Below are 251768 nucleotides of genomic sequence, written 5' to 3' on the forward strand. Positions count from 1 at the left end.
CCTTTTTTTATTTATTTATTTTTTATTATTATTATTTTAGGTCTAGATTAATAATGGGGAAAATAATTTGATGGCTTATGTCTGAAAATCATTACTAATGGAAAACCAGATTACACTTTGCTTTTTGTCGTCAAACATTTAAAAAACTGTATTTCAAAACTCGAGATTATCTTAAATGCGTGCCCCTGATTAGCTAATCCACCTGTCAATCATCTCCATCTGAACTCAGGGAGATTCATCACTGATCAGACTCACATATTCATAAAATATTGAAGAAGTGAGTGCTGTGGATCCCAGGGAAAAATCCATTAGACATGAAAGAAGAGTTATATTACAAGATGTTCATTTATTCTGTAGCACCAATTGGTTTCAGGTTTCATTCAAAAAGAGCCTTTTATTGTAGAGTTTGCATGTTCTCTCTGTGTCTGTGTCTGTGTCTGCAGCTAGGAATTTATGACCATGATCCTGGCTCAGATCTGGAGATGGTCCCTGGGTGTTTAACAAAAAAGGACGGGTCAAATGCAGAACACATAATACAAATCTACAGATACAAAAATCAAACAAAACAAAAAACAAAACAAAACATATAGACCATAGACTGTACATATAAGTGAACATACAGTAGCTAACCTGCTAGCTGCCGCATTCCAAATAGAAAGTGAGCATAGGTGCACTTCCGGGTCCTTCGACTCTGGCTCCAATTCACTTTACATTGAAAATCTGTCACCCCTCTCTCCATAACTGCTGCTGTCAGGCTCATCCTTTTGGTCTTAAAATGTTCATATTAACCCGCTCTACATGATCCTCGTGTGTTTATTTCACTATTACCTCCAGAACTCAAGATATGAACATTAATAATAAACAAATAAGGTGTTGTCTGTTTCCACGGTTGCTCCTACTAGTGTAAGCAACAGGTTTGATTGACAGCCTTGCTCCCTGCTAAACCAGTGGTGCAGGCAAGAAGAGGCATTACCTTCAACAGCCTCGCTCCGGATTGGCTCTGTGGTTGCTATGATACTCACGGTCGGTTCCAAATATGAAACTCGGCTCCAAATTCGTCCCCTAGCCTCGATGAGCTTCATTTGACTGGAGCTGAACACTGTAGGTGACGTCACACTCACTTAGTCCACTTCTTTATATAGTCTGTGATGTGGACACAAAGAGCGTGCAAACTCTATTCAAGAAGGTTTGGGACTCTAACCTGAAACCTTCTCCTTATGATAAAAGTGTTTGAATAGTTCCCCAAATGTTTTCACGTTTTTGCTTTTCCCCCAGGAGCGCATAGATTTATTATATTTAGTTTGAGCGCATTCATTTAGCAGAGCAAATGATTTTCTGTTCATTGGGAATTGAAAGGAACTGATAACAGACAGAGGCATATCTGAAGGAGGTAGAGCTCAAATGTAATTAAAAATGGCTTTGTGTAAAGAGGGGGAAAGTTGATCACTAAAGACATCAGGGCAAAACTTTTCGAGGCAAAGTATTCAATAAAGTTATAAAGCTGTACTATGCAAATTTTGTGTTGCTCGTCCGCCACCTACTTGTTGTCATGGAGATGTTATTGCTTTCCCTGAAATGTTACACAGTATGACATCAAACTTATGTCTTACATTTATTCCATTAAGTGTTTTGATAGTTAAGCACTAAGTGGGCGATCATCTGCTTATCTTGCTTATGTAGATACAAAGTTAATGCCATACTGCGGAACATTCTAGGCAGAGGAATAACATCAAAAGTAACATATTTTAACTTTAAACAAAATAAAGTTAGTTTGATTTTGTTTTTCTTATACTATGATGTTAAAAGTTCTGCTCAGTAAATCACCTGTTGACTAAAACTTGATATATGCTGCCATCTGGTGGACATCTGCAGCTACAGGTCAGCATGAGATATGAGGTTCATATCTGTGTTTTTGGTCAACAGCAGTCAAAATATATTAAATAAATAAATTAATTTAAAAATCTAATGGTGACGCAAGACATGTCTGAATAAGTCTACGGTTAAATGTGTCTGTCATTCACTGTTTTGTATTAAATTGAAGGTTACACCGATACAAACAGGTACAAATTTAAGCTTAAATATGCTGTTATAATTCTAATATTTGATTTCTTTCACATAATATCCCTTTATAAACAATGCGCATTTGTTGATTACATTATGATTTGGGTGTTTGCTTTTTAAAAAGGCACTATGTGACTTTTTTAACGCAAAATTGAAGTCCTATGACCTTAAAGCCATGTTCTAATGCTGTTATCTCATCAAAAACGCACCTGGAGTTGTGTTTTGTTTAACTCACATATGCTTGAGTAATCCTGCATTATTAGTCTGTCGCCATCTCCCAAGCTCAAAATGCTCTGTCCCACCATGTGATGTCATGAAGCGGTAGTTTTCCAAGTTACCTTTTAGCCAACTTGAAAATTCCAAGGCTTAAATTATCCAAATGATTTTAGTGTAGGTATATGGAGCTTTAAAACACAATGGAGCACTACCTGTATCACCACATGACATCACAAGGTGTTTTCTAATGGCAGAAGTGTAAATATGGAAGAGTTTGTGTGTTAAACATGTGTGAATGAAACTAAACTCCAGGTCTGTTTGTGATGAGGAAACATTATAACATAAATCACAACATGAGCCCTTTTGCCAACCAAGTTACATAGTGTACATTTAAATGTTCATGAAAAAGAATACCACAGTCATTTTTGTTCAGTATGCAAAATTACTTTTATTTTGGACAAGGCACTGAAGTTTTTACATTCAGACTGTCACAAATCTCTTACTGCAACTTTAAAGAACAACGGTGTCCAGCTGTTGTGGACATTACACATAAATACATTATAATTATCATTTTAAAACTTAAAATTAAAAACTATAAGAATGGATCTAACCAAAAAGTATCCCTGATAACATGTTTTTCCCTCACAATTTAAAGATGCACAGTGTATGCACTACAGTGGAGGTCAGTCACCTGCTCGTCTCCATAATGAAAAGTATTGGCCTGGTATGTTCCACAGTATGGCATTAAACTTACTACTCTTATCTCCATGGACACAAACAGGTGCTGCAAAGTTACAAATCTTTGACCTGTAACAAAGCAACTTTTCCATGGAGACGAGTTGGTAGCAAACCCCCGACCAGAAAAGTTCTACAGTGCATCTTTAATGTATAAAACATGTTGCTATTTTAATTGAACGAGTAGTAACGAGAATTTAAGGCATAATTTGATAAAAATGACTTAAAAATAAAATGAAATAAAAATATTAATTTAAATATAACATCCAAAAGAAAAATGTATTTTGAGTTCCCTGATCAAAATGAATATTTTCACATTTGATGTGTCAGAAAAGAAAAAAACATTGCACAAAAAAAGTTTTTCATGTATCAAATAAAAAATAGATAAGGGGAGGGGCCAGGTGAGGAGAGGAGGCGGGGCTAGGGGAGGGGCCAGGGGAGGGAGAACAAGTTTCACATCTGCCATTTACTGGTAAAAAAAAAAAAAAAAAAAAAAAAATATATATATATATATATATATATATATATATATATATATATATCAAATTAACATACAATGGCATCTTTAACTGTAAACTAAATCTTTAACTAAATGTAGTGTTTCTCAAACTGTGGTACACGAACTCCTTCGGGTGGCACTCTTTCATTTGTGAGGTTGCCTAATTTAGAGTTCACTTTGTTCACTTTTTTGTCCTTCTTTGGATAATTTATTTTTTTACAACTACAGTGGAAATGTTGTAGTCCACTTTTAGACCTGGTTTAGCCCGGATTAGACCTGGAATAGTCCTGTTATAGACCAGGTTTAGATCTGGCGGTACTTGTAAGGTCAAACAGTATTTTAGATTTTCTGGGGCCACGCCTAAACATCAAACTTCCTCTGTGCCCCTAGTATGTGACTAAGGTGGAGCTAACGTATTTAAAATAGTTGGGGCAAGTCTGAACAGTTCTGTCTCAGATGGTTATAAACATGTCAACCAATAATCTAATGCTGCGGTTCTCAGGCTTATAAGAATATTTAGGCTGAGTTCTCAAACGGTAAACACTCTGTTCCACTTTGTGATGTCATGGTAATACATGGAGTGCCCCACTGTTTTTAAACTCCACACACCTTCACTAGAATCATTTGGATAATTTCAGCCCTGGACTTGCCAATGTCTAATGAACAAAAGGTTAAAAAAAAAATAGAGGTTTTCTTGAAAACTACCACTCCATGACATCATAAGGTGGAACAGAGCATTTTGAGCTTTTGAGATGTTCACAAACTAATAATAAAGGATGACTCTAAGGTGTGTGCAAATGAAACAAAGCACAACTCATGATTTTGATGAGGTAAGAACATTATAAGATAGCTAGCAGACAAGTCATTTTTGCGTAATATAGGACCTTTAAACAAAAAACAGTATTTTCTAAAAGGTTATATTAGCCAGCATATTGAAAACTATGACGTGTAATTATGTCATGTAATTTCGCAAAGCATAAATAATTAGTGATCAGTGATTGTTCAAACTTTGCCCTGGTTGGTGATAAAACCGTCTCCTTTGGTAAACATACACTGTGGACACAAATATGAGAAGTAAGGCTTTGGAGGAAATACAGAACAATACATGTCAGCAGAAAGCATATGAATGAGGGCCAATGTACACTACCAGTCAAAAGTCTGGACACACCCACTCATTCAGTGTTTCTGCTTTACGACTTTCTACATTTTACATACGTACGGAACACATTGAATATACAATGCATGATGTCAGGAAGTATGCAAAGAAAATGTTGTTTTTTGTTTACTATATTCCATATGTATCTACCATTTTCTTATTGTTTGTAATATGTCTTTGAGTGTCCAAAAAACCCACAAGTCTGATATATTATTATTATTACTGATGCTTTCAGTGAGAATGTACAATGTAAAAAGTCATGAAATTAAAAAAACAACAAAAATGAAAAAGATTTGTCCAAACATATGGCTGGTAGTGTAATTTTCATTACAGAAGCATCACAAGTTGCTTTTGGTCTGAAAATATTTAAAAGTCAAGTTTTCAGATTGAAAAATGTGTATACGTCTCCCTATCTGAATAAGCAGGAGACAGTGCAACAATTAAATGGTATTTTCATGGGAATTTTTCAAAAAGTAAAGCCACAAATGTTATTATATTATTTACAAGGTCCATTATCCAGCAATATTGATCCAACTACTTCACAAAATCTAAAGGAGTCCTGTGTAATTTTTCTGACAACAGGTCTGCATGTATGTTATTGCTTTGCCACAGTATGGCATTAACCTTATCTATCCAGCCATTATTTAACTATGTTTGTTCTGCTACTTAAAAATACAATGAAAAACATGTACTCTTACAATGAGTAGGCTCGCCCCTTCACAGATCTGACCTGTGACTTGGCCTGGTGGCACCACCTGCTTGTCTCCATGGAAATGAAGTTTACTGACATACTCTGGTATTGCTTTGGCTTGTATGTCCCATACATGAAGACAAGGGGGTGTCAAACCCTCCACTGCAAAAGTTACACAGGGCAACTTTAACCGTTAAACGCAGCATGAATAACTGCACAATTTAATCTGCATATTCATCATTTTGAGGGCTGAATGTCAAAATGTTGCGACATGTTTTCAGTTTTAATAAGTGAAATAATATTTTTTTCATAATCCATGCTTTTGGCTTGACCAAAATGTCAGAATCGTACATGTGAAATGGACCTAAATACACTACAACATTACCTCTACATAGTCATTTAATTACTACAATCTTTTCTACAGTTTATAATTATACTACTTTAAGTATTGCCCACATAACAGTTTAACAGCCATTCATTCATAAAATAACTAGAGATAAATGGATTACAGGCAGGACTTGTTGATAAGAAACCTGTTGCATAATCTTAATACAGCATTTGGTGTCTTGTACTGCATAGACAACCTCAAGTCAAACATGAACAATATGACCCATGAAATAAATACAAAAACTGGTAAAATACTGTGCAAGTGCTATTAAACATATACCAATTTTCAAAAATAAAATAAAATGGTGAGTAGGTAGTTTTGGTTACAAGATATGCTTATGCATATAGATGTTGACAAATTTAAAGGAACTGTATGTAAGATTTTAGTTCCATAAACATGACCTTTCTGTCTGTGGCCCCAGATACAAAGAGAATATTACTGATCACATGCGTTAGTTAATGTGCGCAGGTTACATTCAGTTCCTTTAAGTAACAGCTTAATGATTGTATTGTTAAAGCTGAAGTACTCAATTTTTCAAAGCATCACTTGTGATGTAAAGATGCTTGGTAATATAAACACATTAGAATTTGAATATGTCACTTAGCACAGTCAGGCACCAGAAAACCACAGGGTTAAGTGGTTCTATCGCCATACTGGACACATTTTTATTACATCAAGAAACTGTGCTATACACAGTTCAGTTAGGCCTGGTATAATTACTATAACGACTTATTGTTAAATATATGAATTTTTCTGGGGGTCAATATGCATCGGGTGTAAATTTTCAATTTCAATAATAATATTGAAATATTTTCAATGTTTCAATACTATTGTTAATTGTGTACATTGTTTATTGTGTATATCAAATTTCAAAATTTGTTATCATGACAGACCTAATTTCAATACAGTTTTAAGAATAATTAATAAAATACTAGTCAAATGTGATGAAATGTTGCTCTTTTGTCATTGTGGTGTTTAGAAAAGTTGGTTGTAGCAGCACTTGTGGATCAAATTGGTCAGTTCAGCTTTAAACATGTAACTTTATGGCTAGACTTAAGCCAAAATAACATTGTAAACATATTGTATAGCATTTGGATGGGTTCTTAGATTTCATTACTCCCACTGGACACTGGAAGCTTTTGGACGAAGTGGACGGCGTCATCGATGGTGAAGAAAACGTTTTTATTTGGTTGATTTTCGGGAAAGAAATCTCCTCTTTCCAAAGCATCTAGAACGGAAGTATTGCACTGCGCTAACACGATGCTAACCCCAACATCTGCATAGTCTTTACGCACTTCTTTTAACACGTTTACCCCAGCTGTGTCCAGAAACAGCACACCGCTACAATCCAGCACCAAAGATGAGATTTTTGGTTTAGCTTTATCTTCCAGCATCAAATTCACAGTTGCTGCTTTTCCATTTTCGCTGTTTTGTACATTTTTTGCTTCAACGGCTAGCTTTTTCTTGCTTTCTTTCAAATCCTTTGCTTTTTCCCGCACCGGATCAAGCCCAACAGACTTATAAAGTGATTTTTTGAACAAACTTTGATTTGCGTAGTAAATAGGCGAGTTGTATCTAAAAACAGCGACGCCATTTTGCTTTTGGAGGTTGAGATACTCTTTCAAATCTTCATAAAGTTCTCTGTCAGAAGCACGTCCCAATTCTTTGACGTGGGCTTGTTGAGTTCGGGCCAAAACGCAGAAGGCAGAGACCAGAACACCAACCAGGAGCCCGAGTTCGGTGTTGACCAATGCGGAAGTTGCCATGGTGATGAGCCAGATGGAGGCATCGACACGGTTGACGCGCCACATCCGGGGAATATCCATAAACTTACGCAGAGCTCCACGGAGGTTCACGACAATGATGACGGCCAAAACGCACCTGAGGAGAGAGAGAATAGAAGAGTATAGAGAAACGGGGCGGTATGGGAAAAATGTCTAATATATTTTTGTGACAATCATTGGAATCAGAATTTAATAATTTTGTTCAAAGTTTATTATTTAAATTTATTCAAAATAATTGACAAAAGGACTGAAATATGAACTGACAAACTACATTGCCCATCCCTATTCTCAAATGTGATTGTATCTGATTCATCTATTTTAATTTGGTGCTGCCTCTGTGTGCCATGTGTTATTCCCACTTTGTCCATTAGATTAGTCATTTTGAATAGACATGAGCAAAAATGGAAATAGAAGAGCATTATATATTTGTATGTTTACACAGACATGTAACAAATTCATTTATATTCCAGATAAATACACTTTATTATCACGTGCCAAGTTCATTTATAATTTTAACTGCATCTTAAGATGCATTGGTGTCACTACCAAATATCAGATATCGGATTAATATTGACCCATAATAATTTCAGTATATGTTTGTACAGATCTTAACTACAAAATAAAACCGTATATGTTGTAGTTTGTGTAGAAAATGTGTGTATTTAGAACCACAGAACTGGCAGAACCTTTCAATTAAGCCGATTTATGCCATCTGCAAACAATTCCTGTTGTGAAATTTGTCTTATCCTAAAATACAGACTGTTGGGAGCAGGAAACACCATCTCCAGACCTAGGTCCTTGCTCAGGACCAATTTAGCTGTAAGATTAGTCTATTAGGAAAGCTCTGGGTTTATGGTCTATGGCAGGGGTCACCAACACGTTGCCCACGGGCACCAAGTACCCCCCAAGGCAAAAATGAGGCACCCGCAGGCCGGTTCCAAAAATAGCACAGTTCACTAATGAGCTGAATCAATTTTTATTTTGTTGCTATATTTTTATAATCACCCTTCATTTATATAAAAAAAATATAAAAGTGATGTAAGTAATTATCTGAAAATTTAACAATTACTAAGATTAATATAGTTAAAGTGCTGAATATTGATCTGTTTCCCACTTTGCTGTCATTATTGATAATTGTGAGAAATCATTAATCATTAATGATCAGTGTCTTCACATAGATGATTGTCATTTATCATTATTAATAATGTACAACTAAAGGCAAACTGAGCAAATTTGTTATTTCAGAAGAGCGTATCAAACTGGTCACCCTTCGTATGACTCAGTGCCATGAAGTAGCTCTCAGTTTCAAAAAGGTTGGTGACCATTGGTCGAAGTTGAAATTTTTACAGAGGTTAATGTGTGAAATGAGGTTTTACAATCTGTGTAATGAAGTTTTACAATCTGCTTGTGTTTCTTATCTCTTTACCACAGAAAGGCCCATGTGTGCACTGTCTGCATTTTGCCTGTTTAGTTGCATCATGGAACAAAACTCTGGACAGTTTTTAAGCCCACAAACCATCACTAAACACATTCTGTAATCAAACTGTGTTCACAAGTTGTTGTTTACTTTATAAATGTTAATTGTTGAGGATGTAGATGGAGCTCCAAAACCCTATTATAAAGAACACCTCCGTTTCCAAAGTGAATTTTCCAAGCATAGACATTAGTTTAAGTTAGAAACTGTAAAATACTTATCCCACTTATTAATTATTCTTTAAAGTAATAAACCAGGCCTTAAATGCTACTTACTTTTGCAGTGAATAAAACAGAGGGGAGATGACCAGAAGCACTAGCAGCAGAACCAGAGCAGAGACCAGACCAGAGACCTGAGTTTGACACCCTGTCGACTCCTTCACCAAAGTCTTGGTTAGTGCCGCACTAGTGATGAAACAGCGGAAAAACGCCGGCAGGATATTGCAGAATCCAATAGCATACATCTCCTGATTGGCATCAACAGAATACCCATGTTTTTTGGCAAACATCTCCGATAAAGAAATGGTGATGGCGAATCCAACTATAGCGATGGAGAAGGCGTCCACTGCAATGTTAGGGATGAGTGACCAGAGGGGGAGCTGTGGAGGCATGAAGCCTGTGGGGATGTCTCCAGCCACCCCCGAGCCATACTCGGAGTTAAAATGTCCAAAGTGAGACGCGATGGTGGCAATAATGACCACAAACAGCTCAAACGGGATTGGAGCCTGGAAAGAAGAACAGTTACAAGTGGATATAGACCAGTTTTAGGCTTGAATTAGTCCTGGTTCAGCAAGCGTTTCTTGAAGGGCCTGTATCTGATTTCAAACCATGAGTGAAGAACATGTTTTAGTTTGAACTTTTAGCCATAAAGGACACCTCACACATGGGTCAGTCCAACATGCTACTGTTGAAGGTGTTTGACAAAACAAAGACGAAATTACCCTAAAATGTCTAAAATTGATGCTTAGCCCTAAAATTTCAGTGTTAATCAGTATTGGTATTTCAGATCAGAATCAGAATCAGAAGACTTTTATTGCCATAGTCTGTGAACACAGTTCACAAACTAGGAACTTGATTCGGTGAAAAAGTGCAACATAAACACACTGAATAAATACAAATAAAAATAAGGGCATGCACAAAGTTAAAAAGATATGCTTAAAAAAAATCAAATGAAATACTTAAAGGGAGAAAATATGTACAACAGCAGCATCAGAACAACAGTGCAAAGTGGCTTATTAAAGTGGCTTATTAGCATAACAATATTCATATTCACATTTTAGTCAATAGCTATCAATACTTCGATACCAATACTCCCATCCCTAGTGATTGTTTAAATCCACCAGAGACTCAAGAGCATGACAGTGACTAACCAATTTAGTTTCTGCTTACAGGCAACATTTTAAAGATGAGAGCTCTGCTGTGTTGTTGACGTCACAGGTTTTGCATTCATGAGAATACAAGTTTACACGATAACCATTTATTAAAGAAAAAAAGCACCACAGTAGCTCCATGTAAGTCTAAGTGAGGCGAAAGTCCAACAAATTATTATGAATACAGTCAGAGATGTAAAATAATAAAAGAACTGAGATAATTAGAAGGTTGCACCGCCATAGTTGCCAAGTCAGCTTCTTTAAAGCGACTTTGGTATTCTTTTCTTGGAAAGTTGCTTGCAAATGTTGAGTCGTGTTTTTTTTTTTTTTTTTGGTCTTGCTCAAAGAGGCACTTCCACGTCATAAAATAAATTATTTTAATCCTTTTTTCAGTTCTGTTTCACGTTGACAGATTCAGTAATGACCATCAACATTCTATGGTAATAACTCAAATACAAGCTGTTCATATTAGAGATCCAGCTTTTTCAATTCCGGTACAGAAATCAATAGTTAAGCACAAATGAACAACTAAACAGTTGTGTATGAATTAAAGTTGAAACATTATGCGTCATCACGGGCCTACATCAGCCAGTACATAATCTAATTACATCCAATTAAAAGCCTAACTGTGATATCTGCTGAGACAATATCGTGGAAGCGATACCTCATCCAGTAAAATTTCCTCGGTTAGTGCTGATATTTGAACTATTGGTATCAGTGCATCCCTAGTTAATATTTTACAGCCATTATTAATGTTAAATATGTAAAAGATTTTTTTCAAAGGCTTACTACAAAGGTTACTTTTTGCTCCCCCCAAAAAATGGCAACACACTGCGAGGCCTTATCTTTTTCATTTGCAGGATTACATTTCTCTCTGACCTTGAGTTTGCTCTTGAAGCGGTCGTTGATCTCTTTGGTGGGGATGAGCACCGCGAGGCAAACCAAACTTGTGATCAGGTCGCACAGGTTGGTCTGGCCCAGGTGAGACAAAATGGCCACCCAGGTTTTGAAGAGCGTGAACCAGCCCTGAGAGCGAGGGATCTTGAGCCCGAGCAGGTATTTGACCTGGGACGTGAGGATGGTGAGAGAGGCACCTGTGGCAAACCCACTCAGTAGAGAGGAAGACAGGTAAACTGAGACGAAGCCCACCTGGAGGATTCCCATCAGCACCTGCATGGGACAGGAGACAGGGAGTAACTTAGGGAGGTAACAATACTCAGAACATTGTTTCCTATAGATTTCATTCAGTATATGGTGGCACACATACTTTCTAGATTAATCATTTTCTTTAATACAATTAATGGAATTTAATGTCACTTATTGCCTATATTTCAATTCAAGCTTTTTTTTTTAACAGTGTAATTACTTTTTGTGTGAGCGACGATACAAGGAGATTTTATTATGCCAAGGTTTGGTCCATGTTTGTTTTAGACTATGAGGGGACAATATAGTCTCTTCTATTAATGGGGAACATTGCAGAAGGAATACTATCGAAACAATTCTATTAGAACTAATACTGTAAGCCAATCCCCAATACATAATTCACAAAGAAAAAAAAAACAAAAACAACAAACACTTAACTACTGTTAAGTTAGGGTGACTTGTTTAGCAAAATACTATGGATAACAGGTCATGATTACTGCTTGGGGAAAGACGTTTACAGAGATGTTATATTAGAGTCTATTTTTAGGTTATTTTTAAGTCTATTTTTTAAATTATTATAAGCTATTTATCTATTATCTTGTTTTATTGCATGTACCATTTTCCTTCTGTTCTTTAACTGTGCGGTGCAATACTGGAATTTCCCCACTGTGGGACTAATAAAGGCATATCTTAACTTATCTTATCTTGAGTAAAATTAATAATGTTAACTAGACTGAAGACATGTAGTACTACTTATATTGTAGCATTTGTGGCATTAAATTATTAGCTATTGGCTATTAAAGGTCCCATATTGCACAAAAAGTTGTTACCTCCTCAAAAACATACCCAGAGTTGTGTTTTGTTTTATTCACACGTTTGAGTAAAAAAAATTGTAGCACTGGGCGATCCGCTCCAAAAACTCTCCTTCCCCCATCAAAACGTGACTGAAGCGGCGTTAGATATCATCCACTTCTGTTTCAGTAATATAGCGATCTCTCCTGGTCTCTATTTGAACCCTCCTTACAGTGACAAGTACATTTCTGTGCAAAGCTCATCCCTGAAGCCTATGCCATCAATGCCTCCGCATAGCCATTTTTCAAAAATATACAAAAAAGCAGGACACAAAAGAATACACCACAACTTCACAAATCTGATTCAATGTGCAGTAGTTTAATTGGCGAAATGCATGCTGATCAGTCTCTAAAGGGGAAGTTACTTAGCATGGAGCAAAGGGAGGGGGAGCAAAGGGAGGGGGAGCAAAGGGGGACGTCAAAAAATTAAAGCAAAACTTTACAACTTAATACATTGTTTTTGGTGAATATAACATTTTAAAAACAATAAAAAGTGACACGGTGATCTAAATATATTATGTGTTAGCGTTTAATAAACCACAAAAGTAAAAAATACCCCCTTGTGGAAGTTTGTTTTGTCTATCTGTAAACTTCCAGTAAGAATTCAACATTAAATTCATAAATGAGACCCAAGAGATTTTGTAGCTGTTACACTTGGAAATGTTTAACAATACTGAACCTTTCAGTGTGTATTACTGAGATAACAGATTCCCTATCAGTAAAAGTGATTTATTACTGTCACTTCATTTCATTTACCTACCTGATAAACTCCAGCCGTGAAGGTAACAGTAGCTCCCACAGTGATGGCATAACAGCTCCGATCACATGCTCCTGTTGCACTTATGTTAGTACTTAGATCTGAGGCCAATTCACTACTTATATTTACAATACTACTACTGCTGCTTTCTGGAGGGTATCCAGCCAATGCTAACTCCCTCTCTACCACCTGTCCCACCAGCAAACACAGGACCCCAAAAATCCCAACAGAAATGTGCCTCGACGTGCCGAGAATTGCATAGATTATGGAGGCAAAGAATGAAGTGTACAGGCCATATATAGGGTCCTGACTGGCCAATAGAGAATAGGCAATAGACTGTGGGACAAGCAGTATTCCAACTATCAACCCAGACATGAAATCACCCAATATCCAGTTTTTGAGTTGGTAACGCGGCAGCCATGATAGGATCGGAACGAAGCCGAGGGCTTTGGATTTAACTTTCTGAGGAGTGCAGGAGCAGTGCTTTTTGATGCATTGGGACAGAATGCTTTTTAAATTTTTGGACTTGTCTTTCTCTGCTCGCTCCAGGACAAGAGGGCAGTGAGGGTCGGACTCAGCGCAGCAGTCATCTTCCTGCATTTTCCAGTTTCTCTGTGGAGAAATAAAGGAGAAAAAATTATTACATGTTATATTTGTGAGTTCAGAAACTCATGAGAATCCATTTTGGCCCCCGCTGGTGTAATAAGGCCTGGCCTATGGTTGGCAGATGAACCAAAACAAACATGGTGTCACCAACAGACGTACTTCTGACTATTTTGTTAGTGAAAAATGTGCAGATGATAAGCACTTGTCCTTTGTCTGTACTTTTCTCTCTACTAAATATAAGAAAAGTTTAACTTTTTGGCTTGTTTCGCTGTTGTGATGCTTCGACCAATAAGATTCAAATATTCTTCATGAAGTTCCACCGATCACTTTCAGCGAGAGCCTTCCTGATTGATAAATGTGTACAACTGAAATCAGTGCTACATGAATCTGCCGTGAGGTTGGACAATCACACCTTTGGAGCTGAATAATGGAACTACTTTCTGAAGCTTTTGTGAAAAGAAAAATCACTTTTGTGTAAAATGCTCACACAGAGGACATTGAACGTTGTACTTATTTTCGTCTCAATTAGGGCTAGGCCACATTACAAAAAATTAAATAAATTATTGTCACATTTTTTCCACATGCTTTTACTCAGGAGGATTTGCTGTGGACCTCACCCACACTGATTAATGACCATTACAAATGTCTCAATCTCAATAATTTCTGGAATATACAGACTTTTAATCATTGCAGCCTATTTTGAGTGTATCAGGATGTATTTTTTATTTTATTATGTAAGTAAATAAAATAAAAAATACATCCTGATACACTGTTTTTATACATCTCCCAGCCATATTGTGCAGCCCCAGAAACACAGTGTAGTAAAAGTGTCGGTTTTTAGGTGTGGTCGACTACAGCTCTGGCTGTATCATGTTTCATGATACATGTGTGCCACATACATACACTAACAGCCCAAAGCAGACGGACTTTGTCTGGACTTTTAGCAGAGGCTGCTTTGAGCTTCTGTCACTCAGAGTCTATCTCGTGTTAAAGGAGCAGCCCCAGTGCTGCGGGCCCGCTCCTTTCCCTATGTGCTACACAAAGCATGAAAACAACAGAAAGTAATAAGGAAAGTAACAGAATAAAACAGCATTTACCATGTGGCAGCGAAAGTAGCAATTAGCAAACCACCAAAAAACTAGTTAGCAATTATTCAAGTAACATGATTTCTTGTCTCATTATGTAAAACTGCTCACATCATGAAATTTTTTAATTTGCGTAGCAGTGTATATTTCAGCATTCAAAATCACACAATTAAAATGCACAATCACAATGTTTTGTTTTTTTTAATTCACAGAAAATTCAGCTCTTTCTCCAAAATTGTTCAGCAGTATCAGAACTGAAAAATACATTTCCACCACTGAGATAAACACAATTTTTGACCTTGTTTCAAATGGGCCCTTAACAATATTGTAGTTAGTAAATCATTTTTTCTAAAGCTTCACATAATGTTTGTCCATCTTAATTAAACCAATATGTAAGTTAGTATGTTTTGAGTTAAGTAGTACTTGACCATCTTAAAACAAGATTTGTCAAAATATATATACTTTTTTCTTATTTGAAGTGCAGAGAGATCGTTTTCTTATTTGAAGCAAAACAACATTTTAAGCTCATTCCATTGTCAAATCTTATTTTAAGAGTCAAAATATACTCAAATCAATATAACTACCATAGTACTTGATTCAAGCACTATTTAAGATTAACATACCTGAACTTTTCTTTTGTTTCATTCACATATGTTTAACACACAGATCCTGTGTATTTAGGCTGAAGACAGAAAACACTGTTTGAATGTGAAGGAAACAAAACACAACTCCAGGTTTTTGAGGAGCCAACAGCATTATAACAAGACTTAAAACTCACAAGAATCCATTTTGTATAATATGGGACCTTTAATGTATTTTTGACACCCAAAAAGACATTGTATCCAAATAATGAATGGAATTTCTGAGTGCAGACGCAAACCTTGCTCGCTCCTGCTGTTTTCTTCTTTACTTGGCTTTTTACTCATTTTACCTCTTCCAGTGCTGGCCTGGGAGATTTGATTAGTTATGATTTCCTTTTAAGTAAACCAAGACTTTGAAATCATTTTTACATTTTTTTAACAACATTTTTGATAAGCCAGCGATATGTCTGGGGGAAGAAACAAAAGGAGTTCTTTCTGCGAACGATGTTGGAACTATCAATAACAAATTAATGAGCTACAAGCACAAATATTTATTTATTTTATTTTTTTAAATATGGACAAAACACATTAATGAACATATACAAGATATGTAAATATGTTGTCAGATTGTAGCCCAAAGCTAATTTCCATCTGCTGTCCCTAGACAGGTTGATGTAATCATAAAACAAATGCACACAGTAAAAACAATACACCAGAGAGACAATACAATAAAACAAACAGACATAAATTTGTTTTAGAATCTGAAAAAGGACTTCACCGGACGCTCCCTGTGACTTCCAGTGGTAAGCAATCCACAGTTACTTTCAGAGAAGAGGGCGAAAAAACTACTGCTTTCAACTTACACCTGAGTGACACGATGTCTTTTCCAAAACTTTGTAAAGACAAGAACGCCAAGCCAACACAACGCAAGTGATAAAAGACAATGCTAATATAGTTACATCACCCAAAATACAACTTGTAAACAGATTTTTACCACTGTCACAGACTGATGTTGATGTTAATATAGAAACACAAAATGGATTTTTGGCACAAAAGAGCAATGAAGAGCGGCGGCAGACAGGCGATCTGTGCCAAACGTCAAGGTCAGAGATATGCTGCTGCTAGGAGACGGTGCTATCAGAGATGTGAGCCACAGAGGAATCCAAACTTGCTCGTATCCCAGCCACACTGTTTCTGAGAATACAAAACTCTTCCCAAAAGTTTTGTCAACATACCAAGGAGCTAAACAGATGATTGTGCACGTGGGTGCAGTTGACATGATTGGAACAGACTGAAATCTTGAAAAAGGATTTTCACTGAATTATTATTATGTCATTTTTAATTAATGATTGTATTTCTTCTTTTAATATTGACTTCATGTTTTTAACCGAAACATGGCTCGACAAAAACACAGGTAATGCAATTCTAGTGGAATCAACTCCACCCAACTTCAAATTTGAATCTGAAACAGGAGTAAACAAAAAGGGTGGAGGTGTGTGTGCTTTTTTTCAGAGATAATTTAGTTACTCACAGGTTGTCATTCGGGGTGTTTTCATCTTTTGAGTATGTTTCCTTTAAAATGGAGCTAAAACAATCACCCTCCTTAGTCTACTTAGTCATATACAAACCTCCCCAGCACTGTCTGAGTTTTATTGATAATTTTACTGAGATGCTTTCAGTCGTATGCAAAGACTTTGATGGTTTAGTCATTACAGGTGATTTGAATGTGTATGTGAATAATGTGTTTGACAGAAACGCTAAAGAGCTCAGTTCTGTCCTTGAAACCTTTAGTCTGACTCAGCATGTCAGCGAACCCACCCAAAACAGAGGACACACTCTGGACCTGCTCATTACAAAAGGGGTGAATATTTCAAATGTCAGTGTGGTGGATGTTGCTCTGTCTGATCATTTCTCTTTTTTGACCTGTCTGTTATTCCCAAACCAGCGACTGGTCCTGCAGTTGTTCGAAGGAGACACATAAATGATATCACACGGTAACTGTTCATGGAAATGATACACTTTGAAAATGCCTCATGTTCTAATGTTGATGATTTGTTGAACTCTGTAACTTCGAGTGTTTTAAATGTTCTGGACACCATTGCCCCGATGAAGGTTAAAATGGTTAAAGATAAGCAGAAAGCACCATGGAGGAATGATGACGGAGGGCCAAGAGGGAATGCTGTAAGTCAAAGCTCCAGGTTCATTATGAGATTTACAGAGAAAAGATGCACATGTACAACCACAGTTTATGTAGAACAAGGCAAAGGTATTTTTCTGACATTATTGGAAGTTGTAGTAACAACTCTTGTGTCCTGTTTGCAACAGTAAACAGATTAACAAACCCTCCAGCTTCTCTGCCGTTAGAACTAATTTCCACATCTAAGTGCAGTGAGTTTGCAGTGTTCTTTAATGACAAGGTTCACAGCATTAAAAATGCCATAAATTCCACGACACAAATAACACCCCTGCAGCCACATAGACACTTAGAGCTGACTCACTTTGCACCTGTAACTGACAAAACTGTCCAAGAGATTGTCACCAGTCTGAGTTCATCTACATGCTGCCTCGATGTGTTACCCACTAAACTTCTAAAGTCTGTGCTCAACTGTTTGGTGTCACCACTCACTCACATAGTTAATAGTTACACTTCAATCTGGAACATTCCCAAGAGCTTTCAAAACTGCGGTTATCAAGCCTCTCCTAAAGAAAAGCAGTCTTGATGCCACAATATTGAACAATTACCGACCAATCTCAACAGCTTATTAACTTTCTTCAAATGAAAATCTCCTTTGATGTTTTCCAGTCAGGTTTTAGACCCCATCACAGCACTGAGACTGCTCTTATCAAGGTGACAAATGACATCCGCCTGAACACTGATGCAGGCAAAGTCTCAGTCTTGATCCTGTCAGATCTGAGTGCTGCCTTTGACTGTGGATCATTGGGTGGGCATCTCTGGTACAGCACTAAACTGGCTCAAGTCCTATATAGAAAACAGGGAGTACTTTGTTGAAATTGGAAAATGTGTCTCAGATAAAATGTCCCTGAGTTGTGGTGCACAGCTCAGAGACACAGAAAAACTGTATGCAGAGACACAGCACCTATTGGATCATCAGAGGATGTCAGGCCATCAAGAAACATCAATACCAGTGTGTGCACTGCAGAATATGCTACTTCTCTTACTCCCAAGATGGCTGACCTTCCCTTGTTGCAGCTGCAACTTTCCAAACCTACATTCAAGTCTACAGGCGGAGGCTGCTTTGGCACATACTTTAAGATTGGCCGCAGAAGAGAGAAGCGCTGGGGGATCTACTGGGGGGGTCTACAAGTGCCTCACCATTCGATGTGTGCACTTGAATCTCCTGTCTAGCCTTGACGCTGACTCTTTTCTTATGTCTTTACGCAGGTTTATTGCATGCAGGGGGAAGCCGTACGAGCTGTGGTCAGACCAGGGCACGACTTTCAGAGGTGGTAACAACAAGCTCCAGACCGCCTTTGAGAACGTAGCTCCAGAACTACAGTAACAGCTGGCCAACCAGATCATTAACTTTGATTTCAAACCCACTGCATGCTCCTCACTTTGGGGGAGCCTGGGAAAGGGAAATCAGTCAGGTCAGTCAAGTCAGCTCTGCAGGTCATCCTGAAAGATCAAGTTCTGGTAGAGGAAGTCCTGCTTACAACACTGATAGAGGTCGAGGGCATCCTGAACTCTAAACCCCTTGGGTATGCCTCCTCTGATGTGGCCGACACTGACCCGATCACACCAAACCTCTTGTAAATGGGGCAGTGTGACGCAGTGTTACCACAGTGTATGGCCCTCATGACGCTCTGTCTAACAGGAGATGGAGACACAGTCAGGTGATAAGTGACCATTTCTGGAAGCACTTTGTCGAGAACTACCTCCCATGAATTTAGTTGAGACAGAAATGGAAATCAACTGACAATGTTGCTGTAGGACAAATTGTTATGATTGTAGATGCACACACAGTACCTTACATCATCTGTTTTATAAGTTTATGATAATACAATGTGCAATAAAGTCTAATTTTGTTATGCCACTATATTTTAGACTATGGGGGTGTGAACAATATACAAATATATTACAGTGCTTACACAATGTTCTGTTTCCCACAAAACAATGTCATTTCTTGTCATCACAGAAAACTCAGACATAACGTTACATTTTGGCCAAGGTCACATTTCGCACTTCTTCACAAAAGCTTCTTTCATGCAGGGTGTGTAACACCCACTCTGGGATGATTTAAAACACTGGTGTAATCTCAAATTGTTGGACTCTGCATTTGATTCTGCTTTGAATTTTGTTGTACGCTGCCTTTAACTGTAAAATAAAAATCTACAGAACGATTCCCGAGCCTCTGCGCCTGTTCTTCTACAACAGAACAGAAACCGACAGGGGCTACCGTAGTCCCCTGTATTAATGGGAAACACTGCTTATAGCTTTACTTTGGGTTAGTTTTTGTCTATTGTAAATGTGTATAGTATCATTTTGATTGCATGTTCTTATTGTCCTACTGTTCTTGAACAGTACTTTGCAACATTGCAATTCCTCCATTGCAGGACAAATAAAGGTTTATTTTGTCTTAACTGCACAGCCTTGAGTACAGAGTATTTTGAGTTTTAGTTTGAAATATTTTCATTTAATCTTTGCCATGTCCTTGTTGTAGACCTGTTGGGTATAAATATCTAAAATAATCTAATCTCATATTTCACTGTCATAAAGATAAAAGGACTCTGCAAGCATCCATGAGCAAAGGGCTGTAACTAACAATTATTCTAGCAGTCGACTAGTCAGCCATTAACTATAATTTTCTCAATTAGTCAAACGATTATTGAGACTTTTTAACTACATTATCAACAAAAAAAAATGTTGAAATATGCTGACTTTACATCAAAAATATTCATAACAAAGTGTATCATTGATGAAATTCAGAAAGAGTTAATTCTTTTTGGACTGATACTTAAATCATGTCTTGATAACTCTATTCTTCTGTTGGTCAGCTGCACATCTGTAATGAAAATAATTTCCCCTTGGCAATAAATAAAATTAATTCTGATTTTGGTTTTCAACCAACTTTCTGTGAGTAAGCAACAACTTTGATGATTTTTGGTCTAGTACTATTTTATTTCTACCACTATTAGTCTATTGTGTAACGGTGACTCAGCATTCTATCATATGAAATGTGTTAGCCAGAACAGGACTGAAATGTCACACAACTATTTATATCACATGCAAACTTATCATCAAAAGAATAAATGTACCAGTAAGCACAATCATCTCTACAACAACTGTGATAGAAAGAATATTCTAGTTTTATTTATTGTTAAATACCAAACCTTTACGTGATCCTACCCGAATGGGGACTGCAGACTAGAGGAAGTTCACTAAATGGCATGACATTTAAGTGTTACTTCTGTAACGTATTCGCTAAACTTTAAATTGGTCCACTTAATTTTCAACACAATGTGATAATAATGCTGAATAGGTAGGTACCAGGAAAAGTACACAATTTATGAGCAACATGTCCTAGTTTGGCTTAGTCCTGTTTAAGGCTGCTTTCACACTTGCAAACTTTGGTCTGGTGTTTTAGACAAAATCCAGAAAATGTATCTGCTTTGACACAGCGGGGAGATGCACAGTGGGGAGATGCACAGACCTCTTGGTTTGTCAAATTATCAGAGTTATGGGCTCGACACACGGGGAGCGACGTCACTCGCTCTCCATTTATTTTCAATGGTACCTGTGCGACACTGCGAAAATCACTCGTCTCTCTCACCTCCGTGACAAGCGAAAGTCATGCACGTGAAAACCTTGCGCTCGTGCATGTCGACGTGCACACGCGGGCCTGCAACGCGACTAATGAAAGTTGAAAAATGTTCTACTTTTATCGCTGTCGCCTGCACAACAGCCAATCAGAGTTTGATTGACGAGCCAATGCACTGTCCACTTCAGAAACATCATGGAGGAGAAAATTATACTCACGGTGTCGGATTTCCCAATTCTTTTTGACATATCTCAAAGAGACTACCGAGATATATCAAAAAAGCAGCTGCCTGGGAACTCGTTGGTGCCAGGGTGAATATGAATGGTAAGTTAACATGCGCAAATTTGTTAATTCAGATAAATTTATGGAGGCTAATAACCAAATGTATTAAAGACTGATTCAACATAAAAAAAATTTAAAAAAATTATTTAAGGTTTTTACATTAAACGGAATTAGCTGCAAAATAGGGTGGACCCAAGATCGCTTTTTTTTTAGTTTTGTAGAGTGCAACCAATTGTAATATTTTAGTCAAATGAAGCAAAACTTTACGAGATTTCATTTTAGCATCTTTTTCCCATCTACCGCTATTAACCTCAAAATTCCCTCCAAATAAACAGCCAATCAGACGTGTAGGAGGCTCGCGGTCTGTGCTGGAACAGAGCGTGATGTCACAAGCTGCCGCTAGTCACTGCAGTTTGTCGCTGCCCATGTGTTCGATTTTAAAGCCTATGCGATGAGTGTCGCTGCACGCTGTCGTTAGTCGCTCCGTGTGTCGAGCCCATTAGGCTGTCAAACTAAATAACTGCAAACCACCCAGCCAAAATACAGCCTAATGCTAGTTTGAGGTAATGATACACTTTATTTGACCTAAAATCCTCAAATGCACCTGCAATCGTTGTCAGTTAAGTTGTACTCTTTCCCAGAGGCACTAAAAGTGGAAAAAATGCTCTCTGTACACAACTACAACAACAATGTATGGATAAACTGTCACATTAGAAAAAACAAAATGAGCCATTTACCAAATGCACGCTTATATGAAAAAATATTAAACACATGCACTTAGTCACTTATACCAGAGGATGCACCTCTGTAAATACAATGTAGTGAATAGCTGTGTAGTATTGTCTGGAGGATGTCTTTTTTCCAGCGATCTATAAACTCCACACACACACGACACTTCCACTGCTGTTGTCTGCTTTACATCTAATCACAGAGAGTAGCCCGGAAATGATATATACACATGAATTCACTTGTATCAGCACACTTGTTCATACAAAACCACATCAGTGCTAAACCAATGAAATGTTAGGTAACTCTTTACACCCGCCTGACAATGCTTAGGATTGATCTTTTCTCCTGTTGATCTGTATTTTATTTCTGTTTACTTCTCAGAGCAGCCAGAAAATTTTGCATCTCCTCTATGCTCCACTCATGATGACAGTAGAGACAGCACCAGGGAAAATGTGATAGTTCGGATTTGAGGGAGATAGTGAAAAAGCAAAAGTCTGAGGAACAAAGTTGTAAGTTCTATGTTCTTTCAGGTGTGAATCAGCCCTTAGTCCAAATTTACCTGGTTTAGTCCTAATTTACATTACTTTACATCCAGTTTTAAGTCCTAGTCAGTTTTAAGTCCTGCTCAAGACCTCCTTTTGTCATAGATATGGTTTAGAGACCTGGTTTTGACCCACTCTATGTTCCAAAATGAACAGAGGCGAACTGTAAGCGCCAAATAAGACCCGCAGCAGTTACAGTGGTATCAGCTCTTGGTATTGGCAACCCACTGATGAATATGATTACTGGTACCCGATACTGATACTGGTACTGGTGCATCCCTACTTTTTATCTAGTTTAATCCTGCTTTAGTCCTAGTTTAGTAGTCCATGTCTTGGATTTAGTCCCAGATTAGTCCATTCAGACCTGGTTTAATCCTGCTTTGGTCCTATTTAAGGCCAGGTTTTTGACTTTGACCTGGTTTAGTCTTGCTTTAGTACATGTTGATTTAGATCTGGTTCAACCTGCTTTTTGGTTCAGACCTAGTTTTTGGTTCAGACAGTTCAGTCCTGCTTTGGTCGAAGTTTTTGGTTCAGATGTGGTTTAAAGTCCTAGGTTTGTGGTTCGTGCTTGACATACTTTAGTCTTTGGTTTTAGTTTGAACCTGGTTTAGTACTGCTTTGGTCTTAGTTTTCTGTTCAGAGCTGGTTCAGAGCTGCTCTAGTCCTGCTTTAGACCTAGTTTACAGCTTGTTTAGTCTGTTTTGTTGGTCAGACTTGGTTTACTCTTGCTTTGGTCATAGTTTTCTGTTCAGACCTGGTTCAGAGCTGTTTTATCCTGCTTTAGACCTGGTTTAGTTCTAGTTTTCGGTTCAGATCTGGTTTAGTCCTGTACTAAAGTGCCACATAAGCAATAGCAGATCGTTATGAATGGACACCTTTGTAAACAAGCTGTTAACGTGAACTGACTCCATTAAATCGCGGTAACATTATGTGACAAAGATAATGCGATCATAATAAAAATTTATGAAGGGACACCAAACATTTAACCGTACCTGACCCCGGAGCAGCCCGTGGGAAGTCTTTAATCCAAACTTTAGAGCGCTGAGACAAACTGCATGCTACCCACTCCGCTGCTGTTCAATATTACGTACGTGATGACGTCAGCGGAACACGTGACATGACGTTCCGGCTTCGTTTTTTGTATCGATATATTAAAAAATATAAATGACGAAAAGTAAATACATGAAACCAAAATAGATTAAATGAATATCTCGAAACAAATGCATCTTTACATATTGTATTTTTTTAAGGTACACTGTGTAACTTTTCTGATGGATAGTCTACCACCTGCTTGTCTACTTGGAGATGTGATTGCTTTATTGGAATGTTCCAGTTTGGCATTAAATGTATTAATCTGTATGAAGAAAAAGCAACACCGCCAGACCAAGTTACATATCAGATCCATGGAGAGTAGACTCACAGTAAGTTAGTTTTTTTGTTTTTTGTTTATTTCTTTTCTCTTACAATGAACCTGTACCTTACCTGTAGGCTTAATTGTATGGGTTTATTCATTTGTAGACTCACCCTCCACCAGAATTGTTATATGCTACAAATAAAATCAATACTTCACACTTTTAGACACTTTTGTTTTTTGAAAAAGGGATGATTGTTTCTCCATGCTAACGCTAATGCTAATTTTGAGGCATAATAAACATTAAAACAACGCCACCAACTGAAGTATTCTACGTATAAAAATAATTGGGTAGTCTTTATTTAAATTAATTAGAATTGTAATAGTTTTTCTATTTTATGTTTTCCGATTTGAATAACAATGACTGTTAGCTTTGAGACACAGTGAGCTAGCTAGTGCGCTGCTGTGCACAGAACATATTTATTATTATAGCCTATTATTGTTAGGCCTATCTCTGTCTCTGAATCTATCTTCTCATGTTGTCTGTAAAAATAACCCTTCTCATGAGTGATATATGGAACATGCAGCCCTCGTGTAATTCTATGAAGTACCACATGGGGAGGCCTCTCTCATGTCTCAACACTTCAACCATCTCTGTTTCTGCACTCCTGATCCAATCTTATTTTTATCTTCAGATTTCATGGCCAGTGTTTTTATCCATAAGATGAAAACAACTTTTTTTTTTTTTTTTTTGGTTTGTTTCTCAGCAATTTTTCATGGACTGAACCAGGACTAAAAGAGGACTTGTTATACTGGGAATTTTTTTGGAATCGTTGTAGGAATTATGTTTTTTTTAGGGACATTCAGAACACACAGCACTGGCATTAGTGTTAGCATGTTAGTGACATCCGAACCACATGTAAGAAAAGAAACGTTTACTCTCCTCCACCTCATGTCTGTGATGGCTCAGACACTCAGATTTCCCCTGGACTGTCTGCTACTGGAGTGAAGGCAACAGCATAGGCTACACACAACTCCTATCCATGGGTTACAGAATGATACAAATTTTGGATCACTGCTGTAACGATTTACAATTTAAATTCAAGTATGTTATCTTTCATCAATAATTTCTTAAGTGGACTACAGCCCTATTAAATTGAACTTCATCGACCATGATCCTTTGCTTTGATTAAGTGCACCCAACACAAACATTATTTCTATGGAACTCTTAATAATCTTAATTTAGGCTTCTTCTTATTTTCTTTTAATTACTGTAATAATAAAGGCCGCTTATGGCATTTTTCCATTAAAAATGCAAATATTTCTATCATTGCTTTAAAAAAACAACTAGATTTCCACAATAACATGATGGTCACATTTTTATTTAACGCTTTTCCACCTTCAAGGCTCTAAAAGTGTTTTACATCAAGGAACCACTCACCCATTCACACACATTCATACACCAGTGAATGCAAACACTTGTCCAAGGACACGACGTCAGCATTTAGATCAGTGGACAAACACTCTACCAACTGAGCTACTGTTGCCCCACATTAGCCTCCTCAATATCAGAATTCATGTAGCCTGTTTTGGAGATTTCACCTTAGCTATAATGTAATAATGCCTATGAAGTTGTAAAGTGTTACTATAATGGTTATATTTAACTTTTTAACTGTGTCAGGAGTTCTGCAGACTTGTTGACACCTGAACATTTGTTGAAAAGTGTTTTGTTTGCCTGCAGTCCCGTTCACACCACAGCGAGTTTAACTGGTTTTCTTCACTATTCAGAACAGTGCATTACAAACCTTATTGATCTTGTGTTGTTTTAGAGAAGGCCTGAGTTTGGAGAACGCTGGACAGATTAAAGAGCTTATTGATATTATGTTAATTTCTTTTCCCCTATTTACCCGGGGAGTCACATTTTTGAGCCATGTGTCCCATCTCCCAATAGATTTATCGAAAACCAGTGATTTGTCCCAGTTTTATACAATGTCCCAGTTGTACCTATTTCTGACCACTTTGATATCCGCCAACAGTTAAGGAGGAAATATATTCTCAATTCTTTAGCTAAAACACAGAAAACCATGCTTGAAAATGACCATAATAAGTTACCAAAAATGCAGTACAGTATTATTAATGGTGGTACCAATAATACTGATACCACTATTACTTCCAATTACAGTACTATTAAGTAGTACTATTACTGTACTATATTGTACCAGTACCAGTATTATTGGAGGTATACTACCTTTAATAATACTGGTGATAATCACATAAAAAGAAGATTAAGGTAACATTAGGAGTAAGCAAAAAATAACATTGTACATTGTAACTCCCAAAAGTAACCTCCAGGGAATGCTCTGCTAACCTAAAAGTAACCTTACCAAAATGTTCTGGGAATCAAAAACTGTTAGCTGGGTAGTCGTAGTATTAGTACCTTTGGAATTAGTGGTAATTGTTAGTACTGGTATTGATTTTGGAAGTAGTAGCAGTCTTGGTATTGGTAATATTGGTGGCAATAGTAATAGTAGTGTTATTGGAATTAATAGTAGCAAAATTAGAAGCAGTAGTACAGGAGTACTGTGTGTTTTTCATTGAGCTGTCAAACCTGCAAGTCCTGCAAAAGTGTTGCATGTAAGTAGAGCTCCATGTGTAGGACTTATGTTAGACATTATGTACTCTGTATGTGCTCTTTTAACATGATCATTTTAGGAATCAAACTACTCATGGACAAATCAACACACAGCACTGATCTGGGCTGCAGTATTAATGTAGCAATATCCAGCTCGATGACCCCTATCCTATCCTGGATACCCCCCTCCTCTGCCCTTAGTCTTGAGTGGGTTCTAGTCCCAGACACGTCTGCAGCCTGTCCGTCCATGGGAGTGGATCTCTCCTTCACTGTGGTTCTCTTCAAGGTTTCTCTTTTTCCCACTGGGTTTTTTGAGTTTTTCCTTGCCGAGAAGGAGGGTCTAATGACAGGGAATGTTTATATAGTTCAGAACTGAAGAAGCAGCTTGGATGAGCAGCATGAGCAGATTTGAATTTTCTTTTACTATGGAACACACCTGAGCAACTGAGGGATAACACAGACAGGTGTGTAAGTTTCAGTGTAGTTAGCAGCTTGTCCCTTCAGATAGATATAAGGCAGTGTTCATCAGCAATCTGACCAGGTGCCTCATTTATAAAGGATTGCATGGGAATTTTCCTAAACAAGAGCGCATTCCTAGTGGGCACGAAAGGCATGCACCACACAAAGACGAAGTTGGTCATATTGGCTTGAACCCGGGAATGACAAAAGCGCATGTATTTAGGACTGCTCCTCGCACAAATTTCCAAAAGACATTAAATCAGATTATCAGTTACATTTTGAAAATGACTGGGCATTTTTTAGGGACATTCAGAACTAGAGCTACACACAACTCCTATCCATGGGTTACAAAATTATACAAATTTTGGACCATTGCCAATAGCGATTTACAATTTAAATTCAAATATGTTATCTTTTAAATGAGAAAAAGTCCTCAGATTGTTAAAGGAAGCAGAAACCCATAAACACATGTAGAAGGATAGACCAAAGAGAACTGTGGTGAAAGAGGACATCGATTTATTTGGCTGGACACTATGATAGACTATAATACACTTCAGTCATTCCACATGGAGCGACATTTGTTATAATCCCGGCTGTAATTGGATGCAGGCTTAAATTAAATCCACACATGACCATTTAAAACCATCCCAGATAATCCTTTTCTTTTCTCAGACACCTGCACTCACAGCAACACACAGGGATTATCATTACAGGGTACACAAAGATATTCAACAGGTAAGACCAATTCTGTATATTACATTTATGTAGGCTAACTTTGAAGGAAACGTTGTATACAGTTGCCTTTAGTTACACAATACTCATTAGTGTACTCAATTGAATACCATAACATGGGTTGATTTGAACGATATGTGAAATGATTATAATATTGTATTGGATTGTAGCTGTATTCAAATGCATCGTTTGGTTCTAATGAAGGACCACATTCTATTGCTGTAGTCATTTAGTTCATTACTCGGTCGATGGTGTCTTAGTCAGTGGTGGAAGAAGTGCTAAATTTGGTACTTAAGTAAAAGTACAGTTACAGGAAAAGAAATACTCAAGTAAAAGTATCACATGAAAAAAATCAACTAAGTAAAAATATAATATAAAATGTAATAAGTACCCGTATAAAAATGTACATAAAGAGTAAAAAGTTAAAGTATTTTGCGCATATTTTGAGATTTGTGCTGAATTTTGTTCAACAGAAACAATGGAATTTCTTTTAGCTGTTTAATATTTGTTTACTTTTGTTTACTCAAACTATGAACACAACCCTCAGCCTTTTCTGCATGTCTCAGACAATAATAAACAATACTGTTACTTTTCGGTCCTGTTCGAAAAAGTATTAGAGTAGAAAGTACAGAAACCTGCTCTCAAATGTAGTGAAGTAAAATTAAAAAGTAACCACACAGTACTTTACTGCTTTTACTTCTTACATTCCACCACTGGACTTAGTTTTTTCATAACGGTTAGGAGTGAATCATGAGTTTAATCTGTCTTTTTATGTATAAATACACTGTTCCCAAGTTATGTTCTGTATAAATAGTTGTTTTTGCAGTAGTAGTCTTTTTAGTACAATTCATATAAATGGATGATATACATGGTCTGATCATAGAGATGCTACTAGTTTTGACCATAATGGGTCTATTGGCTAGCTCTATTGTTCTCTCTGTTTCCTTTGTTTGCTTTGGGTCTGAAGATGAAGTTATATATGGGGGAGTGATGGTGTTTAAGGCCCCCACAAACACAGGGAAAAGTGAAGGAGGAACACCACGTGGAGAAAGCCCTCTCGACTTGTGGATATCCAAAATGGGCCTTCAATAGATGTAAAAGAGCTAAAAAACAGGACAATAGGGAATCTGAACCTAGAAGGAAAGGCGTAACTATTCCTTACACAGCGGGTGTGTCTGAAAAACATCAGAGAATTTTCAGACAGTTTGAGATTCCGGTCTATTTCAAACCTACAAACACTTTAAGAGAGAAACTGGTTCACGCAAAGGACAAAACCCCGAGCCATAAACAAAGTAATGTGGTCTACTCCATTCAGTGTAGTGAGTGGTACATTGGAGAAACTAAACAGCCACTCCATAAGAGAATGTACCGACACCGTTGCGAGAGCCTGCATGGAGCCTGTTATGATTTGGAGATTCCACCCACCAGATAGACGGCCATTTGTTAACTATAATGCTATGAAGTTGTTAAGTGCCACTATAATGGTTTATGTAACAGTTTGTAACTGTGTCAGGAGTTCATCAGACTTGTTGACACCTGAACAACTGTTGAAAAGTACCTTGGTTGCCTGCACACCACGGCGAGTTTAACTGGTTTTCTTCACTATTCAAAACAGTGCATTACAAACCTGACTGATCTTGTGTTGTTTTAGAGAAGACCTGAGTTTGGAGGACTCTGGACAAATTAAAGAGCCTATTGATACTTTACAGTGACATCATGATGGTGGTGTTCCACATGTGTCTTTCTGTGGAATGTTCAGCAGTTACCGTGGTGACACACTGCATACATGAGCAAAAATTGAAAACTTAAGAAAAATGGAATTTGAAAAATGGATTTAAACTATGCATTTTAAGGAGCCTGTGATCAATACGAGCATTCATGGTTCTGTTTAGATGTTTGATTTTCAACAAAAAGGTGAGAGTGACTAACTGAAAAACAGTTGGCTAACACTAGCTAGCTTATTACTGTAACTGTATGTGTGAAAGACTCGTTTAACAGCACAAATCAGCTCACCTGTTGTAGTTGCCACTAACTCAGTTCTTTATGGTCAGATTGTGTTAAAACACAGATCTGATTAAAGTCTTTACTTGAGTGACAGGGCTTCAGACAGAGCAGTGTCTACAGTTAGCGGGAATGTTGATCACATCAACGGCAAAGTATCAGTATAAAGCATAATTCAGCATATTCTCTTTTCCCTCAGAGCTCGAAGTCTCAAAAGTGCTCTCTCTATTTTTAATCTATTCTTCTGCACCAGACTCATTTTAACATAATAATTACAGTGCTCAATTGCCCTGAACCTTTTTCATTTTGAATATTTTTAATTGCACTAAAAACAGAGAAAGATATACATCCTTATTATGAGGGCTTGCATGTCCACAAACCTGACTCTTTCTCCACCTGTTGTCTCCATGGAACTGTTGTTTCTATGGCTACAATATTCCACATGCTTGACATTTACTTCATGGACATTGCTCTGCAGTAGGCCTACAGTTTTAAAGTGTATGGGGAGCGTGCGCCCTCTTGAGGCAGAGCTTTGAAGTGGCAGCAATACAGTGCAGTACAGTAGTAGTACAGTAGCAGTGCTTTGTAACTGTCACAGTTAAAGAGCAGGTATCTGTCTGATACCTCAAAAGGCTCTAAGTTGATGATGAAATCTGATAATTGTTTTTTGTTTACTGTAAGTAGATATCCAGTTTATATACAAATGTCTGTGGAAAACTGGATAAAAAGGAGGCAAAAAATTAACTAAGCAGAAATTAGTACAGTAAGCTAGATAGCTCACTGTTTATGCTAATTATGTTGATTTCTTTTCCCCTATTTACCCGGGACAGTCACAATTTTGAACCCTGTGTCCAAGTCCCAGCAGACTTATCCAAAGCCAGTGATTTGTCCCAGTATTATGCAAGAAATGTCCCAGTTGTACCTATTTCTGACCACTTTGATCCCCGCCAACAGTAATGGGGGAAATATATTATCATTTCTTCAGCTAAAATACAGAAAACCATGCTTGAAAATGACCACAATAAGGTACAAAAAATGTACTCTGTTGCATTGACTTATGTCCCACAGACTACGACTGACACTATGACTCAAGAATGAACAATGTCACATGCTCTTGTCCCTTTTTTAAATTCTGAAAATCTGGTCTCCCTATTGTACACACTAGTCCACTAAATTTCATTCTCATATTTAGATACTGTTTGGGCCGTATTGGTTTATTTAATAATCCTGCATGTCTCTATAGGGATATGCTATTGATATGTTTTTGAAAAAGCTGCAAATTTACCTATGTTACTACTTAAAACATCATATTCACAATGTAGTAGCAAAAAAGGTGTTTTTGTGTATTTAGCTCCACTTTAATCCTTTTTATATCCTTAATTGTCCTCTCCTCTTTGCAGCCATGGTGGACGCAGCGACCGCCACTCAGTTCCTGGACTCGAACCCTCAGTTTGCAAAGCAGTACTATGACATCAACTTCCGACCCAAAGTGATCTCGGAGCTCCTGGACACCAACCGGAAGAGTGCGGTGGACATCCGGAAGTTCCATGCCCTGTCCCGCGTGGAGGAGAGCGAGATCATGATGGACCTGGTGAGGGACATCCATGACAACCTGCAGATGGAGAAATCCGTGTTTAACCTGATGAAGCACCTGAGCTTTATGCTGAGGGCCGACCGCATGAGCCTGTTCATGTACCGCCAGAGGAATGGGGTCGCAGAGCTCGCCACCAGGTGAACGTCACTAACAGGAAAATTAATCAATAAATGTACTCATTAAAGATACCCTATATACTTTTATTTTATTTTTTTTCACCAGTCTCATTACAAATGGTAGCAGTAAGGTGCAAAAGAAAATAAGAGATGTAAACAAACAAATGCATTAAAGTGTATTAGCTCATACCATGTATTGCTTATTAAGAAAACTCCATCTTGATTATGGACAAAATTACTGCGACACAAAGTAGGTTTGGCCAATATGACAAAAAATAAATCACCCTATTTTTCCTTACATTGCTTGATCCTAATGTGTATTCAGTGGTTTAATTTCCTGGACACAAACAATTGGGACTTTTAATCATTGCCATTTAATATAAAACATTACCAAATTTCTGCTCCAAACCGCATGTTTTGACTGGCAGAGGATCGGCTGTGGAATTCTCCATTAAAAAGACCCAAGACACAATGACCTTTAGAAATGACTAAAACTCAATCTTCACTAAAATGTGATTAATTCCACAGCACCAACACAGTATAGCTAAGCAAAGTATACCACGTATATCATCTTATATCCAGCAGGTTGAATCATGTTTTTGTGTTCATGAGCAAGACACTTGACCTGGTCTGATGTAACAGTGGATGGAGAGTTTAAAAGCAGCCACATCACCGTCAGTCTGCCTCAGGACAACTGTGGCAATAGAAACAGAACCACAACTGCATTATTTGTTTTAAAATGAATGACAAAAACCAAGGGAAAGACAAGGTGTGAGAGAGTGACAGTTTAAGACAGGAAGGAAACAGCGGAAGCCAATATTTGACAAGTTTCAAATATGAAACATACAGAGGCCCATAAATCATTTTTCATTGACTAAGCTTGTGAGTTGTAACACTGTAATTGTAAAATAGACTATACAGACTCTAAAACTCACGGTATAAGGCTAAACATTTATTTGGTTAAAAACTTATTTTGAAAAATCGAACTGTACAATATAAATAATCAGTCATAAACATAACCATAACACATTTCTAACCATCCAAAACACATTTAAGTGTAAGAAAATGACATCCTTTTGAGATAATACATAGGTTAAAAGGCCCATATTGCGCTATTTTCTGATCTATGTTATAATGTTGTTTCTTCATCACAAACATAACTGGAGTTGTGTTTTGTTTCTTTCACACATGTTTAACACACAAACCCTGCATATTTATGCTGAGTTCTCCTCTCAAACAGAAAACACTCTGTTCCACCTTGTGATGTCATGTAGTTATATATGTAGGAAGTCCTCCACTGTGTTTTTAAACTCTATACACCTTCACTAGAATCATTTGGATAATTTCAGCTCTAGAATTGCCAATCTCTACTAAGAAAAAGTTAAAACGTAGCTTTCAACTTGAAAACTACCACTTCATGACATCACAAGGTGGAAGAGAGCATTTTGAGCTTTGGAGATGTGGACAGACTAATAATAAAGGGTTACTCAAACACAACTCTGGGCATGTTTTTGAGGAGGTAACAACATTATAACATGACTAAGATTTCAGTTTTGCATAATATAAGACATTTAAATATCTTTTATATCTTGACAACTTCTTAAATGTTTACTGATAAAATATTGAAATGTGAGTTGTGTTGTTCCACTGCAGGCTGTTTAACGTCCATAAGGATGCGTTGTATGATGACTGCCTGGTTGCTCCTGACAGTGAGATTGTTTACCCTCTGGACATGGGCATCGTGGGACATGTGGCCACCACCAAGAAAATGGTCAACATTACGGATGTGTCTCAGGTAAAAACGTCAGTAGTGTCCAACTACACATATGATGCACCTAGAACTAAAGTCAATCACTACTGGTTGTCAAGAATGCTGATGAGAGCTAGATCTCTGTTATGTTCTCAGGGCTAAGGTATCCTAGGCTATCCTGGTTAAATAATAGATAAATGAATAAATCACACCACATAGCAGGAAGATTCCAAGTTTTACTCAGAGGCTGGACTGGGCCCTTCTGTGTTTAGTTCTTATGTTCTCCCTGTGTCTGGGTGAGATTCCTCTGGGCACTCCAGTTTTCCCCATCATTCCAAAACATGCACATCAGGTCAAATCCTCCAGCTAAGGTAGTTCTGACCAAGGCTACTTTACATGAGACCCTGGGCTTCCCCTGACAGGAGACATTGAAGAATGGATCAAATGCAAATTTCTCTACAAGGACAATAAAGCACCTTAATCTACTACTAGCTATCAATTTACAAGAGATTTCACATAAACAGGCAGTCAGTGATAACTATGAACCATTATCTTAGAAAAGTGCAACTTTAAACTTGGAAATATGAACAATTATCACTCATAAAACAACAGCAACAACAACAGATAAATACTAAATTAAATAGTGATTAACACATTTTTTCTAATGCATTCATATTTTAAGTAGGGATGCACCGATCTGATACTTGTATCGGTTATCAGCGGCAATATTGAAATATTTGCTGGATCGCATATCGACTTCCAAAAAGGCTGGTCACACTTGACCCAGAAAGTGTCATATTGTTTATACAAAGCCGTTGTGTAATTACTTGAGAGATAAGTAACAACTCGATAACACATCTGGATCAGTTTTGTCTTATTTTATTTCAGTTTAAAACAAAAAAAATGCTGTTTTCAGTCCCTGCACTGGTATCGGTTCATTTCAGGTGTTGAAAGATAGTTAAATCAATAGTATCAAAATCGGTATTGGAACTGAAAATGCTGGATTGGTGCATCCCTAGTTTGAAGTAGATCTCAATCAAATTTTTTAGATTGTCCATTGTTGTCTTGTGCCACTTCAGCCACCAGATGGAGCCATGACACCAGTGTTCTCTGTGTCTGTGTGCGTGGGTTTAGTTCTGTCCAAAAGCTGCTCTCAGTCTCATTACAGCCATAGTCCTGACATTTAGAAGTATCTGGCTGTGCTTCTCTGTCACGGTTCTCTGAGTGTTTTCTGACATTTTCTCTTAATGAGGCCCAGTGCACAAAACTGAAGGCCTACAAGTGGTGCCCATCACTGCTCTGCTTTTAATAGACAATACAAAAACAATTGGGCTAAAGGGACACTGGGTAATTTTACAGTGACGTGTGCAACTTAAAGCCCTGCATCCCATATATTTGAGCAAAGTTTGTCTTGTCCCAATACAGATATTTTGTATAAACAGCTCTTGAGGTCAAAATAAATCTGCTGTGTACTGTCTGTGTCTAATTAGAAAGCTTTTTACTGTTTAAGAATCAGGAAGTGTGCGCTTAGCATGCTAGTTGTTGCTTGTTTTCCCGTCATAGTAAAACAGTGAAATGTTCTTAACACTTGAGAAATTAACATAAAATACATTATAAATATAGAGGCTATAGCATACAGTTAAATCAGTGAAATGCTCTTAGATTGGACTCCACCATGGAGATGCTATTGCTTTGCCTGGAATGTTCCACAGAATGGCATTAAACACTCATTTTTACTCATAGGTATTTTAATTGCTCAAAATTACATTGACAAAAAATGCATTCTTACTGTGAGTGCAGTTGCATCTTCACAGATCTGACGTAGACAAGTTCCATGAAGTAAAATATGTTTGTCTAATGCCATTCAGTGGAACATTCTAGGCAACAGTAATGGCATCTCCATGGTGACAAGCCATTAGCGGACCCCTCACCAGAAATGTTATTGTGCATCTAACCCTAACAAAATGTCTTCAGAATGTTTTAATGCTTTTGACTTGGTTTAGTCCAGCACTGATAAACTAATAGAAAAATCCCATACGTTTGTAGATTGCCCCCACCCTCTGGAGCTCCCTGCTCAAACACATCAGAGACTCATCCACACTCACCATCTTCAAAAAAGCCCTGAAAAACTGCCTTCAGATGACTGCATCTCCTTTTTATCCGTCTCTTTCATGTGTGTCTTAAACTGTGTGAAGTATCTTTGAGTGTCATGAAAAGCACTATACAAGTGTTATGTATTACAGTATTATAATTTATAGTATTATAGGTATAAACTATAGGGTTAATATTTTTCCAATTAAAATCCAGGTTAATTGTTTTTTGCAGAGGACATTAAATTACCTGAATTCACCCCAGACACGTTCTCAAGCTCCTCTTCAGTGAGGCGTCCAGGAGGCATCTGTAACAGATGCCTGAGCCACCTCTGCTGGTTCCTCCCGAGGTGGAGGAGCACTGGCTCTACTCCAAGCTCGTACGGAGGAAACTACATTTTGACCACTTGTATCTGAGATCTTGTTGTTTCAGTCATTGCTAATATATTTATTTGATTTATATAGTGCTTTTTTGGACACTCAAAGATGCTTTACAGTGCATAATTCATTCACGCCACACTCAGTGGTGGTAAGTTACTATTGTAGTCACAGCTGCCCTGGGGCAGACTGATGGAAACAAGGCTGCCAAGCTGTGCCATCGGCCTGTCCAACCACCACCAACACTCACGCACACACCACTTTCATACTATTCAATGTGTGTGAAGTGTCTTGCCTAAAGACACTGGGGCTTCACTGTGGAACTTGATATTCCCAGCGGCGGTCTTCCATTCAAGTATTAACCAGACCTGGCTTTCTGAGATCTGAGGAGATTAGGCTTGGACAAAGAGGTATGAATAGATAGATCGACCTTATGGGTGTGCAGGAGGTTAGAGTAGATAGATCTTATATGTGAAGGAGGTTAGAGCAGATAGATCTTATACGTAAAGGAGGTTAGAGTAGATAGATCTTATACGTAAAGGAGGTTAGAGTAGATAGATCTTATACGTAAAGGAGGTTAGAGTAGATAGATCTTATATGTGAAGGAGGTTAGAGTAGATAGATCTTATGTGTGCACAGGAGGTGGAGCGTTTAATCCTCCTGAATTAGATCTATCCCAGATTACTCCAAAGGTCATGCAACTCCGACTCTTTTCACAAACTCAGCACAAACACGCAGGACTAATCTGACCTATCCAATCACTTACTACACAGACACCAGTATAGTTCATTATTAAATACACAAAAGCACAGAGAGAACATTAGGGCCTTTCTTCAGGTACCAGTACTTCAATGTTACCTGAACTTAACTTTTTGGTACCTTTTCATGTATTAGTCTTTATCAAGGAAAACAAAACTGAGTAATGGTCTGATCTCATAGTTTGAGGTGGACTTGATTTAGTCACGTTGAGTCCTAGTTTAGTCCTGGTTTAGTTCAGGTTTAGTCTTGGGTTTAGTCCTGGATTCGTCCCAATTGTGATATTGTGAATGTGTGAATGCAACCTTACTCGACCAAATTTGATATTAGCCTACACATTATTTTATTAGGATTATAGAGATTTTTTGGAGTAACTAGACAGTTCAAACTGCCTTTTCAAGTTAAACACGGTGTATTTTACAAAACTGACTTTTTGGAGCTTTCTACCATGTTATAACGTTGTTCTCTCATTAAAAACATGCCTGAAGAGGTTTTAGATGTCACCTATGCAAGTTTTAGTAATTTCCATGAAAATCCAAAAGCATGACACAAAACAACACACCACAACTTCACAAACCTGATCCGATATGCAGTAGTTTCATTAGCGGCATGCACGCCATTTGTGTTGTTATAGCGCTCTAAAGGGAGAGAGACTAAGCACAGAGAGCAATTGTCATGGCGCTCCCCGGTTTAGTTGATTAATCAATACACAGAGCTTGTATTTAGTCCTATACTTCCTCCTTCAATCTCAGTTACAGAGGAGCCTGTGGTGCAGTGTAGGACTGTTCCTCCTCCCTCCTCTTTTCTCCCTCCTCATCTTCTCTCCTCTTCTCTCCTCTTCTCCTCTCTGTCTCCAAACTCAGTAACAGAGGAGCCTATAGTGCAGTGCAGTGTTCCTCTTCCCTCTCCTCTCCCTCCTCCTCCTCCTCTTCTCGCCTCTCCTCCTCTTCTCTCCTCTCTTCCTCTTCTCCCCTCTCCTTGTCTCCTCCTCTAAACTTTGTGACAGAGGAGCCTATAGTGCCGATTAGGGCTTTATGTCACCTTTGTCTAAAATAAAACCAGCCCGACTCTGTCTGCTCCACATGGTGGATGAGAGCTCAGGTCTAAACTCCCCACAGGGCGGCTCTGTCCCTGGCTTTAATAAACTGCTCCTCTTCCTCCTCCTCCTCCTCCTCCTCCTTCTCCTTCTTTTACTTCTCCCGGTCGTCCTCCTCTTTTTCTCTTCTCTCCTTTCCTTCCTCCTTCCCCTCCTCTTCCCCTCCCCTTCTCCCTGCTCTCCTTCCATCTCTTCTTCCTGTCTCACCTCTTCCTTCTCCTCTTCTTCCTCTCTCACCTCTGCAGAAAGCACAAATCCCTGCTGATCAGACCAAGGCGGGGGAGGGAGAAACTGATGGATCTATTAAATAGTAAAATGTATGCCTTATAGTGTTGTCGTGTTGTCTCCATACTCATTTTCAGTACTATGGAAAATTCCTGTTTCATTTCATTTTTATTTAATGATATTGATTTGTAAATACTTGGGAAATAAATTAAATCCTTTACTGCTCATGTCTTATTGTAGTAGAAAAAAACACAAATGTTCTCCACTCATAGAAAGAAAAAGTACCCATGAGAAATATCGACACCCAAAAATATTTGTTCCATCTAACATGTACCTATTGAACGATGTAGTATTTATTGTGGCCATAGACTGTATAAAGAAGTGGACTAAGTGAGTATAACATCACCCATAGTGTTAAGCTTCAGTCAAATGAAGTTTATTGAGGCTAGCAGTTATAGTGGCGAATTGAAGGTAAGGTGATTGAGTGTCAGAGTTGTTGCAGTCGGAAGTCATGAGCACTTCCTAATTGGAACGTGGCGGCTAGCATGTTAACTATGTCCATTTATATATACAGTCTATGATCGTGACAGGCCTAGTGCATCCATGTGTTGGATGTGTATACGGACGATACATGCTGAATTTGTTTATTTTTGTCTATTTTTTAAAACTTTAATCTTCTGTATAATGTAAATAATGTATACCTAATTATCCTGGATAAATAAAGGTAAAGAAATGATTAATCATGTTTCCTTTTCCAGGATTCCCACTTCAGCAGCTTTGTGGACGAGCTGACGGATTATTCGACCAAGAACATCCTCTCAGTGCCCATCATGAACGGGAAGGATGTGATGGCTGTGATGATGGCTGTCAACAAACAGGACGAGCCCCACTTCAATAAGAAAGATGAAGAGGTACAATACTCTACATTTAATACCACATAAAGTTGGTATGTGTAAGATAGATCTAGTTCAGTCCTGGCCTTGGGTTAGTCCTGGTTTAGTCTCAGTGTAGACCTGATTTAGTTCTGATGTGTACTAATAGAGCTGGGAGATATGGCAAAAAAAAACAACAAAAACAAAACATGAATTATCCTTGTTTTGGTCAACCATGTTTTTAATTAAATTTTATTTTCAACTGGCACTGGATCCTGCAAAATGAAATCAACAGATGAATCATTTCAAGGAGCAGAACTTTCCAAGTCAGATTGAATAGTTTATTGAATTATTAGACAATATACTGAGAGTGGCAAATGGTTGCATTTTAACATAGTCGTTTTCCACCTTTAAGGCACTTAAAGAACTTTACATCAAGGAACCACTCACCCATTCACACACACATTGATACAACTACAACAACAACATTCGTGAGGGAGCACACACCGCCACCCTGTGGGTCTGACCGCTCAACCAATGTCGAGAACAGGATTCAAACCTCCAACCCTCTGATCAGTGGACAAATGCTCTACCAACTGAGCTACTATTACGTATTTTGGTTGCTTGTAATGTTTTGCATGGATTGGTCAGTCCTGTCTCCACGTCCTCTATTGCATCTCAAACCAGGTCAAATGTGAAATGAAGGAGCTCATTGGCCACCTATGACTTACAAATAGAATCAACTTGATCTCAGCTCAGATTAACAGAGTTTAGTGCTGTGCTTATTGTTTGCATCATGTTTATCAATCTTTGTGTTATTTTTTGTTTTCATTATTTTTTCCGATACGGACTCACAATTTCATTTTCAGTATTGAAGAAGTGTGTATTCTGGATCAAGTCAACTGTTTTGGATAAAATAAATTAAAACAGTGTCATAATTATTTTATTTAGGGATGGGCAATATATCGGTTCCAGTATCAGTATCGACCGACATCGATACAGATTTGTTGATATTGGTATTGGCTGATATTAGTAGTGTGCCCTTTTTGAACAGACTGAAAAAAAAAAAAAACATTATATGGCTGTAGCAACCCAGATAAATACATTTTGTTTACAGATATGAAAAGTTAAGATACATTGGTGGGCCTCTCTATAGATTTTGAAATCTAAATATCGGCATAAGTAAATATCGTCTATTGGCCAGAGCAGCAAATATATATATATGTATCAGTATTGGCTCAAAACATCCATCTCAGCACATACTTAGTTTTATTATATTTGGAAATCATCTTGCATCCTCCAATCCAGGCCTTACATCACTTTATACAAAAAGTCCCAAGTTATCTAGTCTTGGTTCAGTTTAATTTTCGTCCACTAAAGATACATGAAAGTACTTTCTGAGGAAACGTTTGAGAGTTGACTGATTTTAAACCATATTTGACTTGCTCTATAGAAAAAGCCATTTGATAGACTTGTTGTATTTGCCATTTGAACCCTGTGTGAGCTGAGTGGTGCTGAGAGGGAGTATTTCTGCTGTAAATCCCTGAAACGGCAGCTTCATCACCACATCAGCTAAACTCCACATTGTGTTTATGTGTTTCTGTATTTTCAGACTCTGAACAAATACCTGAACTTTGCCAACCTGGTCCTGAGGGTCTTTCACCTCAGCTACCTGCATAGCTGTGAGACCAGGAGGGGGCAGGTACTACACAACAAATACAATCATTACTACTACTCCTACTACTACTAGTACATCTGCTATTGCTACTACTACTACTGCTACTGCTGAAGTGAAATACTAATGTAAACTTCCAAATAAGCATATAAAGTGATATTTCTGCACATTTCTGAGTAATTTTGCAGTCATTTCACATTTGTCTGATACATAAATATGAACAAATACTTTAAAAGACATGTTAGCATATTTCTGTAGAGGTTATATAAAACTGATTGCATATTGTTATAGGGATACTCAAAGAAATATTGAGATATTCATTTTTTATCAACTTTGCCCACCCAAGTTCAAACTGCATAGTGTTTGATAAAGATGAGCTTCTATATTCACTCAGAATTCAAAAGACGTTTCCAGTTAATAAAAGTGGTGCAAACTTTTGGTGTGAGGTGGGTTTTAATTGTGTTTGTTTTTGTCGCAGGTTTTGCTGTGGTCGGCCAGTAAAGTGTTTGAGGAGCTGACGGACATCGAGAGGCAGTTTCACAAAGCTCTGTACACAGTCCGGGCCTTTTTAAACTGCGACCGCTACTCTGTGGGACTGCTGGACATGACCAAGACCAAGGTAACACCACAGGCTGTATATATCAATGGACATAGCTACCCTGCTAGCCACCACATTCCAATCAAGAAGTGTGCATGGACTGTGGCTCCATTTCACAATCTACAGAAAAAGTGTTCAGAATCAGAATCATTTTATTGCCATCGTTTATGAACACAGTTCACAAACTAGGAACTTATTTTGGTGATAAAGTGCAACATAAAACATAAAACACACTGAATAAATACAAATACAAATAAGGGCATGCACAACGTTAAAAAAAGATATACTTAAAAATCAAATAAAATACTTAAAGGTAGAAAATATATACAACAGCAGCATCAGAACAACAGTGCAAACATGACTTATTAGTGTTCAGTGTCCAGTTTTGTGCAAATATTATAAAGTGTTCATGAGACAAACGGCAGAGGGGAAGAAACTGTTCTTATGGCGAGAGGTTCTGGTCCCAATGGACCGTAGCCTCCTGCCAGAGGGAAGTGGCTCGAAAAGTCCATGTCCAGGGTGAGAGGTGTCAGCTGCTATACGGCCTGCTCGCCCCCGACTCCTGGAGACGTACAGGTCCTGTAGCGATGGAACCACACAGTGATTGTTGCCTCTCTCTCTGTAACTGCTGCTTTCAGGCTCGCCATTTTGGTCTTAAAATGTTTGTATTAACCCGCTCTACTTGATCCTGGTGATTTTATTTTGCTATTGTGTCTGTAAATCAAGATATGAATGTTAATAATCGACAAATCAGGCGCCTTCTTTCCCTGAAGTCACTCTTGCTAGCGTTAGCAACAGATTTGATTGACAGCGTTGTTAAGCACCCACCAAAATACACCACAGCTTCATAATGTGAAATGCAGCAAAAACGCATATGATTGGTTTCTATATTGTTTTAACCAATGCTTGTCGTAAGAAATTATTATAGTTTTATCCTCCTGAGACCTGGCGTCCTCATATGTGGATAACATGTTTTTGGTTTGTCGAGGCCACAGTGCAAATTAGTAGATGAAGAATAACAGCATACAATAACAGCAACAATGTAAATATATTATATATATTCATTTTTAATAGTTAAGAATTTTTAGAATATTTTATTTACATTTTTTTTTTTTCTTCCTGCTCCTGTCAGCAGCTCTTCACATGAGACACATTGTTCCAAGAGGCAAAATTGTTGTTTCTCATTTTGTTTTTAGATTCAGGACAAATGTTGCTGTTTTCAGGGTCTTAATACATAGTTTTTGCAAATCATTATTTAAATGTTTTATCAAAATGAGTAAAATGTCCACATATGAGGACATTTGATTTGTATAATTTTTTCTCAGAAACTACATAATGTAAAAAGATAATTCTTTTAGACTCATCAGGTCCCAGTCAGCCCAAATAACAAAGAGAAATTAATAAAGCATGTCATGCAAGAGCTCGGGTCTCAGGAGGTTAAATCAGTTCAATATTTGTGTTAAAAGAGTCCAAAAATACAGGAAGTAATGGTGAGTTCTAAAACAGAATACTTCTGCTTATGTCATTAACACAATCATAACTATTGTGTGATTTAGACAAGCTTAGCCCTTTATGGTATGGCAACATTATGGTTGCTAGGTGACAGTTTATGGAATTACCCTTAGATATGTCACAGCTGCTGCCTGCGTCCAACCAGGAAGTAAAATTGCATATTCTCCCTTTACTTTAGTCGCACCAGATTTGACACTTTAACTCTATTTTGTCTTGTCACAGGCTATAATTACCTCCTCTATTTTGAGGCTGTTGTTTTGCCAAATTTGCATAGTTCAGTGCTTAAGTTATAAACCAAAACATGTTCTTATATAGAGTAATGTGGCCCCTGATCCTGGTCTTGTTTGGATGTTGTGATTGGCTCAGAGAGTGGCACTAATTGCCTATAGCATCTGCAGGGCTAGCACACCTGCCGCAGTAGACAAACACATGGAGAGGCAGCACAGATGGCTGTCTGGGTTTATGAATAGAACAGCAAGAGGAGGACCATGAGATCAGCTTTGACACAGGGCTCCAACTAATGTTTTTTTTTTTTTTTTTTTTGTATCCAACTAGTCAGCACTTATTTTTGATTAATGGACTAGTAAATTTATAATTTCTATTGTGCAGTGGAAGTTCATTTTTTTCAAATGGCATATAAAAAATAGACTAATCAGAGCACGTTTTTTCATTATGGATGTTTCTATATGATGAAAAACATATAAAAACACGTGCTGTTACTCTGAGCAGACTTGCATTTCCACAAACCTGACTCTTACTTAGCCTAGAGCACATGTGTCTAAATGTGCTAAATGTGGCCCTCGACAAGGTAAATTTAAAGGTAAAATGTCATTTTTATCAAGAGATACGCAGTTACACAGACATATTTTTACGTCTTTGCAAATACATATGTAATATTTGTAACTTGAAGAAGTAATGAATACAGAAACAGTTAATTAACAATTTTAAAAAGTAGTTACATTTATTTTACAACTGGCCCTTTGACGGCAGCAATTTTGTTGATGTGGCCCTCGGTGAAAATGTGTTTGATGCCCCTGGCCTAGAGGGTGGCCTTCTCCTGCTTGTTTCCATGGAAATGTTGTTGTTTGGCTATAATATTCCATAGTATGGCATGAAACTAATCTATCTCCATGGAAAATGTTCCTAAGTATAGTTTTAACTTTCTATTTCAGTGGACTCATGCAGTTGACCTTCCAACCCCAGAAAGTTACAAACTGTCACTTTATGTGCCATTTTGATTAAATATACATTCTGCCTGTCTCATTTTTTTTTTTTTTTTTTTGTAATGGTGCTGTCCTTGTGTTAAAACCTGTTCACCGTGCAAACTGTGTATTTTATTTTGTTTTTGTATGATCCATATATCAATGAATTATTATTTAAAGGGCCAGCAGTTTCTTCAGTTACTGCAGTCCTATTAGTGTGAAGATTCACCAATAGCCTAGTAACAGTTTTAAGTTTCTGAAGTTATGACCTTGTATTATATATTGTGGTCCTTTAGCTAAATGCTCTGTTTTGGTAGTAGCACACTGTGAAAGCAGAACTAAAAAAAATATATGTATGGCGGTAATAGTACCACTTTGCTTGTTGGGGGCATTTTGGACTCCTCACAATAGTGCAATAGTTCAACTCTTTTCTAACGGCACCTACAGTTTAAGAGGATGTGTGGGTATTTGGCCTTAAATGTAAAATGAACATAAAATAAATGCTGTGGGCTGAATTATCCTGGTGAACCTTCTTCTCTGAGAACATGTTGTGTTTTGTAGGAGTTCTTTGACCTGTGGCCGATCCTGATGGGTGAGGTCCCTCCGTACGATGGTCCCAAGACGCCAGACGGCAGGGTAAGGCTTCTGAAAATACTATTTATAGGCCAAAGGCATTGTGTAACGGGTAAACATTCCACCATAGACAAGCATGCAATACTTCCCCAAAGTGATATCACCGCAAAGTATCAATATGTAGAGCTAAAGTTTGCTTATAAAATCCAGTAGGCAGTCTTAATTCATTTGAGAGGTGTTGCTGGTATGTCTCTTGAGTAACAAAAATCTTGTGCAGCAGATTTGTAGCCGTTTTTCTCTCTGCTCCTCTCACTTTCTCTCAGATTCTATCGCATTCTCTCAGATTCCCTCAGACCTCGGCACACTGTCAAACTCCACATGTTTTTGAAGCTTCTCAGCTTTATAGCAACCAGCCTCAGTCTTTACTCATTCCTCAAAACACAGCCATGCAACAAGGGATGGAGCTTAACTTTTACTTTTCAGGAAAAAACCTTTTAGTCCATATATAGGCCTTAGTATTTATCGTGAGTACTTTAAATGTGGGGAGATTTGGGGTATTTTGGTTGTAATATGATGAGATTTGAGCTGTAGAGGGATGAATTAGTCCCTTTATGGCTAAATACTGGTGCATTCTGCTATTTATTTGTTGCAGCTCATGTCTTCTAATGAAAAAGTCTATTTAAAAAGGGCTTTACTGGGATTATCTTGCATTATTTAAACCTTAATTAATGACATAAAGTAGTTTCAATATTATCGTTTATCACAATATTTCTGTGTAGCGATATATCGAGCTTCAAAATGTGTTATTGTGACAGGTCTATCGATATGTTTTATTGAAAAATGTAAAACTGCTCCTTGTGAGAAATAAAGACTGAATGATATTGGCTGTATGTTGTAAATTACATTATGTTGGATCATCAATTATAAGGAAGCATATGCCAGGGACAACTGTATCCAGTCAATCCCATGTTATAATAATAATCACTGTATTTGTATAGAACACACACACAAACATGGTCACAAGGTTCTTCACATAATTCCGTAAATAAACATGAGGATCTACTGTCAATTAAGTGCAGCAAAAACAAAATAAAGCCATATGTTGTTGGATGAGAACCATATGGAAACAAACAACTGCCTCTGGCTATGAGCAGTTAAATTGCAACATCTTTTTTATTCCTTTGGTAAAACAAATGCATAAAAAAACATAAAACATAACACTTTTAAAACATAAAAGTTGATTATTTTATATGACTGCTTCATTTAACACCTTTTGGAAATATAATAAAATATGAAAAATTAGATCAACAAAAAAAACTCCTTAAAATCTATCGGCCGACATTTCCAGCACAGGCCAGTATTTTGTTTTGGTCGACCTGCTGCCTAAAAAATACACATACGGCTTTATTTGAACACTTTAGTGCAAAAAGTTAGGCCTGTCATGAAAACACATTTGGAAGCACGATATATATTGCTACCGAAAAATATTGCGATAAATGATAATATAAAAACAGCTTTACGCCACTGATAAAGCAAGATAATTCCAGAAAACCAATTTTAAATAAATAGTATCATTAAAAGGCTTGACCGTCAACAAATGAATAGCAGAAGGAACCAATAATAAGTCATAGAGGTTATTTATTCTACCCTCCACAGCTCAAATCTAGCCTTATTATATAAAATTGGTCAAAACCTACCCATTATTTAAAAGAAATTGTACCCACAGTAAATACTGAGCCCCAAAATATACCTTCTAGCTTTTAGTTATTGAACGATAAGTCGATATGGGAATTATTGTTACAGTCTTACAAAGAGATAACTGCACAAAACGTGACTACAGTACACAGCTCTCTTAGATTTATGGTAAAAAAAAAAAAGGGCAGTTGAGTTTGTAGTGAATCAAATAACAGAATTTGGGGAAAATACTCAAAATCAGCCCAAAAATATCAGCAGAGCGTATCAGCCATCGGTTTCTCTGGATTCTAAACAGTTAGTATCGGCATCGGCCATGAAAAAAACAAAAAAACATATCTCTAATGCATATCACGTCATCAGATTTTCGGCTAATATTTTAACTTTCTTTTGTTTTTAAAGGAGGTGATCTTCTACAAAATCATCGACTACATCCTTCACGGGAAAGAGGACATTAAAGTCATACCGTGAGTCTGTGCTTTGGGCTGTTTTTAGAGATATTAGAGGAACAATAGACACTGACGCAGCCAAGATAACACAATAATAATAGGAAAGCTCAAACAAAAGTCTCAATGCAGCTCAACAGGTAGGGTTATCATCCAATGCCAGGGTAGTTTGAGGAGAGTAGCAGCCCTCAGGACAAAAGTTACACAGTGCACCTTTTCTTATAGCTCCAATGATATTAGTATGTAGTTTTGTTGTATTTTGTCTACACAGATCTCCCCCTGCAGATCACTGGGCTCTGGTTAGTGGTTTACCGACATATGTGGCTGAGAACGGACTGGTAAGAATGTGTGTATTAACTTTCTTAATTTGTTTAAATGGCAAGATTTGAACTGACAACCGTGCCATTTGTGGGTGATAATGAACCCTCTACTCCACCACTGTTGCCACAAATTACAATCCTCCATTTGAATGATTTATTTCCACATTTAAAAGTCTTATGATATTAGCACAGGGATATTTTGCGAGCTCCAATTCAAAATGACAGAGGATATTGGAGATGTAATATTTTTCTATCTGCGGGGCTGAGATAGACGATGAATAATGAACAAAAGGCCTCAAATCATGGTGGAGACTCTTTTCAGTTCAAGGGTTGGAACGGGAATATTACTGTTTAATGTCGCTGTTTAAATGTTTTAGCACAAAAAAGCAACACAATATGGCATTAAACATGTCTATCTCCATGGAGTTACAAATTACATGCCATGCCAAGTTACTGCCATTTACTTATCTCTGGAGATTGTTCTTGCTTTGCTTGAAATGTTCCACAGTATGCCATTTTAATGTATCTTTCTGACTGCATTTATTTCATTAAGATTGTTTCTTGCGATGCCTCTCCACCGACTTGCTCTACCTGTGTTTAATACTATACTGCGGAACATTTCAGGCAAAAAAAAAATTAAATCACCATGGAGACAAGTAGTTCATGGGCCCCTCCACCAGAAAAGTGACATAGTGCCCCATTAAGTTGTAGTAAACTTCAACTGTCGAGAGGAACTAAACCAGAACTATAAACGACATTGCCAAACAGATATATTAAGGACACTCTCCCACTCCATCACTCCCTCTTGTCCTGTGGAGTTTGTCCTGGTCCAACACCTGAGCCCCTTTAAAAAAAACCTCTCATTTTACGGCTCTTTCTCTGTGTGATTCTGCCGTGCAGTGTCTGAGCACAACATTAACCAAATTATACCATTTTCAGAGATCTAACCATCATGGAAATGAAAACTCACTCCCCTGTGACCAGCAATACTCGCATCTACGAACAATAGAATTCATCTTAAAAATTGTAATCCAACTTTGTGCTCCACTGAGTAAAGAGTCTGTCCTTAAAATGCCTTTGGAAGTTTGTCATTTTAGAACTCATCTGAACTCTTGAATGGTGAAATCAATGGGTAATTTTGAGTTTTAATATATTTTTATATTTTATTATATTCATGAGGCATAAAATAATGAAAAAAATGTATCATAAAAAAAAACCCAGCAACTCCCTGTTTTTTTATTGAAATGTTATTGTGACTATCAATAGGGGAAAACATTGCATCTTGACTTTAAAAACTTTCCAATGTTTCCACAGATCTGTAACATCATGAACGCAGCGCAGGATGAGACCTTTACTTTTCAGGTGAGATGGTTAACAGTGTTGACAGTCCCTGGTTTGATTTTCGGTCCAGAACCACATGGAGTCGTTTTGTGTGCAGTTTCCACAAGTTTCCACCTGTATCTCTTGGCGATCTCTGTCTCTTCTGGTTTCCCCATCAACCTAAGATATGCACAATTAGAAAACCTTCTGGATAGATACTGCAGATCACTATGGCAAATACAGAACACATTTTCCATCCAAACTTTACTTTTACTGCACATTATGGTGTTATAATCCATTTGTTTTAAGTTTTTTTGTGTATGAGTTATGTAGTAATCATAGACTGTATACATAAATGGACATAACTAACCCGGTAGCCTCTGCGTTCCAAATAGGAAGTGAGCATGGGTACGCTCCAAATCACTTTCTATTGCAAAAAAAAAAAAAAAATACCCTTCTCTCTGTAACTGCTGCTGTCAGGCTCATCATTCGGACCTTAAAATGTAGGTTTTATCCTGCTCTACATAAAAATGGTGGTTTTATTTGACTATTTTGTCCATAAATCAATATCTGAACATTAATAACAGACAAATCAGTGTTCCTAAGCACCCACGCCCCCCTAAATTAGGGGTGCGGGTGGAAAGGGGCGTTACCTTCAACAACCTGGCTCTGGATTGGCTCTTAGGTTGCTTTGATACTCACGGTCAGAATTCCAAATTTGGAACTTGGCTCCAAATTTGGGTGACAGTCCTCTTCTTCATACGGTCTATTGTAGTAATGGATGATGTGCCAAAAAATTCACAAATACAAAGGTTTTGACAACTAGTATGCTAACAGTGCATCAGCCTTACTTCCTGGTTTGCGGAGGATAAAAACGCTTTAAAACTAGATGCAAACAACACAAAACAGCATAATTTTTACCCCAAGAGCTGCTTTTACAATATATTTTAATGAGTCAAGACTAATTTGACTTTATTATAAAGTCAAAAATCGGGTACAGCCACTTTAATCTGGAAAAATATAGAAACAGAAACCAAGCAAGTAGCAAAATAATTATTACAGTCTTATATCTTACCATTAAAAACCGTTTTATGTGTGATTCAAAATTCAAATGTATAAAAAGTGAATGTTTATAACTTTGTATCACTCTAGAGTACACCACCGCAACATATAATTTTACAAAGATCATGGGAGTTGTTAAAACTGTCTAATGTTGTTTTTCTGTTTTTGTAATCACAGAAAGAACCTCTGGACGAGTCTGGGTGGACCATTAAAAACGTATTGTCGATGCCGATTGTCAACAAGAAGGAGGAGATAGTGGGCGTGGCTACGTTTTACAACAGGAAGGATGGAAAACCCTTCGACGACATGGACGAAACCCTGATGGAGGTAGAGCCTGAATCATGGTTTAAAAATATACTCAGCATTCACAAACACTGTAATATTAATGATCAGGCTTTTACTGGAGACTGAGAGCACAACATGGAGAAGCAATGGGAACTTTACAGTGGAGCACATACAGGAGGTGCAGCTGCAATGTGCTGTGTGATGAAGTTACTTTATGGGCAGTGACTTTCAAACTTTTCACACCAAGTACTACCTACATATATTTTATTTTACAAGTACCACCAGATCCTGAACCTGGTTTTCTGATCCCTTTTTTAATTTGTGAATGTAACCTATTATTAACCTTACCAGAAAGATTAATTCTAGCAATAAAGCAAAACAAACATCGCTTCAGAACCACTTCCAATTGATAAACGTATAGAACTCAATAATTGTTTGATTAAGGCAGACCACTCCACTCCACCCATTTCTATTGTTTATATAATTCCTTTAATGCCCCCAAGACTAATCTAAAGGCAGCAGCTTCAAACCTTCCAGAATATTAGAAAAAAACTGCTTTTGTTAAATTATATTATCTTTATCTTTCCAGCTGAATTTAAAAGAATGATCTTCAAATTTGTGTTGACGATGACCTTTCCCCCATTTCTATGAGGGCAAAGACAGCAGGGGAGGAGCATCCATTTCATGAGAATCTATGACGAGGTGCATGATGGTAAATCCTGTGGCGGGGGTAATCACAGGTGTGTGGAGTGATGGATGGACTGAGTGGAGGAGAAGGTGGAAACGCAGACATGAAACCAATCACTAAACCACAGAACATAACACAGGCCATCATTTAAACTGGAGCTAACTGCACTGTCCGGTCTGATCCCAGCTCGACATGGAGTATTGATGTTTGAAAATACTGCCCCTGTTTTGGTTGTTTTTGTGATTTATGAGGTTTTATGGTGAGATTAGAGTTTGGGGGGATGGGGAGGTTCATTTCGCCAACACATCTTTGACTTTGAAGACTAGAAATCTTGTTTTGAAGGACATGAGGACAGCAGTAGATCAGCTCTGATGTTCACTCACAGTCATATGTAGGGCTTTCACCAAGGCTGAAATATGATGACTGAAAGCTTAGAAAATATGTATGAATAAGAATTTTGCAAAATATTATAATTTTGTTTTGTTTTTTTTGTTTTTTTTAAATGCCACTGACTTTGTTATAGAAAGGTCTTGTCATACTTATTTTACAGCTTGTATTGTCCAGTTAATGTTAATGATTGTGATTATCAAACTATAATCACTATAATCAAGATGGACAGAAATGGACTAAGTGGTTGTGACATCACCCATAGTGTTCAGCTCCAGTCAAATGAAGCTCATTAAGGCAAGCAGTTATAGTGGCAAATTTGGAGCTGAGTTCCATATTTGCAATTCCAACTGCGAGTATCATAGCAACCAAAGAGCCAATCTGGAGCGAAGCTGTTCAAGGTAACGCCCCTTCCCACCTGTACCGCTGGTTTAGCAGGCAGCGGGTGCGTAGCAATGCTGTCTATTCAACCTATTCCTAATGCTAGCAGATGCGACCTCAAGGAAAGACAGCACCTGATTTGTCTGTTATTAATGTTCATATCGCAAAACATAGATAAAATAGCTCAATAGAAACACCAGGATCATGTAGAGCGGGTTAATACGAACATTTTAAGACCAAATGATGAGGCTCACTGCTGCAATAACAGAGGGAGGGGTGACAATTTTTCAAGTGAACTGTAGCCAAAATCGATGGAGCCAGAAGCACGCCCATGCTCACTTCCTATTTGGAACACGGCGGCTAGCACGTTAGCTAAGACCAGAAAGAAATGTAATGTAAATGATAGTAGTTAAAATGGTCTTTGCAGAAAACTCTACATCCTTGCAATGTTTTTATGGGATTATTATTATTTTTTTTTAAAGCTTATAGGAGTACTCAAAGCAAAAAAAAAAAAAAGAAACACTGACACAATGCAATGGGAATCACTAGCGCACTGTCATAATATTATAACCATATCATATCCAGGTAACACTTGTCTCCCTCTCTGTCTCACTGTGTAGTCTCTGACCCAGTTCTTGGGCTGGTCGGTGCTGAACACAGACACCTACGACCGGATGAACAAATTGGAGAACAGGAAGGACATTTTCCAGGATATGGTCATGTACCACGTCAAGTGTCGCAAAGATGAGATCCAGAACATCCTCGTGAGTTTGAGAGGTTTTAATCATTTAAGCACATTGAAATGTGAGCTCACCAACAAGACAATACCTCATAAGATATCTCAGAAATGTACTTTTTGCAGTTGTTCTTCTACCTGAAATATTTAGGAACTTTGATACAATAACGTGTGTTTTGAAAACGCTTTCCACAGAACACCAGAGAGCGCTTTGGCAAAGAACCCTGTGACTGTGAAGAGGAGGAGCTACAAGAGATTCTGGTATGAATGAGTTTAAAAGAGGTGTATCAGGCAAAAATAACTTGTTAACTAAATGTTACATGGAATGGTATTATGCTGTATTCACTTTAACCAGATTTTCTCCACATGTTACGTTATAGATTAGCAACCTAGAAGTGCATACACTACAAACACATGGATATAGCTGCTGAAAGGCTTTCTTAATGTTAGAATTCTTTCTCAAAATGTGTTTTTCAAAGTTTGTCTTGATTGGAGTTGTAAGTAGGTTAAAGGGCCCATATTATACTACTTTCTGATCTATGTTATAATGCTGTTTCCTCGTCACAAACAGACCTGGAGTTGTGTTTTGTTTCATTCTCACATGTTTAACACACAAGCCCTGAAACAGAAAACACTCTGTTCCACCTTGTGATGTCATGTGGTGATACAGGAAGTGCTCCACTGTGTTTTGAAACTCCATACAACTTTACTAGCCATGGAACTGCCAATCTCTACTGAGCAAAAGGTGAAAGGTAGCTGTTAACTTGAAAACTACCGCTTTATTATATCACAAGGTGGAACAGACCATTTTGAGCTTTGGAGACATAGACAGACTAATGATAAAGCGTTGCTCAGTCATGTGTGAATGAACCAAAACACAACTCCAGGTCTGTTTCTGATTAGGTACCAGCATTATAACAGGGCTTAAAGTTTACAAGAATCAATTTTGTGTAATATAGGACCTTTAATAACCAAAATAATGTGTGATTATTTCCACTTAAATTGTGTCACATATTATAGATTAAGATTAAGATTAGGATATGGATTTAATAGGTGTATAAAATGTATTGTATCATGTCACATGTCTATCCTTTTACAGTCTGAGGTGCTGCCAAACTCAAAGAAAGCCGAGATCTTTGAGTTTCACTTCTGTGACTTCGATCACAGTGAAATGGACCTGGTCAAATGTGGAATCAAAATGTACTACGAGCTCAAAGTGGTTGATAAGTTCCACATCCCCAGAGAGGTACGGCTCACGCAATGCACCATGGGATATGAAATGTCTTTAAGTTTCATTTCATTACTTTTATTGAGGCTACGTTATTTAGCCATTTTTCAGATCTTTCATTTTAAATTAAAAAAGAAAAGCAATTCACTTACTAAACTGACTGATCATTTAAATTTAAAGGTGCACTATGTAACTTTTCTGGTTGGTCTCCCCTAACTGCTCGTCTCAATGTTGTTGTTTTACCAGGAATGTTCCAGGGTATGGCATTAAACACTATCTAGCATCATTAATTTTCTGTGTTTATACTGCATTGCAAATACATTGAAAAACATGAATTCTTTCTGTGAGTGAAGTCACCTTTCAACGGATCTGACCCGGAACTTGGCCTGAGGTGTCTCCGTTGAGCTACATAGGTTTAATGCCATACTGTGTAACATCTTCATAGAGACAAGTAGGTGGTGTATATCCTCTACAAGAAATGTTCTTTAGTGCACCTTTTTAAATTGATTGATACCAGAAATATAAATGATAATCTCATACTAGGGCTGAACCATTTGGGGAAAATGTCTAATTATGATTGAGATTACATTTGAGATTCACGTTTTGATAATAGGATTCTGTTCAAAGTTCACATTTTAAACACATCCAATACTGAAATATGAACTGACAAACTAATACTAGAATCACATTTCAGAACATGTTTGTACAGATCTTAACTCCAGAGTTAGCAGTTTTTATGCAGAATAAGAATAAAAGGATATGGAGGAACAGAGATTTAGCTTAGCACATACCAATGTAATAACTGTAAAAAAGAAAAAAAAAAAAAAAGTGGTAGTGGAGCTGAAACAAGTCTTTTATGGAGACATGGACCAGAAATAGGATATTATGGTACTTTAAAAATTGCAGGGTTGTGCAGGTATCGAAACTGAAAAAAAATCACATAAACTGGGTAAAATGTGACCTTTCCTGAACAGTTTCATATTGAGTTTTATCAGAGTAGTGTAAGACCACATGGTATAATAAACAAACATTATTATTTAGTATTGAAAGTGACAATATTGTCTAAAATGAACTTTTAAAATGATCCTTTGGGTATCAAAAATCAGTATTGAGTTTCAAGTTCCTTAGTGTTGAAATCTAGTTTGAAACTTTAGTATCCTGAAAGCACTAGTTTCTTCAGCTCGACTGTTAATTTTCAAGCTGTCCTAAAATGACCACCTTGTTGGGAGTCCAGGAAGCACTCAGATAAAACGCAGAGCTGAAATTGGATTATATTGTGTCTTGAGTATTTGAAGCGGCAGTGTGACCTTCCATTGGGCTGTATTGGCTTTATGTCATTAGTATGAGTCTCTTCATCTTTTAGTGCCCCCTGGATCATGATTCATAATATTGTATTTTGAGCTTTAAGTCCTTTCTCTTCCATCATTTTAAAGTCAGTTTTATGAATGTGGCTAACCCAAGAAAGGTCTTAAAAAGCATGGAAACAAATTACTATTCAAATGAAATCCTAGGCAGAAAATGATTAACTTGATTAAATTGTTGTTTCTATTGTGCGTCTGATAAAAAAAATAAATAAAAATAAATAAATCTGATTTACCTGATTTTTTCCTAGTTAATTATAAGTGGTTTGCAGTAGTCCAAAGTTATTCCTCACTTACCTCATGCATGCTGAGCAACCCAATTCTTCATATTTATATTTTATAAGCACTTTTCAAAACCCAGAGACCAGAGCAGAGTTTTGATCTCACGTTAATGCTAACAACAACCAACATGCTAACCACACATGATGATTCATGACACATCCTGATTCCTGGACAAGAAAAAACTTTATAACTAGATGCAAACAGTACACAGTGAACTTATTTTGACCAGGAGAGCTGCTTATACAATATCTGTACTGTTGTGGCTGCTCGAGTTCTAAATGAAACATGTCAGTGCATGATAATATGACATACAAATCAGATGAGTTGTTTTTAATTGTTTGAATGTCTTTGTCTACTGCAGGTTCTGGTTCGGTTCATGTATTCCGTGAGCAAAGGCTACAGGCGCATCACTTACCATAACTGGAGACACGGGTTCAACGTGGGACAGACCATGTTCACTCTGCTCATGGTAAAAAGGACTGGTTTAAAATTTACATTAAATTTTTAAAACAACACAGAACAACAGATAATCTTCCTGAACAAGGCAAGCTTAAGATCTGGAGATGGGTCCCTGGGTGCTGCACTGCTGTCGCCCACTGCTCCTGACAGGTTTAACCTCAGTGACACTAAAGGATGAGGCAAGTGCAGAGGTCAAATTTCATTATGGGGACAATAAAAGATTTTTTTTTTCTTTTTCTAAATTGAAGTCTACAATCACCCAAAAAGCACAATGTTCCTAACCAACCTTGAGTAAACAAGTCAAGTCTTAACCATTGATCTAAGCCAAAAATAAGCACTTCCTTACATAGATAATAACCTCAGAACTTTTTGGGTGTAGGGTAGCCTTGAGACTGAGAACCATGAATTCTTACTGTGACTGGGGTCGCCTCTCCATCGGACCTAATTTAGCCTTGTCTGCATAGAGGTAGATAAGTTTCATGCATTCCAACATTCCAACATTCCAAGCAAAACAACAACATCTTCATGGAGACAAGCAGGTGGCAGACCCTCTATTAGAAAAGTGACATAGTGTATCTTTAGGCTGCCTTCATTCAAAATCATTTTCCAGTTAATTCATATTTTACACATAAGCTGTACATCAGTGGTTTTCAAACTATGGGCCTCGATTGGCTTCATTTTACTGAAGCTGAATGCTATGAGTGACACACATTCCCTTCGTCCTCTTCTGTAAACTGTCCACAGTACCATCAAAGAAAAGATTTGGCTTTCCATGTGCCACCAGACTAGTCCAGGTCCAGCTCCACTGTAGTTATAAACAAGAAATTATCCTGAAGTAAGAAGAAAGTGGATAAAATGAACTCAAAATTACGCAAACCCACAAACTAGAGAAACTAAAGTAACACCTGAAGGAGCTCGCGTACCACCAGTGCTAAGCGTATCACAGTTTGGGAAACAGTCCTGTAGATACATGCTACCCAAGATGAACTTTTTTATTTGTTACTTAAAAACCCCATTATAGCCGTTGAATTTCGCCTGCAGACCGTGAACCTTATTTACTGAATCCTTTACTTGTGGAATTGCCTGTATCTCGCTGCACAGGTTTAGCAGTATATTCACACTATATCCTCCTTGCGTTTGTTTGAAGTACAGTATCTACAGAGGCTGGTGTTTGTACAAAGCGAACCAGTGGGGCCTGAACGCAACACTTTTCAACCCAGGGACTTTACACTGCTGCAGTAATCCAATATCTGCATTTAATAAAGGCAGAGTATTATAAAAGATTAAAAATCAAACTGGGAAGGCAAATATATTTATAAAGCACAAATTCATGCACAGGCTAAAGTGCTTCACAAAGATACTGATATACAAGAGACATTAAAGGAACCATATGTTAGATTTAGATGTTAAATTTCAAGGCACTCAAGCCACTTTACATCAAGCAACCACTCAACCATCCACACACACATTCCAGTGTACGCAGACGCTGTTTTGCCCAAGGACACAACAACATCTATGAAGTAACTAAGTATATATATATTTAAAAACAGCTTACTACATGTAGAAAGAACAGAAGATCAATGTGTAATCTTTCATACTGGTAATATGTCTGCACTATTTTGCTTAATTTTACGTTACTTACTTTATAGTATTGTCTTTTTATATTAAATGAGTTGTATGTAGCCTGCACTTTTATACAAGATAAATGTGTTCAAGTCACATAGAGCTTTTACTGATAACTATTCTGAAGCTGATTCGTTTTTAATTGCAAGAAGATTGGACATGATGGCCCGTTTATTTATGTTGTAATTTGGTGTTTTGGGTCTCAAGACGATTATCCAATCAGAAAGCAGAATGAGCTTCACTTGAGTCTCTGATTTTATGCTTTGATGTAAATTGAGGGTAAAAGTGCTGGCTACATACAATTCATTTAATATAAAAAGACAATACTATAAATTATAATTTTGCAGACAAGATTACGCATCAAGCTTCTGTTCTTTCCACATGTAGTGAGCTATTTTTAAATCCGTATTCTTTTTATTATAGTTATTTATATAGTTATACATTTTTTTATTCAAATTTTTCATATCTCCCCAAAAAACTATTTCAGTAATCACCTTTCCATTTGGAGATTTGATTCTCTAAGCTAATTTGATGAAGATATGACAAGATAAATGAAATCATGCAGTGATGGCGTGTGACCTAAATGTTTCAGATCAGATCACGTTTGAATGACTGATTGAATTTGTCTGTTTATTTCCAGACTGGAGATTTGAAGCGTTACTACACAGACTTGGAGAGTATGGCCATGATCACTGCTGGTTTTCTTCATGATATCGACCACAGAGGAACCAACAACCTCTACCAGATGAAGTAAGACTTGATAATGATAAAAATATATTCAATACATTTCAGAAGTTTGTAGTTGTAGTGAAAGAAACAACTAGCTTGCTAGGAGTACACTTCCTGATTATCAGAAAAGGCATATTTTGCTGAAATACATGAAAAAAAAACTTGGGTACAGAGCCTGTAACATAATTGTGGACAAATTAACTTACCTAATGACTTGCTAATGGTGTCTCATTGCGATGTAGAGACAAATTGCTGTGTTGAGTCTTGCAGGTTCTTAATTGACTCAACGCGACAGCGGTCACTCCTCTTGCCCTCTCTAACTCTCTCCAACCGACATGAACCCGACACGCCCCCTTGTGGTACATCCCCTATGCTACGCCCCTGTGATGGATGGGACAAAGTGAGGAGCTATTAGCATTTAGCTCAGACAGGAGCAGGCCCACCCGGAGAGCTCCAAACCTGATTTATAACACACTCACCTCCCTCCAATATGGCTGCCCTTTCTGCCTCTGTCACTATAACATGAACACTGTCTTTAGTGGAGAATAGAGTGGTCACAAAAAGAGTGTTACAGAAGTGAAAGGCAAGTAGGTGAGTATTTAGGAAAATAACAACCTCTCAGATAATTTTAACACTTTTTATTTATTTAAATTACATAGTACTGTAATTTGGACTGTTGGTTATATGACACAACCATGGCTCAAAACTACCCAATTGATATTATTTTTATTTAAATGAAAGATCATGCCTCATGTGAAAGCTCAGAACCTCCAAAATTTACGCACTGGGCTGCAGAGACTGTACTAACACTTATTAATGATTGGCTGCAGGTGCTGGGGTTTAGTTAGTGGCTGTTCAGCATTGAAAGTGGCAACTCTAATGAGAGACGCATGTGAGGCTCATTCTACTTTCTGATTGGATCTTCTTGAGAACCAAAACATGCCAAATATGTTTATAATTCAGAATAAATAAAGAATACAGGAAGTATTATCAGTAAAAATTATACTGTACTGTATTTGAACATTTCTACCTTATATCTGGGCACACATATAAGTCATGGTTGTGAAATACATTCTAATCTATTACTCCTCATGTCCTCTTGTCTGTCTGTGTCATGTTCAGGTCTGGAAACCCTCTGGCAAAGCTGCACGGATCCTCCATCTTGGAAAGGCACCATCTGGAGTTTGGGAAGACACTGCTGAGAGATGAGGTACCTGGTATAAATAATGTGGCGACTGCACAAATCCAACACTGTCTTATTAATATTTTTTTCAATAAATAAAAAAGTATATTCAAACTCAGCTCTCAACAGTAAAAACAATAGTAACACATGTCATTTTGTTATTTTCAAGCCCAAGTCATTTTTATGCAACTCATCAAAATGCTAAGTCTTGGATTTATTGTTCAGTTTGGATCTTTTGTTTTAATATCCCAGGTGGAAAATGGGTCCATAAGCATAAAATCCTCTGAAACATTTTAACAGCCAAAAATAAATCGTTTTTAAAAATGTAACAAATAAAAACTTCACTGCATCGTACTTCACAAAACTTGCCCCTGTGTCATCTTGTGTCTGGCTGGTTGTCGTTTTGGGAGGCATTTGGCACAAGATGGGAGCCAATCAGAGTGTGAGTGCAAGAGTAATACTGCACCAAGTGAAGTGCTTGAGTGTCTGGAAATACACTTTAAAATCCTATTAATTATTTTTTATTAAGAAGCCGGAGGGGCAGAGTAAAAATACAAGACAAGAATCCTCCTGGTATGTACGGCTGCAATAATTTTCTTCCAAATTAAAGAGGGATATTATTCAAAATACGCCCTTTCTACCATGTTATAATGTTGTTCCCTCATCAAACACACGCCTGAAGTGGTTTTATATGTAATCCATGCATGTCTGAGTAATCTAGCGATCTCTTCCAGGTAAAACTAACTAATCAAACATGTTAATACGTTGTTTTCGGCGGATATAGAATTTTCAAAACGATAAAAAGTAACATCTGATCTTACCTTATGCATTCTAAACATCCTAATTATTCACCTTGTTGAGATTACGAGTGTTTTACACAGCTCTCAGATGCCAAAGATTGCTCGTGGCAGTAAAACTAACAACAACTAGCATGCTAACTGCAGACTTCCTGATTATCGGACAAGAAAATGCTTAAAAATGTATGTACTGGGGCAAGACAGATTTCGCTCAAATACATTGGAAAAAAAATCTGGTACAGCGCCTTTAACCTTTTTTTGTCTTCTTCTGTGTTCCAGTCTTTAAACATTTATCAAAACCTGAACAGACGCCAACACGACACCGTCCTTCACCTGACCGACATTGCCATCATCGCCACAGACCTGGCTCTATACTTTAAGTGAGTTTCACACAGTATGTAAAACACAGGCTCCTATCTGCTACATGTGTCTCAATGAATAATGACCCACGAACAGGAACATTAAAGAAGAATACAGAGTGTGAGAGGGATGCATTTGTCCGCAACACGTGTTATTAAATTCAATCAATCTCATTTTCAACACAGTAGTGAGGAGTCATTAATAATAGTATAGTATGTAGTGGTACTCTTAGCTGTTAGAGGCAACAAGGCCAGTCAAAACTGTTTTTATCCATGGGTTTAAAAATGAAAATATAGCACCGTTGGCCTAGCTATTTACAATTCAAAATGGTAAAAAGTCCTTAAAATGTCACCTACAAATTGGAGACTAAAATCCATGAATATTTTACACAAAAACTCTGGACTCTTGTCTCAATCCCCAGATTTTCTCAGTGGGTGAGACTGACAGATGGATTAATCAATCACAGCGTTCGCACATGCACACACACCACATCAAAACTGGGACTAAACTGGAACTAAACACAAAACTAAACGTGACCTAAACCAGGACTAAACCAGGAACAAAAGACCACATCAGAACATAACTGTGCTCAAACCAGGACCGAAGTGTGACAGCGCAAACACAGAAAGTTATATTACTGTTCTTGTTAAGCTGAAAGTGTTTCTTGCTCTTCTCAGAAAGAGGACCATGTTTCAGAAAATTGTGGACCAATCCAAAACCTACGAGAACTGGAACGAGTGGACCAAGTACATGCAGCTGGAGACCACACGCAAAGAGATCGTCATGTAAAACACTTTTTTATTTTACTACACATGTATTTAGAGTCATTACATATGATGGCAAGTGTGGTTAAACTGTTTGTAGATATTTTAATGTACAAAAAAACTAACAAATGCACAAAGCTGATTGGACTAATCATCATAGCAATGAAACGAGCAAAGACATCAATCTTTCCTGTCTACTAGGGATGTCACATTATCAATTTTTTTGTTAAGATTATTTTGAAAATAAACAATCACAATTTAATGATTGTTCACAATTATTAACACCATGACCAAACAACAGTGAAGTTCTTTGTTTAGTTTCTTGCACGTTGTCTCAATAGGCAAGGCAAGGCAAGTTTATTTGTATAGCACAATTCGTACACAAGGTAATTCAAAGTGCTTTACAGAATAAGAAAGACATTAAAATCACACAAATCAAAACATAAATAGGTCACTGTTCCTGTAGTATGTGAGCAGGTTTAATAAATCCAAACTTTCAGAATGAGAAAGTTAAAGGTGTAATGGAAGTACACAATGTAACTGAGGTACAGGGGGTGGGAGTTCATATGTTTTTTTCTTCTTCTCACTCCCTTTTGAGCTAGGTATGTCTCTGTGTATGTATGAACAGCACTGTAAGAAATCAATACAAACCTATTATGTCATCTTTTACCCTGTAGATGTAAATATTGTATATCTGTAACTATCGTCATGAGCTCAAAATCAATCAAATCAGTCAATGTGACATAAACAGATAATAAAAAGACACTTTACATTTATTTAGGTTTAACAGAAATGACTTATTTTTGCATCGCATCATTCTCATGATTATTATTTTCAGTCCTTAAGATTATATTGTGTCCTAAATAATCACGATTATCAATTAACCAAATAATCTTAACATCCCTACTGTCCACAAACAAAAAACAAAACAACAACAAACTTATCTGTATTTAATCTAAAATGTGTTTATTCACATCCATCTGCACCGCCATGTTTGGGTTGATTTGTTTGCTTCAGATTTGGCTTCCACCCAAACTTCATTGTTGTCCTGGTATTGGACTGATCATCCACTAACTGAGCCCAAACACAGATGCAGAAGCTGTACAAGATGGATCCTTTTTTAAACTCACAAATGTTGCAGGAATTCATCTTTCTGTGCAATGTAACCAATTTACTATCACTTTTAACAGTTCATGTTAAAGGTTAAAGGGGGTCAGCTCTATGTTCATACATTTTTTGGGTTGTAGTGTTATGGTTAAGGAATAGTGCCTTGTTTTGAGATTATAGTTAAGGTTAAGACCAGGGTGAGGGTAGGAGTTATGGATTACTTTCAGGGTTATCTTTTAATTGTGAGAAAACAGGCCTGTGGAAGTTTAGAACTGTTAAAGATGTGTACTGTTACTTTTTCCACAAAATGTAATAAAAAAATAACTTAAACAGGCCTGTGGAAGTTTAGAACTGTTAAAGATGTGTACTGTTACTTTTTCCACAAAATGTAATAAAAAAATAACTTTTTCACAGGGCCATGATGATGACGGCATGTGACTTGTCTGCCATCGCGAAACCCTGGGAGATCCAGAGCAAGGTTTGTCCCATCACCCCCCCCCCCCCCCCCCCCCCCCCACACACACACACACAAGTAGCATTAGCCGCTCTTAGCTCTCTGCATTCCCCCCATTCACTTTCAATAGCAACTACATCCACAGCCTCGTTCCAGGTTGAGTCAGAGGCCCACACAGAATAGAGTAGACTTTGAATGGCGCTTTGTCAGCGCTGACATTTTTCTCGACTCAGTTTCGACATTGAATCCTGACAGTTCAATACATCAAAACCGTACCCCATCTCTCCGATACCTCATCAGCATTTTATACAGCTCAAGTATGTAATATACACGCCACGGTGGAGCCAAACCACTCACATCTATTTAAAGGAAAATGCATTGTCAAACAGAACATATGTGGCCTCCTAAATACAAGGTTTTAGTAGCTGCTTTGTCACTGTTATGCAGGGTAATGATAATTCCTTTGGATATAGGATTTTATGACATGAAAAAGCAAAAGTCTATGGGGATAGTAATATGGTACAGGAAGGAGAGGAAATATATGGTACAGAGGAGGGACAGTGAATATATGGTGCAGAGGAGGGAGAGTGAGAGTGAATATATGGTACAGAGGAAGGAGAGTGAATATATGGGGCAGAAGAGGGACAGGAAATATATGGTGCAGAGGAGAGACAGTGAATATATGTTGTACAGGAGGCACAGAGAGAGTGACATGAAGAGAGTGACATCAAATGTGTAATGTGTAAATTGTTGTATGCTTCCTCAATTTGCAATGACATATTAAGACATATTTTTGATTGCTGAAATAAGCGAGCAAGCATGACATTTAAGGCTGGGTTTAGTCAATTTAGTCCTGATGTATACACTTGGTTTGGTCCTGTTCTAGTCTTGGTTCCAGCCCAGGTTTAGTTGGTCCAATTTAGTGCCATTTTATTCTCGATGTAAATGTGATGTGTACATGCTAGTTGCAAACCTAAAGATCACACAGTTTTATTCATTAACTCTTCCTGCAATTATGAGTATTTTGCAGGGACGTCATGCTGGGGGGGCTGCGTTTATGTCTATGGCAGAATGTTCCACAGTTACCACGGTGACACAATGCACATATATAGCAAGCTCAAGGAAAAAAAAAAATGAAAATGGATTTAAACAACACATTTTCAGGAGCCTGTGATCAATGTGTGAGTTCATGGTCCTGTTTAGGGGTTTTATTTTCAACAAAAAGGTGTGAGTGACTAACTGAAAAACTGTTGGCTAATTCTAGGTAGTTTCTGACTGCAGTGTATGTTTTTTGACTCGCTTAACTGTAGAAAATCTACTCACCTGTTGTAGTTCCAGCTAAGACACTTCTTTATGGTCAGATTGTGTTCAGACAGAGCAGTGCCTCCAGTTAGCAACACATGACTTCAGCTGCAAAGTATCAAAACGTCAATACATTAAATAGCTTATTTTCCATTTAAAAGTATATATTACAGGTACATTTATATAATCGCACAATGAGGATTTAGCCGTTGTTTTATTTATTGCTTAAATTTCACCCTTTGTTTGCTCCAGTGAGTCAGACACCTCCCACACAGCCCCAAAAGATCACGGCTAATATGACTTATACAACTGAAATCCTGCCACAGTATGCACAAAACCTAATACAATATGCATTTTATTGTAGGTAAAAAAATAATGTGGGATTCGTGACATTTTGATAAAACAATCAGAACTGTCGGCATCTTATTCATGTGTTTTATATAAGCCTGACACATTTGTATTTACATGGTATTCTCTTTAATCTGTTATGTCCAGATCTACAAATGTATTCTCTTTGGATGATATGACATTTAAATTATTATCAAGTAAAATAACGGCATGGGTTTGAAACAACTTGGGATTTAAGAGTAAGGGAAACTTTCCAAATTGGTTTAATTGTATATGTAAACTACATAGCCCCATTTTCAAATGGGCGTGATTGACAGGTGGATTAGCCAATCAGGGACACACATCCATCCATTTTGGAAAAAATAAAGGAAACAAATATATATATATCACATTGTGATGAAAAACATGGCAGATTTCTGCACAATCAATGAGCAAAGCACTAAACTGAGAGAAATTTAATTTTATTTGTAAATCATAGGTGACCAATGAGCTCCTAAGTTTCACATGTGTCACAAAAAATAAAAATTTGATGATGATCACGTTTGACTGAGTTTGAGACACAACAGAGGATGTGGAGACCAGACGGACATCAATCTGTATAAAAAAATATAGGACTGGAAAAAACAACAGAAATCCTTAATTCACTTTCATTCACATTGTCTAATAGATCATAATTCCTCTAGTGCAGGGTTCTGCAACCTTTAACTGCAAAAGAGCCCCACTGGGCCGTTTCTAAATAAAAATAGAGCTGCAAGTTTTTTTTTATACAAACAATAATACAAGCATTCTTTTTTCAGACTAAGGTTTAGTTTGTTTTCATACCTGACAGTTTTGACTGTCACTGCGGTCACGTGATGTCGCTGTGACCTGTTCGCTCAGCTGATTTAAACAGGTTTTACAGCTGTCGTCCTACTGGAGGAAGCAGAATGACAACGACATCTGCAGTTTGACTGTATCCCAGTTGTGTGAGAGTAAAAAGGCCCTCCTGTCCTGGTTTAAAGTCACCTGAGCACGTATCCATATTTCAATATTCGAAAAGAATCCATTAAGATAAATTATCAGAAGACTAAATGACCTTTATAGGACTCATACAACCTGACAGATAAAATGAATTTACAAGAGTTAGATCAACTGTTTGCCACTATTAATCAGTGAAAAGTCCATGCAACGTTTGTGTAAACTATATGTCTTTTCATTTTGGTGCTTTTGATATGCAATATTTATAACTCACATGACACATAGCTTCATCCCCTCATTCGACATGTAAAGAGCTGCACTGGGGGCTTTAAAGAGCCACATGTGGCAGAATGAACTTAACCTGGAGCAAAGCCACACATTTGAATCCACAGTAGCCTATAGTAATAAATGATCATTCTAACCTTCCTTGACATGTTAACTTCTGAAAGTAATATTTCAAATCACTTGTACAAGGATTTTGATGCTTTAATACAGTATCATTTCAATACTGTTGCATCTCTTACTGTCTCTCCTGTTTTGTGTGTCTCTCAGACCTGCCATTCGACAATCCCACTAAATCCACAGATCCCAGACTATTTTCTACAATAGACAAAAAGACATTATTACGGCTTGCCAGTGTATTCCAATTGTCCCTGCCAATTTCCAGTTTTATGGTAATGCTGTTCGAGGAAGATCTGCAGAAATCCAATAGCAGATTTCATTTAGCTCAGTATAAAACATCTTTGAGGTTGAATAGCCCTTTGTTATTGCTCCACTCTGTAATTTTAACTTGATAAAAAGTGTCAGAATCCTCCATTACTCCCTCTGAAATAATAGCGGATTTGTATCGGTGATAGACAGGCATTTTCCCTGATGTTATGGGCCCACAATATAAGTCTAAATATAAGCCTATTCTTAGAACAACTCATGACATTTTTATGGTCGATATTTCATGTTTGGCTCACTTTTCCGTCCCATATGAGAACAATATTGCAGTGCACGCTTCTATACGCCCTATGGCAATTGTTCCTCTAAATCGACGGGATGACTAAGGCTTTCTGAAATAAAGTACCGAATACAAAATCACATATTGTTCATCAGAAGCTGCAGTGGCCTTTGTTTTGGGGAAAAATGTGAGACTCTATGGTTTTTATTTGATCCTGACCCAGTTTAGTGCTGATTTAGAAATTGGGTTGGCCCTAGTCTTGATTTAGTCCTGATCTAGTCTTTGTTTAGTCCTAGTCTATTCCAGATTTAGATTAGTTGTTTAGCTCCAGTTTAGTCCCAGTTTGTGGTCTATATGTGCACCCCAAATCTTATGTATCTCTTATAAAAAAGGATCTTGCAACTTGACTTTGCTGTAAATGCTGTTATAATATCATTTGCAGATTAAATTAAATCTGGTCTAAATGTGAGAAGCAATTTAAAATAAATCTAATCTAGTTAACGACTCCAATTCTAACCAAATCTAAACTAAACCAAAGATCATAACACAGAACTAAACCAGAAGAAAGAAAAAATGGTCTAAATTAGGACTTCTATATACCTGTAATGGTCTAAAATCAAAATAATAATAATAATATAACAACGACGATGATAATAACAATAATAACGACAACGATAATGACGATAATAACAACGACAACGATAATGACGATAATAACGCCGCCGCCGATGATAACGATAACGGCGACGATGATAACGATAGCAATGATAACAACGATAATAACGATAATGACGACAACGATAATAATAATAACAATAACGACAACAATAACGACGACAATAATGACGATGATAATGATGACAATGACAACGACGATAATGATAATAACAGTAACAACGACGATAACGACAACGATAACGATACTAACAATGATAATAACGATCATAAAATAAATAAATACACAAAATAAAAATAAATCCATAAATAAAAAACAAATTAAACCAGGATTAGAACAGGATCAAACCAAGTCTACAGGACCAAAGCAAGTCCCTATTTTGTGAATTTTGTTCACTGACAATGTCAACAACACTTATTCTGAATTTGGGGTCAAGCCAGGAACAAACCAGTAAAAGTATGTACACTCCCGAGTTACCGTCAAAACCTACTTACTTCACTCTTCAATACATAGGTGTTTTTGATGTGTTTTAATTTTTACCCCTAAGCAGTCCACTTAAATATCAATGTCTTTATTTCTGTGTTGTCTTTTCTCCACTGTAGGTGGCGCTCTCTGTGGCGGCTGAGTTCTGGGAGCAGGGAGATCTGGAGAGGACAGTCCTTGAGCAGCAGCCAATCGTAAGCCCCCATCACTCCTTTAGTTCTACTTTCTAAATCTGTAACTTTAACAAAAGTGAGCTGAAGTTTGGTGAAGGAGAAAAAACAGGGCTGAGACAGAAATCATGGGAATTATGTTGGCTCAGACATTTCTTCCGGGCTCCAGTCTGGAATGGCTTTTAGGAAGGACACTGAGAGAATAAAAGACATATACAAAAAGACAGAATGTAGACAGTAAAACACAAGGATAAATTCAGTTCAGAGCAGCAGGGTGCACAAAGTTATATGAAATTTAAATGCAATATTATCTGTATATAGGGATTGGACGTGATTTGATTTTTATTTTCAATATTTAGTTTCAATTATTGGAAAGGATGTCTCTTAACTGCACCTTAAGACCATTTAGCGTTAGACCACATTTAATGTGAGGCTGAATGGGTTGTTTTGTTGTAACTCTAGTTCGACTTTAACTGGTGCTGATAGAAACACTTAAACTCCACCTAAACCATAACGGACAGTCTAACAGGTATCCATACTTCAAACTCCGCCCCTGCAGCTAGGTGTTTGTAATCAGAAACAGGGCGGTCCTGGGTGATGTCACCAACTACTTGAAATTGCAGAAGCCACTGGAAGCAGGACACACCAATTTTTATACCTGTTTGACTGCAAAGCTGCATCTTTACAGAGTTTGCACTTGTAACAGTAGACAATGCTATTCAAACACCAAATACACTGTTTAAGTACAACGCTGCCTCTTATCTAAAATGCAGCAAAGACTAGAGAGACACTTAGGAGAAAAACAACCAAACGCTAACTGCTTCACTTGCTCCTATTTGGGGGCAAACTGAGCCTACACAGCACATAACTACCTGCACTTTTTCCCTTCTATCTCTCTTATGCTCTCTCTCTTCATCTCTCTCCCTTTCTGTCTGTCTTTCTCTCTTCATCTCTCTCTCCATCTCACTCTCTCTCTTTCCTTCTTTCTTTTTCTCTTAATCTTTCTGTATTCATCTCTCTCTCATCACTCCCTCTGTCTTTCTTTCTCTCATCATCTTTCTTTCTTTATCTCTTTCTCCATCTCTCACTCTCTCTGGCTTTCTCTCTTCATCTCTCTTCCCTCTCCCTCGCTCTGTCTTGCCTTCTCTCTTCATCTCTCTCTCTCGCTCTCTCTATCTCTCCCTCTGTCTGTCTTGCTTTCTCTCTTCATCACTCTCTCCATCTCACCCTCTCTCTTTCCTTTTTTTTCTTTTAATATTTCTGTCTTCATCTCTCTCTCGTCACTCCCTCTCTCTGTCTTTCTTTCTCTCTTCATCTTTCTTTATCTCTTTCTCCATCTCTTTCTCTCTTCAGCTCTTTCTCCTCTCCGTCGGTCTGTCTTGCCTTCTCTCTTCATCTCTCTCTATCTCTCCTTCTCTTTGTCTTGCTCTCTCTTCATCACTCTCTCCATCTCACCCTCTCTCTTTTGCTCTTTTTTTTCTCTTAATCTTTCTGTCTTCATCTCTCTCTCATCACTCCCGCTCCTTTCTTTCTCTCCATCTTTCTTTGTCTCCTTCTCCATCTCTCTATCTTTCTCTCTTCATCTCTCTTTCCTCTCCCTCGCTCTGTCTTGCCTTCTCTCTTCATCTCTCTCCCTCTCTCTGTCTTGCTTTCTGTCTTCATCACTCTTTGCATCTCACCCTCTCTCTTTCCTTATTCTTTTTGTCTTAATCTTTCTGTCTTCATCTCTCTCTCATCACCCCCTTTGTCTTCCTCTCTTCATCTCTCTCTCCATCTCTCCCTCTCTATGTCTTTCTTTCTCTCTTCATCTTTCTTCTCATCTGTCTTCCTCTCTTCTTCTCTCCCTCTCTCTGTCTTTCTCTCTTCATCTCTCTCCCCTCTCCTCACTTTGTCTTGCTTTCTCTCTTCATCTCTCTCTCATCCCCCTCTCTCTCTCGCTTTGTCTTCCTCTCTTCATCTCTCTCCATCCCTTCCTCCCTCTCTCTTTCTCTGTCTTCCTCTCTTTATCTCTCTCCATCCCTCCTCCCCCCCTCTCTCTCTCTGTCTTTCTCTCCTCATCTCTCTCCATCTCTCTCCCTCCATCCCTCCCTCTCTCCCTCTCTCTCTCTCTGTCCTCTTCTCATTCTGATCCTCTTGTACTTGTGGTATTTTAGCTGCACTCAGCTGCTGGTTGTGACTCAAGGCGATTTTGACATGAAATAAAATAATAAAGTGTCTGTGCAGTGGAGAGACTGTAGGTGGGCAGTTTGAACCCACTATTACAGCAGAGTGAATGTTCCACACCAGGACCAGACAATCACAGAATAACTTTATATATGCAAGTTTGGATAAGGGAACAACTTCTACTTTGCAGTGACATTACGCTGGGGGGTTTCTTCATGTATGTCTATGGAGGAATGTTCGGTAGTTACCATGGTGACACAATGGTTTTTAGATGGTCTAAAAAAATACAAAATGGACATAAACGACACATTTACAGGAGCTTGTGATCAATTCGGTGTTCAATTTTCGAAAAAAAAAGGTGAGAGTGGCTAACTGTTTGCTAACGTTTGCTAGTTTGTGATTGTAAATTGTTCGAGAAAAGTCAGTTCTTTAAATGGTGTGAAAACAAAGCTCAGATTAAAGGCTACTGTTGGTGACATTAGTTGCGAAGTATCATCTGGGTTAGAATGTATTAATATTACCTTTACCTGCATTTACCTGTATTAAAATGACGTTTTAATAAAAATCAAATTTAGCTTATTACTTTCTTCTTAGGTTGAAGGATTGTGGAAAAAATCTAAGTATCCCAAGTATGGTTAGATTTGCAATATGTGTTTAAAAAGTAGGATTCTGTGACCATTCTAAACAACTCAAGAATCTGGAGTTGTGTTTTGTTTCATTCACATATGTTTGAGCAGTCCTTTATTGTTAATCTGTCTAAATCTCCAAAGCTCAAAATGCTCTATTCCACATTGTGATGTCATGAAGTGGTAGTTTTCAAATTAACAGCGACTTTTTACCTGTAGTTCGGTAGAGATTAGCAATTCCAGGGCTGAAATCATCCAAATGATTCTAGCGAGGGTGTACGGGGTTTAAAAACACAATGGAGCACTTCCTGTATTATCACATGACTTCACAAAGTGGGACAAAGGGTTTTCTGTTTGAGAGATGAACTCCTAAATATGCAGGGTTTGTTTGTTAAACATGTGTGAATGAAACAAAACACAACTCCAGGTCTGATTGTGATGAGGAAACAACATTATAACAGAGATCAGAGAATGGTATAATATGGGCCATTTAAAAGATAATTCCACCTGTATATTTATAATCTGTATTTTGTTGTACTTTTCCAGCCCATGATGGACAGAAACAAAGCCGATGACTTGCCCAAACTTCAGTGTGGTTTCATTGATTTTGTCTGCACTTTTGTTTACAAGGTGAGAATCACAAAATGACTAAATATTCCAGCTTCCGTAGTGTTACTGTAGCAGTAAGACTCAGCACTGACCTCGAGTGCACCTGTTATATGGCCCTCATTTGTAATATGTAGATGGTTCATGGTTCTGTAAGAGGATTCACACCATCTGCTACCACAGTTTTTAGCTTAAAGCAGTTTATTAGCAGTGTCCGTGTCTTTCTCTTAAAAATAGATGTTGGTAAATGGTCACAATATAGCACTTTTCTACCTTCAAAACATTCAAAGCTCTTTACATTAAGGAACTACTTACCCATTCACACACACTCATATACCGGTGTATGTACACATTGGAGGGCGAGGTGGATGTTTTTCCCATGGACACAATGACAGCATTCATCTGTGGGAGCTGGTATCACGCCGCCAACCTGTGGGCCTGACTGCTGTACCAATGACGTTTATGTCAAGAGTGAGATCAGTGAATAAACGCTCCACCAACAGAGCTACTGTCACCCCGATGTTGAAATAATTAAAATAGGCTACATTTGACAGATGAATATATTTATGGAATTACTTCTACCTATGCCAAACTTAGCTTCATATGATCATGTTAAATACATTTAATGAAAAGAGTTACATTTCATTTCTATTCTGTTTATCTTTGTATTGCTCAAAATCCCAGCAGCCCTCAGGGCTTAACAAAGTTGTTGACTTAGCCAACAGAAAGTTAGAATATCAAACAGTGAAACAGACATTGGTCAATAACAGACTGGCAGATTAACCAACATTCACAGAAAACAAGCAAATGGAGAACTGTCACAGAACATCCCCTGTCCTTAGAGCCTCCGTCTCGCCAAGGAAAAACTAAAAACTAAAGAAAAATAACTGGGGGAAAAAAGACACCTTGAGGAAAACCACAGTGAAGCAGAGATCCAATTCTATGGACTAAACGAGGACTAAACCACAGCTAAACCAGGAATAAACCAGGACTGAACTAGGACTAAACCAGGACTAAATCAGGACAGGCTGTTGATCAGGACAGTAGTAGTAATTAAACTAATTTCCATTGTGTCTTTGCAGGAGTTCAGTCGTTTCCATGTGGAGATCACTCCAATGTTCGACCGGATCATGAACAACAGAAAAGAGTGGAATGCCCTGAAGGAGGTGCACGAAGCTAAGATGGCTGCCATCGAAGAGGCAAAGAAGGCCAAAGAGGAGGCGGCTCAGAAGGCAGCTGCAGCGAGACAAGGTGAGAAACAATGTCACAGGTGAGGGTGGGCCATATTCATCTTAAGAATAATACATTTGATTTATTAGGCTCTTTCTAGACACTCAAGGTCGCCTTACAACAATAAACAAATACAAAAGCCTTTATGTTCACTACTTTCTACAGTTTATACGTACAGAAGACATGAAATATATGATACAAGATTTATGAATCTATGTGGCAAGGAAAAAGTGAAATAATTCAAAATTTTTTATAGTTTTACACTATAGTCACACTTTTTTTTCATAGTTTGGCTGGGGGTGTGACTTATACTCAGATGCGATTTATATGTGAAATATGTTTTTTTCTTCATTAATATGCATTTTTTGGCTGGTGCGACTTATACTCCAATCCAATTTATACTCCGGAAATACGGTAATTAAAATCCTCAACAATGCTGCAAACCCTTGTCCTTGTCTCAATGAACTTCATGATGAAGTCTCTTGAAATGGTTTTCACTTCACAGCTGTGTCGCATCAGGGTCAAGTAAACAAAAGTGGTTTTAAAAAATCTAAAATGTTAGCACAAGTTTTGAGTTATTTTGAGTCAGTGAGAATCTACCACGTAAATAGTTATGAAAAAAATGTCTTCAAACATTTGACTGGTAGCACATATATATATATTTGGGTTTCTCACAACAACAAATTAAAATTGGCAGAACAGTGATTTTCATACTATATTATACAAGTTTTCAAATGATCCTATTTTCACAAACACGACCAGGCCACTTGTTAACATTTAGCTGTAAATCTACATCTTTAGCAACAAATCATTTCCTTAGATTTTGATGACAGTTTTCATACATCGTGTTTGGCATTTGCATTCATTATGTGTCCCTATTGCTCTGACAAGTTATGCTAACCCAGACATACTGACACGGGCTTCTAATGAGATTGGTTTTATGCACTAACATGTTTTTCTCTCTCTCCTCAACCCCTTCTCTCTTCTCTCCATCCCTCCTTCCATCCATGCTTCTTCCTTTCCTCCTTCCTTGACTCCTTGTCTTCTCTGTCCTTCAGCGGAAGCGGCGCAGTCTAAGACCTGTGTTCTCAGCTGAAGAAGACGTATCTCACCTATCACTTCTCTTTTGGCTTTTCCCTTCTCGGTTGTATAGAAACAGTGCAATATACAGGGTAAAATATCGTTTTGTCAAAGTCGATTTTGGAGCTTTTTACTGTGTTGTAGCATTGTTCTATCGATCTCTCACGGGCCCTATTCAAACTCTCCTTACAGTTAGCAGTACAATCCTCAGCTCACAAACTTGCGTCACCCATGTTCCTTTTCATAAACACACAAAGGCAGGATACAAAACAATATACTGTACTACAACTTGATGCGATGTGCAGTAGTATTATTAGCGGAAAGCGTGCTGATTGTGTTATGATGCTGCTGTGAAGGAGGAGTGACTTGGAGTACAAATGGGGCGGGGCTCAAGAACGAAAAGTGAAAAAAAAAAAAATGCAAATACCTGTGTAGCATTTTCAAAACAATAAAAGGTAACATGGCGATCTAAATATGTTACGTGTTTGCAATTAATACCCCATAGAAGTGTATTACCCCCCCTTTAACTAAAGATACAAATACCTTGGTTCTTCTACCTATAATATTACAAGCTGCTATTTTAATCTGTTAATTATATGAAAACTATGGTGTTAGATAAGCAGGTAACAGACAAACGTCACTCACCCGTGTGTTTTGCAGCTCTGTCAAATGTAATAAATGTAAATTCTGATGTAGACTACTTTTCCATGTTCATTCTGTTATATACTGTTCAGGGATGCAACAATACAATGCTCAAAATATTAATACAATTGTGATACACTGTAGGTCTCAGAAAAACAATAAAATGTTTGCTCTATTATTTTAAGATTATCAGTAAACAAAACATTCTGCTTTAATGACACTTTGTCTTATACAGCAGAGTTAGGCTTTGATGCTGTTTACTTCTTGGATCAGAGAAAGTACAGAACGAGTAACAAGTTTAACACCATGAGTATTGTTGCATCCTTAATATTGTCTGTAGACTCTGCTCTTTACAATAAACGATTAGATAATATATGCTAAAAAGTTTTGCATTTTTAACTAGTTTTTGGCTACTACTACAACTACTAATACTACTAAATGGCCAAATGGTAAATAGTTACATTTTTATATTGCACTTTTCCACCTTTAAGTCACTCAAAGTACTTTACCTCAAGGAACCACTGACCCATTCACACACACATTCATACACCAGTGTACGCAGACACTGGGGGCGAGGGGGGTTAAGTGTGTTGCCCAAGGACACAACAACAGGATTCATGTGTAGGAGCTAGAATCGCACTGCCAACCTGTGGGTCAGTGGATCTGACTGCTCTACAAATGATGTTTATTATGTCCAGAGTGGGATTCAAACCACCAACCTTCAGATCAGTGGACAAACTATAATGCTACTATTACTACTACTACTACTACTACTACTACTACTACTACTACTACTACTACTACTACAACAACAACTACAACTGCTGCTACTACTACTAAAACTACTATTGCAACATCTACTATTACTATTGCTACTACTGCTACTACTACTGTTTACCTGGTCTAAAATAGGTCTACGACTACTTCAACTGCTACTGGTACTACTATTACTACTACTACAGCTACAACTGCTGCTACTACTACGACAGCAACAACAACTACTATTACTATTCCTACTACTGATACTACTACTACTGTTTACGTGAAGTCTAAAATAGGTCTAAAACTACTACTACTACTACTACTATTACTATTACTACTACCGCTACTACTACTTCTACTGCTACAACTACTACTGCTACTACTACTACTATTACAACTACTACTACAACTACTGCTGCTGCTGCTGCTGCTGCTACTACTACTGTTTACCTGAAGTCTAAAATAGGTCTAAGACTACTGCTACTACCACTACTACTACTCCTCCTCCTCCTCCTACTACTACTACAACTACTGCTGCTACCACTACTACTATTACAAGTACTACTACAACTGCTGCTGCTGCTGCTACTACTACTACTGTTTACCTGAAGTCTAAAATAGGTCTAAGACTACTGCTACTACTACTACTACTACTCCTCCTCCTACTGCTACAACTACTGCTGCTACAACTACTACTATTACTACTACTGCAACTACTGCTGCTACTACTCCTACTGTTTATTTCTAAGTCTAAGTCTAAAATAGTTCTAAAGTCTAGATTGAAGATGAACATATCCACGCTTTTCACCCTGATATTTATAGCTCTTGAAATTCATTTTTTGTTTATTTTCTCCTCTCGGTTTATTTAACCAGGAAAGTCCCACTGAGATTTGGCTTTTTATGTTCACAAATCTGGAAGACTGTTGAATATTTACAGTCCATAGACACGGTGTTGTCCGAGTGCCAGGTTTGGTCCAGATTTAGATCCCTCTTGCTTCATAAAACTCTTAAAATGAACTTCTGAACGCCTTGTGCCAAAACACCAAGTCTTTATCGATCTCACAAAATATTATTAGGCCATACATTGTGTTCTGCCAAGTCCAATCACTCCCATAAAGGACTTAAACATTGATTGATAAACTAATTATCCCTAATTGTGATATGGGTGCAAACACTACACACTTCAATACTACAAGCTCTTTTTCAGTTATAGATTTACAGTGTGAAGTGGGGCGCTTTTCTATTCTGGGCCTATGAGAGTTCAGAAGTACTTGAGGTTGACACTTTATTTTCCCTGGAGAACAATGTGTCCTCATTTGACCCATCCTCAATGCCGCTGGGCCAACCTGTCAGGAGCTATGGGCGCTGGGGACCCATCTCCTTCATAATGGAAATCAGATCGCCTGGAGGGAACCCACACAGACACAGGGAGAACATGCAAATTCTGCTTTTTGAAGGGAGGGTCTGGGGCACTCAGGGAGTTGAACCCAGCGTCTTGGCGTAATGTTTCTATAAGTACTTTCTACAGACAGTGCCCCTCTCTCCCCTTATAAAATAACAAACACTACACAAGCTTAAAAGTGTACGACATCTCCATGGAGACGAGCAGGTAGCATATCCTCCTCCAGAAAAAGTTACATAGTGCACAGTTATTATTTACAGTGTTAAATGTCGCACAGCTGAGAATACTTCATGAGAGTCTGAAAATATCTTACTGCTCTGTGTTAGTGCATTAGTTCATCTCTCTGTCTCCACCCAACAGACCTCAACAGGAAAGTTACATAGTGCACTTTTACATAGCAGCAGTAGTTTGTGTCATGCATAGTATTTACTGTGTCAAATAAGTTATACAGCTCCACATGCTGCAGTCCAGAATATCTTACTGCATTGTGTTTGTGCGGTCGTTACTCCTATCTCATCTCTCTGTCTCCACACACCAGCTCTCACACCAGAAAAGTTGCATAGTGTGACTTTAAATATCATCAGCATTTTCTATTCTGCATAATTATTACAGTGTCAGATATCTAATGCAGCTCTGGATGCTGCAGTCTAAAAATATCTTAACTGCACTGTGTTTGTGCATTAGTTTATTCTCTGTCATCTCTGTTTCTACGCACCAGCTCTCATCCTTACCAACTTACATCTTTAAAGCCACAGTATGTAACTTTTTATCCAAAAAAATGACTAAAATAAAAGCGTGCATCCTTACTGAGAATGAGCTTGCATTTCCATAAACCTGACTCTTTGGTCAGGAGGAAGGCCTCTTCCTGCTTGTTGCCATGGAAATGTTATTCACTTGGCAATAATCTTCCACAGTATGGCATACAACTTATCTGTCTCCATGGAGAATGTTGTGTACTGGCTTGAACTTTGAATTTCCATGGAATCATGCAAGGGACATATGACCTCCAAAAAGTTCCATACTATATCTTTAAATCGCACTAGTAATTTCTATCACTCAGCACCAAATGCAGCTGTGTGCATTTAATCTGTGCATTAGTTCTCTCTCTCTCTCTCTCTCTCCTCTCTGTCTCTCTCTCTCCTCTCTGTCTCTCTCTCTCCTCTCTGTCTCTCTCTCTTCTCTCCGTCTCTCTCTCTTCTCTCCCTCTCTCTCTCTTCTTTCCATCTCTATGTCAATTAAATTAAAGTGCTTCACATAAAAAGTCATTAAAAACACATATATCCATATATACTCTCTCTCATCCCTCTGTCTCAACACATCGGCTCTCACTTGAAAAGTCCCATAGTGCACCTTTAAATAGCATCACTTTGCATTATACATATTTATTTATAGTTATTTATATAATACAGCTCAATGTCATCAAAGTCTAAAAATATCTTTACTACATTTTATTTGTGCAGTAGTTCATTCTCTCTCATCTGTCTCTACACACCAGCTCTCACCAGAAAAGTTACACAGTGCGCCTTTAAATAACATCATTTTCAGTTATACACGGTGTTAAATATAATACAGCTCAAAGTCATCAGCATCTAAAAATACCTTTACTGCATTTTGTTTGTGCAGTACTTCATTCTCTCTCTCTCATCTCACTGTCTCCACACAATAGCTCTCACTATAGGAATGCAGCCTCACAGAGCAGAGACCCCCCTCCTCTCTCTGTCCTTCTCCCTCTCTCCCTCTCTCCATCCCTCCCTCCTCTTCCCCCTCTTTCCGCTGTGCTGTCGTAACACTACACTAGCACGCATACATAACCGTGGCGTCACCCCCTCTGTGACGTACACGCTGCTATGACGTCGGAGGAAACAAGATTGCCGTATACGGTTGTGGAAAGCGTCGGAGCTCCTAAAGACGAGCGGTGACGTAAGGAGTGAGGAAGAGCGATGGACGACCCGTGACTGCGGATAGAGGGAGGAGAGGAGGGAGGAGAGGGAGGGAGGGAAAGAGAAGCTAGAGAGAGAGAGAGAGAGAGGAGGATTAAGAGGAGCGGGAGAGAGAGGAGATGGCAGAAATGGGGAGAGAAGAGGAGGAGGAGGGAGGAGATAGAGATGAAGGTGGGAGGGAAAGCGAGGGATACTTCATAGTGGTTGGAGAGAGAGATGGAGAGAGGAAGAGAAGGTACAGGGGAGAGAGATTAGAGAGAGCAAGGCGGAAGGAGAGAAGGGAGAAAAGATAAGAGAGAGGAGGAAGAGAGAGATAGTGAGGGAGTAAGAACAGACAGAGAAAGAGAGAGAGGGAGGGAGGGAGGAGAGGATAAAGTATATGGGACAAGAGAGAGCGAGTGAGAGAGGATGAAGAGCGGGAGAGGAGGGAGGTAGAGGAGCAGGAGAGAGGGGGCGAGACGGTAGAAAGGGGGAGAGAAGATGGGAAGAAGATGAGAGAAAGGAGGGAAGGAGAGAGATGGAGAGAGAAAGAGGAGGTACGGGGAGAGAGATTAGAGAAAGCAAGAGAGAGATAGTGGAGGAATGAGAACAGAGAGAGAGAGAGGGAGGGAGGGAATAGAGGAGAGGAAAAGGTATATGGGACGAGAAAGGGGAGGAGCGGAGTGGAGGGAGGGAGAGAGGATGGGACATAGATAGAGGACGGAGAGAGAGAGAAAGATTTAGAGGTGTATTTGAGCGTTGGTTTGTAGCAGGAGACCAGGGGATGCTCGTGACTGCAGATATACAGCACTGCATGGAGAGACTGATGCAGGACTATTAATAGGAGCAGCGCTTACGGATCAGCGGCAGTTTCCAAGCAGAGCAAGTCACATGCTCCAAATCCCTGCAATGCTTTTCCATTAGCAGGGATATGATGCTAGGCTGCTCCATAGGCTATACAACAATTAGCAAACGGTTATATTTAACTGATCATTATGTTGCAATTATGGCGACTTAAAATAGATTAGCAAACAACCCCTGCCGCACGTTATCGTCATTAGCGCTTCAAATGAACAGATGTGCTGGTCTTTAGTGATATACAAACCGTATTATTATGGAATGTATTCAATTATAACAATAATATACATAGTTTTGTATTGCTAAATCTGCAAACTTTTAGCACTATCCAGGAGTAGGTTGTGTTCACATGACAACACAATGTTCTAGTTTGCCTGCGTTTTAAAATTGAGCTGGAGGACAGGTCAGGATTCAACGCTGGAATTTGCTATTTAACTGTCAGATTGGACTGTTTCATGGTTAATATCTCTGTAATTACTGGGCCTATCCACATGAAACAAAAACTGGCACATAGTTCAACATCTTCTCTTTCACCAACATGAACAAAAGTGATTTTTTTCACAATAGCTTCAGAAAATTATGCCATTATTTAACTCCGAACGTGTCTTTGTTGTCAGCTGAAAGGACTTTAAGACAAAAGATTAATATGACAAGTGTCTGGACCCGATCTCAAACAAATAATAATAAGGTTCAACATTTGCGGACTTGTATTTGGATATTTCTTACAAAAAAATCTCCCATCTGAGATTATGACATCATCAACTTGCGTGAATGTGAACACAACCCATTGAAGCTACAAAAACACTACTACTAACTTTATTTACCATTAAAACAGGGCTGTGCGTCTCTCTCTCAGTCAATAGCTTCTAAGTTAGAAGTAGAATGTCCCAATTAAAATACTTACTTCTTTGAAAAAAATGGTATACAGTAAGACAGATGTCCTTCCAAATGCAGCCCACTCACTCTGGATTTGGTGCTAGTACATGGTCATAATCATGCATCCTTTTTTATATAGGTTTCAGAATGATGAAAATCTTACACCGTTGCCATAGCAATTAACCATTTACACCAAAATATGAATGTTAAATGGGCAAAATTCCCCAAAACATGACTGATAAACAGTAAAATGAAACCCACAAATACATAGTAGTGATGATAATACATGATTGATTCACTCCTTGGTAGCCACAGCTGCCTTGAGGCACACTGATGAAGACATGGCTGTCATTCCGTGCCAACAGCTTCTCCAACCAACACTGATATGGTCGTGCAATGGCTAGATAGGTGCAGGTGTCTTGCTTCATTTAGCTGACTACTGAGGCATTCAAACTAGCCACCCATCCAGTAAAAGACTGTCCACTCCTGACCTGTCCTTAGAAACTATCACATCATATGATAATAATACATTTGCATGTCCTCTAGTTTTAGAGTCATTCAAAATATAAATACTTTTGTGGCTTTCATGGTTTGTGGCTCAAGTAACTTCCTTTTTTCCTTTCATGTATACATATTTTAATACAATACAACAGTGATTTTCAATCAGTGTGCCGGGGAATACTATTTCACAAAGTTATTCAATAATAATTGGCCATTTTGGAGTCTTTTGACTAAACGTCTGAACCAGAAAAGGCATAAAAATGACCATGAATGCAGAATTTGATCATGTTTTATTGAATGGTGTGCTGCGGGATCTTTTCAACAGTGAAAGTCTGCCACGGCTCCAAAAAGGTTGAAAAACGCTGCAATACAAAACCAGTATCAAAGTCAGCCCAGTACAAGGAATGAAAATGATCCTTGAAAACATGTGACTTGGCTGACTCTGGAGGAGGATTCTGCCACGAAATGCATTTGACCTTTTCCAGCACGTTCTCCCACCTCTTTGGAAAAACGTGCTCCCTTCTCCGCAGGTGGTCCGAGCGTCTCGTGAGGATCGATAATAGGCTTATACACATGCTCACATATACACACATTAAACACAGTGTGCCACAATGAAAAGACGCTTACATGATACAAGGCCCTGTCATACTCCGCAGTGCATTGAGTCAGACTGCAGGAGGCTGATAGAACACTGAGTGCTTTGAAGCCACTGCAGTATAAATCTAAGCATCCAATTTCACTGAGGACTGAGGTAATCGGAGGAACAAGATCAGGGCACTGGCATTTTCATGCAAACTACTGGATCTTATCTCTTTATTTTTATTACTCAAACAAAAAACGTTAAAATGTCTTGAGATGGTTTGAAATAGTCATTAAAGAGGGAGTATTATGCAAAACTGACTTTTTGAAGCTTTCTACCATATTATAACCTTGTTCCTTCATCAAAAATATGAAAAAAATAGAGGTTTTAGATTCATCCATTCATGTTTGAATAATTTAGCGATCTCTCCTGGGCTCGTTCCAACTGTCCTTACTGTTAACAGTTAACTGTACAGCACTCAGCCCTTAAGTCTACGTCACCCAAGTTCCCACAGGGTAATTTATTTACTTACATAGAAGTGTTATACCCCACTTTATGGAAAATTTGCTTTTATTGCACACTGTGGGCTGAACATACGAGGCAGATGACAGAGACCAGAGATGCTCATGCTTCAATAGTTACATGTCTTATTTACATGCACTGCCCTTATATTAATCTATCCCAAGGGCATGACAGCAGTGTTCACAGTATTGCTTCAGTACTAAACCTATTGCATGCTCCTACCTGCTGTGAACCTCACAAACAATACCTTTAGGGTTGCATATAATAGATGTTTTACACATTTTGCATGTATGGTGGGGGTTGGTGCTTTGCTCAGGGGCACCTTGGCAGTATTATGGAGTTAAGGCTCAATACTTTAGGCTTGGCTTAATTGCAAACCTTCTGGTTACTTGCTCAATTTCCTACTGTTAAGCCACTGACACCCACTGAGACACAAGACATTGCATCTATAGATGTCAGAATGATGAGAAATTAGGAACGCTGCGATAACGATTAACAGAATATCATATCTTTTTAGTGGGTTAGGGTTAGACTATTCAAAATGTTGCAACAGGAAAATGAAACCCATGAATACCTAATTTGCCAAGTTGGGAATCACATGAGAATCTTGGTTGGTAAGATACACTATAGAGAAATGTGTCCTCTGCATTTGACCCATCCTTCAGTGTCACTGGGGTTAAGCCTCAGGAGCTGTGGGCGACAGCAGTGCACTGCCCAGGGACCTCTCTCCAGAACAGAATATCTGACAAATGAGCATATTATTTAAAGGTCACTAGGTCACTTTGTAGTGGAGGGTCCAAAACCATGGAATTTTTTTTTTTTTTTTTGCTTTAACTGGAATGGTCCACAGTGCGGCATAACACATATAATGTTTTGCTTCAAACTTAATAAAAAAAACAAAAACATTCTTATTCTTACTGAGTGAGTTGCCTCTCTGCAGCTATCTTGCATTTATCCATTTAAATATGTTTCATAATGTTTTTGTTTTTGTTTGTCATTTCTACGGTGAGTGGGTCGCCTATCCACAGATCTGACATGTAAGATAGATAGATAACAAACCAAAAGAAGAAAATCAAGTTACATAATGATCCTTTAATTACCCTACAGAGTCCCATGTCACGCTGACGTCATAAGCCCAGGTCCTGGTCTATATCAGGCCTCTGTCTCTGGGGCTGCAGTGAGTTGGTGCAGTCACGACCGGCCCATAGACACAAACAGGAAACGGCTGACAGAGGATTTCTAATGACACCGGTCTCCTCTGGCTTCAGGCTTCACGCTTATTCACCAGATTAAACCCACTCCGAGGAGAGAGAGTGCCTCCAAATGGGGAGATCACTCTAAAGTTTCTGTGCAGGTGAAGTTTTCTCTATGCTCAAAGATGCGTGGAGAGAAATGTAGTGTTCATTTGTTGTATGTAATTGATATTTTTTTGTCCTCGTAGATAAATTTGACCTCTGGATTTGACCTGTCCTTCAATGCTACGGTCTGGAGCAGGGGGTGATCACAGTGCAGCCTTCTCTAGATCTTGGTCAGGAGTACCTAGCTGGGGATTTGAAGTTGCTGGTTGCCTGTGTATTTTTCTACAGAGGGAAATCAGCCTGGTCCCTCTCCTCAGCCTCAAAAATAGCCGTCCAATCAGAATCAGATTTCAGTGACATATATGAAACAGAGCTCATTGGTCACCCATCATTTTGAACAAAATCAAACTTCCCTCACCCCCGAATTAGATTAAAAGAGTTTTACGTTTCGTTTATTTATTCTGCAGAAATCCACAATGTTTTTCAGTCCCCTGTGATATTTTATTCTCTCCTTTTTTTCTTTGTAAGCACATTTTTACCACATTCAGCAGGTAGGATCTGCAAACTTTTCAGAAATACATAACAAGTGTACTAGCCATATTTCAGGTCAAGTGACAGATCAGTGGAGAGGCAAGCCCACTCACAGTAAGAATGTGTGTTTTTTTTAAGGGATTTTAGATGGAGTGCAGCTTTAATTGAAATACACAAACACTATTTAAGTTAGTGTGAAGTTGAGTAAAGTTCCTCTGTCAAACCATCACTCAGTTGATAACAAAACAGCAGCTGAACCATGCAGTCATTTTGATTGAACATTATTTTAATCCATAATCCTCTGCATTATTTCCTCTCAGCATCTTCACAGATGACTGGCAGAAAGCAACGGTGCACTAAAGGAGGTGCACTAGGCCTAATCATTTATTCATTCTTTTGCATATTGTTATCGGGAAGAAGAAGTCTGCCCCTATAACTGAGCATTGACAGTGTGGACAAAGTTAGTATATTTCATAGAGATAAAATTGCATGCGTGGAAATGTATCTTGTGACATTTTCTTTCTTCGGACAAAACTGTAAGGTTAACGTACACTTTATTGACCCTGTAGGGAAATTTGTCGTCTGCTTTTGACCTATCCTTCAATGCAGCAGGGGCATCCTGTCAGCAGCGATGAGCGCCACAATGCCACGCCCGTGTCCCATCTCCAGATCTTGAGCTAGGCTTTGTCAGGACCACCTTAGCTAACTAACTTTGCTGAGATGTTTGTGTAATCCCTCAGTCGTCCAGGTCTGATCCACAGCAAAAGATGAAATTAAAACTGGCAACTGGACGTTTTGCTGCTCATCCAAGCCGCTTATGGTTCACCCAAAAGAAAAAAGCCCGAGCCATAAACAAAGTAATGTAGTCTACTCCATTCAGTGTAGTGAAGAGTGCAGTGAGTGTTGCATTGGAGAAACTAAACAGCCACTTCATAAGAGAATGTACCAACACTGGTGTGAGAGCACCTCTGGACCCCAGTCCGCCATACATCTCCATCTCAAACACACTAAGCACTCCTTTAAAGATAGTGACGTTCAGATCTTAGACAAAGAAAAGAAGTGATTTTATAGGGGAGTTAAAAAAGCTATTTTTGTTAGGAAAGACAATACTTCCTTAAATGGGGGAATGGGGGCCTTAGACATTATCTCTCACAAATGTACAACTCTATCCTCAGACCCAAAACAAAGAGAACAATAGCAGGGTCATTAAAGGTTGAATAGGGTTGTTTATGATGAAACTGGAGACAATAGCTGTTTACAGTTTCAGTGTAGTTAGCTCTTTCCTTCAGATAGATATAAGGCAGTGTCCACCAGCAATCTAACCAGAACTGAAGAAGCGGCTTGGATGAGCAGCGAAACATCTTCACTCCTGCAGTGATTTGTCCAGTTGACAGATTTAATTTCGTCTTTTGCTGTAACTTTGCTGAGTTACATCTCTTGAGAGTTGTGTGTTAAATAACTATTCAGTATTATAATATTTAGCACATACAGAGTTTTCCGACTAGAGATGGCTTATGCTTGGACTTGAATTTGAAGATAATTTGCAATTTACATGAACTACAATTGTTTGTCAAAGGTTGGGCCATTACTATTCTCCAGATTAGAGCCAGGATCCTCACATGTGCGCTAAGGTGTCTCTAGCTCTACAACAAGATCTGTGACAAATTCTAACTTTAGGTTGTCAACTAATAAGCAGTTATGATCTATTGCTTGACTAGTCATTCATTATTATTTCTAATGAGCCATGACGATTTGAACCAGATAATTATTTACAAATATGTTGAAAGTCCCTGCTTCTTAGAGTAGGTCACTCCCCTGTTGACTAACTTTCATTGGGGGGGGGGCATGGTTAACATAATTAAGTGTGCACTACTAATTGGCTCTAAGTAAGTAAATAAGCTAACCAAGAGCAGCGGTTAAAACTATGGGGACATGAATTAATGCATTAACATCCCATGGCATACATACTGTTTGCAAAATATCCTCTACATAGACCCCTAACATTAGTAATTCATTCACTAGTGGTCTAAAATAAATCCATAGGTTAAATAAATTAGACTACTGGGGGTTTTATATAGCCTTGTTTTAATAATTTACCAGGCAACAGACCTTCACTGCATGTTCTATGCCTCATACTGTATCCAATTGGTCGATAGTGCTCCTAGTACGATGTGTTCTCTTCTACCTTGAGCCCTTTTGAATTGACGAAACAAGCGCTCCCATGGGTGCTGTAGCGGGTGCACAGCTGACAGGAGTCCAGGGACCTACATGAGTAAAGGCAGTGACTGTGAATGGAGGGAGGGCATCCGGGCGGAAAATTGCCAGCAGCTTTTAATGTGATGCTGTTTAACCAGGAGGACTAGACTGGGACTGAACAGGGCAATCACTGCTTATCTGTTTAGACTGTGGAGAAATACAGTAATCATAAATGTGTACATTAAGTATGGGAATCATAATGTGTAAGAATGGGAAAAGCCATTTTGAATGCAGAATAGTAGATTAATATAGATATACAATAGATATATTTGCATACTGGTTTACATGTTAATATTTAAAGGTGCACTATGTAACTTTTGTAGATAGGCGAGGTCTTATGTTATGGTTTGCCAAGAATGTTCCAGTATGTTAACATATCCACCTTGTTTTTTTTTGTTTTTTTTAATTCTAAGTGATGCTATTGCTTGAAAAACATTCATTCTTACTTTGAATGAGCTCTCCTCTCCGCAGGTCTAACCTGTAAATTGGCCTGGTGGTACCGCATGGTTTTCCCTGTAGATAGATAAGTTTAATACCACACTGTGGAACATTCTAGGCAAAACAATAATATCTCCATGATGACAAGCAGATGTCAATTTATAATCCGAAGGTTGGTGGTTTGATTCCAACTCATACCCTAAATGTGTTCTTTGGCAAGACGCTCTAAAAGGTTGTGTTATTGCGAAAAAGTACAGCATGGCTAGATCTAAATTATAACTTTAAAATCTATGAATTGGTGATATGGTACTAAGTATGGAACCTTAACTGTAGCTTAAATGTTTCCCCCATCAGTGAAAAGTACCATCTTTATTTAATATTATAAAACACTATTAAGAGCTTTCTTCACTACATCTTTAACATCTTTAACTACATTTACTCTGCGCAGAGTACCATAGGTGTATAAGGTATAGAAAATTCTGTGTAAGGCACTATAACAACCCAGTGTGTTTCTTGAATGAGAGTGACCTTGAACTCAAACGTCAGTCCAGTGAACAGTTTTTAACCTGTTGAAATGATCAGCACAAATCACATAAGGCAGAACATGCTGTTCATTAGGATTTTATTTCTTGGAGGCAAATCAATGAATATATGTACTTTTATACAGTATATGAGAGGAGCACATCTCTACAGTTTCAGAATGTAAACGATCTCTGAAGAGAAATGTATCAGTTTAAAAGGAAGCCATAGTCTTCTGTTTTAAACTATTTACATGAATTAAAATATAATTTATAACATCAGGTACTTCCATACTTCTATGAAACTAGATTTTAACAATTCAAAAATACTGAAATGCCTTTGTCTCCACATTCTCAAGACATATATGAAATCACACAAACGGAAAATAAAACACCATTTAAAAGACATCCAAACTAAGTGTCGCATAAATAAAAAAGGAAACACAATAAAACCAACATATGTAAAAATATAAAATCTCACTAGTAGTATTTACCTTTGTTTTTACCAAAATCTAAGTTAAAAAAATCATTTGTGAAATCTGATAGTCATTAGTTGTAAATAGACAAATCAATAGTAATATTATAATAATGACAGACAATAATAAAAACAATGTATGCCCTTTTGCGAAATATTGTCATCACCGAGAACAGACTCACATTTAGCAGAATATGCAGTCCCTACTTGTGTAAGTGCCTATTGACATCACCGTACCCACCCAGGTTAGCCACATAAGTCATTACTATAGATGTTAAAGTGAGTAGATTACTTTGTGTCAGCTAACCCAGATAGAGCCGGCAGATACATTGTTTTCTGAAAAATTAATAAAATCGTTGGTGGGAAACGGAAACACACAAAACTCAAACTGTGACTGTCAAAAACATTGCTCAAAAGCCGACATGAGCCAGACGTTTATATATTACTGAACTTTTTTTTTTTTCTTTTTGGTCAACTTGACTCTTAGGGTTCTATCACCATCAGTCTGAAAGAAGTGGAAATAAAAGTATTGCATTCTGACATGGGTTTTCCCTTTGGAAGGATTTTTTGTACATTTTTTGGATTTGTCATCCACTGACCTAGGACCTAGACCAAGTGACAACGGTATATAGTATAATGTTGAAATGTGTTCTCAAACACTGAGGAGAATGGTCAACACCAACGTTTTCTATAAGAAAGTATATAATCATCTAGATATCTACACAAACACACAAATATATATTCATATATATGTATATAGCTTTTATAATATGGCTATTGAAAAAGTAATTACGTCTGTAATTATTCAAGAATAAACCACATTGGATTGGAAAGAGTTGAGACAGTAATAGTGAAAGCTAGTGGTAGCTTCGTTGTCCCCAAAGTGTTTAAGGCTTGCCATGTTGTCGTTTAACTCGGCAGAAAGAGCAGACGCCATAGAAAGCCCAGTGACGCACACACTCACACTATATTGCCCTAAAAAAAGTCTGAATAATACAATTTGCACAGGGTTACACAGTGACAGACCACACAGGAACTAGCTTAGCCGCGACATCAGCATGCGTTAGCTTAGCAAAACTGTACACACTGCTAACAATAAAAACAGTACATTAAGGACATCAGTACAAAAAGGATATGGCTATCTACGCAGGTCAGTACATCTACCACTCTGTACCTCGGCCCAAACCCTGACAGTCTACTGAGTACAAGAAAATTGCATTTTACTGCTCGACAAATGCTAATTTTCTTTGGCGGAAAAGTAGCTTGAAACATGAATATGTGAACATGTACATGATTGAGTGTCTTGACGCCTAAATGGATGGTAATCACTTATCTTTTGTAAATGTACTAAAGAACAAGTATTTTTATGGCTTTAGTTTACACAAAATTTATGACAAACTTAAATGGTTTCTAGCTTATTGCTATCTCTTTGGGAATGGAAACATTTAGCAACACGATTAGCCTGGTACTGGCTAACGGTGCTAAATGATCTATTTTACTATGGTAATCCTCCATAGCTTTAAAAAATAATGTCAGATATGCCATGAACATTGAAATGCCGCCTACCCGTAACTTGCTTGGTAAAAAATAATCTGTAAATTTGTATATCGTAGCTCTGTTTAGTGATAAAATCATGTTTAGCAGCCATTTTGAAAATGGTGGGAAACATAAAATGGCTTGTTTAACTATGGCTTTGTTTTGTATTTGACGAGAAGATGGAAGAAGAGTACTCCACAGAATTACCTATTGCCAAGTAGCACATTACGGGCCGTTGCTCTCTTGCATCTAGAATAATCTCAGTGTTAACCTGTTAGCGCTGTGTGGCTTAGTCCTATGCAGTGACCTCTGTATTCTGAAGCAGCAGTGAAACCAGGGCTTTCTATGGCGTGTGCATCATTTTAACATGAAATTATCTGAAAACCATTTACCGGGTCGAACCTCTCGCTTCCCTCCCCACATTCGGTTGCCGCATATGCAATCTTGTATCTGCAAAATAGTCCCAACAAAGCTGTGCACCATTTAAAACTGTGGAAAGTTACAATAGCTTTCATTTGAGACAGAAAGCTTTGTGATATCGTTTTCCTCTACGTAGGATCTATGTGCAAGATTATATTAGTATAATTTATTATCTGAACGTGTAAAGTGTTAGGCTTGACCACATTCCTGTAATTTTTTTGTATTTTTGTGTTTAAAAGCAGTCTACAACATACAGTACTGAAAAAGTGCCCCACCCTGACGCCGCCTTACGATTTATTACCTCGGAAAATAAAGGCTTGTTTTAAAGATAAGATTCTTGTTATTATTATTACGTATTGCATCTTAAATTGCTTTTCAAGAAGACAGAAAAAATATTCAAAAATAATTTTCTTACAACAGCAAACAAACACCTTTCTAGTGATAGTCTAAAGGGATAGCTCTTTTTTTTTGTCTTTTGATTACGACAGTGTTGGACTCAGAAGTGAAGTCATTTCCCTTCGATTTCCTCCCTGAATTTATGGAAGTTGGTTCATGCCACAATGGAAAAATAGATCCAGTTTATTGACAATTGAATACTTTTTTAACGCATCTTGGGCAGTTCAGGATTAGCAGTAAGCTTGCAGTACTTTACAACTTTATATTGTCTGGCTGTTGTCCAATAACTGTACTTAAAAAGTGTTGTTATGGTGCTAAATTTGCAAACTTGATTTTGATACTAAGGAATTGACTTTATACTTGATATTGATTATGATACCAAGAGATAAAACATGATCTTTTTAGTAATAGAATGCAATTTTTATACATAAACAGTGCAAATTTTGAGCTTTCCTGAAGTTTATGTGATGTTTGCAGTATCAATACCTGCTCAAATTTGCATCAAATGTCGATATTAGTCTCAGTATCGATTCGTATCTGATTTTTGATACTTCTGACAATCCTACTCATAATTCTAAGTCATAATTTTTTGGTATTGTGTAACTTTGCCAATAACATTTTTTTTTACACGCTGACAACACAGGAAAATGTTGAAAAAGTTCACAATTCAAACAGTTGGACTTCTGACTAACCCAAATGTTTGACAAAGTTACCGCAGAGATTTCACTTTTCAATGTTGTGACAAATAAAATCTTTCCACCCAATATGGCCTGAACCAGCTTCCACACAGAACTGAACATTTGAACTAAAGCCAGACCATCTGCTGTCTGATTAGCAATCCACTGTGACCCGCCACCATTTAAAACACACACAATACATTTTATGTTTACAACGAGGCATAGTGCTATATACACATTATAATATATCTATATATTATATTTTCTCTTTTAATATGTAAACCAGCACATTCTCTCACGTTTTAGTAGTATACATACCAAGCACAAATACTCATTCAGCTGTTCACAAATCCATGATGTCTCAATCAGTATGTATAGCACTAAATTGGTAGTTTTGGACATCAGCGAAAAATACATGGAGAATTTGCCATCCCCCACGCCACTCAGCTTGCTGTTAAATATATATATTTTGTTCAAAACACTGAATAAGGCGCCTTTGTACTTAGTGTGCGTTCCTAATAAAAGTCAAAGGAGAATCAAGTGATGTAAACATTCAATTGTTTGTGTGTTGATTGGACAGAGAGAGAGATAGACAGAAACAGAGAGAGGAAAGGGTAGAAAGTCAGAAGGGTGTTTGGGTTTTTTGGACCAAGCAAAGTAGTCCCAAAACCTTAAGCTATGGAGATACTATTGCAATTTCATTTACAAGTGTTTTTTTTTAGGTTCGTATGGTTGCGAAAGATAACCAATTTGATCAACAGTTAGTGTACTATCTGAATCAAGTAGTACTAGCTGCATTTTCCAAACATATTTCAGCTTAATATGTCAAAGTATTGCTGTCATGTCGTTTAAAATGACACTGCAATAGTATGGACATAGCATTCGAAAGCGAAACGCCAGACTGGTTTCTTGAAACAGGAGCAGATGAACAGTTCGATTTGGTCAACTGGTCCAAAGTCCTTAACAAAAGCAAGAAAAATGAGGGTGTCCCGGCAAGAGATTTTTAGACCAATCATTGCCTCCCAGTGCATTTAAGGACCAGGCAGTCACCAATATTTTTGTTCACCTGCTCCCAACCAACCCGCAAAACTTCAGTAGTGTCAACAACAAGACAAAGACGAAACACTTTTTTTTTTACACATTTTTGAAATCTTGGTGTGAAAATTCCCGTTCCTATGATGTTTATATGTAGAAAAATGACCCTTAGTTGCGTTGTGTAGAGAGTAGAGAGCAGGGGTGATGGTTTACTATGAGGTAGAGATGCTCAGTTGATACAGTACCTCCCGGACACAATGAAATCATGCCGGATTTTTTGTTCTAAGCACCGTTCCCTGGCTGCGGTTCACTAAGGTGGCTTATATGAAATCCACCTTAAATTGGCAGGCTGAAAAGCTCTCTATCACTCTGCTCTTTGAGACATATGCTACTGGCTGCATTGACTTTTACTGATATCAACTAGAGGCAAGTCTCCTGTGGTAAGCACCTGATCGCTTCAACAATCTTTGGGCAAGCAGAAATGGGGGATGCAAGATGATTACATTCAAATACGGTACATTCTTTTAAGAGTAAACTCAATTGGCCTGTCATGGTACTTTTGAACCATTGTAATAGCTTATAATTGGCTGTTCACGCATTGTACAGTTGTGTTGCTATGTTAACACTAGAGCATTGAACAAGTTGAAGTCATTTGCGTGAGTCCAAAAGGGAAGTCAACCCATTTTTTTTTTTTAGCCAATGTTTATTTAGGCTTATGGAAGTTGAGACAACCATATGGCAATCTTAAAATGTTCTTAAATCAACCATCTTCAAGATATTTCTTTAACCTTATAATTGGCTGTTAATATACTGTATAGTTGTATTACTAGCTACATTAAAAGACAAAACAATAGTTAGGTTTATGAAAGCCGAGACAACTTTATGGGAATCTTGGTATTTTGAAACAGTCATGTGAAAATGGTTAAACAAATCAGGGAAGGGAACATGACTGGATTAAATTTTTTATGAAATTTGTGCTAGTTTTCAAGTTTCAAATCAACCATCTTAATGCAATGTCTTCTTAAAATGCAATAGTGTTAACATAGCCTCAAATAATTCAGATTTATTTCTATGGTAAGATTAAATTCAAAATGGTGTGAGGGCGATTAAAGCCAGCATTGCATTTCCTCATTTTAGTCCTGCTTGCTTCCATCCGAATGTAAACAGTAAGGGTTGCATTGCATTCGCTGTGGCATCATTGTGGACAAGTGGGACCGAAAATACTTAAAACCCAAGTAAATGTGGAAAAAATGTCCATTAACGTTGACATTTCTCTTGCAAAACCCAATACACTGAACTGAATAGTTTCTTATGATCAAAATAGCTGCAATTGAAGTGGCTCAGTTTGCTAACCATTGGCGTAGTCATTCACCAACACCAAGTCCAACTTCACAGAATGCATTATCCATTATCATTAAATTGAATAGCTGAGGGAATAGCTTGTTCAGTGATTGGCTGGTTAAAATTTGGTGCAAAAAAGACACATAATTGGTTCTATAAACTAAGTGCTTAAAAGAAAGGTGCAAACTCATAAAGAAATTTGGTCTAACAGTTGGTAAGGAAGTTTTAAATTACCAAATAGTTCCACAATTTCCAATATTATAAGTGCTTACAACTTTAAGCAGTAGTTCAATCCAAAATGAGGCAGCATTAGTTTTTAGGCTAAAAATTACCAAATATATTCAGTTGCTCTAGAATCACAAATAATCATCTAAATTCTAAACTTCCATGTGAAGCAATACAATAATTACCAAGCAATTACCAAGCTTGGTAAGAGAGAAATTATATGTGTAATAATAATAGAAAAAAGCAATATTTTGAATAGCTTAGGTACATATTTTCCACATAAACAATGGGTTTTTGACAAACTACATAATCAAACAAGCAGCAGCCAGTAGCACACACCTCTGTACTGAAATCAACATGGCGGATTAACGTGAAGAAGGGGGAGAGTGGAGGACAGCGGAGGCGTTTTGCTCCGTACAGTGCATAGATTAAATTAAGGAAGCACTACAATTACAAACAAAATAATAACATGATTTTTTTTTCAACTTCATTTTCAATTTGTAAACTTTTATCAGTCAGATGATTAAATGTTATGTTGTTATATTATTTGTCCATAACACACACACGACAGATTTTAAAATTGATCACATACACAATTTTTTGCTAAAACAAAGCTTGAGTTTTTACATGTTTTTTTTTCCGATTACACAACCGCACGACTGACCGAACTTCATGGCAGAGACGAGTTTCCACCACGTTTTTGACCAGAATAACTCCTTAATTATTAATTTTTTTATACAAAACGAAGAAAACATAGGACACGCACACGCTTTAACACACATCACGACGACCAACGCGACGCAGGGCTAGCAAAGGGTCTGCTACGCAAGTCTCTCGCGCCCCAAATTTACCCAAGACGCGGCTAAAACGACACCAGAACAGACAGGAAGCAGCTTTCTGTTATTGAATGTTCAGCAGTTTGTACCATTGCTCTGTTTAAAAAGTCACTCTCCTCCTTTTCGTCTTCCTTTTGGGCTCCGAGTGGCTTCCTCAATTATAAGCAGTATCCTCCGGTGAAAGAAAGAACTAAAAGCAACAAAAAACTAAAACAAAACAAAAAAAACAAGGTCCGTTTTTACTTCCAATGGTAAAAATGTAAACATTAGCGAGGTCGCCTTGCATGGAGGAGTCAGGAGTCCCCGTGTTTGAGCAAAGACGCGTTCTCTTTTGGAGGAGGCTGCTGCAGTTTTACTAAGGCTGGCCAGGCGGGGGCGCTGTACTGTCAGCGGTGCAGGGACTTCTGGGCTTCTTTGAGCAGAGTGTCGAAATCCAATGCGTCATATTTGCTCTTCACTGGACCAGGACCGGCCTCGTCTGGAAGAGAGAGGACAACAATAGCACCATACAATTTAATATTTGCTGTTAAGATCTAAGTCTGATCAAGGTAATTATTGTAAATGTTATTGATTTTTGTAACATTTAGTGACCCTTAAATTGACACTTCAATCAACCACTTTCAATTGGTCTAACAGATATCCACACTTCAATCTCCGCCCCTGCAGCCTGGTGTTTGTAATCAGAAACACCCTGCTGTAATCGGGGCAGAGGGGTGATGTCACCAACTACTTGAATTTGCTGAGGCCACTGAAGCCACCACACACTTTTAGGTGTTTTTGACCAGAAAGCTGCAAATTTTCAATGTTCAATGCTATATACACAGTTTAGTGCGTGTACAGTTGTATCTTTACCGAGGTCGATGTAGCGTTTTCGGGTCAGCCTCCTCAGTCCTGTGGGGGCGCTGTTGAACACGGTTTCTCTCCGATGCCTCTGGCCTCCATTCTGACGGATCTTAATGACGCCACACCTCTCCCTACAACAAGATTAAAACACAACATACATTTATTGTAACTCTTACAGCTGTAGCTATTACAACTGTTACAACTAGTGCTACTGTTATTATTACCACTACTATGCACAGATTTCTACGTGGTGCAAGGAAAAGCAAATAAACCATCTTGCCGCCAATGTCAAATGCTTTACATTAGCTGTATGCTAATATCTATAAATCTATGTTATCTATAAACTCTACACCATAACACCCCAAGTTTATATGCAGTTTATAAATCCTATTATCAAAGTAGGGCAGTAATTCTCTTTAAAACCCAGTGAATGACACTCAGTACACTTTGTCCCATTTCCGTTCCCTCTTTACAGTGAAACTAGGCTGCATTCACACTCTCATGGTCCCAGTTTAGTCTAGTCCCGGTTTAGTTCTGGGTTAAGTCAGTTTGTTTTGTTTATTTATTTGAAATTTGAATTTATAAAAATAGGATAAAATTGGAGCTTTAAAGAAACTATACATATTTATTGTTGAAAATTGCATTCTACTGAATAAAAATATTTCATTATGATTGTTGCATCAAAAATTTGTCAAGGCTTTTCTGTACCATCCATCAACATTGAGTTTACAATAATACTATTGTGGCAAGACTTATAGCCAATAAAACTTTTTCTTGGCTTTCTGAGACTTAAAACTAAATAAAAAGTACTGGTATAGTGCATTGAGATGCTAATCAAATCGTAACAATAAACAAAATGCATTTATCTGGTAAAAAAAAAGGGCCTCAGATGTCACCAATATCGCGATAACCGATAGCCCATCCCTTATATTGAGTATCATTGCACTTAGTAATTATTGTGACAGGCAGCTCAGTGGACATTCAAGGTGTAAATCTAAGTCTCTGGTGATTCGATTTGATTTCAATTATTGGTCCCAGTTTGATATAAAATGATTTATGATTCTAAAATGATTCTCGATTCTAAAACAAAAACATTTATTTTACACATTTCAAGTTCCCTGTTGTAACGTTCTTTTAGTTAACTGTACATCCATACAAAATAGAATTGTTCTTAGATCAGGCAAGAATCAGAAAGAAGGTATTGGAAATTGTATTTATTTGTATTTCTTATTTTAATAGTTCATAAGTCAATAAAAATACAGGTGTACTCAATCATTATCTAGGCCTAGTTAATTCCATACGACTGTGATAAAACTTAAATATACAGGCCTATTTCTCAAATATAAAAATTATAAATAGTTTCTAATACATTATAAATCTTATTTATGATGAATGGGGCTCTGGCCCTTTAACTCCGATAGGTTGTGTGCATATGTGTCTGTGTGTGTGTGTGTGTGTGTGTCCGTATGTGTGTATGTATGTGTATGCATATGTGTGTGTATGTGTGTGCATATGTGTGTGTACTCAGACACACACCCCTCCTCCTCACTCTCGGTGCACAGAGCAGAGGAGAGAGCCCAGAGGCAAACGATGACTTAAACACACTATAACAACAGTTTGTAATGGCACAACATGTCTTAATTTTATTTTATTTAATACAACGCAAAGGTTTATTCCCAAGAGAATCACGAGTAAACTCCGCAGAGGGAGTGTCAGTTGAATTTTAAGGGGGCATTTCACCGTGAAAACACTGTTGTTGAAGTAATTTAAAATCGATTTTTGAGAATTTGGAATTAATCCAGAATCGCTAAAACGTAAAATCATGATCGTTTTAAGAACACATTTTTTTCCAACACAACAGTGAACATGGTTTAGTTTTCCCTTCGCTGCACACTTTGTCCCTCAGCTGTTCCCTCCTTTTTTCACAGCGAACCTAAAACTCCTGACCCATGAAAGTTCCCGTTGTCCTGGCGACATAAATAGAATTCCATGTTCTAGCTGTGGTTCACGCGGGGATACTCACTCGTTGCAGATGATGACTTTGCAGTCTTCGGCCTTCCCGAAAACCTGGAATCGTTTGCGCAGCATGTTTTGGGTCACGCTGCTTGGGAGGTTGTGGATGTAGAACACCTGGCAGTTGTCCTGGCAACAGAGAAACCATGGCAACAGTCAGACAGAGGACAGAGATGGCGAATCACAGCATTTGGAAATAAAAAAGGATGATTGGTGCATTGAAGTTTGTTTTGTATGAAATATGAACATCAAAGCAGACCTATTATTAGTCGACTTTCTTGAGCTTTTAACCATGTTATAGTTGTTTCCGCTCACCATTTACTCACCCGACGGTGTATTTGGAGTGATTTGTGCACGTTTTAGCAATCTTTAGTTGTTTATTTTCAAGATGCCATTTTGACAATAAACAGTTTCTTATTGCCACGGGCATACGTGCACTGCTCAGCACATACTTTGTTTGTCAAGTCATTTTCTAAATCGGTGATATGCTTAAGATTCGGTAGAATTGTTTTATTTGAGTCATTTGGGGAAATTAAAAACAAATCTCACTGCTGAGTGATGTGCAGCTGTACATCGGTGGTGCTGACAACTTCACGGGTCGTTGTTGTGATGACATTTGTGACACCGCAGTTTGTTCTTATTTCTCTAATTAAGTCATTTTAGGTGAATATAGTGATTTAAAATGTGTAAATGATAACATAATGACCACGGGTGTCATATATTATAACTATACGGTCGACAGAACCTCAATAACTTTAACATTTTTTAAATACTTAGATACTTACATAGGGTATAATATAATTTCTATTCCATGGTTACAGTTACAGGTTCAGAGGGAGGGCAGGGGTCTGTATAATTCTAATAGAGATATACTGTTTATGGATCATAAGTTTGGACATTTCTTTCATAAATGCTGAACGATATCATTATATATTTAAGATTAAACCATAAGATTGCATGCTTGTGGAGCCAAAGTCTTTTCAACTGACAACAATCATGTCTTTGAGGTTGAATAATGGCACCACTTTCTGAAGCTGTTGAGCTCCATAACCTTGAATATTATGTTATGTTTGCATGATGTATCTATAAACAACTACATTTTATACTTTGGTTATGTCATCATAAGTATAAGATAAGTATAAAATGAAAGTATAAAATTTCTAGCAAACAAAGTCATGCTAACCCACCCTTCACAAATAAACAAAATCTATAGAAAAAAAAAAAACTTCAGTAAGCAGCTATAGTTCAAACTGGAGGCTTAGCAGAAGTTTGCAGAGTTTGGGCGATGCAGTGAAGTGTACAAATGACAGCGCAGAAATAAACCTAATCTGAACCCACTCAGTGCATTTGGGATTGAAGGCACAGTTTACCTCATCAGACGCGGCTTCCTTCCTCTCGGCTTCATCCACACAGATCTCAGAGTTCTCACTAAAACAAACGAGAGACACTGTGAGATAGGACTGAACAAAGTTAACAAAATATATATAATTGAGATTTCTGACAGGCATTGTGATTTATGATGTATGTTTAAATAGCTGGGCTGAACCATTTGGGAAAAATATCTAATTCAGATTTTTTTTTGACAAGCATTGTGACTGTGATTAGATTTGCAATTAATGTCTTAATGATAGGATTCTATTGAAAGTTCACATTTTAAACGCATCCAGACAAAAATAAATCAGGGTAAAATTGTAGCCTTTGCGATTTGCGAATTTGAGGAAAAAAACTGAAATATGAACAGCTAAACTAATGCAAGAAAGGTTTGTTAAAGGTGCATTGTGTAGCTTTTCTGATGGGGGCTTCTGCCACATGCTTGTCTCCATAAATATGTTATTGTTTTGACTGAAATGTTCCACAGTATGTCATTAAACTTACATTGTCCATTCCATCAATGCCCTGAAATAAATGGGTTTTTAATGTAAGCAGGCTTGCCTCTTCACAGATCCGACCTGTAACCTGGCCTGGATTTGTCACCTGTTTATCTCCACAGAGCTATAGAACCACAATGCCATATGGTGGAATATCTCCATGGAGACAAGCAAGTTACGCAGTGAACCTTTTCAACTCTAAACTACAGGTTCAGAGAGATTTATATAAAAGATGGAATACCGTGTTTACAGAGGAAAATATAAGTATAATGCCATACTGTAGAACATTCAAGACAAAGCATTAAAATCTTCATGGAGACAAGCAGGTGATGGAAACCACCACCCAAAAAGTTACATAGTGCACCTTTAAAAAAAAAAATCACTGTGTTTGTGATTTGCCAATTGTGACCATTCAAACTGTGATTTTGATTTGATTTGGCTTAAACCTTGAGCGTTACTGAGAGGCAATGGTGTAATAAAGAATGACTCTTGCAGGGAGCACTTGAAATGTCAAAGAAACAGGAGCTAAAGTGGAGACTGTGGAGGCTGTTGTCTTTTTATAGATAGGAATAATGGCTGCAGTGAGATGCTATGGCACATGGCGGAGTAATGAGCCGCGCAGCCTCTGGAGCTACAGCGCAATTTATAGAAACATGTGTTTTCAATGTCACAAATATCTCCAGGAACAGACAGACCAGGGTCAGCTATGGGTATAAAGGAGTGTGAGGTATGCAGTTAGGAGCAGAAGCTAACTTTTATTGAGAAATTTGAAAATATATACTCGGTGTCCCTCCCCTTACCATATATTCACTGTCCCTCCTCTCTACCATATAGTACCACATATACTCCAGCTGTCCTATGCACTATATATTCAGGGTTAGTATGTTTTATATACAAGACCCCAAAGTATTATCTTACTTAAATAATTGCAGACTTTGCCATTTGTGAATTACAACCATTAAAATTACAAATCTCTTTACCTTGGCTCAGTAGTACTGTACTATAGAATCGTACCTTGAGTCTGTTTTGCTGGATGGAGAGTCGGGGCAGAGATGCAGAGGTGGAGATGGGGATCTGGACTGTGATTGCTCGGTCTCCTCCTCAGACGCTGGGGGAGTGGAGGACTGACATTCTGGAGCAGGAGAGTGGGAGATGTCCACACACTCATCCCGAATCGGAGGCACCGATCTGGGCTCAGAGTCCATGCTGATGCTCTCCTCCTGGGGCTTGGTCTCCACTGACGCCTCCTCTTCTGCAGCTGTTAGAAATAGAGATACGTTTAGGTTTAGGAATACACTTTTGTAACCCGACACAAAAATAACTATGGCGTTATTTAGTCATAGTTGATAGTGATGGACCACCATACCAGGGCTTTTCTGTTTTGATACCAATACCAATGGTTTTGTATTAAAATGCATTGAAACTTCTTTACTATAAAGAATTTGCCATTGACACCATAGTCTCCACTCCAGGTTCAACTGATACAAATTCACCACTCACTAATAACTGTTGCTAAATCCATCTATCAGTCTACTAATTTAGTTTTGTGGGTTAAAGAAAAGTTAAACAAATACAGAATAAAAGTGGAAATAATTTGGGAAATTATAATAATGAACTAAATTGATACAACACTATTTCAGTGCTTAAGTGCACAATTGATGGTGAAGTTATTGTTGTAGCCACACCTGCCCTGGGACAGTCTGATTTCCAGTTAGTCAATTAAATACTATAGGTTGTCATAGTATTTTTCTCAGGATTTCATTGTAAAAAAACATGTATTTGTATAAGGGAAAACTACATAAAAGAGTCAACTGAACATGTATAATTCCAATAAAAAAGCATATAGGAAAATAGTGGGAAGAAGACAAAAATAACCCCCAAACAGCAAATCAACAAATACTTCAGATTGTCACTCACACTCATTCGTGCTCATAGCCTCCTCTTTCCCCGTCTGCGCCTGTAGCATGGCTCCCAAAATGGCGGCGCTGCGTTTCCGGCTCTCTCCCAGACTCAGAGCGCAGTAATCGTGGTCCCCAAAGCTCCTCTGTGTGTCCTCTCCAGCCTGGCCCATTCGCCTCAGCTGTGCGTAGAGCTCCGTCTGTTCGGGCAGCTTCCTGTTGGGGGCGCCACGCAGCCAGGATGAAGGTTTTGGGACAGCTGTGGAGGGGGAGTTGTTGCTGGAGTTGGAGGCGAGGTTTATAGAGTCCCCGCCCCCTCCGCCGCCCTCACTTCCTGTTCCTGCGGTCGTGGTTTTGTTGCTGTCCGTCGGTTTGAAGAGCTCGTCCTCCACTGGTTTGTGAGGAGGTGTGGTGGGAGGGGTCAAGCCTAGAAGACCGATTAGACACAGTAGTAAGCATATTGTGACTGCAAAACTCTGGTTTCTGAAAGTGCTTCTAAACTCATTGTGGTGAATAATTAGGATGATCTAAATGCATACGGTAAGTGAGGAATAACTTTGGACCAATGCAAACAGTGTAAAATGAACTAGCTCCTTAGATTGTTGCAGTGGTTCTTAAACATTTAACACCAAGTACCACCTATGATAACATTTGGCTTTCCATTTACCATCAGATCTAAACCAGGACTTAATTAGGCCTATATTATGACTAACCAGGTCTAAAATGAGACTAAACTATAGATAAGGTAGTCCTAAATAATAATTAACCCAAAAAAGGAAAACATAAAACTGCTTCTAAATAAAATAAATAGTCTAACTGCAGCCTACAGTAAACTATCCATGGGTTTCAGAGTAATGAAAACAATTTAATATATCTTTTGAATGGTCAAAACCCTTAAAAAAACAAAACAAAAAACTCTTTAATTCAGTTTAATCTGAGTTTAAAAAGTGTTGGATTTGTGTAATTGTACTGAACAATGTCATTTCTTTGTAGTATAATTATACCTGCTGTTCCACACAGGTCCACACTGAGGGTCGGCTCAAAAGGCTTGGTGCTGTACTGCGACTCTCTGAAGAAAGAGACAAAGAAAAACTTAAATTAGGCTCAAAACAATAGCACCGGTTACAAAAGAATAGTTAGGGATGTCCAATTAATCACATTTTAATTGTGGTTCAGTGATTTCTAATGGTCAGTGTTTGTGGTTTGGAGCAGAGTTCAAGAAATATGACTATTTTTTTGTTAAAAGAAAAAAATGGTTTAGGACTAAACTGGGACTAAACCAGGACTAAACCAGGACTAAACCAGGGCTAAACCAGGACTAAACCAGGACTACATAAGGACTACACCAGAACTATCACAGGGCTAAACCAGGGCTAAACCAAGGCTAAACCAGGGCTAAACCAGGGCTAAACCAGGACTAAACCAGGATTAAACCAAGACTAAACCAGGGCTAAACCAGGACTACATAAGGACTACACCAGAACTACACCAGGGCTAAACCAGGGCTAAACCAGGGCTAAACCAGGACTAAACCAGGATTAAACCAAGACTAAACCAGGGCTAAACCAGGACTACATAAGGACTACACCAGAACTACACCAGGGCTAAACCAGGGCTAAACCAGGACTAAACCAGGATTAAACCAGGCCTAAACCAGGGCTAAACCAGGATTAAACCAGGACTAAACCAGGACTACATAAGGACTACACCAGAACTACACCAGGGCTAAACCAGAATTAAACCAGGGCTAAACCAGGACTAAACCAGGACTAAACCAGGACTAATATTTCCAGATGCCCAACCTTGTTTTAGTTTCTTCATGCTAGCATCACATCACCTTAACCTCATGATATACTTTTGCCCCATCTTTTCCCATGCTTAGCTACATTTAGGCCTAGAATACATATCTATTTTTAACCCATTACCAGCGATTTAACATCGTCCATAAAAGGCAGTCAGTGCACAGCTTATTTCCAAATCATAAAGCACATTTTTCAGCTGATGTCGACTGAATTTGAATTATGCCCCTCTATGTAAATGTAACTGGCATTTCTCCATTACTCTCCATGTCTTATCACAACGACCACATGTGCGGTCCTCTCCTCCATTCTCACGACTATACCAGGACTAAAACCAGAGCTATACCAGGACTAAACCAGGACTAAACCTGGACCAAACCAGAGCTACACCAAGACTAAACCAGGACTAACTCATGGCTCAACCGAGGCTAAATCAGGACTAATGCAGGACAAAACCAAGACAAAACCAGGGCTGAACCAGGTCTAAAGAGGGACTAAACCAAGGCTAAACCAGGACTAAACCAGGGCTACACCGGGACTAAACTAGGACAAAACGTGAGATAAAATCTTAACTTTGTTTATAGTAACATACATTTATAAATATATTGCAAATCAGGACCAAAATAAAAACAGTAGACCAGCTACCAGAAACCAGGACTGAACAAGTATTTTGGCTTCAGATTTGAAAGAAAAATAAATATAAAATGTTTCATAGGAAGATTGAATTTGGAGATGGACAAAAGCCAGTGAGGTTTTTATACAAGAAAAACATTGACGCGCGACTTGGAGGAGAGCCATTTTGGGAAGCAAAATTAAATGAGAGGTTAATTTAGAAAAGCAACAATACGTCTGGAGCAAACACAGCTAAATATGAAAGAAGCAGGTTCCAATTCATTACAGGGAAAACACGTTCTGGGCAGACTGGGACACTGGAAATTCAATATACTATGTGCACCATTGTGAAAAGTTTATGAGCAACAGCAGTGTTGTCATAACACTAAAATTTCAAAGTCAATTTTGAGATTAAGGAATTGGCTCGATACCCATTTTTATACCAGGATGCTGATTAAAAACACAATTTTCAGCACAAAATAATAGTTTCTTTAATATTACCCCATACTATTTCTAAAAGAACTAGAAGAACACCAAAAAAATACATACTACACATTCTTGTGGCTTACCTTTTAAACATGCTTTATGTCACAAAGTATTTCACGTTTAAAATAATGTGGAATTTGGAAAGTAGACTATTCACCTCTGTTTTGAATGAGGCATTTAGCTGTTTGAGCTTGCTCTGCTGTCAGAAACATGAATGAAATTTGGCAAAGTAAACTAACAAGCAACTTATCCTCTGTAAATGCTATGCTAATAGAGCAATGTGTTACACAACTGGACCATAGAACAAGTCCGGTGATGGTTTATAGGCTTAAAAATGTGCATTACAAGTCCAGAGTTTTATCTATGATGCAATGATGCAACAAACCAGGAATATAGTTGATCCAGAGTGCACTGACAAGACAAAAAAGTGCTAGTAAATTCCGTATTTGTGTGTTAAAAAGAATAATAAAGTCTTGAAATATCCAGGTAATATAATACGAGGGTCATTCAATAAATGAGGTGAATTTTTCGGTATAAGGACTTTTAATACAGTTAGAAGCTTACTTTTTTTTTTTTTTTTTGTTTTACTTGTTTTTCACATGGATTTAATTTCTTTTGCAGATAAAAAAAAAAAAAAATTGAGAGTTTTGGCGATTGACAAAGATGGCCAACCAAGAAGCATGCTCCAGGATTGAACAGCGGTCAGTTATCAAGTTTTTGGTTGGTGAAGGGTGCAAACCCATATTCATAGGAGAATGTCAACTGTGTATGGTGCCACATGTTTCAGCCAAAAAAATGTCTACAAGTGGCCTAAATTGTTTAAAGAAGGACGGAGCAGTGTTGAGGATGAAGGCAGGCCTAGGAGGCCTACAGAAGTGAGGTCTCCTGAGGTGATCGAACCATACACAGTTGACATTCTCCTATGAATTTCAACGGGTTTGCACCCTTCACCAACCAAAAACTTGATAACTGACTGCTGTTCATCCTGGATCATGCTTCTTGATTGGCCATCTTTGTTAATCGCCAAAACAAAGTTATTTTTTTAATCTGCCAAAGAAATTAAATCCCTCTGAAAAACAAGTAAAACAAACAAACAAACAAAAAAGTAAGCTTCTAACTGTATTAAAAGTCCTTATACCAAAAAATTCACCTTATTTATTGAATGACCCTCGTATAAATATCCTTTATAATCCCAATATCATTTGTTGACAAATAAAAATATTGGTTGACTAAAAGTTAATTGATCAACCATAATTATAATCACAGTAAAGTATATAGAGCTCACCCTGTGGACTTGGGGTTCAGAGGCAGACAAAGGCAAGCTCGCTTCTCTGGAATCACAAAATCAGGATACGTTTAGGCCATTCACATCATATAAGAAATACTCAGGGGTATATATAAAACTAACATCTACATTATATTACAATATTACATTACATCAAAATATTATTCATAGGGTATAGGTGTATAGATATAATTCAGTAAACTTAGAAATGTTTAAAGACTAGCATTGGAGAGGGCTACCAGTAATGTTTTTTTTTTTTTTTGTTAAGGTATACTTTTGGCATTGGGGGTACAGACAGAATTGAAAGGACATATTGTCATTATCATTACCATAGGATCATAATGTGACCTGTATTATCAAAATGATCTATTACCAATTAATCTTGACATCCCTAATGTAGTGTGTGTGTGTGTGTTTTAAATGCAGAATAGGCAAACCAAAGTGTAGTTGTGTTAGCAGTAATTTTGACCCTTGGAACTTGTTTGAAAAGTCAGTAGTTTTCGTACCATGGTGGCAGCACGGCTGGGTCTGCTCCGTTGCCATGGTGCTGCTGTCCGTTGCCGTTAGAACCGTCTCTGCTGTTGAACTCTCTGGAGCTTGCGTTAGCTTAGCCGCCAACTTGCCCTCGTTTTTGTCCTCCCTCTTTTCCACCGCGACTGGCCGGGTCAGACGATGTCTTTTAGCGAAACGACTGGGAAAAGAAGCTAAACGTCTAGACCTCCGCACTGAAAAGGATCCACTCTCCTCTGCAATGGTGTCCTGCGAAATATCCATGGAAGAGCTACTCCTGTCTGGGGAGGAACTGTCAACTTTGGGGGTGGTAGTTGAACTGGAGCTTGGGGTTGACTTAGCCTGGGCAGGAGTAGCGCTTGCCCCCCTGTTCGGGCTGGAAGATTGGACATACGGCGGGCTGTGCAGTCTGTAAGGCTTGCTCACGTCGTAGGAGCTAGTTTGCTGCAAGAGCTCCCGCAAAAGTGAATTGGCTTTGACCTCCCTTCGCCGCGCAAACGGAATCCTCTTGGGGTTAGCATTAGCATTAGCAGTTCCACTAGCATGCCCCGTTGACAGGTTAGTCCCGGGTGTAGCCACAAGCACAACCCGCGTGTGAGAGTTCGTTTGGTTGGAGGATTGGGTGCGAGATCGGTTCTTTTGAGCGTCTCTATCTCGGCGCTCCCATCCTCCATGTTGCTTGCGCGAGGGCAGGCAGTACGTGTGCATGTAAGTGATGAGATCCACAACTGACTGGAGCTCTTTTTCCGAGCTGAACTGCGGTTTCGCTGGTTCAACTTGCACCTGTATGCTAGCTCCTTCGATTTCACTGCTGGAAGAATCATCTTCCTCTTCCTCCTCGGACTCGCTCTCCTCCTCCTCCTCTTCCTCCTCTTCGTCGTCCTCGGATACGGCCGCGATAGTGTCCTGGTTGTCGCGGTGACCGGACGTGGTGAGGTGGCGGTGGAGCTCGGTGCAGAGGCGGCTGGAGGGGCGGACCGCTCGGGGTTTGCGCTCCAGAGGGAGGTCGATCTGGACGGGGGAAGAGGAGGCAAAAACATTAGCATATTTTAATAACTCATAAGTGACATTTTCATACGACATAAACATGAAATCTGGTTGTGATCATGTGACATCTCAACATTGTAGAATAGTTTAAATTGCGCTGGAGAACAAGTCAGAATTCTATGGTTGAATTTGCTGTTTATTTGTCAGATTACAGATTTGTTGACCTGGTTTATGGTTAATATATCTGTAATTACGGGGCCTATCGACGTGATTGTTGTCAGTTGAAAGGATTTAAAGACATGAGATTCGTGGAGCCAAGTTCGTGGAGCCAATCCTTAACAAATAATGATAAAGTTCAACATTTGTGTATTTATATTTTGGATATTTCTTTCAAAAACAGTGAATCTCCCACAGCGTTACATAGGCCCTTGCCCACCATCTAAAAATATGACATCAAATTCTAATTACATCCTGGTCAAAGACAAAACATTTGACCATTTACCATTGACCATTTTATATTCCTCTATATAGCATTAAACGTATCTATCTCTATGGAGAAAAGCAGCTGACTCTACTAGGTCAAATTAGAGGTCAAATTTGTGGTGAGGCGCCCCTGCTCACAGTAAGCACGCATGTTTTTCAAAGTAATTTTAGAGCAAAAACACCCGTGAGAAAATAAAGTTTACTGAGAAAAGTTACACAGTGCAGCTTTATCTTTGGGTTTTTATTTTGCACCAAATCTTATGGGATCACTTTGAAATCACCTCCTTTCTGGCACACTGAATAATACATAACTGCAAATCCAGCAATTCTGAACCTGCTGATGGTGTCAAGACAATGATTAAACCAAATGTGCCAAACCAACCCATACAAAAGAGCCAACATAGGCAAAGGCGTCAATATAGTCACAATATTGCTCCATGCATTCAACACTATCCGTTTGTTTAGTTTAGCACATTTCTTTTTGATTTATTGGTGTAAAGCCATGTCAGGTGATATATGTGCATTCTAAGCTACTGCATTTCGCAAGAACAACATTCACGTCAAAGGTGCACTATGTTTTCTGGTATGCTTGTCTCCATGGAGATGTTATTGCTTGCTTGGAAAGTTATCTATCTAGCTTTTTTTTTTCAACTGCAGGTATTTTCATGGATTAAAGTGGACTTATTTCACAAAAATTGACTTTTCAGAGCTTGTTTCCCTTCTTATTTACCCTCTCGAAGTTGTAATTATTTGAATAATCGTTATTTTCCTGTATTCAAGACATAACTGCTCCGATCATCTCCAGTTCATGCCCACTGCTTGGTACTTACTTCGTTCTCCAATTTTATTTTCTTAATCGATGATCCATGTAGGATTCAGTGGCATCACATAGTCATTTTGATATAAATGGGGAAAAAATCTATTACTCGCTAGCATGATCTGCAGTTATCCATAGGAGGTGCCGGTTCTGCACAGCTCTTTATTGTAATGACATTTACGGTGACGTCAGCTCCCACTGGGCACCACAGTTTTCTAAGGTTGAAGTCAGTGGACTTGTTTCTTTTATTACGTCGTTTTAGATCAATATTGTCATTTAACAAGTACAATATGTCTTCTTTAAAAATGCATTCTTATTATGACTGTGTAGAAAAGTTACACCTTTTGGGGGAAAAGAAAACTTGAAAACAGTGCTCATGAGGAAGTCTCTCACTCATGACTGTAACCCATTACATTTGATTGTTTTTGTCTAATTGATTTTCCCCAACAGCATCGCTCAACATTTCTCATTACTTTGCAATAAGATGCTCACAAACCAAAAATAGACAGACCAAAATAGGACTGTACCATTTTGGGAAAGAATATTTGATTGTGAATAACAATATATGTTTAAAAGTAGGATTCTGTTCAGAGTCCATAATGTAAACAACTCCACGAGCATTAACAGAGAAAGAGGACTGAAGTATGAACTGATAAACTAATACAAGAATCTAGGATTGTCAAAAGTATCAAAAATCCGATACTAATCGATACTGAAACTGGTACAGTCATTTGAGTAGATATCAATACTCAAAAAGTCACATTCATAGTTTTAGAATCATCTTGAGCTGTATCAGAACAAGACAAATAAACTTATATATGCCTATGGACCACTGGAACCTACCATTACACAGATATAAGGCCACATGGGAATATAAAAGAAAGTACTATGATTTAATGTTGAAAACCACATTCTATTGTCTAAAAAGTGTTCATTTTTATTATGATTGTAGTATCAAGCCTATTCCTTGGAATCAAAATAAAGTTTGAAATGTTAGTATTGTGACAACACTAGATGAATCCCAAGCATTTTAAAACGATTTTTCTATAAAGGCAGAATAGTTCTTTGCAGAGGGCGTTCTAATATCTAATAAAGCCTTTGATAACGGCACCAACTCAAATTGCGATTTCTATTTAATTGCGATATATTGTGCGGCACTAGGCCAAACCTCCATTGGATTACAGATAGTGACATGGAGGCGAACAGCAGGTTTGGAGCTGGTGATTCACTCTACAGCTGTGACCCAAAAGATTTATTTATTTTATATTACTCACATGGATAAAGTACAGCACAGCCCTGTCAGCCTATAACCCTCACCATCTGCTGCTGCTGAAGTGAAGCCGAGCCACATTCAAAGAGGTTAGAGGCACGAGATGGAGACTGGTTTAAACCTAAAGCGAACTTTTGTGTTTTATTGTGCAAAACATTAAGAACTAACTGTACACCATTACAGTTGGCACTATTACGATTAGCACTATTACAATTAGCACGTGTTAATGACTGCAAATATGTCATGGAGTAGAATGTCCTTTTGTAGTGTGCGTTCACATTTGGAGCTTCTCTTAAATGATTCTCAAACATGTTCAAAATGTAATCGATGAAGTGAATCCTGATTTTAAAGACTAGATTTTCCTTTCATTTTTTATTTATTTATTTTTTTACAAAATTGTGCAGTACTACTGGGTAACACTGCCACTTTCATTATAGTCTTTTCCAATATTTGGGCTATGGATAACATACTAATATGGATAATATATGCACACACAAAGACTCCCTCCTCTGTACCATATATTCACTGTTCCTCCTCTGTACCATACATTCAATCTCTCTGCTCTGTACCATGTATTCTGATGGAACAATAATTTTTGGGGTCAATATTTATCTTGAGGACTTTTCTTTGTACTAACTGTAAATTTTGGGTTATTTTTCTGTACTACGATACAGTTTGAACTGTAGAAGGTTGGATTATTGACTTCTAGATACACTGCCTGGCCAAAAAAAAGTCACCACCTGGATTTAACAAAGCAAATAAATTGGGTTTGCTGCAGTTGGTCAGGTTTAGGTTCAGCAACAGTCTGTGCTCAAAGAATGAGACCAGCTGACACCTAAATATACTGAATGACCAGGTTATTCCATCAATGGATTTTTTCTTCCCTGATGGCACGGGCATATTCCAAGATGACATCATTTTCACACATGGATTGTCCACCTCAGAGTCCAGACCTTAACCCCATTGAGAATCTTTGGGATGTGCTGGAGAAGGCTTTGTGCAGTGGTCAGACTCTAACATCATGCAAGATCTTGGTGAAAAATGAATGCAACACCGGATGGAAATAAATCTTGTGACTTTTCAGAATCTTATCGAAACAATGCCAGGCAGTGTATAAATTCATTATAGATACAAACTAATTACTTAAGTTTTTTTAACATGTGTACATTTAGAAAAGTTATTGAGGGATAATTGTACTGTATGGTTTGGTTTAAATATTATCATTTATAGTCTATATTTCCTTCAGCAATATATCACAGTTCAAAATGCATTATTGTGACAGGGCTACACATGTTGTCCCTCCTCTTCTTTCTATCACGTAGTTATTCAAATCTACTGCCTCTGTTCTTATTGGGGGAGTCCTTTTAAATTAAGTTATCAGCGTAGCATTGTCTTATTACACACCTGGGTGCTGTTAGACTCTCCGCACCTGCTCAGATATCATCAGAGCCAACAGGGAATACAGCGACTGTCTGCTGCACCCGAGCGCAGGGCCCAGGTGGAAAAACAAACTCACATGCAAAATGGAAGCTAATTTAGCCAAGAAAAATGACTATACAAGCCATTTCTAGGAGCAGATTTTGGAGGTTCTATTAACCTTATGCGGAATATACTTGGCTATTATGCAAGTCTGTGCCATCACTTTTATGTAGTACTGGATAGGATTTTTTTTTTCATTATTCCATGGAAATAGAAAGTTAAAGGGCTCATATTGCACTACTTTCTGACCTGCTCCACTGTATTTTTAAACTTGTACTACTTTTACTAGTAGGTGCACTGCATGACTTTTCTGGTCAGGGTCTGGCACATTCTTGTCTCCAAGGATATGTTATATTTTTGCCTAGAATTCTGTTTTAGAGGTAATACTGTGAAGAACACTGAGTGGTGTCACGTCTCCATAGATCTGACATATAACTTGGCCTGGTGGCATTACCTACTTGAAAAGATTCGTTTTGTAATGGGGAAACTTTGGAATATTCTTGGTCGAGCAATGACATCTCCATGGAGACCAGCAAAAGATGGACTCTTCACCAAAAAAGTTGCATAGTGCACCTTTAAAACATACAGTAACTTTGAGGATTTGTATTCATTTTCTTTGATAGAATTACACTTGTTAATACCTCAGTTTCCTCATTTGACATAACATATTAACTTAGTGAAACTTGGATAAGAAAAAACTATTTTTCTTTTGTGTTGATAAAAGTCAGACTCTGATCAAACCTGCAGCAGTGAATTACTCCCTCCACTCCCCAACTGTGGAAGGAAGTAAGAAATCCAATTCAGTTTGATCGAGTCAGACAAAGACACAGGAGCCCAAGAATCAAGAAACACGTCTGAGGTTAGCTACAAACCTTTTCATTCTCTAGCATCTGCTCAGGGAAGTATTCACGGAATTTTAACTAGAAATACAGTTTTCCTAGTGCTTTGTAACATCTTAAGTCAATGTTATGTGCTTTTCATTCAAGTGTATTCTAAAATGCCTTACTACATCTGTAAAAATTTCCAGAAAGTTGAACCCAAAAAGCTTTTTTTCAACCATTCCCATTTGATAGGCAAACACTTCCATCTGACATCTGCTTCTCTACAAGATTGCTCCCAAGTCTATGTAAACTCTAATGAAATGTCTATGGTTAGCTATAAACCGTTTTACTCTCTATTCAGGGAAGTATTCACTGAACTTTAACTAGAAATACTCAGTCTGTAATATCAAATGGGCGGAGTCAATATTGTCTGGTCTTATTTTAATTGACTGACTGACTTATCTGTTAAAGGTTCTATATTAAGCAAAATTGGCTCTTGCGAGCTTTAAGACATGTTATAATGTTGGTACCTCATCAAAAACATAGCTGGAGTTGCGTGTTGTTTCATTCACACATATTTGAGTAACACTTTATTATTAATCAGTCTACATCTCCAAAGCTCAAAATGCTCTGTTTCGCCTTGTGATGTCATGAAGTAGTACTTTTTAAGCTAACTTGTAATTTTGGTCCGGTAGAGGTTGGCAATTCCAGAGCAAAAATTATCCAAATGATTGTAGTGAAGGTGTATGGAGTTTAAAAACACAGTGGAGCACTTCCTGTATCACCACATGACATCACAAGATGGAACCAAGTGTTTTCTGTTTGAGAGAAGAATATGCAGAGTTTACGTGTTAAACGTGTGAATAAAACAAACACAACTCTAGGTACGTTTGTGATGAGGAAACATTATAACATGGATCAGAAAATAGTGTAATATGGGCCCTTTAAAGCATTTTTAGTGTCTTAAGTGAATGTTATTTGTTTTTTATTAAAGTTTAAGGTGAATTTCTAAAATTTATAAATTGAATCGATAATAAATTACAAAATCTGTGTAAAATAGAAGTCAAATTTTCCTAAACTGTCGACAAAAATCTTTTTTTTTAATTCTGATTTTGACAATTTCAACATGAGTGTTTATCCTGTCTCAAAGATTCCCAGAACACTTGGTTAATTCATTAGTACGATCACTACTTTACTTAATCGGGGCTCAAAAAGTAAAAGAAAAATAAAACAAAATAAAGTAAAAGTTTCCAACCATGATCTCAATACCAGACCATCTACAACTATGTGAAATCTGCCTGGTAACCCCATATAGATCAATGGTATGTGAAAATCCAAAATGGTGTCCCATCAAGTTCAGTTTAAGTACCTGTCATTTAAACATATTTATTTTTATTTAATTGTGATGTACTTGCCTTGACCAGAGGCTTGACCAGTCGCTGGCTCCTGTTGCTATAGCGATGACTGTGGATGCCATCTTTGTTTGTTTCGATCCCTGTGGGCACGTTGGGAGGAGTCAGCAGGAGTTTCTTCAGCTGCAAAAGAGAAAGAGACTTTATGAGAAACACTGTGACCTATATTATAGCCTGGGATCCATATATAATGCAATAATCAGGCCTTTTGAATGCATTTGCCATTTGTTGTGCCATTTACAGTCTAATAACTTTGAAAAACTGTACATAACAAGATGCGTGTGTAATCCCTCAGTAAAGTGGAGAGGCCAGTCTGCGCACAGTAAGAATGCAGGTCTTTTAATGTATTTTATAGCTGGAAGAAAAATCTGTAATTGGATCCATGCAAGATATACAAGTTCAATGCCATACTGTGGAATAACCCAGGCAGAGTAATAATATCCCAGTGGAGGTGAGCAGGTGGTGGACCCCTCTCCCCTCACCAGAAAAGTTATGTACAATTTTATTCTTTGTTATAATGTGCGAGCTATTGTGCCTAAGTAACTCCCCTTGTGGATTAAAGTTTGTTCAAGTGCTTGCACCACAGTTTGGGAACCCCAGAGCGCTTCACATAGACATGTCAGTGTTTAACATTATGGGCATCACGTTGTTGTTGTTGTTAAAATGCAGTCTACGCCGTGTTAAGTCTCAGATGGATGTTTGGACAAGAGAATAACTCAGTGTGCACGCCCAGGGGTTGAGCTAATGTACATTTATCATACGGCTAAAGCTGACAGCTACAAGACACGTTCACAGCTCCTATTTAAAACAGGCATTCTGCTGTTTCTATTTAATGCTAAAACACCCTCACTGCTGCAGGTAACTATCATTTTACAACCAGTACAAAGCTGCAACTGAATTTCTACTGTATTTTTTCACTTGCACTTTGTTGTCCACCTCTTCTAAGAGAGTTTCTGAAAAGAAATTCAAAGCGGACAACAAGAGCAGGTTGTAGAGGTGACCGCTCTGTGCCGTTGAGGAAAAGTGCTTTTGTACGACTCTCGTTTTCTTCTGGAGCAGGTCAGATGTGGAACACACTGCTGCTCATACAGGACGCCTCTCAACACAGCATTTTCAAAAGATTTAAAACAGAGGCTGTTTGAGGGTCAAATATGTCTCTGTGTGGAACTAAAGGACATTTTATATTGAGGGTTGTTGGTTCAACTTTTAACTTCTAACTTCAAATGAACTGTTCTGTAATTGTGTGTGTAGTAAGTGTGATGTGTGTATAGTGAGTGTGCTGTGTGTATAGTGAGTGTGCTGTGTGTATAGTGAGCGTGTTGTGTGTGTATAGCAAGTGTGATGTGTGTACAGCGAGTGTGATGTGTGTACAGCGAGCATTCTGTGTGTATGTGTTGTATGTGTAGTGAGTATGTTGTGTGTATATTGAGTGTATTGTGTGTATAGTGAGTGTGCTGGTGTGTTACATTTGCTGTTGCATGATTGCTGTTCTTTTCCCCGTCCTGTAGACTGTTCCGTTTGTAATAATGTTTGAAAAGCAATTTGTATTTGATAAACGCAAAACTGACCCACAGGTTGGCGTTGCAATTCCAGATCCCACAGATGAATGCTGTTATGTCTTTGGGCAAGACACTTAACCCACCTCACCCCCACTGTCTGTGTACACTGGCGTATGGAATGGATGTGTGTGTAAATGAGAAAATATAAACCATATATGACCATTTACTATGTGAGTATAATCTGTTATGGAAAAGCTGAACTACTACACTGATATGCAAAAAGTAAATAGCAGGACATAAACTTGAGGATGCTATAGATGGATTGCAATTATACATTTCAACCCAGACTTGGTACTCCATGGCTTATTCTTACTAATGCAACCCATGACTTCTTTACCATAGCATTCAAATTCACCCACACACATTTTTTCTGCAATTTTCACATACAATCTTTGGCAAAACACATTGATTTTCCTTGTTCTTACATATACCCAATGCTTCTACACTCCACTGCTTCAAATACAGTGAGATTAAGACACAAAAGCCTGAATCCTTCGCCTGTCTCTGCTCTGAGTATTACCTTTCAAATGCATATTAACACTAGCGCTCCCCTTCTCTGCAAAACCCCTCATATTTTATACTCATCTATTCACCATTGAGTAGAGCACTGGCATCATGACTGGCCCTATCTGATCGCACAAATCAGCTTAGAAAGAAAATCCCTTTGCTAAGCTGCACAGGAGAAGATGGGAGGAAGTACAGATGTGATCGGAATGGGATAGGGTCCTCTGGGGCATCTGGCGTAGTTTACAGTCAGGGAAACGAAACGCATCCTGGAGCATTTTGGGTTGCCCTGTAAAATCAAGCAAATGGGAAGAGATTGTGGAGAATGACGCGCAATGAAAAATGCCACAATAACAGCATTTACAAGAGAAGAAAAGACAAATTGCCAAACGACTGAATGCCACACGCAAGTCACGCTAAAGATGAACTATGTAACTTTCCTGGTTGGGGTGCGCCCCTGCTGGTCTCCATGGGGATGTTATTGCTTTGGAATGTTTCACAGTATGGCATTTAACATATATATCTTCCATATATTCAATTACAGGTTTGTGTACGGGTCCAAAATATCTTGAAAAATATGCATTTTTACTCTGAGCAGGATCACCTCTCCACAGATCTGACCACATCTGTTTAACCATTGCAAGCAAATAACTGCAAAAACATCTCCATGGAAACAAGCTGGGAATGGACAGTCCACCACAAATATTGCATGGTACATCTTTAAATTTACAGTATGTAGCTTTCTACAGGTCACAAATCAACTACGATTCCATGGAAACAGAAAGTTAAAACCATAGTTCAGAACATTCTTCATGTAGAAATATGAGTTTTATGCCATACTGTGGAACATTATAGCCAAAGGAACAACATTTCCATGGAAACAAGCAGGAGGCCCTACTCCAGGCCAAATAAAGGTCAGGTTTGTGGAGATGCAAGGCCCCTCACTGTAAGGACACATGTTTTTCTATGTTTCTCAGTGCAATAAAAACATACTGAAAAAAGGCAAAAAAGTGTCACACCGGGACTTTGACTTTGCCCTGCTTGTATCCATGGAGATTGAGAACTTTAATTCCAAACTGTGAAACATTCCAGGCAGACAAAGCTATTGAATTGCCAAAGACAGACAAGTGGTGAACCATCCTTCAGAAAAGTTACACAGTGCACCTTTAAGAATTGCCTTAGGACTGAGTGTTTAAACAAAAAAATCATATCACCATTTTCCAAAAGACAAGTTCATAATTTCCATTTCTGTTACGATCCATGTACACTTCACTGTAACTGGTTAAATCCACCTGTCAATCACCCCGAGGCCAACCAATAGGAGAGTGGGTGGGGAAAAGTATTTGAACATAAAGCCACAGTCCTAATCCAGATCATAAACACCAAATAATATACTACAATATTCATATTTTACAAACAGCATTCGCAGTATTATACATTTTTCATATTCTACTCTATTTTTCCTCTACACAACAGTGCCATTTTTCCATGCACATTTCTGCTTTTACAATATATTCTATGGTGCCAAAAGGAATAAAAAATGATGTACAAGGGCAACTCCACTGGCAAATAAATAAAATAGATGGACTGCATGTTTGGACAGGGAGGAGAGGAGCAGTAGTAGTAGCAGTGGTTCGTTTTCTAAAGCTGCTCCTGTGTGATTCACTGGGGTCTCTACAGGCAGTTTCATGTCTCCATCATGCGGCTCTATTGATTTTAAACAGAAACGTGAACGAGGACCAGAGCAAACTCCTGCAGAACAGTCATACATCTTTAAACCTCTGACAGTGCGGTGTGTAAAGGAGAATGGGTTTGGATACAGCAGTTATAGAGGTCGCAGCAGAGTGAACAAATAAAACATTGAAAAACGCAATTCATGAAAGGGTCAGTATTATGTGAGATTGACTTTTTGAAGCTTTCTACCATGTTATAAATGTTATTCCCTCATTACAAACATGCATGAAGAGGTTTTAGATGTCATCCACACACGTTTGAGTAATCTAGCGATCTCCCCCGGACCCTATTTAAACACTTCTTACAGTTATCAATATGATCCTGTCCAATGCTCAGTCCACCCATGCTCCCACACTGCAATTTTCCATAAAAATACAAAATTACCAAACACAAGCTGATTTGTGTTGTGATAGTGCTCTGAAGGGGGAGTGACTTAGTGTGGAAAGCAAAGGGAGAGGGGGCTCAGAGCGTCAAAAATGAAACTTATAAAAGTTGTTAATACGTTGTTTTCAGTGAAGATAGAATTTTCAAAACAATAAAAGGTAACATGGTGATCTAAATATGATATATGTTAGCAGTTCATACCACATACAAGTGTAATTAATACCCGCTCTTAAAATATTAGGGGCATTTGCAAAATAAAAATAAAAAACAACAAATTGATTTTTTTTTTTTTTTTTTAACCAAAAGGATTATAGATTTATATATTTCAGTTAATGTAGCAACACCAATTAGAAAAAAATTGTTTGATCCAGTGACAACCCTTCTTAACACCGCTTACTTCTAATGTATTTTAGGGTCATGGATTGCATTGTAAGTTACTGGTCAGATCTGTGATGAGACAATCCTTTTCACAGCAAGAATGGATGTTTATCAGTCTATTTTTCAGCAAAATAAAATATTAAAAAAAGTTACACAGTGCACTTTTAAAAGAAGTTTCAAAATGGTGGTAGAATTTAGTTATTCATATTTTCACAGGCTTGGTGGTTGTTCTCACTGATAAGACCATGTCAAAATTCACAGAAAAAAAACTATAGACATTTTTTTTTTTTTTTTTTTTTTTTATGAATTTGCCATTCTTTGACAAAACACATTGAGGACTTACCCAATGATTCTACACTCCACTGCTTCAAATACAGTGATATTAAGACACAAAAGCCTAAATCCTTCAATTATATATGTTTTTATTTTAATTGGGGGTTGCTACATTAACTGGAATCTATAAATGTATAAGAGTTTGAACCAATGTCACAACCCACATTAACACCATTTACTTCTAATGTAAACTTCATTTATAGGTTAATGGGTTGCATTGAAAGACTTGGGCCCTGCCAGGTTCTACCACTGTATCGTATCCAGACCAATGGTTGTATTTGTGCTTTGTGAAAGGGCCAAGTTGGCAGAGAGGGTTTAAAGATGCTCCCACTGAAGAGGAGACACTCTGGAGTCTATCTGTTTAAACATACGCGCCTTTTAAAAGACTGAAAACTGGACCGGGCTGAAGGCTGGACTAAAGCCACCAGTCATGGACCGGGCATGAATGAAGCCTCTGTGTTACACTGGGCACCATTCATAAAAGAGAGAGAGAGCGGGGGAAGAGAGGAGGAGGGACCGAAGGGAGGGAGAGAGAGAGAGGTGAGGGGCAGAGAGAGTATGGGAGATACAGGAGTGATGGGGGGAAATAGAGGGAGAGAGGAGGTAGGCAGAAAGAATGAGAGAAGGATGAGAGGGAAAGAGAAAGAGGGGAAGAGAGAGAGGGGGTGATAGAGAGTGGAGGGACAGTGGGTGAGGAAGAGAGAGAGAGGGCATAAGAGGAAGAGAGGTGAGGGGGTAGAATGAGTATGAGAGATAAAGGAGTGATGGGTTAAATAGAAGGAGAGAGGAGGTGGGAAGAAAGAATGAGGGAAGAGTGAGAGGGGAAGAGTAAGGGAGTAAGAGGAAGAGAGGTGAGGGGGCAGAAACAGTATGAGAGATAGAGGGGAGAAATAGAGGGAGAGAGGGGGTGGGCATAAAGAGTGAGGGAAGGGTGAGAGGGGAAGAGAAAGAGGAGAGAGAGTGGGGGTGATAGGGAGTGGAGAGAAAGAGAAGGAGGGAGAGAGATGGGGGGGTAAGAGGAAGAGAGGTAAGGGGGCACAAAGAGTAAGAGATAGAGGGAGAGAGGGGGTGGGCAGAAAGAGTGAGAGAAGGGTGAGCGGGAAAGAGAAAGGGGGGAGAGAGTGGAGGGAAAGAGGGACAAAGGGAGGGAAGAGAGTGAGAGTGGGAGGGGAGGGAGAGAGAAGAGAAAGAAGGAGAGAGAGAGGGGATAAGGAGCGGGAGTACATGGCGATTTGAAAGAGAGGAGGAAAGAGAGGAGTGGATAGGAAGAATGACAGAGAGAGAGAGAGAGGTAGCAAGGGAGTGAGTGAGTAAGAGGAAAGGCGAGAAAGAGGAGAGAGAAAGAAGTGGCCAGAAAGAGAAAGAGGGGTAGAGAGAGCAGGCAAAAAGTGTATGGGAGTGAAAGGGGGTTGACGGGAGAGCGAAAGAGAGAGGGAGATAGAAAAGAGATGAGAGAGGAGGTGAGAGGTAGGGCAGTTACGAAAGAGAGAGAGGGGGGGGAGTGACAGAGAGAGGGAGAGGAAAGAGTGTGAGTTCATGTGAATGAGCAGGAATGTACACAGTAGTAGTGACGTGAAAGCTTTTTAGAGCAGAGATAATTGGCGGGGAAAAATAATTAACAGATACGATCAAAAGAATGTGGAACTCATGCTTTGGACTCATTCAATTTACCGAGACAATTTATGACAAGTTGAGTAGAAAATGCTGAATGAATGTGAAGATACACACAACATGCACAATACAGTATATATCATAATGAAGATTAGGCTTTCCAGAAAACTACAAACATGGCCGACAATAGGTCTGCATGCAAATAAATTGAGCCACTATTAGAAAAAAGCTTATTGTGAAAAAAAAAAAAACCTATATTACCTTTAAAATTGCTAATAGCTATGGTAACTGCGCTATGTTTTACCATCATGCTGAAACCCGTGGATAGTTTGAAAGCCCATTGCATTACCAGGAAAACTAGTTCGTAAACAAAATGTGTTTATGAGTGTCAAAGTCCAGCATTTTTGCATTCTAATTTGTCACCCATTCCACTATCAAAAACCCAACTTACATCTCACATTTGTTTTCTGTCCAACTATGATGTCAATAAACTGTGTCAAAGTTCACCGTCACCTGACCTGTCGTCCCTCTCTTCACCAGCAGATGGCCCTCCTATCTCCTATCCATAAAGCCCCTGAGTGACAGCTGAGAAGTCACATGATCCACAGCTGGCCTCTGCAGATACACTGGGCTAATGTCATTACCTTCACTGTTTCAGAGAATGCCAATGTCAAACCGCTATTTTAAACCAGGCTACACTCAACCCAATGAGACGCAGGCCTCTCCAGGGGCTAAAAATAACTCACATCTCTGCTTTGAATCACATAATCTACAGAGGAGGAAGGACAAATTAAACAGGCTAAAAAAGGGAGGCGTGCGTGGTTCATTTTAGCAAAAGAAAACAGATCTGATTTGCAAAACACTGTAGTAAGCTAAAAGAACAGACAGGCTAAATGAGGGTGTTGTGGGTGTAAATATATTTCTGTTGATGTCATGTGATGTGGAGCAAGTAGTAGTTATAACAAAACTAGGTTGGGTTCGTAGGAGCCAGCTCTTATTACGAATACATTTTTACAGTTTGTAATATTACAAAAAAGTTGGAAAGTGTGCAATGGTTTTGTGATAAAGGTTCAGTTGAAGTAAGGGCTGAACGATTTCAACCATTGCAATTCTAGTTACATCTGTAGTTTAGTTTAAAGAGTCACATTTTGTTCACATTTTAAACACAGCCAGGAGCATTACTATTGATTCGGATATAAACAGAGATATGCTATAGTAATACAAGAAAACGATGCATTTCAGACCATCATCGTAAAGCGTAGTAGTGAGCATGTTAGTTTGATGAAATGACTGCAGTTTTGAGTTGATTTTGATGTATCTTGCAGCTGTAGAAAGAAAAATGTGACTATTTATGATTATAGCGCTTTTCCACCTTCAAAGCACTCAAAGCACTTTACATCAAGGAACCACTCACCCACTCACGCACACACTCATACACCAGACACTAGTGTACGCAGACACTGGGGACAAGGTGGGTTAAGTGTCTTGCTCAAGGACACAACAATGCATTTATCTGTGGGAGCTGGAATCACACCATCAACTTACAATCTTCAGCTCAGTGAAAAAAACAACAGCACTCAAACTGAGCTACTGTCGCCACTGTGGAACATTTGTGCATTCCAGGCAAAGCAATAACATCGCCATGGAGACAAGCAGGTGGCTGACTAGAAAAACTCCACCAGAAAAGTTACTGAAATACTATTACTACAATACCAAAGTTAACTGTACTGGTTTTAAGAGGAGCTTGTATCTAGCCTACACTTCGTACCTTCATGCGTGTCTGCTTTCTGCTATATGCAACACTTATAAGATATATTTTTCATTGTTAATCACCATGGCAACAGTCAAACGTTCTGTCAAACCCATGGTACACCTATATATTTCTTGATTGATTTTATGACATTGTATTAGTTGGCTCAATTGGTCTCAACTCCTGACTTGGTTCCCACTAGATGGAGACACAAACTTAAAACACTTGTCACTGATTAAACGCCCTCTGCTGAATGTTATTTTGACAGAGAGATAAGTTACCAGGCTCCAAGGGCATTCAAGGTGAAGCAGTCATGTGAGAGCCAGTGTGTTTTGGCACTAAACAGTGATGTGGCCCCCTGACTGTATGGAGGTCTGCTGACGGTACTGTTATGAACTAAACAAATGACTTGACACACAACCTGTATGACAATTATCTTAACACTACTAAAAATACTGGGTTTGACCTGCATCGACCTGCGGGCAGTGATAGTATGCAAAATAATACAGACTGTGTTAGAAATGGTGGTTAGATCTACAGAGTTGTTAAGTGTGATGTAACGTCCGGGTAAATAGGCAACTTCACTTTTTTTTTTACAATTCTTAGACCCAGAAGTGACATCACACGTAACATCTCTATAGCCTCACAATAAGGGGGTTCTGGGATTCCTGGGTGCGGCTTTTCAGTGTGGAGTTTGCATGTGCTCCTATTTGTAGCAGCTCAGTTTAACCTTCCATCTGATCGCTGTAATTTTGTTTGTGAGTATAATGCCAAATAAAACTCTAAACACGGTACGATTGTATTTATGCTTGACGGTGCAATCTGCGAGTTAAAATGCATGGTGCAAAATCTTATAAAATCTTATTTTCTCTGAGATTTTGCTTTGTCTAGAATGTAAAAAAAAATAAATAAATAAAGTATATCTATTTCTATCTGTTTCCATTGAGACAAGTAGGTGACTCCACTAAACCAAGTATATTTTGACAGTAAACATGACTACAATTTTTTAATAAACTTGCCCTGCCTACTATTTGAATTAATAAAAGATATATACATTTATCCAGTATTGTAGAACATGCAATGCAATCAAATTTTCAAGCATGAGACAAACATGTGACAAACACCAGAAAACGTGCATGTTGGAATTTGAATGGATTGAAATTAAAGTTGAGATTTAGTCCTGGTTTAGACCTGGTAATATGGTTCAGTCATGATTTTGAGTGAGTTTAGGATCATTTTAGTCCTGTTTTACATGTGGATTTTGTCAGTATTTTTAAACTATAACTTCTTGGCAAGAACAGCATCAGTTCCATAGCACCCAATCCCATTTAAAGGCACAATACCAGAGTTTTACCTTGTTAAAAACATAAAAAAACAGAACTTGTTCATTTTAATAAGTTTGCAGTGGTCCAAAGTTATTCCTTGTTTACCTTATGTATTCTGAACGTCTGAATTACTCCCCACAATGAAGTTATAAGTGGAGTTTGCCATTATCAATGATTACCATGCAAGCAGTGCACTTCCTGATTATTGGACCATAAAACACCTTATAATTAGATGGAGACAGAACACAGTGGTCTTCTCTTTATCTCGAGAGCTGCTTACACAATATATCTGTACTGGGGCAAGACAAATTTCTCTGAAATACATAGTGAAAAAAATAAGTGGTAAACCCCCTTTAATTTTGATTATACTAAATGCTGCTTTGCTAAATTCAAAACAAACGTACGTGAATGTTTGATCCAAAATAGTTGAACCTTGATTTCCAAAATGCTGATTTACTGTATCACTGAGTTTGTACCAGTTTCCCCTCTCCTCTGCCTCTCAAACGCTCTGAGTCGAAGTGAAGCAGGAAGCCCTCTTTGTGTGCAGTAAACGACTTCTGATTACGGCCGTATTGCACTTGTCAAGATGAATCCAACGTGCTTCGCTAATTTGACTTAAATTCAGCTGAAAAAGGAGGCTGTCGACTGGCTCTGCTCTGCTCCCGGGTCTAATTTACAATGCATTGTACTGAGACATGTGCCAAAGCTGGGCTAGTCGCTGCCTACTTCAGCATTTGGTAATTGGAGAGAGAGCTGGCCTAGAAACAGGTTTGTCAATATGAAAATTTCAAGCATCACAATCTAAAATGATATTTCACAACAACTAATTTAGGTCAATTGTGTGATCCCCTATTTTAAAGCTGTAATATGCAAGCTTTGTGGAGGATTACATTTATCGAGATGTTACTGCTTTGCATGGAATGTTCTTCAATATGGAATTAAACTTCTGCATCCATCTTGCATTTATTCAACTAGGTGTTTTTCAAAGTATTCTGGACCTTGGACAACACGCATTCTTACTGTGCGTGAGCTTGCCTCTCCACAGATCCGATCTCTATCTTGGGCCGGTAGCATCATCTACTTAATGCCATATTGTGAAGCATTCCAGACAAAGCTGTGAAATCTCCATGGAGACAAGCTGGTTGCATGTCATCCACCAGAGAAGTTGTATAGTGCAACTTTAATATTTTTTTTAGATGAATATGTGGTACAATTTAAATCAATCAAAACTTATAACATATTTAGGAATGGGTTATTTAATTGTTGGCTTTTTCTTAATTAATGTCAGAAATGCCAACTTCCTGTCAATATATGCTACATTGCTTTAAACTGACAGCTTGTTTAGTCTTGTATAGCTAATTCAATCACCCAAAACTGCTAACTACTAACATTTTTTAACTAACAGAACACTCTACTGTAGTAAAATAAAGTAGTATCGCTCCTATTTCCAAGACTAAATCAAAATCCCAATTTCTCATGCTACATTCCCTGGTTTTTACACCCATTTCTCTCATACTATCCTTTCATTTCCGGGGGCTTTTAAATCAGGTGCAACGGAGGAGGGGAGAGAAAGAGGGCAAAACAAAGTCCGTTCTGAGAAAAGCAATTCGGGGTAAAAGATGGAGGGAGTAGAGAGAGAGAAAGAGAGGTATCCAGCAGATGAGTGTGAAAGAGGGGCCCCCTGTTCAAAACAAGCCAAGCTCTCTCCCTTCTGCACGTGGTTTAAGGACACACAGGGCTGAGTGCAAATAGACTTACAAACATCATTTAAACTAATACAATGACAAACCTGTATGGCATTATCAGTAGAGCTGAAGGATTAATCCACAATTTGAATGAACGCAATTAGTAAATCATAAAGGCTGCCTTTTTGTTTTTTTTTTATTATCATCATTTTCTCCACAAATAACAACTCCTCCTCTTACACTGCATAAAAACAGCTAACACTGCAGTTTAGATCTGTACAAACATGTCCTGAAACGTGACTCTTGTGTTAGTTTGTGTTTAAAACGTGAACTTTGAACATGAATCTTCTTATTAAAACATAAATCACAAATCTGATCCCAATGCTTGTCAGAAAAATCACAATTCGATATTTTTCCCAAATCGTACAGCTCGGATTGTCAGTAAACTGGACATAGCAAATACTTGAGCGTTCCACATAATATTTTCGAACTAATTTATACCTTCCATGTGTTTAAAATGCTGAAAATGCATAGAAAATGAGTTAAAGAGGCACTATGCAACCTTTTTATTAAGGGTCCACCACCTGCTTGTCTCCATTGCTGTAATTGTTCCACATTATGACATTAAATTTATCTATGTTATATATGTATTCAACTACATGTTTTTATTATTAAAACATACTTTAAAACATGCATTTTTACTGAGAGCGGACCTGCCTCTCCATAGATCTGACCGGTGGCTGGTCACAATGGAGCTAGAAAAGTTTAATGCTATACTGTGGAACATTCTTTGCAATAGGTGATAACATCTTCATGAAGGCAAGCTGTGGCACACCCTCCACTTGTTTTTAAAATTTTTATTTTATTTACGCATTGCAGGTTTAACGCGCTCAATATTTTCCCCAACTATGATAAACTTTATTTTCTTTTTAATTAAACACAAGCAGCTGCTGTTTTAATTTGACCTTTTATTTAAAATTGGGGAAATTGTCAGTTTTTGCCCTGGGACATAATAAAGCCAATAACATTTGATCCGGTAAACTTGATCCTCTTCTTTTCTCTGATCCTAAAATGTTCCTCTGCTCAAAAACCAAGCGCTGCACTTTAATACAACCATCAAACAGCGGCCCTCGCTCAGATTCCCCGCGACACACGAACGCATCGCGCCATCTATGTGGCTAACCTTGATGTCCTGCACTTTTACATCGCGCTTGGTTCAAAGTCTACCTTCAAGTCTAGGAAAACAGGGCACTCTAGTTCACAGTCCCCTCTTATCCTGGAGCATTCGGTATCAGGGATAACACTTCAATGTAGTGGCTTTCTAAAAAAATGTTTAGGTGAGATGTTTGTGGCTTTCAAATACTAATTGTTCCCTAGTCTTGGGAACCAGATTTTTGTTCCAACGTATGCACAGATTTTAGTTCCCCACCATGTGCTAAATACCCAACCACCAACATAAACTTTTCTCTTACCAGGGAGGGATCTTCTGAGTCCAGAGTCTGGTTGAAGTCCTGGTTCAGCGGCAGACTGTCCTGGTCCGAGTCTGGCTCCTCCTCCAGAGCGGGAAACACGGAGAGACCCCCTACCTCTGCATCCACCATCCCATCTGCGTCCACCATCCCATCCAGGGAATCTGTGAGGGCGGCAAGGAGCGCGGCATTCTCCTCCTCGATCTGCACGGGGAAACAGCGGGGAGGAGGTTAAGAAAGAGACCAACGGTGATGGTAAACTGATAAAAAAAAAATCTGGATTTTTCTAGACACTCAAAGTTGTATTTGCTTTGTATTTTCTTCCATATTTGTGTTGACGGAAACTTTTTATTGCTGTTTTAAACCATGTTTCAGCACTTTTTATTTGTTTGTAAATTGCACAATAAAGACTGTCCTGGGGCAGACTGACAAAGATAAGTCTGTCGAACTGTGCCAACACCCCCCAAAGACACAGAGCTATGAAAACTATGCAGTAAGATTTCTCACTATTAGTTTTCGCAATTTAGGTCGACGATTTTAAACGAAACCAAGAATATGAAAAAGTATGCTTGTCTCCATGACGATGTTATGGCTTTGTCTGGAATACTCCACATTAAACTCATCTATCAAGCCTTTAATCATGTATAAGTGTTTTAATTGCAAAATAACAAAACAAAAAAACCCCAAAAAAACTAGAAAGACGTGCATTCTTAAAGTGAGTAGTCTCTTCTCTCCACAGATCTGATATGTAAACACATCTAGCAGCGAAACCTGCTTATTCCTGTGGAGATATAAAAGCGTTCCAGGCGAGACGATAACGATAAGCGATCTCCACGAGACAAAAACGCAGACCCTTCACCAGAAAAGTTACTTAGTGCACATTTAACTAAAACAAAACAGATTTACCTAAGCAGCACACGTGTATAATCGTTCAAGTTGCTGTTTAAGTCAATGGAGTTTGAAGTCTTTAAATAATAGTTTGTCAGCTGTGATGGACTCCAGAGATAAACCTTATAGACAGATGAATGTGTTTGGTGACTCTCCTTAGGCTCTTTTCCCTATCTCCTCCCCACAGACTCTGCCCTGAGCAAGATGGCTGCCACCGGAGTAAACACAGCGCTCGGGATGGATGGCGCTCCGCTACTTTCGACAAACAACCATTCACTTCTGCTGACTACTTTTAAACGCGCGAAATCGTAAGAGGTGAGAGGAGACACTAAAAGCACAGATTTATCATACAGGCCAGACAATGCTGACAGCCCATTAAGTCAAAACTGCTTTGAGTCAGATCAAAGTTCAAAGTGGCATCATCTAGATACAAAAATTGAAGGTGTTTTTGAAATATGGGAAGTTTTGGGAGAGGGGGGAAATGGGGTAGACAAATGCGTTTTGGGGTTTGAGAAATTATTAAAGGCGTCGTACCGGATTTTTACAGTCTTGAAAACAGAACTAGTTCATTCTAAATGGTTTGCAGCGGTCCAAAGTTATTCCTCACTTTCCCAACGCATTCCGGGCGCGTTTTAAAACTTTCAGAGACCAGAGTTTTGCCATCACTGTAAAGCTAACAACAACTAGCATGCTAACAGCGCACCTCCTCATTATCGGGCCATTAAAAAGCTTTATAATTAGATCCAGAGAGCATTCAGCAGACTTATGACAATATATGTGTACTGGAGTAAGACACATTTGGCTCAGATATGCCAACTTTAACTTTGCAGAGGAGAGGATTTTCCATGGCACTAATATAGATCCAAAAATACTGTAAAAATACTAGGATTTTATGTTGCCGCTTTGAGATTAGAATGAGTCGAGAAATCACTTCATGTGGTTTACAGTTTAAGAGCCATTCGCTGAAAAAAAAAAAATATGAATCACATTTATAGATACGACCTGCATATGTGGCGGGTGTAGCTCAGGGTTGAAATGTTAAATTCCCAGACTGGTGTTGTGTAACTGGGTAAAACACTTCACTCAACTTGTAGTAGGATAAAACTTTTTTTTTATTTTTTATTTTTTTACTTTTATTCATAGTTTTACCTTTTTTTTAGTCCAGTACCCGATAATTAAGCATCTTATGTGACATTTGGTTGGCAATTTGTTCAAAATATATTCAAATAACACAACAAACTCATACAGTATTTATAGGATTCAATGGAAGACAGTAATTTGACTTATTAAATAAGTCATATCTTTTAAATGAGCAAAAGTCCTCAAAAGTCCTTCAAATTAAAAAGAATTGATCTCACTGAAACCCATGAGGGGTACCCCCCTATACCTCCCATTGTACTGGGTAGTAGTACTAACAGTAGTAAGTAGTAGTAATAGTAGCAGTAATAGCAGTAAGTAGTAGTAATCGTAGCAGTAATAGCAGTAAGTAGTAGTAATAGTAGCAGTAATAGTAGTAAGTAGTAGTAATAGTAGCAGTAATAGCAGTAAGTAGTAGTAGTAGTAGTAGTAGTAGTAGTAGTGACAGTAGTATCAGTACCACTAACTATTACTAACTATAATAGCTAATGCAATACATTACTTTATTTATTTATTTATTTTATTTTATTTTTTGGAACTATCTTTGGACCAATAAACTAATAATCAGAAAACTCATTTTACAAATTCTTCACATCTGCCTGTCATCCATCAAGACCTGTCTATTACAAGTAGAACTAATCCTGGTTTTAAAGGTCAGAGGTTAACACTGTAACCCTATTCCTAACCAAATTTAAAGGTTAAATTACAGGTAATTTAAGTCTATAAAATGTAGATGAAGGATAAGATTTACTTAAGATTATTTAAGATTTTACTGTTTAAATGCCATTAAATGTCACATATTAATAATTAGGCCTATCAACAAAACTAAACCTGGCACAAAGGCACATGTAAGTCTCCGTTCTTAGGTCTTTTCCAAATCAATCAATGGAAGTACATGTATCTGGACGGTGCATACAGCTGTAAACAGGAGTAATATTGACAAACGGCGAAACAGAGCGTCTCTGTTTAAGTCTGTGGAGCGGAGCCGACGTGCTGTCTGCTCCCCTCTCCATAAGATCAATGTGAAATCAGACGGGCTATAGTATATCAGAGGGACGGTTCGGTGAATGGGGCCTGGTGATGTATAATGTTTATATATGAATGCGATTAAATAGGTTTTAAAAGTTAACTACTCAACAGAAATGTCATATCGAATTAGTAGAGACATTTACAATAAACCAGATATTATACTTCAGGTCTAGTCCAAAGCAGATGAGCTGGGGTAGGGATGCTAACCACTCTGCCACAGCGTAATCCTATTAAAACGTGTGTATTTCAAGGACCACTTTGGAACTTTTTGGCGCTAACTGATATGTTTACAATCTCCCTTTTTTTTTTCTTTTTTTTTTTTTTTTAGTGACAATACACCTCACATAAAAAAGTGATCAAGGTTAATACTGACAGAAAGTGTACAAGGGAGGTAAGAAGGCTAAGACCGGCGGTTAGATATAGCCTGTACACTGGTAATCCCATGTTATGATAGATTATTACTACATTATTTGTGTCATGAGTCCAGTCTGTTCTTATGTTTCTGTGCTGTCTTCCCCCTCCCTAATGTGTCTGTGCCTGGAGCTGGGCGGAGACTCTGGCACCACCTCCGCACACCTGCATCTGATCAAGCAATCAAGCCTTCACCTGGGGCGTACTAAGAGGCTGAGGATTCCTACACTCTCTGCCAGATCGTCAGTGTATCCTCGTGGTACAGTCCGCTTGGCTTAGTATAGTTTTTTGTGCTATGCTCTCCGTACTCAGTTGGTCTTTCTTGTTTTTGCCAGATTTTGCTCCTTGGACTATCTGTGCCCCTCCGCCTCCGACCCACCTCACCTCGATTGGTACGAACACCTATGTCTCAGACCCAGCTCACCTCGACCGGTACGAACACCTCCGCCTCTGATTCAGTTCGCCTTGACCGGTACAAACACCCCAGTGCCGACCCCGCTATCAATGACCTGTGCCCGAACGCCCACCGCTGACCCAGCCTTCCACCACTTGCTCCAACATCTATCTTTCACATTTTTGCATTGTTGATAAACCAAAGTTACAGACTGTTTTCCCAAGTCTGTATCTTTGGTCCCTCCGAACGTGACGACAATTTGACACAATTGGTGGTTAAACATGCTTTTGAAAGGTAATTGTCTCTTGTTTGATTAATAACAAAAACAAAGCTAGAAATCAGTTGTGAATTTCTGCTTGGACCCGGAAGTGACATCATCACTTAACAACCCCATAACTTTAAAAGGTATCTATGGCCATGGCGACAACCAGGTGACACCCCCAGTTCAGATCTGTGGAGAGGCGACCCCACTCACAGTAAGAATGCCTGATTTTCAAGGCATTTCTGATCAATAAAAACACCTGTATTTGAATAAATGCAGGAAAGATACATTTAAAGTTATACTGTGGAAAATTTCAGTTAATGTTATGACATCTCCATAGAGACAAGCAGGTGACAGATCAACCAGAACTGTGACCAAATGTTCCATAATGCATCTTTAAGTTGTTTTTCCAATATCATGAAGCCCTAATCAGGAACATTTTACAATCTGAAAACAACTACTATTGATCAGCCTCCGCAGACAGGAGTAGCATTACATGGGCTAGCACTGGCGCTAACTGCTACTTTATCTTGTTGTTTGGTTTCTTCTGCACTCAGGTTTAGCTCCATAAAAACACCAGGCTGCAGGACCTAAAGGTAATCGATGAGAGTGCAACAGTTATACGGGTATTTCCTGAGCTAAAGATGGCATAGTTGGTAGAGTAACTCAGGTTCATCTTACATACACGAAGATTGCAATTCCGAAAAATATTATATTATTAATCTTTTATAGTAGTGATTTCCAAATTTTACACTAAAAGGTGCAATCTGTATTTTGTACGTTTCTGAACTTGTGAAATTTAGACACTAGGGGGATTAGATGATGCCATTTCTGGGTTTGTCTGGATAAAAGCATTGAGTTGCCTGCGCAGAGAACTATTCAACTGCAACAAATATAGTTTATAAATAATGATTCAGGCTTAGTGACCACTTATTTAAGGGGTCAGGGATAGGAATTAAGGTATTTATTAAGTAGTTACTAAGTTAATTCATATTTCATTCACAAATAGTTTTAAGTTCAATTAAAGTGTAGTTATTATAAAGTGGTACAGATTGCATTTTGTCCCACACGGGGGTCCTTTCATCCCCCTGTGAGTATGACAGATGGATCTTTCAGCACATGAATCAGCTGAAGAGTGGAGACGTCAACACTGAAAGCTGAGACTACAACTGAATTTGTGAACACCAAAGATTAATCCATCACTAATGGGAGCACATTTTTTGGAAGAACACAGTGAGGGTATTAGGTTTATTTAAGGTTTAAGGTTTATTTGGGGATAGAAAGTAAACTGTAATGTATCTTCTATATCACTGGTTGTCAAACCTTTTTTCTGGCAGCCCACTTTTTCTAAATTGGTCACCTCTCATGACCTAACAACAATTCCACTGTATCTGTGCAGTGACACATGACAAAATGAGGGCTATGGACTAGTGAAGTGCAGGTTGTTTTTAGACCCATGAGTTATCCAGGGTTTGGGTTTGGCCCAGAAATGATCAATATTCTACATCGTGTGTTGGGAGGGTGGCCACCATCTCGTATATCAGCGGTACACGTGTATCTTTGCATTTAGGCTTCTTAAAATTGAATTCCTCATTGGACTTGTTTCTCCGTGAATATGAGTCAGATTGTAGTAAAACACTGCACAGCTTAACAAGTAGAGAGCGTGTCTACAGTCATCACTGTCCCCTCTGTCCATGATCTCTCATGGGAGCTGAGTTACCTGTTTCTGCCTTTCTCCTTGTCTGCTCTGCTCCTCTATTATGCAGGTAAGAGCGAGGGAGAGAGGATACAAAGGAAAAGACGGAAACTCCCAGTTGATTTAGGCTAATTAATTTATTGAAAAGCATTGTTGCGCAGGTGCTGATCCTATATTGTCATCAGTTTAGTAGGTCTACTTTCAGAAACTTTTCAGACTGAATCAAAAGCGTAGTTGATAATGACGTTGTGTTTCAATGTGCAGCCTTTTTAATGGATATAGTAATACATAGTGGCCACATGCCATGCAAAGCATACACGAGTGATTAATAACCGAGAATACCTCCTTGTGAGTGACAAGACTGATGGACTGAGTTTCAGCGCCGAGGAGTGAAGTCATCATCACCTTCACAAATCTATAATGAAGAGGTGTTTTTGGAGCAACATGACGGACATATTAGATTCACTTTTGAACTAATGATGTTTTCTGTAATGAAGATCTGAATATGTGAACTTGAGACTAATGAAGACACATCGGGACCTGTGTTTTGACAAACCAGTGTAACGTGAATCTAAGCCAAACTATCCAATGAGTGCTCCCCCTCCAGGCAATGACATCTAGGTACCACCTGAGGACAACTACTGATGTTAAAGCACCGTATTCTTTATATTCCAGTGTTTGGTGTTTTGGTGTTTTGTGTTGTACCTGGAAGAGCTGGTCTGCTGAGCTGCAGTGTATGGAGGCGGGGGAGGCGTGGGCTTCCTGGTCACTGCACCACTGGAGCTCACTCAGACAGTTCACACTGTCGAAGTCACTGGGGTCCAGCTGAGACAGGTCTATGTCAGGGAAGTCCGAGTCCAGGCGGTCCGAACACACCTCCTCCTCCCCATACTGCGAGAGACAAAAGACAAGAGGACAGGTCAGTACAGGCAATTAAAGGCTGCTTGCCTTCGTGGAGATAGGATTGTCTAAACTATAGCATTAAACACATCTATTTACATCGATACAAGCAGGTGACGCCACAAAGTTCTTACAAGTTGCATCTGTGGAGAGGCTCACAATAGAAATCAATGCTAATTCAATATCGCAATATGACAATACATGTGATAATCAATATGTTGCGCAAAATATTTGTTTTAAAAAGATAACCGTATAATCCCACATGCATGTTTTTCAGCAACACAGATACCACTATTACTGCAAATATACTGTCCATACATAATTAAAGGGGCTGTACCCAATTTGTGTCATGTAATAAAGTAAAAACAAAAAAATGCTAGCCATTTAAAATGTATAAAACAGTATAAATCAGGAAGAGCGCTTTTATGGACAAACACTACTGATTCCATAAGCAATAAGAGTTCATGAAAAAATGCCCTTATGAACTCAATCCAACATCTGAAATTACAGTGTATTTTTCCATTCATGTCTTTTAACTCTAGAGAGTGCTACAGGGTTTAGCATGTGCCTCATCTCCACGTGGTTAACCCATAGCACCACATGTGTCTGGTTCTCATAGAGTTTACGCAGGGCCACGTCTCTCTGCAGACCACAACATGAGGGCAGGAAGTCTGCGTACGTGACAGGAAGTACCGCAAAACAGCACGTGAAAGAGAAGAAGAGCAGGAGGAGACGTTTTTGAGAATGAAAGAGAGGCGGAGATACAGGAAATACCGGCACGCTTTGGGACTGTGCCCTAGTATTGTGTGAATAAAGACAGCACGTGGTTATGTACGATAAATGCACTGTGCAAGCTGGAAATTCAAGTAGTAGAAGTAATAGTAGTATAGTAGAAGTAGTAATAGTAGTATAGTAGAAGTAGTAATAGTAGTAGTAGCTGTAGCAGTAGTAGCAGCAGTTGTAATAATAGCAGAATCAGTAGTAGTTAACACCTACACTGTTGTTTTAGCTCTGTCAATGTAGAAGTGATAGCTGTGGTGAAGGATTTGAATGTGATGTTTAGGAAATAGGATAAAGTACAAGTTTAATTTAAACAATAGCATAGCGTAATAAGTTTAATTCATAAAGTGCTGCTTTTAATAACAATAAAGTCAATGGGGGAAACACAATTTACTCATTTCCAAAAAAAATGTCAGGTACCTCAGCTTTAAATGTGTTAAGTAACAGTATTATTTTGGTTTCAGTTTATATTATATTTATAGTATTATATTAGCGTTATAAACATATTTTCCTTGAGTATATATTGAGCACAGTTGGCACAGTTTCCCTCATAGACAAGGCAGACCAGTTCTCCTAACCGTTTCTGTAGTTACTACAGTTATAGAGTTACAGGTATTTTGATTCTTCTGCATGACAAGGCACTTTTCCCCAACCCTGTGGTTTTAGGGCGTCAAGCAATAAAAAAGATTAACATCAGGTGTCACCTGTCTAAGCTAAAGTAACACAAAAATGCAGATTATTTTAAAATATGTTGTAGAATAGAGCTGCACAATATAGTAGGCTTGGCAAATTGAACGAAAATCAGATACTAATCGATACTAAAAGAGAGAAACTAGATAGTCATTTGAGCAGGTATCGATACTAATAGAAATGAACCTTTCCTCAATAGCTTTAGAGTGATCTTGAGCTGCACCGGAAAAAGTATGAGACCACACAGACTAATATACGCCCATGGACCACTATGGAACTTACCTGGACGACTGAGGGATTACACAGATATAAGGACAAATGAGAATAGAAAAGAAAGTAGAAAATATTACATTATACCACAAAATCAGTCCACTTCCATATCTCTCTCTATAGCAGTGGCTCTCAAAGTACCACCAAAGAAAAGACTTTACCACCAGATCTAAACTAGGTCTACAATAGGACTATTCCAGGTCTAATCTAAGGCTAAACCAGGTCTAAAAGTGGACTACATAATTTCCACTGTATCCAAAGGAGGACAAAAGTGGATAAAATCAACTAAATTAGGCAACTCCACAAACTGAAGAGCTGTCCAAGTACCACCTGAAGAAGCTCATGTACCACAGATTGAGAAACACTGCCCTATAGTATCCATCTTAATATTACTTAGTGTGGAGTGGATTTGGGTCATAGCATTAATATCATGTGGGAATATCATTCATGGTTAATGTAAATGCACAGGTCACGTGATCAAAATCGACCAATCGGGAGCGAGGACGGGGCATCGGGTTAGGGATTATAGATGGATGCTCATGAGTGAGTATAGGAACGAAGGGATCAGAGCAGAAATGATGGAGAGAGGGAAGCAGAGAAAGAGACACATGGAAGAAGGATGGAGGAGAGAAGGAGGAGGAGCTTAGTAGTAGTAGTAGTAGCCAATAAATACTCTCTTTGACCCAAATGTCCCAAATTGTTCCAAATGCGAATACTGTCTGACCTACATGCTCCTAATAGTGTAACTGAAATGGCATTTAGCAGAATTATGCAGTAGTAGTAGTACATGTTGTAGTAGCAGTAGTGGTAGTAGCCAATAAGTACATTATTTTTAAGTTAACCTTTCCTTTTTTTTTTTTTTTACTTCAGTAGTAGTATCATTGTAATAACTTCAGTTGCATTTAGCACAATTGTATTTTAGTTGTTTTATAGCTTAAGTAGTAGTGGTGGTAGTAGTAGTAGTAGTCATATTAGATGCAGTAGTAGTAGCAACTGCAGTCTCTTGTTTTCATGACATAAAAAGACATAAGCCCATTTACAAATGATAGTGTAGTAGCAGCAGCAATAGTAGCAATATTATCAGCATCAGTATTAGTATTCATAGTAGTAATTAGTAAGTAGTATGAGGAGTAGAACATTATCCATTGCATCTGAAGTCATTTTAAACCTAAACCATATCCTTTAACTTAACTTCCCACCACCTCCTCTTATATGAGTTAGTATTAGCATGCAGCGAACGTCGAATCGCACTTATCCACCACTCATTTCTTAAAAGCATCCTTGTCTCCTTCACCTTAGGACCTCGCTTTGCGTCCTAGCTCCTTCCCTCCATCCTCTCGTCGTCTCCTTGTCACCCAGCCATTTTGAGCGCTCACATTTCACCTTGTTTCAAACCACCTTGTGTCCTACATAGGACTCAATATTTTGGAAAAAATATCCAATTGCGATTTTTCTGACAAGCCTTGTGATTAGATTTGAGTTTTATGTTTTAATAATAGGATTGTGTTCAAAGCTCACTTTTTTTTTTTTTTTTTTTTTTTATCAGTTCATATTTCAGTGTTTTTGTCAGTTCTTCAGGACACACAAACTAACACAAGAATCACATTTTAGTACATAAAAAAACCCCACTAACCCTGTAGTTTAGATTTGTACAGATTAAGACAGGGAGTGGAGGAAATTATGCTGCTTAGAAAAATGCTAACTGCATCCATTCAAATTACGATTTAGACTAATCTTGCAGCCCTAGTCCTACATCTTGTTTCCTTGTCTCCTCACTTCCTTATCTCAACGCTTCCTCGTCTCCTTGTCTCCTTAGCCACTTGTCATTACGTATAAAATCTGAGGGCATCTGATTGATTTCTTGCCCTCTGTTCTGTCCTCCTTCATCCCTCGTTTGTATATCCTTCATTTTCTCAAAGCTGTCAATCAATAGAAGTATCCCCAGGCTGAACATGGACAATGGCACATGCTACACACATGTACACAAGGACAATTCAAAGGTCAAAGTAATTAAAGCTGCATTATGTTACTTTTCTACGAGAGGGATTGCCACTTGCTTTCTAGGAAGATGGTATTGCTTTGCCTGGAATGTTGCACAATATGACATTAAACATATCTATCTTGCATTTGTTTCAGTCGGGTGTTTTTATTGCTCAAAAATACCTTGAAAAACATGCATTCATACTGTGAACAGGGTCGCTTCTTCACAGATCTCACTTGTAACTTTGTTAATTTACATATTTTACAATTATAGGCGTACGCTGTTCAAGCAAATCAAAGCTAAAATGATTTGAAATGGCTTGCTAAAGTACATTTAAAGACTTTTTGAATAACTAGTTTACTGTGTACTGAACACATATAAGCAGTATAATTATGTTGTGTTTACCTGGTTGAAACTAATTTATTAAAAAGTGCAAAATCACCATGACCAAAGTTTCCCCGGTCTCATGTTTTGATTGAGGGACACAACAGATTTGAACAGAACAGCTGCAGACAGACCAACAATGACGCCACAAATTCAATTCAAAAACCCAAGACTCTGCATCACCATGTGTTGCTCTCCAGCCATACCATAATATCTACCTTATACTTTAAAAAGCCTTCCTAGAGCTGCTATTGCTTTGTCCCAAAATGTTCCACAGAAAGGCTTTTAACTCATCTCCCTGGAAACAAGTGGCTCACAGTAAGAATGCATGCTTTTCTATTGATTTTGTTCAGCCACACAAACACCTGTAATCGAATACATTTAACACAGACAAGTTTAATGAGAAATTCCAGGCAAAAGCAATGACATCGCCACGGAGACGAGCAGGAAAGTTGCGCAGTGCAGCTTTCAATGATTACTTCTAGTTCCTCTTAACACCGAGAAGACCCACTGAGAAAATATAATACAAGATAATATTCAGAGGTATGGCCATTTCTAAACTAATTTGCATAGTGAAGTCATGAGTTATAAATATTTAATATAGTTTGAATATCAGCATTTCCCCTCAGGGCTACCGTAGGAGAACACTGCTGACAACTTTGTTTTGACTTCTTCTTTTGTAACTGTCATAAACAAGCTTCGTAAATGATAAAACCAACCATATAAATGAAATATAAACAAACATTCCCAGCTACTTTTCTAAGTATCAGCCAGTGCATAACCCTGAGCCTTACTCCATCCTACTTTTTATACCATTGCTCCAGCTTTAATATCATCCAAGTAGCATCTAGCCAAAATTGATAATATCCAAACAGCAATTTATCAAACCAGATGCTAAAATGCTAACCAACCACTTCATAACATTACACTTTTAGCCAGATTAGCACATGGTTTTCCGTGCATATTACATTGTGCTGATGTGGCTGACTTCCTCCATTCTCTGTATTTCATCCTTATTCCCAAAGGAACTCCGGGTCAGCCACAGTTCAAACCTCGATTAGCCCAAAGAGCAGAGCCAGAGGTGCGAGAGGAGAGAAAGTGTCAGTCCATGCCCAGCGCTCCGTAAGAAGAGGCAGGGAGGGGGAGTGAGGGATGATTGGAAGGGTTGGAGTACGCAATCACTACGCTATAGTTAATGCAACAGTGAATAGGTTAGGTGCAATGTACTCATACCGTTTTATTGGAAATGAACTAATATTTTTGGGTTCAAGTGTCTCTCTTCATGTTAGCCATTTCCCCATAGCCCCTGACCTTTGAGCTTTTCTCTCCACTGGATTTAACAAAAGTTTGATTCCACTTCGACCAATCAGATCAGAGTATTTGTTTGAGCGTCCTCATAGGTGCCAGCTGCTCTGAGTGAGAGCCATCCCAGACTGATTGATAGATGAACTCAGTAACCCGGCTCACGCCACATATCATTGTGCTCCTGTTACTGCGATATCTATCCTCCCATGTGCACGATGATATAAATGACCAGGTTTAATGTGTGATCGTCCCAAAAGGCTTTTTATGACTAAATGACCCTCTGACATCACTGCTGTAACTCAGGCAGAAAATACAGCCTCCCATTACTAGAACAATAATATCGCTTATGTATCATGTAATGTTTTCAAAAGCTCTACACGGGGGGTTTACGGGCTGCAGAGGTCAAAGTTCACAGGTAAATATTCTAATGTCATCGGCTTAAACTGCATAGACACATCTGCTGTACCCACTTTAATACAGACACTTCCTGTTTCGTGTCTGACTAAAAACATACACATTTCTGGTAACTACAAACTTGCACAATTATATAAATCCTGCATATTTAATTTTCTTATTTTATATTCTCATTTTGACTTTCAAGGAAACAGAACAGATGCATGAATGCACAATTAAGAATCAGGTTTGGGTTACAGTAGGGAATACCAGTTGTATTGCAATCAAAGGAGTCGACAGGGGGGAACAAAAGGATCTGTTGTCCCGGGCCCCAGGGTCTTATGGGCCCAGAATTTGACCCTCTTCCTCCCTATTAATTTATATCACAGTGGGGCCCATATGAGGTTTCTCGCCCCGGGCCCCCAAATTTCTGTCAACAGGCCTGACTGCAATAACACTATAGAACAACACAAATGCATGTATTTTTGCCATTGTATGTATTTATTTTTTATTGTAATGCTTTTTAGTGTATCTCTTTAACATATATTTACACTTGAAACTGAATAACAAATGTGTATGTGCATCACCTCTTGTTTTACGTTTTTTCTATGGGTCAACATAACAAAAAAAGGAATACGCACTGGAAAATATTCAAATATGTCAATAAGCGTGATCCAAGTCAAAATGTTTTCAAATGAAGATAAGAACTAGGGATGTAACCAAAATATCATGATATTATATCGTCAAAGATGTCACAATAATATCGTGGCCCATCACAAAATATCAAATTATAAACTCCTTTGCTTAAATGCGAGGAAGAATCTACATAGACCATGATCCTTTGCTCCATTTCAATGCAGACAGTAGGAAGAAATTGTTATTAGAACTTTTCTGTCTTAATTCTTTGGACTATGACAGTAATAGCCCCTTGTCAAGGCTTTTAAAAACAAAATATTGCATTTCTTCAGTTCTGTTAGCATCTCCAAAATATCACAATAAATATCCTATCGTGAAATTAATATTGTGACAGTATCGTACCGTGAGATTTGTTACATCCCTCATAGACACTACTACAACTACTACTACTATTATCAACTTATTGTCTTATTTTAGATTTAACATTTTGCAGTCTGAATATTATTTGGGGTAAAAAAAAGTATTGACAATGCCTTTTCATGTTTTCATCCCAAATTCAGAATCCAAAACTAAACGCTATCAGTGTGAACCCCAGCAGACAGAGCCGATTCACGTTTGTGGTGTTCTGCTCTGGGACACATGCCACCCACACTCCATGAGCTCTGTGTTAATAGAGTTATTGATTCAAGGCTGGCACAACTCCACTTTTAGACTGGAGTAACATTATGTAAGTATGTCACCAGGTTGTTCATGTGAAAAGAGAGAGGAGAGGGGGATGGAGGGAGAGGGGCAGAGAGTGAAAGAAAGAAAGGAGGTGGAGGAAATGAATGAGGAAAAAGGAGAGACAGCGGGCATAAGAGAGTAAAAGAGAGACAGGGTGAGGCAAAGGGGAGGAAGGAGAAAAGAGAGGAGAGGGTGAGAGGGAGAGAAAGAGAGGGAGAATGGAAAGAGGACAAAAAGGAGAGAGGGGGAGGGAAGTGGTGGGAGAAAGGAGAGGACAGGGGAAGAGAGGAAAGAGCAAAACAGAGGGAGATAAAAGGGGGGAAATGAGATTGAGGAAGAGAGTAAAAGAGAAACAGGGTGAGTCAAAAGGGAGGAAGGAGAAAAGAGAGGAGAGGGAGAGAAAGAGAGAGGAGAGGAGAGGGAGAAAGGAAAGAGGACAAAAAGGAGAGAGGGGGAGGGAATGGGTCGGAGAAAAGAGAGAGGGCAGGGGAGAGAGGAAAGAGTAAAACAAAGGGAGATAAAGGGGGAAAATGAGAGTGAGGGGGAGAATGGGAAAGAGTTAAAGAGGGAGAACACAGCAAAGAAAAAACAAAATGAGAGGCAAACAGGAGAGATAGGAAAAAGAGGAAGGGCGGGTGAGAGAGATTGGGGCGGGTGGAAATGGAAAGAGAGGGGGAGAGGGGAGAGAACATAGAATGTGAGGAATGAGAGAGGGGAGAGAAAACAAGGGAGGAGGTGAGGAAGAAGAGAGAGCAGTGGAGGAGGAGGAGGGAAAGAGAGAGAGAGAAAGGGCTAGAAGACACAGCCATACAAGGAGACAAGCACAGAACAGCCCTCTATATGTGCATTAACTCAGGACGGCCTGGGTAAGACCACGACTACAAGTACAATATACTACAATATATACAGACTGTAAGACATAAAGAGCTCAAAACACTCTGTTCCACCTGCTGATGTCACAAAGTGGTGCCCTTGTCCACTCAACTCTAACCAGACAGAAATAAAAACTGAACGACTGCAAGATCCATGAGTTTAATGCCATACGGTGTAAGATTTTTTGGCAAAGCAATAATATTTAATGAAAACCACCAGACCCTCTACTAGAAATAGCAGCTGCAGCTTCAAAATGCATGGTATAAGCTTCAGGACCTTAAAACTAAACACTTAAACGATAGTGAAAGCAGGGAAGGCATTTTTTGTATTTTCAGGGTAGTATAATGTCTATTCTTTGATGCTCTTTTAAACTTGAAACGATCCAAACCAGCGTTTTATGGGAGCTTTAGAAATGAGTCTGAGGGACATATGGAGGTTAAGTAACAGCTTGACTCCCTGTAGTGTTAGACAATTTAGATAGGACGTTTTGGCCCTTGTTAACATTCTGGTTACTAGGTAACAGTTATTGAATTACCTCTACATATGCCATATCTGCTGCCCATGTCCAAAAAATATCAAAAAATAAATAAAAATAAAAAATAGGCAAGATTTTTTTTGCATAATGTATGTTTAGGTAACTGTTTTAGTAAAAAGAGTCATGCGTACTTAAAGAGTTTAAGAGTTTAATTGATTTTAGGAAACATTTTTGTCATTATCATTATGTGTTTCCTGATACAGCACTTTACATACATTAGGTATATGGCCATGTAATACACACCAATGCAAAAGAGTTGTTTGCCTTTATAAAGAGCTGGATTTCCTGGTACAGCACTTAGGCCAAACTTGTGCTGGTGCAGATGTTTGGCTCCCCGGTTCAGACAGTGAAACGGGAATTGGATTTGCAACCTCTGACTCTGGTTTGGCCCTGTTTTGGTCCTGTTTGGTCCTGGTTTGGTCCTAGTTTAAGCCTGGTTTAGCCATAGGAGCAACCAAAACCAATCACAGCATGTTCACAAAAGCAAGGCAGGAGTGTCTTGCCAAAGTATGAACCAGCAACTTTACAATCTACCAATGAATCCACTAAGTTCACGGACATTTAAGTATCTGATTATATTATAGCCACACAGAACTGCAGGTTGAGGTGAATGAGTTTGCCGGATGTCTTCGTACAGCACTTAGACCAAACTTTGTGCTGGTGTTTGGCTCCATGGTTCAGACAGTGGACTGGGAATCACACTCACAACCTCTGACCCAAGAGCAGAGACACAGACAGGAGGCTGAGTCGGAAACAACCTCTCCTAATGCGATCAGACAAGTATGAACGCCCATTTAAAATTTTATGACCAAAGAGCTTCAGAAATGTGAGCTAAAACCAACAAGATACACTGAGGACCGGTGAAAATGAGTCTATGGGACAACATTTTTTATTCTTTCACATTTTTAAAAACATCTACATTTATTTTTAACTGGTTAAAAACCTTTTTGTTCATGCATTCAAGTTACATGTCAGATTTGTGGAGACGTGTCCCTCCATTCACAGTAAGAATACATGTTCTTCAAAGCATTTTTAAACAGTTAAAAAAACAACCATAACTGGAAAAGATAGGCGCACGGGATAAGTTTAATGCCATATTGTGGAGCATCTCAATGGAGAAAAGCAGGTAGCGTGCACTCTACCCGAAAAGTTATGCAGTGTAGTTTTAAAATGGAAACTATCAAATGTATTAAAATTGTATATTCCCCAAAGAATGATCTTTTTCAATCTGAATGCATTATGTTTTCGAAAGGTCTTCTTAAGAAACGCAGTACGATTCAACTTAGCGTCGTTCCACCTATGAGATGCTAGCTAATTTGTCTCACACTAAGCTAAACCAATCCAATTCTAACTTCAGACCCATTCTCTCTCAACCGGAGGAGGGATGCGCTTAATTACTGTGAACAAAAGTCTCTGCTCCCTTCCCCAGCCCACCTCCATGTTTAAATAAAGATCCACAACAAGCAATTATGCCCCTGTTCATTCACTATTTAAGACATGTAAGACACACTAGGAGACGCGGAGGGCTAAATTAGAACGCAGATCAATTATGGGGTCAATAGCCTGCTGGTAAATCGTCAATGATCCTGAAAAGCCAGGCAGCGGAGGTATTTTAGTCGTTTTAGATTTAGACATACAGAATTGGACCAGATGCAGACTTGGAAGATTGGAAATTGATTGATCAAATAAGCCAAAATTGGGGTCTGTGGAACTAGGTGTTGCATGTTCTGAATGCAGATGTCTTCGCTGGTCTGGTCCTGGTCTGGTCCTGGTCTGGTCCTGGTCTGGTCCTGGTCTGGTCCTGGTCTAGTCCTGGTCTAACCCTGGTCTAGCCCTGGTCTGGTCTAGTCCCGGTCTAGTCCTTTTCTAACCCTGGTCTAGCCCTGGTCTAACCCTGGTCTAGCCCTGGTCTGGTCTGCTCCTGGTCTAGCCCTGGTCTAACCCTGGTCTAGCCCTGGCCTGGTCTAGTCCCGGTCTAGTCCTGGTCTAACCCTGGTCTAGCCCTGGTCTAACCCTGGTCTAGCCCTGGTCTAACCCTGGTCTAGCCCTGGTCTGGTCTGCTCCTGGTCTAGCCCTGGTCTAACCCTGGTCTGGTCCCCAAACAACACCAATCACAAAGGCAGGGTAGGTGAAGTGTCGTCACCAATGACACAAAGACTATATGAACTACCAGGAATTGAACCATCAGCCTTACATTTTACCACGCAAGCCATTGATTTAAAATGATCACCCATTTGAAGAACTCTAGATGCACCAAAAAAAGTAGCCATGGCAACTCATTATACAGAATAGTTGAATATGGTAATATAATGAAGAATGTATACAAGATTACAAGACAGAAAGCAGGAAGCAGATTTTCAAATGTTAATTAATGCATTTCTGGCACTAATTCTGTAGAAATCAAATATGCTAAAACTGTTTAACTCCTTAACGAGCAGATATGGAGTGATAGAAAGTCGGTGAAAGAGAATACAGCAGCGATACTTGTAAATTTGCTATTAATGATATAACAATATATTACAACATGATAGAAGTCCCAGCTCTGATTCATGCTAACCACAAAAGCGTGTATTTAAAACCTATCCCCAAAAGACTCTCTAACCACATGACTTAGTGACCCACAAAAGGTTGCCAATTTAGCCATTTTTCTGAAATTAACCAAATGAACTTAGTATAAATGCAGTTCAGACAACCTCCAATTAGTGTTGTCATTAGCGACCGTGTAATAAGTAACACAGGAGACCAATTTAACTGTTTCGCTCGATGTCCACATGAGTGGAGCAGTAGAAACCATTGATTCTCTGCCAATCCACACCACGCGTTATTGACTATACAACAAGTCTGCAGGGTCTAAAAGGCAACAGTCCTTTACAGAGCGGGTATTATACTTCTATGGGGTATTAACGGCTAACAGATAATATATTACCATGTTACCTTTTATTGTTTTGAAAATGCTATATTAAAAAAAAAACAACAAACAAACATATTATCATGTTTCACTTTTGTTTTTGATGCTCTGAGTCACTCCATCACAACAAATTAATCAGTGTGCATACCGCTAATGAAACTACTGCACATTGCATCAGGTTTGTGAAATTGTAGTGTATTGTTTTGTATCATGCTTTTGTACATTGGATGACGGAGGCTTGTGGGCAACCGAGGAGGGTTCGAAAAGGGTCTGAGAGATCACTAGATTACTCAAACATGCATGGATGACATAATAACACTTAGGAACAATTTTTTTTTTAAATGAAAAAAATGTCAGGAACAAGCAACTATTGTGCAGCTTTAACCATGTATTTTATTACAGTATGGTGTGGTATCAGAGATATATTGAATATGAATTTTATATTGACACAATTTTAACAAATATAATTCCAATCTCTGAACTATCAAGGTGATACAAATATTAATTAATTTGAGAGGTTATTTAAGGTCATGGGTTTGGACAAAAATACTTCAAACTACTCCCAACTCTGCTACAATTTCCTATGAAGCGTGTAGCGGTATGAGGGAGCCTATCACTGCTCATGGGGACTGCATCATACACTTTGGGTTATTTTCGTTCAATGTAGCACTGGGTAGTTGGTCTTGTGACAACCTGTGAATATGTGTCACTGCAGTTATGTCTCGAAATGCCAACTGACCACTTAACATTTGTGACAGCCCTATTTTTACACATGCTATTTAAGCCAATGGTACAGTACAGTAGTCAAAGAGGTTCAACAATAGGTCACTTGGATACACTTTGAAAATGTGAATTGAAAAGCTGAAAAATTTAATTGAAAAAGTGCTACAGTTTGAACGTCGAAAGAACGGACTCAATACCATTTTCAATACCACAATAATAAGATGGTCTTTTATGAATTCTGACGATTATATACTATTATATATTATATTCTAACAGAGCATGCATTTTAGAAGTTTTCTGGAAATGTTTACATGTGATTTGTTTCAGTGTTCTAGTTTTGAATTTATTTGTTTTTATCAACCTTTTTTGCCAGATTTTAACAGTTTACAACGAAAAAAGCTAATGATCTACATCTGCAAAGTTGAAAAAAAACAACGCTGGCATGGCTTTAACTTTATCTTCCATGTAGTAATAAAGGCTATTAATTATTTTTGTACTTTTTGAGTGCCTCAGCTTTTTTTCAACTTCGTTCAAAATTGTCCTTTGGTGATCTTCAGTATAGTGACCAGTCTAAAATACAATCTCTGCACAATCTCCAAGTAGCTCTCCCTAAATTTTTGCAATGCTCTACATATATTAGTCTATGTGAGTGGGCTTGCGTCTCCACAAACCTGACTCTCATTTTCGCCTGAGGACCTCTTCCTGCTCATCTCCATAGAAATGTTATTCCTTTGGCTATAATCTTTCACAGTATGGCACAAAACTTTATCTCCATGGAAAATATTCTGAAGTATAGTTTTAACATTCGATTTACACTGAATAATGCAGGTCCCGTGTCACCCCCAAAAAGTTGCATACTGTACCTTTAAAAAAATGTGTGCAGTGCGTACTATGAAAGAACCCTAACCCATTTTTCTTTCAACATTTCTCACAACAGCGTCATGACATTTGGATCCTCAGGGCTCATATTTGGGCGGAGTTTTGGGGTTTAGGCTCCTGGAGGGTCTGTGTGGTGTCAGAGGGGGTCAGGTGGCTTTGTCAGTCCCTCCTCACGTCAGCAGCAGCAGCCTGTGGAGAGCCCGATCACGAGACGGGGCTGAGCTAAAAATACACACACAGACGTACACACAGCACTCAGGCTAATGAACGAACCAAGGGACGCCGCTGTGTCAAAATATATAAGGAGGAGAAGAAATATTGCACCTGACATGGCAACAATTTGTCGAGATCCTGGTTGGACATAGACATTGATGTAATAAGGCTATTTACTGGACATATTTGGCCCAGAAAGTCTCATAAAGTTTGAACTTTTAATCATACAAAGTTGATTGAAAGACATTTAATAGCTCCAGAACACATTTGGATCAGTATTGTCTCATTTTGTTTTTGGGTTATATGAAATAGTGGTTAATAGGGTTCCGCGCTGGTATCGATATCATGTATTGAGGTTTTTTCGATTCTACAATGTGATGATGTCATACTCCCAGATGGGCGGGGCAAGAGACAGTTTTTCCTATTGATTACATTGCACTTTTCCATGAAATATCCAAAAAGTAAATAGACAAGTGTTCCAACTGATCATTTCTATAAGTGACTAGACCCAAGAACTCACTGTGTTACGACAAAAATCTGAATTTAAACAATATTCATTTTAGCTGCCCCCATCTCTATGTTGAGACGTCATCTGAAACACAGCAATCGGCAAAAGCATCAATATAGGTATCGGACCTGAAAAAGCATTGCTGACCTCATACAAAATGCATGATCTACCAAAACTTGTTATGCTGTTCAAGAAGTGCGTCCAACTTTACATTGAACTACAACTAACCTCTGAAAACTTCCATGTTAACTTGTATTTCCGCTAAAAGGGGTCAACTTTTTTATGGTATGTGATTTTGCTCTATGCTAGCTGGCTAAAAGCATGTCCTCCCCGTGTCCATACATTATACATAGGTCTGCATGCGTCTAATGGATTAATAGTTTTGGGTGTTGAAGGCGGTGAAGTTTGAGTTGTGCTAGAATTGGATACAGCCGCAGTAGGACACTTGAGAGGGGTCAGACCTGTCCCGGGACAATCTAATCAACAAAGGGGGGGATTGGAAAGAGGAGAGAGAGAAAGAGAGAGAGACAGAGAGAGAGACAGAGGAGTGACGAGAGGTTCACGTCATGGAGGATCTCGTGGTAGGATAGGAAACACCCTCTGAGGAAAACTCCGTACATGATATCAATTGTTAGGGTGATATCTAGTGCATAGTGTTTCCCATTAGGAGACTGAGGTGGCGCCCCCATAGTCTAAAAACAAGCTGAATGAAAAATGGTGAAACTATTTATATTTTATGCTTGTACTATTGTCATGAAGTAATATTTCACCTGTACTCAGTCCTTTTTTGACCAGAGGAGGCAACACGTGACATGTATTGTCCATGAATAATATTAAGTGAGAATAAGAACAAGATATTGCTATTTGTCAACATTAAACAAAGAAACATAAGAGATAAATATAAGCTATTAAAAAAAAATGTAACGCCATGTATTAAAAATAAAGCAATAAAAATGGAAAAATGGAAAATAGACTTTGACTGAATATAGAATGAACAGTATGGGCAGAAAAACAAAACATTTGCCATATATGGATTGCTTAGTTATGCACCAGTCTCAGTAGAGATTTGTGAGAAACACTGCTGCAGTTTGAATTTTTGAATGGTCGCTATTAGCAAATTCCAATGTCTGCAAACAATATTCTGTTAAAAATCATACCAACTCTAGTTTAGAAAATGATGTTCTGAAATGCATGTGTTTTGTGGAGTATGAGTGTCCAGATACACGCAATAAAAACATAAATCAAAATGTATATTTGCAATTTTATGGTCAAAATGAAGATATTTTTTAGAACTACTTCAGGCCAAAAGAAAATACCTCTGGGAATATTAAACTAGACATTATACCCAAATGACAAAGACCGTTTTTTTATTGCAGCATGGCTATTGACAGAAAATACACCATTGTGTTTCAGTCCAGTATGGCAGATTTCAGGTCAAACTTTGTCCTGTTGGCATGTTTTTTTTCCTATTATTGACCCATCCATCCATTTTCTTCCACTTATCCGGGGCGGGGTCACGGGGGCAGCAGTCTAAGCATGCACTCTCAGACTTCCCTCACCCCAGACTCCTCCAGCTCCTCCGGTGGGTCCTCAACCGAAAGACATAGTCCCTCCAGTGTGTCCATTCTTGATACTTGCTCAAATGAGTACCCAGTTTCGATTAGTATGTGGGTACTGTATTTGTGACGAGCCTGTCTCTTAAAAATCTTAAATATCAATATCTAAATTGTTCAAAATTACTTGCTGTGTCCTCATTGCAATGCAACAATTATTGTTCCCCAAATTGAATGAACTTTTCACACCAAAACACCATCAGACTTGTGAACAAATACAGGTATTTTTGATCAGTCAGGAAAAAAGTACATAGCCTAACCAACTTCTTGTTTCAATATTATACAACCCATAATTAAAACAAAAGTGACAGTAGTTTATGTTTTAAATCTGCAAATGAAATAGTAACTTTCAGATATAAAATGATGGAAAACGATTCCTTGGGCCCGTTTTGCTTCATATTTTTTTGTACAATTAGACAAACCATTTTAAGCAGTGGGTATCCTAATCTCCATAATTTGTTTAACACCTTCCCACTTGTTACTAATTTGGCATCCCGCACTGTGCTAGCCTTTTGATGCTCGCTCCAACTTCTGCTAGCTAAAAGGAAGTCAGAATTAGCTTGCGCTGCAGCTAATCGTGCACCAGTTCATTTAGCGATTAGCATCAGGCCAAGAAAACACTGAGTGGGAGCGAAGACTGGACGCCACAAATAGCACTCCAGGCTAATGCCGTTATGCTAGGTTCACCTCTGGTCACGGATAAAGGCCCAGTTTGGTCATGGGAAATGGTGAGATTGTTATTTATTATGTGTCAATAAAATCATAAGAATAACTGAATACCCCATTTAACTTTTGTTCATTTTATCAACCCCAAAATCGCTGTGACTAGATACTTTGGATAAACCCGACAAATTATCAGTGACAATAGCAACCACATAAACAAAATATAAAATCTAAAGGCATTACGCATATTAGTTTTAAGCATGGGTGGAAAATTAGGCTATGTTACTGTAATCTTTTGAGTAATTGTACTTTTTAATACTTTAAACCTACACTTACTAACATAGTAAGTAAGTCTGGAATAAGAGACTGATCAAAAATGCTTCTAAAATTGAGTAAAAATGTAAATAGTACTTTGAGTAGTATTTTTCATGCACTCTTTATACTTTTACTTAAGTAGAAATTTTGCAGCGATACTTGTACTTTCACTTAAGGATATATATTCATATTCAGTACTCTTTCCATTGCTTTAAGCAAATGATAGCATAGTAAATAATCCCAACAGGGCTTTATGTTTTTTATTGTTCAAGTTTTCTACAAGATTTTAAGTTAAACAAGTAAACAGCAATGAAACAAATGTACTTTTTATTTAGAAAAGTAGCGTTTTGGGTTTCAAACATATCCAAAATTTGAATATATTTGAATTTATAACAATACTGCACCACTTCTTTATAACACGTAGCCCCTATAGTGTTGACAAAAGGGCTGTATCGAAAATCAGATACTAAAAGTAGTATAGGGAAAAGATAACTCATTTGAGCAGATATCAATACTAAAATAGTCAGATTCACACAACTGAATCTTTCCCGAATAGCTTTAGAATGATCTTGAGCTGCATTACTATGAAAGCTACTTGAACGACTGAGAGATGACACAGATATAAAACCACATAGTGACATAAAAGAAAGTAACACTGTCACTTAGATTTCATTAGTTTTGAAACTAAGAAATTTTATTATCGTGGCAACACTAGCAGTAACCCATGTCTTAACCATTTTCCACCTTTTTCTACATGTAGCAATGCGTTTTGTCCCTCCGCGGTAGCCGTAGTGCGGTCCAGTTCATGTTTTATCTCATGTTTCGGACAGAGGTTGGAGGTTGGTGAAATGGATCCGTGAAGAGGAAGGAAAGGCAGCAGACGGAGGATTCGGTGTCTGCTGAACGATTCTGAAACCATCAACTAAAGAAAGTGGCCTCACGAAATGTGACTTTCAAATGAAGACACAGTTATCAATAATTCAGATCATTTGGTTTGATTTGGGGACCTGAATGTGCACTGGGTGGTTTTAGGTTAGACCCCATTTAGTTCTGGGCTAGACCTGATTTAGTCCTGGATTAGATCTAAGATACTGGTTTGGAGTTTGTTTGATGTAGTCCTGTTTGAAGTTGGTTTGAGATAGGTGAGGCCCTGGTTAAGTCCTAGTTGAGTCCTGGTTGAGTCCTAGTTGAGTCCTGGTTGAGTCCTGGTTACGTCCTGGTTACGTCCTGGTTGAGTCCTGGTTGAGTCCTGGTTGCGTCTTGGTTGCGTCCTGGTTGCGTCCTGGTTGAGTCCTGGTTGCGTCTTGGTTGCATCCTGATTGAGTTCTGGTTGAGTCCAGGTTGTGTCCTGGTTGAGTCCAGGTTGAGTCCTGGTTGAGTCCTGGTTGTGTCCTGGTTGCATCTTGGTTGCATCCTGCTTGAGTCCTAGTTGTGTCCTAGTTGAGTCCCGTCTGTGTCCCAGTTTTAAGTCGCGGTTTTAGTTCCTGGTTTTTAGTCCCGATCTTAGTCCCGGATTTTAGTCTCAGCTTTAGTCTTAGTTTTAGTCCTGGTTCAGTTCCGGTTCAGTCCCGGTTCACTCCTGTCCACGATTGATCCTAGATGAATAAGGAAATACCACTATAATATGAGAACTTAACACATTTAGGAACGTTTAGGGAAGCGAAAGTTGGCTTAAAAACATGTGATTATCCAAGAAATGCGATTCATGTTGAAAGTTGTGTCTTTTTGTTGAGTCACCTCTGTAAATGTGGTCGTCTATACATCCTCATTGGTCCTACAGGTTCCATTTGACCTATTTAGATTAACACTGACAGAAGTGACAGTATTAGTGGCATGATCCCACTATAGGTATCCAACCACACCACAAAATCTGCAGAAGTCATTTCAACTTTTATATCTATATCAATTAAATTAACATTTCAACTAAATAGAATTGATATAGTTTGTAAAGGTAGGTTTGATCAATAAAAACAAGGAAGAAGAGCTATAGAGTGCTTTAATCTGAAACGCAGCAACAGGACGATCAAAAGTAAGGCCTTTTTTGAGCATTTATAATCAGTCACTGCATTTTTTGAAGTATTTAAACATTTCTTCTTAGTTTACAAAGAACTACTCTCCTCCATCACTGTCAAAGGGATTCATTAGGTTGGGAGCAGAGGTTAATAAATGGAAAAACCCACCCACTCGTGAAACAGACAGTCCCTCATTTAGTCCAATACAATTCCACTTCTCCCATTCGTCCTGTCACATGATGATGATGTCAGAAATGTGAGACAAATTATGTACAACACTTTAGGCAGACATGTAAAAATAAATAAGAATATGTCCATCTATGCACACCATTTTGAAGCTATTTACTAGAAATATTGTGACACTAAAGCTATTACTAACTCATTAAGAATCATACTTCTTATTTTATCTGTGACCAATAATTAAAGGTGCACTGTGTAACTTTTCCATTGCAGTCTGCCACCTGCTTGTTTCCACGGGGATGTTATCGTTTTGCCTGCAATGCTCAAAAACATTAAACCATTAAATCGATCCACCTTGCATTTATTCAGTTATAAGTGTTTGTATTGCTCAAAAATACATTGACAGACATATTGGCTCTGAGTGCGCTCACCTCTCCACAGATCTGACCTGTAACTTTCAGGAATTTAAGACATACTTATACATTTCAATATGCACGTTTTATACAAGTCAAAATATAATTGCAATCAGTCAATATGAAGAATAGCATTGCCCAGCTTCCTGTAACAAGCAATATATATTTACTTTTTCCCATTAAAACCCTATAATATTTTTGTTTTAAATTGTTAATCACTATAGCAACGGTCCTAATTTTTTATCATTCTGGATAATGTAACACGTAACTACAGTAAGACTAATAAAAGACACCAAATAAAAGAATAAAAGACAGTAAATCCTTTAACACCATTTTCTAAGCATGTGTCCATCTCCGCACCCCTCCTCCATCGCTCTGCTGTTAATCTATCGCTCCGAGTGGGCAAAGCTCTTAACGAGATTGGAGAGAATCACAGCAACCTTAAGCAGAGGTCATGACACAGGGTCAACGCAAGGGGTTAATGACTAAAACTAGCACAGAGGAGCTAGCCTTACCAAAGCCAAGACAATGTACGAGCAGGGCTGCAAGATGAATCGCAATCAATTTGAACCGATCAATCGATTTGAACCGGTGCAATTAGCAAATCAAGATCCATAAAAGAACCAGAATTTCCTTTACAAACCAGAAAATCTAATTCGGCATAAAAACGGCTATTTCTGTAGTTTAAATCTGTTCTGACATGTTCTGAAATGTGCCTGCGCGTCAGATGCCCTCCCCGTGTCTCCATGGGTTCATATTCGGCATTAAAAAAACTGCTAACCTTGTAGTTTAGATCTGTACAAATACGTGTGTCAGATGCCCTCCCTGTGAGTCAGACGGCCTTCCTGTGACTTAGATGTCCCCAAATCGTTCAGCCATATTTACAAGTAGCCGATTACGCAACTGGCTACACAACTCTACGCACAAACGCTCTATAGTTTCAACTGCATTATGATGATAGACTAAGTACAGCGTTAACCGTAAGAATTGACTAATCAAATCACAGCTCACTCATTTGAATCCGAGGCAGGGACAGCTTGACCAATCAGATTACGACACCTTGGTTTTAAATTCCTGACCCTGATCTTGGCTAATTAACCGTGCTATCTGCTAATCTCGATAGGTTGACTAGCATTTGCATGATACTGACTGGTTATGGTTGGTTTATGGTATAGGTTCCAATACCAAATGATCATACAGTATCAAAGATTAATGGATGTTTTGAAATTGTGCTAAGTTGTCCCTGAGGTTCAAACTTCTATTGCATGATACTGATTGAAATTCTGGTCTTGTGCTCTGTGTTTTGACCCATTAGAGTCTGATGTGCAGCCGTGACACTGTCTGCAAAACAAAACAGCATCTCCGCCTCTCTCCTAATTTTAAATGAGCCAACAACACGCAACAGGTCAGAAAGTGCAGATGAAGACAGGAGAGAGCGGAGGGGTGAAAGAGAGAGGGATGATGGGAAAAAAGGGCTTGGAGACTGGAGAGAAAGACAGAGAAAGGACTGTGAGAAAGGAGAGATGGGTTGAGTGAGGGAGAATAGACAGGAAAGAGGAGCAAGTCGGAAAGAGAGGAGACAGGAGGGGAGAGAGCAGATGAGGGAGGAGAAGAGAGAGGGATTAGGGAAGAAGTGAGAGAGAAGGGGAAGAAAAACTGGTAAGAAGAGAGGGTGAGGAGAGGAAACACAAGAGTAGAGAGAAAAAATAAGAGAATAGTGAGGGAGAGAGAGAGAAAGAGGGATGAGGAGAGAGGAATGAGGAGCGAGAAATAGAGGGATGAGGAGAGAGAAAGAGAAATGAATGAGGAGAGAGAGCGATGCATAGGGACAGAAAAGAGACTGAAGAGAGAAGGAGGTAGGGAGGAGAGGAGGAGGAGACAAATGATCACAGAAGAAGAGTAAAGAGAGAGGGATGAGAGACAGAGAGGCTGAGGATGAAGAGAAGAGTTGGGGAGAAAAGAGAAGGGAAAGAAAAAGAAAGAGCAAATAGAAGAGAGAAGATCGAGAGAGAGAGGAGACAAGCGAACAGACAAGAAAGATGGAGAGGGGGAAGAGGAGAGAAAAAGGTGGAGAAGATTAGAGAAAGGAGGAGCTGATGCCCCGTTTGAAGAAATGCGATCTGTAATGTGACACCAGAGGGTCACGAGCTGCAGTGGCTTTTAATCAGTTAAACACAAGTGAATTGGATCAAGATTCACCAAAGGAACAGAAAAGACAATGCAAGCTTTTATCAAAGTCTACTGCAAACAAGATGGAAAATACTAGCATCAGGCTGCAGAGGGGGCTGTAGAGGGGGCTACAGAGGGGGGCTACAGAGGGGGCTGTTGGGGGGCTGCACAGGGGGCTGTCAAGACAATATAAACATCACATGACGTTACTATAAAGGAAAGGGGAACAAGCAGATACAAAAATGCCTGGGTTGTATAGAGGCAAAGATTCAACACTATATTTGAGGCATATTTCATAATTTCCAAAATAGTTACGACTGGCTGCAAGACGTTTGTTTCAATTCAAGCTAATTTATTTGAAAATGTCTCCAGATTGCAAGTTCGCCGGCAAAACTTCCCCTGAATATTACTAATGAATTTAATTACCCTGAATAAGCCCAAATAGATAAAAATTCTGTCTTCATGCCAATGTATGTATAAATGACTGAGCAGACTGATTTATAATCCTGTGTTCACAATGTTATTTTATTATTGTATTTAAAGGTACAGTGTGTAACTCTCTAGAGGTGGCATGTCACTTGCATAATCCCATAGAAATAAAAAGTTAAAACCATCATTCAAATACGTTTTTGCCATGTGTTTTTTTCAGCCAAATGAACAACATTTCCATGGAAACAAGCAAGTGCAGGCCCTCGTCCTGGCCAAATTAGAGTCACATTTGTAAGGATGCAAGCACACTCACAGGTAGTATGCATGTTTTTCAGTGAAAAACAACCCATTTTGGTCTATTTTTTGGCCAAAAAGTTGCATTGTGGCTTTAAGGGACTCTGGAGATATGCAATATCTGCAGAAGTATGCAATATCTGCAGTAGAAAATACAGCAGGAGATCCTTCAATGTTGTCACATCATAATAAAGCATAGTCCCTGATTCGACTCCACAGTTTATCATAATGATCACTGGAACATTTGTCTGATTTGTGCTCTCAGTTTGACCACATTATCCAGAGCCTCTGTGAGTCTTTATAAAGTGACTGGTGCTGATGTGTCTGTCTGTATTGACAGGTCTGTTTACATCTGCAGTAGAACAAACAGGACGATTAGGCGTGAGATGAGCTGTGACGGGAGCGCGCCGGCACAGCGGACTCACTTAAACTTATGCCTAAAGAAAGTCCACCAACAATTTAAAATATTTACAAACTTCATCTAAAAAGGGACTAAACTGGGACTAAACTAGAACTAAACCAAGACTACAACAGGACCAAACCAGGACAGGCATATTTAATCATGTATTTAAACCAGGACTTAACTGGCACTAAACTAGGACCAAACCAGGACTAAATCAGGACACCCATATTAACCAGATATCCCCCATAGGGATTCACCGAACTGATACTGGTACTGGATACTGAAAAATTTGATGGATCGAATATCAGCTTCCAAATATTGGTTATATCGGTAGATAGTATCGTAGTCATAGTACTGAAATCAGTATCGGTACTGAAAACAATTAATCAGTGTATCCCTATTAAACCAGGACTAGTCCAAAATTAAACCTGGACTAAAACAGAACTCTTACACTGCGACCTTGTCAGGACTGAGCTATTGACTGGAGACTCGTTTAGGCTGATTGACTCCTGATCGATCGCTCTGATTGATTGACATGTGAGTGAGCAGTTGAAAGCAAGGCCACTGCTTTGAGGATGTCCTTGCACTCTCGCTGTGTCTGGGTGGGTTTCGTTCGGGCATTCTGGTTACCCCCATCAATCCAAAACATGCACAATAGATCAAATCCTCCAGCTAATGCAGTCCTGACTAAGACTATCTCAAGATCTGGAGATGGGTCTCTGACTGCGACACTAATCTTGACAGTTTGCCCCAGTGGCATTGAAGGATGGTTCAAATACACATTTCCTTATAGGGTCCTGGTTTAGTCCCAATGTCGACTTGTCTTGTTTAGTTCCTGATTTAGTTACTTGTCTAGTCCCAGGTTAAATGGTCCCAATTGTTAAATGGTCACATTTTTATGTAGCACTTTTCCACCCTCAAGGTACGCATAGCATGCATCAACGAACCGCTCACATTCACACATGCATTCATACGCCAGTGCACACAGGCATTAGGAGCACAACAATAGTATTCATCGGTGGGAACTGGAATTGCACCAACAACCTGTGGCTCAGTGGACATAACCGCTCTACCAGTGATGTTTATGTCGACAACAACACATACTGTGTTACTGTCGCCGCCTGGTATAGTCCTTGATTTTAGTCCCTGGTTTAGTTCTTAGTATAGTCCCTAGTTTTAATCCCTGGTTTAGTCGCTTGCTATAGTCCCTGGTTTTAGTCCCTGGTTTAGTCCCTGGTTTAGTCCCTGGTTTAGTCCCTGGTTTTAGTCCATGGTTAGGGTCCTGGTATAGTCCCTGATTTTAGTACCTGCTTTAGTTCTTAGTATAGTTCCTGATTTTATTCCCTGGTTTAGTCCCTGATTTTATTCCCTGGTTTTAGTCCCTGATTTTATTCCCTGGTTTTAGTCCCTGGTATAGTCCCTGAATTAGGTCCTAGTAAAGTCCCTGGATTAGGTCCTGATTTTAGTCCCTGGTTTAGTTCCTGGTATGGTCCCTGGTTTTAGTCCCTGGTTTTAGTCCCTGATTTTATTCCTTGGTTTTAGTCCCTGGTTTTAGTCTTTGATTTTAGTCTCTGGTTTTAGTCCCTCGTTTAGTCCTTGATTTTAGTCCCTGGTTTTAGTCCCTGGTTTAGTCCTGGCATAGTTCTTGGTTCCTTAGTTGAAGGTTAACATGGGGAAAGCAATATGTTTTGACAAATATAATACACAAAAGCAGAGGGGGCTGACGAGAAACGTAGTCTTAATAGATTCCTTTGAGTTAATAGCTTCTATAATCACTTTTGTTTTGGTCATTACCCTAACGTGTCATAATTACTTTAGCTAACATTAACCACGTAATCGATTGACACTTGATGCTAGATAAATTATCCCGTTTGTCCCGCCCATTTTCACTAGTTTCCCGGTTATCTGCTCTACCCCGAATCTCCACATGACCTTGAGAATGCATGTTAGTAGATACATGTGTACGTGTGTTCGTGTGTGTATGCGTGTGTGTGTGTGTGTGGGTGTGGGGGTGTGTGTGTGTGTGTGTGGAGTTGCAGTGATAAGCGGGCTTCCATTCGTTCCAGCAGCTATAGGCTTGTGCTGCTCTGGGAAACAATGTGCTTTACAATTGAATTACAACAATAGGATTTTACTTTGGCAAATGCGTTCAATGCTGCAGGTGTCGAGAAGGAGACAGGAGGATTCTTCGACTACTGCATGGGGTTGTCCGAAGTATCGAAAATCAGATACTAACACCAGTATCGAAACTAGACACAAATTTGAGCAAGGGTTAACATTGAAAAAGTCACATTCACGGGACAGAAATATCGTTCCTGAATAGCTTTAGAATGATCTTGAGCTGTATTAGACTAAATAGACTAGTATACAACCATGGAACACTATGGAACCTACCTGGACGACTGAGACATTACACAGATATCACGCCAGATATAAGAATATAAAAGAAAGTACGATCATTTAATGTTGAAAATCATATTCTATTGTATACATAAGGGGTATTTTATGATCATAGTGGCATTGGAATCAGTATTGAGTATCAAGTCTATTCCTTAATATCAAAATCGAGTATCGTGACAACACTACAACTGTAATTTTGTATTGCGTAAGGCCTAATTCAAGACAAAATATGAACGTGGTACTATATGTAACTGTCTCCAAGAGATGCTGCCTTACCTGCAATGTATGGTATTAAACATCTATCTATATCCATGGAGACAAGCAGATAACTCCACCAGGCCAAGTTACAGGTCAAATCTGTGAAAAGGCGAGCTCACCAACAGTAACAATGTATGTTTTTCAATTAGTTAATAGGTGCAAGATGACGGTTCACACCTTAGAGTTATTCAATGGACTGAACTAATAACAGATACTCCGTAATAGGGTGTGTTAGTTTCAGTGCACAGGCAAAGCAATAACATCTCCATTGAAAGAAGCAGGTGGAGGACTCCCCCACCACAAAAGTTACATAGTTCACCTTTAAACATAACAGGTGCTGGTAGCCGTTGTAATATTAGACTCTTTGGTCCATTGTTTCAGTGTAAAATAACCTGAGGTGTCTCTACGCCCAGGAGCTGTCTGGTGGTGTTTTTTGGGATGTCCCGTAGAGAGAAGAAGGGGAGAGAGGGAAGAGAGGGGGGTAATGAGGAGAGAAAGAGAGGGACAGAGAGAGGGAAGCGGGGAGGACAAGGTAGAGAGACAAATGGGAGTGGAAGGAAAAAAGGGGAGGGAGATTAGAGGAGAAAAGGAAGTAGAGAGAGGAGGTGAGAAAAAAGAGGGAGAGGAAAGAGGTAGGGCAGTGGAGAGGGGGAGAGAGGGGGAGAGAAGGGAGAAAGGGAGGACTGAGGGGGAAAGGGGAAAGATATAATGAAGAGAAAAGGCAGAGGAGAGAGATAGTAGTGAGAAAACAAGGGGGGAGAGAGGGGGTAAGAGAGAGAGAGAGAAGAGAAAGGGATAGGAGGAGAGACACAGGAGAGGGGAGCAGATGTGTAAGGTGGTCCTATCTCAGAGGGACATCTGTCAGAGGGTAACAGCAGCTCGGCGACAGGGTGTGGCTCAGACAATACAAAAACACGAGGCTCTGGACAAAGCTGCGGACGAGAGATTTATAACAAGGAAACAAAAGTGCAGGACAGGTGTTTTTATTTTTATTGGTTAAAAGTACACATTTGAACACGTGAACATTTAACATTTGAGCGATTGAAATAGGACTAAGAATAGAATTGAATCATGTATTTCAAAACATGTTTGTAGAGGTCTAAACTATAATATACAAGAGTAAATTGTACTCTAAAGCTGCACTATGTAACTTTCTGATAAGATGTCCGGTATCTACTTGTATTCATGGTGATGTCACTGTGTTACCTGGAATGTTTCACAGGATAGTTTTAAACCTATCCATCTTACTTTCATTAAAAAAAAAAAAAACATGTATTCTTAGTTTGCAGGCTTGCCTCTTCACAGATCTGACCACTAAGTCTGCCTGGTTGGTGTCACCTATAAGTTAGCATACTGTGTAATAACATAAACTAGTAGGTAACAGACCTGTTTGAAAAAATTACCTAGTGCTGCTTTGTTAATGTTGTAAACCCACACTTTTCATGTCAAATTTGTAACTACCTTTGGAGCTTTGGAAATGTAGGCAGACTAATAATAAAGGATTACTCAAACATGTGGGAATGGAACAAAACACGACTCCGGCTACGTTTTTGATGAGGTAACACGATACCATGCCTTAAAGCTCACAAGAGTCCATTTTGTGTAATATAGTGCCTTTAAAAAGTCGAACAGAATGAAGATCTAAAGTGCGTGTTGTGTCCACATGGGGTGATAAAGTTGTGAGAGGAAATTGAAGCTGCAGGAGGATGAGAAGCAGGAAGCCGAAAATGAAATTGGACACACCCTGAGAGTCGTGACGGTCCAATCAGACGCCATCACAATCCACCTGCTCCTCTGACCCAGGAACGGACATACTTCCTGTCCCACTCGGGGAGATTTGAAGTTTGAGAAGTCATGTATGGATTTGTATTGCTGCTGGATGTACAAACATGTTCTCAAATGTGATTCTTGAAGTAGTTTATATGCTGGATAATGAGCAAAAAACTGAAAAAAAGCAGTGGAAAGTATAGACTAAAACTTTCGTTTTTTTGTTTTTTTTTAAGGTAAGACACTACAGGCAAAACCCTTGTATTTAAAACTTAAATCAAGCTCAGATCTCAACAAATCCGTCTGTAGGATCCATTCAAACTGTAACTCCACAAAATGAAGCAAAATTAGATGCTTTACTCCAATTTTCAGTAAGATCTAGTTTAATCAGATTAATTGAAAGATGCATATTTTTAAGATGGATTGGAGCAATTCATTATGAAAATATGATCACTGTCCTCATTGTGTCCTTGTGCCAGTTTAGTGCAAGGACCCTGAACCTCCGTATACACTCCTTCCATCTTCCTCTCCTTCCCTCCTTCTCCCTCTTTCTCCCTCCCTCTATCTTTCTCCCCTCCTCTATTCTCTCCCTCCCTCTGTTCTGTCCATTATGTGCGCGCTCATCCGTTTAACTCAGTCACGACGCGCTACAAGGACAAGAAATACATTGGCTTCACCTGACTCCAAAAAGACACAGATATGAAAACTACCCCAAGTTTAAACCTGATCTGTTTAGAAAATGCATTCATATAACAGGAAAAGATGTATAAAATTAACATAAAATACCAGCCAATGTACACATTTAGTACAACTTCGATGCTGTAGGATTATTAGGCATTTTACGAAGGAATGAACTGATACCGATACTGAGATCAAATATCGGTGCAGATACTGAAAGATGTAGTGGATTAATTTCAATAGACTCGATACTCGATGCCGATGCTGATTTTAAAAGCTTTATTTAGACAATATTGTTATTTTCAACACAAATAAATAGCATTTGTTTATTATGCCATGTGATCTTACATTATTTTGATAAAACTCATGATGAAACTGTTCAATAAAGGTCACATTTTATCCAGTTATAGGACTTTTTCCAGTATCGATACTTGCTTAAATGAATATCTAGTTTCGATACTGCTTTTCGTATGGATTTGTATCTGATTTCCGATACTTTTGACAACCCTATTTGGTTCAGATGAAAATTCTAGCTCATTTTGAAATAAGCTGTAATGTAAATATTTGCATGGTATAACTTTTTTGGTTTTAAATTCACTGCATCAAATTTTAATCCAAAACTGACCAGCTAACATTTAAGTTTTCCCATTTCCCCATCTAAACTGCACCTCTCTGCTGTATCCCTAATCACTTATTTATGACCACGGCCTCTCCCTCCTCCTCTCTCTTTCTTTCCCTCCATCCCTCTCTCCATCCCTCCATCCTTCAATCCCTCTGGTCACGACTCTGATGCGCCCAGCCGAGATAATGCCAGCGCTAAAACAGGATGCTTCACTATGGAAAGGTCCTATACTACATTATCAAGTCTATTTAAACTCATTTAGGACACCTTAGTCTTGGTATTGTCGAGAATTTAAAACTCCATCCAGGCCTTAGCTGTTCTGAAATGTGCGTGTACAAAATGTCAGTAGGGGGCGCAAGGTGTGCATCTGAAGATTGAGCATGGTTGATGTAGGAAATGATTTGAGGAGACACAAATCCACACCCAAAGTCTAGCCAGAATTGTAAAATTTCGATCAATATTGTCAAAAAGATAACACTGTAAACGTAGAGATTTTATTTTATTTTTTTCCAAATAAAGACGACTACCACAAATTTTCCCATCGCTAAAGCAGCCAGACCACAGAAAGTCCATAACACTGAACAAAAAACCTGTATGAATCACCAAGAGAGAAAGGACATAATCGTTTTCTTTGCTCTTCAAATCCTCCAAAAGTCTGTGAAGAAATGTCTCCTCCATCTGCACCAGAACAATGAGAAGAAGCAGCTCTGGCTTTGACGAATCACCTTTTGAGAGTTAAACTTTGGAGTTGATTTTTGGGCTTTTTGCGAAATGAAAAGAGACCCGCGGCAGCCAGAGGAGCGTGGAGCGACCATTTATCAATCTGTTTGAGACAATAAGAGATCAAATAAGTCTGAGTCGCGTAAGTCTGAGTCAAAAGTGAAGTTTGGAGAAGTTTGGGGAGAAAATGCCAGCAATTGATTTTTGAACGAGACGGTAAAGCTATAGACAGAAGCATTAGCAACAGGGACTAAAGGTGGCATTTCAGATGGGTAAAAAGCAGATTGTCTGTTCAACCAGAGAGAGGTGTGGTAGAGAGGAACTTCAAATCTAAAAAAGACAAAAAATAGTCACACTTATGTTAGATTTTTTTCAGAAATTATCATAGTTTGTCAATACTGCTAACCATCCATTTCAGCACTTAGATAAGTTCACTGTCATACTGTGAAACATTCTGACCATATCCATGGAGACAAGCACGGGGCACTACCAGGCCAAATTAAAGGTCAGATCTGTGGAGAGGTGACCCTGCTTATTCAGCTGTTGTAGAAATGTATCTAGCAATAAAAACAACTGTAACTGAATAAATGCAAGATAGATAAGCGATCACGTAAGGCTGAATCATGTAAGCCTGAATCACATAAGTCTGAATCACGTAAGCCTGAATCGCATAAGCCTGAATCACAAAAGCCTGAATCGCATAAGCCTGAATCACAAAAGCCTGAATCGCATAAGCCTGAATCACAAAAGCCTGAATCGCATAAGCCTGAATCACATAAGCCTGAATCACAAAAGCCTGAATCATATAAATCTAAATCATATAAGTCTGAACCGCATGTCTGAAAAACATAAGCCTGAATTGCATAAGCCTGAATTACGCAAGTTTGACCCACATAAGTCTGAATCACATAAGTCTGAACTGCATAAGTCTGAATTGCATAAGCCTGAATCATATAAGCCTGAATCGCATAAGCCTGAACCACATAAGGCTGAATCACATAAGTCTGAACCTTGTAACTCTGAACCTCATAACTCTGAATCACATAAGCCTGAATAACATAAGCCTGAACTGCATAAGTCTGAATCGAAAAGTCTGAGTCAAAAGTAAGACGGCAAGTTTGGAGAAGTTTGGGGAGAAAATGCCAGCGATTGATTTTTACACAAGACAGGATGGTAAAGCTAAAGACAGGCGCATTAGCAACTGGAACTAAGGTGACATTTTCAAATTGGTAAAAAGCAGGTCTATTCAAACAGAAAGAGCTTTGGGAGAGAGACACTTTAAATTAAACAGCCAACAGCTCGCCGTGCACTATGTAACTTTTCAGGTAGAGGATCCAACACTTATCTCCATGGAAATACTACTGCCATGCCTGGAATGTTTCACAGTATAGTATAAACTTCTTGTTTTTACTTCTTTGCAGGTGTTTTTATTGCTTTATTGAAAATATAGAGGGTTGTGGCGATATAACCATACAGCATATACAACATTCAAAAGTTATATAATGTACTTTCATGTTAAATCTTTACAGAAATGATCCTAGACGAGCCCCCATTTGCGTTTCCTGGTCATCACAACAATTAAAAGTAACATGACCGAGCTATATAGATATCAATACAAACTCATTATCTGTGCTCTTTCCAATGACCACCAATCAACTGAGAGTCAGGGAATAGTGCTCAAGACACAAAGGTAGTGTGCAATGCCATTACCTGGATTTGAACCATCAACTTCTATATACATTACAAAACATCTCTATCTTTTAACATTTGTTGACTTGTAGTATTGACAGCCTTTCAAAATGATCATGTTACAATGTTCTCTTCTCAAAGCAATCCATAACCAGCGTTACCTCAAAGGACCTCATCTGATCCTTCAAAAACTGCATGTATTTATTCCATCAGTTGTTGAAGATTTGACCAAAGATGGAAAGGCAGACAATGCAAAAATGCTAGCACGCCTCACTGGGAATATTCACTATAAAATGGCTAGCTTCGGGGCATACTTTGAGATCTACGAATGCAACCAAATTAAATGCATTAAACATTTACGTAGCAGCCCACTTAGCCAGCGTCCCCTTTAGCCACACGACGCCTCTTTACGTTTATCACGAGTGTTGTGTTTTGCAGCGGCTGTGTCTTCCTCTCACTCTAAATATGGAAGTTATTTTTGCAGCCTCTCTTCCTTCGCTCTCCTCTGGGACTCTGGAGTGAGACTTGGAGGCAGAGCGCATTTAGTTCACTTCACAAACAGAAAGACTGATACAAATGCAGGCGAAAAAAAAAAATGAAAAGAAACAACTACCATTAGAGATACGGCCTTTTCACTGCTCATACTGATGTTTTTTTATGTTATTGTTTATTTGAATAAGGACAGATACAGCAAACATAGATTAACAATTTAGTAATCTGATGCGGGTATCACAGTGTTTATATCCTAGACTAATTCACAAACACCAGTCCCCAAAAGGGATTTTAAAACTTTCAGTAAAAAGCAGTGGGATTTGTAGAAAAAGATAAATAAAGACTAGACTACTCATTTCACTCAAACATAATCTTGCCAATTTTTTTATACTGAAGTTTAAAGTTTATAATTTGACTTCCTGGTTGGGTTGCCGTAAATGTGACACCCATAGAAGTAATTTCACAACCATTGCCTAGGAACCACAATGTAAACAAGGCCCAAAACATGTCTAAAAATCTTGTCATATCCACTTTTAAGATTCTGTTGAATTTATTTTTGTAGAGTACAAAAAATCAGGACCGCAGTCACCCCACAGCTGCTAAAATGTTGACTTAACCAACAGAAAGTTACAAAATCAAACACTGAAGCCGTTTTCGGTCAATAAAAGACAAGCAAATACCCAATACCAGACAATACAAAAACTTAAAGGCACACTTTGGAACATTATTCATAGAGATACACATTTTATATCATAGTGCAGAAGATTATAGCCAAAGCAATAACAGTTCCATATTGTGAAAAGGAGCTGGAGGAGGCCCTCTTCCAGGCCAAATAAGAGTCAGGTTTGTGGAGATGCAAGCCTGCTCACATGCTTTTCTATGATTATCGGTGCAATAAACGCAACCAAGCTTCTATTTTTTGGCTAAAACTTTAATAAAATTTAAATAAAACATTGATAATGACAATACCATGTGGTGTGGCTTTGGACAGTGCAGTAACACATCAATCCAACATTTATTTATAAAGCATTTGACACTTAACATGAACCAAAATACAACTGTGCAAAAATACAACTAGTATCTGTATAGTAGAATCGTCTATAGGTTTACACTGACAGATTAGTCCTAAGACAAACTTTCAGAGATACAACTCCGTTAACACATGTCATATTCTCCCATTTCCATCCTTAGTCCCCACAGCGAGGCATCAACATATTAGCACGACAACAGCTGATTGGCCCACATCACAACATGCGCCAAGGCGCTAGGCTAGGAGTTAGCAGAAGCATGTGTCTTTGTGGGGGACATTTGGGGACATGACACAGGCTCCCTCTCTGATCTTACATTTGCCACTCATTACTTTCACCTGAATCTAAGCCAGGCCTCGTTCTGCAGTATCGCATGGCTGTTCCTCTGGAGTGGGTTTTCTAAAGAGCAGAGGGCAGACGGGGTTAGGGATGAGGGATCAATCGCAAAGAATGATGTCAAGATATTAAATTATTGCATAGGGCTGGATGGAAAAAAATGCCTCTTATATCAATCAATCTCATTTTTTTTACTAAATAAAAATGGCTTCCAATAAACAAGACATACTTTTGTGTCTTGCCCCAGAACGCATATATTGTATAGGCAGCTCTTGAGGTCAAAGCTTGCTGCCGGCATCTAATTATAAAGTGTATTATTGTTCAATAATCAAGGAGTGCGAGACAGCATGCTAGTTTTTGTTGTTGTTGTTAACTTTACTGTCATAGCAAAACTCCACTCTGGCATAAGGCAAGTGAGGACTAGTGAACTAGTTTGTGCATTGTCAACACAAAAATAACAACATTTTACCTCAAAAGTCTGATTTACTTTTCTTAATCTTCTGAAAGGCTAGAAGAGAAGATCCATAGCTTAATTTCTAGTAACTGGTTTAGTTCCAATGCATACCAGTTGAGCATAAACCCTACTTTCCCATTTACATTAAAACTTTTTCAATATCCCAAAACAACCCTTGTTATTTTCACTCACAAATTATTTACCCATTTAAAAGTTATGTATTACCCACAGCTGCAGACAGTGACAGTTTAATATTGCTAATATGACCAAACAGCTGGGCCAATGCGTTTGAAATGGTTTTTGCATGTCCTCTATTCACTGTGGCATCTGCGTCCTGGTTTATTGGAATACCACTCTCTTCTATGTTTCAAAGCTACATTCACATTAGAACAACTTAATCAGGGCTGCAAGATGAATCACGATCGAATCAAAATGGGCTATTAGTACCATTATTTCCTGCACAAACAACAAGCCCTACAACATTGCCAACCTTTGTCAAATTGTTGAAATGCCTGAGTTTATACAGTGGATGGCAGATGTTGACAATGTTTAAATCCAGGCTCAGAACGGTTCTGTTCAGCTGTGCATATGACTGAAATGTTTTTATCCTGCACTGTCCTCTTTTAATGCTAATTTTACAATGATTATTTATATTTTGACTTGTTTCTATTGTGATTTTAATGTATTTCTTATCACGTAAAGCACTTTTAATTACTTTGTGCATTGTGCTATACAAATAAACTGTCCTTACTTTGCCTTGCCAGATGTTAGGAAGCCATCACAGTGCATTATGGGTAAAGGACTGTATTGGCAAGCAGGTCAGAGGTCATCATTAGAGTCAGGTGACTGTATTGATGAGTACATGCAAAAGAACTATGACCCAATTGGAGAAAGGTGCTGCAGTGTTGTTATAAAAATGTACTTATTGTGGTACATTTGGTGTATTTTGCCATCTAAAACTGTCTGTCTCATGGAGATGTTACTGCTTTCCTTTGAATGTTCCTTAGTATGGCATTAGACTTATATTAGCAATGCAAAAATGATCAGTACAACCTTTTTTAGGAGAAAAACGTCAACATTTTTCTGGCTTTGGAAGTTCATTGTGCCCCAAAATTATTAAAACATCATGACCATACTCGGGAAGACATGTGTATGTATTTAAACCTGCACTATGTAACTTTTCTGGTCTCCATTGAGATGTTATTACTTTGCCTGAAATGTTCCACAGTGTAACATTAAACTTGTATATCCTAGTCATATCACGTACAAACAAGAAAAGCAAGAAAAACACCCAAAAGAAAATAAGTAAGAGATGGTTGATGCCATATTGTGGAACATTCAGGAAAGCCAATGACGTCTCTATGGAAACTAGCAGGAGGTGAATCAGAGAAGTTGCATAGTGCAACTTTAATTCGGCAATGCGCACTTTGTAGTATTAACAATAAGACAAAATTCAACTTTTGCCCAGAATCCTGACTTCGTATCAGTCTTTGGATCTCAGGGTCGGCTGTTTGGTTCTGGTTGTTTTGCACCGCCCCCCTCAGCTGCCGGGACCAAGCGCGTGACCCTTCTGTAATGGGACTAGTATCAGAGTAACACAGCTCAGAGAGAGGCCAGAGACAAGCCAACGGGACTATTTTTACCAATGTCCAACGTGAGAAAAAAACCCCATCAAAGCATCCTCAACACCTGACCGGCCTGAATACACACTGTAAAAAAGCAACAAGACTGTAGTATTGAAATTAAGTCACTACAACACGATTTGAGCGAGAATTTTAAATAGTTTATGCTTCAGAATTCTTTCAAGAGTGGTTTTGACTAAAGATACACTGTGTCCACCACCTGTCTCCATGGGAATATTACTGCTTTGCCTGGAATGTTCCACAGTATGGCACTAAATTTATCGAGTTTGCAGTTTTCAACGAGACTACAGGTGTTAAAATACTCGACCTTTTGGCGTCACCTGTTTTACTCCATGGAGATAAGCGTTTAATGGCATACCGTGGAACATAAATTATTCATATTCTTAAATACCAAAAAAAAATATTGATTTACCCAGGCAGCATTTGTGAAATAATCAAGATCTAATAACTAATCTTATCAAAACTTCTCAAATTAACACTAATATTATAAAATTAAGTGATTTTAACTCCCATATTAGACATTTTACAGTGTAGTCTTTTTATGTGGGACCAAGCACAGCTGTTTCTCCTGTCCCCCTTCAATACATATACATAGACCTCCTGCTAGCCGGACTAAAGGTCATATCTCCACCCGCCCAAGACGCGCTCCAGTTTCAAAACAAACGCCGCAAACGTAGAGAGAGAGACAGAGACGCCCCTCTAGTATTCAACACACGATATTAGACTAGGCTTACAACTCAAGCAAATAAGTCGGACTAACTTAAGCCTTTGATTTGGGATCGTGTGACAAACATGTTTTTTTCAACCCTTAAAAGTTGTGCTATGCAACTAAAATGTTCCACAGTATGGCATTAAACTAATCTATCTTGCATTTATTCAATTACTGGTGTTTTCATTACTCAAATACATGCATTTTTACTGTAAACTCGCACTCCACACCTGGTGTCCTCTCCTGCCTGTTTCCATGACTATAGATGCGTGTAAAGTCATACTGTGAAACTTTCTAGGCGAAGCAATAGAATCTCCGTGGAGACAAACAAGCGCCTGGCGATCTACCAGAAAAAAATGACACAGTGAACTTTTAAAATTGCAATACTAATGGAGTAGTTTGCCTTGCCTTGCCTGATGCGATGAAGGCATCACAGTGCATTATGGGTAAATTATTGGACCCTCTACCAAAAAAGTGACACAGTAAACACGCTTGTAAATGTCTTTGTATCGCGCAAAAGAGACAAGACACAAAAAAGCAGAAACATCACTGTATAATCTTGTTTTATGAGCTATTCTTCCGTTTTGAGAATATTGCTTTGTAGACACGATGTCACCCCTCGCTGGGATTGGTTGTTTAAAATAGTCATTGGTTAATAACAGTTGTGGTAACTAACTGACCTTGTCCATCACCTCTCTCTCTGTATAGATCACACTCGCAGTTTGCACGTGACATCAGTTTCCAGGCGGAGGCAATTTTTAATACCTCATAGTATCGGATTACATAAGACGTACTCTGCTCTCACACAAACTATTTTCACTATATCTGTAAATCTATTCATTGGGCTTCCTCTAGACCTCGCATCACCCATATTTTCACTGTCCCACCTCTGTACCATATACTCACTGTCCGTTCTCTGTAAATAAAGTAAAATAAATACCATTACGAGGCTTGACGAGGCTTGGCCCTGATTCACTCCATGCAAATTTAAATATTTGTTTATTTGCCTGTGCTACACTCATGTTTACCATTCTCATTCATGTACTTATTCTTTAGAGCGCCATAAACACGTTGTTAAACATAAAAAAAATAACTATATGGAAAGTGAAAGTAAAATTACAACAAGCCAATGGATGAACTAGTGATAGACCATGTTTGAACTAGATCCAAAGCAGGACTAACGCAGGACTAAACCTCGTCTAAATAATTCAAATCAGATTTAAACCAGGGCTAAACTAAGCAGCGACTAACACTGAATCGGGACTAAACCGATGCAGGTCTAAACAAGGACTAAATCAGGTCCAAACTAGGACCAAAAAAACAGGCCAAAATCTGTATCAAATATTATCAAATTCTAAACCAGGACTAAAACCAGGACTGAACCGGATCCAAGTCAGAACTAAACTTGGTCTGAGTTTGCAAAATCAGATTTAATCCAGGACTAAGCAAAACAGGATTAAGGACTGAACCAATGCAGGTCTAAACCAGGACTAAACCAAGATGAAACCAGGACTAAAGAAGGTCTCAATCAGATTTAAACCAGAACCAAGCCAGGCCAAAATCTGTGACAAATATGATCAAATTCTAAACCAGGGCTAAAACCAGGACTGACCTGAATCCAAGTCAGAACTAAACTTGGTCTGAGTCTGATTTGAACCAGAACTAAGCAAAACAGGATTAAGGACTGAACCAATAGAGGTCTAAACCAGGACTAAACCAAATCCAAACCAAGAAATAAACAAGGTCTCAAACAGCAAAAGTAGATTGAGCTGATTTGGCATCACTAAGTTGGATTCAAATTGTAAACCTGGACTAAAATCACATCTGAACTAGATCAAAACCAGGACTAATCTTGGTTTAAACCTGCATTGATTTTGCTGATTTGGACCAAGAATAAAACCAGGACTGAACCACAATTTCAGAACCAGCATAGACTACTTGTAAACACAACACAATCAGTAATCACACGAACATTAACCTAAACAAAATATCATATCGTTTTCTCAGTACATAGTTCACATTATGTCCCGATGAGCATATTTTTACTATTTGTCCTTTGAACTGTCTATATCTCACTGTGTATACTTCCACGAACCCAGGCCATAAAAACATATGTACGTTCAACTGTCCACTACGATAAGCCAGCAAGGATAAAAGCTATTAACGCTCAAAGCAATAGCAGAGTAGTAAGTAGGTGATAGTTTTAGCTGTAGGTTTGTGCTAGTGTAAAGTACAGTTGTAGTAGTTTGAACAGGAAGCAGTGAGAGCAGTTTAAAGTCAGATAACAGCGGGAGCATTAGTCAGCAGCGACGTTGGACTTTGGTGTGAAAGGAAAAGTGTTTGGTTTGGAATAGGAGTTAAACAAGGGACTGAAGCTGAATGTATACATCAAATATTGGCCAGTATTTTGTTTCTGGTTATATAAAGGAAACTTATGTAATGAAGTTGAACAATTTCCAAAAAATGTTTAAATTAGGGATATACCTAGACCGACTTATCGTTCCATATATGAAAGTTGGAACTATGTATTTTGGGCCTCAGTATTTATCGTGAGTACTTTTCCTTTGCAAAAGTTGGGAGATTTGGGGTATTTTTGTTGTTGTACAATAATATTTGAGCTGTAGAGGGTTGAATTACTCCTTTTTATGGCTAGTTATTGCTACGTTATTGTTGTTTTTCGCAGTATTTCTCTGTAGCGATATATACCGTGCTTCAAAATGTGTTATTGTGACAGGTCTAGATGCACGATCCAGCTATTCCAGTTCCAATACCGATTCCAATACTATGGATTTATCAGCCGATACCAGTGCAACTACTACAAACTGCATTTATTACAAAAAAATATGACAAAACTGATCCAAATGTGTTATCGAGCTGTTATTTACCTCACAAGTAACTGCGGAACAACTTTGTATAAATAAAGAAACATTAAGAGGTTTTCTGGGCCAAGTACAACCAGAAAATAGTTTTAGTAGTATCAGTGTGTCCCTAGTTTAAATATGCATTTTTTAAATTGTTTTGTTAGTTTTGTTAGACATTAAATTTCATATTTGGACAGTGGTTTGGTCTCAATCTGAACTATGTGTCTTTTATTCTCACGTTTAGAAAATAGAAGTCAGATTTATCTCCCTATCAGAGCAGCACTTGTCACTCAAATCCCTCTGTACATTGTCCCCTCTTCATAAAATCAAACCATTTCATCCTCACATCTGGTTTTGACGATGTTTTCAGAGATTTACATCAAAAATCCCTTTGACTTTCATCCCAAATATGAAAAATCGTTTCGTCTTTAAGCTTGTTTGTTTAGTTTTGGAGTGATTCAGCGATGTTCTCCCAGTCACAGGAGGACAGAGAGGAGACTGAGCCAAAATAAAGACTTCACCTGGGCCCGGGACACTTGCATACATGAAGACAGAGGGAGGGAGAGAGGGAGGGGAGAAATAGAGGAAGACAGAGGGTGAGAGAGGAAAAGAAAGAGAAATAGAAACCTAGATATAAAGAGAGAGGGGAGATGAGAGAGGGATACAGGGAGAGTGGGGAGAGAGGAATAGATGGAGGGAGGGGAGAAAGTGAGGAAGAGAGAGAGAAAGAGGAAAAGAGAGAGAGAGAGAGCAAAAGAGAGTGAGAAATAGATGAAGATAAATAGAGAGGGGGGGCATGAGAGAGAAAAAAGGGAAAAGAGAACGAGCAAGAGAGGAAAAGAGCGAGAAATATAGATATAGATAGATAGATAGATAGATAGATAGATAGATAGATAGATAGATAGATAGAGTGGGCAAGAGAGAGAGAAGAGAAAAGAAAGAGAGAGGACAAGAGAGCGAGAGATAGAGAGAGAGAGAAGGGAAAAGAGAGAGATAAAGGGGGAGAGCAAGAGATGGATAGATAGACCGAGAGAGCAAGAGAAAGAGAGATAAAATAAAGAATGAGAAAGGGAAGGATAGATAGATAGATAGGTATTTAGGTAGGTAGGTAGGTAGGTAGGTAGATAGATAGATAGATAGATAGATAGATAGATAGATAGATAGATAGATAGATAGATAGATAGATAGATAGATAGATAGATAGATAGATAGATAGATAGATAGATAGATAGATAGATAGATAGATAGATAGATAGATAGATAGATAGATAGATAGATAGATAGATAGATAGATAGATAGATAGATAGATAGATAGATAGATAGATAGATAGAGAAAAGAGATTGTGGAAGAGTGGGGAAGAACAGACCATGAGAGGGAGGTTGGAAGTTGAGAAGGAGAAACTGAAGAGAGAACGAGGAACAAGGAGTGAAGAGCGAAAACTGTGAAAGGGAGGAAAGAAAGGATGAGAAAGAGTGGAGAGAAAGAGAGAGATGGATGGATAGAAAGAGTCTCATGGTCTGGTCTGAATCTTGCTAACGTGCAGACAGCCGGCCCTGCCATCTGCTCCCACTGCTACAGAATCTCCTCTCCACCACAAGACAAGACCAATCTGATACAACCAAATACTACAAGTCCATCCTTTTATACAGATCCAGATTCACAGTTTATTAAAGGGCTTGTACTTTACTTTTTTCCCATGTATTTCAACTAAAATTGCCCTAGTCCAGACATATTGCATAAGCAGTTCTTGAGGTCCAAATAAGTCTGTTGTGTGTCGTTTTCATCTAGTTGTTGACTTTACAGTCAAACTCCGGTCTATGAGACTTGTGTAAAGTGCTTAGAAACTCATCCTGGTGAATAATTTGTTCTTAATGCATAAGGTACCGTAAGTGAGGAATATCTTTGGACCACTGTAAACAGAAGCAAACAAACAGAAGTGGATGAAAAGTTACATAGTGCATCTTTAAATAAAACACCACAGATTTAGTCATAATTGCAATAAGATATTTTTTGAGAACTGTTCAGACCCAGTTGACATCTTTAGTTTCAAATATATGGTGATAAGCATAGTCATTTAATATTTAGCATGTTTTAAACTGGATGCCCTACCTTGAACAAACATCATTTTATTGTAGCTTGGGGCTAGCACTTAGACTAGGCTATATGCCATGTGCGCACCTGACCCTCTCCTCAGCTTACAATATGCAGGCCATTTCCAGCTAAAGATGCTAATTGTGGCTAATCCCCAACCTCCTTTTAGCCAATGGGATTCTACATGCTACGCTAACGCTAAAGAGGACAGCCCACTTTAGCAGCAGACCCTGAACTTAACCGAGCTCAAAGGAAAACCAATTAGGAAGCTTTTTTATAACTGCTATAGCTAACTACTGGCTAATTTATGTAGCATTATAACTGGAGCATACAAAGACAATACAATCTGACATGGTAGGTTTTAGCAGTTTGTGGTTACAGACTGATTGTGATAGCATAAGATACACAGAAATAGTTAGATGCCATGTTCAATGAGCCAATTGATTACCAATTTGTAAATATGTGAAAATGAATTCACCAAAATTAAAGTTTTAGCCATTTCATTATTTCTAACTAACACTGTGTACTTATTACTGCTAATTCTAATCATCACTGAACATTTGATTAGCAATTGAAATAAAAATCTATTTAACAAAATGATTGCCAATTTACAGTTAAAACAAAAACCCCATTATTTCCAAATAATGGTTTGTACCCCTGTCTGCTACAAGTGCAAATTACTTCTGATCATTTTGTATTCTATTGTAGCTTTAACAGTTGATTCCAGTTTGTAGTTTCGAGAAGTAGTTTCTCTCAAAGACACTGGGGGAGGAGGTGGACCATCCATAGACCTGGATTAGCGTCACAGTTTATTTAAGTAAGAAGTGAATCCAGGCATCAAGGCGGGAAAACAAGAGATACGAAATTTGACGCTGGAAAAAGTTGTTTGGATTTATTTATTTTTTACTTTAATTTTTTTTTTTTTTTTTTTGACTAATGATTTTAAGATTTGTCCATGTGATATTAGTTGTTTTAAATATGCACTTAAAATGGGAAGAACTAGCATACAATTTAGCTTTAAAAAATAAGACATTAAAAATCACAATATAACAAATCAAAATATAAATAATCATCATCATCATCATAAAAAAAAAAAAAAAAAAAAAAAAAAAAAAATCTAACAAAAATAGTAATACATTTGGAATATAGGTCACACATAGCCCACAAAAATACAATTGTTTCTTAAATTTTCTGGATATGGGTTAAATGTGCACTTAAAATGGGTAGAGCTAGCATACAATTTAGCTTAAAAGAATAAGACATTAATATAACAAATCAAAATATAAATAATCATCGTCATAAAACAAAAAAAACAACAACAACAACAAATCTAACAAAAATATTAATACATTTTGAATATAGGTCACACATAGCCCATAAAAATATAATTGTTTCTTAATTTTTCTGGATGTGTTAAATGTGCACTTAAAATGGGAAGAGCTAGCATACAATTTAGCTTAAAAAAATAAGACATTAAAAATCACAATATAACAAATAAAAATATTAATAATCATCATAAAAAATAAAAAAATAAATAAAAATTAGTAATACATTTTGAATATACGTCACACATAGCCCACAAAAATATAATTGGTTCTTAAATTTTCTGGATTTGGGTCAAAAACTGTAAAACTTCCATTATGAATTTTCCTGCCATTGTTTTTTCTGCATTTTTTTCTACAATGGGATGTGGAAGATTGGAAGTAGAAGATAGGGTATGGCGGAGCTAGCTGGTAGGATTTTGCAAGCACACGAGACAGTACGAGACAGGAGATAGACGGGAGACGGAAAAATAACGTTGAGCAACTGTTGGCATTAATCCAGCTTAGTGGAGGTGGTGCAGAGGTTATTCATGGGTGACTGGGTGAACAGGACTGCTCCAGACTTTAGCCCTAATGAGGCTAATATCGCAAAATTACTCGAGACTATGGACCAAATCAAGACTAAGCACCAGCCCGAGACTAGACCAAGACCAGACCTGAGACTAGACCGAGGAGGAAATACATACTAATATTAAATCTTCCGTATTGCATATATTATGGGTTCAATACTATTCAAATATCACATTCATTTGTCTACCACACATTAACAACGTGAGTGGGTTAAGCATTTACCCACTGAAAGAGAGAGTTGGTGGTTCAAAACTCGCCCAAATCTGTACTTTTGTTGTGTCACTGGGCAAGACACTTGTTACCTTGACAACTTGTTATGACAGTCAGTGTATCCAGTTTGAGTCTAAAAGCTCAAGTATAGGACTTGGGTTACTCTAAGTATTCTACAAAATGGATTAGTCTATCATAATTACTACTCATATGCCAAAAAATATTACATTTAATGGTGTAGTTTTAAAATAACTATCCAGATTACTCATTCGACAGCTGTTATTCACTTCGGCACAGTAATTCTGAAATAAATTCTTTCCCTAACTAAGCTGGAATTTAAATACAATCGAAAACTTTTCTGTCCAACATCTTTTATAGTAGCCGCTAATGCTAAAACATTTGCATGCAGTTAGCTCCATTGCATTGGCTTATAACTGATCATATTAGCGCTAATTGGGTGATCAGACAGTAGACACTTGTACTTACAGCTCTGAGCCTCGTATAACTCCAATAGCGTCTGTGTGTGTGTTGGCTACGGGGAGATTTAGCCTGGCCCGGTGCCATAGAGGGAATTAAACCGATTTTTTCTCATGAATGAAAGGGACTATGTAATTACACTTTAGCATGTTTAGACAATACAGTAATTAAGCGTACTGTCTATTGACTTAAAACAAGCTGCTTTGAAAGGGATTCATTTTAGATTTGTAAGAGTTTAAGCAAAGTTTGTGTTATATGTTAAGTATATTATTATCCCAAATGATGTCTATTGTGGGCACATTTGATGCTAGAAAATACTGGGGAGTAATCGGTTTCCCACACGGCGCACCAGGTGGTATTGCTTTGTATTGAAGTAGTATTTAGCCGACAGTAGGGTAGGGATACAGGAGCCGTGGGGGTCCAATTGGCATTTGCTTGGCGGAGCTGTTGTCAATAATTTTGGGTTTAAAACTGAAACTAAAATATTTTGCGTCAACAAGTCTATTATCTTTATTAGTGGTAGCATTTGGGTCCTTCATCTTAGTGCTATTCCCAACTCGTGCGAAAAACTGTATCCGTGTACTGCAAACCGTGGTGGATGAGACGCCCAATTTTGTTACTTAAGTAAAAGTACAGATACCAAAGTAAAAGTAAAAGTATCACTTGGAAATCTACTTAAGTGAAAATATTAAAGTACCAGTTGAAAAATGTACTTAAGGAGTAAAAAGTCAAAGTATTTCGCATAGATTTTGAGGACTTATAAGCTTCAAGTGATGTAGATTTTGATATGTGCTGAATTTCCTTCAACAGAAACAACTGAATCAAGCATTTTTCTTTTTATTTGTATGTTTTTGCTTGCTCAGATTATGACTGTGTTAAAAACAAACCCTCAGCCTTTTCAGCGGGCCCCAAACAATAATGAAAAACACTTTAACTTTTCAGTCCAGCTCATAGAGAGAGTAGAGAGTAGAAAGTACAGATAAGTACTGTGCTTTACTGCTTTTACTTTGTTGCTTTCCGGCATTGATTACAAATGTATTGTTGAATTTGCCGTTTACTATCAAAATGTAGATTATTTGACCTGGCTTAAGGTTAATATCTCTGTCTGCCTCTCCACATCAAACAAACTGGCACAGCCTTTAATGTTTTTTTTTTTTTTTTTTTTTGTGTGTTTTTTTTCTGTCACTTTAAAAGCTAATATTTTTTTAACACTGGCTTCAGAAAGTGGTGCCATTATTCAACATCGAGACATGACTGGTGTCAGCTGAGACAACTTTAAACCACAAGATTAATATGACAAGTGCGTCGAGCCAATCCCAAACAAATAATGATAAGGTTCAGTATTTGTGAATCATAAGGATATATATCAAAAACAGTGAATCGCCCCCACAGTTATAGCCATGGGTTTCAAACTGATACAAAAAAATACCACATCAAAGAACAATTTTAAACAAAATGTCGTATCTTTTGAACAGCAAATGGTCCTCACAATGTCACTGAAACGAATGACCCTTACAATCACATTTTAGAACGTGAACGACCAGTGATATTAGATCACAACGATAACTTTTCCATTTCCATGCGTGGCTTTCTTTGGTCGTTTGTGTATTTATAGCCAGTGAATATGTGGCTCACTCAATAACTGTTTGAGTATTATCCACTAAATACAATGGGATCAAGGCTTCACTGTTGTGTGTTTAACCGGACGAGAGTTTGAACAGACAGATTTAAACTGAACCAGCTTTTCCACAAATGTTTATCCTGGTCATAAAGGACTGCAATCATGTGCTAATGCAACACAGGGCAGTGGCTTTAGTAGTAACATGCGGTATTAACATCTGTCTTCACTGTAAAGAGTAGAAACGAGGTCTTTATCCCAAGATTATGCCTGGACTAAACCAGAACTAAACCAGGACCAGGACTAAACCAGGAATATGCCAGGACTACACAAGGAAACTTCTAAGACAACCGTATAATGGGTATAAGCAAGGTCAAAACCTAAGCTAAACAAGAACAAACCTCCTCAGACTCAGGACTCGCAATTAAACCAGGACTACACCAGGACTAAGTAAGGAATTTCCTAAGACAACAGGTAAAAACAAGGTTGAAACCAAGACTAAACTAGGAAAAACCAACCCTGGTGACATGACTAAACATTGACTAAATCAGGATTAAACCACAACAAGACTAAGCCTGGACTAAACCAGAACTAAACCAAACTAAAGCAGAAAAAAGCCAGGGGATTTTTAAGACTATACTATAATTACAGGTAGAAAGAAAGACTAAACCAGGACTAAACCAACACAAAAAGCAGCGATGGGTACAGAAGTTCTTCACAAAGTTGCTAGTATAAAATGTATATATACCAATGTTACTGTCATGTTGTTTTTTGCTACTTTTCTTTATCCCAAAATGCACTGAATACTGTCTGGTTCCAGTGGTGAGATAAACAGGTAAACCCAGATTTGTCCTGTCTCTGTTGGATGAAGTTGCCATGGAAACGCTGTGGCCGCTCAGGTTAACGAGATGCTGATTACGAGCCAAACACTGTGCACTCAGGGAGCGTTTTTTACACAACACACATTATCAAAGTGTCAATGAAACGATTTGGACCAAAACACAACGTGAGGAGCTCGAAATCTGCAGAGCGAGATTGGCAACATGTGAATAATAATGTTTGTTTGGTGGGTTTATTTTGAGGAGGAAATTATACAGTGAGAATAAAGTTTTAGAAGGTACACTGTGTAACTTCCTGCCACCCGTTTCTTCTTGGAGATGTTATTGCTTTGCCTGGAATGTTACACAGTGTGACATTAAATCAAGCATGACAAGGTTATAGGGTTGTCAAAATGATCGAAAATCAGAAACTAAAACAAATATTGAAACTTGATACAGATCCTGAATGTTTTTTTCAGCTTTATATCGGAAGTAGCATAAGAGTTAATAGTAACAAAGAAAGTACTATGATTTTGTGTATGAAAATTACACTTGTTTCCTTAGTATTGAAATGAAGTTTGAAAATGTAATATCAAGACAACAAAGTTACAGATCAGAACTATGGAGAGGCAAGTCTACTGACGATAAGAATTCATGTTTTCAAGGTATTTTTTGTAGCGATGAAAACAAATGAATTAATGCAAGATACATGTTTAATGTTATCCTGTGGAACATTCAAGGCAAGGCAATAACTCCATGGAGACAAGCAGATGGCAGATTCTCCATTAGTAAAGCTACACAGTGTGTCTTTAATGAGAAAGAGCTACAATTTATGGTCCTTATAGAAAGTTTGTCATCTGTATTTGACCCATCCTTCAATGTTGTCAGGAGCAGTGGGTGACTACAGTCCAGCACCCAAGGGCCCATCTCGTGATCTTGGGTTAGGATTTTTGGCAAGAGGGTGATCATAGAGGTATAGGCAAGGCAAGAATATGCAAACTCCGTACAGCAATCTCGGGACTCAAACCTGGGACCTTCTCGTTGTGATTCAAGAATGCTAATCACTATGAAACTAAACAAAGTGACATGAGTTGTATCGCTGTAACTTAATCTATCACTAAGGTTGGCGGATTGTCATTGGAGCGCTCACTCAAACAATCCCAAGTTTACTTTTTGAGCCTCTCTTAGTACTTTGTTGCTAAGATTCAATAGAATACAAATCAAATGAATACAAATATAGAGTTAAAGAGAGGGTATTATGCTAAATTGACTTTTTGGAGTTTTCTACCATATCATAACAGTGCCCCCTTATGAAAAAATGCATGTTTGAGTAATCTAGCGATCTCTCCTGAACCCAATTCAACCCCCCCCCCCCCCATGGTTATCAGTACGAGCTTGTACAGTACTCAGCCCACAAACCTATGTCACCCATGCTCCTGCACAGCAATTTTCAATAAATATACAAAAGCATGACACAAAACAATACATTACAACTTCACAAAGCTGATGCGATGTGCACTAGTTTCATTAGCGAAATGCACCCTGACTGTGATGTGATAGCGCTCTGAAGGAGGAGTGACGTAGCACGTAGAGCAAAGGGAACAGAGACTCTGACCTTATTAAACATTTTGATACATGTTTTCGGCAAACAAAAGCATTTTCAAAACAATAAAAAGGTAAGATGGTGACTCATAGAAGTGTAATACCCCCTCTTTAAACCAAGCCTGTATGTTATATTTGCATTGTAATACTGTCAGAGAAATAGTTTGATAATTTTCTATTTTTCCCTCTTTTGTTTATCCCGGCGTCCGCTGGAAACTGCTGAGGAATCTAATGGCCTTTAATGCATTTCCTCCTTTAGAGTGAATTGTGCTGCTCCATTTAAATGCATGTGGCGCTCTGCTTTGCCTCTCTCCTTTCTCTCCTTCTCTGGTCTCTCCATTTCTGCCTCTCTACGATCTTTTGCTCTCCCTCTGTATCCCTTTCTTCTCTAAGCTAACTCTCCCTTCTCTCCATCACTCTCTTCATCTTCTATTCCCTTTATTCCTCACTCTCCCTGCACCTGTCTCTTTACTTCTCTCCCCTCTCCCTCTGTACACATATCCTCTCTCTCCTTCTCTCTCTCTCCCCACCATTCCCCCCCTTCTCTCTCCACTCACCTGCCCCTCTCACCTCTCTTTCTTCTATCCCCAAACCCTCTCTTCCTCTCATTCCCTCTCTCCCTCTTGTCCGTGCCTCTTCAGAGTCACTTCCCTCCTCTCATTTTTCCTCCTCCTCCCTTTTCCTCTCTCTCACCCACTCCTCCTTCACTCCTCCTCCCTCTCCATCTCCTCCTTTCCCCATCACTCCTTCTTCCGCCTCTCCTAACTTCTTCTCCCTCCTCTCTTCTCCTCCTGCCGGTTCAAATAAGGACACAGTACCATCTTCCTTCATTTGGCTGCTGCGAACCTCGCGATGCTCGTCAGATCTGAATGAGCGAGCAGATAATTAAACGTGTTTGTGAGTTTATGTGTGTGACTGACGCCCGTTGCCATAGAAACGCAGAGGCGACACAAGCACCAGCAGCTACTACGAAAACGATTTAGCGACTGTTTATATACAGTCAATAAATTCATACTTTTAAAAGTGCACTGTGTAACTTTTCTGGTGGAGAGTCTTCCCCCGACTCCGAGCTCCACGGAGATAGTATTACTTCGACCGGAATGTTTTAAAGTATGGCATTAAACACATTCATCTCCATGGACACAGGCAGGTGGTGCCATAAGGCCAAGTTACAGGTCAGATCCACGGAGATACTGTTACTTTGACTGGAATGCCCCAAAGTCTGGCATTAAACGCATTTACCTCCATGGACTCAAGCAGGGAGTGCCATCAGGCCAAGTTACAGGTCAGATCCGTGGAGAGGCAAGCCAATCACATTAAGTATGTTTTTCAAAGCAGCCTGTTATAGAAGGAATGTAAAATAGATTAAACTTAAAGATTAATGCCATATTGTGGAACATTTCTAGCAAAGCAATAACCTTTCTATAGAGACAAGCAGGTGGCAGACCTCTGCACCTGAAAAAAAGTTACCTAGTCCATCTTTAAGTTAGCGTTTTGTCCATGTATGGAGAAATGGACCCAAAGTGTTTGTTTCTATGGAGACAGACATTTAGTGCCATACTGTGAAACTTTCCAGGCAAAGAAACAACATCTCCATGGACGCAAGCAGGTGACAGACTCCCCACATGAAAAGTTACATTATGTAGCTTTAATAAGACAAATCATGCATCTTGTTCTAATTGTGTTTGGGCTATTTTTACGATCAGTCTCTTTCCCTTCTCCTCTTTGCCGTTGACCTTCTCACACATGCCACAGATTCCGGACTGCCCCGAAGCATTCGCCGTACGACCGTCCTAAAGGTATTTACTGTACAACACAAAGTCACAACTGGAATATGAGCCACAATCAGCTGACCGGGTTTAAGGCTACGGACAAAAACTACAGTAAGACTAACATTGAGCCAAAAATGGACTGCATTATTGAAAGATTGGACGCTGAGATAACTTAAATATAACCATAACTAGAGTTTCAAGTTTAACAGAGTCACCTAACAGTAACCCAGGCCAACCAGATAACTAATATTCATACCGTGGTTGTTTTAAGTCCAAAAAGCAAACTGAAAATGCAAAATTTTGAAAAATGCTTGAGCTTTCAGGCTTTTAATATCAGTTTTTTTCCCAGGATGTCTATGAGAAAAATTAATGAGAACGTAACATCTGGAACCAGGGCAGGCGGTCACTGTTTATATTACAAAAAGCAAAAGAATAAACTAGATTCTTAACAGGACAAATTCCCATGACCAGTCCACCACAGTAGTACAGTTTTATTTGAGTTTATGTCCTGGAATGTTCCACAGTACAATATTACACTTATTCAATTGGAGGTGTTTAATAGCTCAATAGATATAAACATGCATATGATCGGCGTTGCCTCTCCACAGATCTGTCCTTTAACTCTGTCTTGTGGCGTCACCTGCTTGTCTCCACGAAGATAAATGTTAATGCTATACTGTGGCACATTCCAGGTGAAGTAAAAATATCTCCATGGAGACAAGTGTTTGACCCTCCATTTTGAAAGATTGCATAGAGCATCTTATATTTTAATGAGATTATAGGCTTAAATGTCAAAACTTCAGAACACTTAACAAGTTTTAGTCACAATCAAAGCAAACAAAAAAAAAAAAAAAAACGATTACAAGTTGAAAGTCATTTAAAACTTTGTCATTAACAATGCTGGACTGCTCTAATGGGATTCTGACAGAGTGAAATGTTAAACTAGACGCAAGTGTTTTCAAATGAGCTGTAAACAGAAGACAACATCGTTTTCTGAGATCCAATTTGAGCCGGGACACTTTTAATCAGAGTTTTAACCTGTCTACCCCTGGAGCTCAGTAGAAGTTGCTTTAGCAGATGCCCACTTCTCCATTATCTGACTATCCCTGAATGCACCGCGAAGAGATTAGGATTGGTTTGGTACAGGTTTGGGCACTGGGTTTGCTACCGATTTAGTCCTGTTATAGTACTGGATTGGTACTATATTTGTACTTGGTTAGTTCTGGTTTGGGTTTTCATCCTGGTTCAGTCTTGGTTCAGTCCTGGTTCAGTCCTGGTTCAGTCTTGGTTTAGTCTTGGTTCAGTCCTGGTTCAGTCTTGGATCAGTCTTGGCTCAGTCCTGGTCCAGTCTTGGTTCAGTCTTGGCTCAGTCTTGGTTCACTCTTGGTTCAGTCCTGGTTCAGTCCTGGTTCAGTCGTGTTTCAGTCTTGGTTCAGTCCTGGCTGAGTCCTGTTTCAGTTCTGTTTCAGTCTTGGTTCAGTCTTGGTTCAACCCTGATTCAGTCCTGGTTCAATCCTGGTTCAGTCTTTGTTCAATCCTGGTTCGGTCCTGGTTCAGTCCTGGTTTAACCTAGGTCAGACTTTGTTTAGTTCTTGATTAGTGGTAGTTAAGTCCTGGTTTAGATCTGATATATACCCAGCTGTATCTTTAGTCCCTGTTTAGTCTTGTTTAATCCAGCAAAGTTTTACATAATGTTTAGTGCAATAGATTTCATCATCAGTGCTCTCTGACAACGAGTGAGTTTTATGATCTGGCAGCCCCTTAACGCAGATTGAGGCGTTCATGGTCCTAAAGTCTGGGTCCGACCAATCACAGCTCTCAGCCAGTGTTGCTCAATGAGGCTCCAAAGGTTAGCGCTTTAAGCTAACGTCGACACAACACAGACCAGCGACACAAACAGAGGCTTTGTGTTTTCATTTCAGATGGACTTTAAGCTCACATGCAGCCGCCTCACACATAAACAAGGACTGCACAGGAATTTATTACACGTTTTATTGAGAATATGCTCCAAAAAAGTTGTCCAGCATTAAATGGAAAAATCCTACCGTACAAGCTATAGCTATGATTGTAATCAAATCAGAATGGCAAATTGAGTTGGTGCAGTTATCACATCGCAAAGGCTGCAGGTATTTAGATAAGAGAATGCCCTCTGCAAAGAACAACATATCCTGTCTTTTGTATATTAAATAAATGTATAGTTTGCACCCCAAAGTGAGTTTACTAAATTATATTATAAGAAAAAAACTTGCTTAAAGGCACAGGGCGCTCATAAAAAATAGTCTGGTAGTCTCATTGGGCTCTCCCTGTATAAACAAAGATAAATGAAATGATATCAAGCCTAAACCATCATAAAACAAGAACAAAACCAGGTCAAAACCAGGTCTTAACTTGGTCTGAACCAGATCTTTACCAAGTTTAAACCAGGTCTCTCTTGGCTCCAACCTAGGTCTTAAACCAGGTCTAAGATAGGTTTCAACCTGGTCTAAATTAGGTCTCTTCAGTCAGATCAGGTCCTAATGGGGTCCAAACAAGTCTGAAAACACAGACCAAACTCGGTCTAAACTTTAGTCCTGATTTAGTGCTGGTTTAGACTGGGTTTAGACTTAACGAGATCCAAACCATGAGAAGAAGCTTAAAGACCAGTTTGTGTCTGCTATATAGTTATAATCTATGACAAAGTGAGTTTAGCAAATTAGAAAGAAAAAGAAAAGATGCTTACACGTTGATGGTAATGTCTGGTTGTGGGTATGCTAGTTAGTCCTTACAAATTGTTATTTAAATTGGAAATTGAAATAAAACTGCATACTCCATAGGGTCATGGATGCATTATTCTGTATAAAACCGGCTAACCCTGTCATTTACAAATGCGTCCTGCAACTCTTGTATTAGTTGTAATCCTATTTTAATCCCATTTTATAGCACTTTTATTGGACTAATCATAGCACGGTTTGGCACCAGCCTCTCGTCTTAAGCCCGTCCAGTTTGAGCACGGATCCATGTCAGACTGAAACATGCTACCTTGACCTTTGACCCTACACTTGACCTAGGTTTACTGCGAGGTCGTGTGCCACCAACAGAACTGGCCTCTTTTTTACAGCTACGGGACAGAAATACCAGCCCTGAATACTTGGAGGAACATACTGTAGAGTTGCTGCAGCTGGTCTGAAGTGCCTGGCTCAAGGGCGAGAGAGATGCACCACTTCATTTATTGGTTTGCCTTACATTAGTGGTGATCAATACTGCCACAAATTAATCTTGATACCATTGATTACAGACACTGCTAATGCTAAAAATGCTTAAGAGTATTAGTTGAGGTTTGAGTATGAGCAAATGTGAATGGACTAAAGATATATGGGTTGGCAGATATATCGGGCCACTATTTGGACTTTTTAGTGTATCGGCTATTGGCCTTAAAACTCCGCCACAGGCAGATATTTCATTTTGGTCAATCTGCTGCCTGAAACATACACACAAAGCTTTATACCAACACTTTAATACGAAGAGATAGCTGCATAAAACATGAAAATACAGCTCTCTTATATGTTTATGGTGTCGGAAATTTAAATTACACCATTTGGGGAAAATAAATCAAAATTAGCCTAATATATCGGTCCAAAAATATTGCAAGAACTTATTGGCCACTGGTTGCAATCAAAATGGGTATCAAAAATGAAAATAGTAGAAGCAGTAATAGTAATAGTGGTAACATTTACAGTATAGCATTATTATTAAAACATAAAAATACTGGATATTTTGAATAGATTTCATGTAGGCAATGTGGGTTAAGTGTCTTGCAAAACAACAGAACTACTATAATTCAGTTTATTTCATGTCATTGCTGAGTTCAGGCTACTACAGTATTTTGTAGTAAAACAATGTGTGGTATTTTCTGTAGAAGTGATGGAGAAAATGTTCAGTAATGTGAAAAAAAACAAGTGCGTGAGGACTGAGATTTGGAGAGTTTGAGAGTAAATGTGTAAATGAGAAATGATTATCACACGGACACAAAGCAAGATGACGGGAACAGAGGGAGTGAGAGAGAGAGAAAGAGAGGGGAGAGAAAGGGAAGAATGAGGGCAAGAGAGGGAGAGCGAGAGAAATTGAGAAGAGAAAGATGGTAAGAGGAGGACAGAAAGAGAAGAAAGGAGGTAAGAGAGAAGAAGGTAGAGAGTAGAGAGTGAGAAGAAAGAGAGGGAGAGAAAACAAAGACATGAGAGGAGAGAAGAGAGAACGAGAGGGAGTGAAAGAGGGAGAGAGAGAAGAGAAGAAAGAGAGAGAGTGGGGAGAGGATAGTAAGGGAGAAAGTGGCGGATGGAAGAGAAAGAGGGGAGAGAGAGAGAAAAGCTGCACACGTGCTGGTCGGTCCTGTGGCGCAGAGCGACAACCATATACGGCAGAAACAAAGACAAGATTGAACTCTGCACTGTGACCTTTGACCCCAAGACAGGCTCTGCTTTAAACAAAACGCCAAGTTAATGGACAATGGAAATGTGCAAAATATGATGTACTACTTTACAGATCAAAACCAAAACAATACATGCAAGAAAAGTCCAGTTACTGTGGACTGTTGCCAGGTATAAAATTTTAATCAATAAAATATGTTTAAAAATTCGTTAATCTCAGACTAGGTAGGCTTAAAAGCCAGCACTGTACCAACTATGAAACAATGAAAAAGCAGGTTGGCCATCACTATGAACTACTTGATAGGCTGCTTGAATATATCACTTGTTTGTTGAACTTTGATAGGGGAACTTTTTATACAAGATCTCATGATTAGTTATTTTGATTTCTAAAAATGGAGTAGATTTCAAGGACATGCTAAACTGGATGCATCGGTGCCACTAGTGCCATACCTTTGTGGCAGTGAAAACAGGGATTGATTGGCAATATGGCATCTTGAAAATAAGCAATTAAAGATTGGTCTAAATCAGGTCCAAACCCACTCCAAAACCCTTCTAAACCCATTCTAAATCCGGTCTAAACCTGATCCAAACCCGCTCTAAACCCTGTCTAAACCTACTCTAAACCCGCTCTAACCCAGACACTTCCCTGCCCTCCTCTCCTGTCCCTTACGGCGCTATTACCATGTAGCATGTAGTGCAGTCTCCCCTCTCCTTCGGTAATGATGGCTCCGAGCTCAAGGACAAAGCTGATTGGACTGTCCACCCTCCGCTGCCTCCGACACACCAGAAGACGACTGATGAAGTCATGTGATCACAGCAGGCAACACCAAAGCATCATGGGAACAGGAAGCTCTACCTGCGGATACTATCAAATCTATCAGCAATTATAATATGCTATGGCCTTGCCTTCCCTCGTATAACCGGATTCAATGTGCATGCAATTTATGCTTATCAGAGGACACTTTATTACAATGGAGCTGTATAGTAGTACTGCTATATAATGGGGAAAAAATTTGATTACAATTAGTCTAAATCAAAATTAAAATTGTGATTAAAAATATAAAACAATTATACACAACTATAAAACCCTATAATTGTGGCTATTCAATTTAACGACATTAGCGTTTTGGAAATAGATAGTTGCTAGCTACAAAACGGCTACATTTATAAAGCTACAAAACTGAAAGAAAAAGCCAGTTGCCCACTAACCAGAGAGCTGATAGACTGATTCCCACTACCACCACTGCACACCGCTGATAAGCCTTTGAGCAAGACATTCTTCTATCCTAACTGTGCATTACGGAGTTGAAAGAAATTCCACATTATTTCTCCTTTTTACGACCTTGCCTTGACAAATGAATCTAATCTCATAGCATTTTCAAAACTTCTGGTTGATGAATACAGGTTTTGTTGCTGTAATAATCCTTACACTTGAGCAACAAAATCCCTTTAGCTGAACATTTTCGTCTCTGGATGTTGAAAAAATACTCAGTCGATTGGTACATTTCGCTGATTACAAAGGCATTTTCAGATTGTGAGCTTTAAGAAATAACATTAGGTTCATTCTTATGGCTTATCTGAATTCTGGGGTGATTTTGTTGGACCATGGGGCGCACTTTTGGAGGTCAAACTTGAAAGGATCATATTCAAACATTGACTTGCGTATCTGTATTTGTCTGCGAGTTGTTTTTCTCGTGGGTCACTTTGAAATATGGGCTCTAATCTCGTCTCTACACAACCTTTATACGCTGGGATGTTTGCAGAGTGGAATATTAGCTCTGCCCCATTGGAAATCTGGAGTATAAAAGCTTGTGCTGTTTGAAAACTGATTGCCTCGGCAGAATAATGTGCTCTATAAGTATTAAACTGAATCGAATTACAATGAAGGAATGTCTAGAATAACTAAAGGAATAAACAAAGAGTTAGCCAGGACTAAACGTGTGCTGAAACAGGACTGAAATAGGGCTAAACTTTCGACAAAAACCTTTGGACGAAGCAAAGACCAAACCAGGACAAAACCAGAACAAAACCTTTCTTAAACCAGGATTTAACCAGGACTAAACTAAGACTAAAACAAGTCTTGACCAAATCTAACCACAAAAGTCTAAACCAGGACTAAACCAGGGCTAAACCAGGGTTAAACCAGAGCTAAACCAGGGTTAAACCAGAGCTAAACCAGGGTTAAACCAGGTCTACACCAGATCTGAACCAGGTCTGAACCAGGTCTAAACCAGGGCTAAACCAGGTCTAAACTAGGGCTAAGGCCAGGGCTAAACCAGGTCTAAACCAGGGCTACACTAGGGCTAAGCCAGATCTGAACTAGGTCTGAACCAGATCTGAACCAGGTCTAAACCAGGGCTAAACCAAGGGTAAACCAAGTGTAAACCAATTTGAGGTTACTCATTACATCACCTAAATAAATTGTACTTGCATTTTTAAGAATTAACCTTGCAGAACAAATGTTCACAAGATTTCAAAGTCCACCATAAGTTCCTTGAAAGAAAGTTCGTACAACCGCCCATTCATCTTATCACGTCCTATATCTGCCCACTCTCCTTTGAACCCCGCTCACTACAATACAAGTAGGACATTGTAAAAGTCACTAGACCATATATACTGTACACTTATCACTGTGACTGCCTGTGGCTTGGGACAAGGGTTGACCGATTTGGTAAAAAAAATATCCAATCAAGATTTGCTATTTACATTTTTAATAATAGGATTCTGTTCACATTATGAACATGTCTGGAAGCATTGACAAAAAGACTGAAATAAGAAACTTGGTTAGACTTGGTTTATTTGGACCATATTTTAGTTTTTTGATGCTATATATGAGATTTCAATATTGCCATTGGTCGAGTCGTGATTTGTTTCTGATTAAGCCAAGATTGAGTCTTGGCTCAGTCCTGGTTCAGTCCTGGTTCAGTCCTGGTTCAGTCCTGGTTCAGTTCTGGTTCAGTTCTGGCTAAGTTCTAGCTCAGTCTTGGCTCAGTCTTGGCTTAGTCTTGGCTCAGTCTTGGCTCAGTCTTGGCTCAGTTCTGGCTCAGTCCTGGCTCAGTCCTTGTTTGTTTGAAGATGGAACTATGGTACTTCAAAAACTGCAGTCTTTGCAGTTTGCTAATTGTGTTTATTCAGATCGCGGTTTTGATTTGATTGCGATTAATCACTTCAACACAATGTAGAGCACTATAAAACTCACTAGTCCATATACTTATAACTGTAACTGCTTGTGGGTTGGGACTCAGAATAAAGGGACTATAATGAAAAAACGGCAGTTGAAGGCGTGAAGGTCGTTCCACCATTGTAAACAGAGCCAGCGGAATCAACGCACAAGGTCCCCCGCGTCACATGACTTTACTATGGGCGATTTACTGCGGCGATTCACGAGTTAACCGCTATAACGCTAGCACGCGAGAACGGAAAGACAATCTCAACTGATGGATTTGCTGCACTGCAATGGGAGCCGTACTGATTGAAATACGGGCATTTTTTGTTAATGTGATTTTTCAATATTTAATACTTAAAATATCTGCATCTAATACTGTACTAGTTTAGTCCAAGTTTTAGCATGTTTTGGTCATTTTTGGTGCCAGATATGACATTTCAATATCTAATGGTTTAGATCTAGTTGATCCTGGTTTAAGTCCTGGTTTAAGTCCTGGTTTAAGTCCTGGCTCAGAGCTTGCTCTCAGTTACATTAATATAATCACTCTAAATTTGCCATTTAAAGATGCATACTTTTATTTCGATAATACATGACATATTCCATTATCTCCCATTCACCGGTACACTAAATGAAATTTGAATCTAGCTTTACACAATCGCACCTCTGGATTTCAACCTCAAACCAACTCAACCATAATCCATTTCATTGGACCAGTCTCCCAGGTTGACGGATTCACTGAGCTGGTTTCAATGGGAACGTACCAGTTGTTAACCCGGGGCAAACTGGTATTAACTGCATGGAATAAACCACATTTGTCACATGGCAGAGTTAGAAATACAGGCCATTTTTCTGCTTAGAGGAAAACCAGATTCAATTTCGCCCACTGGTGCAATGCTATTATTTATTTTGTTAGACTGGAAGACTGGAGATTGGAATGGTATAGGACTTTCATGCTGTGAACATATGTTAATTCAATGAAATGGTAGAAAAGGCTATATAAATGTATAATAAGATGACAGGAGCATGAAAAGCAATTAGGCTAGAAGCTTTTGGCCAGGATCATGTGCAAAGACAATGTATAATTTAACAGCAAAATTTGACAGTTTGGTGTTTTTTGCAGCATAATTATCACAGTTATTGGACCATATCAAAGAATTGCTTATTATAATTGCTGAAATGCTCCAAAGTGTAGCATTAGCGGCTACTGTATCCTTGGAAACTAGCAGGTAACCTCACCAGGTCAGATATATACACATCAAGAACTGCACTGTGCATTTGCTGGTTCAGTGTTTTGCCAAAGGGCGCAACACATGTGAAGCATGAACCATCAACCTTTCCGGATAGTAGAGCAGGTCACCCATTCTTTAGCCTCAAGTGCAACTATTACAAGGGAAAAGGGCCTATTTTAGACATTGAAAAGGGTTCAGGTAACAATTCTAGTCAATTTGTAACAACCTTAACTTATATTTCTATGGAGACAAGGCATCAGGCCAAGTAACAAGCCAGATCAGTGGAGAGGTGAGCCCCCACACAGTAAGAATGCATGTTTTTCAAAGCATTTTTTCACCTATAATTTAATAAATGCAAGATGAGACAAAGTTAATGCCATACTGTGGAATATTCAAGCAATAACACTGCAGACATAAGCAGATGGCATACGCTCCACCAAAAAAGTTATGTAGTGTACTTTAAGAATGGAATCAGTTACACACGTGCAAATACAGTTAAATGAATTTTGTATAATTGTTAATGGGAATTGTTATGGAAGAAAAGACAAGTATACGAAACTTATGTCTAGAAACTTTAAAAACGCACACAAAAAAGCACACAATCTGAGCTAAACCATAAAACATAGCTAGCCTCCCTCTCATCCGGCTCCCATAGAAAACGCACTGCATTATTTTGGGACTGTTCATTTGATGTGGCCCTTTGAGCTTTCCCTTTTATTTACCCATAATGCTCTCTGCTCCTCTCAAAGCAATAACCATGTGTACAAACAACAGTCACACTCCAGGTGAGGCTTGGTTCTGTTTTGCCATTATAACCTGTTAAGCCATAATAACAAATATATCACTAGTCTTATAAACAGAACATTACATTGGGCCATGCTTAGTTGTTAACAAAATAATTCTCAAAACAGCTTAAAAGTACAATTTTGCAAAAGAGTATTCATTTTTATAGTGGCATAACATGACAAAAAAATATTAAATAAGCCAATATAGAAAATTAATAGTAGAAATTGTTTGTGAACGATAAAGTCGTACTTGTACCTGATTTTTTCCCATGTACCTGAGTAAAATGTCCAGTACAGATATATTATATAAGCAACTCTTGAAGTCAAAATAAATCCACTGTGTGCTGTCTGCAGTTAATTATAAAGCTTTTTATGGTCCGATAATCAGGAAGTACGTGTTACCATGCTAGTAACCTTTATCATCACTCTGCTCTGGTTTCTGAAAGTTGTATAAAAATTAACTAGACCCGTTTTTCATACGTTTAGGACATTAAAAAAAAACAGGTAGATGGATTGAACCAGTTGCATAAGACGTCTATAATTCACACGTTGCACTGTTATAAATTACTATTATTACCTTCATTAATCAACACCATCAGATAATACAGTGCATCCTGAAAGCTGTGCCCAGTAACACAATAAGATATTTTTGTAATGCGCAAATCAGTGCTCAGGTTGGTACAAATCACAAAACAAACCTCAACTGTAAAACTAATAATAGTTTATAGTAATTGTGTCAATAAAGTTACAACATTCCTGACTACACCCTTTGCCTCAACTTGCCTTAAAGTGCATCAGGTTCAAGTACACACTTCACCAAAACATGGTTAACATCATTATAGTTTATAGTTTATAGTTTATAATGTGACTTCCTGGTTGGACACGGGTATCAAATATGACATACAAAGAGATAATTCCATAAATGTTACTCAGTCTAAATTTTATTAAATGAAGGTTTAAACTGTTGAGGTGTTCCATTTTAAAACTCAGTGCTGCTTCCTGTATTTTTGTACATTTCTTTAAAGTATTTCTTTAAAGTAGTACTAATATTGAAAATAGATTCTCATTTGAGCAGATATCCATTCTAACAAAAGTCCCATTCACAGGACGAAAAAGAACCTTTCATAAATAGCTTTAGAATGATCTTGAGCTGTATCAGAACAACAAATATACGCCCACGGACCACTGTGAAACCTACCTGACGACTGAGGGATTTCACAGTAATATGCACACTTCACACTCTGTTGTCTCGTATTTTGGCATCAGGAATCGGTATTGAGTATCAAATCTATGCCTTAGTATTGAAAGTTCATCGAGTTTGAAATGTTAGTATCATGACGACACTACCACAAATACTACCCCACCAAACCAATTCATGATTAGAAAAACATGAAAACGCGTCACTTCAAAACAACAGTTACATTGCGATCTGATTCGGTGACAGAATTCGTATTATTCAAGTCTGTGGGATTTGCAGAAATGTCAAATAGCGTTGTAATTCTGGGTTCCTGGGGCTGAGCGGAGGAGAGGTAGCGATTAGTGGTACGTTCGCTGTCACTCGGTACATTTGCACTGTGGTGGGTGTTTGCAAGGAGCCGTGGTGCGTTCGAGTGCGTGTTTTTATCCGTGTGGAGGAGGAGGATCTTTTAGTCATCGCAGCAGCAGAATGACACTTGGCTCCCTCTTACATCCAGAGGAAATGCACAGATCGGAATCTACAGTCACAACACAGGCTTTGTACAGAGGGAATTAGCCACTCCATTTCAATGCTGTGAGCTGTCACAAGTCTGCACAATGCACTGAAATGTTGTCTGCCGCAGGGTGGTCAAAATAGTCACATTCACAGGACAGAAATGAAAGTACATTGCTTTGATGTTGAAAGTCACATTCTATTGTCTAAATAAAGAGTGTTTTCTTATAAATGTGGTATCTGAATTGGTATAATCAAGTTTATTCCATAGTATCAAAATTGAGTTTGAAATTTTAGCATCATGACAACACAAGTCTAGTTGACAACACTAGTCATATTGTCAGTGCTTTTGCCTTGATTTCCAGTGTAAGGGTTTTAGTGTGGTGTTTAGGTCAGGTTTGTACAAATTAATTAAATAGATTAAAAGATTAAAAAAAAAATAGATTAAATAGATTAAAAGAAAAGAAAAAGATACCCAAATACAAATTGATAATCAAATTTGAAACTAGACATTCATTTGGCATGTGTCAAAACTAAGAATCACATAATTCAAAAATCCCAAATTAAAATTCAGAACTAGTTTGATAATGGTATTGTTCTACATAAAAGCTAGTATAAGACCAAGTGGAATAATTTAAGAAAATACAGTTTAATTACTGTGGAAAATTTTAGTTCCCAATGCAGCATTTTCAGTTCAGATACTGATAGCTAAAGCTTTAAGTATCTGTGGACACCAGATATTAACAGATACCAGTGCACAGACAGAAAACAGCATTTATTTCCAAATATAAAATAAGACAAAACTGATCCAAATGTGTTTTGTAGCTGTTATTTATCAAATACCTACAGAACAGCTTTAAGTAAACGTTCAAGCAATGAGACTGTCAGGGCCAAGTACAACCAGTAAATAGTCCATCCAGGACATTGGCTGAACCGATATTTCAGTCAATATGTGCTGATGTCCAATACCAGTGTCGGATCGGTGTATTCCTATAAAAATGCTTTGTAAACTATTAAAAATATTTATATATTGTTGTGATAAAATTGGTATGATGCCTTCTTCTTTGCACTGAAATGAGTTTGAAATGTGAGTATCATGACAGCACCAGTCAGGGCGGCTTCCACTAATAGTAATAGTTGCATCTGAGCCAATACTACCTGGTGTGTTGATGACAGAAGAAACTTGCTTGAAACTAAATACACCCTTTAGCTATTCATTTCAGTTTTCCTATTTTTCTGTCTAAAGCAAAATGCATTAAGCCTGAACATGCTCACACATCCTCTTTTTGTTGTTCAATTGTACATGAATGAAACATAAGCGTACTTCTCTAAATGTGATTACAATAGACTCCTGATGCAGTCGCAGTAGCACAGAGCACAAGTGCATTTAGGGTAAAAACAGCCAGCACCCGATTCAATAAGCTTCACAGAAAAGGTCAGAGCCAGAAAGAAATAACAGAGATATTTATGGAACAACAGGTATGCGCTGCATGGAAAAGTTACGAGTGAGCTTTGCAAAGACAACATTTATGGAATTTATACACTCCGAGAGATCAGGATTCTAACCCACAACCTCCTTACTGAAAGGAGGAGACAGGGTAACCACTCTGCTGCAGCAGCACAGGGAGGACATGCACATTACAAAGTTCTGGAGTCTTGTCTTTTTGAATAATAATGATACTGTTATCGTTAGAAAATATATCTGTAGTACTGAGCTCTTTTCTATCAGATTTGGCACAGTGTCTGGCTCTAGTTTGGCTCTGAAGCGTAAATGCAGCTTAAGCCCCTCCCACGAGGGCGGACCCACTCATCTGGTTAATTTGGATAAATTGTGGCATCATTATGAGCCTACTGTTCAGGGTTTTCACTGCTAAATGCGCCAATGTAATATCCACAGATTTGGAAGGTTTTAGTCGAAACGCACGTTAGCATGCTAATTGTTGTTAACCATGAGAGAAAAAGTTGTTTCTGAAGGTTGTGAAAAGTGCTTAATTGGAGTGTTCAGAATGCATAAGGTAAGTGAGGAATAACTTTGGACCACTGCAAATCATTAAAAAAAATGTGAAAAACAGATCTAGTTCATTTTAAAGTCAGTGTTTAGCCAACTACTTCTGCCGCTCTTACGTTTTGGCTACTACCCGTCCTGTCCCTCTGATAGTGTAGGCTGCCTATGGGGTTGAAGCTGGTGTCTGTTCATTCTTTAGTTCAGAGAGTTTTGTGTTTCTGGTTAGTCTCTGGTGGGTCCCATTAAAACAGTGCACACTTGTCCCTGCTTTAGCGGAGGCCAGGACGAACGGAGAATCAACTCCTCGGAAACCGCACGACAACCAGAAACTTCCAGAGCCTTTCCTGGATCCGAACTCACTTTAAACTCGTGATCAACCATTCAAGGGAGATAAAGACATTGCTTAGTGCTTACAGTTACTTTTAACCAATTTTAAGTGGAATATGCGAGGAAGGCAAGTGTTCCAATGATGGCTGATATGGAGTTTTTAAGTTCATACGAAAACCACAGCAAGTTTATGTGTAGTTATAGCGAAGTTCAAAGATTAAAATCAACTCATTTTCACTTTTGTCAAAATAATAACAGAAAGTATTTATCTTAACACAACTTACGATGTGTTATTGATAAGGAAACGGAAACTATTGCTGACAAGTTTAGCCAGACCTGCATTGTAAGGAAGGGCAACAGGGTTAAAACCAAAACAGGAGAATGGTCTGAAATGGTAAAAAGGTTACTCTATCTGAACAAAGTTAATTTTGTAACAGTTTTGTTAAAGTTTTTGAAAATTAAATCCAATTCTACCAACACTTGGAACATAATGTTAAACAGGGACACCGTGACATCTCTTATTTTAAAAGATAATTAGCAGATGTGAAAACCCTTCTAGTCGTTCAGTTTGCGCTGTTCAATACGGAGAACAGCCTGCTCGATTCTCAAAGCAAAGATGCAGGGATGGAGTTAATGCAGGGATGGAGAGATGGAGCAGAGACATCAGAAAGAAGATAATAATAAGAAAGGAACGGAGAAGATGGTAGCGAAGGAGAAGAAATGGAGAGGGGTCAAAAAATGACTAGAAAATGTAGAGTTTGCTTCAGGAGAGTGATAGACAGAGATAGAGTGATGGAGAAATGGAGAAACAGAGCGAGAGATGCTTTACTGGGGAACATGTCAGGTGGCAGAAAAGTTGCATAATGCACCTTTAACTACTTAACAAGGTAGAACACAACTTTTAAATGGTCAAATATATTAAAAAGTGTATTTTTTTCCGCACCCGAGTCAGTCAGACTAGAGCATGTTTCTGTCTGATAAATAGATCATAATTGTATGGATTGGAGTCATTAAAATGTGATTAAAAGTGCAGCGCATCCATCAGTCGTCCCAGCATCAGAAAAGACAGAGCACAGACGTGAAAGTCAATCAGAGATATCGACCACTAACCAACTTTGTAGCATGTATACATCCTCTCCATAATTAATTAGATCAGACAAACTGCGATGTACTGATGCTCATTAAGGGGTACAGATAAGTAGGTTAACTCCAGAACTCAGATTATGACCAGATTTTTGGTGTAAACATGAAGGCTATGGATGTGTCTGTAGCAAATTCAAACGTCACAAAGCAAAAACTGGCCCAAAACATCGGCAGCTTCCCCCAGACTCTAAACAATCACCATCGGCCATGAAAAAATCCACATCGGTCAATCTCTAGAAAACTATTCACCACACCTAAGTAATTGTTTTGTCTGTTGTTTCAGTATTTCCAGATTAAATCGCAGACCAAAGATGCATTTAACATTACATAACGTTTCTCATTGTAGTAGCTCATCTTATCTTACTAATATGGGACACTTTAACCCTACTTCTTAACCCAATTTCAATTTCTGAATGCCGTTAAAATGGCAAAACAAGTCCATCCATACCACTCTAATCTGTGCTTGTCCAAACTCAGCTCACGCATGTTTTAATGATGCCCTATGGTACAATCTCCATGGCTAATATTTGTATAGGGCCCTAATGAGCCCATATGAATTTATAATGAGTCATATCCTCTGCAGCCTCTCCTCTGTTTGACCAGCAGACTCCGGCTTCAACTCAATTCAACAATCTCTACCAACGCTGCAAAAAAAGTACATGCATACATACATACGTTAAAATTACTTGGGTTTAGAATAATTATCTTATTTGAGTGGTTTTTCCTTGAGGGCATAGCCTTTTTATTTTTTCCCAGATCCAGGTAAGCCCAAAAATTGTGATTTAAATGTGAAATGTGATTTAAAGCTATATTTTAAATCTGTTCGGGTTGATCTTGGCTAAAACTACACATTTGTTTACCATATATTTCCGAAGTATAAGTCACACTGGTGTATAAGTCGCATCAGCCAAAAAATGCATAATAATGACGAAAATAGCATATATTTCACATATAAATCGCATCTGAGTATACGTTTTTATTTATTAAAAAGTCCACAACTTTTATTTCATTATATTATGGTTTGGGTCAAGTATTCACCATCACACGTATTGTCAAGGTTAATGTGCAATGCAACCTAATGAGATACACATATTAGTTGACTTGTTTAAACTAATCAAATAAGAAATAATCACAACTCAAAATAAAATATATATTCAGAATTAGTTGTGTTTTTTTTTTACTTGTGTGAATAACATGTTTTTACAGTATATGCCATGCACTCTAAACAGACATATTCGTGTGAAAACATTCGTATTTCGTATTCGTTTTACAATATTCCCATGTAGTTGCATCAACACGAGCGGCTCTCATGCAGATCTACACGTTTGAGCACATTCACTGTAAAAGAATGTGGCCTCTTACCCAGACCTGTGCGGTACTGAGCTTAAAGACACACCTCCACTCAAACAAAAACGGTGAAAGCATGGGTGTGTGGACGAACTGTCAGTGTGTGAGCTATGCTAACAGGCACTATCAAAAAAAACGTTAGACGGAAGCAAAAACGTTTCCTTGTTCCCGTTGTTTTCAGAAAATACTGAATACTCATGTTGTGACCCGTCCAGTTCGAGAATAACAAAATATATCTGCTTAAGTTATGATTCACGTCAGTTGCTCTTAAAGATTACGCAATGGCAGTGTAACATTTGTAGTAGTAGTACCAGTTGAAGAAGTAGTAGTAGTAGGAGTAGTCGTAGTCGTAATCATAGTCCTAGCAGTAGTAGTAGCAGTAGTCATAGTAATAGTCCTAGTAGCAGCAGTAGTCATAGTCATATTCATAGTAATTGTCCTTGTAGTAGTAGCAGTTGTCATAGTCATAGTAATAGTCCTAGTAGTAGCAGTGGGTTGACAATGGCTCAGAGGTTAGAGCTCTACTGGAGTGAGTGAATAAAGAACGCAGTGTAGAGCTTTGAGAGGCTTCGACAACCCTGCTAGTACTATTATTAATAGTACTAGCCCAGTAGCTGTAGCCTTGTAGTAACAGTAGTAGTAGTAGTAGTAGTAAATCCTTTGGACAGGCTATGGGATTGAATACGTCTCACCTGTTGTTACCATCCTACGAAGATGACATGCTAATACTTCCATTTCAATTTGCATTCCAAAGTACTTTCCAGCTCTCCCTCCACTGATTGGATAAAGGGGGATGGGAAAATAGAACACGCTACCAACGTGAAACTCACAAAATATCATCAATGTCAATCAATATCAATGTGATCCTAAAGAAAGTATATAAGTATATATTTACTCTATGCTATACTTGACTGTGACAAGCTCCAGCATCCTGACATTTAAGTTAGATTTCTATAGTAAACATACCATCCCATTCATATTAAGCCTGGGGTTAATTGTGAAAAAAGTGGAAATTATGCACTGAAGCCATTTTGTGCATGACATGAAAGAGAACATACTTGAGATGTAAGGGACATGTATGGACTATATATAAAAGCAGCTCTTCCACGCAAAACCAGCCAGTGCACAGCGCCATGGTCACGCGAGGTACAGTAGAAAAAAAACTAGGTCAACATGAACCAACACGTGAGAGAAAAGAGGGGAGGGAGGGAGAGAGAGAGGGAGAGAGGGAGGAGAGAGGGGGACATGGAGGATTGGGAAAGGGAAGCGAGAGGAGGAGAGAGAGATGGGGTAGGGAGGGAGTGAGAGACGAGGGAGTAGAGAGAGAGGGAGTGAAAAGGAATGATGAGAGAGGGAGTGGAGAAAGGGGGGAGATAGGGGAAAATAGAGATAACGGAGTAGGAAGAAGAGGGAGGCAGAAAAGAGCGGAGATGGGGAGAGAGAGAGGGAGTGGCGTGGGAGAGAGAGAAGGGGTAGAGAGGGAGTGAGAGACCAGGGAGTAGAGAGTGAGGGAGTGGAGAGGGAGACAGAGAGAGGAAGAGGGAGAGGAAGGGAATGATGAGAGAGAGGGAGTAGAGAAAGGGGGGAGACAGGGAAAAACAGTGATAAAGGAGAAGGAAGAAGAGGGAGGTGGAAAAGAGGGGAGGTGGGGAGAGAGAGAGGGAGTGGCAAGGGAGAGATAGAGAGAGATGGGTGGGACAGAGAGAGAGAAGAGGTAGAGAGAGAGAGGAAAGAGGGGGTAGAGAGAGAGGGAGTGGAGAGGGAGAGGAAAGATGGAGGTGGTAGAGAGAGGAGGAGAATGAGGAGAGAGAAAGAGGGAAGAGAGGGAAGAGACAGGGAAAAATAGAGATAAAGGAGAAGGGGGAAAAGAGGGGAGATGGAGAGAGAAAAATTAAGGTTGGTTATAAATTGGAGGTAAAGGTGAGGAGCCATAGGAGAATAGAAGAAAAAGTAGGAAGTAGATTAGCAATGGAAAGTTACAGGGACGCCGGGTCACCTGTGCCAACACGCCTTATATGGGGCGAAAACTGAAGGCTCGAGTTTACAACCATGTCAGGCCGGTAACTACACACCTTCCAAATGCCTATATTATGAAGTGTTTGATCATTTTAGCATTAGTATTTCTGCAGAGATGTGATGTTAGAGCCCAGATCATGATTTGAATGTTATTACAATTCAAATACACTTCACACTGTGGTATGATTGGTTAATTATGCCTGTAGTATGGCCATGGAGTCAAGTGAGTGGCAGCCTCTCCAACACCTTTAAACAGCTTTAAATCACCAAATAACCGTCCCTGTAGATCGCCACATCCATTTGACATCATTATATAACTCATTCCAACCTAATAATACTGTAATAGTAGCGCACTGATGGCCCTATCGCTCATCTCATCTATGTTATTGCATCTACATACTCCGCAATGTGACTCATCTTATTTCTACGGCCATCAACATCATATGCATTTGACCTGCATGTGAACTGTTTTTTACATTATAATCCCACCCCCCCCTCTCTCCAGATGAGACTTCACAGCTAACAACATAAACCACCATTACAACGCAGCAAACGCAATAAGTCAAAGCTCTTTAATAAATTACAGCTCTGTAGGCGTCCTGGATGTAATAAAGATGAGATTGAGCTTGTAATGCGATGATAATTCACATTGATGAACGGGTTAGGAGCAGGAGGCAGGCGGGACGGTGGACGCAAACATGGAAAGTTAAAAAAAACAAGTTTGGCTGAGTCATTTTTGTGTGGGCATAAAAAAAAAAAATGCAGGATTGTGCAGGTACTTTAAAAACAGGGAGCTTGTGTAGTGCGTGGGTATGTATCGCTATGGTATGCAAACTTTTAAAGCGGCAATATGTAACTTGGAGAGTGCAAGAGCTGTGGATAGATGCCCCACTTTCAAAGTATTTCCAAGCAAGAAAGTATTATTACTTAACTGAATAAATGCATGGTCAGAACGTAGACATACTCCGGAACATTACAGGCAAAACTTCTCTATGGAGACAAACAGGTAGCATCAGGTAGCATCTAAACAAGGTCTAAACTATATCTTAAACAGGACTAAACCATCCAAAAAATTACATAACATTTTTTTCACACATCTCTGTCATTAAGCCATTGCTATAGATGTGAAATATCTTACCAAAGAACACAACAATAAGTGTAGGATTTAAACCGGGTGCCTTCTGGTCAAGGGACAAGTGCTTAACCACCTACACCACTACATCTACACATCCAACTTAGACTGTAAGAACAACCTACTGATATTGATTGAACATCGCTTACTATATTCTATGCGCTTGACCTGCAGTAGTACAAGGCTGTGAAATCATGACAACCTCAGGTACCTCAGTTTGCTGTACAAACACACAATCCCACATATTTTACGACCTGTACGTGAACCCAGTATTATTCTCTCCAACCAATTTTATTTTGATCCACCTTTTATTTGAGCTGTACTATTTTTATCCTCCTCCTCTGCAGCCCCATCACAGACTGCAGAGTTACACGCACATGGCTCTCATCCCAGGAAGCAACAGCAGCTAAAAATAACAACAAATGGATGTGAGAGACAGGAGAGGAGATGGAGAGAGAGAGGAGAGGAGATGGGGAGAAGAGAGGATGAGAGGAAGAGAGAAGGGCTGCTGTGTCTGGACATAAACTCTGCAGACTCTGTAGTGGTGTTTGGATGTAAGGAAAATCTAATTGTACATTTTTTACCGTTACTTTGAATGCATATTGTTCTGGATCTGTACATGTGGTGTAGTTGGTTAAGCACTTATCTCGTGACCAGAAGGTATCCGGTTTAAATTCTATACTGTTGTTGTGTTCTTTGGCAAAACATTTCACCCCTATAGCAGTATCATAACGGCTGATGGCTTAGTTATGGTTCAGTATTGGTTATAAAAGTCCAAATTTAGACCTGATTCCATCCATTTTAACCATTTACATGAAAGGTTACTTCACCAAAACGGTTGCGTATTTTTAGACTACTACAAAAATCTCAAAAATTTGCAGAATAAAATAAATGGATACTATAAATACTTTTCAAAACCAATCCCTCCATGTTTGTATCTATGACAGTGCCGGGTAATGCTAGTCCATACCTGCCCTCCTGAGGCACCTGGTCTCCACGGCAACACTCTCTGTAGCCGTTTGTGCCGACGCTAACTCTGCTCGCTCAATGGAAATTTCCCTTCACCTTTTGTCACATTTACACACAGGCCCTGGGAGACATTATTTTCCCTTACCCCTGCGGCCTAAGGAACCTGGCTGAATAATCAAGCATCAAACATTATCGTGAATATGCCCTAGTGTATATGCCTAAAATGGAAAGCAAATACTAGCCTACTTGGCCTATTTAGTTGTTTTTATAATCAAAAGGTTGTAATTGGCATTTCAAATATGACACCTATACAAGTACATACCAATTTACAGTTTTTTGGACGAAAATAACCAAAACAGAAATTTACCCCATTTGTTGAACCTTATTTTTGTTACTGACACATTAGTGTTAAAGGGCTCATATTACACTATTTTCTGATCTGGTTTATAATGTTGTTTCCTCATCAAAAACATACTCAGAGCTGTTTTTGTTCCATTTATACATGTTTAACACACAAACACTGCACATTTCGTTCTTTTCTGAAAACAGAAAACACTCCACCTTCCACCTTGTGATGTCATGTGGTAATACAGGAAGTGTTATTACATAGTGAACCCCATACGCCTTCACCTTCTATAACCATTTGGATACTTTTAGCTCTGGAATTGCCAATCTTTACTGAACTAAAGTTAAAAGCTAGCTGTTAACTTGAAAACTACCGCTTCATGACATCACAAGGTGGAACAGAGTATTTTGAGCATTATTTTATATTCATGCACATTGAATTCACAAAACTTGCATTGCTTTTACTTTTCCCAGTAGAATGTGCAGTATTTGATGTCAAACAGTTGATGATAGGGGTGTGTTTTGAATACAGGTGGGTCTATGAAGAAGTGAAGTCGGTTGCACCAACAGTCAGAGTGTTGTGACTTTAAACAGTTTGTAAGTCCAAGTCTAAAACTGGCAAATCCTCTTATCGCTGCATCACCTGATCACCTACTACGAGTCGTGTCATAACTACTACTGTCACGCTTCCCATTACAACCATGTAATCTAGCACTAGCCTCTCCGTGGCTTTAAATAACACGATGATGCTAATGTGGCTAATGTGGCTAATATCGCTAATGATGTTGTAGCGCAAGTCATGATTTTCTTGACAAATTTTAGGCTTACTTCAAAGACTTGACTGGAAAATCAACAAGTTTACAAAAGTTTAAATGGTTTGATTTGAGTAGATTTAGTATGTTCGTGTGTGTTTAATTTTTTTTTTTTATTTTAAGTGCAATGTTACTTGTTCTATTGGTACATTTTTGCACTAATCTTCAGCATCAAAATTTAACAGATCTTAGACAATATTTTTTGCTTTGTACACAGTATTTTCTCACACTATTTGAAGTAACAATACAACAAGTATAATTGGGGACATTGGGATGGGGCAATATCGATTTTATTATTTTGATTGTCATATTAATAGCAATAAACGTGTAGCCTGCTTGTAAAATGTGTTGTTTAGATTCACGTGCAAATTAACCAAACTTTTTCAAAAATACTTCCAAAAATACATCATTAAATTCATCATCCTTTTATTTGCCAACTCATTCTTGCAGCTTTGTGGTACATTTTAATTCAAACTTTCAATATCTTGCAGCATTACCCTTTTTACACTATGTCTGTGCTTTAGCTTTTAGCTCATCTTGAGCGTAGCATCGGGGAACCACATCTGGACTAATTAATTACTCCATTAGTCACACAGAAGACTCAGCCCCATGTAATGTTAATCATGCTCTAATTGTAGCCACTTATTTTCATGAATGTGCTGCCAATAAGCCGGTTTTCAATCACCAACCTCCATTTTAGTCAATCAGGTTAGTGAATACAGCTCGCGCAACATTCTAGTGACTCCATAGTAAATCACTGCACAGTGAAACATGCATACGCCACTGAAAGCCACTGTATTACCAAACATATGATAATCGCTTATGCAGTGTTTGTAAAGGCACACCATTAGGCCTATGTTCTCAACGCTTTTCACAGTTGTTAATTACATTGAATCCGGGCTATTTTTAGATACAGTGAAGTCAGCCATTTTCATCAGTGTAAATGGGTCAAACCACAATGCCAAATCAATTACTCAGTGCAATACAAACATGGAATAAACAACTACTATGCATCATTACTATTTCAATTGTCTGAAAAAGTTCATTGATTGAGCCATTGGGAAGGTATACAGCCGTGGTATCTGATTAAACTGTGACTTACCAACTGTGAATTCTAATTATTACAAGTCCCAGATTTTAGTTAAATTTAGACTTTCGGGGGAAACCACCAGCTCACTTGTAAGAAGTGCACATTAGATTTGTCATAGATTTTGCTTCAGATGCCCTACCTGATGCTGATAATTTATGCAGTAAACAAAAATAATGCAGTGTACTGTTTTGTCTCAGATGTCCATCCAATTGCTACCTTCCTCTTTACCATTTACTTCTTGAGACTAGTACATCGCGATAATTACTATATCGACTTATCATTCAATATAAGAAATCTGAAACAATATATTTTTAGGCTAAATTGGGCTAAAATAGAAAAAAATACTTCTATTGCAAGATATTAGTTTAATCTTTTCATTTGTTACAGCTAATGTCTTTTAATGATAATGTCTATTTAAAAATTGGTTTACTGTGATTATTTTAGTTTCAATATTATCTTTTAATACTTTTACAATACGCTCAATACGTTTCTGTAGCAATATATCCTGCTTCAAAATGTGTCAGTGTGACAGACCTACGAGCACAAAACCTAAAAAAAGCTTATCGCCAAAAGTGAGAGGTATCAATTTCTCCCAAAACACAACGGAGGCATTTTCAATTAAACTCCAAACCACTGCATGGCTCGTAGTCTGCCTTGTGCATAATCCTGCGCTCTAGTGGGATTATAGTCCGCAATTATGAGTCCAGAGCGCAGGGTTGGAGGGATTACCGGGGCACGCGTGGATCTATGGAGTTTTCAAGCACTTCCGAATGGACCCAAGCAGCTGCCGTAGTAACATCTGACCCAGCGATGAGCCTGTGCAACATGCTTTCAAAACAAATGGATGGATATAACATAGTATTTCAATAATGGTAAGGGATTATGTCTTTTGGATTAGATTAAAACATAGCAGCCATTGTCAGGCATTATAAAGGGACATAAACTAGGATTACACAAATTAGAGCAAAATTAGTAGTTATAATCATGTAGCTTTGTGCATGCTAATCTGTCAAATTTCTTACACAGATGATCTCGATAGGTGCGTCTAGAAATTACAAAAGATATTTCAAATAGTTCCACTGAATAGTTGCTAATAGATTCATCATTTTAGTCAGTGTTGGTTGCTTACATATTACCGTATATTTTAAGATATAACTTGGTATGCAATAAATAACTTCACCATATGGTTCACGGGAATGCTTTAGGTAAGGAATGAGGTGAGGAATAACTTTAACAAATACATATTTAATTTTAAACTGGTTGCAACAGTTGTGTTTTTGAGACAGTAAAAATCAGACACAGGGCCTTTATTAGCCTATAGCGTTTTTTTAACAGTTGCTAAAAACAGCATTATGGGATACCCCCCTTAGACAAAGAAACACAAAAGCAAAGCTGGTATGTCCTCCCTCGTCAAAACGGTTCTGTTTCAGTTCCACTTCTGCCATCCTGTAACATTATCTTGCTTTTCAAAATACCAGAATTTGCATTAAGTTTAGTCCTTCCAATCACATTAACTTCAAATTATAAATCAGATGTTTTGTTCTGACAGTTACTCAAGTCTCTTTACTTTTACTTGAATACAATTTTTGGCAACTCTACCCTCTCTGAAAGTGGGCCATTACAAAACAATTTCACAATAACAATTTTAAGACAAGACACTTCTATCAGTACTTCAGCCAAGTTCTTTTATTAGCTCTTTATATTTTGGGCGTCTAACACCCATCACTACTCTCTCTGTGTGTGTCTGCTTGGCCTCCTCCACTGATCGCATCTCCAGCAGTGAAGATGTCTGCTCGCTGGACTACTGCCACCAATGGGTCCAGACATCTTTACAACACGATCCGTCTCCTTTGGACTAAAACAAGCCAAGTCCAGAGCCAAAACCGAACCAATACAGAGCCAAAACCAGGCCGAAACCCGGAAAGCAGCGAGGCCCATTTATCAGCAGCAGTTATAACAGCAATCCACAATGCCACCATCGATAAAGGAGAGGAGATGAATGGTTAAAATGAGTTATAATGCAGACAGAGAGGTGCTTACTGCCTAGTTTAACAAGAAATGCATTTGTTGACTACCTGGCATCTTAAAAGTGCCTAGTAAGAAAAATGGCACAACGTATAATGAAATACAATTGCAAATATGTCAATATGAAAAACAGAAACACATGCTCTTAGCTTTTGCGGAGGTCCTCCATCCTTGTTTCCATGGAAATGTTGTTCCTTTGGCTATAATATTTCACAGTATGACCTAAAACATATCAACATCCATGGAGAAGTGTGGTTTTAACTTTCCACGTCCATAAAGTTTTAAATAATGAAGAACTCAGCACAGACATCTGCCAAGGCTTTGCTCCTATCTCGCAATTGAACATAATGCCCAGAACTAAAACTCATACATCAGCCAGAAACTTTTCATCTGTCATTTGTTTTAGTAGTGGGTGAAGTTTGGGGTTGTTTTTCACCTGTCAAATGTAAAAGAACTTGAAGGCATCACATTATGAGCCGACCATAACTCACGTCAAGCTAATGCTGAAATGACATAATGTTTACATAAAATGAGAAGTTTGCCTGTCAAGTACTTGTCAAAAGTTTTCTGTAGGTGAGTGACAAAGTATTGCAAAATTTGGAAAAATATTTGTGTATACTGCGTGGCTTGTTTAGCAAATAGCATTAAACCAAATTCGGCCAGGCCATTCCATGTATTTATTTATGACAATGAAGGCAATGCAGGTTATTGATTTATACAGATTATATACAAATTATGAGAGTTAAGTAAATATACTATAAATGATAATACTGAAATTAATTTATGCCACTGACCCAAAACACTAAAGTGGAATTATCCCCAAAAACGATTCTAAATGTACCACATGGTTAAAAACACGAGCTTTAATAAATACATATCAGAATGAAACTATTAATGGTAAGTTATCTATAATTAGTTATTTATTTAACCTTCTACAGCTCAAATCTTATCATAGAATAGAAAAATAACAACATTTTCACCACTTGTACGCAGAAAAAGACCCAATGATAAATACTGGCCCTCAAAAATGATTGTTCCATCTATCATGTATTGAACAATAACTCAATATAGTAATTATCATGACAGGCACACAGAAGTGACTTATTCAATCCTCTACAGCTCAAAACCTATTGTAATTCAAGAAAAATAACAATACAATAATCTCCCTATTAATGCAAAGAAAATGTAGACAAATGTACGCACGATACATTTCATATTTCATATACTGAACGATAAGTTGATATAGTAATTAGTATAACCAATGTATTTCTTCATAATGATTGATCACAGTTTTTTAATTCATTTTATTTGTCTTAATAAAGTAATATAAAATGACTTTCAATATAAATTCACTAAACAAAACAATACCATTTTTTATTTTTTATTATTATAATTTTTTATTGCCATTTAAAACAAAAAAAAATGTTAAATTTGTGCCCCAAAGTCCTATTATTAACAATTGCAAATCACTGAATCTTGAAATCGATTCAAATTTGATTAATTGTTTAGTCAGAATTGTGATTTTTAGTTGTAAAAGTTTGTCATTGCTTGAACAAAGTAGTCATTATTGTACCAAGCCTCTCCCAGGCTATCAGATGCTATCCTCTGTAGCAGTTTTGTAAAGAGGTCTTTTCTTTAGCAGTAAAAATAAGACTTGTCCCTGGTGGCAGGCTGTGATAAATCAGGTAACACAGAATGAGGCCAGTGCTCCTCTGGACTATTCAGCTCTGGAATTTTTCAGGGTTACCATCTCCAATCCTAGAAAAACAGATAAATTCCATGTTTGAGATCATGTTTTTCGAGTAACCCCGGATTCTGGATGACTATTGCCATTGAGATCGAAATAAAACAAGTTGCTGTAGAGTAGAGATTGTATTGCTTTTAGATTATTGATATTGTCCCGGTTTATCCCATAGTTGCCATTAGATAGAATATGAACAGGAGTGAAGCAGTTTAAACGAGGCTACAAACAATACATCTAGCAATACTGAAGGTATTTTAGGTAGGACATGCAGAAAGATGGCAGCTAAAATTGTAGCTAATAAGCCAAGGAATCTAACCCACAACCCGCTATACATTCAAGGCTGGAAGATGTTTTAAAGATACAGCAAAAACCATTCACTTGCATCACCTATTTCCTCCAGTTAATAACACATAAAGTCAAGGACAAAACGTTCACTCACGCCCAACAGTAAACACATTTTAGTCCTATTGCTAACAAGATAGAGCAATAACGATCCAATTCTGTTGATGCTAAAGCTAACGTCTATGAGCATTTTAAACACCCATTGCAAATTAGCTTGCTAGCTCAGAGTATGAAATGAATGTAGACATTGCATTGCCATTTGAAAACACATCCACGATTCCAGTGTCATTTTCGCTGCGTCTTATAGGCCACGGCATTGCTCCATTTTGGCAAAGCCCTGCTCTTTTATTGGGGTCATTTTGTTCCCCGTCGCAACTAGATCACCGTAAAATGTCCTGGAAATGTCTTGGAGAACCCAGGTTTAGATTGGATTCCCGCTCCTCGCTCCCCTCTCTCCCCGACCTCCCTGATCTGTCTCCCTAAGGTGCTGCTGTAGTGCTACCTGCAGGAGATATGTTTCTAAAAGACACAGAGCCTCGAAATGAAAAATAACCAAAGGCCAATGTTGACATGCAAGACTATGTATACATGGCAGCACGGGTGGGAGATATATTGAAAAATTGATAGTATAGAAATTGTTGTTTTGGGGTAGAGCTGCAGGAAGAATCAAATTTGAATCAATGCGATTACCGAATCACAAAGGCTGCAGTTTTTGAAATACCATCATTTCCTCCACGAACTATATAATTTTATGTTTTCAGTATAAAAACTGCTAACCCTGCATGTATTCAAATGTGATTCTTGTATTAGTTTGTTAGTCCATAAGCCCATTTCAGTCCATTTGACTCAACAAAATCCAACTATATGCACTGCTTGTCAGAAAATAACTTTTTTTTTTTTTTTCCAAATTGGTCAACCCTATTTTGGAGATATACTCAATATTCAAATTTTGTATAAAAACTAATTATAATTTGGTTTCTCTGGATTAGTCCCTGGTTTTGTTCCTTGTTTCGCACCTCGTTTCGCCCCTCGTTTCGCACCTCGTTTCGCCCCTCATTTCGCCCCTCGTTTCGCACCTCGTTTCGCCCCTTGTTTCGCCCCTCATTTCGCACCTCGTTTCGCCCCTCGTTTCGCCCCTGGTCCAATTCCTGATCCAGTCCCTGGTCCAGTCCCCAGTCCAGTTCCTGATCCTGTCCGTGGTCCAGTCCCTGTTTCAGCCTTAGTTTAGCCAAAACCACCCAATTGGACACTTTGAATAAAAAATGAAAGTAACACCATACTGAAAATATTATGAAGCACCCAGGTTTAGATTGGATTCTCCCTCTCCTTGATCTGTCTTCCTTGGGTGCTGCTGCTGCTGCTGCCGCTGTTAGTTTGTTCTTTTGGCTCCCTGCTAGCGACATGCGTCTACAGCAAGTGTGCTCCGAATGAAAAATAACCACACGCCAATGTTGACACTATCAATACAGCGGGCTAGCCAACACGTCGAATACAGATGCAGGGTAAAGGTTAGCTAAGGACACGTGTGCGTAAACATGGGACCTATCTGTGAGGGAAAGGAGGAGATGTGATCGGGAAAGAGATTTGAGTTATAAATGCTACACTGGCTAACATCTGGACTATACGTTTAGATTTATCCAACATCTGTCGTAGCTAACACATAATCGCGCCGGGTGGTGACATAAAGAAGAGATGTAGCAACGCATCCCCAACACTATAAATCACAGTAAGGCACAAAGATAGGGTTAAGGCGTTTTTATGGTCTGTTGTTAAAGCTTTAGAGCTGGTTCAGACCTGGTTCAGACCTGGTTCAGACCTGGTTCAGACCTGGTTCAGACCTGGTTCAGACCTGGTTCAGACCTGGTTTGATTTGATATATTTGGTTAGGAGGAACATCATTAGGTTTTCCGGTCATTTTAAACATCATCAAATTCTGAAACGTGAATCCAATCTATTGAAAAACCTTTAATAATCATTATAAAAGGACAATTTAACAGCTTGCCAGCGACCTCAGTAATCATTTATGCAACTTATAAGACCTGCTAAAGCTATACCATCTAATATCCATTTCCAAAGGTTAAACTGTATGGAAATGGACAATAAATTACCCTCACTCATACATCCTATGGAGCTGTGTAGTGGCTGAATAGTGATAAGAAATGGAGTAGATTTGCAGGTATCGGGACCTGATTCAGGACATGAGTTGGGACCTGGTTCAGTCTTGGTTTAGTCTGTGTTTAGTCTTGGTTTATTCCTGGTTAACCCTCATGTAGACCTTTTGTAGACCTTTTGTAGACCTGGTTTCAGTCCTGCTTTAGTCCCGCTTTAGTCCCGCTTTAGTCCCACTTTAGTCCTGCTTTAGTCCCGCTTAAAAAAATTGGTCCAACATTGATGGGTTCAAAGGTTAAACTATATGCAAATAGACTCTGATAAATCCTATATTGGCTGTACAGTGACTGAATGTGGCCAATAGTGATAAGAAATGGAGTGATTAACAGGCGATAGTGTTGAACCATGCACGGATTGTAAAGTGTATTATCTATAGTCGTTCAGAAATTAGCATTCCCACATCCCACATTCTTTGAGTCACCGCTAGACTGGCACCAAACTAAATAGATTTCTATGTAAATGAAGTCAGAAAATGAACAGTGAATGCCTAATGGACTCCTACTCGAGAACCTCACATCTACAGGGGATGGCTGGAAGAGATATGTTGTCAAAAAGATAATATGGTTTGGATGATAAGAATTAGAATATCAAAATTTATCAGTTTGTGAAATCTACCAACAAAAAAAAATGTATCTAGAAATATTTGTTTACAATTGTTTATATTGTATATTTTAGCTATAGTGGTCTAGTCAAAATGAGTCTAAAGCTGTGTTCAAACTTACACATAAACTATATTAAAAAAAAGTAAGTTCAGGGACTAAAGATGAACTAGATTAGGACTAAACCACGGCTAAACTACGACTAAACCAGGGCTAAAACAGGACTAGACCAGGGCTAAACATGGACTAAACATGGACCGAACCAGGGCTAAACCAGTCTACATCAGGAGTGAACGGGTATAATTGTCCTGGTTTGGTCCTTGTTTTATGACTTTTTATGACCTTCACATACACATGACTATTATTATTATTGCCATCAAGATATAAAGTTATACAATACAAAAATGCCAAATATTTAGGCATATTTTGGTCAATACAAGGCGACTAAAACATGACTAATCCAAGTCTACATCAAGGCTGAACAGGACAATACCAGGACCAAATCATGTACAAAAAACAGCCTTGAAGAATATCTAATGAATTGCAAAAAAATATATTGATAAAATACATAAACCAAACACTGAGGTATACTTTTGTCTGTATCTCCCACTTCTCTTTTCTGGTTCTAAATTTCTCATTCCGAGCTCTTTTTCCAACTGGATCACGCAAAGAGGACAGTGCGTGCCGGACACTTTGCTGCTTGGATGCTTCTCCTCAGGGAAGAGACAAGAGAGGGAATATCCAACATGCAACATGGAGCGGGTATACTTAGGACTGTGGGACAGCCTCCTAACTCTGTCAAGTGAGGGCGATGCTTGGATAAGGAATGTTTTGAAAAATGAAAATGAAAGCTAGAGGTAAAGTTGAAATTAAAGTTAAAATTAAAAATGCATTTGGTGTTTGCTGCTCCAGTGGATCAAAGTTTTTCAAATGTGTTGCAAAAAGATTTAAAAAGTACGACTATTCAGAGTGCACATTCTAAGCAACTCCAAAAGCACTGACATTTGGCAGAAAGCTGAAATATGAACCGATAGAAGATCCCATGCATTTCAGAACAAGTTTGTAGAGGTCTAAAGTGCAGGTCCAAGATTTCTCTATAAAAAGACAAGCTCTGCAGACAATATTCTTTCATCTAAATAATAGTAGCCTTGGCGATTTGATAACTGTCCCGACTTAAATTGTAATTTTGATTAGATTGTGACACATTGTGCTGCCTTAAGGCAAATATAGTCATGCAAAAAGCTAATCTCTTGCAGAGTCAATAGTCTCTTCCCAAATGACATAACTTAAGTCTCACATCTCCGCTCGTCACTAAACTCAATAATGACATGCAGATTTATGTTGTTTTGGGTCTCCTGGCTGTGCGGTGAGGCTTTTGCCGGACTAACCTTTGGCCTGGTTTCTGACGCAGGGATAAGCGAGCTCGGAAAGGCTTAGACACCACCAGGTTTAGCGCTGCGATGCATTGGTCTTCATTAGCAGCTTAGGTCAGGTGCACTGCTCCAGTTATCAAATGGACAGTGAGGAGATAAGTAGGGCTGTACGAGCTAACAATAGAATCACAATTTCAATAGTTTCTTAAATAAACCGCGGCGTCGGACTATTTCTGCAGCAAACAACGTGTCCCATTGCTATGCTGCGTAAAATCTAAAATCTGCAAACCTGGTAGTTTAGACGTCTACAAATATCTTCTGAAATGCATGGTATTCTGTTCAGATTTCAGTCCTAAACATGTGAAAAAATGTGTACTTTGAACAGAATTCTGCAGTTCAAAACTCATGTAACTAAAATTTAAATAGCGATCAATAGGCACTACAAAAGCTGAGATAAGAATGTTGATGTTTACAAAGCCAGCTTCAATTGGATTTTTCTTACATTTCCTGATTACAAATTTGACACAATCTCTTCCAGTAAACCAACAGAATCCCTAGGTCAATATGGAATGCGTGGCTAGCCAATACCAAATCAATATGCAAATCAAGCAAGACAGGAAATAGTAATTGATACGATTTGTTGTCGGTTACAACCAATTCTTGAGCTTAGTGAAATAGGCCAACTTTATAATATAATGCTATAGTCGGATTGCCAAAAGTATTGAAACTAGATACTCATTTGAACAGGTCAATACTAAAAAAGTCACATCTCAGGACAGAAATTAACATTTCCGGAATAGCTTTAGAATGATCTTGCGCTGTATCAGAACAAGTATAAGACGAAATAGACGAGTAGACGCCCATGGACCACTATGGAACCAACCTGGACACTGAGGGATTACGCAGATACATGGTAATATAAAAGAAAGTACTACCATTTATTGTTGAAGACAACATTCTATTGTCTAAATAAAAGACTGTTTTTATTATCATCTTGGTATTGGAATCTGTATTGAGCATAGTCTCGATATTGTGTTTTTTGAAATTTTGGTATTGTGATGACACTACTGGGTTTGCTGAAAATACATGCTAATTAAGCTAATAAAACTTAGGCTAGACAATCATAACTACCCCATACATGCACTTGCGCAGTCACTTAATCAAAATGTATAATTAAATTTGCAGAGATGAGAGGGAGAGAACTCATTTGATGCTGAATATTGCAGTGGTGATGTTAGAGGAGAGCATGTGTGAAGCCGACCGAGCAGCTGACGAATCCCCACCTAATTAATTATTGAGACGCCTCACCTGGGTCCTGCGCTAGCCGTATGTTAGCTTAGCATGTGGTGCTAGCTTTGGCACGGCACACGCTTTCCGATCATTACAGAGGTGGAAGCTAGTAGTAGGCCTATTTGTGGGTTTCCTGTGATATATGCAACATTTTGAGGACTTCTCTATTCTTGAGATGTAGTTTGTTGTAAATTGTTAATCGCTAATGGCAACAGTCCTAGTTTCTCAGCATTCTGAAACTCATTAGTAAGTTTAATTGAACAAGTTAGATGTAAAAGAGATGATTTTTGTAAAATTCTATTGTTTACCCTTTGTAAGTAGTGGTAGCAATAGACCTGGCATGCATTATAAGGGTGAAAGATGTATGCTAAAAGTTTAAAGTGAATAGGTAACTTTTGCATAAATTTGCCCCAAATCATCCCAATTTCACAAACAAAAATGCTAAAACACTTAAAATTCAAATGTTCTAACCCAAATTGTCCGAGTACTTAGGATGTTTCAAATATACAGGGGTAACTTTACATGAAATGCACTTTTTTTCATAATTTAAGAGCCAATTTTCTAGACGTTGTTCAAAAAGCAAAAATATCCATGATAGCAAAATTGTAGCTTATGTGTCCTAACAGCCAAGTGGTTCAAATGTTTTGGATATTAAAGCTATTTTTATCCCTTTTAAAACCAACCACCAACTACTAGATAAATATTCTTTGAAAATTGTTGTGAAAAAAAAAATCCAATATTGCCCATCTCTACATCCTACAAAGAGGAAAAACAGAGACGGGAGAAAAAAGCCACAGAGGGATTGGGAAAGGAAGTAGCGATATTCCCAAAGCGCGTACTTGAGAGACGGGCTTTAACCACAGTTTCCGCTCGGCATTCACATGAGAGGCGACAGTCACCAGGAGACTGTACCCAGGATACAGTGTGTGGAGAGGAGGTTAGACGAGGCTAATGTGGTTTATAATGCATGGCTTTAGCACATGTCACTTATACGGGTGTAGACAGAGGCTTTACAACTCAAGTTGATAATGGACAGGTTAAATTGTGTGGTTTTCAGATTGTGGAGTGTGATTATGTCGTGCTCTCAGATGGGACAAGAGACAGATTTCCAAATAAATAACATTGTACTTGGTCATGGAATATCTAAAAACTTGAACCTGATCATTTCTATTAATGACTAGACCCATTAACTTCTTGTATTACAACAAAAATTTGCATTTTAACTTTATATATATTCATTTTATCTGCCCCTGTCTGTATTAAATATTATTGCCTGATACAATGTTGTGATGTCATCCGAAACCTAAAAATTTTCTGACCTAGGACAAGAGGCTTATGGAGTTTGTTCAACATTACAATGATAATCTTTCACTTGGGTAGAGAAAAGAAGAAATGATTATTTTTCAGTCTTCCAGTCAGACTGTTTAGATCGGTAGTGAAGCTAGAGGCACAAAATGGCAACCACCTCTTTGCAGATTTACATTTGACCTGGGGCAGACTGGCAAATTGCACACTGTTGGGAGTAATGGTATATCATCAGTCTATTTGCAGTGATAATTGCTTTTTAAATACTTGCGTATTTATACATATTCATACATTCATATAAAAAAAAGTATTTACAAGTTAATGTAATTCAAAGCTCGAGACTGCATCAAATAAGCTCGAGCTGAAAGTTGTAAGTGTGTACCATTTATTTAAAGTATCACAAATGAGAACATAAAAACAGAGCGCATCTTAGCAATAACAGTCAATTAACTTAAAAAAAAAAACACCCTGTAATTTTTCTGAGGGAAGTTATGGCATTAGACATCTCTATGGATACAAGTAGTGACGGCACAATGTCAAGTTACAAGTCAGATCTGTGGAGAGGCGACCCTGTTCACACTAGGAAGCATGTTTTTCAAGGTTCGAGCTATAAAAACACAACAAATGTAGTTGAATATTTATCCACTTAACGTCATACTGTGAATCATTTCAGGCAAAGCAATAACATCAGCATGGAGACAAGCAGTTGGCCCGCAGAAAAGTTACAGGACGCTCCTTTAACGGGTCTTAAATTGAATGAGAAACCAACACAGTGACCCTATAACCTTTTACCCACAAATCTGTCACACTTGAGAGCAGAGCGGCGCTATCAAAATAAACCCGTCTAAAAGAGGCAGGAGCATTGACAGTGGCCAGAGGCTTTTTGAATAAATTACTCCGGTTTCAAAACACTCATTTTGGTGTACTTGATTTTACCTGCAGCGTGATCTGAGCAATTCGACAGACAGGTTTAGACTGCGCACTCTCTAATTGGCCATTTCACACATTTTGTAAACAACTTTTCAAAACTGCTACCACACCTCGCAATATTAAGATTTTAAAGTGCTAGAAGCGAGGAGATATACCGAAGCAAAACAAGAGACAAATCACTGTCAACAGTCCTATTTGTGTTGTCACCATACTAAAATTTCGATTTCGATAGTAAGGAATAGATTTGATACTCAATATCGATTCAGATACCACAATGATAATAAAAGGATTGTTAGAATGTTATATCAAAAGCATGTCTGAAGTTGTGTTTTGCCCCAGTTTAACATGTTTAAATAATCCCTCATATGTAGTCCTAGACGTAGTTCCAATGGTGTTTATAGTAATGTTCACTGTGGTACATAGAGTTGGGGAAATTATCAAAAAAAATCTGGTATATAATGTGGTAAATTGTGAATATATGCACAATTTGAGTATCAAGAAAACCCTTTATAATAAGAAATTGTGCCAAAAGATGATTAAAAACTGAAAATAGGATCAAAATATATGTTGTAAATTTCCAAATAACAGTATAGCGTGATATTTAAACCTCCACGTAGACATAAAAACATACAAAGATATGTTTTAACGCATATCTGTGGGATTGACGTCATCTGAATGTTGTAATATTTGGACTTTAACTTCAGTATATTTGGGAACAAGCAAGACCAAACCTATTACCGTATTGCACATGATCATTAAACTATGGAACATTTGAGCTTGTACTTGTATAATCTTGTTGTATTTGGAGTATGAAGTGACAGAAGGTTCAGGTGAATCACAGCAGCTATGGGCACATTTGCACTGCAGCAGTACACATCACGACTCCGAGAGGGGGGAGAGAGGAGGAGAGGAGGAGAGGGAGAGGGGGATGAGACAGGCAAAAAAAAGGGACGACAGATAAACGGGGGGAATAGAGAGACTTAGGACAGAAAGGAGGAAAGAAGGCAGAGGGAGAAAGAAGGGATGGAGAGAGATTGAGAGAAAGACAGAGGTAATAAAGATATATAAGGATAGAGGGAGAGCTTTATGGACGTACAGAGAGAGAGAGCAAGATCAAACATGACAGATACAAAAAGCCAATAGCAACAGCAGAATCAAGTAGACTGGGCTGCAGGATACTTTGTCATCACATTCAAATATATGAAGTTCATAGTTTAGCAGTTTAGATTTCGGTTTTCCCTAAAATATTAATTAAATATGTTTAAATGTGTATTATGATATGTGTATACATTCACTTCAAATCCCAGTAATATATGTTTTTCAATGTATATGGTTCTGAAGATATTATAAGCAATATACTCATCCTGCATAACACAAAATGCTGCAAAAAGATCTAATAAAAAATTATATTTTTGTACTTTTTTGAGGGTAATTTTAGCCATTTCACATTTGTCTGGCATCTCAATTCATACATTTAAAAATATGCTTTACCACATCCCAAAAAAAAAACAAAAAAAAAAAACAGGCCCACCCCAGATATTTAAAAGCATTGCATATTTCTTTGGGTCAAATCCAAATGTTGTGAAACCAGCTTTCTGTAGCCCTCTGTAAATCCCATTCACGACCAATCGCGCCCATCTGCATCACCTTCAAAGCTGTGTTATTTTTACCCTGTGTCTGTCTGTCTGTCTGTCTGGCACTGTCCTCTCTCACTATCAAACTCAAGCCTATTTATTGGCCCACATCGAGAAAGTGTCAGACTATAAGGAGATTGTGTAGCCTAATGCGCTACAAAACAGGAAAAGTTCACAGCCCGGTTAGCTGTCTGTGAACCTGTGACCTTTCAATGATACAGGAAGTGAAAGATTGACTGTTTGATCAAAGAAATGGCTACATTGTTTCAAATTTAAATTTTAACTTTATTGGTTAAACACTAAGTGCATTGAGAGAGTAATTGTCTGCATAAAGGTTTGTATTGCATAGTGTTCAATAATAGTCCAATAATCAGGAAGTGCGTGTTAGCATGCTAGTTGTTGTTAGCGTTACCGTGACAGCAAAACTCCACTCTGTTAAAAAGCGCTAATAAACTCATTGCGTTGAATAATTAAGATGCTCTGAATGCATAAGGTAAGTGAGGAAGTAGTATGGACCAAGCTGTTTAAAATGAACTAGATCTGTTTTACAACAAAAATCAGGTACACTGCGTTTTAAACAGCTTTTGTGACTTAAATGAAATGGTTGACTAAACTCACTGAACTGAGGTTGGTGTTATTCTGTCCATGTCACTTAAGCAGGACATGTATCCCATAATAGTTACACATTAAACCATCATCATGTCTAGACTCAGACAATGATTTTAATGGTCCAAAGATCTATTATTAAAAAAAAGCCTCAAGGATGTCTTTCTAGTATATGATCAAAAACATCAAAAAATATCTAGAAAAATCGATGTTTACAACTGCAAAACCGAGCTCTTTATTCAATATATCTGTACTAGGCAAGATAAGTTTCGCCCATGGAAAAAATATGTACGGGAGCATTATATAGGCTTTATTTTTATATGTTAGATAGAGAAAACTGACTCTTTTCCCATTATATGACATCACCACACTCTAGAATTTGAAACCCATCTGTTATCGAGTATAACTAAAGATTATTACTCGCACTTACTTAAACCTAAATGATTTCATAACGTGGTTCAGATTTCACCAGCTCACGTCTGATCCACTGCAGCCTTGTCCTTTGTGTGGTCAGTGACTTCCGCAGCGATACTTGATATAAGCACCCAGCAGCAGTATAAATGTGGACACCAGATCCAGTCCATAGACATGCATGTACTGCCTACACACATGCACCAAGTCCAGGCCTGTTACGATAACACAGATTGAAATTGCAAAAAAAAAAAAATTACTTAGACAATCACTCAAAGAAGTTTACTTATTCAATCCTCTACAGCTCAAATCTTATGATACTACAAAACAAAAATCCCCACTACTGCAAAGTCAACCTTAAAATGTTGGTTTTAACCCACTCTACATGATCCTGTGGTTTTTACTTAGCTATTTTGTCCATAAATCAAGATATGAACACTATTAACAAACATAATCAGGCGCCTTCGTTATCCAAGGTCACTCCCACTAGGTTAGCAACAGGTTTGATTGACAGCGTTGCTAAGCACTTGCCTCCTGCCAAACCAGTGATGAGGTCTGAATGGGCGCTACCCTCAAAACTCTCGCTCCTGGTTGGCTCTTTTGGTTGCCATGATCGATCTGCTCTGATCTCCAAATATGGAACTTGACTCCAAATTAGCCGCTATAACTGCTAGCCACGATCGGCTTCAGTTGGCTGGAGCCGAGCGCTGTCGGTGACGTCACACTCCCTCAGTCCACTTCTATAAACAGTCTAAGACCCCATTTTTCAATCCATGTAAAATCGATTGTAACTTTGAATCAAGGTCGCTCTGTATTGTCCTGCCTTAACATGGCCGTCTCATTGGAAAACTGCCAACCCTAGCGTTTCCGCCTGACTCGCGTGTGCTCGGAATTTTCATGTGATTGCTCTATTGCCTCACCGCCTTCTCTGAACGGTGGCTAATATTCCAACCAGCATGTGTCCAGTGTGCAGTGGCTGGTTCAGGCTAGCTTGAGCTGGAGTGATGATAAAGTGTATATGACAGGTTAGATACTCATTCCACTAAAACACAAGTCAACACAATTATACTTAAGATTTAACTGAAAATATTGCCTAATTTTTTTGTAGTTGTCTCAATTTTGATGAAGTTTATAATTTTACTTCCTGATTTGATAGGAACAGTAGATGAGATGATTCCATAACAGCAACTATAACATTAACAAGAGCCAAAACATGTCTAATCTATATGTAAACTGTCCCTACATTTTGAATAGAATTTTTGGCATTGACGACATAGGTATAGAACAGTGCTACGTTCTGTATTTTAGTAAGCCCCTTTTCTTAACTTTTTCTCACAAACTGACACTTAACTGACATAAAACGGCTAAATATTTACTAGAGGTACTACACTACAAAACAAAGTCATATGCACTTTAAGTTTGGCTAATCTTACCATGGAAAGTCAACCCTCAACCAGGTCCGAGGTGATGCAATCAATGATTAGCAACAGGACATGAGCTGAGTGTGTAGGACTAAAGACTGAAGAAGTTCAATATTCAATAACTCCAGTTTCCCTTAAGTGGAGATCAGGATCTGGGACGGGGAGACCGGTCACTGGACAAAACTGCATGCGGTCAGTCAATGCAGGACATACAAGCCGTAAATTGGTTTGGAAATTTGATATTGGCATGTTAAGTAAAGGGTTGTGGTTAGAAGAGTGGATCCGATTGGAAAAAAAAACAAAGATATCAGTTACAATAGAATGATTCAAGTTTGGGGAAATCTTAGTATTTGTACCGTCAGAAGGCAGCGTGTTGTTTTTATTGTGTTTAGACATTGTGTTGTGATTATGAGTATCACTTATTGTTGTTGACTGTTAAAGACATGTAATAATAAATGCAAGATAGACAAGTTTAATGCCATAATGTGGAATATTCCAGGCAAAGCAATAACACCTCCATGGTGGACCACACACAAAAAATTGCATATTGTACCTTGGATTAATCTATATGCATGAATTTTCAAGCTAGGTCTGGTTCACTCCCTCGGTTCATTCCCCTGGTTCACTCCCCGGTTCCAACTATAGTCCTGGTTGAGACCAAGCTGAGTCCTGGTTCAGTCCCGGTTCAGTCCCGGCTCAATCTTGGTTCAGTCCTGGTTCAGTCCTGGTCAAGCCCCACATCGATAGACTTAGGAAGTTGGGGTTGTATTTTTACCAAGTGAAACTTTAGTGCCTGTAAATCATCAGTTGAGCTGGTGGTCAATGAACTCCCTGCACTTTGAAGATGGACGACTATTGACTTAACATGAAAAACCTCAAAGTACTGTCTCTGCACTTTCTCACGCTATCAACACAACTGCAAAACTGTGTGCATTTTCAGAAATATCAAATGGCATTCAAAGTAAAGCAAAACAGCTGGATTCATTCACTTGATACATTATCATTAAATCGTATCTAAGTAAACAGTGGGTTGGTACAATGAACTCTAATGAACTGCGAGGTGGGTGATCAGACAATAGCTTTTTAATAAGTAACTACTATTTGGTGTGTATGTGTTACTTTCTATTCTCATTAAGAAGGCAAAGTGGTTCATACATTTATTAAAAGGTGCAGCAAGTAACTTTTCTGGTGGTGGTGGTGCTGGGTGTGTGTCTCCATAGAGATGTTATTTCATTGCCTGGGTTTTTTCGGAGTATCTATTCACATCTATCTTGCATTTATTCAATTACATGTGCTTTTATGGCTTAAGTCAGAAATATTTTGAAAAATGTATTAATTCTTGAAGTCAGCGGGTTCGCCTCTCCACAGTTATGACCTGTAACTAGTAAAGGTTTTACCGATACTAATATTTTGGGAAAAGCTTGGGCTGATAACCTAATATCAGGCTCATGATTTTTCTACATATTTAAATTTATTTTATACATTTAGATAACCAATACACCTGATAAAAAAAATAAATAATAATAATAATAAATATATAAATAAGCAAAAACCAAAACAAATGATAAAATTGTCCTACATCAGCCTACACTCGCTCACTCCAATAGAAAAAAGCCTGGGATTCACTATGTGTGTAGTCTCCATGCCAGAGGCTCAGAGCGGATAGAGAGAAGAGAGAAGAGAGGAGAGAAAGAGAGGGAGCGAGGAGGGAGAGCGAGAGGGGCGAGCACGAGGAGGAAGCGGTCACATGTTGGTGGGTTGGGGTGGGGGCGGGGCTGTGTCGTCAGAGCCCCTCCCTCTCTCTCCCCTCCTACTCTCAGCCCCTCCCCTCCCTGAGCGATCACATGACTGCAGCAGGGTTGTTCTGTAACTCCAGTCACGAGGATAGAGAGTAGTATTACAATGAGGCAGGGACACCGCGCCGCACACAACCATTGCACCCAATATACAGGCTGTTTTAGTCCTGTTTTAGTCCTGGTTCGGTCCTGGTTTGATCCTGGTTCAATCCTGCTTTGCTCCACACAGGTTCCACAGGTCAACTCTAGTAAGACCTAGTTTGCACAATATCTTTTGATGCACCGCTACAGTAATAAACTACCATCTAATCTCATAATGCTTATGAATATGGCTGCTATGAAAAGCTAGGTCATCCAGTGCGTAATGTACATGAATATGCACTGGGAGCTGCAGGATTAATGGCAATAGCAACAACATTGCAATTTGAATGGACGCAACTGCTCCAAAATTTCAAGGACCATATTTTTCCCAATGCTTGTCACAAAAAATCATAACTAAATATTTTTTTTTCCCAAGGACATGCAAATCAGGAATTGTCACTGGAATAGGTTACATGAATGTGATTTTGAGCTGGAGCTTGGAGGTTATTACAGCAGAGTCCTTGAGGTGCACAGAAGGGGAAAGATAACTAAAAACTACCACTGACCAAAGTGTTATCTGATAGGGCTATCTCAGCGACAAAAGCAGTGCCGTTGGAGTGTTAATATTTACACATTGTTTTTAGTGAAACTGTACAAGAAGCAGGAGGAGTGCAGGGACATTATGGGCCAGTGAGTACATTTTAAGTAGACATTTCTTTGCTCTTGGTTAAAGGGTTGTCCAAAGTATCAAAAATCAGATAGTAATTGACACTAAAACTAGTATCAAAACTAGATACTCATTTGAGGTGGTATCAGTACTAAAAAAAAAAGGTCACACTCACAGGACAGAAATTAACTTTTCCTGAATAACTTTAGAAAGATCTTGAGCTGTATCAGTACAAGTATAGACCAGTATATGTCCATGGACCACTATGGAAACTACCTGGACGACTGAGGGTTACGTAGATATAAGGTCACATGGGAATATAAAAGAAAGTACTATGATTTAAGGGTAAAAAATTACGTTCACTTGTTTAAATAAAGATGTGTGTATTATTATCATTGTGGTATCGGAATCAGTGTCGAGTGTTCCTTAGTATCGGACTAAAATTTGAAATTTTAGCACTGTGTCAACTCTACTACGAATACTAATAAAAATCGGTTTAGTTAAGGTTTGGTAGTACTGTACTTTTATTTTTGTCTACAGCAGTAACCAGGATATCGGTAGTGTTACCAAGTAGGGAATTAAGCAGGTCGCCCACGTGCCAAAAGATTGTCAGTTCAATTCTTGTTTGACCCAGTTAAGTCTGTTTTGAATCTAGCACAATCATGGTGGCTGTTGGTTTAGTTCTAACTTCAACCAGTGCATAAGATTTTGTGTCTTTTGGCAATACACTTCCAACTACACTATGCAGCTCAATGTTGCAAAAAGGGAATCTGACATAAGCAGAAAGCAACTACATTTTCCAATATGAACCTATTACTACTCAAATAGCATTGTGGATCTAACTTGAATATTACATTTAAACATTTTCAAATCTAGTTATGGTCCAAAGAAAATGGCTTAACATGAAGAGAGCTTTAAATTTTAATGCTAATATTACACACACCATTAAAATGCAATGTGCGGACAAAGAGAGCCACTATAGAAGTCTAGTGATGTAATATTCATGCTTTGAATTCTGATTAAAGGGTTACTACATTTAAAGGCACCAGGTTAGAAACAAGGTGGGAGGGTATTTATAACATTGTGGGGACTAAAATCCGTACACGCTGACATAATGGGGACCTGCCTCGCTTATGGGGAGAAAGTCAGGACCCCATGATGTAAAAATGCTAGAAACAATATTTGTCAGAAAAACATACTTAATTTTGTTTTTTTTACCCACATTTGTGCAGTCCTATTAAGGTTAGCATTTAGTTTAAAGTTAGGCAAGTATTAAGGATGATTTAGGTTTGGATCAATCTCTAGGAATTGAATGGAAGTCAATGGAATGTCCAGAAAACCAGCGCGCCTGTGTGTGTGTATGTGCCTGTGCGTGTGGACAGGGGCTCGTCCATGATGTATTCTGTAATGCCTCTGTTTGTCACTAAAGACACAAGTCAGTGGAGCAGAGGGTTAAAAATAGCTCTTCTGTCCAGTCCTCTTCCACAGCAGCATCCAACCACCACACACTGAATTAACCTGCTTAAGCCGCCAATCAGCTGTGACAGGGCACGCACGCACACACATATACAAACATATACACACACGCGCACGCGAGCCAGCGAGCACACGTGAACACCCCCCGTGCACACTTCAATCACTGCCTACCACTACAAACCGTGATGCAACTCAAGCTTTGGTAAGAATGCATTTAAGAAAGTCATGACAACGTAATACAAGGTTGAGTCCTGGTTTGGAGCCTTGGTTTAGTCCCTGGTTTATTCCCTGCCTGAGTAGTGCCTTAGTCCTGCTTTAGTCCTGCTTTAGTTCTGCTTTATTCCTGCTCTAGTCTGGCCTTATTCCTGCTTTAGTCCTGCTTTAGTCCTGCTTTAGTCTTGCTTTAGCCCTCTTTAGTCTTGCCTTATTCCTGCCTTATTCCTGCTTTAGTCTTGCCTTATTCCTGCTTTAGTCCTGCTTTAGTCCTGCTTTAGTCCTGCTTTAGTCCTGCTTTAGTCCTGCTTTAGTCCTGCTTTAGTCCTGCTTTAGTCCTTAAATATAAACAGATATTTGTTGAGGGGTAGATGAAGTCATATTTCAAGAACAATCGATTTAGCAAATATTGATGCCAAATGAGATGTGAAAGCGCTCGCTCAAACTTGACAACTGACAGTTTTATATCACTGTTTAGTGTTGTTCCCAATACAGTTAATTAGACCTTATACATAATTACACATTATATCAATGTAAAGTGTCAGCCAGCCAACAAAACATATGCAGAAGTTACATGCTGCATTCTGATTGGCCAAAAGACTTTATATGGTGAATCCTTCAAGATGCTATGATGTTACTACAAACACTGCAGTCTATACATCTAACCAGCAAAAGCAATGAAAAGATGCAATGCCCATGTATCTACAAACCAGAAAATGTATAAAGATTGTACTCCATGCAGTCTCACACAAGCTGCTCCTTCTATTGGAAATGCATTACCAGGGACCTGCGTTACTCTGCAAACAGTGAAGCATCCATGCATTTACAATGGCCTGTGTTAAAGATATGTGTCTGGAATAATGATGACAGGAAATGCCATATATGTCTATAGCACAATGCATTGTGGGGCTTCTGTATGGACAGGAAACAGCAAAATTACCCTTTAAAATAGCATCAGGTATTTACTAAGCTATAGTGATTGGGGCTGCAGCAATTAAACACCTGATCGGGACTAGTCAGAAATTGTCTTGTAATTGTGATCTGGACAGACTCTAAAACACATACACAAATATATCTTTTAAAATGTCCAAAAATATGAAACAACTGCTGATTTCCAACTGTCATTATAAGTTCATATTTGCATCAAACAGTATCCAGGCATTTTTGCTGTAATATCAACCGGATATTTTGAGTAGTTGTTCCATACATCGCATTGCTTGTTCCTGGGCACTGCTCTCCAGCTGAAACCACTCCACTATTCCTTGGAAAGTCCATAGCCAATTGATCAAAGCAAATCATGAGTGCATTGCTGTGTGAGATGACTTATGAGCAAGAATACTCCTCTTCTGCATGCAGGGAGCCAATGCAACTTATGTTTATAGTCCAAATGTTGACAACAGCAGGCAGTGAGTGCAGGGGCAATAAGGGCAACGTCAAATAAAATCCTATGGCAAAATACTGTCCACGTTTTGGGATCAACAACCTGCCAACGGCACTTTAACAACCACTAAGAAGATGCACAGCTCAAGCCTGGGTGTACTATAGCAACAGGAGCGGCGTTTGGTAACCCCACAGTTACGCAAACGATTACAAAAACATATTAGCTAACATTATAATTATTAGTAGTAGTAGAAGTAGTATTTGTTGTAGTAGTAGTAGTATTATATTTGTATTTATTTAAAAAAAAAATTGTCTTCTTTTCTTTTTATTATTAAATATCCACATTGCATATTACATTATGTGACGTAAATGACGTAAGGGCACGAGCGCGCAGAGCATCAAAGGTGGTCAGTGTTAACTTTGAATCGCCACGTTACTCGAGTAGATCTTCTGCTAAGCTCACGCAAGCAGCTTAGACCCTGGCTGAACAAGAAATGATTATGAACACGACTTCCTCAAACAACACACACTTTATTTCAACATGTGGAGATATTTCCATATGCAATAATCCAATAAAACCCATCGTTAAATGCAAAACTCTGCTCACTTGGCGTAAAACGTGACATAAACCAGTCGTAAAACGTGTGGAATAATGCCGTTATATGACAGGAGTAGTCCCGAGGCTAAATCCACGCGTTTTGGGGTTCACCACGTGTCCAAGTCGGCACCCAAATTAAAACTTCCCTCAAAGAATGCGTCAAAACTTTGGAAAGCGCTTGTCTGCATACCAAATAATAATCCCTCCGTGGCAGCAGCGCTCATTCACGGGCTCTACCGACAAAAATAAAGCCATTCCGGTGCATTCCAGTCGAGAATCCTTTATTTTACTCCTTGTGGCTGATGACATATCCTTCCCCAAAAAGCACGTGAAAGCCAGACGTCAAAAGTGTGGAGTATGGGCACGCACACACACATACACTCATGCACAGACCAGGAGCGAGACACCGGCTGATGCTGCCTGACAAGCCCGCAAAGAGCTCGCAAAAACCGGGCTCCAGCGTGCACCAGAGCCGGTAACGCTCCCAAACCAAGCCCGGTGCAGAGAGCGCAGAGTCCCGCGTATCCAGACAGGCCGGTGGCTTACCTGGCTGCAGGAGTTTTCTGTCAGGTAATTGAAGACAAACGAAGAGAGTTCCTCATCCAACAGTGGAGCGCAGTCCGCCATCTTCTAGTGAATGAGGCTCGTGGGGAGGCAGGCTGAGGGGTATAGAGAAGAGAGGGAGGAGGAGGAGGAGCTGTGGCGGAGGTTGGCCTGCAGGGGGCGCGCTACTGTTTACACGCGCACAGACGGACGGACAAGATCAAGGCCAAAGGTGGGACAGAGACAGAGAGAGGGAGAAAGAGAGGGAGAGGAGGGGTGCAGGGAGGTGATTAGTTTGAATATGAGCAGGATCGACACGTGAAGGCCTATTTGGACAGTTTTAAATAAAGTTTGCCTACACAAGAAGTGATGTTCAAAGTGTTTTATTAATTGTTGATATTAAAATGGTAAATCATATTAGAATAAAATATAAAGTGCTTATTATCAGTGATGAGAAGAATACTTTGAGAATGTATTTATTTACAGAACACTGAATTAAATACTGCTTTAAAATGTATTTTGTAATGTATTCAGTTACATGGTCCACTCAGAGTACTGTGTTCTGAATACTCTGAATACTTTTACACTGAGTTGCATTATATTACAGTGAAGAAATATGAGATATAATTACAAACAGCTTGATTTGTGTTGCACTGTTTGTTATGCAGTCATTTATGCGTAATTAGAGAAGGGAAAATCACACACACACATTAAAGAGCAGTGTTCTTTGGGGGGGGGGGGGGGGGGGGGGGTTCTCACTAATTCTGTGCAGTCCAAATCCAAAATTGTGCATGGAATACTGTCAAGTAAAAGTAAAAATAACTGTATTCTGAATACCAGAGTAACTGTACCAGAATACAGTACAGTTACTCAAAATTTGTATAATGAATACACATTTTTGCATGTATTCAGTTACTCCCCAAAACTGCACATTGTACAATGCATTCTAACAGGACTTAAAGTAATGAGTCTTTCTTAATGCCATCTGTAGCCATCAGAAAGATACCTGCTGTGCACCTTGCATGTTGCTGCATGAGTTGCCACAGTGCAGGATAGTTCAGTTTGAAACACTGCTGTTTTGTACACAAAAATGTGGCTCTAATAATAATTACTGTCCAATAGTTTACTATATTTTTAAACTAAAACTTAAAGAGGGGGGATTTTACTTCTGTGGAGTATTAACTGCTAACACATAACATATTTAGATCACCGTGTTACCTTTTATTGTTTTGAAAAGGCTATATCCGCCATAAACAACTTATTTAAATGGTTAATAAGTTCCACTTTTGTTTTTGATGCTCCCTTTGCTCTCTGCATGAAATTACTCACCTTTCAGAGCGCTATCACAACACACTCAGTGTGCATCCCACTAATGAAACTTCTGCACATCGCATCAGGTTTGTCAACTTGCTGTGTACAGTTTTGTATCCTGCTTTTGTACATTTATGGAGAGTTGTCATGTGGGAGCATGGGTGACGTAGGCTTGTGGGCCGAGCATTGCAAAGAATCTTACAGCTAACTGTAAGGGGGGTTCGAATAGGGCCCAGGAGAGATCGCTAAAATACTCTGACGTGCATGGATGTCATCTAAAACCTCTTCAAGCATGTTTTTGATGAGGGAATGTTGTAACATGGTAGAAACTTGAAAAAAAATCTATTTTGCATAATGGCCCCTCTTTAATGAAATGGCATTATAAGGTACACAAAAATTCACCCAAAATGTTCACTTCATAACATGTTCATATATTTCCTTTTTTATCACAGCTTTTAATATTGCGCACAAAAGCTCTTTCAAGTTTGGTTCGCGTCATTCAGATCTGCACAAACAAAGCCCCAGTCTCTCCAATGGGCCCTTTCAAAAGTACACTATTACTGTTCCTATGGCAACTGCAAAAACTGTGAATGTCACTCATCTTTTGTAAGAGTTGATGGAGCCAAGAGGTGAGGTGAAAATAAACCAAAAATCTGCAGAAAAAAATTGTAATTTGGATTGTATTAGATGCCGTTTTCTCTTGTTGGCGCTATTTTGAGCTGCAGTGTTGAAAAAAATGATTTAAATCCACTTTAGTGATCCTTCTGCAGTGATACAGGCACAAGCCAAACTGTGTTTGAGATAATGTTGCAGCTTGTTCTGTAAGAGAAGAAATATTTAATCAGCAAATGATTACACAAGGGGTTTCACACTTAACAGCAGCAAGAACTGAGTCCTTATCAACCCCCAGTAACTATTAATACACTACCATGTTTTGATTGCTCAAAAATTCCTTGAAAAATGGGAAAAATTGACATTATACACGCAAAAGTACAGTATCCAAGTGTCATCCGGGCTTTTGTTTTTTGTTTTTTGCCTTCGGTTTTCCTGTTACGCTTGTAAAATTGACAAAGTCCAATAAAAAGAAAGTGACAAAAAAAAAAAAAAAATCCATGAAAGACCTGCATTCATACTGTGAGCAGCATCTCCTCTCCACAGATCTGACTTGTGCCATCTGTTATCTTCATGGAGATAGATAAGTTTAATATCTGTTGCATATTCTGGACAAAGTAATAAAATCCCTATGTCTTTCTCTTTAAATCTAAGTTACACAGTGCAAAAGAACTGCATTTTGATTTTAAATTCCATAAACATGACCAAACTGTGGCCCCAGAAACAGGATAAACATGTACAAATCAAACATAGCTTTTACTGATAACAACTATAATTGTATTTATTCTTAATTACAAAAACATTTGACAGGGCCTCTAGTGCTGCAGTGTATGTTGTCCATTTACTGAGAATGAGAAAACCTTGTATGCATCCTCTATCTGCAGGTTTGTGCTCTGGCAACTCAGGTTCACTTGTGATTGTGGTTATTTAAAACTGTAACAGTGCAGGCTACATACAGTGCCTTTACAGAAAGCATTGTTGTCAATCAAATGTGTATTATTTATATAATGACACATTGAAACACTGGCTAGTATTGTAGCACATTTCTTGTAATTACTCCACTACAAATATTTTGAATGGGCAGAAATAGTCTTTATGTGATAAGTTACAATGTCCGCTTCCTGTGCTGCAGCTGCTCTCTCAAACAGCTGTCCACTGTCTACAGCTAAACACTGTTATTTTTACTGTGCCAGATCTGGTGTTTTGTGCGAAAAGGGCGTTAGCAGCAGGTGAAGTCACAGCTGTCCCCCTGACCTCTCCTGATGTCCCCCTGACCCCTCCTGATGTCCCCTGACCCCACTGTCCTCCTATGGTGTTGTGACAGTGACCCCCACTTACGTCTTTGTACTGGACTATATTAGGGGTGACACATTGTGCTAGAGCAATGGACAAACTAAGGAGGAGGTCAAGTGTTTTCTTAGCCTTGTGGCACTCCAGGCTACTGAAAATGTGGGCAAAGGGCAAAGTCATGCTGATTTAACTACTGTGCTTTGAAATGATTTAGATTTTGAATTTTCTTTCTTTTGTCTTGTTCTTTTTTCTTTTGCCTGGCTAACAAAGTCAACCAGCTGGATCTGACTTGTGGATAATCCTATTAGATGCCACAAGTTATTGCATGCACCAACTGGAAGATCTGCAGACCAATGGCACAGATTGTTTTCTTCTGTCATTCTGCCCCAAGGCAGCTGCGGATGCAGTGCTTCATAAGCAATGAAAATGGAAGAATATTAATAAGATGAACCAAAGATTGCGCTGTGTTGTTTTCAATGGCCTGAGCTGATGTCGCGAAATGCCTAAATCCTTTTTTTCTTCCACATTACTTCCTGAATACTGGACTAGGACCCCCACCATGTGATGACAGAAATGTGCACCTCGTGATCACTTCTGACCAATCAGAGTGATAACTGCTAGACCAGAGAAGTGCGGGCTCAGGGCGGGGCTAGGCAACATCTTACAAAACAAAATTTTTGGTGCTTTTAGAATTTAAAAATGATAAAAAACTTTGTGTTGTGAAAATACAGAAGAATCCCTATGAAATCCAACCTTAGTGAAAGCTGTGGATGCACTGTCTCCTAAACACAGACGGTTTGAATTCTCAAAAAATGCATCATGCTTTATGGGAGAATTCATTCTAGGCCCAAACTCCCGGGAGCTGCAGTACCTATGGAGCAGCCACTCATCGATCTCACACAAAGACAGAGGGGGAGTGTCTTATCCATTTCTTATTATAGATTCATGGCAGTGAAATATCTTGATAGTACTGTTGCTACTTGTAGAAATAGCTTTATATCTGCAGGTGTCATTGTGCAACTTAAGTGTAGCACTTTGAGAGGCTTTTCAATTCTGTAAAGTGCATTTCATGTTTAGCAAAGAAACGTGTGACCCTTTATGTTTAATATATTCACATTAGTCAGCAAGCCTCTTTGTTTGGGCTGTGATTCCCCAATTTGAGTCAGAGCTGAATTGGGCACAAACACTTGTCACTTAGCCCAACGTTGGTGTTAACAGCACATTTAACTGCTTAAAAGCCTGAGCCGACGCATCAGAGCAGAGACACATCGAGGTTAACTGATTTGAGTCTAATATTTTATGTGTTTTTTGATTACAGCAATACAGTATTTTATGGCTTCAACTGACAAATAAGATTTTAACAGTTTCTGGCAAGTAAAATAACGGAAACAAAGTCAAGCTAACGACTAGCAGGATTAACGCTAATTTGGCAAATGACTCAAATTGGGGAATGACAATGACAAAACGTTATTGAAGTGCTCTTATTTGTTTAGTTGAATCTATAGACTGTAAATATAAATCGCCATCGCTAACGTGCTAGCCTCCGCGTTCCAAATAGGAAGTGAGCATGGACGCACTTCCGGCTCCATCCACTCTGGCTCCAATTCACTTCACATTGGAAAACTATCACCCCTCTCTTTGTAACTGCTGCTGTCAGACTCGTCATTTTGGTCTTAAAATGTTCGTATTAACCCGTTCTACATGATCCTGGTGTTTTTGATTTTGCTCTTGTGTCTGTAACTCAAGATATGAACATTGAAAACAGACAAATCAAGTGTCTTCTTTCCCCGAGGTCGCTCCCGTTAGTTTTAGCAACAGGTTTGTTTGACAGCGTTGCTAAGCTCCAAATTCGTCCCTGTAACTGCTTTAGCCTCGATGAGCTTCATTTGACTGGAGCCGAACACTATGGGTGATGTCACACTCACTTAGCCCACTTCTTTATACAGTCTATGGTTGAATCTAAGTGGCTGGCTTTGTGATATCAAGAATACTAATGGAACAGTCCTCCTACAGTGTCTTTGTACCAAACTATATTTAGGTCGACACAGGTCCAACGTTCAGGCCGGGTTAGGAAGAGTTCAAGCCCTGTCCTAAGTGTCATTTTAACCTTTTGGGTGCCTTAAAATAGTCCTCAAAATGGAGACCGGCTGAAGCCAAGGTTGGCACGGCGCTTGACCATGCACTGATCAACTTAGGGGAAGGAAACACAACAACGAAATTATACGTCTAAAGTAAATTCATTCATTAATTTCAAATGTTTGGTCATAGAATTTGAGAATTTATGTTGCTTCTTTTATTACAATTTTGGTTACTATTATCTCTGGTATCATTAATATATAATGGTGGGTTTACACTTATAGTCCCAAAACTGTATCAAAACTAAGCTGGAGCAAATAAAACATGAAAAAAAAATAAATGTGGGGGGCACTGCATGTATGTCTATGGAGGAATGTTCAGCAGTTAGCGGATGACACAATGCACGCATTAGCAAACACAAAATGGATTTAAACAACACATTTTCAGGAGCCTGTGATCAATACAAGCGTTCATGGTCCCGTTTAGGTGAGACTGAAAAGCTGTTGGCTAATGCTAGCTAGCTTCTGAGTGTAATGTAATTTGAGAAGGACTTGTTTAACAGCACACATCAGCTCACCTGTTATAGTTCCAACTAAATCAGTCCTTTATGGTCAGATTGTGTTAAAATGAAGCTCAGATTAAAGTCGAAGTTAGATAACAGCGCTGCAGACGGACCAGTTCCTCTAGTTAGCTTCGCCTACACTCAAATGCAAAATACTCAAACTATAGCTACTGTTCTCCAGCACCTGTGGGAACCCTCTCATTCAAAACAATATTTGGAGCTGCGACGATGAGCCAGTGGTGATTAAAAGGAAACTACAGTGGTTTAGTGTATAGTTAATGCATGTTATTAGACACAGAGCTGTGCTTAAGTCATGGGCAAGGCTGAAAACACACTCACTGTAAGTCAATAAAGGAAGCAGAGGTGTGCAAATGCCAACAGTAATCTAAAAAAGTGAAAATACATTCTACAAATTCTAATGCATTTGTCTGTATGGTGTAATTGTTCATTAAAGGGATGTTTCTACTTACTTCAAAACAAGAAAATTGGATACTACAACATGATTTTAAGTTTTTTTTTAAGACAGTGTCCCAATTACTAACTGTGAAACCATACATTTAAGCGTGCAGTGAGTCGTCTATTGCGTCGGCATCAATTATAATCATGTCAGATGCCCTTCCTGAAACAGCCGTGTGAATTTTGAGTAGATAAATTGTGATTAATTTGAAAAGTATTAGTAGAATATCCCTTGGAATGTACTATCTCATTTTTGGGTGAGTCAAATACCACTACTACTACTACTTTTTTCCTTGGTTAACTATTTGGATGACAGCTACTTGATCAATGATGTTTTTAACTTTACAAAATTCTTAGTAGAACTATTCCTGATTGATTCAAAACAGTTCACATTATATAAGCCTATTTACATCCAATTACTGCAAAATACAGGCTGTTTGTGTTGACTCCTTGGCCCCAGCTCTCCTCCTCCTTCTCTCCCCCTCTTCACTTCTCTTTCTCTTCTGTTTTATCTCATCTCCTCTCTATACCTGTCTTCCCTCTCTTCTCCTCACCCTCTCTCCTTCTCCTCTTTTCCCTCCTCCGCTTTTCCTCATCTCATCTCTCTCCTTCCTTCCTCCCCCTCCTCTCCCTGTCTCTTTCTCTCTTCTTTCTCTCCTCCCTCTCCCCCCCCTCTGTTCCTCCCTCAGTTCTCTCCTCCCTCCCCTTCTCTCCCCCTTCTCTCATCCTTTTTCTTCTTCTCACATCCTCTAGCTCTCCTTCCTCACTCTCCTTCTCACCTCCTCCCTCTCTCTCTCCTCCCCTCTCTGCCCCTCCTCCCTCTACCTCTCCTCCCTCCTCTTCTCTCCTTTTTCTCTCCTCCTCCTCCCTCTCCATCTCTCATCCTACCTCACTCCTCCTTTCCTCCTTTGCTTCTCCTCCTCTCCGCCTCCCTTACTCTTCTTCCTCTCCTCTCCTTCTCCCTCGATCTCTCCTTTACTCTTTCCTCCCCCTCTCTCTATTTCTTATGTCCTCCTTCTCTTCTTGTCCCTTTCCCTCTCAACCCTCTCTCCCTACTTCTTCTATCTCTCCTCCTCCTCCCTCTCCCTCTCCATCCTCCCTTGCTCCTCCCTCCCTCTTCCTCCTCTCCTTCTCTCCATACATCAGATTGTCAACATTAGCAACCTCAGATCACCCCTTGCTTTTGCCAAACGTGATGGTGAAAAACATGGCCGACAGCGGCTCTCCAGGCCGCAGACTTCGACAGTAAACGGAACCTTGGCTCTGGGCGTTCTACCAGCGGATTTTTCTATCAGTCTGTACATGTGGGATTACTCCATTCAAACGATTAGTAATCCCTTCAGGTTCATACAAGTCTTCAACACGCCTGCTACATTTGTGTACAACGTGAAAGAACTGAACACAGGAAATGGTGCAACCTGCCAGTAAAAGGTTGATGGTTCAATTCCTGCTACTCCTTGCAGTTGTGTTCATGAGCAAGACACTTCACACACCATGACAAAAAAAGAACCAAAGAAGGATTTATGCAGTAAAGGCTTGATACAATTTCAATACCACAACAATGTCATTTTCAACACGAAACAACAGTAGATTCTGTATTACCATGTGGTTTTATGGACTACTACTTCAAATATTGACTAATAAGACCATTTAGAACCTATTCAGGAAAGCTCCACTTTTGTCCTGCTTATATGATTTCAGAGTTGATGCTGGTTAAATTGTGTATACAAGTTTTTGTATTGATAGTATTTGAGTATTAGTACTTTTGATGACCACCTCAAGCTAACTAAACTCATAACTAATAATGTCAGCAGTCACCTCCAGTCTCTCTCTAAAACCTTCAAATCAGACTTGTAATCTAGGGGTAATAATGGACTCAGGCTTGAACTTTAACATCCATATTAAATGAATAACATCTGCAGCTTTTTAACTATATAAAAAACATTATAAATATCAAAAGTATACTGTCTAATCTAGACTTAGAGAGACTTATATATGCATTTGTCTCAGTAGTTTAGACTAATCACTAGCCTCTCCAAATGAGTGTTAACACGTTTTTTTGACTTGTATTGTGATTTTAATGTCTTTCTTATTCAGTAAATCACTTTAAACTACTTTGTGTACCAATTATACCATACAAGCAAACTACAAACTGCCTTGCCTTGCCTTGCCTATCCAAGCCTAAAATCAGAACTAAACCAGGTCTTTATCAGGCCAAAATTGGGATGAAATTGGAACTTCTAGACCACTGTGGCTATTGAAATATAACTCTATATTCCAGCAGTGCAGTATGACAAAGCAGTTTCTATGGCACAAGTGAAAACAAGTTGTAATCGGGAACATCTGTGAGAGATCGTAAACAAACTGTGTATAAAGATCCAACTCTTCAGGTCTGAGCTGGTCTGAACTGCTCCTTTAAACTTAATCAGGTGTTTGTGAAATGGGGAAACAACACTGGGACTATTTTGATCATGAATCAAAGGTGCACTATGTAACTTTTCAAATGGAGGGTCTGCCATGTTTTCGTCTCCCTAGAGATGTTGTAGCTTTGCCTGGAATGTTCCTCGTACATGTGTGGCATATATTTCATTCTGTGTATCGTCACTGGTCAAAAATACATTGGAAAAACATGCATTAGAGGGCTCGTTTTGCCACAGATCTGACTTGAGTACTGACATATACTTGTCTCCATGGAGAAACAGTTTAATCAGTTTAATGCCTTACTGTGGAACAACAATTTTGAATATTTGAGTGAAATTTTTGTCTGTACCCGCGGCAAAAGAATATGAAAATAATGTACTGTAATTACAAAACTTGGATGATGCAACTGTGGGCTGTTCTGGCATGCAGGGGAAATGTGTTTATTTTGGTTTTACATAATTAAAATGCAGTTGTTATTAGTCATTTAGTCATGAGGATTATAATGATCTCGCTTGACTGGCTTTAGATTTGCTGTGTCACTTGCTGAGTTGAGCTTTGGAGGTGTAAAACAGACATATTTTTCTTTTTCTTTTTTTTTTTAACTGGCAATAAGACGACTGGGGTGGTTTATGTTATTTTGGCTGTAAAAGTCTTTCTGATTGGACGAGGATGGATACAGATGCAGCAGGGTCTGGAGAAAACTGAATTTCGTCCAAAAATGGCATAGACAGTGATGCTATGAGACTAAAACTGTATTGTACTGAAAGTGCATGGCCCATCTTCATGACTGAGATGTATAATAGTGGTAGGCTGCTCTCTTGCAAATTATCTTTTTGGTGGCAAGTTTAATTTTTATACTTGAATCAATCTTTTTTTTTTTTTTTTTTTTTTTTTTTTAATCGAGGACAATGCACATAAAAAAAAGAAAGAAAAAGAAATACATTGGCCTACACAAAGAGGTAATATGCTTGTGCCAGGTTAGAGCAAAACTGCTAATTTCTGCCTTCAGTTCCTGGATAAGCTGATGTCATGAATGGTGTCACATGCCTCCTCATTCTCTCTCCTCTCCTCTCCTTTTCACATGCAAATAAAATACAGTGTATATAAATGCATTCATCCAGTCAATCAATAAGTAAAATGATAGTCCCATTCTGTTGCTGCATCCATGCACTGTTTACATATATACAGCTCATGTTGCTACGTTCATACAAGGCAGTTTCATGTGTACAGCTTTGTAAATAATACATAAATAGTTATTTTATATTACTTACATTTATTCATTTATAAGGGCCCATATTACAGTATTTTCTGATCTATGTTATAATGTTGTTTCCTCATCACAAACATACCCTGCATATTTAGGCTGAGTTCTTCTATCAAACAGAAAGCACTCTGTTCCACCTTGTGATGTCATGTGGTAATACAGGAAGTCCTCCACTGTCATCACTAGAATCATTTGGATGATTTCAGTTTTGGATTTGCCAATCTCTACTGAACTAAAGGTAAAAAGTAGCTGTTAATTTGAAAACTACTGCTTCATGACATCACAAGGTGGAACAGAGCGTTTTGAGCTTTGGAGATGTAGACAGACTAATAATAAAGGGTTACTCAAACATGTGTGAATGAAACAAAACACAACTCCAGATAAGTTTTTGATGAGGTAACAACATTATAACATGGCTAAACGCTCACAAGAATCACTTTTGCATAATATACTGTAACATCTTTATTGTTATGTCATGTTGTCTGTCATGATGCCAGCAATTCCTGTCCTTCTGTGTTCTCTCCCCCTCCCCTACCTGTCTGTCCGGAGATGGGCGGAGTTCCTGACTCCTCCCGCACGCACCTGGAGCGCATCAGTGCAATTACCTGCACCTGCTGCCGAGTATATGAGGGCTCAGCAGACGACACTCGGAGTCAGACTGTCCACGTGTCAACGTGAATGCTCCAGCCTAGTTTTTGTATTTTGTTACCTGTCTGCCTGTTTGCTCATTGGAGTTTTTGCCACTTTCCAGATTCCTGCTCTTGCTCGTTCCCGCTCCTGCCTCTGCGCCCCAGCTCCGGTACAGTCGACCCTCTGCTTTGCCTCCTGCCCTGTCCTGGCCTCCGGTTTGCTTCCTGTCTCCTGCTCTGGCTCCTGCTCTCTGGATTACCCCTGCTCAGTCTTCCCTGGTCCTGGTCCTGTCCCTGGTCTCGTCGTACTCCGGTCCTGGCGGTCTCCGCTCCTGCTCCGGTCCTGGTTTTCCTGCTCCTGCCCTGCCCTACGCCTGTCTGGTCTGCCTCTCGTTACCTATGTCCCAGTATGATAAATGAACTATCTGAACTGTCTTTTGCACAAACTGTAAATAAACACTGTCAACTTGCCCCGAGTCTGCACTCCTTGGTCCGCACCTGCACTAGCCGTTACGACATTGTCATGTCCATTTATGAGTACACTTCTTTTCTTTTTAATGTCCCACACACAATTCAAAGGTACACTGCATAACATTTTTTGAAGGAGCGTGTAGATCTTTATTTACAGCACTACAGTTGGGTTAAAGGCAGTAGAATCTAAAGAAGGTGAGCTTGTACCAATGTTTTACACTACTCGAACAGTGGGGGTTAACTGTTGTATAGATAAGAAAATTAAAGCACAAACAAGGTGATTGAATCAAAGTCAAACAATCGCAATAAGTGATCGCATCAGAAAATCGAACAACGTGATTGCATCAGTGTTCTATAATACCCAGAGTGAGGGTCACACATTAACCAAAATGACCAGAACATAGCTGTTATTTTCTCTTAGTGCGATATATGGCCACTGCTGCATGGAAAACAGAACATTTTGCACCTTTATAAGAAAGTAACCAATATTACTTTTGTATATTGTCTACAAGGGCACATCTACTCATCTATGTGGATTGCTTTGCCTAGAACACATGTGTCAAACTCAAGACCCGGGGGCCAAATGCAGCAGTGGCGCAAGTGGTTGACATGAACCATTTTGCTGATGTGGCCCTCGGTGAAATTGAGTTTGACACCCCTGGCCTAGAAGGTTTCACAGTATGGCATTAAAAACCCCAATATAAGAATACATGTTTTTCAATGTATATTTGAGCAATGAAGATAGTCATAGTAAAATAAATGCTAGATAAGTCAGTAAGTTTGTAATACTGTGGAGCATTTCAGGCAAAGCAAAAACATCTCCATGGAGACAAGAACGTGGCGGACATCCCACTAGGAAAGTTATGCAGTGTGTATTTAAATAGGGTGACCAGACGTCCTCTTTTTCCCAGATATGTTTCTCTTGGGACTCAAAAAAAAAAAAAAAAAAAATCTGGGAAGAATTTCTTAATTACGCCAAAATGTTCAAGATTTTTGATTCTGTATCAGTTGACAGCTTTGTCTGGGACACTTCTTAGTTTTGGTGACAATCTTGGGTCATCTGATCAGATACAAACAACGGCACTTCTCCTGCAGCGTGTGTCTAAACTCCGCCTTTACCCTCCGTCCTACTAACCATGCAGCGAGGGACAGACCACTCCTTTTGATCAGAAAATACACCTAGATCAGTTAATATCGTGAAGGCATGTAGGGTGTTGTGAAGAGGTTGGATGTCATAACATTGTGCTTCATGTCTGAAACTCTACACTGCTTTTTATTATGAGCAACACATTCATAAACGTTCAGACATTGCTGTTGTTTTTGACCTGAAACCGGTATCCTCCTTTTGTTAACCCCAATCTGATCCCTCCATTTAAAAAGTAAACCCAGTACTTTCAGCGAGTCGTGTACAATGTCCAGTCTTCACATGCTTGTGTTTGAAGATAGAATAGGACCTTCAGCTTTGGAGTAGTGAGATCTTTTTCAGCGCAAACAACCCCCTAATACCAGTGCTATGCTAACTATGGCACATGACAGCGTTAATGTCTTGGACTGGTTACATCATTCCCATGAGTCAGACCTTGAAGTTGGTGAAATGGGATAGTGAGATGAGAGAGTTCAGAGAATGCTAAGTGCTACTGGCTAACGCTGCTAAAGCTTATTTTGTCACACCTGTTGCAGCAAACGTGAGTCACAGTTACTGTCCTTGATTTGAAAGTAAATGTTTGGCTTATGGGATTTCTTGTCTTAGAATTTTAGATGTCATCCATGCATGTTTTCAGACCCTATTTGAACCCAACCTTAAGGTTAGCAGTACGATTCTGACCAAAGCTCCGCCCACAAACCTACGTCACCCACGCTCCCACACAACAATTCTACATAAATATACAAAAGCATGATACAAAACTGTACACAACTTGACAAATCTGATACAATGTGCAGTAGTTTCATTAGCGGAATGCACGCTGGTTCTGTTGTGGTAGTGCTCTGAAGGGGGAGTGACTTAGCACAGAGAGCAAAGGGAAAGGAGACACATTTTCAAAACAATAAAAGGTAACATGATTGAAATATGTTATGTGTAAACCGTTAATACCCCATAGAAGTAAAATACCCCCTTTTTAACTGTTAAAACATTCAAATCTTAATAGGCCTATTTTTATTTTAGACATTTACAATGGCAAGATTGATCTAAAAGTACTTTGAGAAACAAGTGGGTATGTCATTGTAAATGTCATCACAACACATCATGTTACTGGACCAGCCAATGGATAGCTACAGTTTGTGCTGTTTTTTATCATTAGTGTCATAAAGGCCAATGAGTGAATGTTGAAAGTGACGATTACAAAGTTCCACAGGGAGTGGTTTTCAAACTGTGGTTCTATATAGAGAGGGATAAACATACCAAGACCTTGAAAACACAAATAATTCTCTAGTTGAAATATTTGCAGAATCTTGAGTTAGTTTGTTCAGCGTTTTTCTCCTTTGGGTTAGTCCTTGTATAGAACTCATGTAGTCCACATTTAGACCTGGTTTAGTCTAAGTTTATACCTAGCATAATCCTGTTTTAGACATGGTTTAACTCTGGTGGTACTCGGAAGGAAAAATATTTCTTTATTTGTAGAAAGTTTGAAAACCACTGGTATAGTGTATTCACAGAACTGTTGCAGTGGTTCACATACTGGTTTCTCTGCTCACAAACGAGTAACTCTTAGGTAATAAAACTTTCAAGACACGTCTCAAACAGGATTTGAAAGTGTGAAATCCCAATATATGTACTAGTGTTGGCACAATACAAAAATTTCAAACTCAATTTTCTCCATACTCAGTGGTCCAGTTAAGTTCTATAGTGGTGCATGAGTGTATACTAGTCTATATGGTCTTATACTTGTTTTGATATAGGGGTGGGACAGTACACGATAATATTGTTAATTGCGATAAAAAGGTCCGCAATTAATTGTTTGTGGCATTTTTTAATAATCATGATCATCGCCCACAATTATAATTGCCTTTACGGCACCAGACTGCCTCATGTTTCTGGTTTCCATACAATGTTTAGATGTTAGTTCTGGTGTCTGTCCAAAAGGGGACCCACTGTCATAGCAATAAAACTTGTTATCTTCTGTGCCTATTCTGAATTGGGGATGGTTCCTCATTACTGTAATTCACCATCATGGCTCGTGGGCAGTGGATCTGGATCCCAGTGACGCCACACATTTATATCCTGTACTCAAGATGGTGAAGTCTGATGTGTGGAATTACAGTATTATGGATTTGAAAAATAAGACCAACAAGATGAGCCACCAATCTGCAGAGCCTGCCGAAAAAAAGATACAGCTCCGAGGGCAAACACGGGCAGCTTACATGCAACATTTAAGAGACAACCATCCAGCATTGTTTAACAAACTTGAGCCAAAAATATCCATTGTAAGTAACATACCATGTGAAATAAACTATTGAATCTAGTTTGTGTTTGGATTTGTATGAATCCGTTCTTGTGTCGACTTTGCTATCGCTAAGTTAGTGCTAGCTAAACAGCATTTTGCACAGCTGATTGCACAGCTTGCTAACAGCAGCGCATTGTTTTACAACAGCCATGAATTAATCTAAATACCTATAACCTCCTAGGACCAGGCGTCCACATATGTGGACAACACATTTTGGGTTGTCTAAGCAACAATACAATTTTTTTTTTTTCTACAAGGTCCTGGGGTCCACATATGAGGACATAATACTGCCTTGGTTTAATGATTATGGTGATAATATCATTAATCACGATTATTTTGGTTAGAAAAATCGTGAGTCAAAATTTTTATGCTGTCCCATCCCTATGTACATATATACACAACTTAGTTAATTTAAAGTGTAAGAGGCACTTTGAAACCATCATGGTATGTTACTTACGTTATTTGTATACACTGCAGAATAAGGCGTCCTATAGAGCCAAGTCTTTTCATTGAAGTCAATGGTCAGATTTCTGCTGTATTATATATTTAAAAAAACCTGCACAATTGAGTTACTCGCTTGCCTCCATAGAGACAGATAAGTTCAATGCCATATGGTGGAACATTCCGCTCAAAGCAATAACATCTTCACGGAGATGAGCAATAAACGGACCCCCACCAGGAAAGTTACATAATGTAGCTGTAAGATGTGTGATTGACCTAGAAACTGAACATGCAAATATAGAACAGGTTTGTTTACATGGCCCGGTCTAAATGTGGAATATTGTGCGTTTTGAAGCTGTTTTAGGTGTTGGGTAAGCCTTGACGTAACCGTGGTCATTCCTGTCTGCTGTTGCATGTTCACCAGAGTAATGTTCAGAAGTGGCTCCAACATTCATGACGTTCCAGGACTCTTTCCTTGTTGGCGTCCCTGAAATGTGCTCTTCTTGTGTTACGTTTTATATTTACTCCACAGACCACAAGCCTGACTCACAGAGGAGACAGACAGAACCTTTACAACTGATCGGTCAGAGGGGGAAAGGGCAAAAGGGGCAAAGGCGGATGAGCTTACTTATGCACTATCCTGTTTAAAGCTTCTATATTACACAAAATGGATTCCTATGAGGTTTATGTATATATTGTGGTCGCCTCTCCATAGATCTGACCTGTAAATTGGTGCCATGACGTGCAATAAAAACACATAATTGAACACGAGATAGAAACTTTAGATAGCGTACCTTTAAAGTGATTCTCCGTGACATTCTCCGTTGAGATAGATATATTTTATGCCATACTGTGGAATATTATAGCCAAAGAAAGCCAAATAAACAAGTAGGATGAAATAAGAGTCAGGTTTGTGGCGATGCAAGCCCTATCAGAGTAAGGATGCGTGTTTTTCAGTGCTATAAAAACTTCCATAACAAAAGTCTATTTTTTGGGGGGCAAAAAAGAGACCTACTGGGGCTTTAATGTACAATCTGTAACTGTTTGATTATTGACAAACCCCATACAGGCAGTCAAAAGCCTGCACCTAAAAACAATATTATAGCTGTAGACCTTCATATTTGCTGTTTTAGGTACAACCCTTCACTGTTGCATCAAACTACTGCCACTACAAGCAACAATCTGCCCTCCTGTGTACCAAGTGTGGACTCCCGCTTTGACATCTCAATTATGTTACCTCCCCAGGGCCCTCTGCTCCAAACCAAAACAAAGATGGCCGCTGGGCTCATATGAAAAAGACAGGATGTGTGGTAACCTGGGATAACTCAAAGTGGTAGATGAAAGTGGAGGTGAGGAAAGACAAACCTCAACAGAGGAGCAGAGGCTCATATGATCTGAACAGGGCTGAGAGAGGTGAACCAAGGACATGCGCCATTGTATGAAGAAAAATTGTGTTTTGATTCTGTAATTGGATCCTTTTGGTTGTTTGTGCAATTGTAAATACCAGTAGCGTACGATGACTTTTATGGGTAGGCAGCAGACTTGGGGTGGACATCAATATTTAGTCGACAACAATTTAATAACACCACTTTTTATACAAACTACATTGCAAATGAGTATATGTATTTTTACTGACATTTAATGCATATATAGTAAGCCATTTGAGAGTCAAATTAGAGAAGCTTAGATCTACATAGTTTGATATCTGTTTATATTGGACTGTATTTGACACAGGGTCAGTGGGCCATTTGTTTCTTCAGATTTGTCCAAATCCTACACCTCATTTATGCAGCTGAGCCTTCAGTGCTATTGTCATCTATGTTATTATTAATCTAGAAACCATCTGAGTGACATGACAGCTCTATGGATGTGTAATGCACTTGCTACACAAGTCCTGAATAATAGTCATGAAAACAGGGCCCGGGGACCACGGAGGCAGAAGACATAGGTCCACAGAAAAACCCAGGGGCAAAAGAGGCAGAATAACAGGCCCTGGGAACTACAAACCCAGAAAAGTTTCTGGGAGATCCGGTGTCCAGAGGCAGCTCCGGTGACAGATGACCCCTGACCATGGACAAGGGCCAAAAGCGGCTACAGTGACCTTAGATGAGGAGCCAGGGCGAGGAGCAGGAGATGCGAGGAGCAGGAGATGTGAGGAGCAGGAGATGCGAGGAGCAGGAGACACAAGGAGGTCCCTAGATGGAAAACTGCTGCTGAGGCCATGGAGGAGGAAGGTCGAGGTCGGGAAATTCCAAAAAAAGGCTCCAAAGGAATAGGATCCAGGGGTGTGTAATATCTGGTCTGGTTCAGAGTCGGCTTGATCCATGGTAGCCAGATCCTTCTGTTGTAATTACTGGTGGATCAAAAGGTGCAGACACAGGACTCAAAAAATGAAGAGGGTTTATTCCAAAGAAAATACAAAGGCTAGGTGTTGGGAGCTGGGTCGGAGGCTGAGGTGATCAGTGGGTCCAAAAAACAGGGTCACGGGAAGATAAATTGACGATCTAGCAGCGTGTGGAGAAATGAGCAGAGTCTTTGTCGTCCAGAGGTTGAAGCTTGATTGGTAATGGGCTGCAGGTGAACAAAGGTAACAAAGGTGAAGGTGGTGCCAAACTCTCCGCCCAGTTTCAGGCACACAGACACAGAAGGGAGGGGGAAGACAGCACAAGAACACACGGGGAAAAACTGGAATCTTGACATGAGAAACCAGTATACTCATATTCCTGCAATCACAGTACCCTGGATATTTAGGGTAGTCAATATGGCAACAATAGCACACATATGGCAAGGAGCAAAAGATGTTAGCACACTTTAACAACAAAAGAAACGAGATCTACATTCAAATAAGATTATGAGACAATAGAGTGCAGTCACAGGTTCAGAAAAAGGCTTTATGAACAGTAAAAAAAAAATACAGCAGAGTCACAAAAAGTCTGTTCAGTTCGAGAGCAACAGCCACGGAATAAATATATTGTTAAAAAGTTGCTTTATTGTACAATAGACAGCTATTGTTGTTTATAGATATACAATAAGAAGTTTTTTTAAAAGCGCTTTTAGAAGTTTGAGTCGTTTTGGGAAAGATGCTGCTCCTACTACCATATTTATTACTTTAGTTTGCACATGCTCAGTAGCTCTTTAGCGGTGAGAAATCAGAATACTATCCCAGTAAGAGTATTCTGGTTTCTCATAACCAGGATACTGCATATACATGGACACAAGGACAAACAGAATAGTCAAAAAAACCTCCTCATAATCATTTATTCATTTGTTCTCATCATTCTACAAATACCTTGAACCTTGACCTCTCCACAGACTCCATACTTTGCTCAAACATAACATAACATCTCCATGGACAAAAAGCAGCTATGCACCCTCCACTAGAAAAGTTCCTTTGAGCACCTGCAAAGATATTTTTTTCCCACTGCGTTATTGTAAGCTTTACTGAAAATCTCTTTCTGTTTCTCTGTATTATAGGCCAGCTCTGTGCTTTTAAGACCCTTCAGACATAAAGTGTAGTTAAAGGTTAGCCTCTTCTCTGTGGAGACGAGAGCCGTGGCCACAACAGATCAATATCGAAGAAATACAGTCAGGCTCAAAGTAAATATTATTACAAAGTACCACAGTAACATGGGATTGTTGCAGAGACACAAACAGAGGCTGCATCAAATACTCAGCACTTTACAATAAGTGCAATGAACTGTCAAGAAACCAGTGTTCAAGACTGTTTCAACCAGGAGAGGTTAAAGTACTTAAAGAGGGGTCATGTCACATTACTTCTATGGGGTATTAATTGCGAACACATTACATATTTAGATCTCCATGTTTTAATTTGAAAACGCTATACAGTATTCGGCGAAAACAATGTACTGTATGAACATGTTTAATACGTTTTACTTTCGTTTTTAATGCTTTGAGTCTCTCCTCCCTTTGCTGTCTGTGTCACCCCCCCTTCAGAGCACTATTAATGAAACTACTGTGCATTGCTTCAGGTTTGTGAAGTTGTTGCGTGCAGTTTTGAATCAGGCTTTTGTATATTTATGGAGAATTGGAGTCATGGGTGATGTAGAGTTGTGGGCTGAGCATTGGACAGAGTCAGAATCAGAATAATATAGGCCCCTTTAAGTCCAGGTTTGGATGGGGTCCTCTTTAGTCCAGCCCGGGTGAGATCTGAGCTGAGGTCAGGCTGACATTATGTTCTCATGGTCAGGTCTATTCTGAGCTGCGTTTGGACTCTCATGTGGAGGCTTACACGCAGTTTAAACTTACACAGAGGAGGTACTGCACTGTTTACACATTAGGCTCTGTGTGAGGCTGTAGGACGCAAAACATAAACATAACAACCTGTGAACACGAGGGTATGAAAAGACACTGACGTAAGCTTGTTGGGCTGTAAAAAATGGGTTGAAATCGAATCTGAATGGACATAATTGTTGTTGTACTTTAATTTCCTTTCACGGACAACAAAATCTCCAGTTTTCTTCTGCATAAAACGGCTTACTCTGTAGTTTAGATTGATCTTGATCTCCATAGACACAGAGGTGACACCATCAGGTCAGCTTACAAGTCATATCTGTGGAGAAGTAGCGTTGCTCACATGTTTTCAAGGCATGTTTAAGCTATAAAAAAAAAAAAAAAAAAATAGAGTCAAGTTTACTGTTTACTACCCTAACAGTACAGGCAAAGCAATAACACCTCCATAAAGACAAGCAAATGACGGACCCACCAGAAAAGTTACATAATGCATCTTTAAAGGTCTAATATTTTATTGTATTTTATCCCTGTTCTGTAACCGTGCCATTAGATCTATAAATAACAGTTTGAGTGTGGTGTCTGTGAGGGAGCCAAGCAGGCCGCAGACACTCAGCTGTTTGCTTTGTCCTGGAGCCAAAACAGAGAAAGCTCCACTGGCCAAAGAAACATTTCACCGAGGAACAGGGATCAATACAGAATGTGTGAACTGTGCGGAAACACTGTAAAATATCCACAGTACAGGATCATGTGCGGGACTAATGTATGGACAGGCTTGTAGCATGTGTAATACTGTAGGCTTTGGCTTGCAGCCCAGTGGAACCAAAAGAGGCACTGCTATACTGTTATATACGACAGTGTAAGCCTTGTAGTGGACTGGGTAAGTATACAGTGATCCTACCTTGTTGCCCGCGTTTCATGCCCCATACTGTATACAGACTTCCCCTTCTGTATAGGCTCTTGCAGACGGTGGGCCTTCCATTGCTTAACCAGACAGTCCCTCGTACGTTCTATTTGAAAGCAGAAGAGTCTGGAATGCAACAAAGAAGAGCCAAACAACCGTCCTAACTTGGGATTCACCAACACGAATGCTGGTATCGAAACTCTGTGCCGATACTGAACAATTTGCTGAATCAGGTAATGATCCGATGATAAGCTGATATTGTAGTTGGGTCTTTAATTGGATGTAATAAGACTATTTACAGGCTGATTTTGGCCTAGAGAGTCTCATGTTTGAAGTTCTATTCATATGAAGCTGTTCAGTAGTGATTTGAAGTATAAATAACAGTTGCGTAACACAATTGGATCTCTTGTGTAATAAATGAACCATGTTTTAAGGAATTAAGAGCCATTTTCCATTCTACACAAGTATCCGTTAATATCACATATCGACAGGTACTTAACCCTATTGTGTCGGATGCTATCGTCGTAGACAGAGCGTGGTTGCGGACTTTCTGTTACCGTAACTCCGCAACCAATTGTGCTATCATGTAAATTCAAAGTGCATCTCAAAGCAGAGACATGAGGCTATTACGGTATACAGTAATCTGCTTACGCTCTCCCTCAAAGATAGACGTGTCAAAGGAAGAAAAAAATAGAGGTAGTTGTGTGAAAAAATGCAGTACATTCTGATATTTCTTTTAACATGATTTTATGACTAAAAGGGAATAAATGTGCTCAGTCCTTAAAGTCAGAGTATCATATCAGTAAGGAAAAAGCTGGATCGGTGCATCCCTAGTCCTAACTTGTAGCTAATGTGTCTCTCAAATGCAGAAGACATCTCTTGAAAATTCTTGTATCGTACAGAACAACATGTATAATTCTTTTACCCGAGATAAATCAAAGGTTGATACTTTATTTGATTCTCAAGAAATCTGTGCTGTTTGTCACTCTTCTGCGTTATTTCCCCCCTTTTTTACTTGTTTTGACATGAACAAACCATGCGTTTCTCTCTGGTTCGTTAACACGTTCTCAAAAACAGGTCGCAGTTCCAGACCCACTTGTCTTTGTAAAGTTTTGTCAAAGAGTGTAGTTGGCAAATGGTGAATTTACAAACAACTTTTTTATATAGAGCATTTTCTTCAAGGCACTCAAAGCTCTTTACATCAAGGAACCACTCACCCATTCCCACATTCCCACATACACCAGTGTACGCAGAGACTGGGTTAAGTGACGACATTCATCTGGAATGCTGTCACTTAATGGATGTGGGAGCTAGAATTGCACTGCCAGTCGATCTGACAGCTCAACCAGTGATGTTTATGTCTAGACCGGGATCTGAACTACCAATCTTCGGATCAGCGGACAAACACTGTACCAACTGAGCTACTGTCGCCCCGGCTCAGGTTGGACAGGCAAATACTGTACACCGTTTTCCTGCCGGTGATGAGACTCTCCTCTACTTGTAGCTTGTGTCTTGCTCCTTTTCAATCTGTTAAAGCACTCTGAGTTGTAAGAATGAACTCATCAATATGAACTGTGGGACTAGAGTTACCAAGCTGAGTGGAACAACCTTCAGTACTTTTACTCTAGACCAGAATCAGATCACTATGCATTAATAATTCACGTGTAAAAGAATGATTAATGACACATCTGGATTTGATTGTTTTTTAACTTACAGATGACCTTGAGAGTCTGGAATGGTACTGTTAAATGCATTATTGTGATTATTTATGTCTCTGTCACCTCAGTCACTAACCTGTGTCACTTTTTGGATAGCGTTCAAAGTTGTATTTATCTGTCAAACCTGTTGCGTCGGACAATCCAAAGTTAAAATTATTCTTCACCATGTGCCACATCTCTGCCATGTCAGACACTAGTTCAGTTGATGGAGTGTTTGTCCTCTGATCCAAAGGTTGGCGGTTAAAATCCCGCTGTCAACATAAACATCATTGGTAGGACTACAGATCCACAGACACAGATTCCCTCAAATGAATGCTGTTGTTGTGTCCTTCAGCAAGACAATTATGAATATGGGTGAGTGGGTCTTTGAGTGACTTGAAGGTGAAAAAGCATTATATAAAAACAAGACCATTTACCATTTTGTTCATATAAAACTAGGACCAGCCATTACAATTACAGAGGAGAGGGAAGGGACATTTATTGGTTTTGTTGGTTTTTAAATCATCATATTTTTGTTTCTGTACTTTTTATACAATAAGTCATGTACCTCCTATTAGCATTCTTTGATTAGCCCTATTGTTTTTGATGGATTACCATAATATTGTCTGATTATTGTTTTTGGAATAATAAGGACAAAGATTGAGAACTACTATACTTCAATATTGCAGCAAACAGTATCTTTAGACTGTTTAAAGATGCACTATGTAACTTTTCTGGTAACTCCTTGCCTTGAATGTTCCACAGTATGGTATTAAACTTATCTATTTAGTGTTTTTTTTTTTCAATTATGGGTGTTTTTATTGCTCAAAAATACCTTGAAAAGCAGACATTCTTACCAAAAGTGAACTCACGTCTCCACAGATCTGACCTCTAACTTGACCTTATAAAGAACTTTGTAGGTAAAATCTCCCAGGAATCTCTACATCTCTACAGAAATCCATCAGAAACAATAGGGCTAATCAGAGTATGCTAATGACTCACTGAAGTATAGGGGAAAGTTAGATAGTGCCAGAGGTGGGCAGTACTCATTTACATTTACACAGTTACATTTACTTGAGTAACTTTTTAAAATAAATTGTACGGTAGTAGTGTGCTTGTCCTCTGATCTGAAGTTTGGGGTTTCAAATCCCGCTCCTATCATAAACATCACTTGTAACGGTGATATCCACTCGCCATCAGGTTGTTGGTGCAATTCCAGCTCCCACAAATGAATATACTGTTGTTGTATCCTTTAGCTAGACAAGTAATCCACCTCTACGTACATTTATGTGTGTCTGTGTGTGTAAATGGGTGAGCGGTTCATTGATGTTAAGTGCTTTGAGTGCCTTCAAGGTATAAAAGCACACTATAAAATATGGCCATTTACCATATACTTACTTTTTAGACTACTTGTCTAGCAGCATACTTTAAAATTGACTTCAAATTATAACTCAGATGTTACGTTCTGTGAGTTACTCTTTAAAGGTACTATATTACGCAAAATCGACTCTGGGTTTGTGTGTTAAGCATGTGTGAATGAAACAAAACACAACTCCAGGTATGTTTGTGATGAGGAAACATTATAATATATATCAGAAAAAAGCATTATCTGGGCCCTTTAAGTTAATCTTACTTGAATAGTGCCTTTCTCAAATACTTTTTACTCTTACTTGAGTAATTTGTTGGACCAGTACCAGTGCCCACCTCTGCGTAGCGAACCCTTAAAACAGCATTGTCTCTTGTTCCTCTGTACTGCAGTGATAATGAATACAGTGTAATCTTGAGCAGGCCTTTGAGCTGACACAGAAACCCACAGAGACTCAGGCAGCAGCAGAGCCTTGAGTCGTTAATAATAATGTGGACAGCACTATACAGGATGTAGAGCATTAGATTCAACTGGCCCAGAACAAGAATAGAACCAGATAAGGAACTACCAGTGCTTAAGTGTCTAGAGACGTGAAACAATGAAAAGTATGCTGTAGGTGCTATAGTAGTGAATATAGGGTGCAGAGGAAGAGGGACAGGACATATATGGTGCAGAGGAAGAGGGACAGGAAATATATGGTGCAGAGGAAGGAGAGGAAATATCTGGTGCAGAGGAAAGACAATGAATATATGGTGCAGAGGAGGGACACTGAATATATGGTGTAGAGGAGCAACAGTGAATATATTCTGCAGAGGATGGTCAGTAAATATATGGTACAGAGGAGGAGGGACAGTGAATATCTGGTACAGAGGAGGGACAGTGAATATATGGTACAACATATGGTAGAGAGGAGGGAGAGTGGATATATGTGCAGAGGAAGATGGACAGTGAATGTAATGTACAGAGGAGGAGGAAGAGTGAATATAGGAACAGTGAATATATGGTCCAAAGGAGGGACAGTGAAAAAGACAAAACAAAACAAAAACAAAAAATTAAAACTTGGGACAGGGAAGATCACAGCAGAGGTGACAAGAGCATCTGTCCCTAGGGAACTGTTCTGGGCACGTCCCACCAGGAGTCTGTGTGGAAAGGGAAGTCCAACGGTTCGTAAACTGGTGGTTGTGGGACACTGAGGCTTTTTATTATCATTACAACACGGGGGTGGGACAAGATCTTGTGCCGCAAGATCTCATGACAAAAAACTGCCACAAGATTGTGCACACGTGAGAAAAACTATCTTGTGGGATTTTTTTCCCCTATGTTTTTAGAATTGGAATGAACAAAAAGCGTTACCTGTTGGTGAGTTAAATCTGTTGTAGCTCCAAAAAGCTGTACTAGAACGGCAACAAATATATTAAATAAAATGAATCAATATTTGTGAGGCCAAAAATTGGAAACTAGACACTGGAAACTTGCACTTTTAGTATATAGGGTTATGTTAAAATCATCGTCTTGTCTCATTCTTGTGGATTGAATCTCGTACTTTGTCTTGTCTTGTGGAAATTGTGTCTCATCCCACCCCTATATGACAACTTAATCTATATGTTCTTCTATATACTCTTCATGCATGCACTGGAGGTCATTAATATGTCATAAAAAAAACACCATCAGCTATTCTCTTAATATCCAATAAGTTAAAAACAGTATCACCTACATTACTAAGACAAGCATGAAAGCCCTCAGTAGCTGTACCCTCTTGTCGCTATGGTCGTATTTCTCTGTGGTTTCAGCTCGTGGCCTTATTTCCCCTCGCTGTGCTTTTCTGCAGGAGGCTCTGTGTTAGTAAATGGCCCGGTCACATGTCACTGATCCACACTGCCTTGAATTAAATGCCCCCATAAATCTGACCACTCTTCATTCACTAATGTTCCTCCCGGATCCTGCAAAAGATGTGCCAATGTTTACACTTTTCAGACCATATTTCACCGCAGAACTCTTTTACATTTTACTTTTATTAAACACTTTGTGAGTCTGTGATGTTAAATTATTCCGTTTCCTAAAGTTTTTGGATGAACAGTCACCATTTATCTGCGCCCATCCTAAAAACTCCACTTCTCTCGCTCCACTTACAGAGAGGGTATTATGCTAAATCTACTTTTTAGAGCTTTCGACCATGTTACAACGTTGCTCCCTCATCAAAAATATGACTGAAGAGGTGTACATGTCATCCGAGCATGTCTGAGTAATCTAGTGATCTCACACGGGCACTTTTCAAACCCTGCTTTCGGTTCGGTGAACGAGACCACACTTCTTGTCTATGGGTTCGTTCACAAGCCAAGAAGTTCTCTGCACTGCTCCTGATGCTTCATTTTCAAACCAACAAAAGGTATGGTGATCTCACGCACTGGTATCGATACATGGATGACAACTGGTCTAAATCAAAATTAAGATCTGGAACTCTTTACTGCACATATTAATGCCGTAGATCTAATCATCAAGTTCACATGGGAAGAAGCCAAGGAGAACAAACTGGCCTTCTTAGAAGGTGCAGTAACTATAGGAGAGGACTGGCGTCCCCAGGTAGAAGCCTTTAGGAAAACACAGAGCTCAAGTGGTGCCCACAAACATAGAAGGAAACGTGAAGGAGGAGCAACACGTGGAGAAAGCCCTCTCTGCTTGTGGATATCCAAAGTGGGCCTTCATTAGATCTAAGAGAGCTAAAAAAAAAAATAGGACAATACGGAATCTGAAACTAGAAGGAAAGGCGTAACTATTCCTTACACAACTGGTGTGTCTAATAAACTTCAGAGAATTTTCAGACGGTATGAGTTTCCTGTCTTTTTCAGACCCACAAACACTTTAACACAAAAATTGGCTCACCCAAAGGACAAAACCTCGAGCCACAAAGTAATGTGGTCTACTCCATTCAGTGTAGTGAAGAGTGCAGTGAGCGTTATATTGGAGAAACTAAACAGCCACTCCATAAGAGAATGCATCAAAAAGCTTCTCTTCTGGACCCCAGTCTGCTGTACATCTCCATCTCAAAGCCACTGACCACTCCTTTGAAGATAGTGAGGTACAGATCTTAGCCAGAGAAAAGAAATGGTTTGAGAGGGGAGTTAAAGAAGCTATTTGTGTTACAAAAGACAATCCTTCCTTAAACAGGAATGGGGGCCTGAGACATAATCTCTCCCCCATCTATAACTCCATCCTCAGACCCCCCCCCAAAAAAAACAATAGCAGAAACTGAAGACAACAACTGTTTACAGTTTCAGTGTAGTTAGCCCCTCCATTCAGATAGATATAAGGCTGTCTCCACCAGCAATCTGACCAGAACTGAAGAAGGAGCTTGGATGAGCAGTGAAACTTCATCTTTTGCTATGGATCAGACCTGGACAATTGAGGGATTACACAGGCATCATGTTGAAGAGTACGTTTAGCTTTCCTATATGCTGATTGCATCTAATTAAAAAAACATTCTATTGTTATGTCAATTTTACATTGTCTTGGGCTCATTTGTGTGTCAAGCACTTTGGTTGATTGGATATTGCGCACACACCTGGTAATACATTTTGCGATGAGAGCATGGTCCACGCTTCTTCACTTCAACCCTTTTCCAGAAGTAAACTTCCCATTTTTCCCATAAATGAAAAACAAAAGTTAGAACCAAAGGTGAGGAACCAAAAAAACAACAACAAAAAAAACAAAAAAAAAACAAACAAAAAAACCCCAAACTAAATAAATTGACAAAGAGAAAAGATAGAAAGGCTCAGGACGACCTGGGAATCTTTTTGCTGAGGCGAGAGTGCTGATAGTGACTCTGTTTAGTGCAGTGATCCTCCACCCTAAGGTCAGAAGATTGATTCCTGCCTGGATCAAGTTCTGTCGTTGTGTTCTTAGGCAAAACACTTCAGCCACATTACCTGATATGAAAGTGGTGTGTGGGTGGTTGGGTGAGTGTTGGTGGTGGCAGCATCACTTCCATCAGTCTGCCCCAGGGCAGCTGTGGATACAATAGACTTATCACCTCTGAGTATAGAGTGAATGAATAATGACACAATGTAGTGTTTAGAGAGGTTTTGACGAGCTGTGAAATGTAATACAAGTGTTAGGCATTAATAAAATAACAAACTCAAAAATGTTTTGTTTTCGGCTTTACAATACTAAAATATGTGTAGATGTAAATTAAATGTAGAAAACAGTAAGTGCAGAAAGTGGATTTGGAGTCTGGAGCATAGGAGAGGGTCAGACAAAAAGGTGAAACATACACAGTTTTACTGTGTCTAGGACGCACTCCACTCATTGCGCGTGAGTATTACCAAAAACATTATCTGCAGACAGTTTATGAGGTGTTTTATCATTGGCCCACCTTGTTCTGTCCTGTATGGGTGATACACAGGTCTAAATAAAAGCCTT

At 38.6% G+C, this 251768-nt stretch overlaps 3 protein-coding genes across 6 annotated transcripts; 1 reads left to right on the forward strand and 2 right to left on the reverse strand.

Annotated features, from left to right (window-relative positions):
- Positions 1-2707: 2707 nt before the first annotated feature.
- Positions 2708-23820, reverse strand: slc26a2 (solute carrier family 26 member 2). The gene is made up of 5 exons (XM_055224901.1): positions 23722-23820; positions 13128-13736; positions 11253-11543; positions 9280-9728; positions 2708-7627 (listed from the first exon to the last, which is right to left on the reverse strand). The coding sequence occupies exons 2-5, from the start codon at positions 13722-13724 to the stop codon at positions 6850-6852; spliced, it is 2115 nt and encodes a 704-aa protein (XP_055080876.1). The 5' UTR covers positions 13725-13736; positions 23722-23820; the 3' UTR covers positions 2708-6849.
- Positions 23821-24913: 1093 nt separating this feature from the next.
- On the forward strand, positions 24914-72707 carry pde6a (phosphodiesterase 6A, cGMP-specific, rod, alpha). 3 transcript variants are annotated; one of them, XM_055224720.1, is made up of 24 exons: positions 24914-24999; positions 31305-31635; positions 33268-33409; positions 38668-38820; positions 40394-40483; positions 40935-41075; positions 44330-44404; positions 46436-46500; positions 46751-46817; positions 48114-48161; positions 49359-49508; positions 51543-51686; positions 51854-51919; positions 52758-52904; positions 54891-54998; positions 57252-57361; positions 58463-58550; positions 59600-59700; positions 60358-60465; positions 61966-62029; positions 66837-66911; positions 70223-70306; positions 71365-71533; positions 72571-72707. In XM_055224720.1, the coding sequence occupies exons 2-24, from the start codon at positions 31307-31309 to the stop codon at positions 72606-72608; spliced, it is 2562 nt and encodes an 853-aa protein (XP_055080695.1). In that variant the 5' UTR covers positions 24914-24999; positions 31305-31306; the 3' UTR covers positions 72609-72707. The 3 variants fall into 3 exon arrangements, with proteins under 3 accessions (XP_055080695.1, XP_033830429.1, XP_055080696.1); XM_033974538.2 differs by lacking the exon at positions 24914-24999 and adding an exon at positions 27803-27906; XM_055224721.1 differs by lacking the exons at positions 24914-24999; positions 52758-52904 and adding an exon at positions 27803-27906.
- Positions 72708-92155: 19448 nt separating this feature from the next.
- Positions 92156-224267, reverse strand: ppargc1b (peroxisome proliferator-activated receptor gamma, coactivator 1 beta). 2 transcript variants are annotated; one of them, XM_033974333.2, is made up of 13 exons: positions 224165-224267; positions 130474-130659; positions 123955-124155; positions 111223-111342; positions 103947-104961; positions 103441-103486; positions 100263-100327; positions 99278-99685; positions 98375-98618; positions 96863-96920; positions 95503-95621; positions 93489-93610; positions 92156-93114 (listed from the first exon to the last, which is right to left on the reverse strand). In XM_033974333.2, the coding sequence occupies exons 1-13, from the start codon at positions 224243-224245 to the stop codon at positions 93023-93025; spliced, it is 2757 nt and encodes a 918-aa protein (XP_033830224.1). In that variant the 5' UTR covers positions 224246-224267; the 3' UTR covers positions 92156-93022. The 2 variants fall into 2 exon arrangements, with proteins under 2 accessions (XP_033830224.1, XP_055080859.1); XM_055224884.1 differs by having other exon boundaries at positions 93489-93613.
- Between the last annotated feature and the right edge of the window lie 27501 nt (positions 224268-251768).

The sequence above is a fragment of the Periophthalmus magnuspinnatus genome, chromosome 10, assembly GCF_009829125.3.
Source record: "Periophthalmus magnuspinnatus isolate fPerMag1 chromosome 10, fPerMag1.2.pri, whole genome shotgun sequence".
NCBI classification, from domain to species: Eukaryota; Metazoa; Chordata; class Actinopteri; order Gobiiformes; family Gobiidae; genus Periophthalmus; species Periophthalmus magnuspinnatus.

What these genes read in the sequence shown, in the direction of transcription:
- pde6a (XM_055224720.1), top strand. Translation starts at nt 31,307, where the DNA reads ATGGTGGACGCAGCGACCGCCACTCAGTTCCTGGACTCGAACCCTCAG. An exon ending in AGGAGCTACAAGAGATTCTG is followed by an intron (nt 51,920 to 52,757) that starts GTATGAATGAGT and finishes ATCCTTTTACAG; the next exon opens with TCTGAGGTGCTGCCAAACTC. An exon ending in AACAACCTCTACCAGATGAA is followed by an intron (nt 57,362 to 58,462) that starts GTAAGACTTGAT and finishes TGTCATGTTCAG; the next exon opens with GTCTGGAAACCCTCTGGCAA.
- slc26a2 (XM_055224901.1), bottom strand. Translation starts at nt 13,724, where the DNA reads ATGCAGGAAGATGACTGCTGCGCTGAGTCCGACCCTCACTGCCCTCTT. An exon ending in TCACGGCTGGAGTTTATCAG is followed by an intron (nt 11,544 to 13,127) that starts GTAGGTAAATGA and finishes TGTCCCATGCAG; the next exon opens with GTGCTGATGGGAATCCTCCA. An exon ending in CTGTTTTATTCACTGCAAAA is followed by an intron (nt 7,628 to 9,279) that starts GTAAGTAGCATT and finishes CTCTCTCCTCAG; the next exon opens with GTGCGTTTTGGCCGTCATCA.
- ppargc1b (XM_055224884.1), bottom strand. Translation starts at nt 224,245, where the DNA reads ATGGCGGACTGCGCTCCACTGTTGGATGAGGAACTCTCTTCGTTTGTC. An exon ending in CTGAACCCCAAGTCCACAGG is followed by an intron (nt 100,328 to 103,440) that starts GTGAGCTCTATA and finishes CTCTTTCTTCAG; the next exon opens with AGAGTCGCAGTACAGCACCA. An exon ending in AAAACGCTACATCGACCTCG is followed by an intron (nt 93,115 to 93,488) that starts GTAAAGATACAA and finishes TCTCTCTTCCAG; the next exon opens with ACGAGGCCGGTCCTGGTCCA.